The 288,358-nt window shown below is 43.2% G+C and overlaps 3 protein-coding genes across 3 annotated transcripts; 2 read left to right on the top strand and 1 right to left on the bottom strand.

The window, feature by feature from the left end:
* The first annotated feature begins 5,691 nt into the window (after positions 1-5,691).
* Positions 5,692-68,810, top strand: camk2a (calcium/calmodulin-dependent protein kinase II alpha). Its single transcript, XM_079566343.1, has 17 exons — positions 5,692-5,917; positions 23,515-23,609; positions 27,888-27,947; positions 37,548-37,602; positions 43,589-43,654; positions 43,738-43,810; positions 45,042-45,144; positions 47,923-48,006; positions 48,880-48,974; positions 56,987-57,109; positions 57,602-57,685; positions 57,806-57,848; positions 60,254-60,291; positions 65,227-65,275; positions 66,395-66,470; positions 68,268-68,362; positions 68,575-68,810. Exons 1-17 carry the CDS (start codon positions 5,856-5,858, stop codon positions 68,805-68,807), a joined length of 1,434 nt encoding a protein of 477 aa, XP_079422469.1. The 5' UTR covers positions 5,692-5,855; the 3' UTR covers positions 68,808-68,810.
* Positions 68,811-142,997: 74,187 nt separating this feature from the next.
* On the top strand, positions 142,998-187,370 carry LOC306970362 (platelet-derived growth factor receptor beta-like). Its single transcript, XM_079566318.1, has 26 exons — positions 142,998-143,040; positions 148,048-148,105; positions 148,192-148,289; positions 148,858-149,050; positions 149,570-149,836; positions 151,412-151,557; positions 151,629-151,710; positions 156,990-157,064; positions 157,496-157,724; positions 159,048-159,163; positions 162,461-162,572; positions 162,838-162,925; positions 163,018-163,126; positions 163,201-163,295; positions 164,038-164,170; positions 164,311-164,415; positions 166,658-166,759; positions 166,825-166,927; positions 175,807-175,925; positions 177,595-177,698; positions 180,769-180,891; positions 181,191-181,302; positions 183,745-183,841; positions 184,484-184,589; positions 186,515-186,720; positions 187,210-187,370. The coding sequence occupies exons 2-26, from the start codon at positions 148,051-148,053 to the stop codon at positions 187,268-187,270; spliced, it is 3,036 nt and encodes a 1,011-aa protein (XP_079422444.1). The 5' UTR covers positions 142,998-143,040; positions 148,048-148,050; the 3' UTR covers positions 187,271-187,370.
* Positions 187,371-190,559: 3,189 nt separating this feature from the next.
* On the bottom strand, positions 190,560-250,951 carry LOC306970363 (macrophage colony-stimulating factor 1 receptor 2-like). Its single transcript, XM_079566319.1, has 22 exons — positions 250,739-250,951; positions 239,273-239,551; positions 238,399-238,686; positions 236,787-236,923; positions 233,059-233,221; positions 232,667-232,913; positions 228,061-228,176; positions 226,042-226,150; positions 225,788-225,981; positions 225,268-225,365; positions 224,186-224,312; positions 220,625-220,729; positions 220,014-220,124; positions 219,050-219,170; positions 218,630-218,721; positions 218,292-218,383; positions 215,086-215,208; positions 212,037-212,148; positions 211,466-211,565; positions 192,042-192,168; positions 191,918-191,969; positions 190,560-191,026 (listed from the first exon to the last, which is right to left on the bottom strand). The coding sequence occupies exons 1-22, from the start codon at positions 250,794-250,796 to the stop codon at positions 190,971-190,973; spliced, it is 2,907 nt and encodes a 968-aa protein (XP_079422445.1). The 5' UTR covers positions 250,797-250,951; the 3' UTR covers positions 190,560-190,970.
* Between the last annotated feature and the right edge of the window lie 37,407 nt (positions 250,952-288,358).

Below are 288,358 nucleotides of genomic sequence, written 5' to 3'. Positions count from 1 at the left end.
CCCCCACGCTGATGGCAACACCCCCCATGCTGATGGCGACACCCCCCACGCTGATGGCAACACCCCCCATGCTGATGGCAACACCCCCCACGCTGGTGGGACTATGTCTCCGAGCTGGCCTGGTGTCGCCTCGGGTTCCCCCCAGAACAGCTGGAGGAGGTGTGTGTGGATCGGGAAGTTTGGGCGTCTCTACTGAGACTGCTGCCCCGGCCCCGGATAAAGAGGAAGAAAATGGATGGATGGATAAATTTATTTGAATTTAAAATATAGTTTGCAGTAAGTTAAAGAAACAAGTTCCATTCATTAACGTCCAGCAGAACCAGTTCACATTCTTTGTTGAAGATACACTGGTCATTAGTTCATGTGGTTTTAACCCAAATGTCCAAATGATTTTACAACCAGTTTACTACCAGTCCTTTACACGAGTCACGACCCCGACATGAAGTGTGACCCACAGTCACAGACAGAACCACAGGAGGAAGGATCAGGTGGAATGAAACAGAACAAGAAGACCAGCAGCCTGGAGGTTACAATAATGTGTAAGTATTGTATATTATAGCAGTTTACAGGGACAGTGTACATACCGGGTGGGTGTGGTCACAACAGCCCCATGAAGCCATCCAGACACCCCGTAACACGAGGGCTACAGCCACACCAACTCACACAGCCGAGACGCTGCAAACAACGCTAGTGTTAGCACATTCATGCTACACTACCAAGCTCTCACAGCCATGCTGGTCGACGTCACGGAGGGGAGAGGTCAGGTGGGACGAACGAGGGGCAATGTTTCCCTATTAATGCCCCACAAGACGACCACGCAGCGTTCACACTCAGCATTTATAATGGAGGCGTGTTCCAATGGTTGGGCGACAGTGTGCGCCTGTGGGAGCAGGGTTTCTCTCACTTGTATTTTCATCGTTGGCTACAACAGCTGATGCATCCAGGCCTCTAACGCTGTTTTATATAATGACCCATCTGTTACAGTGCGAGGGAAGCAATACGATCAACTGTTATTATTTATTTCAAACATTACCACAGCCCCCGGACGTGACGACATCACTCCTATTGAGCCTACCAACAGTGTGGCCGTAGGGAAAGCTGCAGCACGTTGTCCTCACTGGTCTTTAAATGATGTACATGCGCTGGTATAGTCCATTTAAGAACGTGGAGGTGTGTGTCATCTGTGGTGATGTTTTTGCTTGATGTGTGATGGATGCAAAGACATTCATTCTCCTGTCTTAAGCACGGGCATGGGCATTGATCTGAAAGTGAAATGTTGTGAAATGTTTGACCTGATATAAGTCGATACAGACATTACAGCAACAGGCCAGTCTCTCTGGCTGTTTCTGTCTCGACCACTTCAAACAGAATCCACATCATCACAGCAGCTCCACTCCTCTGTATGGCTCAATCACCTGCCTCAGGAGCATATCATCTCCCACAATGCACTGCAATCAAACCTACAAAACAAAACGAAACGAAAACATGCGCGAGAAACAACCAAGTGTGCACCATTCCCATGCAAATCACAAGTGTTCATTTTCATCATGTTTTAATGAATATTCATTTTCATCAAAGGACAAAGACTGAAGATTAATAAGTCAAATAATAATGTTCTAAAGTTGATTCAAACTTTAACATTTACTTTTCATTTAGTCCTTTTTTGTCGACACAAACATCTGGGAATTTAAGTCATAGGTTTAGTCTCATTAACTACCTCTAATTTACTATTAGACTAATTTTACTAAAATTATTACTAATTAAATATTTTAATCCACGAAAGTAACACTGCTAAACAATCACACCACCTAAAACTATTCAACCACATTGAACCATCAGCGCAGCTCATCACAGAGCAATAAGAAATGTGATGTGACCAATCAGAGGTCCAAACATCAGACTTTAAATCCACACATGTCCATATCAATACAACCAATAATATGAGAGTTTGCGTTCGATATGCAGATATACAAAGAAGCACATGAATAGGCATAGACCACTACAAGACAGGCTCTGGACAATTTACATTTAACTGTTCATGTCTTGTCACAGGGAGCAAGGCACAGATAAAACAGAAAATAAGGGACAGAATTATGGATGAAAAAAAATGAGGGTGAGACAAGTGTTAATGGATGATTGGGGGGTTTCATCTCCCACGATTGCAGCTTTCCCTGCTCCGACCCGACAGCCCCAATACACACTAATGGATTCACAATCAGAAGCTAACTGTGGGCTAGCGCCACTTGAACAGTATTTACAGCCAAGTCTGAGTGAATAAGATATATCTCCATTGTGTTATGTGCAATATCCCTCTGTCCCTTTGTCTTTTCTGTCAGTGTAGTATTTACTCTCACAGACAATGAAAGAGTAAAAAAAAAAACATGTTACGACACCTCTAGGGCATGAGTTACTTAGTTCTGCTTTAAAGTGATAGTCCAGTTTGCAAAGAGACTGAAGTGTGTGAGGGTTAGGAGTGTTGAAATATGGATTGGGACAGTTCACACTTCTTGCAGCCCCTTTATGAACGTGATAAGGATAAGGTCAAATTGAAATAATAAAAATAAGTATTGTATTTAACAAAACAAAAGAATCCTGTAGAACATGAACACAAGTGTCTCCAGAGTGGGGCCCCATCTATGTCGCCTGTCTGACCCCAGGGCATGGAGGAGCCTTGGATGGCCTCTCTGGACAGCTGAAGGTCTGGTTTGGCACGGTTTGATTGAGTCGGCAGTAGGACTGAGTCACCTTCAGCTGTCATACTTACATATGATTGTAACTAACAGTTATCTTTAATGAGCAGGTGCTAAATTGTTTGAACATGTATGAAAAAGTTTGACCTGTTCCTGAGAATGTGCTGGTTCTGAGTGGGCAGTGTAACAGTACCTGTGCACTGTGGTTCTGGAGGGCGTATTATAGGCTAATTGGAGCGTGTAGCATAGCGTGATGTAGCCTATTGTATTGGTGTAGGCTAAACAGTTCTTCCGTAGCCACTCCCGTCTTCAGGGCAGTAGGGTGGGCACCCACCGCTGCTCTCTGTGGCGCCCACTACAGCCTGGTGATACTCTTCTCCCTTTTGTTAATGAGGAGCACCATCATGTGATGTCATAGTAAGCAGCTTTTGCACACGTAGCCAGAACATGTGGCGCGGGGCTCCCAGGACACTTTACTCTGCTTCAGAGGAACCCATTCCCAAGGAAGGCAACCATTGGAGTTTGGAGGAAGGATCCTGGCAACAGAGAAGCAGCCTCTCTTTCTCTTCTGGGGATTCCCCTTTTACAAAACCGAATCTAACCTAATCAACAAAGATGCATGCAGGCCTCGTTTTATGAATAAATAGATAAACATTTGCGCCTAAACCACCTTAAAGGAATAGGCCACCGTTTTTATATACTAAGACATGTTCTTACCTAGCCTTAGACGTGTTAATATATCCCCGTCTGGTCTTTGTCCGTGCGCTCTGTCACGCAAACGGAGCACATACGCAGCCTCTCCCACATGTCACATAGCTCCAAAAAAGCTCACGATAGAAGCTACCAAGCTCTTCCACGTGTTTCCTATTTAAATAAAGTTACGTGAAGTGTTTTCATGCAAAGTGTTTTTACACAGAAATGTAACATGTCGATTTTATAAGCAAATAAAAAGGGGAACTATATTGTGAGGCGTAATGATACGAGGAGCAAAACGTCCGCGCAGTAACTCCTAAAGACTTCCCCCGCTCACTTCCGTCAATAACCTTTAGGAGTTACTGCGCGGACGTTTTACTCTTCGTATCATTACGCCTCACAATATAGTGCCCCCTTTTATTTGCTTATAAAATCGACATGTTACATTTCTGTGTAAATATACTTCGCATGAAAACACTTCACGTAACTTTATTTAAATAGGGAACACGTGGAAGAGCTTGGTAGCTTCTATCGTGAGCTTTTTTGGAGCTATATGACATGTGGGAGAGGCTGCGTATGTGCTCCGTTTGCGTGACAGAGCGCACAGACAAAGACCAGACGGGGATATATTAACTCGACTAAAGTGAGGTAAAAACATATCTTAGTATATAAAAACGGTGGCCTATTCCTTTAAGCACCCAAAAAATGGTGGTCTTGAATGGAACAGGCGGCTCTAAACCCATGGTCAGGCCTTCTGTCAACATGACCGGCCCCTGAGCTGTGCCGGGGCTGTATGTTGGGTCGGTCAAGTTTATAATAATAATAATAATAATAATAATAATAATAATGCATCAGTTCTACACAGTGCTTTTGTGGACTCTCGAAGACTCTTTATACATTGCATTATTCATTCACTGCACTCTCAGTCACCGCGGTTACATGGATGAAGGGAAAGTCCAATCTCTAGTCTGACTACACCTCGATTGGTAAACCTGGCAGATTCGATCCGGCTTTCCCCTGAGCCGCTCGCCGACCGGCCTGGGCTGATTGAAGTCAGATTGGAGCAGCACACAGTTGAATCAAAGCGAATGGGAGTTGTGGGTTGATTTGAGCATACTGTATAGTTCAGGATCTGTTGGAAATCGCAGCCATCCCCAGAACAGCGGTTCGGTCTGAAAGCACCTTGGGCTAAATGGGGCTAACTGTTTGCACATAGCCATCAACCCCTGCCCCCTGCTGGCCGGGAGTGCTGGGAAAACAAATCTTTAGCTTAGTTGGCTTAGATTAACATAGCCGACTAGTACTTATTTAGTCCTGGTTTAGTCCTTATTTAGTCCTGACTTAGTCCTGGTTTAGTACTTATTTAGTCCTTATTTAGTCCTGGCTTAGTCCTGGTTTAGTACTTATTTAGTCCTTATTTAGTCCTGACTTAGTCCTGGTTTAGTACTTATTTAGTTCTTATTTAGTCCTGGTTTAGTTCTTATTTAGTCCTGACTTAGTCCTGGTTTAGTCCTGGTTTATTTCTTATTTAGTCCTGGTTTAGTACTTATTTAGTCCTTATTTAGTCCTGGTTTATTCCTTATTTAGTCCTGGTTTAGTTCTTAATTAGTCCTTATTTAGTACTGGTTTATTCCTTATTTAGTCCTGGTTTAGTTCTTATTTAGTCCTGGTTTAGTTCTTATTTAGTCCTTATTTAGTACTGGTTTATTCCTTATTTAGTCCTGGTTTATTCCTTATTTAGTCCTGGTTTAGTACTTATTTAGTCCTGGTTTAGTACTTATTTAGTCCTTATTTAGTACTGGTTTATTCCTTATTTACTCCTGGTTTAGTTCTTATTTAGTCCTGGTTTAGTTCTTATTTAGTCCTGGTTTATTCCTTATTTAGTCCTGGTTTAGTTCTTATTTAGTCCTGGTTTAGTTCTTATTTAGTCCTGGTTTAGTTCTTATTTAGTCCTGGTTTATTCCTTATTTAGTCCTGGTTTAGTACTTATTTAGTCCTTATTTAGTACTGGTTTATTCCTTATTTAGTCCTGGTTTAGTTCTTATTTAGTCCTGGTTTAGTCCTTATTTAGTCCTGGTTTAGCTCTTATTTAGTCCTGGTTTAGCACTTATTCTAGTCCTTGTGTGCTGGTATTTGCCGAGTTCTTGGCCCGCTCTGTTCTGAGCAGCAGTTGCCATGACAACGCTGCCTTCTGTCATCCTCTGCACTCTGATTGGCCTTCCCTCCAGTCCATCTGTCACGTCTGCTCCGTGATTGGCTGAGCAGGGGCGGAGTGGGCGGGATGTGCAGTTCATATCTGCCACAGTTTGTTCCTCTTCGCCTCATTCAGTTCAGAGACATTGGCAGCATCTTCTTCCTCCAAAACCCCCAAACCAACAACAAGATCCAAGACCAGCATCCAACCAGCACCGGACCAGGACCGAGCCGAGACCCCGACCGGACCCCCAGCCCCTGACCCCAGCAGCCGGCGCCATGGCAACGGTCATCTGCACACGCTTTACCGAAGAGTACCAGCTTTATGAGGAGCTCGGCAAGTGAGTGTCCCACAGCCCTGACAGAAACGCCTACACCTACACTGGAGAAGAGAGGGAGGAGAGGGGGAGAGAGGGGGAGAAAGAGGAGAGAGGGGGAGAGAAGAGGAGAAAGAGGAGAGAGGGGGAGAGAAGAGGAGAGGGGGGAGAAAGAGGAGAGAGGGGGAGAGAAGAGGAGAAAGAGGAGAGAGGGGGAGAGAAGAGGAGAAAGAGGAGAGAGGGGGAGAGAAGAGGAGAAAGAGGAGAGGGGAGAGAAGAGGAGAAAGAGGAGAGAGGGGAGAGAAGAGGAGAAAGAGGAGAGAGGGGAGAGAAGAGGAGAAAGAGGAGAGGGGGAGAGAGGGGGAGAAAGAGGAGAGAGGGGGAGAGAAGAGGAGAAAGAGGAAAAAAGGGGAGAGAAGAGGAGAAAGAGGAGAGAAGGGAGAGAAGAGGAGAAAGAGGAGAGAGGGGAGAGAAGAGGAGAGGGGGGAGAGAAGAGAAGAAGCGGGAGTGAGAGGAGAGAGCCAGAGGAGGAGAAGGGGGAAAGAGGAGAGACGAGGAGAAGGGGGAGAAGAGAAGGGGTAAAGAGAACATGAGAGAGGGGGAGAGAAGAGGAGGGGAGAGGAGAAGCCGGAGTGAGAGGAGAGAGCCAGAGAGGAGGACAGAGGGGGAATCAGGTAGGAGGAGTAGGAGGAATGAGATGATGCTAACTGAACTGTGGAGGCGGATGGAGTAATTGTGAATCCCATCAGAAAGAGATTCCTCGGTGTAGGAGAGAGAGAAAGAAAGAGAGAGAGAGTGCAATCAAGAGAGAGAGGGAGGGAGAGAGAGAGGGAGGGAGAGAGAGAGGGAGGGAGAGAGAGAGGGAGGGGGCATTTAAGGACAGAGAAGACACTGGACCTGCACAAGACAGAAAAAGTCACACATTTAAAATCCAAAGATTGAAGAGGGCTCTGTGTTTTAAAGGATGATTTCTCAGTTTGTTTCTGATCATGAATGTGCTGATGCTCTGTGTTGACCTGTTTAGCTCTATTTAGTCTTTGTTTAGTCCCGGTTAAGTCCCGTTTAGTCTTGTTTAATCCCTGTTTAGTCCTTGTTTAGTCCTGTTTAGTCCTGTTTGTCCCTGTTTGGTCTTGTTTGATCATTGTTTACACCTGGTTTAGTCCTGTTTGTCCCTGTTGGTCTTGTTTGATCATTGTTTACACCTGGTTTAGTCCTGTTTGGCCCTGTTTAGTCTTGTCTGGTCCTTATGTGGTCTTGTATAGGTCAAGGCCCACTGACTTTGTGCCCTCAGGCAAGACACGTGAGCTTCCCGTCTGGGCTGTGGGCTGTTACAGGTTTCTGTTTGTCTCCCATAGAATCACATCTGAGGTTGTGACATCACAAGCTCAATACCAAACCGAGGTCACTCCAGGTCAAGTTTGGAATGGTCTCTTTCAATCAGAATATGTTTTATTCCTTTTGTAAAATTTTGAAAGACGTGGACACGTAGAGCGGAGTTTTTCAAGTAATCACCTGTACTGGGTTCTGTAGCGTCTAGATGTTTGGTCTACATGATGAGCCAATAGTCTTGTGGATAAGGCTGCGGACACGTGCACTGAACTCTGTTTTGTTCTGATCCTATGTTGAATGTCTCTCCTCGCTCTCCACCCCCTGTCCTACCTAATGAAATCTACGAGCCAGCCTTCCACTTATGATTTCAGAGCGTGGCAAAAACAGCACAGATGACGACTTGCTAAACCTGTCATGAACTGATTTGACAAACCTGAGGAAAAAAGATCTCATTGCAAAAAATTAGACTAAATAAAAATTCTATTGAATTCTAGATCACTTTTTGCAGTGTAAACAGATTGAAATCACATCCAGTCATGAGCTTTGGGCCGTTTTCCTGGTTTTGGCTGGTCTTGGAGACACAGAGTTAATATTTGACCCAATCAACTGCTGACCGACTTTACCATTTGCTAATTGCAATTTTGACTCGATTGCGGCCCTCACAGATGACGTGGAGACTTTTCAAATAAAACGCGAGGAAGTAGCTGAGTGTAGGAGGGATGGAAGGCTGTGGTGTGGAGAAAGTGCCTTATGTAAAACAGAGAAAGCACAAGTGGGTGGGAGGAAGTAACGAAGGACACACGACTGTGTGCTTCAACTGGACGCCCATCGGGTGAGCTTTAGAGTGATACTGTAACACGTATGTGACACATCCTACACATGTCAGGAGCCGTGGAGCAGACCTGAACAACCTGAGGGACAAACCTATGTTTTAGTCTGAGGGAAACCAGGATCTTCTTCATGTGCAGCAGGAATTATGGCTGACAAAGACTCGTTTAGAAGTTGAAACTTGTTAATGGTAACGCATTAGCTGTAGCTGGTTAGTTGTAACTTCTTAAATGTAACTCGTCAGTGGTAACTCGTCAGTGGTAATTTGTTAATGGTAACGCATTAGCTGTAACTGGTTAGTTGTAACTTCTTGAATGTAACTCGTCAGTGGTAACATGTTAGTGGTAACGCATTAGCTGTAACTGGTTAGTTGTAACTTCTTGAATGTAACTCGTTAGTGGTAACGCATTAGCTGTAACTGGTTAGTTGTAACTTCTTGAATGTAACTCGTCAGTGGTAACTTGTTAGTGGTAACGCATTAGCTGTAGCTGGTTAGTTGTAACTTCTTAAATGTAACTCGTCAGTGGTAATTTGTTAGTGGTAACGCATTAGCTGTAGCTGGTTAGTTGTTACTTCTTAAATGTAACTCGTCAGTGGTAACTTGTTAGTGGTAACGCATTAGCTGTAGCAGGTTAGTTGTAACTTCTTGAATGTAACTCGTTAGTGGTAACTTGTTAATGGTAACGCATTAGCTGTAACTGGCTAGTTGTAACTTCTTAAATGTAACTCGTCAGTGGTAATTTGTTAGTGGTAACGCATTAGCTGTAGCTGGTTAGTTGTAACTTCTTGAATGTAACTCGTTAGTGGTAACTTGTTAGTGGTAACGCATTAGCTGTATCTGGTTAGTTGTAACTTCTTAAATGTAACTCGTCAGTGGTAATTTGTTAGTGGTAACGCATTAGCTGTAGCTGGTTAGTTGTAACTTCTTGAATGTAACTCGTTAGTGGTAACTTGTTAGTGGTAACGCATTAGCTGTAGCTGGTTAGTTGTAACTTCTTGAATGTAACTCGTTAGTGGTAACTTGTTAATGGTAACGCATTAGCTGTAGCTGGTTAGTTGTAACTTCTTGAATGTAACTCGTTAGTGGTAGCTCGTTAGTGGTAACGCATTAGCTGTAACTGGTTAGTTGTAACTTCTTGAATGTAACTCGTTAGTGGTAACTCGTTAGTGGTAACGCATTAGCTGTAACTGGTTAGTTGTAGCTTCTTAAATGTAACTCGTCAGTGGTAACTCGTCAGTGGTAACTTGTTAGTGGTAACGCATTAGCTGTAACTGGTTAGTTGTAACTTCTTAAATGTAACTCGTCAGTGGTAACTTGTTAGTGGTAACGCATTAGCTGTAACTGGTTAGTTGTAACTTCTTAAATGTAACTCGTCAGTGGTAACTTGTTAGTGGTAACGCATTAGCTGTAGCTGGTTAGTTGTAACTTCTTGAATGTAACTCGTCAGTGGTAACTTGTTAGTGGTAACGCATTAGCTGTAGCTGGTTAGTTGTAACTTCTTGAATGTAACTCGTTAGTGGTAACTTGTTAGTGGTAACGCATTAGCTGTAGCTGGTTAGTTGTAACTTCTTAAATGTAACTCGTCAGTGGTAACTTCTTAAATGTAACTCGTCAGTGGTAACTTGTTAGTGGTAACGCATTAGCTGTAGCTGGTTAGTTGTAACTTCTTGAATGTAACTCGTTAGTGGTAACTTGTTAGTGGTAACGCATTAGCTGTAGCTGGTTAGTTGTAACTTGTTGAATGTAACTCGTCAGTGGTAACTTGTTAGTGGTAACGCATTAGCTGTAGCTGGTTAGTTGTAACTTGTTGAATGTAACTCGTCAGTGGTAACTTGTTAATGGTAATGCATTAGCTGTAGCTGGTTAGTTGTAACTTCTTAAATGTAACTCGTCAGTGGTAACTTGTTAATGGTAATGCATTAGCTGTAGCTGGTTAGTTGTAACTTCTTAAATGTAACTCGTCAGTGGTAACTTGTTAGTGGTAAAAAGACATGAGGTTACTCAGACATGAGGAAGGGCGTAAGCCCGAAACGTTACATGTGGTGTAAGTAATAAATATTTTCCTGGGAGCTACTTAGTTGTGCGGACTTTTTTCTTCCTTATTATCTTCATAGACTACTTTGGTCCTGCACACTATTTAGATTGGATGTGCGTGTTTTTTTCCTTTTTAACGCAACTTGTTAGTGTAACCATTATGGAGGACCGTGGCTGCCAAAACTATAAATATATACATAAATAAATAAATAAATAAATAAATTTTAAAAAGATAAAATTTGCAAAGAAATGCGTGCAATTATAAGAATAAGTGCATTTATTTCTGTATTTATTTATTTATATATTTATTTATTTCTGTATTTATTTATTTATTTACATATTTATTTATTTTTGTATTTATTTATACATTTATTTCTCTATTTCTGTATTTATTTTTGTATTTATTTATTTATTTATATATTTATTTATTTCTCTATTTATTTATTTCTCTATTTATTTTTTTATTTATGCATTTATTTATTTATTTCTGTATTTATTTATTTATTTCTGTATTTATTTATTTATTTCTGTATTTATTTATTTATTTCTGTATTTATTTCTGTATTTATTTCTGTATTTCTCTTAATGAGATGCAAATCATGGGGTGGGTCGGGATGCCTCTGCTGTAAGCTCATTGGTCAATCTTTTTCCTTGCTCCAGAGCTTGTCCAGCATAGACGGCCATGTTGAGATCACTGTGTTCTCGCTATAGCCATGTCAGAACGAAAAAAAAAAAAAAGCATTCTTCCATATGCAGCAATTGCATTGTGTGTGTGTTTTTTAAACAAATAAGTAAATTATCCTTTGCTCTGTGTCGCTGAACAGCCTCCATTTTGGAGTGGTGAACGGTTGCATGTTGGACCTCAAGCATATCTAGTTGGGGACTGCTGTGCTATGTTCTAATGAGCTGAGAAGACTGGCGGACAGGAGAATCTGTAGTGTTGACTATATTATTTTCCGTTTGGATCAGTTACGTAAAGTCCCGTCGCCAGACGTCAGTCTTAAGGCGGCATTAGTATTACTATAAAGAACATATTTTTCGGTATACGCGTAGCCCTGGCGCACACTGATCATTACATTAAACATAATCAACAGCAAATATGACCACACCAACTACAGCTGTAACATCAGTCCTCGTGGCGGAAACGTCAGTAGGCCTACATGCGTTTCTCCGAGCTGAGCCTCCTCATCAACACATCCTTCTACTCAGACTTGAACTTATGAGTGAGGCGGACTTCAGCGCTTTGTAGTAAAATACACAGGAGCACCTGTCACTGCCTTTGCCAAAAGTCTCTCACGAGCATCGTGGACTCTCAGGGCGGAGGATGATCGTTGATACCCCTCTATCATATCACCTATATTTTATTTTGTGCCCAGACAACACGGGAGCCGTGCGCAATTGGAGAGAACCGTGCCAGAGAAAGAGAGAGAGGGATTAAATGCCGCCGGTCCTCTCTCTCCGTGAGGAGGAAATAGTTAGGTTACTTGTTGTGGAGTTTGGGCTGGTCTAATCGGGCAGAAAGCGCGAAAGTAACACTGTGCAAATGAGTGATCTTTGCCCAATTTGTAGTGGTTATACAGCAGTTCTGCAGGCCTTCTCGTGGTTATACGGCGTATGTCTGCGTATCACGTAGTCTACTACACCACATCTGTGTCAGGGGGGGCGGGCATGGCCCCGTATGGCCAGCCCATAGCGACGGGTATAACCGCTAGAAAACATGCAGGATGGCCGGATAACCACGACAAACCGGGCCAAGATACGTATCACTCATGTGCGAAGTGTTACTTTGCGCTTTCAATCGGTTTAATACACCGCACGCGACGAGCTCTCGCGCAAAGTGCGTACATGTACATTACAGGCGTGCGCTGAGAAGCGCCATGCTGTCAAGATGCGTGTGCCCACTACAAACCACTACAAATTGGGCAAAGATCACTCATTTGCACAGTGTTACTTTCGCGCTTTCTGCCCGATTAGAGACCAGCCCAAACTCCACAACAAGTAGCCTAACTATTTCCTCCTCTAGCACGGAGGCGGCATTTCATCCCCCTCTCTCTTTCTCTGGCACGGTTCCTTCCAAGCTGCGCTCGTGCGCAATTGCGCACGGCTCCCGTGTTGTCTGGGCACAAAATAAAATATAGGTGATATGATAGAGGGGCATCAACGATCATCCTCCGCCCTGAGAGTCCACGATGCTCGTGAGAGGCAAAGGCAGTGACAGGTGCTCGTGTGTGTTTTACTACAAAGCGCTGAAGTCCGCCGAAAAGAGCCTGCGTTCCAAGTGTGCGTTTTACACTCAGACGCTGGAGCTTTAGTGAAGGCTGAGAGAGACTGAAATGTGGACGCGGCCACAGCACTGACCGAGCCAGATTCATGGTACAAACGGTGGCGCGAGTGTGGGGGTGTGTGTGGGGGGAGTGTGGGGGTGTGTGTGGGGGGAGTGTGGGGGGGAGTGTGGGGGGAGTGTGGGGGTGTGTGTGGGGGGAGTGTGGGGGGGAGTGTGGGGGTGCAGGCGCTCGTTCTACAGCCCCAGAGTCCGGTCGTTTTCCACGCTCAGAAACGTGTTTTCGTTGCATCGGCGCAGTATTCTGCACAGACGCAAGGCCCAGCTCATTCATCTGCTTTTGAAAAGGACCTCACTCATAAGTTCAAGTCTGAGTAGAAGGATGTGTTGATGAGGAGTCTCAGCTCGGAGAAACGCATGTAGGCCTACTGACGTTTCCGCCACGAGGACTGATGTTACAGCTGTAGTTGGTCTGGTCATATTTGCTGTTGATTATGTTTAATGTAATGATCAGTGTGCGCCAGGGCTACGCGAATACCGAAAAATATGTGCTTTATAGTAATACTAAATGTGCCCCTGCGTGGATTTCATATGCCCCCCTGAAGACTGACGTCTGGCGACGGGACTTTACGTAACTGATCCAAACGGAAAATAATATAGTCAACGCTACAGTTTCTCGTATGCCTGTCCGCCAGTCTTCTCAGCTCATTAGAAATTTTACTCCAAAGCGAATCCATTTCTATCTCGAGTCTCCGACTTGTTTGGCAAGCTACTAGTTGTTGTAAGGGGTAGTAACATAGCACAGCAGTCCCCAACTAGATATGCTTGAGGTCCAACATGCAACCGTTCACCACTCCAAAATGGAGGCTGTTCAGCGACCCAGAGCAAAGGATAATTTACTTATTTGTTTAAAAAACACACACACAATGCAATTGCTGCATATGGAAGAATGCTTTTTTTTTTTTTTCGTTCTGACATGGCTATAGCGAGAACACAGTGATCTCAACATGGCCGTCTATGCTGGACAAGCTCTGGAGCAAGGAAAAAGATTGACCAATGAGCTTACAGCAGAGGCATCCCGACCCACCCCATGATTTGCATCTCATTAAGAGAAATACAGAAATAAATACAGAAATAAATACAGAAATAAATAAATAAATACAGAAATAAATAAATAAATACAGAAATAAATAAATAAATGCATAAATAAAAAAATAAATACAGAAATAAATAAATAAATAGAGAAATAAATAAATATATAAATAAATAAATAAATACAAAAATAAATACAGAAATAGAGAAATAAATAGAGAAATACAGAAATAAATGTATAAATAAATACATAAATAAATAAATATGTAAATAAATAAATAAATACAGAAATAAATAAATATATAAATACAGAAATACAGAAATAAATGCACTTATTCTCATAATTGCACGCATTTCTTTGCAAATTTTATCTTTTTTAAATTTATTTATTTATTTATTTATTTATGTATATATTTATAGTTTTGGCAGCCACAGTCCTCCATATAACCATAGACTGTAAAAAATAATGGACGTCTTGTGCTCACTCCTCCCCGTTTACCTTGACTACGGTCGTGGGGGAATTCATGGTGGATTTACAGACTCCTCCTCCCCAGCTCTGACGAAGTATGTTCCTAAAAAGGGCATAAGGGCGGGATCTTCACTGTAGACTCCGCCCTTGCGTGACGTGTAGCTCGCGTTGCTCCAATGCTAACAGTCCGACCCTCATTAAGTACGAGATTTCTACAATTCTTCTTACGAAATCCAGCCTGGTTTCATATATTGTGATTAACCCAGCGTTATCTCAGGAGGAAGATCGAGCCTAGTCTAGTTTTGAAAACATTGAAACCAGGCGTTAAAGTTGTTTTTAAGGTGTCTAAACTCCAATGCTTTTCAATGGGAGCCTAGTGTCGATATAGAGGTACTACAGCAATGGCGGAGCAATGGCGGCCCCCAGTGTCGTGGTCATAAAGCAGAGCAGCCAGCGCCCTTTGGTGGTAACGCATTAGCTATAGCTGGTTAGTTGCAACTTCTTAAATGTAACTTGTTAGTGTTAACTTGCTAGTGGTAGCGCGTTAGCTGTAGCTGGTTAACTGTAGCTGGTTAACTGTAGCTGGTTAACTGTAGCTGGTTAACTGTAGCTTCTTATTTGTAACTCGTCAGTGGTAACTTGTTAGTGGTAACGCATTAGCTGTAGCTTGTTAGTGGTAACTTGTTTCTGGTGATGTGTTAGCTGTAGCTGGTTAGGTGTAACTGGTTAGTTGTAACTTCTTAATTGTAAATGGTAAGTGGTACCATGCTAGCTGTAGCTTGTTAGTGTCAACTTCAAAATAGTAATTTGTTAGTGGTAACTCATCAGTGGTAACACGTTAGCTGAAGCTGGTTAGCTGTACCTGGTTAACTGTACCTTTTTTTGGTAACCCGTCAGTGGTAACTTGTTAGTGGTAAAGCATTAGCTGTAGCTGGTTAGTGGTAACATGTTAGTAGTAACACGTTTGCTGTAGCTGGTAAGCTGCAACTTCTTATTTGTAACTTGCTAGTGGTTACTCGTTAGTGTAACACATTTGCTGTAGCTGGTGGTAGCTGGTTAGTTGTAACTTCAAAATGGTAATTTGTTAGTGATACCACGTTAGTTAGTTGTAAATGATTAGTGGCAGGGCCGTCAACAAACTTGTTGGAGCCCAGAGAAAGGGGGGTTCAGATGGGCCCCCTTCTGTCCTGGGGTCTGAGGTAATTGACCTGGTTATCCTTGTACTAAGCAGAGGTATCCCCCAGGGATGCGTCCTGAGTCCTGTGCTGTACACCCTTTTCAGGCAGCACGATGGCACAGTGGTTAGCATCCGTGCTTCACTGCTAGAAGGTCCCAGGTTCAGTCTCCGGCTGGGGGGCCTTTCTGTGTGGCGTTCACATGTTCTCTGCATAGGTTTCCTCCGAGTACTCCGCTTTCCCCTACCACTAAAAACATGTACAACAGGCCGGAATGAATGTTGTGCGTGAGTGTGGTGATCAGAGGGGCTGGTAGCCTCACTTCCGTCAGTCTACCCCAGGGCAGCTATGGCTACAACAGTAGCTTACCACCACCAAGTATGGAATGAATAATAATAACGACGCTTTGAGAAACTTGGTAATACAGGCTTGTAAAGCACAATACGATTATAAGCCATTATCATTATTATTATTTTCATGCATGACGCCCCTACGTACATGTCTAACTCGATAATAAAATTTGCATATGACACCACTCTGATTGGCCTGATCTCAAGCATGAATCATCATCATGGAGCATCTCACTCAGTGGTGTAGGGACCATGACCTAGGGTCTCATTTAACAAAAAAAAACTGTGCATGATACTCTGCCTGTAAGAGTAAGAGTAGAGTAAGAGTAAGAGTACGAGCAAAACTTCACGAACGGAGGAAATAAAGGGATTTATAAAACCCTCCATATGAGCAGCACCACGTAATCCCCCCTTCACTGACTCCAACTGGAGCAGACATGTGCACACATGACCCCTCCTCACGTCACGCCCTCTGCACGCCTCCATTACACCATATAAGGACATGCAAAGTCACTTATGAATGAGATTTACCTTAACCTGAGGCAATAATGAGAGGGTTTTACCGAAACACTGGGAGCAGAGAGGGAGGGGCCTCAGCAGTGACAGCAGAGGCCGGGTGGATCGTTACTGACATGTTAGAGTTCAGCGTCTCAGACGTACGTACGTACTAATGGAAATCACTTTGGTTAATCGTTGTAAAGCTATACAATAAAGTTTGATTGATTGATTGTTGATAAGATAGTTGTACCTTGTTATTTGTGAGTTGCTAGTTATTGCTCTAGCTTGTTAGTTTTATATCATTAGTAATAGATGGTTAGTTGTAACTGGTTAGCTATGACTCATTAGTTAAGCCGTGGTAGTTGTAGGACAGTTATAGCTTGTTAGTTGGAGCTGATTACTGGTCCCTGGCTTGTATAAGTTAGTTGTTGGTCATTAGTTGTCCCCGGTTACATGAGGCTCATTAGTTGTACTCAGTGATAAAGTGGACTTTGGGAGGTGGTGGAACTCTAATCTAGAAGACTTAGAATGGTCCATATATGAAAGGTTGTGTATAGATTGCATGTAACACAAGGGGCCAGATCTTGTGGTTGATAGCGCAGGCTGTAGAGCAGACGACTGCGCAGACGGTGGCGCTCCTTGCAATCTTCAGTGTCATACCTGGCGCAAAAAGTGGGCAGGACAGGAGGGGGGACAGACTCGCATTGCGATGTTGTGGTGCCGCCCCCTCCCCATGCTTTCCCCAGACCTGCGGAAGGCGGTGGGTTACGAGGGGGGGTTCTCTTGTACACGCGTTAAAATACGTGATGCAGCGCAATGTTTAATAAAGATGAAAGAAATAAAAGTGTCCCTCCGCTGCTGCAGATCCAAGACGAGCGGGCGGGACAGGGAGGCAGCAGCCTCGCGTTAGACACCGTTCAAATGCGCAAAGTTACGAAATGTACAGGATTTAATTGATCAGAAACTGTCATATCGGCTGTGCAGGAGTTGCAGAGTTATGCAGTAGTTGCAAGAAAACTGTAGCGTATTGGAACATTTGCGCTACAGCTGCAGGATTCTTGGAGCGGCTGAATTGGAAAAAAAGTTGCTGCTATGTCCGAGACAATGTTTAGTTCTGCATGAGCCATTGCTTGTATTTGTTGTCCCCAAAGGGAAATGCGTCCTTTCCGTTTAACCCTGTATTAGAGGGGTGGCCAACCTATTTTATCCAGTGAGCTGCTTTTACTGAACAAAACCATCAGAGCTATTCACCTTATTCCGCCCCGCCCACTGTTGCCACTGTGTGTGTTGTCTCGGCACTTCCGTTGTACAGACACTTCCGGTTGAGCGCGAAGCCCATTCATTTAAACGGAGAACGAGGGAAAATATTCTCCGCTCAAATCTGATGTTTAGTCGATTGATTTGTGTAAAATGTCCAATGTTTATTTGCACCGACATGTCAACACTGCAGCGTTTCTCTGCGCGGCCGAAAAACAGCCTTGTTTTCGTGTAGTGACTGATTTTATCTGGACTTCTCCAGTCCCATGTTAACAGATAGGAGAAAAGGGGCGGGCACTATTCATGGCGACGCCCACGGGAACGTCCGGAATAAGGTGAATATGCTTCAAAGACACAGGGGAAATGTAAACGCTACACAGAAAGGCTCTCATTGTGCATTTGTTCTGCATTAGTTCCCGTTTAGACCTTGTTTAGAGTAGGGTTTTTAGACAATTACTGTATGATACTGTATGTTTCTAATTGATATTACAAGTATTGTGTAATATAATCATTTGTCTTTTCCTCCGTGGCTGCATGCTTGTCCCCCCCCAAAATACGAAGTGAATGTTAATGTTAATTGAACTAACACGATAGTGATGCAGCGAGTGACGTAACCTGGTCATTTCTCTGTGATGGTCGTGATTGGTTCGGCCTTAGCCGCCAATCAGCAACTTGTTGACCGTGTATGGCCACACCCACCTTCTTTCTAGGCTAGCACAACACCAATAACTCCGTGTCCAAACCACAGACTGTGTTTTAACATGAGGCAGTATCACGAAACATGGATGGCTATGTCAGACTGCCTTTAGACCTGTCTTCCCTCATCCCAGTCTCTGCTTCACTCCTGGTTTAGTATTCCTTTAATTCTCCTTTAGTCCTGGTTTAGTCTTCATATAGCTCTCCTTTAGTGTTCCTATAGTTCCCCTTTAGTCCTGGTTTAGTCTTCATATAGCTCTCCTTTAGTGTTCCTATAGTTCTCCTTTAGTCCTGGTTTAGCCTTCATATAGTTCTCCTTTAGTCCCGGTTTAGTCTTCCTATAGTTAGTCTTGGTTTAGTCTTCCTATAGCTCTCCTTTAGTGTTCCTATAGCTCTCCTTTAGTCTCGGTTTAGCCTTCCTATAGTTAGTCTTGGTTTAGTCTTCCTATAGCTCTCCTTTAGTCTTCCTATAGCTCTCCTTTAGTCTTCCTATAGCTCTCCTTTGGGCAGCACAGTGGTTCGCGCTCATGCTTCACAGCTAGAAGGTCCTGGGTTCGATTCCCACCTGGACGGGGCCTTTCTGTGTTGGGTTTGCATGTCCTCCCCGTGTCTGCGTAGGTTTCCTCCGGGTACTCCGGTTTCCCCTACCACTAAAAACATGTACAATAGGCCAGGATGAATGATGAGTGAATGTATGGTGATCAGAGAATGTACAATTGTCTCATGTAAAGCGCTTTGTGACTGTCTGTGAAAGGCAAAGATCTTCTTCTTTAGTCCTGGTTTAATCCTGGTTTAGTCTTCCTTTAGGCCTGGTTTAGTCTTCCTTTAGTTCTCCTTTAGGCCTGGTTTAGTCTTCCTTTAGTTCTCCTTTAGTCCTGGTTTAGTCTTCTTTTAGTTCTCCTTTAGTCCCGGTTTAGTCTTCCTATAGCTCTCCTTTAGTCCTGGTTTAGTCTTCCTATAGTTCCCCTTTAGTCCTGGTTTAATCTTCTTTTAGTCCCGGTTTAGTCTTCCTATAGTTCTCCTTTAGTCCTGGTTTAGTCTTCCTATAGTTCTCCTTTAGTCCTGGTTTAGTCCTGGTTTAGTCTTCCTTTAGCCCTCCTTTAGTCCTGGTTTAGTCTTCCTTTAGCCCTCCTTTAGTCCTGGTTTAGTCCTGGTTTAGTCTTCCTTTAGCCCTCCTTTAGTCCTGGTTTAGTTTTCCTTTAGTCCTGGTTTAGTCTTCCTTTAGCCCTCCTTTAGTCCTGGTTTAGTCTTCCTTTACCCTCCTTTAGTCCTGGTTTAGTCTTCCTTTACCCTCCTTTAGTCCTGGTTTAGTCTTCCTTTAGCCCTCCTTTAGTCCTGGTTTAGCCCTACTTTAGCCCTCCTTTAGTCCTGGTTTAGTCTTCCTTTAGCCCTCCTTTAGTCCTGGTTTAGTCTTCCTTTAGCCCTCCTTTAGTCCTGGTTTAGCCCTACTTTAGCCCTCCTTTAGCTCTGGTTTAGTCTTCCTTTAGCCCTCCTTTAGTCCCGGTTTAGTCCTGGTTTAGTCTTCCTTTAGTTCTCCTTTAGTCCTGGTTTAGTCTTCCTTTAGCCCTCCTTTAGTCCCGGTTTAGTCTTCCTTTAGCTCTGGTTTAGTCCTGGTTTAGTCTTCCTTTAGCCCTCCTTTAGTCCTGGTTTAGTCTTCCTTTAGCCCTCCTTTAGTCCTGGTTTAGTCTTCCTTTAGCCCTCCTTTAGCTCTGGTTTAGTCTTCCTTTAGCCCTCCTTTAGCTCTGGTTTAGTCTTCCTTTAGCCCTCCTTTAGTCCTGGTTTAGTCTTCCTTTAGCCCTCCTTTAGTCCTGGTTTAGTCTTCCTTTAGCCCTCCTTTAGCTCTGGTTTAGTCTTCCTTTAGCCCTCCTTTAGCTCTGGTTTAGTCTTCCTTTAGCCCTCCTTTAGTCCTGGTTTAGTCTTCCTTTAGTCCCGGTTTAGTCTTCCTTCAGCCCTCCTTTAGTCCTGGTTTAGTCTTCCTTTAGCCCTCCTTTAGTCCTGGTTTAGTCTTCCTTTAGCCCTTCTTTAGTCCTGGTTTAGTCTTCCTTTAGCCCTTCTTTAGTCCTGGTTTAGTCTTCCTTTAGCCCTCCTTTAGTCCTGGTTTAGTCTTCCTTTAGCCCTTCTTTAGTCCTGGTTTAGTCTTCCTTTAGCCCTCCTTTAGTCCCGGTTTAGTCCTGGTTTAGTCTTCCTTTAGTCCTGGTTTAGTCTTCCTTTAGCCCTCCTTTAGCTCTGGTTTAGTCTTCCTTTAGCCCTCCTTTAGTCCTGGTTCAGCCCTCCTTTAGTCCTGGTTTAGTCTTCCTTTAGCCCTCCTTTAGTCCTGGTTTAGTCTTCCTTTAGTCCTGGTTTAGTCTTCCTTTAGTCCTGGTTTAGTCTTCCCCTCCTTTAGTCCTGGTTTAGTCTTCCTTTAGTCCTGGTTTAGTCTTCCTTTAGTCCTGGTTTAGTCTTCCTTTAGCCCTCCTTTAGTCCTGGTTTAGTCTTCCTTTAGCCCTCCTATAGTCCTGGTTTAGTCTTCCTTTAGTCCTGGTTTAGTCTTCCTTTAGCCCTCCTTTAGTCCTGGTTTAGTCTTCCTTTAGCCCTCCTTTAGTCCTGGTTTAGTCTTCCTTTAGTCTTCCTTTAGTCCTGGTTTAGTCTTCCTTTAGCCCTCCTTTAGTCCTGGTTTAGTCTTCCTTTAGCCCTCCTTTAGTCCTGGTTTAGTCTTCCTTTAGCCCTCCTTTAGTCCTGGTTTAGTCTTCCTTTAGCCCTCCTTTAGTCCTGGTTTAGTCTTCCTTTAGTCCTGGTTTAGCCCTCCTTTAGTCCTGGTTTAGTCTTCCTTTAGCCCTCCTTTAGTCCTGGTTTAGCCCTCCTTTAGCCCTCCTTTAGTCCTGGTTTAGTCTTCCTTTAGCCCTCCTTTAGTCCTGGTTTAGTCTTCCTTTAGCCCTCCTTTAGTCCTGGTTTAGTCTTCCTTTAGCCCTCCTTTAGTCCTGTATTTGCCGCTGATAAAAGCGTTGGAGGTAGACCTCTGCCCTCAGCCCACTCTCTGCCCACTCAGCTCCAGGGCATTACATAACTCTGTGGGTGGCAGCCAATCACAGTGTCGCGCAGAGGGATAGGGCCAGTCAGCACACAGCTCTGAGGCAGACAGCCAATGACAGAGCAGCCCGAGACTGGACTAGTGGGCGTCAGGAGGAAAATACACCAATCAAAATGTGGCGCAGAAGTCGTCGATGTGAGAGAATCAGACACTCTCTCTGAGTCTACTCGGTTTTATGATGCTATATCTACTGGAGAAGTCCTATTCACTACATCAGGAGCCATATTCACTACAGCAGGAGCCATATTCACTACATCAGGAGCCATATTCACTACAGCAGGAGCCATATTCACTACAGCCGGAGCCATATTCACTACATAAGGAGCCATATTCACTACAGCAGGAGCCATATTCACTACATAAGGAGCCATATTCACTACAGCAGGAGCCATATTCACTACATAAGGAGCCATATTCACTACATAAGGAGCCATATTCACTACAGCAGGAGCCATATTCACTACAGCAGGAGCCATATTCACTACAGCAGGAGCCATATTCACTATAGCAGGAGCCATATTCACTACAGCAGGAGCCATATTCACTACAGCAGGAGCCATATTCACTACAGCAGGAGCCATATTCACTACATCAGGAGCCATATTCACTACAGCAGGAGCCATATTCACTACAGCAGGAGCCATATTCACTACATCAGGAGCCATATTCACCAGTGTAGGAGCCATATTCACTACAGCTGGAGCCATGTTCACTACAGCAGGAGCCATATTCACCAGTGTAGGAGCCATATTCACTACAGCAGGAGCCATATTCACTACATCAGGAGCCATATTCACTACAGCTGGAGCCATGTTCACTACAGCAGGAGCCATATTCACCAGTGTAGGAGCCATATTCACTACAGCAGGAGCCATATTCACTACATCAGGAGCCATGTTCACTACAGCAGGAGCCATATTTACTACATCAGGAGCCATATTCACTACATCAGGAGCCATATTCACTACATCAGGAGCCATGTTCACTACATCAGGAGCCATATTTACTACATCAGGAGCCATATTCACTACATCAGGAGCCATATTCACTACATCAGGAGCCATATTCACCAGTGTAGGAGCCATATTCACTACAGCAGGAGCCATATTCACCAGTGTAGGAGCCATATTCACTACAGCAGGAGCCATATTCACTACATCAGGAGCCATATTCACCAGTGTAGGAGCCATATTCACTACAGCAGGAGCCATATTCACCAGTGTAGGAGCCATATTCACTACAGCTGGAGCCATGTTCACTACAGCTGGAGCCATGTTCACTACAGCAGGAGCCATATTCACCAGTGTAGGAGCCATATTCACTACAGCAGGAGCCATATTCACTACATCAGGAGCCATATTCACTACAGCTGGAGCCATGTTCACTACAGCAGGAGCCATATTCACCAGTGTAGGACCCATATTCACTACATCAGGAGCCATATTCACTACAGCAGGAGCCATATTCACTACAGCTGGAGCCATGTTCACTACAGCAGGAGCCATATTCACCAGTGTAGGAGCCATATTCACTACAGCAGGAGCCATATTCACTACATCAGGAGCCATGTTCACTACAGCAGGAGCCATATTCACTACATCAGGAGCCATATTCACTACATCAGGAGTGATTATGGCTCTCCTTTAGTCCTTGCTTAGTCTTCCTTTAGTTCTGTATTTTGCCGCTGTTGCTTGTTGATGGTTCTGAGAGGCCTTTGAGGATCCAGATGTTGCTTGTTGATGGTTCTGAGAGGCCTTTGAGGATCCAGATGTTGCTTGTTGATGGTTCTGAGAGGCCTTTGAGGATCCAGATGTTGCTTGTTGATGGTTCTGAGAGGCCTTTGAGGATCCAGATGTTGCTTGTTGATGGTTCTGAGAGGCCTTTGAGGATCCAGATGTTGCTTGTTGATGGTTCTGAGAGGCCTTTGAGGATCCAGATGTTGCTTGTTGATGGTTCTGAGAGGCCTTTGAGGAGCCAGATGTTGCTTGTTGATGGTTCTGAGAGGCCTTTGAGGATCCAGATGTTGCTTGTTGATGGTTCTGAGAGGCCTTTGAGGAGCACATTAGGGGGGGTTCAGAACTGAATGTGGCTTGATTTAAACGTCTGCCCAAAGTGGGGCGAGTTCTGCAAACTTGGACCATCAGTGGGTTTGGGCAGCCAGGGGTTTATGAAATGTTTTACAAGCCAGTCATGTTTTCAAAACGCTACTTTAGTAACTTTCGTAATAACATACAAATGATAATAAGTTCTATGATATACTGCACAATGCCTAAATGCATTTGGACACAGTGTGTCTCATGGAGTTATCTTTACTGACCTGCAGCTGACGGAGTTGTTCTATAGTTGTTTATATCTAAGATAGTGTAGTGTGTAGTGATGTTGTGAAGAATCTGTTTTAACAATCAGATTATTCTGATTGTTAAAACCAGAAGAAACCCACTGAGACACAGGGAGAACTTCCAAACACCACACACACTGTCCAGCTAACCACTCTGCCACTGTTAACCCTTCAGTCCTCAGTTTCTAACATGACTGTCTTTTCAGAGGAGCATTCTCCATCGTGCGGCGCTGTGTCAAAGTCCACACGGGACAGGAGTACGCTGCCAAGATCATCAACACTAAGAAACTGTCTGCACGCGGTAAGGACTGATACAAGGCTCATTTATGCCCCATTTGGTACGTAAACAGATCCCAGTGTAGTTACCGTCTAGGCATGATGTTTCCACACGTGTCTCATGACCAGCCTGTGTTAGTAACACTGTCCCACATTAAATGACATCAAATGACTAAACAATGTTCAATGATGAACAAATAAATAAATAAATACATTACGCTGGTATAATTTAAACTGAAAAAAGTCTTGATTAACTTAACCTTTTTTAAAACCGAAGGTTAACCTTCTTTTTTCTGTTAAACAATGTTGTTTAAACATTTTAAACATGTATCCAATGTATCCAGGAAACGTTTCCTTCCTCTCCATCTCTAGCAAAGTGTCCCTTCATTGTAGAGCAAAAACTTTCCCCATAGTTTCACAACAGCAACATGGGAGAAAGAATAAGGCCCTTTCCAAAACCACTTCCTCCTTTCTCTTCCTATGCAGTTACAATCAAAATGTTCCCGTGAAGGAAAGGTCTGTGCCTTTATAGGTTGGGGTAAAGCACGTTTCTCCACGTAGTGCACTTCAACTGTTTGGCCGCTATACGCAACACATCATGGTTTTTCATGTTTAGCATTTCCATTGCAAATGGACAGCAGTTGTTGTGGGCAGGATACACACACTAGAATACACATTACTGAAGGAACAACAGAACGGCGATGTGGACAAATGCTGCCTTTCGGGTTATGAGATTATTTAAAGGTGCCAAGGTAAATACTAGAGGAAGGAAGCAGCTAAAACACAACTACCAAGATAAGCTGTATGCAGATGTTGTGCCAACAGCGGCTAAATGCTACCATTGGCAAAATCACCTTTGTGTGATGTTGTGAAACATGAAATCTCGTATGTCCTGCCTGTTTAGTGAGGGCGTCCTCTCTCCTTTGGCCAATCAGAGGCCAGCAGTCTGTTCACGACACTTTAGTAACTGTCCAGTGCATTTTGGCTCTGGCCTGAGCCTGGTCCCAAAACTTGTACCTGGCTAACCTTGTTTGACCCAGCTTCATGGGTAGACCTGACCCAAGAACATGACAGGTATTAGTAACATTTTAATGAAGGTTTCTGCACTTTCCAAATAACAAATAATCTGGTGTATTTGCAGAGAATATATTCTGTGAATTTAAGGATTTGTCATTTATGCCATATCATTAACTGCACGGTAGTACAGGTCTAAACCAGGTCTAAACCAAATCTAAACCAGGACTAAACCAGGTCTAAACCAGGTCTAAACCAGGTCTAAACCAAATCTGAACAAAATCTAAACCAGATCTAAACCAGGTCTAAACCAGGTCTAAACCAGGTCTAAACCAGGTCTAAACCAGGTCTAAACCAGGTCTAAACCAGTTCTAAACCAGGTCTAAACCAAATCTGAACAAAATCTAAACCAGATCTAAACCAGGTCTAAACCAGGTCTAAACCAGGTCTAAACCAGGTCTAAACCAGGTCTGAACCAAATCTAAACCAGGTCTAAACCAGTTCTAAACCAGGACTAAACCAAATCTAAACCAGGACTAAACCAAATCTAAACCAGGACTAAACCAAATCTAAACCAGGACTAAACCAGGTGTAAACCAGGTCTAAACCAGATCTAAACCAGTTCTAAACCAGGACTAAACCAGGACTAAACCAGGTCTAAACCAGTTCTAAACCAGGTCTAAACCAGTTCTAAACCAGGTCTAAACCAGATCTAAACCAGGTCTAAACCAGGTCTAAACCAGGTCTAAACCAGGTCTAAACCAGTTCTAAACCAGGTCTAAACCAGTTCTAAACCAGGTCTAAACCAAATCTAAACCAGGTCTAAACCAAATCTAAACCAGGTCTAAACCAGTTCTAAACCAGGTCTAAACCAGGTCTAAACCAAATATAAACCAGGTCTAAACCAGTTCTAAACCAGGTCTAAACCATGTCTAAACCAGGTCTAAACCAGTTCTAAACCAGGTCTAAACCAGTTCTAAACCAGGTCTAAACCAAATCTAAACCAGGTCTAAACCAAATCTAAACCAGGTCTAAACCAAATCTAATCCAGGACTAAACCAGATCTAAACCAGGTCTAAACCATGTCTAAACCAGGTCTAAACCAGATCTAAACCAGGTCTAAACCAAATCTAAACCAGGTCTAAACCATGTCTAAACCAGGTCTAAACCAGATCTAAACCAGGTCTAAACCAAATCTAATCCAGGACTAAACCAGGTCTGAACCAGGACTAAACCAGGACTAAACCAGATCTGATCCAGGACTAAACCAGGTCTAAACCAGGTCTAAACCAAATCTAAACCAGGTCTAAACCAAATCTAAACCAGGTCTAAACCAAATCTAATCCAGGACTAAACCAGGTCTGAACCAGGACTAAACCAGGACTAAACCAGATCTGATCCAGGACTAAACCAGGTCTAATCCGTGACTAAACCAAATCTAAACCAGGTCTAAACCAAATCTAAACCAGGACTAAACCAGGTCTAAACCAGGACTAAACCAGGACTAAACCAGATCTAAACCAGGTCTAAACCAGGTCTAAACCAGGTCTAAACCAGGTCTAAACCAGGTCTAAACCAGGACTAAACCAGGACTAAACCAGATCTAATCCAGGACTAAACCAGGTCTAAACCAGGACTAAACCAGATCTAATCCAGGACTAAACCAGGTCTAAACCAGGACTAAACCAGGTCTAAACCAGGTCTAAACCAGGTCTAAACCAGGTCTAAACCAGGACTAAACCAGGTCTAAACCAGGACTAAACCAGGTCTAAACCAGGACTAAACCAGATCTAATCCAGGACTAAACCAGGTCTAATCCAGGACTAAACCAGGTCTAATCCAGGACTAAACCAGATCTAATCCAGGACTAAACCAGGTCTAAACCAGGACTAAACCAAATCTAATCCAGGACTAAACTAAATCTAATCCAGGACTAAACCAGGACTAAACCAGGTCTAATCCAGGACTAAACCAAGTCTAATCCAGGACTAAACCAAGTCTAATCCAGGACTAAACCAAGTCTAATCCAGGACTAAACCAAGTCTAATCCAGGACTAAACCAAGTCTAATCCAGGACTAAACCAAGTCTAATCCAGGACTAAACCAAATCTAATCCAGGACTAAACCAAGTCTAATCCAGGACTAAACCAAGTCTAATCCAGGACTAAACCAAGTCTAATCCAGGACTAAACCAAGTCTAATCCAGGACTACACCAAGTCTAATCCAGAAGTATTTGCATGATTATTATCAGCATTCACATGGTCTATAATCTGTTTTATGATTATGCTTTTGTGTGTAAATGTGGCGGTGCATTTGGCTCATATTTCTCCCACTGTTACATAACTGAGCAGCTGCAGGACTCAACTTTACTGTTACCAGGCAACAAGAAGCTAGCCAATCAGAGCGAGGCATTCAGAGAGAAAGGGACGGATGCCCTCCCATCCTCCTGTAAAGTCGGGTGGGGCAGGTCAGATTGTGTGGTCAGATAAATACAGCAGATAATGGGCTTTGTCTCTGGTATCAATGATCCGGGATTTTCCATTTGGAGATAAAAATACCACAGAATGTTCCAGAACACTGGCTCCACTCCGACACCAACACAGCCGTCTGCAGAATCCAAACCAGCGTAAAGAGTGGTGCTCCTCTGTGCTTCCACTGATCCAATATTCTGGACATATGGCTGTATTATACTATGCTAACAGCTAATGTTTGACCTCCAGTCCATTCCGCCTCATTTATATAGAACATTATATGTCAAGGCTGCATATCCACAAGCATTTGTTCTGTATAACTATGATATATCTCTAAATTACTTGTGAAGGTCAATGCAAAATACTCACAAAAACAACTAAGACAAGCCACAATTTGAAACTGACAGCATGCTAACAAATTGATGGTGCTGTGATAAGCTCAGTTTGAGTAAATGACTCAAACCTGTGTGAAACATTACTGCTTGTCAGTTTAATGTGATCTGTCCATAAGAGATATCTTGGCCTGATTGAGCAGTCTTTAAAGGGACTATACGGAGTTTAAAAATGTTAAAATTACCCTACATGTTTCAACAATGTCCTAATGTGTAGAATGAGCTCAGACCTGTTCACCACAACTGCCTCTAAAATCCTGCACTGTCACTCAAAAAGGTGTCACTTCGGGTCCGAATTTCTGTCATGCATGTGCTTAATATAGAAGGTGCAGTTACATGTATGACCTGAGGTGGCAGTGGTGAGTAGAAAATGGTGAACTTGCATCTAGCCCCTTTAACACATTGTTGTGTTGCGTTGGTTTCAGATCATCAGAAACTGGACCGAGAGGCTCGGATCTGTCGACTGCTCAAACACCCAAACATCGGTGAGTCTAAATAGATTCAACATTTTAGACAGTTTTACTAAAGGTCCTTCTTTTTCCTGACACAGCACACAAACACTGCACACTCCCTTCTTTACAAGGATTTAAAGCACCGCACTCACACGGTAAAAAGTGCGCTTTCAGAGTGTGAACTTTGCACTCACTGAGCAGCAGAAATGCAGATCACAGCAAAACACCAACCACAGTCTCATCAAAGTGTCAGTTTGTTCAAATGAGCTAAACATGTGGGGAGTTTAGGGAAGTGTGGAGTCACAACAGGAGTTGTCTCAGGGCTGCAAACATGCAACAAACATTAAAACAATGAACAAAACAAACAATGCAATGTTCAAGCAAAAGCAAAATCATGAGTTTCTCTCCTTTTCTGCCCATAGCAGCCAGTGATGAGAGGTGTTCCTTACAGCAGGACAGGGTGCGTTGTCATGATGAAGATGACTTTGTTCGGGAAAGGCTCTTTTCGTAGCATAGAAGACAGTGGTCAGTCAGAAACACCACATTCAATGGACAGTTTAGGGGAGGCTAGATAGACAGTTTATGCACAACTGCAGCCTCTGGAGGGTCCGACACTTTGATGTTCGGGAGACCCCAGTCACCAGCAGCTTCAAATACATGTCTGCTGCTTTGTACAAATTTAACAGATAAAGTTGATTATATTCCAGTATATTAAAAACACAATATCACTTGTTCAGCTCTGTTGGCGTCTGACATTGAGCACACACCTGAAGCACATGGCTACTTAATATGCGTAAACATCATTATTTCACAGCTGGTGGACTCATTGAGTTCATTGAGTTGTAGCCGCTGTAGCATTAGTGGGTGTGTCGCGATGAGCCTAATACTCTATAATTTACTTGTAGGGAAATGGCCAGTGGGTCAGACAAGACTGTTTACTGGGCTGTATCTTGGCCCGGGTCACCAGTGGTACAGGCCTGGTACAGCGTCTCACTGATATGGTCACAACATGGACCATTTTACAGTCACTCCACTCCACATACGGCGGTGGAAAGCTGCCTATGTAGCCATCACTGCCCAAACAGACTCACCGACCACCATTCATTCATGCACACAGGCATCAGTCATCCTAGCCTATTGTACATGTTTTTAGCGCTCGGGGGGACCTTTTTGCTGTGACCGCTGTGCAGTCATGCCACTCTTGAACTTCTTTGTCTCCAGATGCCCTTCCACACACCCCGGTTACCCCCTGGGCTGTAGTAATAGTAATGGTAGTAATAGGGTTTGAGTTGTCATTATCTGAACAGGTTTGAACTAGTCCGAAGTCTGTTTCTCTGAGTTTTCCAAGTTTCTTCGCAGCCTCAGGGCTGAGCAGGCCTGACTTTATCATTGTTAGGGATTATGAGTTAGTTTTGAGGAGCGAGGAGCTTCAACGCCTGAGATCAGACTGAAATATGAACTTCTGAACTCATTTCAGAACATGTTTCAAACCCTGCTGTTTCGTGGTCCTTGTATTTCGTGGTTGTGAGCAGTGACCGAGTTTGTGCAGATGAATTATAAATCTGATTTGAGGCCATGCTGCAGGCTCTACATCAATGATTCATAAATGACACGGATCCTGGCACAGCAGATCCTGGGTCAGTGCATCAGAGCAGGACACAACATGGTGTAGTCATCTCTGTGTGGACTTCTTCAGACATTTATGCAGTTAGTCAAGGCACACATGCAGCAACCCCGGCCCGAGTGCCTCACTGGCGGAGAGCCCGGGGTCGATTCATGGTCCGTGTGCCGTAGTTTGGTCCAAACCCCCCGATGCTCCTGTGTGTCCGAGGTCCTCCCGAGGTGCAACGGGGGTTAGTGATTTTACAAACATCGTTTCCATTACTCCTCTTTCAAACTATCTTTTCTCTCTAGCTTGACTTTGGACAACTCTGTCATCAAAAAGTCTGGTTAGTGGCTTTAAAGGCTCTAAAGAAGCGCTCTTCATCTGGGAGGTTTTACAAACATGCGCTGAGACGTTTAACAGCTAGCTTCTCTGTGTGTTCCCCTGAGGCTTTAGTCCAGTTCTGCGGATGAGTTTTTATTAAAGACTGAAGAAGATTTGTGTCTTTGTTCTAATAGACGGTACAGACGGATCAGAAACGTGTGAAGATCTGCTCTGATCACAGTCTGCAGTCAGTGTAACAAATACAAACCTCTGCTGTAGGAGACACTGCAGGTGAGAGGGAAAAAGAGATTACACTTTGATATGTTTGCTGAGGTTCCTGACCTAAATACAAGGGAAATGTAGTGCAGGTCGTTAAAGTGTAGTGAGTTAACCTGTAGCCCATTCATTTTTAATTTTAGAGCTTTATTTTTTGACATAATCAAAATGAAGAGGGGATTTTGATTTCAATAAACTAGTTTTAAATTAACAAATAAAATCTTGTTTTGTCTGACATCAATAAATCGGGTAAGCCTTCTGTAAAAACTCTTCCAAATATTGCAAAGTTGCAGACTCGACTGTAAGAAAAGGTCTTCTAGAGGAAAATCTATGTCAGAGCATGATTTAAAAAGCTTCTGTTGAAGATTACTTCTATGTTATATGTTTTATTTTGTTTCCTGGTGTTTAAGCGTAAAAAGCAAACCGGCCCAAACCTGAGACGTATTTCTTTATTTAATATACAGTACTGGTCAAAAGTCTGCAAAAGTACTTTTTATTTATCGCCTTTTCTTTATTTTCAAGACTGTTTCAACACTTTACATTGTGTGATTCTCATTGAAGACATTAAACTATGAATGAACAAATGTGATGATGTAGGAAACAAAAAAGGGTGAAATACAAAATATGTTTCATATTTTACATTCTTCTAACCACCCTTAATTCTTGGCTTTGTCTCAATGAGCTTCATAAGTCTGTCTTTGAAATGGTTTAATAGTCTGAAGTCCAAACATGACATTGTGAAACTGAGAAAATGTCAAAGGTGCAAAAGGCGGCTATTTCAACTCATTTTGTTTCAAACATAATTCCATATGAGTTCATTCATAAATGCATGCCTTCAGTGAGAATCTACACACAATATTTAAACACACAAGACAAGTAACTGTCCATACCACGAACAGACACATACATCATTAAGCTTAACGTAAGCATTTAAAATGTATCAAATGGTCTATTTCAGGAACACATCACAGCCTAAAATGTTAAAATAGTAAAAGATTGTGAGAGAAATTATTCAGATCTAACGTTTCCATTGTTTAATGGTTTTAAATGAAAACCATTGTTGTTAGTGATCAGCGACACTCTCAACAACAATCCAAAAACACTTCAGCAGGAGGTGAATGATCTATAACCCTGTTCCAATATTACCACGAACCGTTAAAACAACACCCCTGCTTCTCACTGACTGCAGAGTCTCAGGCTTTAGTGGAGGGTCAGTCTGAGGCTCTGGTGGAGGGTCAGTCTGAGGCTCTGGTGGAGGGTCAGTCTCAGGCTTTAGTGGAGGGTCAGTCTGAGGCTTTAGTGGAGGGTCAGTCTGAGGCTCTGGTGGAGGGTCAGTCTCAGGCTCTGGTGGAGGGTCAGTCTGAGGCTCTGGTGGAGGGTCAGTCTGAGGCTCTGGTGGAGGGTCAGTCTGAGGCTCTGGTGGAGGGTCAGTCTGAGGCTCTGGTGGAGGGTCAGTCTGAGGCTTTAGTGGAGGGTCAGTCTGAGGCTCTGGTGGAGGGTCAGTCTCAGGCTCTGGTGGAGGGTCAGTCTGAGGCTCTGGTGGAGGGTCAGTCTGAGGCTCTGGTGGAGGGTCAGTCTGAGGCTCTGGTGGAGGGTCCGAGAGAGGCCTGATGGTTCACTGTGAGACCGATGTGTGTGCATATATAAGCATGTGATAAGCTACAATATTTTAGCTGACTTTAAACCTGAAACTACACCTAAATATTTGGTTTCATTCATGGTGTAAATGGTGTTGATAGAAAACACGTTAAACAAAGTGAATTGGGAGAGTTGAAGCCACCTCTGTGATGTAGAGCCTGTGTTTGTTAAAAATGTAAAAGTGCAGTTTTAAAGGCTCACACAGGGCAGCTGCCTCGGCGTATCTTTGTCATTATCACGTCTCTGTTCGCTCTGATCAGCTGAGAGAGTGCAGTGTGTGGGCAGGTGGAGGTGAGTCTTATGTAACTGCTGCATCACTTTAGGTAAAATAATGTCCTCTGCAGAGAACTCAATGTCCCCATAGTGTATTTGTTAGTGTGTCTAAAAGTTGCAAACCCTGTAGCTCTACAAACACGTGAAATGCATGGGATTCTTGTATTAGCTCAGCGGCTCATATTTCAGTGTCTGCTCAAATATCGCCCCTGGAACTGTTTCAAATGTGACTCAAACATATCACAATAGTGAGAATTTATTTTCCCAAAGCCCGTTCAGCCTTTTTATGTGTGTGTGTTGCCCTGGAGATGGCGTGTGTGTCTGTTGCTAGGTAACACACCTGATCGCTGTGTGGGCTGGACATCCCATAATAACCCTCCTCTGCACAGGAATCTGCAGCACAGACTGTAATGTTCACACTCAGACTGCATAATGTCAGATAAACACTGGATCACAGCTTTTACCTGCAGTAATGATGAGTGTACACTGAATCACAGAGTCCAATATCGCCTCACACGGTTTGTTCACACGCATTTCCTTATCAGCGAGCACACAACTTGAAATGCATTGGTAAATACTCTTTATTTTTACATCGATAAACATCTAATCAGACACAGCAGTAAGAGTGCCCTGTGTCTGGCTAAGGTTAGGCACAGGTCAGGAATGGTGAAGGTCAAGAAAAGGATTTGGGCATGTGGTCTTAAAGCGAATTAGTGCTGACATGACTCTGGGTTTGCTCCAGTTTAGCGGGAGAAGACGCACTTTTGGCACTGGATTTGCTGTGCACCTTGTTTTAGCCAACCACAACTTAAAGTCTCAAAACAACAAACTCAATTCGCTTTTCTACCCCTACCCCCTAGCCCTCTGTTGCAGGTGGTGTAGTCAGTGGAAGTGCTCGGGCTGAAAAGACCTCCCTAAGAAATGGGACTGCTCTTGATTTGTCTGCATTTACAGCACAGATATGGAGGGGATGATCTAGTTTTTGTAATTTTGAATGAAATAAAAGCTTATTTGGTATGGAATGGAAGCTTATTTGTATATTTTGATAAATTATAACACATTTAAATTAAATGTAAAAGCATGCCTTTACTTGTCTCTATAGTATGACATGCTACTGAACTGTCTCTACGGACAGGGATTTCCTCACGCAAATCAAATATAGGCAACTTTGCAGCACTTTTAATTACAATTTCACAAACACTGTTAGTTATTGCATCCACAGACATATTGTGAATATTATACCGCGATTCCAACTATAGTTGCCTTCCCTATCATATCACTGTCGTATCTCCCATTTAGCCCCTACTACCGCTGTCCTTACTAGAGCTCCAGGACAGCCCTTACTACCTCTGTCCTTACTAGAGCTCCATGACAGCCCTTACTACCTCTGTCCTTACTAGAGCTTCAGGACAGCCCTTACTAGAGCTTCAGGACAGCCCTTACTACCTCTGTCCTTACTAGAGCTTCAGGACAGCCCTTACTACCTCTGTCCTTACTAGAGCTTCAGGACAGCCCTTACTACCTCTGTCCTTATGAGAGCTTCAGGACAGCCCTTACTACCTCTGTCCTTACTAGAGCTTCAGGACAGCCCTTACTACCTCTGTCCTTACGAGAGCTTCAGGACAGCCCTTACTACCTCTGTCCTTACTAGAGCTTCAGGACAGCCCTTACAACCTCTGTCCTTACGAGAGCTTCAGGACAGCCCTTACAACCTCTGTCCTTACGAGAGCTCCAGGACAGCCCTTACAACCTCTGTCCTTACTAGAGCTCCAGGACAGCCCTTACAACCTCTGTCCTTACTAGAGCTCCAGGACAGCCCTTACTACCTCTGTCCTTACGAGAGCTTCAGGACAGGCCTTACTACCTCTGTCCTTACTAGAGCTTCAGGACAGCCCTTACTACCTCTGTCCTTACGAGAGCTTCAGGACAGCCCTTACTACCTCTGTCCTTACTAGAGCTTCAGGACAGCCCTTACAACCTCTGTCCTTACGAGAGCTTCAGGACAGCCCTTACAACCTCTGTCCTTACGAGAGCTCCAGGACAGCCCTTACAACCTCTGTCCTTACTAGAGCTCCAGGACAGCCCTTACAACCTCTGTCCTTACTAGAGCTCCAGGACAGCCCTTACTACCTCTGTCCTTACGAGAGCTTCAGGACAGCCCTTACAACCTCTGTCCTTACGAGAGCTTCAGGACAGCCCTTACTACCTCTGTCCTTACGAGAGCTTCAGGACAGCCCGTACTACCTCTGTCCTTACGAGAGCTCCAGGACAGCCCTTACAACCTCTGTCCTTACTAGAGCTTCAGGACAGCCCTTACAACCTCTGTCCTTACGAGAGCTCCAGGACAGCCCTTACAACCTCTGTCCTTACGAGAGCTTCAGGACAGCCCTTACAACCTCTGTCCTTACGAGAGCTCCAGGACAGCCCTTACAACCTCTGTCCTTACTAGAGCTCCAGGACAGCCCTTACAACCTCTGTCCTTACTAGAGCTCCAGGACAGCCCTTACTACCTCTGTCCTTACGAGAGCTTCAGGACAGCCCTTACAACCTCTGTCCTTACGAGAGCTTCAGGACAGCCCTTACTACCTCTGTCCTTACGAGAGCTTCAGGACAGCCCGTACTACCTCTGTCCTTACGAGAGCTCCAGGACAGCCCTTACTACCTCTGTCCTTACTAGAGCTTCAGGACAGCCCTTACAACCTCTGTCCTTACGAGAGCTTCAGGACAGCCCTTACAACCTCTGTCCTTACGAGAGCTTCAGGACAGCCCTTACTACCTCTGTCCTTACGAGAGCTTCAGGACAGCCCTTACAACCTCTGTCCTTACTAGAGCTTCAGGACAGCCCTTACTACCTCTGTCCTTACGAGAGCTTCAGGACAGCCCGTACTACCTCTGTCCTTACGAGAGCTCCAGGACAGCCCTTACTACCTCTGTCCTTAGTAGAGCTTCAGGACAGCCCTTACAACCTCTGTCCTTACGAGAGCTTCAGGACAGCCCTTACAACCTCTGTCCTTACGAGAGCTTCAGGACAGCCCTTACAACCTCTGTCCTTACTAGAGCTCCAGGACAGCCCTTACTACCTCTGTCCTTACTAGAGCTCCAGGACAGCCCTTACAACCTCTGTCCTTACTAGAGCTCCAGGACAGCCCTTACAACCTCGGTCATTACTACAGCAACAGGTTAGCTTAACATAACCATTTTTTTATTTTTTATTTTTTATTTATGCACCAGGTAAATACTGTAAATACTATAAATGTATTTACAGTGAGTACATACATTTATAATAATGAAAATAATAATAATAATAATTACAATAATAGTAGTATTAGTGGAGATTACAGTGATAAAATAGTTATGAAACGAACAGAGAGACAGAAGAAACACACAACAAAAAACAAAACAAAACAAAACAAAAAAAAGGGGGAAGACAGAGAAAAGGAAAAAAAATAATAATAATAAATAATAATAAATATAATATATATGTATATATACATACACACATACATATACATATATACATACATACATATACAAAATAATGTGTGTGTGTGTGTGTGTGTGCGTGTGCGTGCGTGTATAGATGAGAGAGTGATTGAGTGGTTAAGTGATGGACATGTTTACAGTTTAGGTTTGAGGGTTTGAATATGTTGTATAGAGTGGTGAGTGTGGGCGGGCCATGGCAATAACATGGCCTTAACATAACCATTTAAAATGTATCAGATGGTTTATTTCAGGAACAAATCACAGCCTAAAATGTTAAAATAGTAAAAGATTGTGAGAGAAATTATTCAGATCTACAGACAACACACATTTATCAGCATAAATGTAGCAAAGTAAACATGGTGAGACTTATTATACTTACTTACTTACTTATGCTAAACTGCAGCTTTCATGAAAGTATCCTTTTTGTGGCATTAAGAACATAATACTTCCATTTAGAACTAAGTTTACAGTGCAACCCTTGAATGCCTCAGCCTCTCCCCCGGTGCTGCTTTGCTTTGTGATCATAAGAAGTAAAAAGACCTGACTGCTCCTGTAGATGTTGGATTATTAAACAAACAGACATTTCATGAGGATTTCAGCTGAAATGTGTGTCAGATGTTTGTCAGTTCACCATCTTTTTGTAAACTTCTGTCATAATGCTAAACTCTTAGCCGCTAACTGTTGCTGCGTCTTCTGCTTCAAACAATTGCGATCAATTGTTCACGTGTTTGTGTTTACATGGTGCGGGGGGAATGCAGGGGTGAGGGGTGTGTTGGGGTGGGGGTGAGCTGCGAGTTGAGGGAGGTGCGGTGCCGGCCTCCTTCTGCGGTACAAAGTCCACTGCTGTTTGCGTGTATGCGCATTTAGCAACGCAATATGGGAATGCAACGATGCTGGACCGGCAAAACAGGGTCGCTTAGAGTTGCTTTAATGGGGTTGGTCAGTCATCACTGGGGCAGAAAATAGCCCTACTCTGGTAATCATTGACAAGGCGATGGCACTGTCAGAAAAGAAAAGCCTTGGGTCTCAACAATATGAATACAAATATTTAGTATGATCCAGGTGGGCAATTCGTTTTTTTATTGAACTGTGTTAAAAACAAGAAATAAAAGGCCTTTATAATTTTATCATGTATCATGTTAAACCCTTGGCCTTCGATATATTGAGATTTCTTCTGTACAAATTCTGATGTTCTCCTGTAGAGTCTAAACTCCTGCACCAAACTAGTTCTGATTCTGTCCGTTTGGGACTTTCGCTTTGCTGATCAGTGTTGCACAAAAGGTCCTCCTGCGCTCTCTGCTGGCCTAAAGTATAATTGCGCTGTGTCCTTCCAAGTATACTTAGATACACAAGTTATTGACTTTTATTCATACCACAAAATATATCAAGGCTAATGGGTATAAAGTAGTTATGAAAGTGGGATTATAGGACCTCTAAGAAACACTCAGGTCTTGTGACTATGTCTGTGAAAGGCGCTGTATAAATAAAGATCTTCTTCTTCTTCTATATAAATAAAGATCTTCTTCAATCAAAACCAAAAGCTAAAATGATAAAAAAAAAAAATGAATCATGAAATTTTCCTTTTGCCGGATTTTAATTTAATGTGTTTTTGGTTTAGACTGTGTTAACAACTGTGTCAATTTCAGCCAGATGGAAGCCCTCAGTGACACAGCAGCTTACAAGGCAACATAAAATGATGTTTTATGATCCAAAAATCAACTTTGCAGCTTATGTAAACAGTGTCTCCATGAGGGAGGGAGACTGTGGGTCTGTGCTGTGGGTTCACCTCCTTTACGCCTCCTTTCTGTCTGGCACTCACTCACTGCCAACATTAACACGGCTTATACAGGTCATATTTAACACTTTTGAGCCAAAACTTGCAGTCAATTGTGTTTTGGACCATAACATTTACCTATAAAGCAAAAATAGTTTGCTTTATGTATATAGATTTCTTTCCAGTTAGGATTTTTTTTTGCTTTTGTTGCTTGTGGACCACTGCCATGTTGAAACATCCTGTTGATGTGTTTGTGTTTCAGTGCGTCTTCACGACAGCATCTCAGAGGAGAACCACCACTACCTCATCTTCGACCTGTGAGTGACCCAAACATGATTGACCCAGGGTTTATGTAACATGCACCTGTCAGGGGCGAGTGCCAGAGCGGATGCTTCTTGTTATTTAAATGGATGTTTGTGTCCCAGTTGTCCAAGAGTTTCTATCGTACTGAAGCTTTTCAAACAAAAGATGTTTCACAGTTTGACAATCTCTGACAATCAATCTGGTTTGAAACTCTCCTCCAGAGGGGAGGAGTTTCTGTTTACATTAAAGCCCCTCATACACTGTGCAATGTTTTACATCTCGTAACATCTCACAACATCACACTAGAAGGACTGGGGAATGAAAAATCATAAGCACGTCAAGTCTATCGTATGTAGTCAATCAAAAATTGTGTTACTCTGAAATCTTTAGTGATTACTGTAATTAGCACTGCATGCAGAGCAGCGTACCACGGCCTCTACAGACTGGCCTGTCTCAGATGCTTCCTCTGTTTACTCTCCTCCGTTTTCTGTCAGTGCTTGTAGTTATTGAGATCTGGAGCAAATGACATCCCCTTTTTATTAGGCACTTTTCTTTACGTTCAATATGTAGCAAAAAGGTGTGCAGCGGCAGTTTCTGGGGCCACATTCAGGGTCAACAAGTCACATATGAGACCTTTTACTAACTTTTAAAAAAGAGCTGACAGTTTCGCTGCCCATCCAGACCGCATCCTCAGAGCTGTTGTCTTTGGTAACCACACTCACCAGATATGGACACGGGGGGTGGGGGGGATGGTGAATACCCAGTGACAGCAGATGACATCACTGGCGGGGGCCCCAGACATGGCTTGGGTCCAGGCCGTGTCTGAGGCATCCTCCGGATGGCTCTTTCCCAGGTGTTGGACAGCTGGAACCTGAGTCCCCCTCGTCTGTTGATGGCCGGGCGCACGGATCTCTCATATATGGTCTCCTTGAACCACCGTTGCTCATTGTCAGGCGTGTGTCTCTGTCCTCATAAGAGTGGCCCGTCTCCTCCATGTGTAGGAACACAGCAGATGATGGGCCCGACGATGTTTTCCTCCGGTGCTGAAAGAGGCGCTTCTCCAAGGGCTGAGCTGTTTCCCCGATGTACATCTGGCTACACCCCTCTGTGCCGCACTTGATGGCATAAACCACCCCTGCTTTCTACCCTTGGGGATCTTATCCTTGGGGTGTACCAGCCGGGAGCGTAAGGTGTTGAAGGGTTTCAGTGATGTACGAACACCGTACTTCTGACAAGTTAGCCACATACGGGAGTATGTGGCTAACTTGTAATCTGAGCCTTGTGTTTATTCAGTGTTCTACTTTTGGGTTTCTTGCCTTCTGTTAGACACACGAGTGAAGGTCCAATCTGCATACCCACACGTCTGCAACGCCTCACGCACATGATGGTATTCAGCCACCCGCCTGTGTTGAAAGACGGTTGTCATTCATGCCCTCCTGAGTAAACTTGATAAAGGGGTCCACTGAATTGATAAGATGAAAAAATTCCAGCACCAGATCCTTCTGCAGAGTCGTCCATATGCAGTATATGTACCAATGTGAATGGGGGGTTCTCTGGAAGGAGCTGAGGGCCTGCTGTTCAAACATCTCCATATAAAGATCAACTACTACAGGGGAGACAGGGGAACCCATCACGCAACCATGTTTTTGCCTGTAATATTTGCTTTTATAGACATAATAGGTGGTTCTAAGACAAAGACTCAACAATTTACAGATCTGATGAATGGTGAGCCTAGTCTGTTCTTGTAGGTTGGGCTCCTTCTCTAAGCTCCTCCTAACAGCTGTTACAGAGCCATTAGGTGGAATGGAAGTAAATAATGACGTGACAGCATTAGATGTAATGGTTTCTCCTTTATCAAGTTTAATGTCAGGGGCAACAATAGGAGGACAAGATATTCAGCAATGTTATATGTGACAGACCCAATTCTGCAAATGATAGGACGGAGGGGGCTGTACTCCTTCTGGATCTTGGGGAGACCACAGTAAACAGATTAACTAACCCACCAGTTTCACTGCCCTTAGAGCTAATCTCTACATCTAATCTATTTTTTTATGACAAAGTCCAAAGCATTAAACATGCCATAATTTCCACAACACAAATGGAAACTCTGCCACCAGATAAACACCTTGAGCTGACACATTTCACACCTGTTACTGACAAAACAAATAAAGAGTGAGCTGAACAATGTGCGTGCGTCTTGACTGGTGAGTTACAGCTTGATATCCCTAGCCTCGGTCAGAAGGTAAGGTGACTCGAAATGACGAGGATGGATCCACAGCTTTGTATTTCCCAAACTTTATTCCAGGGTCAACAGTCATTGATGGTTATAATCAGAGGATGTGTGTAGATGTGGTTTCTATAAAAAAGAGAAAAAGGAAAATAATTACAATCAATGTAATAATAATCAAGGTTAAAGTGTTATGCAATATGTCAATAATAGTCCTTAACAGGATAAACATCTTGAACAGGATATACAGGTGAAAATAGTATGTCTAAATAATGACATAAAACAAACGAGACTTGGGCAGCTCAAAAGTGCCCAAATGCCGCCCTCTTATGGACAGAAAAAGGTACTGCAAGGGCAGGGCCACATTTAGCTGTGGGCAAGTCTGCAAATGGCGACTCCATCTTGGATAACTAATGCCGTGCCTTTAGGGTGCCTCGTGGCCGCACAAACTACGAAACAGCATGCAAACTTTACTGTGTGCATAAACAAACGTATTACTCGTAATGTGTAATGACAATAAGGTTAACAACACTTAGGTTCATATTTACGCACACGCACGGCAAATTCTCAGAACAAAGACTGAAGTAACCGCCCCACACATGCTACTGCGCAGAACTAGCTCGAACAAGCCCAGGCAAAGTGGGATGTACCATTATAGCGGCAACTTGCGGGGGACTTGGAACAGCCCAACTACTATAATCACAGGGGGTTTTACACAAAGAGGTTATCTCCGGTCTGAGTTCATGTACATGCTGCCTTGATGAATTACCCACTAGATTTCTGAAGTCTGTGCTGACCAGCTTGTTACCACAACTTGCTCAGTTAGTTAACATCTCACTCCAGACTGGAGCATTTCCAAAGGCCTTGAAAACAGCAGTCATTAAGCCTCTTCTAAAGAAGAGCAGCCTTGATGCCAAGGTAATGAACAACTACCGGCCCATATCAAACCTGCCATTCTTAGGAAAAGTCCTAGAGAAAGTAGTATATCAGCAGCTCACTTACTTTCTCCTGTCTAACAATGTGTTTGATACTTTCCAGTCAGGCTTTAGGCCCCACCACAGCACTGAGACAGCTCTGATCAAGGTGACAAATGATATCCGCATGAACACCAACGCAGGTAAGGTCTCAGTTTTAGTTCTGCTGGACCTGAGCGCTGCCTTTGACACAGTGGACCACGGGACCACAGTGGACCACAGTGGACCACAGTGGACCACAGTGGATCACAGTGGATCACAGTGGATCACAGTGGTCCACGGGATCTTACTTCACAGGTTAGAAAACTGGGTGAGAATCTCAGGACAGGATGTACTTTGTCCAAATTGGCAACTGTGTCTCAGACAAAATTGCCATGACCTGTGGAGTCCCCCAGGGGTCAATCTTGGGACCCCTCTTATTCAACTTGTACATGCTTCCATTGGGTCAGCTAATAAACAGCAACAATGTGTCGTACCACAACTATGCAGATGACACTCAAATCTACGTGTCACTGACGGCTGGTGAACATGGGCCTGTAGATGATAGGCATGTTGCTATGGCGCCGACCCCAACTGGCAGCAAGTTACGTCGGCTCTGTTACCTCTTTGTAAAGTAACATGTGCAATAATCTCTGTATCAGCTGCACTTTATTAACTCTTCTTCTTGAACGCCGACTGTAACAAGTGAATTTCTCCTTTGTGAGATCAATAAAGGTTTATCTTATCTTAGATACTCTCTGTCACTGATACAGGTGAACATGGGTCTGTAGATACTCTCTGTCACTGATACAGGTGAGTCTGTAGATACTCTCTGTCACTGATACAGGTGCACATGGGCCTGTAGATACTCTCTGTCACTGATACAGGTGCACATGGGCCTGTAGATACTCTCTGTCACTGATACAGGTGAACATGGGCCTGTAGATGCTCTCTGTCACTGATACAGGTGAACATGGGTCTGTAGATACTCTCTGTCACTGATACAGGAGAACATGGGCCTGTAGATACTCTCTGTCACTGATACAGGAGAACATGGGCCTGTAGATACTCTCTGTCACTGATACAGGTGAACATGGGCCTGTAGATACTCTCTGTCACTGATACAGGTGAACATGGGTCTGTAGATACTCTCTGTCACTGATACAGGTGAACATGGACCTAACCAAAAAATCAGGTTCGACATCTAGGAGTAATCATGGACTCAGACCTGAACTTAAACATCAAAGCAATAACATCAGCAGCTTTTTACCATCTGAAAAACATTGCTAAGATCAGAGGAATAGTGTCAAAACCAGACTTAGAGAGACTTATCCATGCATTTGTCTCCAGCAGGTCAGACTACTGTAACGGCCTCACTATCAGAGCTGCAGAACATCCAGAACGCTGCTGCTCGAGTCCTGACAAGAACCAGGAAATACGACCATATTAGTCCAGTGCTCCGGTCTCTGCACTGGCTTCCTGTCACTCAGAGAATAGACTTTAAAACAGCTCTGCTTGTTACAAGTCTTTTCATGGTTTAGCTCCAAAGTACATCTCTGACATGTTACAGCCGTATGAACCATCTCAGGTCCTGAGAACTTCAGGGAGGGGCCTCCTGGTGGTTCCCAGTCAGGACTAAACACGCTGAGACTAAAGCTAAAATCTGGAACCGTCTTCATGAGGATGTGAGACAGGCCTCAACTCTGACAATGTTCAAATCCAGGCTGAAAACAGTTCTTTTTACTTACGTGCATATGACTGAACGTATTTTATCTGCACTCTTGCCTTTTACTGTGATTGATTCATTTTTATGTTGATATTTTTATTGATTTTATCTGTTTTCTTGTAATTTTATTGTGCTCTACAAATAAACTTGCCTTGCCTTGCCATAGGTGGGTGGTGTTGAAGATGTAGGGTACAACCATAAATAGAGCTGTCTCTCAATAGCGACTGATGTTTCTAGAGGTTTTAAGAGCGCCACCGCTTCCGTTCTGTACTTAGATGTAGGATTGTGTTTAAGCAGTTCATATGTTTCTTTATCACTTAATTTTAGCGTCGTTGTCCAAAGTGACCACAAGAACAGTACACTGACCTTTATCACCCACCGCGTCTATGGTGGGTGTGGTCACCATGGACAACAGCTCAGAGGATGCTGTCTAGATGGGCAGCGGAACTGTCAGCTCTTTTTTAAAAGTAAGTCCAGTTGTTCTGATTTACCTTTTTTTTGGTCTTAATCAACTACCTGGATGACTGAGAAACTACAAAACTACACTACCCTAACCCTCTTTTAGTAAGGCAGAGGGTCTGTGTCATGCTTTACTAGTTTCGATCACTTCCTATGATCTTCATGATGTGGTTTACAATGATCGGATCATTGTAAGAGGGAATTGTGACAACGCCAGGGTCATCCGTGCCAAAAGTAACAAGTACCACCACTGGATTAGAGAAGCCATAGAGATCCGCAAACGTGCACCAACATCTATGAACCGGGACAAGGGAGTGTACACCTTATCCCACACCTGGGATGCTGTCGTGGAGAAGGCGCCAGTCTGAAAGGTGCGAAAGTGCTCCCTGCTGATAAATTCATGTGAGCAGCCTCAACACGACACCTCCACCACCTGTGGAAGATCACAGGAAGTGATCGAAATTAGTAAAGCAGGTAAACAAACCTTCTGTCTTACTAAAACAACTATCAGTAATAGTTTCATTTAAGAAGTATGAACCTTTTACAAAATTGTATGAGACCTTTTGGTTTCTGCAATGTTCGGCTGTGGAGAATATTGTGAAGGTGGACAATAACATTTCTATTTGCCTTCCCAGCGTGACGGGAGGAGAGCTGTTCGAGGACATCGTGGCACGGGAGTACTACAGTGAAGCGGATGCTAGGTCTGTTATACATGCTAATATTCAAACCCTTCTGACTCCTTCCTGACCTCTCTATGACCCCTCTGTGACTTCTGACCCTGCAGCCACTGTATCCAGCAGATCTTGGAGGCGGTGCTGCACTGTCATCAGATGGGCGTGGTCCACCGTGATCTCAAGGTGAGACTGCTCCTGCCTCACAGACACTGACCACAATGTCATATAGCAACTGGTCAAGCCCAAAGGGTGCGTTCAGTTGAGTCAAAGCTGGCAGGGGTTGCAATGTGGAAGAGGTCAGATATGTGCGGAGGGGCCAGGTTATGAAGTGCTTTGAATGTGATGAGGAGTAATGTTATGTTCATACTTACAGTTTATACACAAAACATGTGGGAAAAGTACAATTTAGACATTTAGTCCTATATGTTTATTGAGATGTTTAAAGGATAAATGAGACATTTAAGTCCTTCTATAATTAGGAAAATAGTTAAAAAATAGGTCATTTCAACGTAGAATCAGTAACCAAATCAGATCAATCAAATATCTACAAAACAGTACCAGTAACAATAACACCTTTAATCAATCCGGAGCCTCTCCAGATTGATTAAAGGTGTCAATGTTACTAGCAGGTTATAGTTTAGAGGAAAAGGTTAGAGCAGGGGTGCTAGGGGCCTGATCCGGCCCCTGACCTGTAGAGCATAAATTCTAAAAAAAAGTCTCTTGCCCAGAGAGTTATGTGCAGAGTTATGTGCAGAGTTATGATTTTTTTTTAAAGGATTACCAGAAAGCTCATTCCAGCCACTGGGGGACAGTTTAATTTAAAAAAAGAAGATTTTCACATGTGTCCAGCAGGGGGCACTGATATAATAAGAGATCAGGATATGAACAACACATTATAGCCATGTGGTAAATGAACAGTCTGACCCAGGGTGGCTGTGGCCTCAATAACAGCTTACCACCACCACCACCACCGAGTGTGGAGTCAGTGAATAATTATTACTATTATGTAGAACTTTGAGAAACTTGTGACACAAGCTTGTAAAGTGCAATAAAGTGCAATACAAGGGTTTTGATCAAGTCACAGCTCATTATATTATCCATTTATTGGAAAAATGTTCCCTATAGTATTTTCCTACAAGTGTATTTTCCTACTTGCAGCCCTATGAGGCAACTTCTGTTGTGATATTGGGCTATACAAAACCATTAAACTTAAACTTAAACTTCCTGTTTACATTATATGTGGCCCGCGACCTGCTGTGGGTGCTAAATTTCAGCCCCTGGTTTAGAGCATTGTCATAGTGATTATATTTTCTGTCTCTATGAGCTTAATGCCTCTGTACCTTGTCCCTTAAAAAAGGCTTTGAGTAAAGTTTTTCTCTGTATTTCATCACTCTGACTCGAGTCTCTGTTTCAGCCGGAGAACCTGCTGCTGGCCTCCAAGTCCAAAGGTGCCGCTGTGAAACTGGCCGACTTCGGTTTGGCCATAGAGGTGGAGGGAGACCAGCAGGCGTGGTTTGGTAAGCATGGCATTGTGGGAGGTGGAGTTTATACACTTAAGCCATATGCTGCTAGGCTGAGCAGCTAAAGCTCCGAAGTCCGATGTTTGGGACGTCTCAGGATGTGACCTGTACTGTATGCTCTGGACTCAACTTTTAAATCAAAACTCAATGAAAATGGAGAAGAACTAGAAACCAAAGGAATATTTCAGGATTTTTGACATAGGGACTCATTTCCTAGTTATCCAGAGTGTTGCTGATTTCTGGAGATATTTTTTTTTGTAATTCATGCAGTTCTTGTATTTGAAGAGTTTCGTGGCGCTAGGCTAGTGCAAGGCTAGCACATTTCTATGGTGTCAGCTAGCCTGCATAAAAAACAGTCTTACGCAGTCCACAGTGCATCTGAGGCAAATTACTTATAACACCAGACTAACCATATAAATGTCTGTGTAGATAGAATCATTTTTGGAATATAACTGACCTTGCATAACATGAATGATCGCATTTTGAGGGACTATTTTCTAGCAGATCACTCCGCCGCCACGTAGCTTATACAAATATGAAGCAGATGGTGCCCAAATATAAGTTATTTTAAAAGCAAAATGGTTAAAATTATTCTATTGACACAGACATTTATATGGTTAGTCTGGTGTCTTGCCTCAGGTGCATTGTGGAGTGCGTAAGACTGTTTTTAATGCAGGCTAGCTGATATCTTAGAAATGCGCTAGCCTTGCACTAGCCTAGCGCCACGTAACTCTTCAAACATAAGAACTTACATGAATAACCAAAAAACAATATCTCCAGAAATCAGCAACACTCTGGATAACTAGGAAATGAGGCCCTATGTCAAAAATCCTGAAATATCCCTTTCACTTTTAATAAAACAATATTTTTTGCACGCATTACACACTGACAATACACAGTAATACCCTGGACCTACCATGGGATCAGTGTTAGGTATGTATGCACCTTTAGCATGTGAATAAAGAAGCACACTTTGCTTCTCATTTTCTGGTGATTTAGTGATTCAATGATTGTGACCAACTTTTCTCCCTGAGTAAGATCCATGACATTGACGGAGAGCTGCATGATGCATTTAAGTTCTTGTAACTGGCTCCACCACTCTCACGGCCTACATCTGCTTTTCACAAGCAAGGACTACTTTCAGAATGAGTAGGGATTCCGGGACACTGGGATTCCATGTTGTCTGAACTGGTGGAGGCCTTTGAAAGATTGGCACTTCCTATTTTTGTATATTTCAAGCTCTATGAACTTCAAAACATTGCTCTTCTAGAGATAGATAATTCCAGATGTCACTGTTAACCAGCCCATCCTCGTATTTGGTCCATGAAAGCAGACGGTGAGGCTCTCTTCATGATGGTTGCATAGTATCACCAACCAGAGGAGACGGGTCCTTCAAAGCCGTTGCGCCCCGTCTCTGGAATGAACTTCCTCTGTCATTGCGTTCCCTCGATTCTGTGGAGACGTTTAAAAAGCAACTTAAGACTCATCTGTTTAAAAAGGCTTTCGAGAGCAAATAGAGCTGCCTCTTTGAATACATATTTTTAACTGTCTTTTACTGTTTGTTTTAGTTGTGTTCACTGTAAAGCACTTTGTGACCTCTGTCTGTGAAAAGCGCTATATAAATAAAGACTACTTACTTACTTACTTACTTAAATGTGCAAATCTTCTTGATGTGATACTCATCCCAGATTTGAACCTTTCACACATGTTTCCAGCAGTATGTGGTCCTTTGGACCGGTCACAGACTCATGTTCAGTATTGAGCCAGTTTGGGATGGCTTTTTTGCTAAAGATGACCACTGCTTTAGAGTGGAACCATGTGCCGGTCAATGAACTGCAAGAGTCCAGCTCTGCTCTGGCCTTGATGTAGAGCACCTTTCAGTTCATGTAGTAGACACATTTCAAAAAGTTAGTTGACTGAACCAGGGAAACAATTACTAAGCAAGGAATAGGCTGCACTAACTACTACATGAGAATGACCGTCTACCACTCCCTCGGTAAATTTGGGTCACAGATTAATCTATGTTAGAGCAGTTCGAGCTACACCTCAACCTCATGGGTCAACTGAGTCAAACGTTTCCGTGAGCTCAGTGACTCAACCTCAATTACTTCTCTTTGCAAGACTTGACCAATGAGATTCCGCGGCATGCTAACAAATCAACAATACCAGGATACAAGCATGTTTAATGAATGGGTTGAAAGATGGTTTATGGACCATATCTGAGTGGTTAGCTCTGTTGCCTCACAGCAAGAAGGTCCCAGGTATAATTCCTGGCCTGGGCATGCCGTTCTGTGATCAGTTATCAAGTTTCTCTCAGTTTCCCTCCCTGACCCCTCTTACGGGTTACACCAGCGTCATCGAAGGATGGGTCAAATACAGAGGACACATTTTGTTGTACAGTTGTTGTATAATGTCAAAGAAAGCCCCTATACCTTCATCTTTAAGGTGCCATGCCAAGAGTCCGACGTCTCATTAGTCCGAAAAATTACCATTGAGCTGAGGTGCCATTGGTCTAAAATCTCTCTAACCCAGTTGTGATGTGGACTAGAGCCATATTAAACCACTGGCCCTAACCTTAAGGTCAATGGACTCTTGTCTGAACCTAATTTTATTTTTCCACCCCTACTCAATGGGACATTTTCAGACTAATGAGACGTCGGACTAATGGGCCAACCCCCATCTTTAAAAGGAGAAAAAGTTTTCATAGTGTGTGATTTGTGGTTCATTTAAACAGGTTTTTGTGCACTGGTTGATTTCAATATGTTTCATGCACAGGTTTTGCAGGAACCCCTGGATACCTGTCTCCTGAGGTGCTGAGGAAAGACCCGTACGGCAAAGCGGTCGACCTCTGGGCATGTGGTACGTCACATTTGATCGTCACAGTGGTTTTTAAACTTTGAACACCCAATGTGCTACCAGCATGAGTTGCTTACATACAAAGCTTTCCTTGTACCTCAACTGGTCATCCTCGGCGAGCTGAAAGAACCACACTCAGTGGGCGGCTACTGCGGCAGTTGTACTGGCAGTCATGCATCCCTTCCTTGTTTAATGTTCACATGAAAGGCTTCCTGCAGCTTGTCATGCGTCATATCAGGAGTTTCTCTAATTGGTTGATGCTGTCTGTCAATTACGCCCACTGAGAAATCGCTGAATTCATTCTTGCTCCCAGACTACATATCTTTGAAAAGGTATTTTGGAAAAATTTAGTCTAGCTGACCAGGCAACAAGCTTAGTAAAAGCAGGAGTCTCCCCAGTAGCCATGCAGGACTCCTGTAGTCCAAGTCATGGCTCCTGAACAAGTACATTTTGATTCAGGTCAAAGAGGAGGGGTCTTTATGCTCTATATTCAAAATGCATACAGAGACGTGTGAAAGCATACATGCAATGACAGTAACTATGCTTGGAACGCAGATATCTGCAAGATTACAGCATAAATCACACGACAAAACACTAAATGCAATATAATGTCCAAACAAATGTCCAATGTCAGCCGCAGATGCCCCGGCTGTCCCCTCCTCTGAAGGCAGCAGAGGGTAACACTTTTATCTCTTAGCACCAAAGCGTCTCAGAATGACAGTTGTGCAGCAGTTTGACCAAGGAGAGATGGGTTTGGTGTCATTACCGGATGTCAACGTCACCTCTTGGCTTTAATCAAATCCTTGGAAGAGCCATGTTTGACCCAGGGAGGGCCGCTTTTGGGCACCTCTAGGTTAATGCTTATGTCTGTTCTAGGTGTGATCCTCTACATTCTGTTGGTGGGCTACCCTCCGTTTTGGGATGAAGACCAGCACAGACTGTACCAGCAGATCAAGGCTGGAGCTTATGACGTGAGTCTGATTTAATAAAGCATCTATGAAAAGCCATGTAGACCCATCCGAACAGAAGCCTCTCCTCGTGTCCAAACAGATACACTGTAACAGGAGCACTGCACAGGCTGTTACTGAGAGCACTGTTTGGGGGCCATTATGGCACTGCGGTTAGCACTCTCACCTAATAGCCAGAAGGTCTCTGGTTTGATCCAGGTGGGGCTTCCTCTGAATCCCCCAGTTTCCCTACCACTTTAAACATATCTCAGATTTTCCTTGTAAAAAGAAACAAATAGCCTTAATAAGGTAGAGTTTTAACTAGGCCAAGTACAGGCCTAGGTGTTCCCTTTGTGCCTGGGTCTCTCGGTCACAGTTCTCTCAGGACAAACTCCATAAGAACCTAGACCCATTTTCTTTAAGGGAAAATTATCCAGCATCATTTTAGATTATACATGTTATCTGATAATCAATCCACTTGACAGTTTCTTCTTCAGAAATACAAAGTTGCTGTTTTATCTGCATTTTCACAATATAAATCAAAATTACTTTTTAATAAGATGAAGAAACAAAAACATCCAGGCGTTCAAATCACTTCATCTGCTTTTGACACGTATTTGACGTTGCACAGCTTCCGTAAGGCCTGGAGATATCAGGTTAGCTTGCAATGAGTAGATTCACAATAAGTTGCTCATGGGTTTTGTTCGTATCACATGTGCTACACTAGCCTGGCTAACGCCAGGCTATTAGTCTGGGGACACCAATTCATTTTCTCGTAGAGGTGTGGTTTACGCTCGTTCATAGCCGTTTATTGGGCACTACGAATGTCTATCATGCGTCTGCACGTAGCACAGCCAATCGTATCATTGGATCCGATGACGTATGACGTACCCGCTGTAAACTTTCGAGCTAAACTATTTAGAACACAGCCTAAAGCTTGATCGAAAAATAGTGTCGCCTCTGCTTCTGTCGTGTTTGATCCGTAAATATATATATATATTTTTTCATCCTAAATAAACTACAAGCTTCCGTATATCGAATAGCGCGTCATCATCTTGCCGTCCCTCCTCGTTCTGTGATTGGTTCCCAAATCCATGCGAAAATTTCGGCCATGGTCCCCAGTAGAGTGCGGATCGGGAAGATTTTTTCTGTCCGAGCCCGGCCCTCGTCCGACAGAGCAGTGATCAAATCCGAACCGAGCCCGACAGGCATTAAGATATTTGTGTCCGAGTCAGACCGAGCCCGACACATTTAAAATCACAATATTTCCATAAACCTTTTTCTTCGGTTGTGTCTCTTTAGTTGTCACTTTTGGCTAGCCTTTTGTTGTGACTTTTGTTAGTTTTTCGTTGAGACACTCGTTCTGTTATATTATTAGTTCCTTTTCTGGTAAGATTTTCGTTGTCTTAAAGGAGCTTTGATTATTTGTGTTGTGTTTAGTTGGAGTTAGTTGTTTTGTGTTATTTCAGTGGTTAATATTAGTTTAACTTATGTTTTATTTATTTTTCGTTAGTTAGAAATATGTTTCCCCATTTTTGTTCAAGGTATCGACTTTTTGTTAAATTAAATTCCTCAATTTTATTCACACCTTCACATCTGTGTTACGTTCTTTTCCTTAAACACTAGTTTACTGAAAGAGGTCGTAACAATAATAAAACAGGAAAAAAATCCAAAACATTCAGACAAAAGGTCTGGTTGATGTAATAAGCCCAGGTCTTTTAATGAAATTCAACAAATCAACGCAATGAATTAAAAGTTAATGCAACACAAAAGCAGCTTATTGATCGCCACACACGCCTCAAAAATGTCCCAAGATAGCATAGCCTAACAAAATACAAATATACACATAAATGACAAGAGCTTATATGGTCCTCCTAGGTCTCTAAATTAAATTATAACACTTATGAATTGCTTATCCACCAGCCCAAAAGATCTCTATCGCCCTGCATTGCATGGTTTCCAGTTGAGTACATCTCGACTTCGTCCGTGCCCTCTGCCAAAGGTACATTTTCCCACTCCTCAAAGTCAACTACAGCTTGCTTGGGCGCTGGTCCTTCTTCAGAGGCAGCCTCCTCAGTGTGGAGCTCATGCAGCTCACAGAGCTGTCTCCGAACCTCCAGGCGAAGGTCGTCTCTTTCTGAGGCGGAGAACATTCGGAGCTGGCTATATTTAGGCCAAAGGAAAGTTGCGATTTTGTGGAGCACTTTGATCTCAACTTTACGCATAATCCAAGTGAGATGTCGCGTGCGGATGGTTGCTTGATAGGGGCTGTCAGTCGTTTTTATGTTGCAGTGACGTTTCAGTCGCTCGAACCACAAAAACACCAGGTTTACTGTTGGGTACAGGTCTCCTTCCAGTTCGCGCTGGGCATCATAGAATGGCTGAAGGAACTCGATAAGAAAGTCAAGCACATCTGGAGATATGTCATCGAGCCGACAGCCCTCTCCACGGGCATTCAGTTTCTCACGTAGTTCTTGATAAACCGAGCGGACCGAGTTTAAAGTCAGATAAACTGTGCTAATCTTGTGTCTGCCATTTGCATGACTGTTTTAGACAGCAAAGCTGCGATGCCCGACTTTTTCACATATTTTACCAGTGCCTTGGTAGCATGCATGGTCTCTGAAACAGTAGGAGCATCTTGGGCCAGTTGTGTGGGGTCCAGTGCGTGGCGCATCACTGTGTTGTATAGGTGGTCTTGGCAATCAAGTCTCCGATATGGTCTGAGGGCACTAATGATGTTTGACCCTTGGTCGGTCACCCAGACCACTTTATTCAGCAGACTCATATCCAGGCCATAGTCCGTTAGAAGTCTGATGATTTCTCTCCTAATATTGTCCCCTGTCTTAACCTCTTCCAGTGGGAATTGGGCTGTGGTCAATACGGTGCTTATCAATTAAAATGTTTTTGTTACATAATGGCAAGTGATGGTCATGTAGCTTAATTTGTGGTAGTCTTCTGTCCACATATCCGTTGTCATTCCGATCGAATTCCCCTCAGCCAGAATGCCATTTAACTGCTCAACCAGATGTGTGCGCTTCTCTGTTGCTAGCGCATGGCACCGTCTTGCCACAGTGGTGGGGTCAGGCAATACGTGCTGCGCTTCCATTGAACCATATGTAGCACCGACATTAATAAGCTGCTGTGCTAACTCAACGAAACCTGTTCCTTCAATTGCACGAAATGGCCTTTGTCTTTACAGCAGAACTCAACGCATTTTTTAGTCTGTTTTTCTTTAGCCTGCATAGGGATTTTTCTTGGTGTAGCAAAAGCAGTGATGCTCGACTGTAATGGCCCAGGTGACTTACATGTTCTGTCCACGTGGCGCTGCAAATGGGACTTCCCGGTTACCTTGCTGTCATATTTAATGACAATTCCGCAACTCCCACATTGAACATATCCAACAGCTTCCTCACTCTCGGCCTTTACAACTATATTGAACGTTTTCCACACAGTAGACTTTCCTCTCTCATTTTTGGTGGTTTTAAATTCTCCAGAAGCTAACTTCTTTTGGATATCTTCCATCTTAGCGCATTAACACAACTGCAGTGACTGCACTGACAACACGTGTTTCGTTGTCACAGCAGTTCACAACTTCTTAAAAGCATTACTGCGTGCGCACTGCGCAGTGCGTAAGCGGGTTTAAATGCCGCATCTTCTATTTATTTATTTAGTTTTAGGACAAATGAACGCTTGCAATGCATGAAATGAAACAGACCCATTTTATTTTAATTTTTAATTATCATGCTGACGTGTCCGAGGCCGACCCGAGCCCGAAAATAAGTTCTAAATATTTGTCCGAGTCCGACCGAGCCCGTCAGGTTCCACGGGTCCCGTCGGACGTCGGACGGGTTGCAGCACTCTAGTCCCCAGGCGTTAGCCAGGTTAGTGCTACACTGGGTTTTTGAGGGAAAAACTATACATGCGGGGACCCACAAAGGTGTGATCGCCCCCTGGAGGCCTATGTAGATTAGTATTGTTTGTTAGGCAAAAATGAGTAGATTTCAAAACAAAATACAGTAAGTCTCTATCATGTTCTATTCCGGAGTAATGGGCAAAAGAAAAAAATATAAAATATGTACAACGGGTGGTGTACGAACTCATGACCAAATTTCAACTCAATGTTACTCTGCCCCCAATGAGGCCTAGGAACTTTGTAGAGGGCTCATTTTAAAGGTCTGATTGAGCTCTTTCCATTGCAAGGTTGGCCCCCCAAAAGTCAAAATGTTGTTATCGGGCCCCCGGAGGCCGAGCTAGTTTATTTGATGAAAAGAGAAAAATCTGTAGATTCCGGAACTGAAAAGGTAAAGTCTCTATCTCTTACAGTTCTGAATTAGCAAGCTATTGTCTGCAGTGGCTGAAATGACACCCGATGTTGCTCCGCCCCCTGAAGTCTACACAGTTGGGAGAACTCTCAGGTTACAGCAAAAACACAAGTCTCTGTCACTTTGGGTTTTGATCTTATACCGTGACGTTGTCACGACCACTGGCCCACAAAAGTTAACGTGACATTGTTTTGTGCTTTCAAATGAACCACAGTAGAAAACATTTATAAAAAAATAACTAAATCAGCTTGATTATTTGATCAAGTCAATGTCATTTTCTTACTGTGTCATAGATGCCACATGGCATTTTCTGTAACGGGCCCAATGTGAAACATATGTCACAGCAATTTTTTGTTTTGTTTTACATGTTTTATTTCAATTTGTGCTGTTGAATGTGCTCAGAACAGTTGAAAGTGATCTTTGACATGTTATTTAATGATCACCATTGTTATATAGGTTGAACATACCGTCTATAAAAAGGCCTTTGTAAAATTAGCTAGTTTGCTAACAAGGCCTCATTGGACACATCACCATTTTGCAAGTGATGTTTTGGGGACATTAATTCATGTGGATTATATTGTAGCTGTGTCACTCTTTTAGCAGCTAATGAATCCAAAACACCTGCAATGGGTCCCTGAGGCTTTAAATGGTCCCAGTCTCGTTCAGTAGAATTCACCATCATGGGGAGATTGCTGACCTGACAGTTGTGCAGAAAACCATCATTGACATCCTCCATAAAGAGGGAGAGCCTCAAAGGCAAACGCAGAAGAAGTTGGATGTTCTCAAAGTGCTGGATCAAAGAACATTAATGTAAAGTTAAGTGGAAGGTAAACGTGTGGAAGAAAAAGCTGCACAAGCCGCAGGGATGAGCACAGTCTGGAGAGGACTGTCAGGAAAAGGCCATTCAAAAGTGTGGGGGACCTTCACAAGGAGTGACTGAGGCTGGAGTCAGAGCATCAGGAGCCTCCACACACAGACGGATCCTGGACATGGACTTCAAATGTCAGATTCCTCTTGTTAAGCCTGAACTACAAACAACATCAGAAGCGTCTTACGTGGGCTAAAGAACCAAAGACCACGTCTGTTGCTCAGGGGTCCAATCCAAGATGCTTGAAGTCCAGTGTGAAGTTTCCACAGTCTGTGATGATTTGAGGAGCCATGTGTTGGTCCACTCTGCTTTATTAAGTCCAGAGTCAGGGTAACCATCTACAGGAGATTTTAGAGCACTTCATGCTTCCTTCAGCAGACAAGCTTTATGGAGATGCTGACTTCATTTTCCTGCAGCACTTGGCACCTGCCCACACTGCCTAAAGTGAATCTATGGGGCATTGCCAAAAGACATGAGACGGAACAATGCAGAAGAGCTGAAGGAGCTACTGAAGCATCCTGGTCTTCCATAACACCTTCCACAACACCTCAGAAGTGCCACAGGCTGAGAGCATCCAGGCCACGCAACCGCATTATGGCAGTCATTTAAGTAAAGGGGTCTAATGTTACGTGTGTGTGTGTGTGTGTGTGTGTGTGTGTGTGTGTGTGTGTGTGCGTGTGCATGTGCGTGTGTGCGGTTTGTGGATGAAAAGAAGAAAAAAAACAAAAAACAATAAAAATAACATTAACAATCTATAATAGAAAACGCTATCTCAATGGCCGCCGCCTGGGCGCCGCCATGTTTATTTCCCATACCGACTTTGAAGCTAAGCAGGGACGGGCCTGGTTAGGACTGGGATGGGAGACCGTTTGGGAACACCAGGAAGCCTGGCGACAGTACTGAGTGTGTGCGTGGTTGGTGCTGGGGGCTGATCCGCCGTAACAACGCGAGTGCACGCGATCTGACTGCCGTGCGTGTGCGCGCATCCAAACAGGGCGATGTGTGTGTGTGTGTGTGTGTGTGTGTGTGTGCGCGCGCGTTTGGGTGTGCGTGTGTGCGTCCGTGCGTGCATGTGTGCGCGCGTGCATCCTAACAGGGCGGTGTGTGCGCGTGCGTGCGTGTGCGCGTGTGTATGTGTGCGCGCGCGCATCCAAACAGGGCGATGTGTGCCATCGTCACTCACCCTACCCTGCAGCTGCAGACGCTCCGCACAGGTACAGTTACCTCCTCCAAAACACATCTGCGTGTCTTTGTTTAAGTCTCTCCTGCAGTGACCGAGGCTGTGGTTCATTATAGATCCAGTGCTGCGTCATGTCAGAGGCGCAGACAAATGCGTAAGATCCAATCCTGGCCGTATTCCGTCTCCAAAGCTTTGTCTCCGAAAAAAAGGACACGCAAAACATTGCCCAAAACACGAGCCTCTAATCAAACGCGCTGCTCCGACTGACTTATCCTCCGTGTGAGTAAAAGCGAAAATGAAACTACCACTTAACGAGCGCATGGCCTGCACTGCGTAGTTTTTTTCTTTTTTTTTACTTTGCTGCTGCACCATTTGTTTTCTATTTTGCTTTCACGTATTGTGAGCCCAGAGGTACATTTTATTCTAAAGCAGCTTGGAAAGCATTGCCAATTTTATTGTAAGGTTATAAATACTGTCAAACAACGATCATTAGGCTATTTCATTTCAAAACCTACTTATTATTTTTTTGATTGTACACTACCGTGATGCACCAAACCACGGGTCCTGCACCGTGAACTAAACCGTTAGAGCTGAACCCCTAATATTTATCCATAATTATTCCACTGTCTCTTGAATTCTATTCCCTGAGTTTAGTGAACATATTGTCGTTGTAGTTTATAAGACAGGAGTACGGGTGCATCAAACACTCCAACTGCAGTTTGTTTGAAATTATTTTTAGCATTCATTATTTTACACATTTAGTGGCCATAGTTTTTGGAATGGGTTGGGAACCACTGGTCTACAGCTGATCTGTGTGACGGGTTGGACATTTCTTTGTAATTACTCATAATCTCAGAATATCAAATGTGGAGACTAGCGAGGCCCGGCCGAAGGCCGGGTCTCAGCTAGTAATATAATAATAACAATGATAGTAATACCAAATCAGATAAATATATTAATTAATTATTATAATAACAACTATAACAATGATTATTATTATTATAACTATCACTACCGCACAAAAAAGGAAATGATAATAATAACAATAATAGCAACAGCAGATGAATAAATGAATAAATGACATGTTCAGTTGATTATGGCGTTGGCAGTCTAGTGTCGATGCCGATACCGGCCGATAACAGATTGTTTAGTTGTATGTTTGTATATGAATATTAGTGTCCTAATTAGTGCATTAAAATCAACAAGGTCAGGCGGGGCTAGTGTCACAGGGACTGCCCCTCTAACAGCCAGCCCGACCTTTGCTGACCCTAGTCTGGTTGTGCATCGGAATATTAGTGTCTTAATCAGTGCATTACAATCAGCAGAATCAGGCAGGACTAGTGTCAAAGACAGTGAACTATTCTAATTTTCACACTTTCACCAGTATTTATTGGTCATACTGGTTACTGAAAATGCCATTACAGATATAATATATTTACAAGTTGTCCTGTAGCCTATAGAGTGGGGACGTCCAGTTATCTTTACTGAACATTCTGCCCTTTCTTCAAAACTCTTTCCTGACAAGGACAGCACTGCTCGTATTTACTGGTACCTCTCTAGTTTTTGATATTCCACTGTAGTTGTTCCCCTTGAGTGGTTTACAGTGACTTTACTGCTAAATGCTGTTGTTTCCGGTAGTTTTATGCATTAAACTCTTGTTTTGTAGTTCCCGTCTCCGGAGTGGGACACGGTGACTCCAGAAGCTAAAGATCTGATCAATAAGATGCTGACCATAAATCCTTCCAAACGTATTACAGCAGCCGAGGCTCTGAAGCATCCCTGGATCTCTGTGAGTCACCCTTCTAACCTTTGACCCCTTACCTCTGACTCCTTTGACACACGCTCATCTGGTCCTCAGGACTGTTGTAAATTTGGAATTGTTGTTGCAGAAAGGTTTGTGCACGTGTAAGTGTATTGAAATGAATAATAAGCATTTTAATACACGTACCCAGGCACGTGCACGTGTCCGTACCCAGGCACGTGCACGTGTCCGTACCCAGGCACGTGCACGTGTCCGTACCCAGGCACGTGCACGTGTCCGTACCCAGGCACGTGCACGTGTCCGTACCCACTGAAGTACTGAAGTTAAAGCTCATTACAAAGGACTAAAAGAGTTGATATAAATGACAGCTGAGCAAGAACATCCAACACTCCGTTTGAAATTGAAGATTTATCCAAAACTTTGTAAATCAAACAGTTATTTAAACACTTTGACACATTTTCAAAGTGATTTCTTTCTGGATGTTTGAAATGTTTGAACTGTGTTTGTGTGTGGTTCCAGCACCGGTCGACGGTCGCGTCCTGCATGCACCGGCAGGAGACTGTGGAGTGTTTGAAGAAGTTCAATGCTCGAAGGAAACTCAAGGTTTGTTCTGGGTCTTTCTTTCTGGTCAAACATTTTGATTGTTAAATGTATCTATCGTTGTTGCTCCGGGCTGTCATTTTCTCAGTAATAACACCCCCATTATGGTTTTCTTCTCCTCAGGGAGCCATCCTGACCACCATGTTAGCCACAAGGAACTTCTCCGGTGAGTGGGTTGAATGTCTCATTCTACCACTTTGTGCTTTTGTTTCATTGATTCATGTGTTGATGTTCTTGGATCATCAGCAGAGTGGTGCCTGGTCCAGGCAGAGGCTCTAAATCATGTTATTGTTGTAAAATCATGAAGTAAGGACTACAGGTGCATTAAACACACTCTCACTTTATTTGAATGAAAGAAAGTAGATAAAAAACACTTATGAGCCATTATTTTGATGTTTTGATACATTTGTGGGGGCCACAGTTTTGGACTGGGGGGGGGCACGGCCCAACTACAGCACGCTCAGTGGGGCTTCAAGGAAAAAAAGGTTGGGAACCACTGCTCTTGAGCTGTAAGCTCCAGTCAAGAACGTTTTTAGATTTGGGTAAAGCCGAACTGGAGAAAATGTGCTCAGTTATGGCGGGGTTTAAGAGGTTAACACCATATTATGTAACAAGCACCCCTTAATAACAATATTATAATATATTATAAAGTGTGACCAAAACCTGGGTGTAGGTTCATCCAGGAACTGCAGACATTCTGATTGGTCCATTGTAGTTATACAGCGTTCTGATTGGTCCATTGTAGTTAAAGAGGGGGTATTCTGCTTTTGTCAGTCCCATAGCACCAGTCTATATCTCACTACAATGATGACAAACCTTCTGTTGGTCTGTAAATGCAGTAAATTAGAATAACTGCCTTGTATAAAATGTCTCTCTCAAAATGGCTGTAGTGAATGTCTTGAAATAGGCCTCTGTCTCTTTAAGAACCTCTGAGCCTTTAGACACGCCCCCTCCACACGCTGTCTGTGGCATCAGTGGGGAGGGGGTTCTGCTGAGGAGCAGTGGTTGGTTACTCGGCTGGTGACCAAAGCTCAGAGGCGTCTCCAGGAGGTGGGGGCGTTCCTAGGAGGACTCAGGCAAACCTATCAGAGTTTTTACAGATGACTCAAAAATACGTGAATGTGCCAAAGCAACACTTCAGGCATGTTTTTAATGAGGGAATTACATAATAACATGATGTAAAGCTTGAAAAAGTCGATTTTGCATAATACCCCCCCTTTAAGACACATTCTGATTGGTACATTGTAGTTACGCTGCGTTCTGATTGGTCCATTGTACTTATACAGCGTTCTGATTGGTCCATTGTACTTATACAGCGTTCTGATTGGTCCATTGTACTTATACAGTGTTCTGATTGGTCCATTGCAGATTCCCTGGCACTGTGTTGATGTCACGTGTATAAATAGTCGCACCACAGGGACAGGTTTCACTGGAACATTTAACGGACTGATGTTTTTTTGGGATTAGACTTCCAGAAAATATGATAAAAACGTGCCAACAAGTTGCCATCGGTTTTGTAGGCCTTAGCTTTCAAATGAGGCATTAAACTGTTGCTCTCCAGTCGAGAAGCTTTTAGATTTGGGTAAAGCCAAAGGGGAGAAAATACAGTTGGTTTGCGGCTCAGTCCAATGGTTGGAGCTGTTTGAACCCAGTGCCGTCACGTGTGGAGATAGAAAATGACTGAAGCTGCTGTCGGTTTATCTTTAGGTCTGACAGACAAATGTGAGGCCTGAGAGTCTCAAGTGGAGCCTGATTTAGACCACACTGATTCACAGAACCAGACTTGGACTAAACGTGGACGACCGGATTAGAGGGGGCTGATTATAGAAGGGCTAAAGAAGGTCTAGAGAGAGACTTTGGGGCCAGGATCCAAACTTAGACCGGCCCAGGGACCGATTTGCACTGAGGTTTAGGTCCGGACTCTGGTCAGCGCTGATCTACAAAGACACTTGATCTGCTGCTGTTGTCACTATGCGCTCCGGGAAGGGCAAAGACTGGGGTTAAACCAGGACTCACTAAAGCCAGACTATAAGTGGTCCTGCCCTGGACTAAACCAGCTCTCCCCGTGTTTGTTCTTCTGTGGGTCACGCTGCTGGAGTGGATTACACTTTTTTTTTTACCATTTTGAACGCTGAGTAACTCATGTAACCTGAGACTGAGACGAAACGACTCCACCAACAAACTTCACACGGTTATTTTTGCTTTTGGGCGTCGGACGTCGCAGTCATCAGACGTTTGAGGAACGAGTGCGTTTGATCCATTGTGGAACCAAATGTCCGTTTTTTGTGCATTTCATAACGTCTGTGGGACGCTGTCTAACTGATGTCATGAGGGTCCTGTTTTAGTTCAGTTTTTGTCCATCAGTTTTCCATATTGTGTCCCTATTTTATGCATATTTTTGCCCATATTTTGTCCATTTTATTTCATATTTTGGGCCTATTTTTCACATTTTGGCCTGCATTAACCCCATATTTTGCTCATACTCTGTGATGATGGCCTGGCTCCTGTTTTCGGCCTTCTTCCCCTTCTTCCTGACCCTGGTGTTTCTTGCTCTGCTCGTGCTGCGTTCAGGAGGAAAGAGTGGAGGAAAGAAAAACGACGGCGTCAAGGTAAACTGCCTGTGATAAAGTTTCTTATTTAATGTGATTTACATTTGGCTCACGGGGGATTTCTTTTTTATAAATCACTGTTTAATTCTCGGGTTGGTTGGTTTTCTCTTTGCTCTTTGGATCCATTGGAAGACTTTATCTATAAGGCGCCATATTTGTGCACTTAAGAAATCGTACCACCTGTGTTTAAAGTCTAAGAGCCTAAAGTCCTCTCTGAGCTGCATGGAATCTGCTTCAGGATGAACTGCAGCTCAAAGAACTGGTGTCTTGTGCTCGATTTAAATGTATGTTAAAGAACATTGCTAAACCAAAATCATTCTGTCAGTGTTTTAATACTGACGATGCTACAGTGCCTCTCGTAAGTATTTATACACCTTGAACTTTTGCAGACAAGATTTTATTTTGATTTTTTTTACTGAACGTTCACACACAAGTAACAGGCAACTGTTAAGTGAAAGCAAAATGATACATGATTCTGTTATTTTTCCAAAAATAGAAAAGTGAAAAGTGGGGCTTGCATAAGTATTCATACAGCATTTTCTGAGTGCATTAAATTGCCTTTAAAACATTCCTAATGACTCCAGAATGTTCACACCTTGGCCTAACGGTTAAATAGAGGCCACCTGTGTGTAATCTACTCTCAGCATAATTTCAGCTGTTCTTTTAGGCCCTCAGAGCTGTGGTCGGAGTGTATTGGTCACTAAACAACATCATGAAGGCCAAGGAGCACCAGAGAGGTCAGGGATAAAGCTGTGGAGAAGTTTAAAGCAGCGTTAAGTTATACAAAGATTTCCCAAGATTTAAACATCTCCCGGAGCAACTGTTCAATCCATCATTCAGAAATGGAAAGAGTAAAGCACCACTGCCAACTTACCAAGACACGGCTGTTCACGTAAACTGACAAACTGAACAAGGAGACACTGGTAAGAAATACAACCAAGTGCCCCAAGATAACTCTGGAGGAGCTGTGAAGTCCTGCCGCTGAGCTGGGGGAATCTGTACATGGGACAACTATAAGTCGTATCTACACAAATCTGGCCTTCATGGACGAGTGGAAGAAGAAAGCCATTATTGAAAGGAGGCCATAAGAAATCCCGTTTGAAGTTTGCTAGAAGTCATATGGAGGACACAGCTCCATGTGGAAGAAGGAGCTTTGGTCAGATGAGACAAAAATTGAACTTTTTGGCCCAAATGCAAAACATTATGTATGGAGCAAACCTAACACTGCTCATCGTCCTGAGTGCACCATCCCCAGTGTCAAATATGGGGGGGGGGAGCATCATGATGTGGGGCTGCTTTTCCTCAGCGGGGACTGGGGAGACTGTAAGAATAGTTGTGAAGATGGATGGAGCCAAATACAGAGACAGTTTGGAGGAAAACCTGCTGGAGTCACAAGAGAACTGAGGCTGGGGCGGAGATTCACCTTCAGCAGGACAATGACCCGAAACACAAAGATAAATCTACAATGGAATGGTTCAATAAAAACATATTAATGTGTTAGAATGGCCCAGTCAAAGTCCTGACCTAAATCCTATTGAAAAATCTGTGGAATAATCTGAAAACTGCTGTTCACAAACGCTCTCCTTCTAATGTGACCGAGCTTGAGTTGTTTTGTAAAGAGGAATGGGCTAAAATGTCAGTCTCTACATGTGCAAATCTTGTAGAGTCAGATCCCAAAAGACTTGCTGCTGTTATTGCAGTAAAAGGGGGTTCCACAAAGTATTCATGCATGCTGTATGAATACTTATGCAAGCCCCACTTTTCACTTTAATAAAATAACAGAATCATGTATAATTTTGCTTTCACTTCACAGTTGTCTGTTACTTGTGTGTGAATGTTCAGTAAAAAAAATCAAAATAAAATCTTTGTGTTTAGGGTTGTAAACATGACAAAATGTGCAAAGGTTCAAGGTGTATGAATACTTTCGAGAGGCACTGTATAATGTGTGTTGATATGAATATGTAATTGTATATTTCTGTGTTGCTGCCTTTGGCTTAGAGCATTATTGTAAAAAAACATCTTTGACCTCAATTAGATTTTTTCAATGAATTAAAAAATATCGTCATCAATAAAAAAAATGATTGAAAATACTTTAAACAATACTAAAAATATGATTAATTTGACATTTGCTAAATAACTCACGAAAAAAAAAAACTTAACTCAAAGCTCTGCTCCCTTGTCCCGGTCTCTGTCCCGGTCTCTGTCCCGGCTTCTGTTCCGACGCTTTTGGAAAAAGAGACGATCATTATTTATCCCAATTTCCAATACTTGTCCAAATTAATGATTAACATGACAAAACCATCATGTTGAGAAATGACTCAAATGTGAGTATAAGCATTTGCAAAGTAAAAGGGCTGCCAAAAACAACACTACTTACTTACTATTACTTAGGGATGTCACAATTACCCATTTTTCAAGATTATTGTGAGAGAAAGTTTATCAACCTAATGACAGGAAGCAACTGTTAGTTTTACTTTTTGTATTTTAAACACTTTGTAAATACATGAAATTAAAAAAAGCCTTAGACTTTTTTGCATTTATATTTTCCCCTTTTCTATATCAGAGTCATTTATTTGTAGTATCATCCATTGCTTTGACATGTATTATCATGTTACATTTACTTTGGTCTATCTAGTTTCCTTTATTGCACCCCCCTCCCTTCACCCAGTGGTACGGCCCGCATAGCTGTTCCTGTCTGTCAATCAGAGCACACGCTGTTCTCCGCAATAACACGGACTGAACACGTGTGGGTTAAGTGTGTTCACAGAGAGCACATGTGGACAGTCGTTTGTTTAGTCAGTGTGTGAGAGGAGCTACAGTTCTGTGAATGTGCAGGGTCTGAAGAGGATCACATTCAGACTCAATAGAAAAAGCTTTGATAACAGTGGCGGCTGGTGATGTGAAAACCAGGGGGGGCTGGTGCATCTACCTACCTTCAATTATATTTTAGAAGATACTTATAAACATTGTTTTTAACTTTAAAAAGAAAGTTGTCTTTGGGGAATTTAATATTATTATTTTATGTAGAATATATTCAAAACTTATTGTTTAGTTTTATTCAACTAAAGCATTTATGCTTTTGGAAAATCAAAGTGTAAAGATCGTCACTGTACATATTTGTGTTTTGTACCAACAGAACCAGAACAAAGGCAGGAGGTGTTTCCTTTGATTTCATGTACAGTTTTAGTCCCAGACCTGCTGTGGTTTCATTATGAGCCTCAGAGCCACAGGTTTAAACCCGTATAAACCGTCAGACAAATGATCCGCTCAGAAAAAATGTGCATCTTAGGTTTAGACAAGAGTCCTCCTCCTGTAGCACCCGGAGCTCCTCCTTTAGCACCCGGAGCTCCTCCTGTAGCACCCGGGGCTCCTCCTGTAGCACCCGGAGCTCCTCCTGTTGCACCCGGAGCTCCTCCTGTAGCACCTGGAGCTCCTCCTGTAGCACCTGGAGCTCCTCCTGTAGCACCCGGGGCTCCTCCTGTAGCACCCGGAGCTCCTCCTGTAGCACCCGGAGCTCCTCCTGTTGCACCCGGAGCTCCTCCTGTAGCACCCGGAGCTCCTCCTGTAGCACCTGGAGCTCCTCCTCCTATAGCACCTGGAGCTCCTCCTGTAGCACCCGGAGCTCCTCCTGTAGCACCTGGAGCTCCACCTCTGTTTCCCTCATCTTCTGTCTACGGTTTTCCCAAAGTGTGAGATAAATAAGCAGTAGCTAAAGCAGACGAGCTAGTTAGCATCGTCATGCTACCTCCAGCACAGTCCGTTTAGACGTGACTTCTGACTGAGGAAAGTCTGAAGTCCATTAGTCCGAGAGCTCAGAGCTGCTCCTCGCGTTTGTTTACAGGAGACGCTTCCTCGTCTTTCACCTGTTAAAGGGGGGGTATTATGCAAAATCGACTTTTTCAAGCTTTCCATCATGTTATTCTGTCACTCCCTCATTAAAAACATGGCTGAAGTGTTGCCTTGGCACATTCACGTATTTCTGAGTCATCTGTAAAAACTCTGATGGCGGCCATTTTAGGGATAGGTTTGCCTGAGTCCTCCTAGGAACGCCCCCACCTCCTGGAGACGCCTCCGAGCTTTGGTCACCAGCCGAGTAACCAACCACTGCTCCTCAGCAGAACCCCCTCCCCACTGATGCCACAGACAGCGTGTGGAGGGGGCGTGTCTAAAGGCTCAGAGGTTCTTAAAGAGACAGAGGCCTATTTCAAGACATTCACTACAGCCATTTTGAGAGAGACATTTTATACAAGGCAGTTATTCTAATTTACTGCATTTACAGACCAACAGAAGGTTTGTCATCATTGTAGTGTGATATAGACTGGTGCTATGGGACTGAAAAAAGGATAATACCCCCTCTTTAAATCTCCGATGGCGCTGAGGCCACGCGCCCATCGGAGATTTATTATTGATTTATCATTAATTCAACCCTGATTGGTTGAATTAATGATACGCAGTGATGTTTTTATACCATAGTAGAGCGTCATTGGTTAGATCGCGTGGGCGCTGTTCCTCCCACCCAAAGCACAAAACTACACATTTATGATGCTGTTACAGCACAAGATGACCCAGACAAAATGACACGCCCCACCGCCCATAATGGACCAGCCGCCACTGTTTGTTCAGTTTATTTTAGATCTTGTCCCGGGCCCCACCAAGTCTGTCAACTGCCCTGATTATTATTGTCTTATTTTTAAAAAAAGTCGGAACATGTACAAAACTGTGCACAGACAATTCTAGAATGGGATCCTCCTTCTGTGAACTGACAAATTCTAAGCGTGATATTGCACATCTCCCTGGAGGTGTGTGAGGACCAGGGAGGGCTCGTTTGAAAGCTTGAAATCGCTTGTTCCCGGCACTAAAGACTGCAGTGCTCCCACTTTTGAAAGATGTGTCAGTTTTATATCATTCATAATGATCCTGAATGTGTTATTGCAGGAGTCGTCTGAGAGCACCAACACCACCATTGAGGACGAGGACACGAGAGGTACTGCACTCTCCGCTCAAACAGCCCTCTGTGATTAAAAACAACTCACAAGCCCCGCCTCCTGCTGCAAAATCACACCACAGGGTTTCAGACCACATTACTTCATTCAGTACAAGGGAAAATTCTTTTGCAAATATCTGTGTGAGAAAGTCAGTTGTTAAGGTCAGTGTGGTCTCCCTGTCCCTCAGAGGCTGAAGCTCGATGGGATTTTCCATCGATGCTTATTAGAAATCCAGTAGTGATGTAACATTCACTAACCAATGGAGTCTCTTCACTGTGAACGATGGGTGCCAAGTCCCTGTAGAAAGCTGTTCACTTTTTTGTATTCCTCTTCGGGGGAGGCGTCACTTTAACTGTGAATGCTTATTTTGTGAAACCAAAGTCACTGGTGGAGTGGCGGAGAGAGGAGTGTAGGATTGTAGGCCTGTTCGCTCGGCTCTGGGCCGCCTCCGAACGGCAGCGACATCACCGCCCACTGCCTCCTCCTCAGTCCGCCCCCATCATCTCCGCCGCTGCTGCCATAAGTCCCATCAGTATAACACAGCCTCTGATTGGCCGACTCTGAATTGTTCGGAGGCTCGGCATCAAAGCAAAGGACGTGTTGTAACGCCCACCAGCTGAATGCTGATTGGCTGCGTCCGCAAAAAGGTTGTTGACACAACAGCTCAGAGTTAGCCCTAATGTGGGCCTTTGTTTAGTGCTAGTTAACTCTAAATATTAGGCCTAATTCAATTGTTGAATTTTAACATTTTCATTTAAACCAGTCAATAGTCTATATTAAACCATTATGCACAAAAGGCTGTGTGTAAAAATGTAGTGTTCAATGTTAGTGCAGGTTTATTAACTTACCCTGTTTGCAAGACCACCATCCTATCGGCCTTTATTGTTATATAACTGTGATTTTGAGGTGTGAAAAATGATTTTGTTGATGTGATGTGATACAGTGAGATTTCACCAATAATTGATTAATTTTTTCGTAATTTCTCTGAATTATTTATTTCTTACAACTGGCCCCTGCCCCATCATAACCACCAATGTGCTTTTTATCTGCAGCTGTAAACAGAGCATCAGACTGTGATGTGTCATTCATGAATACTGTTTTTTAAATTCATTTTCTAGCTCGTAAACAGGACATCATCCGAGTCACGGAGCAGCTCATTGAGGCCATCAGCAACGGAGACTTCGAAAGCTACACGTCAGTTCAATTTCAAACTGTTCTGAAATCATATTATGTATGATGGTACATTCAGACCAAACGTGCCTGAAGTGTTTAGTATGTAAAGTCTATGGTGGACTTTTGCATTCCACTGTACTCATTCTTGTGATTTTATTATAGAGCAGACCACATTTTATGACCAATTTAGGCAGAAATATACTCCAAGAAATTCCAAAGGGTTCACATACTTTTTCCTCCCACTGGAGTTTCTGAAAAAAGAATGAGTATTGTGTCATATTGTCAATACCAATGTAGCCTACTATAGGTATAGATATTAAAGCACTCATATAGCGCTCTAATATGAGCGAGTGGATCTAAAAACACTCGCCTCTTTCTAATGAAAGAAGTCCAACGTGAGAAAGACACAAACACAGCTCCAAATCCAGACATAAAGTTGTGTGGAGGTCACGATGGCAGGGGTCATACGGACGGAACCCACTCATCTGAACAATAACTCAGACGGAAAGTAAACCTTATTGTGTTAGGATGCCCTTTCAGCACTTTAATGCGGCTTCAGGAGTAAAATAAGAGAATTATTCACTCACTGCTGAAACAGGGCCAGAACGTGGCTTAAATCCTTCAAAAGACAGCGTAGGCCAATTCACTACTGACCCATAATGCCTCACTCTGAGAGACCTTTTCCACCAGAGCTTTTTCAGAGCTGGTGCTGGGTGGGTTCCATACTGACTTCTTTGGTACTGAGTTTTCCACCAAAATGAGAGCTGGCCTATTGCCCTAGCTACGCTTTGGGAAGTCAACTGTGAATAGTAACAACCTATTATAGCCACTTCTGGTTATAAAATATACAAAAAAGGTTTATGCTCCTGTCACAGCAGCCGTTAACGTTTCGGTTTCTTCTTTCTAACTGCTCCTTCTTGTTTTAGCTGTAGCTAAAGAGCATAAAGCTAAACAAGTTAGTTTCCTCCACAAATAATGTTTTAAACGAACTAATTAATGTGTGCTGGTTTGCTGGAAAAGAAAGCCACGCCCCCAGCCGCTGACATCACTGGTGCTCGTTTCTTGGTCCAGCGGTTTCTTGGTTCCCAACCGGCACCAGTTTTTGGAATCAAGAGCCAGCATTTTTTCAGTGGAAAACGAAAGAACCAGTTCTGAAGCTGGAACCGGCCTGGAACAAGCACCCGCTCGGTAGAAAAGCTCTATGTTCTCTCCGAGAACAGCGCCTCTTAACCCAGCCACTCTCCCAGGGACTCTTCCCTTGCGAGTCAATCTGGCGCGCACGTTTAAAGTACGATTTAAGCTAATTTATTAGCTCTTGAGTTTGTAACACCCAGTTATAAAAGTACATTGACCCGTAGGCCACCGCTCTCTTGGAAAATGTGACGAAGCACAAAGTATCTAGTAACTATACAGTGCTATGATGACACTTCGACAATGCAAAGCCAGAAAAGATCAAAGCTTTTTCTAGATAGAAATATGAAATTGTTTTTTTAATATTTAGGCCTGTCTCAAAAACACTGTTATGCCAGTCACTTACTTTGGAGAAAACGTAGGAAAATGGGCTAAATGCCTTTTTGGCCGATGTACTTTATATTAACCGTACATTTAATTTTTTTAATAAATTTGCAAATCTTTTTTCATGTTGTTATTATGGGGTATTGTGTGTAGATTGATGAGACATAACATAATGTGGTAAAAGTGTAGGGGTGTCAATACTTACCAGATGCACTGTACCAGAAGTTGTATGTGTGAAAGATAGAGTCATAGATGTTGTATCTATAATGTGTAATACTAATCCACTGTATTCTTCTGTTTCAGTAAAATGTGTGACCCTGCGGTAACTGCCTTTGAACCCGAAGCTCTGGGGAATCTGGTCGAAGGACTCGACTTCCACCGATTTTACTTTGAAAACTGTGAGTCTGACTCCTGAATCCTGGTCCAGTCCTGGTTTAGTCCTGGTTTAATACTGGTCCAGTAGTGGTTCAGTCCTGGTTCAGTCCTGGTCCAGTCCTGGTTCAGTCCTGGTCCAGTCCTGGTCCAGTCCTGGTTCAGTCCTGGTCCAGTCCTGGTCCAGTCCTGGTTCAGTCCTGGTTCAGTCCTGGTTCAGTACTCTTTCTGTTCTCAGTGTGGTCCAAAAACTCAAAGCCGGTTCACACGACGATCCTGAACCCTCACATCCATCTTGTTGGGGATGAGGCAGCGTGCATCGCTTACATCAGAGTCACACAGTTCATCGACGCCAATGGCTCGCCACGAACCGTCCAATCAGAGGAGAGTAGGGTGTGGCACCGTCGTGATGGCAAATGGCAGATCGTTCATTTCCACCGGTCTGGGTCTGCCAGCACACTCTGCAAGTGAGCACCTAACACACTCTGCAAGTGAGCACCTAACACACTCTGCAAGTGAGTTCCTAACACACTCTGCAAGTGAGCACCTAACACACTCTGCAAGTGAGCACCTAACACACTCTGCAAGTGAGTTCCTAACACACTCTGCAAGTGAGCACCTAACACACTCTGCAAGTGAGCACCTAACACACTCTGCAAGTGAGCACCCAACACACTCTGCAAGTGAGCACCTAACACACTCTGCAAGTGAGTTCCTAACCAAGTGAGAAACCAACACACTCTGCAAGTGAGCACCCAACACACTCTGCAATTGAGCACCTAACACACTCTGCAATTGAGCACCTAACACACTCTGCAATTAAGCACTCAACACACTCTGCAATTGAGCACCCAACACACTCTGCAATTAAGCACTCAACACACTCTGCAATTGAGCACCCAACACACTCTGCAATTGAGCACCCAACACACTCTGCAATTGAGCACCTAACACACTCTGCAAGTGAGCACCCAACACACTCTGCAATTGAGCGCCCAACACACTCTGCAATTGAGCACCCAACACACTCTGCAATTGAGCACCCAACACACTCTGCAATTGAGCACCCAACACACTCTGCAATTGAGCACCTAACACACTCTGCAAGTGAGCACCTAACACACTCTGCAAGTGAGCACCCAACACACTCTGCAATTGAGCACCTAACACACTCTGCAATTGAGCACCCAACACACTCTGCAATTGAGCACCCAACACACTCTGCAATTGAGCACCCAACACACTCTGCAATTGAGCACCCAACACACTCTGCAAGTGAGCACCCAACACACTCTGCAAGTGAGCACCCAACACACTCTGCAAGTGAGCACCCAACACACTCTGCAATTAAGCACTCAACACACTCTGCAAGTGAGCACCCAACACACTCTGCAATTAAGCACCTAACACACTCTGCAAGTGAGCACCCAACACACTCTGCAATTGAGCACCCAACACACTCTGCAATTAAGCACCTAACACACTCTGCAAGTGAGCACCCAACACACTCTGCAATTGAGCACCCAACACACTCTGCAATTAAGCACCCAACACACTCTGCAAGTGAGCACCTAACACACTCTGCAATTAAGCACCTAACACACTCTGCAAGTGAGCACCCAACACACTCTGCAAGTGAGCACCTAACACACTCTGCAATTAAGCACCTAACACACTCTGCAAGTGAGCACCCAACACACTCTGCAATTGAGCACCCAACACACTCTGCAAGTGAGCACCCAACACACTCTGCAATTAAGCACCTAACACACTCTGCAAGTGAGCACCCAACACACTCTGCAATTGAGCACCCAACACACTCTGCAATTAAGCACTCAACACACTCTGCAATTGAGCACCCAACACACTCTGCAATTAAGCACTCAACACACTCTGCAATTGAGCACCCAACACACTCTGCAATTGAGCACCCAACACACTCTGCAATTGAGCACCTAACACACTCTGCAAGTGAGCACCCAACACACTCTGCAAGTGAGCACCCAACACACTCTGCAATTAAGCACTCAACACACTCTGCAAGTGAGCACCCAACACACTCTGCAATTAAGCACCTAACACACTCTGCAAGTGAGCACCCAACACACTCTGCAATTGAGCACCCAACACACTCTGCAATTAAGCACCTAACACACTCTGCAAGTGAGCACCCAACACACTCTGCAATTGAGCACCCAACACACTCTGCAATTAAGCACCCAACACACTCTGCAAGTGAGCACCTAACACACTCTGCAATTAAGCACCTAACACACTCTGCAAGTGAGCACCCAACACACTCTGCAAGTGAGCACCTAACACACTCTGCAATTAAGCACCTAACACACTCTGCAAGTGAGCACCCAACACACTCTGCAATTGAGCACCCAACACACTCTGCAAGTGAGCACCCAACACACTCTGCAATTAAGCACCTAACACACTCTGCAAGTGAGCACCCAACACACTCTGCAATTGAGCACCCAACACACTCTGCAATTAAGCACTCAACACACTCTGCAATTGAGCACCCAACACACTCTGCAATTAAGCACTCAACACACTCTGCAATTGAGCACCCAACACACTCTGCAATTGAGCACCCAACACACTCTGCAATTGAGCACCTAACACACTCTGCAAGTGAGCACCTAACACACTCTGCAAGTGAGCACCCAACACACTCTGCAATTGAGCACCCAACACACTCTGCAATTGAGCACCCAACACACTCTGCAATTGAGCACCCAACACACTCTGCAATTGAGCACCCAACACACTCTGCAATTGAGCACCTAACACACTCTGCAAGTGAGCACCTAACACACTCTGCAAGTGAGCACCCAACACACTCTGCAATTGAGCACCTAACACACTCTGCAATTGAGCACCCAACACACTCTGCAATTGAGCACCCAACACACTCTGCAATTGAGCACCCAACACACTCTGCAATTGAGCACCCAACACACTCTGCAAGTGAGCACCCAACACACTCTGCAAGTGAGCACCCAACACACTCTGCAAGTGAGCACCCAACACACTCTGCAATTAAGCACTCAACACACTCTGCAATTGAGCACCCAACACACTCTGCAATTAAGCACCTAACACACTCTGCAAGTGAGCACCCAACACACTCTGCAATTAAGCACTCAACACACTCTGCAAGTGAGCACCCAACACACTCTGCAATTAAGCACCTAACACACTCTGCAAGTGAGCACCCAACACACTCTGCAATTGAGCACCCAACACACTCTGCAATTAAGCACCTAACACACTCTGCAAGTGAGCACCCAACACACTCTGCAATTGAGCACCCAACACACTCTGCAATTAAGCACCCAACACACTCTGCAAGTGAGCACCTAACACACTCTGCAATTAAGCACCTAACACACTCTGCAAGTGAGCACCCAACACACTCTGCAATTGAGCACCCAACACACTCTGCAAGTGAGCACCCAACACACTCTGCAATTAAGCACCTAATACACTCTGCAAGTGAGCACCCAACACACTCTGCAATTGAGCACCCAACACACTCTGCAATTAAGCACTCAACACACTCTGCAATTAAGCACCCAACACACTCTGCAATTGAGCACCTAACACACTCTGCAAGTGAGCACCCAACACACTCTGCAAGTGAGCACCCAACACACTCTGCAATTAAGCACCCAACACACTCTGCAATTGAGCACCCAACACACTCTGCAATTGAGCACCCAACACACTCTGCAAGTGAGCACCCAACACACTCTGCAATTAAGCACCTAACACACTCTGCAAGTGAGCACCCAACACACTCTGCAATTGAGCACCCAACACACTCTGCAATTAAGCACCCAACACACTCTGCAATTGAGCACTCAACACACTCTGCAATTAAGCACCTAACACACTCTGCAAGTGAGCACCCAACACACTCTGCAATTAAGCACCCAACACACTCTGCAAGTGAGCACCTAACACACTCTGCAATTGAGCACCTAACACACTCTGCAATTAAGCACTCAACACACTCTGCAATTGAGCACCCAACACACTCTGCAATTGAGCACCCAACACACTCTGCAAGTGAGCACCTAACACACTCTGCCATTAAGCACTCAACACACTCTGCAAGTGAGCACCTAACACACTCTGCCATTAAGCACTCAACACACTCTGCAAGTGAGCACCTAACACACTCTGCCATTAAGCACTCAACACACTCTGCAAGTGAGCACCTAACACACTCTGCAATTGAGCACCCAACACACTCTGCAAGTGAGCACCTAACACACTCTGCAATTGAGCACCCAACACACTCTGCAAGTGAGCACCTAACACACTCTGCAATTAAGCACCTAACACACTCTGCAAGTGAGCACCTAACACACTCTGCAATTGAGCACCCAACACACTCTGCAATTGAGCACCCAACACACTCTGCAAGTGAGCACCCAACACACTCTGCAATTGAGCACCCAACACACTCTGCAATTGAGCACCCAACACACTCTGCAAGTGAGCGCCTAACACACTCTGCAAGTGAGCACCCAACACACTCTGCAAGTGAGCACTCAACACACTCTGCAAGTGAGCACCTAACACACTCTGCAATTGAGCACCTAACACACTCTGCAAGTGAGCACCCAACACACTCTGCAATTGAGCACCCAACACACTCTGCAATTGAGCACCCAACACACTCTGCAAGTGAGCACCCAACACACTCTGCAAGTGAGCACCTAACACACTGCAATTTTTTTGCATATCTAACCAACAAAATACTAATCCAGAGCCAGTCTTGTTGACACGTCTCATATAATTCTTGGTCATTTGGAAGCTAACTTCCAAAGCTAACAGTTTCTGAGCCAAACTTCCACCTGAGTTTGTTTTCAGGCCGTTTTTTTGGCCGGCATTAATGTTGTTCCTCTGTTTGTTGTGTTCACAGTTAACTTCCGAAAAAAGGGCACGCTGCTGTAACATCAGCTTTGATTGACAACAGGCTCTGCGTCTGACATCATCGTTGAATAGGAGGGACCAGTCTCTTCCACCAATCAGCTTCCTCCTGCTTCAGCCCCTTAGTTTTATTTGAGAAAGTGGGTTTTGGACTGGCCATGGCTCGCTCTGGGACAAACTCATCAAAGGCATTATATCTAATATAAATATATAGAAAATTATGAAAACGTTTAATACAAAGTACTTTAACAAAAGCTCAGTCTGCCCCAGATCCAGCCGTGAGTCAGTCTTTAGTTTCTTACAATTCAGAAATATTGACTGAATGTTTACAATGGCTGAGAGGAAACGCAGAAATCAACCACTTTTTAGACATTTTCTATACACATATTTACTGTTACAGCACATATTTATATATATATAGATAGATAGACATAATAGACATAATTATGACATAGGAAGAAAGTTTACATAATGTTTACTGTCAGTCAATAAAAATCACCGCTGTCTTCTTTTGCCGAGCAGAAAAGTCTTCTTGACGTTGTTCGTAATTGTACGCAGTCCACTGGACTTGGACTGGTCATGGTGGGCATAGGTGGGTCTTGGTTGCGAGCTCGTTTACTCCTGGTTGTGACCTGGTTTAGACCTCACAGTAGTCTAGTCCTAGTTTAGTCCTGTTATAGTCCTGGCTTTGTGAAGGTTGAACCACTGCCTAAAGCTTGTACACCTGCCTTTAAATGCATGTATTTTCGTATTGGGTCCATATTGACTTTGTACAGTGAGCTAGTTTAGACCGTAGATGTTTTAATGTCTTCTGCGTGTCCTCTCAGCCACGTTTGTACATCCTTTTGGAAGGTTTTTGTGTGAGACAAGAGTGTTTCACCTTTTTTGCTTCTTCCGCGGAGTCTCTCCAGCGCTCTTCTGAAAACAAACTGTGATCTTCCAAAAACGCCACACCTCTCCAACTTAAGCTGACATCAACAACGGAGACAAACATCGCAAGAAGACACTGTCGACCGATACCAACACTGAAGAGACGCTAGTGACAAACAACAACACTGAAGAAAAGCTAATGACAAACATCGCCAATGAAGAAGTGAGTAACTAGGAGCTAATCACAAGATGAGCCGAACAGGGTTAAGGGAACAGCCAGGACAAAGCGCTTTTACGTAACTTTTGGGAATTCAAGAATTTTTCAAGGTTCAAATGCCCGTTAAATCTTGAACAATTTGCAAAAAGTCTGCTCATGATCTTCCCTATTGCATTTTGCCTTGTGCTGTCACACTCACAGGGACAGAGCCCTGGGTGTTACCAAAGTTTTTTCATAGGTTGTTTTCACGTTCTAGAATGTGATGTCATAATGTCAGGTGGAGAGCAGGTTGCAATACAACTATATAGGACAAAGACAGTTCTTGAAAGCAATCTCCAAACGGAAAATTTGGAAGTGACTGGATTTACAAACTGACATATTATTTTCATGGCTTAAAGTTTTCTACTGGCTAACATCAAGCTCACGTTTTTCAATATTGTCACCACTTTCGGACACCTTTCAAAGAAAATAATTGGCGATTGTTTTTTGTTTCATGCAGATTGTCATGACCGTTACCATGGTGTCCACATTAGATTTCTCAGCTGCCCTCCACCTCAGTTTTATATCATAGGCTCTTTAGAATGTTGTGATGTCACGTGAACGCAACCTATTGGACTGCATCCAATATTAGTATTAGCCCCAGTGTTTATGTATTACAGGGATGGTTTCAGTAAATTTACAGAATATTTGAGTTAAGCTTTTGGAACATGCAAAACAAACAGGAATACCAAAGCTGCTACATGAATGTAAAATGACTCAGGGCAACAGTTAAGTTTAATTCCCAAAAGTTAAGTTCATTATGGTTCAGAACTGGTTTAGACCTTGTTCTATGACATATTCATTAAGACTAACTTTTGTGTAGAAGTTAGTATATAAATGTTGACCTTACCCTTGGAGATCTCTGACTGTCAAAATTAGGACTGTCACCATATTAGACAATGTTCTGAAAATGTTGGCGCTAAAAAAAAGGTTTAGGCTATATCTGATCCAGGCGTGTAGCCAGACTTTGAACGCGTTTTACCTGAAGAACATGGCAATCCCTGAAGAGCTGGTGTGAAACCTTAATATTCTGTCTGGATGTTTAAAATCATAAAGAGCCTAATTCTCCCCTGGGAACTTTTTCCTGTGTGGCATTTTCACTTTGTGTTTACTGCCTGTTCCTCAAAGACAATCAATGCAGAGACATTCATTTTGTTTATGAAATTTGTATTATTATTATTATTTTATCATTAAATTACAATCATAAAACAACTTCTGGCTAAAACACACATAGTACCATATATTCCCGGACCATAAGTCGCTCCGGAGTATAAGACGCACCAGCCAAAAAATGCCTAATGAAGAACAAAACAACATGCTGAATAGGCGTACAGTATGCTAACGTAAAACATTGATGGTTAGCTATGTGAAGCATAAACAACGAACTCAGCGCGGAGGCATAACTGCACCGTTGACAAACCTCTTCCAACACCATGTTTTTCAGGCTCTTATTTGCAGACTCGTTCCTCTAGCTGTGGCCATTGAGCTTTTAGCCCGTGATTAGCTTTCTTTTGTTTACTTCATTGTGGGTAAGAGTAATCTCTGCTTTCTCGCTCACTCCAAACTTTCCTTTTGCTGGTCGATTAGTGAAATGATATATTTGAATAAAAACATAACATATTAATCGCACAGGAATATAAGACGCACCCCCTGCCAAACTATGAAAAAAATGCGACTTATAGTCTGGAAAATACGGTAAATGTAATCTTTATTACAAATAACAATCTCATAACTGGTGTTTGTCCATGCATTGTTGACACATATTTTCAGATTGTTAATGACAACATCGTTAGCCTCTCAGTCGTTCATGTGATTTGACACTCAGATTGCAGCATGGTTAACCTTTTGGATGTTAGCAAGGTTAGCCCCCCAGTTGTTAGCATGGTGGCCTCTCGGATGTTAGTGTGCGTAACCTCTTGGGTGTTAGCTAGGTTGGCCTCTCGGGTGTAGGTGGTGGTTTCTTGGGTGTTTGCAAAGTTAGCCTGTCAGGTTTTAGCGTGGTTTTCCTCCCGAATGTTAGTGTACTTAACCTCTTCGGTGTTAGCATGGTGACCTCTCGAGTGTTAGCAGGGTTAGCCTGTTGGATAATAGTGTGCTTATGCTGCCTTCATGTGCTCTGGTAAAGATGATCCTTTCCAGTTGTGAAGTGGAAATTACAAGTGCATTGTGTTCAAGTGCTTTTGTTGAAACATAAAAAAATACACACACACACCGATGTATTATAAACAAATAAATTCACGTGAGAAAGTTGTCTATAAACCGCTGATGACTGTGTTGTATCTGCGTTGCTTGAAAAAACATATAAAGTTTGACTTTTTTTTTTAACGAGACAATAAGTGTGTAAAAAAAGATATTAAAATTGAGTAGCTAAATAGTGAAATGCATAGTAACAATCAGTTATTAGACCTACAAACGTATCATTGCGGCTCTCTGGTGTGTTGAAAGGTCAAAGGTTATCTCATCTCGGGAATTCGGGCATCATAAAATCTTCCCAATTTCCCAGTGGAAAATATGAGATGAGGTGCCCTTCATGTGCAATTTCCCACTTGGCAATGGTATTTACCATAATTACGATGCCACATGAAGGCAGCATTAACCTCTTGGGTATTAGCATAGTGGCCCCTCGGATGTTAGCACGGTTAGCCTCTTGAGTGTTTGCGTGGTTTGACTCTTGGGTGTTTGCGTAATTAGCTTTTCGGGTGTTAGCTTGGTTAACTGGTGTGGCACCCCCCATAGTAATAATGACATCAGCTCCTCTGGCTCGCCCCCTCCACCCCCCCCCCCCCCCCACCATGCTTGAACTTCCTGGAGCCCTCTCTTTGTTTCTTCTTCGTGGGTGGATATTTTTGTACAGATTATGCATGACTTGTGATTGGTGTTCGCTCGGGGGCGGCTGTGAGGCGGGCTAACCACTTTGCCAATGCGAATGGTTCGTATAAATACAATGCTACAGTCAAACAGCTCTATAATGGAGCGGCAAATGAAATGCTTTATATTTGAACACATAAATATCATTGTCTTCAAAGCATGTGTATGTATGACTTCATTATAATCTTTCAAATAAAGCCGGTAATGATCTCTTTTTTCCCAAGGGGCTGCATAAATAATCCGAAGCTAACAGATCAAGAACTGTCAGCAGAACTAATGGTGCGTTCCACTTGATCTCGGAAGTCGGAATTTTCAAGCTCCGACTTGGACATTTCCACTGGAAGGCACAACAACTCCATAATTCTGACTTGGAAACTGGGTACAGAATCAGCTAACCCGAGAATGAGCAAATACGCCGGACGTGACATGTAGCGCATTTAAAGCTTAAATAAATCGTGTCACTGTATTTACAACGGCTTTAATACTTATGTTATACTATTGTATAATATATCACAATTAAGTTTCTCTGTAAACTGATTATGGTGCCTGAACATGAGCAACAAATGAGCAACTTTTACGGACGTGTCTACCTTCGATATTTCCGACCTGGACAACTGGAACGCTACAACTCGGAGAAAACGTTTTATCCTGGTCAGATTTTCCGACTTTTGACATAAGTGGAATGCACCATAATATACCTATGTATATGTATGTGCAAAAAACACTCCAAATTCAGATGAATTGTTGAAATAAATGCTAATCATTTTGACTTGCTTTGTGGTTTTGGACTGGAGTGTCCTGGCCTGTCTCTAGCACAAGCAGGTCTTGGGAAAAACTACTGAGTTTTTTTTCATCTACGTTTTCACCCACGCGGCCGCTCCTCCATTGTGTGGAAAGTTGAGCCTCTACATTGTCCTCAACCAGCAGAAGCGTAGTATAAATGGATGTACGCCGCCAAATGTTCTCTCCCTATTGCAGACGCAGTGAAAGAGAACAATAGATATATTTGGCCGTTTAAAAGCACATTCTACCAGAAGATCCTGACCCGCTCCAACTCAGTGTTAAACTATTGAGTCTTAGTTTTGATGTCACATCAGCCCTACCGTGTACAGAAACAATGACGCCGCAGTGTTGTGTGTGGGCAGTTGGTTTGTGTTCACAGCCGCCTCTGTGCGATGGTATCTTTACATTTGTATCAACTGAATGTACTTTTTAAACGCTGAACAGTGATTTGTATCTGAGCTTTTGTCGTGGCTCACTCGCCTTATCTTTATTATCTTTATTATTGTTATTATTATTACAATATATTTACAAGTGTAATTTCCTGGATATGAGCTGCTCTCTGTGTGTTACCCTCTGGTTTTCACGCTGTGTCACATCTCCACCTCAGAGGATCCTTTTCACTTTTGTTTCTGTGACCTATTCATGGGTTTCAGTCAGGGACTTTTTCCTGTTATGGATGCCATTTTGAGGATAGATTTTTTTTTCAGTGGAAGGGGTCGCATAATGGTTTGTTTTGATCACCTTTCCACGGCATGGAATTTGCCACGCGCTCTTTACTAGCGCTAGACATGGACAGTGTTTAACTCACAGTGGGAGAAATGGTTTGTAGTTCTTCAAAAGCTTAATAACATATGCATGGCTGTGCACGGTGGTGATGTTGAGGAGATTGAGTGAAGGGAATACTTAAGCGCTCATTGAGGTCAGCCCTGCTTGTAGCACACGCCTCAGCAACGCCCTAATGGTGCCTACACAGACGCTCGTATGTGTTCACTTCAGGCGGAGCTACTGCTGCGCAATTCAGAGTATAAGGACAGTAGTTTGGCGATTAGACAAGAGTAAAGCCGTTGTCTGGTCTATTTGTCTCAAAGAGCCCGAACTGAGGTCATTATGTTCCTCTTCTGCCCTGCACTACTGCACAGTGGAACTGTTTTTGACTGTAAATGGGTTTGCTTTTCGTTGAATAGCCATGGGAATACAATCCACTCAGGGCCCCTGAGCACTGGCTCTGACTGTGCTCGTCTGACCATGAGGAACTGTCTTTCCTTCTCAAACAGAAAAAGCAGCTCAGATCACTTTAGGGCTGATGATGAACCAGTCCACTTCTGAATGGACTTTTAACAGCCACCTTTCTGGGCCCCTCTTTATCTTGAGGTGAGCAGTAATTCCTAAAAACAGCTCCTCAGTCACACAGTGGTCGGCAGCAGTCATCTTTTCTACTGTGAGCCTTATCCTGTGCCTCTGGTGTGTAGGACCCTGACTAGAGGCCCCAGTCCCGTTATATCTTCCCCCATCACCAGTGATCCAAATATCGCCACCAGTCTCCCACCGGATGTGGAGAGTTTTGAGTCGCATAGGTCGGAGGCGGTCACTGGATCACACCTCTGTTCAGGCTTCAATATTGTGCAGTCCTGCACATAGTTTTTCTGTTGGGGTTGGCTTAGCATTAGCCTCAAAAGGGTGTCCCACCTGGCTGTAGTAACTCACAGCTGGGGCAGTGGTTCATGTCCACTCAGTGATGGGCCTACACACCGCGTCTCTGGGGTCCACTGCTGCTCTGAGATCCCATTGTGAAGTGGAAGTTAGAGTTGAGAGTAGCATACAGAAAAGCTTAATGCGCAAAACATGCACCATCTACCACGGACCCAGCCGGTGCTGACAGGTCTTTTATAAGTAAGTATAAATGTAGTGCTCTATTATTTTAACATTTCATGGATTCCTGGCACATTTAATAAATGTAAAAAAGTGGAATTAAGGCCCCCCAAAAAACAACAAACACTACAGCTTAGTCCGATAAGTATTCGACTGCGTGTAGTGGTTCTAGAACTCTTCGCTTCTGTGCCTTTTTTTCATAAATAATACAATTTTGGAAGTAAACGGTAAGTTTGAATCTAGAACATTCCATCCAAGCTTTATTTATAGTCTTTAAAAAGCAACGTATTGAGCAAAGAAAGAATCCCAAACATCTTGATGATGTTCTTGTGTCTTCACGTGACACAGCTGGAGTAAATGAAAACACGTATGATTTTGAAAGTCCTCTGATTGGTGGAGATGTGTCCTGAGCGCAGGGTGAAAGTGCGTTTGTCTTGTTTCTCGTGGATGGTTTGTTTTTGTATGTTTTTTTACTAGACTATCTGAACTTTTACGAGACTTGAACGTTTTCTGGGGCATATGTTTGGTGTTTTTATTCAAACTTTGATTATTTCGGTCCGAAACAGAGCCTTCGCTCCTCTTTAGTGTGCACGTGTGAACGATAGGAAAAGATAACCTTAAAACTGATGAGAATCTCAAATCTCTAATGACTATAGTAGTGTTGTTGGTTTGAGTAATTATTGGTGTTGGTGTGTTTGACATACTCCATATTAGGAGAGGACAGAACACACTGAGTGTAAATGTGCACCATTTAGCCATGAGCGACTTCTCATTCGGCGTCAGACATTTAAAACAATAAAATATACAAAAATGGACACAGAACAACTAATGCGACTTCTGATCAATATAAAACCTCCCCAGTCAATAGCAGTTACCAGGCCTCACTAATATGCAATCTGATCCTTTTGCCATGGAGCGAAGGCACTGTTTACAGCAGACAACAGGAAACAGAGACGTCCAGTATTTCACTTTCAAAGCAGCAGATTTTACGGGTGGAAAACATTTTAGAAAGAACTGATGGCAATAAAAAAAAGTCAATAATTATTTTTGGATCAAATGGTAAACAGAATCTCAGTTCTCATGATTTCTGTTTGTTTTGTACAGCCCACTGTCACACTCACACAGTGCGGTGAAGAAAGAGAAGAACAGACAGAAGAACAGACATCCCTTTGTGGAGCTACAGTGAACACAGTCTGTCAGTCACTGGAGCCGTTTCAAATCTAACGAGCCCATATTCATTACGCTCCAGTCCAATCAACATTTGACAAAATGGTAAAACCTTTTTTGTTGAATATTGACTATTGGGATTGACCATACACATCAGCAAATCATAATACTTTTGAACTTTTCAAATTAATTTTATGGGGCAAAAAGAAAAGAAAAGGAAGTCAAATATAGGATGAACAAAAGGTAAAGAGCGGATCAGAGATATCCGGAGGTAGGAACCATGAACCAGTCGACTAGCGACAAATTAGAGGTGCAACGAATTGCAACGTTGAGGCCTGGTCATACCGGCCCTACACTGCAGAGCCGTATTACAGGGTTAGGGAGGTCAGTGTGGGACACCCTGACTGAACAGCACTAAAGCAGGTTAAGGACACGTCGTATACTAAGATGACTCTTTGACTAATCAGCTCTCAGCGCTGTTTCATCCTTTAGAGCCCTGGTTTAGTCCAAGCTAGATCTAATAGAGTCCTGGTTAAGACCAAGTTTAGCCCAGATTTTGTCCCGGTTCAATCCCTTTCCTGTGAATGTGAGTGCTGACGTGACATTGAGGATGGGTCCAATGCAGAGAACATATTTCTCTACAGAGATGGATAAAGTATAACTTAACTTCATGAAACAAGGCCTATATGAGGCAAGACATTTTGGGACTGGTGTGACTGCCTGGACCAGGCCCTTCCTCACCATTATACACATCAGCTCCAGTCTTTACTCCCTGCCATTGGGACCTGCTCCTCCTCAGTGGGACCAGCTCCTCCTCAGTGGGACCAGCTCCTCCTCAGTGGGACCTGCTCCTCCTCAGTGGGACCAGCTCCTCCTCAGTGGGACCTGCTCCTCCTCAGTGGGACCTGCTCCTCCTCAGTGGGACCAGCTCCTCCTCAGTGGGACCAGCTCCTCCTCAGTGGGACCAGCTCCTCCTCAGTGGGACCTGCTCCTCCTCAGTGGGACCAGCTCCTCCTCAGTGGGACCAGCTCCTCCTCAGTGGGACCTGCTCCTCCTCAGTGGGACCAGCTCCTCCTCAGTGGGACCTGCTCCTCCTCAGTGGGACCTGCTCCTCCTCAGTGGGACCTGCTCCTCCTCAGTGGGACCTGGGTCTCTGCGGTTCCTCGCGTCTCTGTTTCCTGGCTCTGCTGAAGCTGAGATGATTGTACAAAGCTGTAACTGCCGCTGTTGTGCACGTGCTGCATGAGAACCGTGTGGAGTGGACTTTTGTAGTTTTTGGGTCAGTTTCTCGTTGCATCCTGTCAATCTGTAAATAAACTGCTGTGGAACAAAGAATGTCTTCAGACTGGTTCTTCCTCATCTGCCTGCTCTTCCTCACCTCCCCCACTCCTCTTCATCACCTCCGTCACACCTCTTCTCACCTCCCTCCATCTCTCCTCTTTGTCACCTCCCCACTCCCCACTCCTCTTCCTCACCTCCCTTCCTCTCTCCTCTTCCTCACCTCCCACCATCTCTTCCTCACCTCCCCGTCCCGTCATCCTTGTCACCTCCCCCTCTCCTCTTCCTCCTTGGCTCTCCTTTTCCTCTCCTCTTCCTCCTCGGCTCTCCTTTTCCTCTCCTCTTCCTCCTCGGCTCTCCTTTCCTCCTCTCCTCTTCCTCCTCGGCTCTCCTTTTCCTCTTCTCTTCCTCCTCGGCTCTCCTTTCCTCCTCTCCTCTTCCTCCTCGGCTCTCCTTTCCTCCTCTCCTCTTCCTCCTCGGCTCTCCTTTTCCTCTCCTCTTCCTCCTCGGCTCTCCTTTCCTCTTCTCCTCTTCCTCCTCGGCTCTCCTTTTCCTCTCCTCTTCCTCCTCGGCTCTCCTTTTCCTCTCCTCTTCCTCCTTGGCTCTCCTTTCCTCTCCTCTTCCTCCTCGGCTCTCCTTTTCCTCTCCTCTTCCTCCTTTCCTCTTCCTCTTCGGCTCTCCTTTTCCTCTTCTCTTCCTCCTCGGCTCTCCTTTTCCTCTCCTCTTCTTCCTCGGCTCTCCTTTTCCTCTCCTCTTCCTCCTCGGCTCTCCTTTCCTCTCCTCTTCCTCCTCGGCTCTCCTTTTCCTCTCCTCTTCCTCCTCGGCTCTCCTTTCCTCTCCTCTTCCTCCTTGGCTCTCCTTTCCTCCTCTCCTCTTCCTCCTCGGCTCTCCTTTCCTCTCCTCTTCCTCCTCGGCTCTCCTTTTCCTCTCCTCTTCCTCCTCGGCTCTCCTTTCCTCTGGTCTTTGAGCAGCCTTGGCGTGATGTGCTGTCGGACATTGCTCCCTGGCTCGTCTCTGAGTCTCCTAAAGTGTGTGGGGATGATTTTTATTCCAGTCCAGGCCCAGATTTTGCTCGAGTCTATTTTTGTATTTTTCCGGAGGGATTTCCTGCAGCTGTCACTCACTTTCTGCCCTGCTTCCTCCTTCCTTCCTTGCTTGATTCTTCGTTTTCTTCATGCAGATGTTACTGTGTTCATCTCCCAGGAGGAAACATTAGGGTTACAGCACAATCAGCCAATCACCTGACTTTTGGACACAGTCACGATACAAATCAACACAATAACAGAATAATGCACAAAAGGTTTCAATCAGGAATTAACACTGCTCCATAAATACAGCAGGTCACGCTCACAGTTACATTACAAACCAATTTCATTTAATATGTTTTAAATATGACTCATTTGGCTGGCAAAGACCTATAGCGCCTCCCAGAGGGCATGTGTGTCAACGTTTCAAAAGTGAAAAATTGTACGTCCCCTTGTATGATGCGATGCCGACTGTATCTATAACTGGAAGTTCTGTTATTTTACTGGTTTGTTTTTGTGTTTTTATTGTTCTTTGTATCGCAGCAAACTGGCGTTAAATGCTTACTTTGTTAGTAATTGTAATGATGGGCATACTATTGAGTAACCACAAGGTGGCAGTATAGCCAGTATATTACATGAAATCACACAAAAAAACTAATTTAAACAGAGAAAACTAGGTAACACTTTTACGGGCCGGTAAGTCCATGGTACTTACAGTGGTAAGTACTAGTTACAGTGGTACTTCTAGGTACTTATTGTGGCACATTGAGTTGCCTTGTGTAGCCTGCTTCTTTGGTATTTACTTTGGTACTTCAAGTGATAGTTTCTAGAAGTTACAGTACTGGACTCCAAAGTACGACTCAAACCTCTTCATCAAGTTTGCAGACGACACAACAGTGGTGGGCTTCATCAGCAACAGAGACGAGTCAAACTACAGGAGTGAGTAACCGAGTGCCTGACCATGTTATTATTATTATTATTTTTTATTTGTCCTTTATTTATCCAGGATAAAACTCATTGAGATTAAAAATCTCTTTTTCAAGAGTGTCCTGGCCAAGATGCAGGGGAACAGGTTTACATACAAGTTACAATTTTACACACATAATCACAAATAAACATTGCATAATTTAAAGTTTAAATCAAGATAATACACTCAGATAAAACAGCTACATGTAAAAGACTTTGTTTCTAGATTTTTCAATAGTGATTTAAAAGTATGAAGTGATACAAGTTCTTTTAACTGAAACTCCTTCTGTAGCTCATTCCAAGAATGCGGAGCAGCAAATCTAAAGGCCTTTCTACCCAGTTCTGTTTGCACCCTGGGCACAGAGAGCAGGAGAAGGTCCTGAGAGCAGGAGGAGGTCCTGAGAGCAGGAGGAGGTCCTGAGAGCAGGAGGAGGTCCTGAGAGCAGGAGAAGGTCCTGAGAGCAGGAGGAGGTCCTGAGAGCAGGAGAAGGTCCTGAGAGCAGCAGGAGGTCCTGAGAGCAGCAGGAGGTCCTGAGAGCAGGAGGAGGTCCTGAGAGCAGGAGAAGGTCCTGAGAGCAGCAGGAGGTCCTGAGAGCAGGAGGAGGTCCTGAGAGCAGGAGAAGGTCCTGAGAGCAGCAGGAGGTCCTGAGAGCAGCAGGAGGTCCTGAGAGCAGGAGAAGGTCCTGAGAGCAGCAGGAGGTCCTGAGAGCAGCAGGAGGTCCTGAGAGCAGCAGGAGGTCCTGAGAGCAGGAGGAGGTCCTGAGAGCAGGAGGAGGTCCTGAGAGCGCAGGCTGGAGCTGCTGTTGCTCCTCAGCTCAGTGAGCTGCTGCAGATACGGAGGGACAAGTCCAGCAATACATTTATAAATCAAAAGATACCAATGTTTCAATCTACGAAATGACAAAGATGACCAGCCCACCCAGGGTGTACAGGATGCAGTGATGAGTCAATGTCCTCATGTTTGTAATAAAGCGCAAAGCTCCATGATACACAGTGTCAAAGCATGCAAAGAATCAGTGGAGACATTCATAAATATAACGTCACAATCGTCCAAAACAGGCATAAAAGGAGCATCACAAGTTTCTTTCAGGCTTCAAATGATAAGCAAGACTTACTACGAAAGTAGAACCCGAGTTTTAATTTTAATCGGTGTATCAGTTTTTTAATATGGGGCTTAAAAGATAAACAATCATCAATCAAAATTCCAAGATATTTATATTCAGTTAGTTGGATTTGATGCCCCTCATTTGAAATGATGGGAGGCACGCTCTGATAAGATGATTTTCTGTGTGAGAACACCAAGTATTTTGTCTTATCTGCATTTAAAACTAATTTGAAATGTTAAAAAGCATCCTGTAATTGATTAAAACCAATTAGCAGTTGTGTTATTGCAAGATCAGCTGAAGGTGCTGATGTTTATAAAACTGTATCATCTGCGTAGAAGTGCAAATTTGCATTTTTGACAGCATCGTCTAAATCATTTATATAAATAATAAAAAGAAGTGGCCCAAGGATCGAGCCCTGGGGTACACCGGAAGATACTGTTAAAGGACCTGATTTTCTATTTTGGACCTTTACACATTGTGCCCTGTTTGTCAGATAATTTTCAAACCATCCAACAGTGTGGCTTGACAATCCAATTTTCTTTAATTTTTTGCTTAGTACCAAATGATTCACTGTGTCGAAAGCTTTCGAGAGGTCAACAAAGAGGGCGGCACAATGTTACTTTTTATCTATAGATTCCATTATGTCATTCAAGACTTTCATGGCTGCTGTTGTAGTGCTATGCTGCTTTCCAAATCCTGATTGCAAAGGACTTAATACATCAGATGCAGTAAGGAACTCTTTAAGTCGGGCACTGACTAAAGATTCTAAAACTTTGGCCAGGACAGAGAGCTTCGAGATAGGACGATAGTTATTTCGATTAGAGGGATCACCTCCCTTCAACAATGGTACAACGTAAGCCCATTTCCAAATTTGCGGAATATTGTATGTGGACAAGGACAAATTAAACAGATTTGCTGGTGGTGGAGCAATGATATCTGCTGCAAGTTTCAAAAAGTAAGGTTCAAGATCATCAGGACCAGCCGATTTAGTTGAATCTAGAAGCTTAAGGGCTTTTGATACTTCCGAACTTGTGAAAGGACAAAGAGAAAAACTGTGAGATGAGGTTTTGTCACTCACAGATGAGGAGTGAGAATCTAGTGGGACCTTTGTGGGATCAAACAATGACCCAGAAGCAACAAAATGATCATTAAAACACGAAAGCATCTCATCTGCATCAGTGATATTACAGGAGTTTTTCACTATAGTGGGTGGTAGCTCAACACCTGACTTACTCTCAGATAAAGATTTGATTGTTTTCCAGAATTTTGCAGGGTTGTTTAGGTTTTCTGTAGTCTGTTTAATAAAATGATCAGATTTAGCATTCCTTATAGCAACTGTACACGAGTTTCGCAGTTTCCTGAAAGAAAGCCAATCGGTAGCATTATTTGATTTTCTGGCTTTTGAACATGCTAAATTTCGTTCACGTAACAGTCCATTTAAATCAGAACTGAACCATCCATTATTACGACCTTTCACTTTATAGTGTCGAATCCACGATGGAAGAAGCTCCAGGCAGTTTCAACATCATTCATTCGGTTCATTTGATGTCAATCAAATTCAGATAGATCATGACAAAAAGCTTGTTCAGAAAAATGTTTTCTATTTCGCTTTATAATGATTTGTGCCTTGGTTTTTGGTATTTTTGCATTTCTTGAAGTAGCAATGACACAATTGTCACTAATATCATTTGCAAAAACAGCAGCCGAGGAGTATTTGGATGGTACATTTGTTAAAATCACGTCTATCAATGTTGATTTTTCTGGGTCTTTAAGAGTTGGTGTTGCAGGAGCACTTACCAATTGAAAAAGATTTGAAGATTCACAATAGGACTTGAATTCATCAGAAATGGGTTTCAGCCTATTCAAATTTAATTCCCAATTACTACAACTTCTTTGTAATTTAAGGAAGCCACAAGCTGAATCAAGGCGGGAAGAGCACAATTATCAGCAGAAGGTGCCCTATAGCAACCAACCACAGTGATATGTAGGGAGTCCGAGATCCCCAAATCCAAAGCTAAAAATCAAAATTCTTGGTCATTGACTGAGATACAAGAACTCTTGCAGTAAACTTAGTTTCTACATATATGGCTACGCCACCGCCCCTTTTTGGCTGGTCGGTCCTGAAGACATTATAACCATGTATGCGAATATCAGAATCTGTCACTGACTTTTTTAGCCAAGTCTCTGACAGGACTATCACATCGGCTTCAGTTGGCACAGATACGAATCATGTCCATTTTAGGCAACATGCTCCGCACATTTAGATGAAGAAAACCTAGACCCGTTCGAGATTTAAAGTCATCAGGAGTACTGAAGCTTGTGCCATCAGGCCCAGGATTGGGAGGGACATTCCCAGAAATTAATAACAATAGAAAGATACAAGATGAGATTTCTTATGAAAAGCATTAAGACCCAAAGATGGAAATATTTTTTTTTAAATAATAGGGCTCATAGTGAAATTATCCTGAAGAGCTTTTACACAGCTAAGGTAAAGCAAATCCTTTACATTTTCCAAAAGACACTCAGGCAGGTACAACTGCTTAGATTCATACAATTTTGTACCACCCCAAAAAAGGGAAGTAAACGGATTCAATGGACGGGAGTCATCCATTTCCTGAGTACTACACCCAAGTCACCTACATAAAATAGTGACAGGGCAAGAAATGGAGTCAATATTTATTGACTAGGTTCGGGAGCAGGACTACGCCTCAACCTATCACACTTTGCACACCAACCACTCTTGCTTTCACCTCACCACGCCTCTAATTACTCACGAGCCATTATATGCCAAGCAAAGCCTCGTCATCTCAGTTTGTTTGAAACTGTCGACCCCACCCTCCCTCCCTTCATGTCTGATCCATTTCAGCAATGATTCTCCTGCTTAGAAGGGGGGGTCCCGAATAGCTGGGTTCATCCGAGACGGAGCCCCCACCCACAGTCTCGCCCAGTTTCACTCTACACTATAACCTTGTGAATAAAATCTTAATTGCACTTTGTTGTGGCGTGGTCCTTGCTGGTGAAAGAGCTAAAAAGAAAACTTAGAAAAATGTAACATTGTCACAAATTAGGAGATGTACAACTATTTTCGTTAGCGTTAGGAGGGACAGTCCAATAATCCCTTTGAGTCCAGTTCATAGCACACCGCAGACGCGCCCAGGTATCGACCCTCCGGCGTGTGTCCGTGACGTCACGAATAAACAGGAAGACTCGCCGTATTAGCAACCTGCGAGCAAAGAATGTGTGTATTAAAGCCTGAATCACTTCAATAATATACGGTAACGATGCAAGTCGCTCCGCGAATGTCTCACTTTCCTTTACGCAGTGATAGCGCGCTCATCAGATAATCAAAAGGCCATTTTTCTGCCTCGGAGCGGAGCTGGGCATCTCAGGAAGCTAGCGAAGGTAGGCCACGCTGTGAAAGTGCAAAGGCAAATTACCATCTATCCGACCCCTTGGAGACGTACACATTTGCAAGAGCAACAAGAGAAATACAGAATGGAGACTTCCCTTAGTTGATGTGAGATCAAGCCAATCAAGCAGTCTTGCCGAGCCAGGAATCCAGCGATGGTCTCTCCCGTGACAACCTCTTTGTCAAGAGGAGCCAGGACCACGAGTAATCATCACAAAGTAAGCTCTTCAAAGTTTAAAAGTCCATGTGTAAGCAATGTCGATATCCTTAAAAGTTATCTGAGCAGATCCCCTGGTAGAAGTACTACTGTAGATCCATGGCCGTTGTCGTGTTACAACTTGAACATTGCTACAAAGATGCACAATTTATTTTAAAATTGTTAAAAAATGTACTCCCACGCCTGTCCTTTCCTAGTCAACTTCCGTAGTGGTTCTGATAAATTTGCATAATTTGGTATAAATTTCATCAAAAACCCACAAGTGCCTAGGAATGAACGGAGTAGCTGAACATTCTCAGGTCTGGGCGCTTTGCAGATGGCCTCAACCTTTCTCGGGTCTGGTTTGATTCCTTCGGCGGTGATCACGTGTCCAAGTATCTCAATCTGTTGTAGTCCAAAGATGCACTTGCTTCTGTTGAGAGTTAAACCTCTGTTTTCGAATCGCTGAAAGACTTTTCTCAGTCTCTGTTCAAGTTGCTCATCATTCTCTCCAAAGACCACTACATCATCCATGTAGCAGACTGTACCAGGCATTCCACATAACATAGAGTCCATTGCCTTCTCATAAGCTTCTGGTGCACTTGATAATCCCAAAGGGACTTTCTTGAAGCGGTAGCACCCTCTGTGTGTGATGAATGTCGTCAGGGGTCGGGATTCTGGGGCTAAATCACACTGCCAAAACCCCTTCCCGTCCTGCTTGGCAAACACTTTTGCCCCCTGCACTGCCTGTAAGATGCTGTCTACTGTTGGCACTGGGTGTCTTTCCCTGATCACTGCTTTGTTCACTTCTCTGAGGTCTTCACATAGCCTCACTTCTGGTGTGTCTTTCTTGGGTATTATCAGAATATCAGAAACCCATTCTGATCCTTCATTCACTTCTTCTATTATGTCTTGTTCAAGCATCTTGTCTAGCTCCTGGTTCACAGCTTCTATCATAGGATAAGGGAGTCTCCTTAAACCCTGTGCTACAGGCGGGACTTTTTCATCGACTGTAACCTTGTGGCTGTAACCTTTAATCTGACCAAGTCCTTTGAAAACTAGTGGGAACTTTTTGACAAGATTTTCCAAATCTCTCTTTCTGAGATACACTGTTCACTGTTTCTCCTGTATTAATGATCTTTAATTCAAAGCTTGTTTTTCTGCCTAGTATTTCCTTCTATCACATAAATGTTATCTTTGACTTCGTTGTGTTTCCATCTCATTGCAGCTTCAAAATAACCTACACATTTAAGTGGAGTAGTTCGAGCATAAGCGTAAAATCTCTTCTTAGTTGGTTTCAGTTTTGTTCTTGCGGACAATGTTCTTTTATACAGGTTTTCTCCTATAAAGTTTCTTCCACTTCCTGTATCTATGACCATTTTCAGCCATTGTCCATTTACCTTGACTGTCTCAGTACCTTCAGGATCTACAGCATGGACAAACTCATCTGAATCTGAATCAGACGTTTCCTGTATACTGCTCTCACAGGTTTACCTGACTTTGTTTTGTCTTTTTCCTTCTATCTTTACCTTTGTCACTGTTCTTTTCAGCTTGTCCTTTCTTTTTCTTCTTGAAACACATGCGAGCCTAATGTCCTGTTTTCTGACAGAAAAGACACGTTGCTGTCTTGGCTCCACAGTCTTCTTGCCTGGCTCTGCCATACTCTTCCCTGTCCATTCCATGCAGGGAGTTAGTCTGGTCACGGAACGGGCGGGCCTAACGCGCACAGATTGTCAGTGAAATAAACCAATCGGCGATTAGCGGACGTGACGACAGCTGTGTCCAATTAAACAAATATGAAGTGAATATAAACTCACGCGGAGAACGCGAGGCAAAATCCTTGACTACTTCATCCAATGATTAGTTTTGGCTGATGTTAACGTTAATTGAACTAAAAACATAGAGGTGCAGCGAGTGACGTAACCTTCTCATTTCTCTGTGACGGTCGTGATTGGTTCGGCTCGGCATTAGCCGCCAATCAACAACGTGTCTACCGTGCGTGGCCAGACCCACCTTCTTTCGTGCAGAAAGAAGGTGGGTGTGGTTTATCAGGCTAACAGTCTTCAGCTGTGTGAGAGTCCATTCCACATCTGTAACACTAGGTAGTGCTGTTGCCTTGCTCTTGGTTTCCTCTACCTCCTCGCGATGCATTCCGTCTGCGATCCACACGTGCACCCCTCCCAGTGAAGCGAACACGGTCGTCTCCAGCTTTGTTATAAGGGCTCTCCGTGAAAAGTTTAGATTCTGCTAGTGCTGCTTCAAAAGCTCTTGCTGTTGATAGCGTTCTGTCCAAACTAAGTCCATCTTCCTGCAACAATTTGTCACGCAGCTTTTTCATAGCACATTTTTCCACTATCTGATCTCTTATCATATCATTCTCCAATGTGTCACATGACTTCGCTAGTTCTCTCAATACGTTTACAAAAGCATCGACTGACTCATCTGGGCACTGAGCTCTCTGCCTAAACTTGTGTCTCTCGAGCACTACATTTCTTCGTGGGGTGAAATATGCGTCGAGAGCGGCCACAGTCTGTGCATGCGTACCCTTGTTTCCCGGTAGATTAGCAAAAATCCTCTGCGTAGGTGCTCCAATGCAATGTAGCAATGTAGCTCTCCTTACCAAATCTTGTGCATTAATAGTTCCACTGGCAACTTCGAAAAAACTGTAAGAGTCCTTCCACAGGTGATACTCTGTGAATAAATCCGATGCAGCGAGGTTCAGCGGTACAGGCGGGTTCACCTGGGCGTATCTGGGTGCAGGTGCTGCAGCTAGCGCTGGCGCGGCTCCGGGTTCCTCATCATCCGACACGACTGCCACGAGAAAGTTTTCGTCTTCTTTCTCAGCATGGACGTAAAATCCTAGTCGTCCTTTCTTGCTTCTGGGTTCTTAGGAACTGTCTCCTCGTCGCCAAAATGTTGTGTTGTTCCAATAATCAGTCATTAAGTTCAACTTTTAAACTTTAACTTTAATTTTTTTTTAACACATCGAATGTTCCTTTCTGGTCTCTCATTCTGTCCTCTCTTCTTGTTCTCGCGATAGCTTAGTAACATCAGCTATACTACACCCCCATTTTGTAAATTGCTTCTACGGTGTTATTTTGTTGCATTATAGTTCATACGCTTTTACTTTGAAGGAGCTTAGATAAGGCTCAGTGTGGCGGATGTAACTATGGTAACGCAGAAAGAAGTGCTGCTAACGTTATAGGCAGAGAAAGGTGCGCGTCCTGTAAAAAGATGGACAAAATATTTATTTAAGATTTATTGGTTTATTGCTTACAATAAACCCTAGCACCCGGTTGATGAGGGAACAAGGTTGGTAGTAGTGTTTTGTTATGACATTTTTTAATTTAATCGTTTTTGCAGAGTTTATAATTAATTTTTTTATAATTAATTTTTTAATTTTATTTATTTAACTGTTTTGTAACGGTAACTTTTACCCACTAGAGGGTGCCAACGCTCTTCGGTTAAAGCCATGATTAACGCACTGTAATTTCAAAGACTCGAAGTAATGCAATGTATCGTAAAAAGGCAATTAATTCAAACTAATAAATACGGTTAAAAGGTTTAAGGTAAATTACATGCTGTATGAGTTACTGATTGTATTGTTTTTCTGTTTGCATTGTAGCTCTTACGGTGTGTTCACATGCAAGGCAAGGCTAAATAAAAAACAATGTGAACCATCAGTTTGAGAGACCATCTTTTCGACCACGGCAGCTACACTGACCGCAATGATTGTAAAGAGCCTGCCTGATGTATTTAAACCATTCTCTGTTCACTTTGCGCAGAGTGACGCGACTTCAAAACTAAACGGAGGAGCTATGAAAGCACGGAGAAGTTTGTTGCTTCTAGCTCAGGAGAAGACAGTGTGATGAAGGTGAAAGGAAGAGACAATTGAACAGTGGAGTGTGCATCGGCTGGGGAGCGCCGGGAGCCGAGGCAGTGGTGCAGCTTCTGTAAAAGCGCAACGCACAAGGACGCAAACTGTCGGCGGAAGAGGCGGGACTAGTAGAAGCAAGCGGTGGATGAGGAGAACCACACGTTCGCATTCAAGGTGCAGTTGGATTCCGCCGCGGGTTCGGTCAGCGCGGTGAAGGTGAAGGGCCTCATGGTCGACTCGGGAGCGACGAAGCACATCATCACGGACATCGGGAGATTCGAGGAGTTTGACCCAAGCTTTAAGCCTCAGAGCCATGTTCTGGAGTTGGCTGATGGTGAGCGGGCCAACGGGATTGCGCTGAAGAAAGGCACCGCCAAAGTGCGCATAATGGACCGTAAAGGCCGCGATGTCGAAATGATGCTGAAGGAGGCGCTCTATGTCCCATTATTTTCCCAGGACATCTTTTAGGTCAAAGTGACGACGGCGCAAGGTGCTATAGTCATCTTTAAGGAAGGACAAAATCGTCTCATCCACAAAAATGGAACCGCTTTTGATATCAACACACAAGACAGATTATCTAAGTACTCTGTGGAACGAGGCTGATAAATGTAATGTGTGTTATGATGTCCAGACATGGAATGAAATGTTGGGTCACTGTCATTATGATGACGTGTTACAGCTAGAAAGTGTCACAGAAGGCATGAAAATGAAAAGGGACAAGGCAAATCTGAAATGTGAAGTGTGCATTAAAGGCAAATTCGTGCAGGGCAGAAATACAGATCCAGATGAAAAAGCTAAAGATGTCCTGGAGCTGGTTCATACAGACCTGGCTGGACCTATAGAGCCAGCAAGTAAAGATGGTTTCAGATATGCTCTTGCATTTACAGATGACTATTCAGGAGCTATGTTCACTTATTTTCTGAAAGCTAAGAGTGATGCAGTTAAAGCTACAGAGAGATTCATTGCTGATGTTGCCCTTTATGGAAAGATCTATTGCATAAGGTCAGACAATGGAACAGAGTTTACAGCTTCTGTATTTTAGTCACTGCTAACTCAAAATGCTATCAGACATGAAACCTCAGCTCCTTACTCGCTCCATCAGAATGGGACCGCAGAAAGAGCAAGGAGAACCTTGCTTGAAATGACAAGATGTATGTTGATTGAGAGAAAACTACCAAAAGCTTTGTGGACATATGCAGTACAAACTGCTGCAATAATCAGAAATAGATGCTAATAGATGCCTTTGTAGCCGAATTGGTCTTGGAGTGCCTCTCCGCGTGCATTCGCAAGGCTCGCTTCAGTTGGCTCCCTGTTTATCAGATGAGCACACTCTCATGCGTGTACACTACAGCCGAGGCGGCGTGGCTGAGCGCCTCAGCCCGAAGCCGCCTCCGCTCATAAAGTCAAAAATGCACTTGGAGCACATTTTTCACGTCTGGGGCTCAAGGTGCGAAGCCAATTTCTGGCCAAAAATGTACAAAACACATTATTACTAAATAAATAAAAGATTGTCCTGCATTGTATGATTATTTACAAGATTTTTAAAACATTATTATTATTAATATAATAATAACAATTATCATTATTACTACTACTAGTATTGTGTTCTTATTTTATAAATATAGAGGAATATCACCTAGCTATATATTTCAAACACTACCTTGTAATTTACACATCGATGCTCCCTCAAGTCATGTGACTCTGCTGCTCTTTAGCGGGCCTCGTCACTTTTCCCAAAAGGAAAGAGAATATGGATGACATCAAGTTGATCGTGGCCGTAGAGCAAAAACCAGAGTGGTACACAAAACAACATCCTCATTACAAAGACCCTCGAAGAGCAGAACGAGCCGTCACATGCGGGTCTACTTGGATGTGACGGTATGTACTTAGTCAACAATAACACTCTGCAATAACTGTAAAAAACTAACAGGTGGATCTCGCTTATAAGCCTTGATGGGCTCTATAATAAAACATCTTACCCATGGCTATACATTCATAAGTAGCCAACCTTAGTGTATGTGTCTGTGTGCTGGAACTTGCAGGGTTTTGTCCTCTACAACCTCGGTCCAGCACTCCCCAACCTCGGTCCAGCACTCCACAACCTCAGTCCAGCACTCCACAACCTCGGTCCAGCACTCCACAACCTCAGTCCAGCACTCCACAACCTCGGTCCAGCACTCCACAACCTCGGTCCAGCACTCCACAACCTCAGTCCAGCACTCCACAACCTCGGTCCAGCACTCTACAACCTCGATCCAGCACTCCACAACCTCCGTCCAGCACTCTACAACCTCGATCCAGCACTCCACAACCTCAGTCCAGCACTCCACAACCTCAGTCCAGCACTCCATAACCTCAGTCCAGTAGTCCCTTACCTCGGTCCAGTACTCCCCAACCTCGGTCCAGCACTCCCCAACCTCGGTCCAGCACTCCACAACCTCAGTCCAGCACTCCCCAACCTCGGTCCAGCACTCCATAACCTCAGTCCAGTAGTCCCTTACCTCGGTCCAGTACTCCCCAACCTCGGTCCAGCACTCCCCAACCTCGGTCCAGCACTCCCCAACCTCGGTCCAGCACTCCACAACCTCGGTCCAGCACTCCCCAACCTCGGTCCAGCACTCCACAACCTCAGTCCAGCACTCCCCAACCTCGGTCCAGCACTCCACAACCTCAGTCCAGTAGTCCCTTACCTCGGTCCAGTACTCCCCAACCTCGGTCCAGCACTCCACAACCTCGGTCCAGCACTCCACAACCTCGGTCCAGCACTCCACAACCTCGGTCCAGCACTCCACAACCTCAGTCCAGCACTCCCCAACCTCGGTCCAGCACTCCATAACCTCAGTCCAGTAGTCCCTTACCTCGGTCCAGTACTCCCCAACCTCGGTCCAGCACTCCCCAACCTCGGTCCAGCACTCCCCAACCTCGGTCCAGCACTCCACAACCTCGGTCCAGCACTCCACAACCTCGGTCCAGCACTCCACAACCTCAGTCCAGCACTCCACAACCTCAGTCCAGCACTCCCCAACCTCGGTCCAGCACTCCACAACCTCAGTCCAGCACTCCACAACCTCAGTCCAGCACTCCATAACCTCAGTCCAGTAGTTCCTTACCTCGGTCCAGTACTCCCCAACCTCGGTCCAGCACTCCCCAACCTCGGTCCAGCACTCCACAACCTCGGTCCAGCACTCCCCAACCTCGGTCCAGCACTCCCCAACCTCGGTCCAGCACTCCCCAACCTCGGTCCAGCACTCCCCAACCTCGGTCCAGCACTCCACAACCTCAGTCCAGCACTCCCCAACCTCGGTCCAGCACTCCCCAACCTCGGTCCAGCACTCCCCAACCTCGGTCCAGCACTCCACAACCTCAGTCCAGCACTCCACAACCTCGGTCCAGCACTCCACAACCTCGGTCCAGTACTCCCTTACCTCGGTCCAGCACTACCTCACCTCGGTCAAGCACTCCAACAAAAAGGCAGAACACTCCCCCCACAGCAGTGTTGTTTTTGGCAGCCCTTTTAGTTTTAGTCTTAGTCTTTTTGAAGAAAATGCTTTTAGGTTTAGTCACATTTTAGTCATTTCAAAATGTGATAGTTTTAGTCACATTTTAGTAAGACGAAAATTAAAAAGGTTTCCGTCAAGTTTTCGCCTGTTTCATTATAAGAAGTTATAATTAATTTCAATAAGTCTTGGAAATTGGGAAAAATAATAGCTATCTATTGGCTTTCTTTAGCTTCTGACAAACAGATTACACCACGATAGGCACTGGCAGAAGTGGTAGGCCTACTGTAAACAGTACTTTTTTTTTTACCAACAGCGCTGTCTGCACATACGTAGCCTACATCAACGTGCTTTCTGCATTCATATGCCACGGTATTGAAAACTGTCCTGAGAAAAAATAAAGTCCCTGTGACCTGGATGTCAGATGCTCCGAGGAGGATGTACGCGAGCAGTGACCACACGCCACGGGGAGAGAGAGAGAGAAAGAGGCGTCGCTGCCCGGTTACACCGGCCGCATCATGAGCAGCACGGCGCCGCTCCGGGTCACGTTTACCGTGTGTTCTCTCACTCCGCGCACAAACTCTGTTTGTGAACGATCTGACGAAAAACAACACTGCCCCACACACCCCAGAGTACAAGCACAGTCAACAAAGCTGACCTAGCCAACTGAAAGCGACCAGACAGAGCCAACTAAACAGACAAAGACGAATAATTGAACAACAACAAAGGACGTACACACCAGCTGAACTGCAGTTCCAGTTTGCCCTCAGTGCAGTACCCGTCTTGAATGCCCTTTCCCCATCCTCGAGGCTTACAGCACAGGGCCGAATACTGCAGGTGCTTTCAGAGATCCAGGACAGGCCTACAAGACAAACATCGCAACGTCCACCACACAGATAAGCTGGATTTCAACCATAGAGCCGACCTCAAGACCCACACTTCAAACCTCTCCATTCTACACCCGGTACCTCCTCCCACTCAGATCCACAAAGGCGCTACATGGAGGAATGACCCCAACATACCTGACTAGAACATTTAAAAACACGTGTGGTCATTCGTTAATGTTACATTAAAAATGTTCATGTTAATTGTGTAGTGTATAATTGTATATTGAAAGTTAGATATATTAAGTTTTTCTTTGTTCCTTGCCTTGCCTTGGCATTGTTGAATTGTTGTTTCTATTATTTACTAAATTTTCATTTATTCAGAAAGACTTTTTTTTTTTTTTTTACATTTTCTTTTTGTAAGGCTTACCTTTAGACTGGCCTGTACTGTAACGACTCTAGGAAATGTGTGTACGTTTATGTAATTCTAAGTTCAATAAAAGTATTTTTGCTCACACTCACCTGACAGTTACTGTAAGCCTCTGTCTTGGGCTGACGCTTTCTCTGTAGTTAGTGTCCGTGCGGCGGATTGTTGGCCCTAGTATGGACAGTGGGTCCTCCATTTGGTGTGCAGACATTCTGAAATACTGAAAATGTCTTTCTGGGCTCAGGCGAAGTTCAGCTACGAGGTGATAATATGCTCCAAACTGTCTTCTTCGTAAATTCAGAGGGTGAATCCACATTCGCCTGTTTCTGTTTCTTCTTCTGTGGTTTATAGATCAAAACAACAGAAAACGTGCCAGGGCCTTTCTTTGGTCTACTGCAACATCTACAAGAAAAATAATAGAATCAGACATTCCTATATTATTATTGCCTGGCTCTGCCATACTTTTCCCAGTCTACACAGGGAAGTTAGTCTGGTAACGCAGATATTGGAGCAGTTTCAAGGGGCGGGCCTAACGCACACAGATGGTCAGTGAAATAAACCTATCAGCAACGACAGCTGTGCGTCCAGAAGAGGGCTGTAGTCCAATTCAGAAAATATGGCGGCATGTGCGAGGTTGAGCCAGGTGAACGACTTTTGTCGATTGTGTGAGAAAAAAATGAGAATTAAAGGCGTAATCACAAGTTCGGTTGCTATTTTTGAACAATGCAAACAAGAAAGAGCTGGACTTGGGACTGCTTTTGAGACGGTGCGAGACGAAGTCTATACGAGTATGTAGACCCTGTGCAACTGTGTTAACTCGCCTTGAGCACAATCTGCCAATATTTAACAAATGGCAACAAGAGGAATGTTGTATTGACACCCAGAACCAGCAAACGTCAACATCGTCAGAGTCAGCAGCTAGCAGTGATCAAAGGGAGCGCACCATCAAAAACACCAAGGACCGTGAACACACTCCGTAGTCCTCCAACACAAACCACAACAAGACGAAGCTTAACTCGGGTAAGCTGAACAGTTAGTGAAAATTAGTTTTGCTGAGCTTTGGGATATGCAAGGCATATATTTATTAACATCAAAAGTACAACAGGTGCACACTGGTAAATATTAACATTTTTACCTTTTCTGAGCAAGACAGCCATGAATGTCTGCCTTTTCCCACTATATAAACAGCGTCTTGTTACATGGTGGGGCGAAGAAGGCAGCATTCAGTACACTATCCAAAATGTGCATTACCACTGCACATACAAATGCTGTTGGGAAGCAAAAGGAGATTGCAAATACGTGTGGAGAGATATTGCAGCTCCTTAAAGTAAGCAATGAGCTCTTCTTATGTGCTGAGGCTGAGAGGCACTTGGATGGCTTTGCTGCTCTACATGGGAGTAAGGAGGACCTCACATTATCAGGTAAGATGTGTAATGTAGCCTTTTTAATTATAACTATTAATATGTGAAATGTTTGTATAGTTATTCAAAAGACATCAGCACAGCACACACAGCATTAAAGAAACATTAATAGCTAACTTTTTTCCCCCCTCAGAAAACAATACTGACAGCAGCCATGATGACAACTCTGCATCACTACCTTTCAGCCAAGAGATGGGTCTTGACACTGAGATGGCTACTCCAATGACATTATCATGCACAAAACAAAGCCCACCACCGTCCTTCTCCATCATCTTTGATAACCTGGACTTTTACATGAAGGTCCACCATCAGTCCACGCTGCACACCAATAAATCCATACACTGGATCAAGCACACGGCTGTTGAGGATAGGATACAAATCAACCATCTCTCAGACATTCGTCCATTCATAGACATCATCGAATATGATCTGGGACGCTCTATATAAATAAAGATCTTCTTCTTCTTCTTCTTCTCTCTCCCTGGACCTGACACCCAAAACCACATTTGGAGAGAATTTACTGTTTTGGGAGCGACAATTCTAACTCAGCATCTAGAGGCATTTCAATCTTTCACCAGAGTAGTTGTGGGTCATTTCCCACATCAGTATTCTACAGAGATGTCAGAGCAGTCCATTGATGTAAGCATAAAATCCAAAACGTTAAAAGGTACATTGGTCTCAAAGATGTGAAAGGTAAAGTATTGTTTGTATATTTTTCTGTCTGTTTTCAAACATTGACCCTTATTGACAATGACTTCTAAAAAAATATAGATTATATAACAAACTGCTTTCTATTTTACAGACACTCCAATTGACTTTGTTCCTGAAGAAATCCAGACAGGCACACCAGAACAGAGAAGGGATTGGTTATACCAGAAAACCTCTGAAGTTGTAGACACGTTTGTCACGCTGAGTGATCTGAAGGACACAAGTGGAAAAATCGAAACAGGTGATGCAGTACAAACATGCAGGTTTCCCTGTGACCAGGAAGGATGTGGTAGAGGGTTCATACATGAAGAGACAAGTGACAATCATGAGCGAAAAAAGCATAATCTCCAGTCACCTACGGTACCCTGCCCAGTCGCAGACCATTTGGTAGACCAGGATTACATAAAGAATCACTGTGAAGCTAGACTTGGAATGGGTTTCTTCCAGTGGCGGCTGGTGATGTGAAAACTAGGGGGGGCTGTTGCCTCTAACTACCTATTATTTATTTTTTTAGAAGATACTTATAATAAACATTGATTTTAACTTAAAAAAGAAAGTTATCTTTGGGGCATTTAATATTATTATTTTATGTAGAATATATTCAAAACTTATTGTTTAGTTTTATTCAACTATCAACCATCAGAACCAGAACAAAGGCAGGAGGTGTTTCCTCTTTGATTTCATGGACAGTTTTAGTCCCAGACCTGCTGTAATTTCATTATGAGACTCAGAGCCACAGGTTTAAACCCGTATAAACCGTCAGACAAATGATCCGCTCAGAAATAATGTGCAGCTCACGTATAGACGAGAGTCCTCCTCCTCCTCCTCCTCCTCCTGTAGCGCCTGGAGCTCCTCCTCTGTTTCCCTCTGTGAATGAATGACGTTCTCTCCTCCTGTTGTAGCTCCTCCTCACGGTCCTGAATCTTCTCTCCATCAAATGTCCACGTCCTGGGACAGAACTGTCCAAGTCAGCGAGTGTTGTCCCAAAGTGTGAGATAAACAAGCAGCAGCTAAAGCAGACGAGCTAGTTAGCATCGCCATGCTACCTCCAGGAAAGTCTGTTTAGACGTGACTTCTGACTGAAGAAAGTTGTCCCAACTAAGTCCATTAGTTTGACTAAATCCGTTCACCTCCTCTCAGGAAACAACACGAAGCTTTTCTGTCAAATGAGAAGTTTTTCCTCCGATCGTCCGTGAGCTCAGAGCTGCTCCAACAACGAGCTGCTCGTGTTTGTTTACAGGAGACGCTTCCTCGTCTTTCACCTGTTAAATCCCCGATGGGCGCTTGGCCTCAGCGCCCATCGGGGATTTATTATTGCGCGTCTCTGATTGGTTGAATTAATGATATACAGTGACGTTTTTATACCATATCAGAGGCCATTGGTTAGATGCACAAAACTACACATTTATGATGCTGTTACAGCGGTTACAGCACACGATGAACCAGGCAGACAAAATAAACCGCTCCTTCACCTCCACTCCCCCTCCCTCCAGTGTATAAAATACCTGTAGCCTACATAAGAAAGTTATGATTTTGCTAAACTTAAAACTTTGTTTTTTATTTTCAAAATTGATAGCCCATAATGGACCAGCCGCCACTGGTTTCTTCATCCTCAAAATGTTGGATGCTGTAAAAGAAGGCGATGGGGAGCGTCTCCTGCGATGTTACAAAGTGGCGCTTCTGTTTTATGAAGCCTATGGACACAGCCAATATGCGCACAGCACCTTCCTGCTGACAGTGCAGGTTAACGCCACCTTGTCTCCCAAGATGGTTCATAGTGTGACATGGAACCGCTTCTGGAAAAGTAGAGGGGGAAGAGGAAACAACATTCCACTCGATCTGCATCTAGAGCACTTAAATAACTACCTCAAGTCCTTTCTTAAAGGCCTGGGCCCGAACCTTCATGAAGACTCAGCCAACAGAATAAGCAAATCGATCGGAGAGCTCAAAGAAATGATGGACTGCACAGACAAGGAGCTTGCAGTGAAAAACCAAGTGGCCGACACCATTCCCCTGCAGATCTCACTGATGTGACGTCTCTCGTTTCAGTTTGTAAGGACAAAGAACTCTTTAAACATTACCCACACACACAGTTCAAAACGTTCCCCGCCTTCAGCAAAAACATGCTGGCCAAGTTAAAATACAGAGACTTGTGCCAATGGATGAGGGGAAAATTATGGGATTGGAGAAAAGTCCCCATCTAAAGGAGAATGAAAGGTACTACAGTGAATAATACAAGACTGTATTCATTTATATTTGACATAGAAGATATTGTTATACCTCTAAAATGTTGCACTATAACACAGTGAATTGAAAATTTACATTTGTCTAAGCACTTTTGAATTTAACTTGACATATTTATTTAGTTCCACTGTTTTTACTCTTCACTTTTCATTGTCATGTTATGCAAGCATTGGTGTTCCTAATAAATAAGCAAGAGTAACAAAGTGCACAGAACTGTTATTGTATCCATAATTATTAAAATAAAGCTAACTTTGTATGTTTCTAAGTTGTAACACACAAGGAAAAACAGGAGAAAACCGATTAATCTCAAATATTTTAATGCTTCAGCAACAGCAGTACAAAGAGAACGCCCACCCAGACAGTTGGATCATAAATATGATGTAAATGTGTAATCTTTGGAGATGTCAGCTGCGTAACATGCAGAAGAGTCAGCATGGCGCTTCACGGTGCTCGTCTGCAGCGTACACGTACAAGCTCGGCCGCTCGACTCTGAAAGGCGCATGCGGTGTATCACTGGGGTTAGCGAGTAGACGAGCCTACAGTCAGCCGGTGGATGGGGGCGGCTGTTGCGCTGCCCAGGTGAAGTGAGCGAGCGAGTGCGGGGCAGCGGCTCACTCAGCCTGGAGCTGGAGGCTCCTACGGCTGATCCACAGGGAAATGGCATATTTGGCGTAACAGCACCAGTGAACATTTTACAAGCCTCAACCAGTGCATAGTTTATTTACACGCTACACGCCTTTTTATTGCAGATCTACACCATTCACATGTATGGCATTTTCCGAGGTCAAAACGGCGATTTTATGTGTCTGAGAGAAACTCAATGAGTTGCTATGAATGTTGCTATGATTGTGTTCCATCATTTTGTACGTTTTTCCATTTGAAATGAAGCCTAGGCGTTAATTCGACCTGGGAGACGATTTTCAGCATCACATACCTCCAGCCAATGATCGCTTCCGAGAGGGCCACACCTCCACCTCAGCCATCAGCGTAAGAGCCTCCATAGCAGACAATCATCGCCCTCGGTCCCGCTTTTAAGCCCCAGCAATCATAGTTCGTTCGCTTCCCAGCTGTGCTGCGACTTCTACTGTGTCCCCGCGTGTTACCTGGGAATTTTGTCGTGTCTGGCTTTTGCCTGCTCGTCTCCGCAGCGGGGATTGTCCGGGCGCTGCCGTCCTCGGCCCGGGCCGCTCGGCTCTTCCTCCGTTGTTCGCTCTGGTACGTCCTGTGCTACTGTGGTTGCGGGCATTCCTCATCGTCCTCTTCCTCGATGGCGTGTCCCCCAATGCTTGCTCCTCTGGATTGACGCACGCTGCCCACGACGCGTCCGGCGCTCGTGTGGTTCCCTCGTCATCTGGCTTCTCTCGGACCTGTCTCTTCCTCGATGGCGTGTTCCCCAACGCTCGCTCTTCTGGATCGACGCACGCTGTCCGGTTCTCGCGTGGTTCCCTCATCTGGCTTCTCTTGGACCTGTTCTCTTCCTCGACGCTCGTTCCTCTGCATCGACGCACGCTGCTGCTGACTCTGTCCGGTTCTTGTATGGTTCCCTCATCTGGCGATTCTCGGACCTGTGTTCTTCCGATGCTCGCTCCTCTGGACCGCCGCGCCGGCCCCTGATGCAGTCGGGGCGGGCTCCCTAGGTGAGCACCCACGCTCGCACGCACGCTCATTCCTCTTGGCCCAGTAATGATACGCCGTTGACTGGTCGGCCCATTTCTGCTTGTTTTTTCATTTAGATTAGTGGTTTTGACTTTTGTTCACGTACTTTCTGAGTTGCTCATTCACGCTGCTGTCACCCCTTGCCTCGAGCATCCTGGCTGTGTTTTCTCATATTGAGCAATGAACTCAGGATTAATCGGTTGGTTCAGCGTCGCGCTAAAATGGGCGCTGGGTGCTATTATGCTGCCTACACACCTAATCGCGGACCGCGCTGTTCTTATTTGGACACTTGTAATCAGATGACCGAGCTATTGCTGCACGATTCTGTGGAAGGGAAGCTCTATGCTAAGATGTGATGACACAGTATCTGATTATTTGCTCGTGCTTTGGTTACAGTGGAATAGTTTTGACTGGCTTACATTTCTGACATTTGAGGCATCTCACCTCTTTTTCCCCCTCTCGGATATTATGTCGACACGTATGGGTTCGAGTGCGTAGTAGCCTACCTGTCTGTCCAGCGATCATGTCACAATAAAGTCCCCTTTTAAACATATTTGTAATTTGGCGCCTTGTTTAATGTGCCCACGTATTGTTTCACAAGTTATTCAAAGTTTTGATTCCTTTGATCCGAATGCCTGGACTCGCTGCTTTGACACTGCTCATCACCCCCATGTGTGCGTGCACCTGCATTACTATCAATTGCCCCATGCCTTGTGAACTGAGTTCGGTGTGCACACACCTTTATTCTACAGTGTTTTGCAATCGTTGTTTTTCGTTACGTTACTGTGCGTCGGTCGCCGTGCTCTCTCGTGTCTCTAATGTTGCTTAGTCATGGCCACTCTTATTCAATCCTGGTTGCTCTCGCATTGCCTCGCCGCCTGCTGTCCCACGCCCTGGCGGCCACTGCATCCCTGCTGTGTGTCTCTGCCGGACGCTGTGTCCCCGCTCATTGGCCGGCCGCTTGTCTTGGGCCGCCATGTTCCCACCGTGTCTCGGCCTTGCAGGCCGCCGTGTTCCTACCGCGTCTCGGCCACTTTGTTTGCTGCATCTCACCCTTGTCAGACGCTGTGTTCCTGCCTCATGTTAAGGCTCGTACTGCTGCGTGTCCATCCTCATTGATGGCCGTGTCCTGGCCTCGTCGGCCAATGTGTCTCGGTCTCGTCGGCCGCCATGTTCCTAACATCTCTCTGCCTTGCTGGCTGCGGTGTCCCAGCCTCGTGTCTCTTCCGTGTCCTGGCCTTGTCAGCCAATGTGTCTCGGTCTCATCGGCTGCTATGTTCCGGCCATCTCTCTGCCTTGCTGGCTGCTGTGTCCCGGCCTCGTGTTTCTTCCGTGTTCTGGCCTCGTCGGCAACGGTGTCTCTGTGTCACTGCCTGCCATGTTCATGCCAGTCTCTCTGCCTTGCTGGCTGCTGTGTCCCGGCCTCGTGTCTCTGTGTGTCCTGGCCTTGAAGGCATCCCTAACTACAAGCTGTTCATCCATACTGACTTTCATACATTGATGTTACCGCTGGGGTCTGATCGCCAAAACTAATATACATGTCAATAAATCTTCCTAATCACTGCTTTTGTCTGTTTGAGTCTATCCAGGTTGAAATGCTTTTTGTTGTTATTGTTCAACAATTATCCTTGGAAAGAGCACAATAGCTGGTTAATGTGGTTTAATATTTTCATATTAAACTTTCTTCTTTTAAAACAATGATAAGAACACAGATTCCCTTTAGAAAATATAAAATCAATATTAAATCTTGGAAAGAAATTACACTTGTAACAATGGCACAATGTGACAAACTAAATTAAAGTGCAACCAAATGTATCAAATAAATTGAAAATAAAACTCAAAGGTACTTAACAAAAACATAACCAATGGCAAGGATTGTGTCTCAAATTGTTTAAGGCAACATACGGAATATCAAAATACTTCAGTGGGGAAAGCTATGTAACTCTCATTGAACATGAGGATTTGTGAGCACTTTATAAGCTTCTCGAACTTTTCAAATCAAGTACCTGATAAATTATCAACCTTTCAAGTACTGCGTGAATATTTCTCGTGTGGGCTTGGTGAGGTTGTCAGCTAGGAAGATAAATTAAAGGCAGTGGACTCTTGAAACATCCTTGATTGAATTAACCCAGTCCTGTAGACGACGTGAGCAACACTGTGTAAAATAGAACCACCTCATTTTAACAGTAAAAACTAATCAAGTCTAAAATTGCAGATGAAAGAGTGTAGCCTCCCAGTTTACAAACTACTGCACTAAATGTGACAGGGTGGAAGTTTTAGATAGTGGAGGTTTTCCAAATGGAAGGAATGTAGGCTGACCTGTAGGAGTCCAGGAAGATAGAGTGAAGGAGGGGGGACAGCTCCATGGCACAGGCTCTCAGCATTCTGGAGGGGATGCCGTCTGGACCTGCCGCTTTGCCCGCCTTGCATCTGCCCAGTTGTTGTCGTACTTCCTCCACTGTAAACGTGAGTAGTGTTGAAAATTCTGAGGGAAGGAGCAGCTCTTCACATAGTGTGGAATGGTCCCGAGTGTCAAACCGTGTATAGAAGGAGTTCAGAGTGTTGGCAAAGTAGTAGGGTCAGCTGTCATAGTGTGCCCTTTGCTGGGTGTCTTGTGTTCATACGTCTGAACTCCTGCTCCAGTTGAGTTTGGCTTTGGTAATGTCACTTTTTATTTGTTTATTTAGTGTGTGTATAGTGTCCAAATGTTTTTTTCTGAAATGCTACGTATTTTTTGCTCAGACTGTTTTTAATGTCAGAAGTGATCCAGGGTTTAGAGTTAGGATACCTCTTGAAAGTCCATGTGGGAATTGTAGATGAGATACAGAACTTTATGTAATCCGTTATTACTGAAACCCTGTGCTCCAGGTCGGCCTGAATAATGTCCCAGACTGTGCATGCGAGAGAGCCCTGCAGCTGTGCAATGGCATCCTCTGACCAGATGGTGGCGAGGTGGATGCTCGGTTTGGTGCGTTTCATTTCCCGTTTGTAGAGCGGAAGTAAAACTACAACATTATGGTCGGAGAAGCCGAGCGGTGGGTGCGCCTGAGCAACAAACGCATCAGAAATATTCCAGTAACATAAGTCCAGGATCATATGCTTCCTCATAGGAATATCCACATACTGGTAGTGATGGCATAACACAGTCCAGTTTACAGTTATTAAAATCACCCACAATGAACACAGAGGCATCGGGATATTTATCCATCATGGAGCTAGTGTCCTTGGCTACTAGCTCCGCTGCCTTCCTTGTGTTAGCACTTGGGGGAACATAACAACAGCTGATGACCACGCATGGGAATTCTTTCGGGAGATGATATGGTCGTAGGGAGAGGGTCAGCATCTCAACATCAGGTGTACAGATGGTACGGTGGATTTTGATGTAAGTAAGTAATCTTTATTTATACACTGCGTTCCAAATTATTATGCAAATTGGATTTTTGTGTCAAAAAGGTAAAAAAAAAAACAATAATAATGAAACTCATGGATGGTATTGTGTCTTGGGGCTCTATGAATCACTGACATTAATCTCAGAGACCTGGGATGATTAGTTTTCAGGTTAAGCCCAGTTAAGGGAAAAACTACTGAAAAGGGTGTTCCACTTTATTATGCAGATCATCATTTTCAAGCAATATTCATTTCATTTCATTTATTAATTTATTTGAATGGGACAGTGCATATTAATGAACAGACAACTAGTGCTGTAAATATGCCGGATTTAGCTCAAGGCTAATTTCCATCCGCAGTCCCATAAAAAACAAGACAAGAACATACACAATATAAAACATATGAGCCACAACACACAGCACACAGCAGTACATTACAGACAAAACAGGCAAGGACAACAACTACACAATACATAAAGTGCATCACTTTCATACGACACTCCCCTCGTCCCTCCCACTCACACATCTGTACCTGCAAGTATTTAAAAATATGTTCCTGTCTAATGCCTTTTAATGGTTACACCTTTGTTGGCAGAAAAGCCGTTCTTTCAGTTGTCTCTTAAATGAGACGAAGGTGCTGCTTTCTCTAACTGTCATAGGTAGAGTGTTCCAACTAGAACAAGCCTTAATGGAAAGCACGTTTTGAGAAAACGTGTGCCTCCGGAACTGTACCTCACAGTCCCCCCTGACTGTTGATCGAGTGCTGGTCTCACAATTTCTTTTTTTTATAAATTCCCTAAGAGGAGGCGGGGCCTGGTCATGTAGCACTCTATAAACAAGGCAATTCATTTTAAAACATTTTAGATTTTCAAAATTTAAAAATGTATATTTGTTAATTAGAGCACATATGTGAAAAGACTGGGATTTTTGATCAAGTACCTTAATAGCTGCTTTGTACAACTGCTGAATGGGTTTAAGCGCAGTGGCACCAGCAAAGGACCAGGCCGTGAAACAATATTCAATATGGGAGAATATCATACAGTGGAGGTATGACTTTGCTGCCTCTGTTGTAATAAAGGGTCGAATTTGTTTATAGTTTTTTAAACTGAATTTGATGGTGTTTGTCACCTTTTTAATGTGCTTTTTGAAAGTGAGGTTGGGATCCAAAATTACTCCAAGATATTTAAAGTGGGTCACTAACTCCAGCTCCTCTCCATTCAGAAACACAGACGATCTCTCTTGTTTCAAGGTTTTTTTGCTAAACATCATGCAGACTGTCTTTTTTGAGTTGAGCTTGAGACAACTTTGTTTGAGCCAGTCATGTGGCAAAGAAAAAGGGTCTGTCTGCTGATGAAAAGCGTGAAATAGTTGAATGCCTTGGTCTAGGAATGAAAACCTTCGATATTTCATGAAAGATTAAGTGTAATCATCGTACTGATAAGAGATTTGTGGATGATTCAGAGCACTCGCGTTTTGTGCCGATAAAGGCACAATATGGACGGTTTCTGCCAGACAAACACATCAGATTAAGAGAACAGATGCCACAAAGCAGCAGACAGGTATTTGAAGCTGCTGGTGCCTCTGGAGTCTCCCGAACATCAAGGTGTAGGACCCTCCAGAGGCTGCAGTTGTGCAAAAACCTTCTATCCGGGCCTCCCCTAAACGGTTAATTGAAGCTGATGAACAGAAACGGCTGCAGTGGCTCAGAAATACATGAGGAATAATTTTCAAACAGTCTTGTTCACTGATGAGGCCGTGTAACCTTGGATGGTCAAATCAATGGAGTAGTGGATGTTTGGTGAATGGCCACTGTTGCGGCGATCTGCCCTCCCCGTTTGGTTGCCGCCCTCCTCGTCTGAGGCCAGGTGGGACCAATTTGCAATCAGGTGCACACACCTGGACTGTTCAAAATGACTCACTCACTCCACTGTCATGCACCGGAGCAGCCCAACACCACGGCAGGAGCACAGGAAAACTCCTAAAAAACTCAACAAAAGACTCAACAAAAGACTCTAAACCAACGACTCTAAACCAACACAAAACGCTGAGCGGGAACGGACTGACTTTTAAAAACCTGAAGAGACAGCGCGTGCTTCTGTTGTTAATCCTGTGTTCAGTGCTATTTTGTAAATATTGATTTTTATGCGGTTTACCTGGGTTTAATGTAGAGTTTAGAAATTCATCACTGCATTTAATTAACTGTGGTAAACTTGTTAAAAGCATAAATAATGCAGTGTTTAAAATGTACTGTGTAAAAAGTTTAAGTCATAGTTTAAAATAGTGTAAAAGTTAAAATCCTTAAAGGCTTAAAACATTTATAAAAGTGAAGGGTAAAATGCTAAAATCATAAATATTTATCCGTATCTACATATAAAACGCTGTGAACTCCATAATTTAAAATGCATGTTAAAAATGTTAGATTTTGTACTGAAAACTTGTGTTTGGTTTTTTACTTATTGGGAATTTCTTTTGTTTCCACTAAGGTTTTTTACTAAACAAACCAACGAATGAAGTAAATAAAAGGAGAAAGACAACTTCCTGGCCTAAAGTAAATTCCTGTACATAACTTCAGTAGTGAGCCCATCTCACGTCAGGTGTGGGAACCCGCCCGTTAAAAAACTAGTAAAAGGCTAGAAAACCTGACAGCCACAATGTCTCAACAAGGCTGTGACGTCAGTAAGGAGGTGGCGGAGTCATGTTTTGGGCCAGAATCATGGGGAGAGAGCTGGTCGGCCCTTTTAGGCTCCCTGAAGGTGTGAAAATGACATCTGAAAAATATGTGGAGTTTTTGACTGACCACTGTCTTCTATGCTACAAAAAGAAGAGCCCTGCTTTCCCGAACAAAATCCTCTTCATGCATGACAACGCACCATGTCCTGCTGTAAAGAAAACCTCTGCATCACTGGCTGCTATGGGCATAAAAGGAGAGAAACTCATGATGTGGACCCCCTCCTCCCCTGATCTCAACTCTATTGAGAACCTTTGGAGCCTCAACAAAAAACACTTCTATGAGGGTGGGAGGCAGTTTTCATCCAAACAGCAGCTCTGGGAGGCTATTCTGACATCCTGCAAAGAAATCCAAGCAGAAACTGTCCAAAAACTCACAATTTTAATGGCTTTAAGAATTTTGAAGCTGCTATCACACAAGGGCTCCTATGTTAAACTATAACTTGACCTGTTAATATTTTTTTGATTGAAATAGCTTCTGATTTCAGTAAATATGACCTCCTAATGCTACAAATACAACAAATGACCATTTTCATTTAATTACAAGCTTTAAAATGTATTGAAACGATGAGTTGCATAATAATTTGGAACAGTGGATTTTGAGGTTTTTACTATATTTATTTTTGAAAAAAATACTGTTATCACTAGGAAATTTTTTCCACCACATTTAAATGATCCTCTACCAGGTAAAGACTTGAAAATTATGCTGACTCTCATTTGAGTTGACAATTTAGAAAATCAGAGAAAAATGTCATTTGCATAATAATTTGGAACGCAGTGTATAGCACCTTTCACAGGCAAAGGCCACAAAGTGCTTCACAACACAGTTAAAAACAGAAGTTACATACAATATAAAAAGGGGTCAAAACAACACAGAAATCACAGCAGCCCAAAAGTAGATAATTAAAAGCTTGAACAAATAAATGTGTCTTAAGTTCGCATTTGAAAGAAACAACAGAGTCAATATGTCCAAAAGCCACAAGATTATAAATGCGGCCCAAATAATTTTGCACAGGTCCAGCATATTGATGCGTAGTGAGCGAAAGGAACATACAAAAACATGACAACACACAATGTGACAGGCTGTGTCGTCGCAGCAGAGCATGCGCCGGAAAGACTGTGCAGCCAAGGCAGTTCAAGCATCGCTCCACAGGTGTGACATACAGGCCTGTTCGTTTATTAAATGACACTATAATTTACTATAAAAACAGCCATCACTGAAGATCCTGTGCAGAAGCGTAGTAGTTCTCTGTCTTAGCTTGGTTAGTATTTTTTGCTCATTCACCGTATTCCGCCCCACCCACTTTGACACTTTTTGCGTTGACTCTGCACTTCTGTTGTACAGACACTTCCGGTCGAGCGCGAAGCCTATTCATTTAACCCCCTGATGAAGCTAAGTCCCGCCGGCGGGACGTGCACCATTAAATGCATTCCTATACGCACCAGTCACATTGCCCCACATGGTACTAGTCAAAATGATAGATTTGGGTAAGACAAAGGTCCTATAAAACGCATTGGACATATCCATTTAAAAATGGATGTACAATGTTAATTTTTACAGATATTGCTGACCTGTTTGAAATATATGTTCAAAAGGTAGTATTTTTATAGGCTCAGAGTGTGTTTTGGTTCCACCTATCTATTGCAGGGTTAAATGTATCTTTGAGCTGTACTGTGGACCTTTATTTTCATCAAAAAAATGTAATAAAGACAATTATTCTTTTATTCATTGACAATAGTGGATCTGATAGTCATACTGATTGTTGTGGCTACAACTAGAGACTCCCATGCAAGAGTATTATGTAAATTCCATAAGGGACATAAACAGCAATGATTTTTTATTTATTTATTTTTGACAGGCGAGTGAATCAAAATGACCTGCTTCACGGAGAACGAGGGAAAATATTTTCCGCTCAAATCTGTTTAGTCGATTGATTTGTGTAAAATGGCCAATGTTCATTTGCACCAACATGTCAACACTGCAGCGTTTCTTTGCACGGCCGAAAAACGGCTTTGTTTTCATGTAGTGACTGATTTTATCGGGACTTCTCCAGTCCCAAGTTAACAGATAGGAGAAAAGGGGCGGGCACAATTCATGGCGGCGCCCACGGGAACGTCCGAAATAAAGTGAATACGTTACGTGTCCGTTAAGTAAGGGATAAAGTATAAAACCTTCAGTACCTTCAGTACTTATTTTCCCGATAATGACCAGCATTCAATACATTATCCCGCTTATTATACGGCCATTTGCCAACTGAACACACAACATAAACTTTGTACACTTTTATGAAGGCCAAAAGGTTTATTTAATGACTTCCGCTGCAAATAGTTCCCAAAAGTTTGTGCGTTGCTTGGCAACGTTTGGCTAGGTTAGTAGCAGCAAGGCTAGTAGCTATTCCCCCAACTTCTCTCGCAGTGACGGGACAGAGATAGTGTCGCTACTACGTACGCGTGGAGTGATATGAAAGACCTGTATTACAAGCACAAATTCCGTTGCCATTGGCAGCGGTCATTATTTTTCTCAGAGGTCCTCTATCAAAAAATAATGACCGGTAGAACGTTGGAAAATCCCATTCAAATCAATGGAGCGTTCTACTTACGTTGTGAAGAGACCCGTATAATAAAAGCGGGATAATGTATAGAACGCTGGCAACAGTTAAATAATAGTTAAGTCACGTTCTATATCACTCCACTGCAGTTGTTTCCATAGTAACGAGTTTCAGGTAAAACCGATTAAAAGGGAAATAAACAGGCCCAAATGAACTCTTTTTTGTTAGCGGGACCATGGTATAAGCGGGAATATGCATTATGCCTTACATATCGCTGTAGATGAGTAAATGTAACCTGCTCCATCTGAGAGAGCACCGCCTTTGAACACTTTGTTTATCAGGCAACACTACTTTAACATGAGGTGGGTCCGGACTGCCCTGCAGGGCTCTCTCAATAACAGAGGAAGTTGAGAAATGATGTAATGAGGTTATCATCCTCAACCGAGTCAAGACCATGAATACAGGCCAATATAAAGGACTGTGCCAGCATCACTGGGACAATGGTATGATCCATTAATCCTTTCACCCAAATTCGGCCTACTTCTTTCCATTCCTCCTCGCCAAAAGCAGGGGTCAATCTAGGCACTTGCACACTTTCTTCAAAAAATTGCTCTCAGTGTAAACACTCCTGCATCATCAACTACCTTTTATTAATTCATCTTAACTTTAAAATGCAGTATGTTGTCGTCTTTAAACTCTTCTTTAAACTCTTAGAACAAATACATTTACTTTCATTTCTTTATCTCCTGAATCTAATGGGAACAGTTGGGATATTGAATTTTCAGGCAAAGCATCTTCATGTGAGACACTGAGCACACTGTCCTGAAGAATCTATAAAACAAGAAATATACAAAATTAATAACATTAACACCATCAAACATGGTTTAATCCTCATTCTGTTGCCAAGATTAATGATTACCTGAATACTTTGCAAGTCCTCTGCAGATATCTGGGGCGCATGTAATGGGGTCCTCAGTTGCCGAGTCATGCCTAACAGCCACCTGAAATACAAAATCATATTTTTTTCTATTAGTATGACACTGACACTTGAGTAACTCATTTCAAGAACACTGTCCCTGGAATAAGTAAAAAAATAAAATAAAAAAAGATCAAAATTAGATTTAAAAAATCTATATCTAATTTAGTTGTACATGTTTGTTTTTTTCAGTGAAAACTTACCCCATGGATAAATTTCTTTAAAGCAGTACTAAGTAACTCTTCCCTCTAGAGGCCATTAGTGCAACTGCAGGTGTAGTAGCAAGTTACGATTTTTTAACTTATTAATTGTCTTGGAGAGTAAATCCTACGCCGACAGGAAAGGCGAAGTGAGAGAGGGTTACTGTGCACCCAATTGTACAATGGAAATATTTTTTTTCACTCAAACTTTGCTGTAAATACTGTTTAAAGTGACGTTAGCCCGCAGTTAGCTTTGCTCGTTAGCATGTTAGCTTCTTCTTCGTGATTTCATTAGTGTGTATTGCTTTCTCCGGACCGGTGGCAGTCAAGTTGCAAACATGGTTTTCTGGCCAGTGACACCAGGGGGAGATGAAAGACCCTCCAAACATCCCATAAACACTTGTATTACCCCCACAGGGACTACGAAAAGGATTTATTAAGGTAAACACGTTACTTAGTACTGCTTTAAATTAGTCATCAAGGACATGTTTACTAATTTCAATTCAAGCGATTTCTATATTTCTCTTACAGTTATAGGCAGTATTTTAGCTAGTATTCTAAAATGTATTTCTTTTGGTGTGAGCATGGTCCGTGTCCTGGCCATTTGAGCCGTGCTTGCGAGTGGCTCGTGATGGGGAGTCAGGGCGGTAAATTGAAGCAGGTAACACGCGCCAGGTAGACACAAGGGCATGCGACGCATTCCTCAAAATAGAACACACATGTGCCGGCACCTCAAACAAAACCCTCCACAGTCCCACAGCTTTCTTCAGTCCCACCGGGTTCTTCAGGTCCTGCTTTGAGCGGCGTGCCCCGGTGCTCAGGGGAGTCGAAGCACGCAGGATTTCTCTGGTCCGGACGGGTTTGTTGGGCTCTGCGCGCACCTGTTCCCTCCTGGAGGAAAGCTCTGCTCAGGATTAATGCCACTTTTCACTGGTTCAGATCTTGGTCCAGACTCTGGTCTGACTGCAGTGTTGTATCAACACTTTTTCCCCACACGACCACGACCGCAGGAGGAAGAAGAGCCGGAGGAACAAATACAGTGCCTGAGGAGCGGAAGCGGCAGGTGCTGCCCCTGGCCGAGTTTGTGTGACTTTTCTTTGGCATGGCTACTGCAGGTATAAACATTGTACTGGTCTCACAGAACCTTTCTGCTATCCAGCAAGATGAACACCTCCACACAAAAAGTCACAGACGCCAGGATGGGTTTAGACCTTGGTATTTCTATGGCAGATGTGAAACTGTAACAACAACAGAATAATACACTGTGTTCCAAATTATTATGCAAATGACATTTTTCTCTGATTTTCTAAATTGTCAACTCAAATGAGAGTCAGCATAATTTTCAAGTCTTTAACTGGTAGAGGATGTAAAAATGAATGTAGTAAAAACCTCAAAATCTACGGTTCCAAATTATTATGCAACTCATTGTTTCAATACATTTTAGAGCTTGTAATTAACTGAAAAGGATTCAATGATTTTGGCCCAAAACATGACTCCGCCCCCTCCTTACTGACGTCAGAGCCTTGTTGGGACATTGTGGTCATTCACCAAACATCCACTACTCCATCCATCTGACCATCCAGGGCTACACGGCCTCATCAGTGAACAAGACTGTTTGAAAATGAGTCTCATGTATTTCTGAGCCACTGCAGTCGTTTCTGTTCATGAGCTTCAATGAACAGTTTAGGGGAGGCCGGATAGAAGGTTTATGCACAACTGCAGCCTCTGGAGGGTCCTACATCTTGATGTTCGGGAGACTCCAGAGGCACCAGCAGCTTCAAATACCTGTCTGCTGCTTTGTTGCATCTGTTCTCTTAATCTGATGTGTTTGTCTGGCAGAAACCGTCCATATTGTGCCTTTATCTGCACAAACCCGAGTGTGCTCTGAATCATCCACAAATCTCCTATCAGTACGATGATCACGCTTAATCTTTCATGAAATATCGAAGGTTTTCATACCTAGACCAAGGCATTCAACTATTTAACGCTTTTCATCAGCAGAGAGATCCTTTTTCTTTCCCATATTGCTTGAAAATGATGATCTGCTTAATAAAGTGGAACACCCTTTTTCAGTAGTTTTTCCCTTAACTGGGCATAACCTGAAAACTAATCATCCCAGGTCTCTGAGATTAATGTCAGTGATTCATGGAGCCCCGAGACACGATACCATCCATGAGTTTCATTATTAATATTATTATTTTTACCTTTTTGACACAAAAATACAATTTGCATAATAATTTGGAACGCAGTGTACATCTGTTGTATTACAAAAGCGAACATGCTTTTTGACCCTAATGGCTTACCGTAGTCCTAGCGGGAGTGGGAGAAACATTACACATCAGTAATAATCCCAGAGGTAACATGCAAGAAAAACGTTTTAAGCTAATCATAGCAGTGTAAATAGTTTGTATTAGCATCTTGTAAATAGTTTGTTTTTTGTGAACAAAGTAAACTTCAAATATAGACCATATTGGCAACTAAAAATCAACTACTAAGCAGCGATCTTTTGTCTTTCTACTGTTAGCTGCACTGAGAACTCACAACATTAATCTCCTCGCGCTCTTAAAAGGGCAGCACACACAACACTAAGAACGTTCCTTGCGCTCTTAAAGGGGCAGCGCCAAAAATATTGAACAGTCAACATAAACTGGGCAAAACAAACATTTTAGGCGTAGAGAGTGTTTCTATCAGTTTTGAGCGTGAAAACAGGGATTCTGCCCTACGAATGCTGTACGAATGCTCTCACGCTGAATCACGTATCTCCACTACTCATCACGAAAGGACACACTCATTGCGAACTCCACAAAAGAGTGGGGACATTCATGGAAGATTTTTTTGACAGACAAAAACTTTCTCCACGAATATCACGAGATGTTAAGTCATGTTACGAATGTTACGAATGACAGGAAAATGGCATTCGTAATACCAGTGTCCCTCAGTCCAGCCTCCTCGGTCCAGTTACTCACCAGTGTCCCTCAGTCCAGCCTCCTCGGCCCAGTTACTCACCAGTGTCCCTCAGTCCAGCCTCCTCGGTCCAGTTACTCACCAGTGTCCCTCAGTCCAGCCTCCTCGGTCCAGTTACTCACCAGTGCCCCTCAGTCCAGCCTCCTCGGTCCAGTTGCTCACCAGTGCCCCTCAGTCCAGCCTCCTCGGTCCAGTTTCTCACCAGTGCCCCTGAGTCCAGCCTCCTCGGTCCAGTTACTCACCAGTGCCCCTGAGTCCAGCCTCCTCGGTCCAGTTGCTCACCAGTGCCCCTCAGTCCAGCCTCCTCGGTCCAGTTACTCACCAGTGCCCCTCAGTCCAGCCTCCTCGGTCCAGTTACTCACGAGTGCCCCTGAGTCCAGCCTCCTCGGTCCAGTTGCTCACCAGTGCCCCTGAGTCCAGCCTCCTCGGTCCAGTTACTCACCAGTGCCCCTGAGTCCAGCCTCCTCGGTCCAGTTGCTCACCAGTGCCCCTGAGTCCAGCCTCCTCGGTCCAGTTTCTCACCAGTGCCCCTGAGTCCAGCCTCCTCGGTCCAGTTACTCACCAGTGCCCCTGAGTCCAGCCTCCTCGGTCCAGTTACTCACCAGTGCCCCTGAGTCCAGCCTCCTCGGTCCAGTTACTCACCAGTGCCCCTGAGTCCAGCCTCCTCGGTCCAGTTACTCACCAGTGTCCCTCAGTCCAGCCTCCTCGGTCCAGTTACTCACCAGTCCCCTCAACTCCATTTTGTTTCATTACCAAAAATGAGAAATGTTTTGTTTTGGTTCACTTGTTTTGGATTTTAATTTGAAAATCGATAAAAGGAAATATAGTTTCATTCTGAAACGTGGAAACGAAAAATGAATTATACGTGGTACACGGAACTACATGGACCTACACAGACCGATGGTGATGACCTGGATTTAAGATCCATCATCCATCCTCATTAGTGTTAATGCTTTGGAGCCAAAATCATCTATTTTGTCCTTCTTACAATAAGGAATCATTTATGCTGCAAAGGCTGCAGCATAAAGTATTCATATAGAAAGTGAAATGGCTAACATGACTGTGGTTTCCTGGTGACGTCACATTTTCCAGCCCCACACTGCCCCCCTCTGTTCAAACCCATGTGCTGTAAAAACATCCATGGGGATTTTCCACCCGATATTTTCATCTGGAAAAGTCTGAAAATAAACCCTTCCCTTCAGCCCCAGAGATCAGCCGTGACTGAGAGGACGGCCTCGAGGCGCTGCCCTCTCGGTGTTGTGAAAGTCCAAGCTGATTCATCTCTCCATCTCATTTCAGCACACAAATTGTGTCTGCTTCTCTGCTACATATTATTTTTTCTGTGACTCCTCTTTGCTTTCCATGGGTTGTGCTTACTTTTGTTTTCCCACATGGTTTTACAATGTCCAAAATGTTAATATGCGTTTTTTTTATCCTGAATGCAGCAGAATACTAAAGCGTACATGCTTTAATCTAACTCACTAACAGGTTTTCTTCATTTTAACCTCATCACAAAGCTGACTTTGCAGGAATCAGAATAGATTTATTGACATTGTCACAGGCTCACAGACTAGGCAATTTCTTTGGAAATGAAACATAAAATTTGGTTGATACAAAGTAAATTATAAACACTTAGACTATATAAGGGCATGCATAAACATAGATTAAGATCAAATATGATGAAATAACAATTTGACACAGAATAACAGTTTGACTTACAGATGTACAGGTGCATTATGTGTGCAGCAGATGACCTTAGACTGTTCCTCCTCACTCCTCCCGTTTGCCACAATGACCTCGCTCGAGGGGAACATCATGGCAGGTTTACAGACTCCCCCTCCCCAGCTCTGACGAAGCATGCTCCTAAAAAGGACATAAGGGCGGGATCTTCACTGTAGACTCGGCCCTTGCGTGACATGTAGTTTACGCAGCTCCAATGCTAACAGTCCGACCCTTATTAGTACGAGATTTTTTTTTTTACGAAATACAGCCCGGTTTCTTTTATTGTAACTAACCCAGCACACAGGAGGGATATCGAGCTCAAGAAAGTTTAAGAAAATTAGAAACCAGGCTTTAAAGTTGTTTTTAACTTGTCTAAATCGAAATGCATTCCAACAGGGGACTAGCGACTATATGGAGGTACTACAGCAATGGCGGCCCCGAGTGTCATCGTTGCAAAGCAGACCAGCCAGCGGCCATTGGTGTAGACATACCACATAGTAACGGCGACTGTAACAAGTGAATTTCTCTTTTGTGAGATCAATAAAGGTTTATCTTCTCTTCTCTTAGTGGAACAGGTTATTACGTTCATGAGTGTGATACAGGTTTAGGTTATTAGGTGCTTTTTTAGTGTTCATGAGTCTGATGGTGGAGGGCGGAGGTGTACAGGTCCTCGAAAGATGGGAGCCTTCTAGGGCTAGGTTAAATTAATCGATTTTTCTTTGAAAAGCTTGATGTCAATTCAAAGACCCTTAAAGAGACTATACAGAGTTTAAACATGTTAAAACTAAGTATGTTCCTCCCCCTACATGTTCCAGCCATGTCCTAATGTGTAGAATGAGCTCAGAGGTGTTCACCACAACTGCCTCTAAAATCCTGCACTGTCACTCAAAAAGTTGTTACTTTCGGCCCGAAAGGTGCAGTTACACGTATGACCTGAGGTGGCAGTTGTGAGTATAAAATGGCCAACTTGCATCTAGTCCCTTTAAATCGATTCTAAGGTCGTGTTTGAATGCATGAATTATGTTTATTTCAATCAACAATAACTTCGGATTCTTCCGCATTCTGCTCTTCACTTGCTATCTCATCCCTCTAACCCTCCGGGGAGCAAAGCTATAACGAGGCAAATAACTAGGAAAAAATAGCTCCCCCGAATATAAATAAAGATTATTTCCAAAAATCTTGTCTTGGACAGCTTCACTCTGACTGTAGGGGGCAGCCATGTTGTTTAATGTCAAAGGCCAGCCTGATTGGCTGTGCGTTATTATGCACTTCACATTCTTACTGTGAGTATTATTATTTTTTTTTAAAGTTAGTTTACACTATTTGCAGCATTAGTTCGGAGAATGTCTTCCAAATCCAAGTAAAATTGGTACCGCGTGATATCCTGAACTGAATCAAAAATCATTTATATTGAATTGTGAATCAACCCAGGCCCTTGTAAAGAGAATCAAATCGAATTTGGGAAATCCTAATCGATAACCAGCCCTACCTTTTCAGCAGCACGCACGATGCGCTGCAGTCAATGCTTGTCCTGGTCTGTAGTGCCGGGATACCACACGGTGATGGAGGAGCTGAGGATAGACCACACGGTGATGGAGGAGGTGAGGATAGACCACACGGTGATGGAGGAGGTGAGGATAGACCACACGGTGATGGAGGAGGTGAGGATAGACCACACGGTGATGGAGGAGCTGAGGATAAACCACACGGTGATGGAGGAGGTGAGGATAAACCACACGGTGATGGAGGAGGTGAGGATAGACCACACGGTGATGGAGGAGCTGAGGATAGACCACACGGTGATGGAGGAGGTGAGGATAGACCACACGGGGATGGAGGAGATGAGAATAGACCACACGGTGATGGAGGAGGTGAGGATAGACCACACGGTGATGGAGGAGGTGAGGATAAACCACACGGTGATGGAGGAGGTGAGGATAGACCACACGGTCATGGAGGAGCTGAGGATAGACCACACGGTGATGGAGGAGGAGAGGATAGACCACACGGTCATGGAGGAGCTGAGGATAGACCACACGGTGATGGAGGAGGTGAGGATAGACCACACGGTGATGGAGGAGGTGAGGATAGACCACACGGGGATGGAGGAGATGAGGATAGACCACACGGTGATGGAGGAGGTGAGGATAGACCACACGGTGATGGAGGAGGTGAGGATGGACCACACGGTGATGGAGGAGCTGAGGATAGACCACACGGTGATGGAGGAGCTGAGGATAGACCACACGGTGATGGAGGAGGTGAGGATAGACCACACGGTGATGGAGGAGGTGAGGATGAACTTGATGATGGCCGTGTAGAACTGCACCAGCATCTTGGTCGGCAGCTTAAGTTTCCTCAGCTGCCGCAGGAAGAACATCCTCTGCTGGGCCTTCTTGATGAGGGAGCTGATGGTTGGCTCCCATTTGAGGTCCTGGGTGATGGTGAAGGAGTCCACAATGGAGATGGTGGTAGAAGAGACTGTCAGGGCGAGGGGGGATGGTGGGGCTGTGTCTTTCCTGAAGTCCACGATCATCTCCACTGTCTTCCAGATTGTTGTGGCTGCACCAGGACGCCAGCAGGTCTACCTCTCTCCTGTAGGCAGACTCATCACTATTCGAGATGAGCCCGATGAGGGTGGCGTCGTCCGCAAACATGATCAGTTTAACGGACTGGTGACTGGAGGTGCAGCAGTTTACAGTGCCTCTCGAAAGTATTCATACACCTTGAACCTTTGCACATTTTGTCATGTTTACAAGCCTAAACATAAAGATTTTATTTAGATTTTTTTTACTGAACGTTCACACACAAGTAACAGACAACTGTGAAGTGAAAGCAAAATGATACATGATTCCGTTATTTTTCAAAAAATAGAAAAGTGAAAAGTGGGGCGTGCATAAGTATTCATACAGCATTTTCTGAGTGCATTAAATTGCCTTTATAACATTCCTCATGACTCCAGAATGTTCACACCTTGGCCTAACCATTAAATAGAGGCCACCTGTGTGTAATCTACTCTCAGTTTAATTTCAGCTATTCTTTTAGGCCCTCAGAGCTGTGGTCGGAGTGTATTGGTCACTAAACAACATCATGAAGGCCAAGGAGCACCAGAGAGGTCAGGGATAAAGCTGTGGAGAAGTTTAAAGGAGCGTTAAGTTACACAAAGATTTCCCAAGATCTAAACATCTCCCGGAGCAACTGCTCAATCCATCATTCGGAAATGGAAAGAGTATAGCACCACTGCCAACTTACCAAAACACGGTCGCCCATCTAAAATATTAGATTAAACAAGCGGCCGAAATGAGTTTCCTTCGCAGGGTGGCTGGGCGCACCCTTCGAGATCGGGTGACGAGCTCAGTTACCCGGGAGGAGCTCGGAGTAGAGTCGCTGCTCCTTCATGTCGAAAGGAGCCAGCTGAGGTGGCTCGGGCATCTGTTCCGGATGCCTCCTGGTCGCCTCCCGCGGGAGGTGTTCCAGGCATGTCTTAGTGGGACAAGGCCTCGTGGAAGACCCAGGACACGGTGGTGGGACTATGTCTCCGAGCTGGCCTGGTGTCGCCTCGGGGTCAGAACAGCTGGAGGAGGTGTGTGTGGACCGGGAAGTTTGGGCATCTCTGCTGAGACTGCTGCCCCCGCGACCCGGCCCCGGATAAAGCGGAAGAAAATGGATGGATGGATGGAGATCAAACAAGGAGAGCACTGGTAAGATATACAACCAAGAGTCCCAAGATAACTCTGGAGGAGCTGTGAAGTCCTGCCGCTGAGCTGGGGGAATCTGTACATGGGACAACTATAAGTCGTATCTACACAAATCTGGCCTTCATGAACAAGTGGAAGAAGAAAGTGTAACCCAGGTGATAAAACCTGTGCCCAGCCTGTTCCTACCGTTCCCATTCACTATTTTTTTCCCCATGCCGGTAACCAATCATTGCGCTCGCTTTCGGTGACGTCATCGAGTCACATGGGTCGGGGCGGCGTAGCGTGAGTTCTAATATGACGCTGCGCATTCAGTGTGCAGAGGCAGTGGGGAAAGCAAGATCAGAGTCGTGCTACAGGTCGGTTTGAGCTTATTTTTGTTGTTCTAACACTGTTCTAACACGTTTTTACTTATCATTTAACTGGTTTATATCTCAACTCACAGGAGTCTCCTACCGTGACCCAAACCGCGAGGAAAAGCGCTTGTGGGTAGAGATAGATCGCTAAACCGGTGAGTGTTTGTTTGTCGTCATGCTGCGTTAGCATTGGCGTTAGCCTCCGCCGTTTTGTGTATGGGCGCCGGTTAGCATGGGGTTTCACAAAGTTTATGCCCTGTTTCTGAATTATGTCAACTCCGGATTGAATGTGAATTTAATTATGATTCATCTGTGATAAACTTGTGTGATGTGATTAACTGTTAACTGACTGCTGGTTAGTATTTGTAAAGATTAATTGCTAATACTAGTGTTATGAAACCGATATTTGAATACTGAATCTTTAAATGTAAATGTACATGTATAGTGCAGCTAGTGCTATTAATGTGACATTTATTATTGATTAATTTTAATTATGTGCACATGTGAATAGAATAGTTAGCAACTGGCTGGTGATTCATTAGAGCTTTTGGTCCTGTTCTCCAGGCCAGGTTCTAATCCCGATGGCGAGCTGATGGAGCAGGCCTAGAGCCTACAGTTGGCAATTGCTGAAGAATCGAATCGCACTCTCCTGCTGGGCTGGTAGGGGGCTCCTTGTAGTCCACGAACTCTTCCCACTCAACTCACTTGCCACACACACTATTCCCCAAACCCCCTCAGACATTTCCCCCTGGACAATTGCACTCAACCCAGACGTGGGTTTATCCGGGACTTGTGGAGGGGTTGGGAAGTGGGGTGGTTTACCTGAGGTTGGGGTTTCCCAACGCTGGGTTTGCGGACTCTTGATTGTGATCAATGTACACTCAAAAAAATGATTCATTGGACTAACTCAATTTAATTGTGGGCAGAAGTTCCATCCAAAAAATATATTTAAACTTAACTCAAACCAAGTTTTTCTGTATATGTTAATATTGTTTAGTTTGACCAGAACTATATTTCTTCATTTGGCTGACTAAAAGGAAAGGCTTTCAAGTAAATAAAATGAAATGGGTTTGGGCAATCAATTTTTAACAATTAATAGCTCAACTAAAAGGTTTTTATGTAAATAATTATAAATGAGTTTGGTCAAGCCATTTTTAATAATTATATCTAAAGCTATTTTATATTCTAAATGTATTATTATAATTTGTCGTTGTTCAACTCAAAAGTTTTCATTCTAAATAAAACATACAAATTTGATTCAGACAACCATATTTGTTCTAAAAGATTTATTTCTTTTAACAAGTTAAAACTTTACTCTGAACAGTTTGTAAAAGTTGTTTTTCTTCCAGAAAGTCAATTTTACACTTAGACATTAGAAATATGAGTTTCTAATCTAATAAAACTGTATTCTGAAAAAAATGAATTCTTAACAGTCAGCGTTAAATGGAGCGAGAATCCCCACGAGGACGGCATTTTTATCAGAACTAGTATGAATGCCAAAGTCACACTCTCAACCTTGGAGTTGTTGTATATTTGACTGATAATTAACGTTGCTCATGTCCAAACCCTATTAACAATTTGGCTTGTTGCACAATGTGGCTACGCTAGTTCCTCTGAGCTGAAGTTGTAGGCGCTAGTACGACCCGTTCGAATCATCCTATTTCCTACAGGTTCTGTGGTGGACAGTGAGTTCCTGGTAGATGATCACTTCCTGCAGGTGAACGACTTGCTGTACAGTGTAAATGTTTCCGTAGAGGAGAGGTCTATGTTCATAAGGATTAGCAAGTTTGTCTTGAAGCTTAAGGCTAGCATTAATTTCATGCATTATACAATTTGAAATAGTATATAGCATGCTAGCCTATAGCTTCAAGACAAACCATCAATCCTTCATGATCACAGGCGTCTCCTCTGAACTCTTTACATCAAGATTTGAACACGCAGTAAATGATCATCTACTGGGAACTCACTGCCCACAACATAATCTTAAGAAAATATGATTATTATTCCAGGAAAAGAATACAGACAGGAAGTACTGGCGCTCAAAGGAACTAGCATAGCCATACCGTGCAACAAGCCTGCAGACTTCTAGTCACATGTTGGGATCCAGAATAAAAAGTCCCATTCTTTTTTTTTTTTTGTTCTTCCAAAAATACTAGCACAGAGCAGATTAGCCGGCGCGGTGCTTTTAGACTCAAACATTAGAATTTTCGAAACATTAATGCAAATCAAAGAATCAGATGTTTTCTTTCCGGATCCCAACATGTGACCACAAGTGGCTGGGAATGTTGAGCTCTATAATCACTGTAAAATCCATTATTAACAGGTGACGTTTTGAATGGTTACAAATGAATCACAATATCTTTTCAAACAATATATGTCGCCATCAACATGGGATCTTGTGTATAAAATCTCACTAGCTTATGTTCAAAATTTACACAAATTGTAAACTCTCCCTTAAATTTTCACTGCTCTTGAACAAGTATAAAATTAGCACAATTAACAAAATATTTTAAAACAAATCATCTTAACAGATCAGTATTTCCTGTATTTTCCAGTTGTTGCGAACTCTGAATTTTTTTGCCGCAGTTCAAGTTCCACCTCATACGGAAATTTTGGGATGACGAACACTCGAGGCCAGGTCATTCTCAATTCTGGTGATGAATGGGGAGTTTGTAAAATGATTGTGTCATTGCTGCAGGATGAAACAAGGGAGGAAACTGTTTCAGGTCTTGAAGTGCTGGGCGTTGATGTCAATACTAGATCTGGTGCGGTTGTCATTTCCACAGGGTATAGCGTGATTAAGGTATCCTCGGAAGGTAAATAGGCACTAAGTCTGTGTCCATATACTGGATTCTAAAAGGTCTGTGCACTTGAAAGTCTTTAATAACTTCGTAAAGCTCTTCGGTTGTCCCAGGAATTCCTGACAGTAGAGTCATTTTTCTGGAGTCTGACTCATCTCCAAATAGGACCCTCAGAACGGCCGGAGACGCCATCATACCCCTTTAATCTAGAAAATAAACAATTGACAAAAAACAAAATGAAATTCTTTCATTATTAAAGAACTGCAACAGTCAACATACAATGTTTGGCAAGTATATACCCTAAAAAGAAATACAAAACTAAAGGCCCATATCAAGACCTGGAGACTGATCTGCTCAAGGAGATGTTCCAGAGACCAGGTAATCTCGGGTGAAAATGAACATCAACTTTCGATTTCAGCGGAGACCACATAGAGACTTGAAAAAGTCTCTGCATGACCTTGAAGAGGTCGACACGGTCTCAAGCAGTTGTGACAATGTTGTGAATACTATTTGTTATCATAAACCTGTGAGACCTCTCTGTGATGTCCCCCCAAATGTCCCCCAGACCCTTCGGATATCAAGGAGATCTCAAACAGACCACACGACTCTTTGATATCTCCTTTGTAGCCGACATGTCTAGGAGACATTGCGGGGACGCCACAGCTAACATTGAACTGGTTGATTTTCACAGAGGTTACCTGGAGACTCGCCTTATCTCCAGGGGAAGTCTCAGAGACATCTCCGTGACCAGCAGCAACTCTAGTCTCTAAGTAGTGTTAAGGCCGGTAACATAGGCCCTTTGAATGCGCGCAATCCAAGTTTCAGAGACGTTGCAAGTACAACATCACGAAATCCTGGATAGACTGACTCTGTAATGCAAGTTTTTTTTTTAGAAGATAATAGAACCCAATGAAATGTAATTGCTAGATATTTATTATTTGTATCCCAATTTTTATTTTAATGACTGAACTTTGTAAATGTATTTGATTAAATCCAGAATTAAACAAAGTATTTTCTTTATTTAGAATTTTAGAGAACGTTTACATTCTCAAAACAGGAAGAACATGTTTAAGGTAGACCACATTTCATACCCCACTGAGAAAATTGTAATGTTTCCTAAGCCACCACGCCCATTTTAAAAAACATACCAACCTTCAACAATGACGAATCTTTTCAACATCAACATGCGCATGCTCCCAACCAAAAATAGCTTGGTAACTTGGTGCGGCAAGCGGGGACAGCCTAAAAAAAGAAGACAGACATTAAGTACAGATAATAATAATATCACGTTTGTCAAATCAAACACAAAATCCGCTTGGAAACAGCATTACAGTTTTTGTAAGGCCATAGTCTAATAATTTGACATGCATGCTTTCAATTTAATGTGTAAGTAGTAGTTGTTATGCTGGTAACATTGTAACAAAGTATGTCATTTAATGCATTGTAGACCATAATTTTATAATTTGTTTATTTAAACATTCCTTTAAAAAAGAGACTATACGGAGTTTAACAATGTTAAAATTATGCATTTTCCTCCCCCTACATGTTCCAACAATGTCATAGTGTGTAGAATGAGCTCAGACCTGTTCACCACAACTGCCTCTAAAATCCTGCACTGTCACTTAAAAAGGTGTTACTTCGGGTCAAATATCCGTCATGCACAAGCTTAAAGAGGGGGTATTATGCTTTTTTCAGCCACATAGCACCAGTCTATAGGACACTACAATGATGACGAAACCTTCTGTTGGTCTGTCAATGCAGTAAATTAGAATAACTGCCTTGTATAAAATTGCTCTTTCAAAATGGCGTTAGCAAATGACTTGAAATAGGCCCCTGTCTCTTTAAGAACCTCTGACCCTTTCCGACACGCCCCCTCCACACGCTGTCTGTGGCATCACAACAACACTCCGCTCGTTGTCTCAAGTATTGAAACTACGATCGGTGCATTTTAATTTTTATTGTTGGAAAGGACCTACTGTTTATCACTTTGTGAACAATGGCCACACAGGATATTATTTGGAAACAAACCTTCCACACCGGACGCTTGGAAGGGGCTCTTGCCTGAAAAATAACTGCTGTTTGGAGGCTATCTCTTTGCATCTGCCATGCCCTATGGATCTCTAACTATACCCCCATGGACGACACCAGGATCTGCAGGAGCCCATACCATTCAAAGACGGACATTATCTGTGCAAGTGGACAATGGTTTTTCGAGGTTACCCGTTAGCTTGTTATAATCGACTACAGCTCATTGTTGATGAAAAGTCTGTAATAAACCACAAATGTGTAAAGCCAGGCTCATTGTGTGATCATCGTAAAGGCTGCTTCGAGTAGTTGCCTGCTTTATTGACGTTATTTGTGCATAATATGCTGCCTGTTTTCAATGAATGTTGTGAAGGTGAAGGTTGTTAGCTTGTCGCGGCTAATAGTGCCTTAGCTCCGAGAGAAACCACTCGGCTACGACTCACTGTAGATGAAATGTGAGCAATAAACTACACAATCAACAAGCCAGGCTCCGTGTGTGATCATCATAAAGGCTGCTTCAAGCAGTTGCCTGTTTTAGTGACGTTTTCAATGCATAATATGCTTGTATTCAGTGAATTTTCCCGTTAGCTTGTCGCGGCTAGCTTGTTAGCTCCGGGAGAAAACCACTCGGCTATGACCCATTGTAGATGAAATGTGAGCAATAAACTTCCAAATCAACAAGCCTGGCTCCGTGTGTGATCATTGTTAAACGGTTCTTTATGTGTGTGGTGGTTTTATTGACTTTATTTGTGCATATTTCTCGTTTTCACGTGATGACTCGAGGTTTAGCTTAGCATTAGCTTTCTCCGGAGGCTCTGTGCATCATCAAGGCCCAGCGCAGAACCAGACACTGAAATAAGTGTTCTTGTCACCGGTTTTAATCCTGGGTGTTTCGGTAACAGAAACACTGATGTGTGTCTTTGTAAAAGTCTGCTGTGGCTCCGGTTCACAACACATGAAGCTAATCATCCATGATGACTCTGTTTACATCTTAGGGCTAGACACTGCGGGGAGGGGGTTCTGCTGAGGAGCAGTGGTTGGTTACTCGGCTGGTGACGAAAGGTCGGAGGCGTATCCTGGAGGTCGAGGGCGTTTCCTGAAGGAATCAGGCGTTTTATCCCTAAAATGGCTGCCATCAGAGTTTCTACAGATTACTCGAAAATACGTGAATGTGCCAAGGCAACACTTCAGGCATGGTTTTAATGAGGGAATGACTTAATAACATGATGTAAAGCTTGAAAAAGTCGGTTTTGCATAATAGGCCCCCTTTAAAGGAATAGGCCACAGTTTTTTCCACACTGAGATATGTTCTTACCTGAGCTGTGACGAGTTCTTTAGGACCTGTCTGATCTTCAGTCACGTAAACACAGCGCAGACGGCGTTAGCATTTAGCCTCTCCCTCTCTCCTCTATAGCTCCAAAACAGGTCAAGATAGAAGCTACCAAGCTCTTCCACGTTTTCCCTAATTAAATATGGTTACGTGAAGTGTTCCACTACAAAGTATAATTACACACAATTAAACAATGTGGATTTTCTAAGCGGATAAAAGGGGGACTATATTGTGAGGCGTAATAATACCAGGAGTAGTTCGAAATCCGCGCAGTGATCTTCACTTTACTGTGCGGATGCCAAATTACTCCTAGTATTACTACGCCTTACAATATAGTCCCCCTTTTATCCGCTTAGAAAATCCACATTGTTTAATTGTGTGTAATTATACTTTGTAGTGGAACACTTCACGTAACCATATTTAAATAGGGAAAACGTGGAAGAGCTTGGTAGCTTCTATCTTGACCTGTTTTGGAGCTATAGAGGAGAGAGGGAGAGGCTAAATGCTAACGCCGTCTGCTTTAGGACCAGGCAGGTCCTAAAGAACTAATCTCAGTATGTAAAAACGGTGGCCTATTCCTTTAATATACAAGGTGCAGTTACACGTATGACCTGAGGTGGCAGTAGTGAGTATAAAATGGCTAACTTGCATCTAGCCCCTTTAAATGGCATTTGTGGCCTTAATTTTTGGCCCAATTGGTCCAGGAATAATTTCAATTTGTGATTGAACTGAAATTAACATTGTTCAAACGTCAATGTAGATCAAGGTGTGATGCATCTCCCAAACACAAATCATGACTTGCCTTTACAGAGCTTTTACTGGGATGAGCTTTGTACTTGTACACGGCAGGAGAGATCTGCAAAACAAAAACCCTCTTTTAGCTCATGCAGCTCATACAGAAAAAAAGAAAAGTAAAATGAAATGTAGTTAACAGACATGCAAACACATACATAGTAAAAAAGGTGACACTTCACGGTCCGTGGCGGAAAGCGCGGTTCGTGGGAATTTTTTAACAGAACATGTAGATTCTACATTAATTAGCTCAACAATCCACTTTATGTAGTGCATATGATGGACAACTATATTAATTGAACACTGAAGTTCCACTAAAGTTTTTATTTAGAACTGTAGTTCTACTTATGGCTTCAGTTTAATCACAGAGTGAATAGAGTAAAGGATTTGTAAATAATGTGGGATTCCAAAAAGGTTATATATATATATATATATATATATATATACAAAAATTACATTTTCAATTTTTAAATCTGGATTTTAAACTTGTATTGATTATTTATAGGAATATAGATACACTTCAGAATAAAATGGTATCAGTTTGTTTTTATGGCTACAGTGGCTACTAAAAGTTTACAAATGGTTTGGCATATAGTTGCAAGTATTTTTAGACACGTTCAGTTTTAGTAAACTTGCCAACGTTAACATCTCTGATCAGCAGAATCATATCTGTGAGCACCCAATGACCACACCGTCCACCTGGAGAGGTCAGCCCTCTCCTCGCTGACCACACGGTCCACGCGCATCAAACCACGACGTGCTGCCTGCAGACCTCCACTGCACTCAAACGAGCGCAGAACCACGGGCACTTGCCCTGTCAATTTAGCCTCACAGTAAATGTAGCTGTTAGCTTTGCAGGTTTTAGCTTGTAGATCCTCTAATGTTTCACGCGGGTATTGTCAAATATGAAAACTACAGTCATCACAAAACTTGGATTAGTTTTATGCATAGTTGCGCATTGTATAGTTGCGCTTTAGCCGCTACCACTATAGCTACGAAGTGAAAAGCAGTAAAAGTGCCCATACAGCGGTATAACTTTCACCTCAGCGTCAGCGCGATGTCTCGTGCGGTTAATCGCCCTCAGTGGTGCGTCTTTTGGACCGGGGTTAGCGAGTAGACGAGCTACAGTCAGCCGGCGGATGCGGGCGGCTGTTGCGCTGCCCAGGTGAAGTGAGCGAGCGCGCGCGGGGCTCACGCAGCCCGGAGCTGGAGCCTCCTCCGGCTGCAGCCACGGGGAAATGGCATATTTGGCACAACAGCACCAGTGAACATTTAACAAGCCTCAGCCAGTGCATAGCTTTACACGCCATAAACCCCCTCTCCCCTTATTTTTTTTTTTTCTGATGACAGATCTTTACGATTCACGCGAACGGCGAATATCTTTGACTGACTCACTTTACTGCGCGAGCTGCAGGCGAGAAACTTGAGTTTGAGCAAAGGCTGGCTAATGATTTTAGCTGAACACTAAAACAATGAGCAGCTAAAGCGTCTGTCCAAACGTGTGGCCTGCCCTGATATACATCTTCAAGACGGACCTCGTCTTGCTTACATCCAAAGTCTGGAATGATTAGCTTGACTTGCTTGTTTGAAAAGTTTAGTTTGTATCATGCAGCCTGAGCTAAATTATCAACAGAAAGCGTCTTACCACGACCGAGACAATTACTCTTGTACAACGACCTATATGAGTTTTCATAATGCTAAAGACATTTGCATATTCGTTCATTTAAAAAAAAAGAAAACTTACCATTTGGACATCTGGCCTTGCCTGCCAACCGAGTCCAACGACGCACATGGTCAAAATGGCCGGTGATCTCCTAGAAGTGGAAATTCAAATCCCACCCTCCTCGCCCAATCTCTTTTAAATGTGTTGGGGCATGTCCAAAGACTCACATATGAACGTATTTTAGGTTAGAATTATTTAAACTATTTAGGTTTTAATGAAAAGTGTTTTATGTTTGTTAGGCAAACTATGTGTGAATGTGTTTAGCCTGATTGATAATGAAAAACGTTTTGGTTACACGGATTAACACTATTTGGTTATTAACAAAATCATATGTTTTCTTTAAGCAAATGAATGATTAATGTGTTTGCATCTAAGAGGGGCTCATTTAATGAAAATATTTTAGGTTACATTGAATACACTTTTTCGGATGCTGCCAAAATAAATGTATATGCTTCAGGCAAATAAAATATAAATGTGTCACCTCAAAGATCGGCTGAACAAACAAAAATAATTTACTTTACAGTGAATAGTTCGTTTTAGGTTTGGGTTATACTTAATATAGTATTATCCAGATAATTAATGTTTAATGTGTTCATTTTAAGAGTGGCCTGAGTCCGTTTTTTGAGTGTACGGTTGTACTGTGCAATTTTCTTTTGGTCGCATTTGATTTGAATTGTATTCACTAACTGGATATTGATTGAAGTGCTTGTACGTTGAATGGCCATTCACAGAATCTATACTATTGGTTACTGTTTATATTTTTCACTTTGGTTTATAATTACTACTTTTCTTTAAATACATGGTACCTCTTAACCGTACTCTTGCCTCCTGTCCACTCCCTCCTAGAGCCGAATTAGATCTTCTGGTCACTAGCCTATGTTGACATTCATTTTTGTATTCCTGGGTTCTGTAGTAACATAGCTTATCCGCAGGTACTAGGTACGTACTCCATAGAATCTATAACATTGTTATTACACAGGTGCTACAAAAGCCATTATTGAAAGGAGGCCATAAGAAATCCTGTTGAAGTTTGCTGGAAGTCATGTGGAGGACACAGCTCCATGTGGAAGAAGGGGCTTTGGTCAGATGAGACAAAAATTGAACTTTTTGGCCCAAATGCAAAACGTTATGTATGGAGCAAACCTAACACTGCTCATCGTCCTGAGTGCACCATCCCCAGTGTCAAATATACGGGGGGGAGCATCATGCTGTGGGGCTGCTTTTCCTCAGCGGGGACTGGGGAGATTGTAAGAATAGTTGGGAAGACGGATGGAGCCAAATACAGGGACATTTTGGAGGAAAACCTGCTGGAGTCAGAAAGAGAACTGAGGCTGGGGCAGAGATTCACCTTCCAGCAGGACAATGACCCGAAGCACAAAGATAAATCTTCAATGGAATGGTTCAATAAAAACATATTAATGTGTTAGAATGGCCCAGTCAAAGTCCTGACCTAAATCCTATTGAAAATCTGTCGAATAATCTCAAAACTGCTGTTCACAAACGCTCTCCTTCTTATTTGACAGAGCTTGGGTTGTTTTGTAAAGAGGAATGGGCTAAAATGTCAGTCTCTACATGTGCAAATCAGACCCCAAGACTTGCTGCTGTTATTGAAGCAAAAGGGGGTCCCAGAAAGCATTCATTCATGCTGTATGAATACTTATGCACGCCCCTCTTTTCGGTTTTCTATTTTTTGAAAAATAACAGAATCATGTATCATTTTGCTTTCACTTCACAGTTGTCTGTTACTTGTGTGTGAACGTTCAGTAAAACAATCAAAATAAAATCTTGATGTTTAGGGTTGTAAACATGACAAAATGTGCAAAAGTTCAAGGTGTATGAATACTTTCGAGAGGCACTGTATGTACAGGGAGAAGAGCCTGGGGGAAAGTACACAGCCCTGAGGAATTCCAGTGTTTGTCTGATCCACCTGCAGAGGGAGTCGGGCACGCTGAGCTGGTAGAGCTTGTCTCGTAGCAGTCCAGGGAGGGTGTTCCTGAGGAGTCCAGGTGCAACAGGATGAAGTGGAGGGCCAGGTTGACTGTGTTGTCCACAGACCTGTTGGCTCTGTAGGCGGACTGCAGCGGTGTCCAGGAGGAGAGCGAGGATGTCCTTGAGGTGAGGCTGCCGCTGGACCAAGTGCTCAAAAGACTTCATGACCACAGACTTCAGCGCCACTGGCCTGTAGTCATTAAGTCCTGTGATGGTTTCTTGGGGAACAGTGCTGTCCACATAAAACCCTATGACTATGTTCAGACTGATGCTGAACATAGCTCTACTTTACTCCAGTCTGAATGACACATTTCCGATGTTTGAAATGTGACCCAGATCACTTGGATATGCCCTAAATCTGATACGTACTGTATCTGATCTGGTCGTATTCATCCAACCTTCACCTTATGAATGAAGTTAGAGAAGCCGCTCTGCACTGTCCACTGCTGGACCCCGGTGGCACTAAACTCTAACATTGTGTGTGACGTATTCATGACGTATCCCGTTCAGAGGAGATCACATACACATAGACATCACATACTCATTGGTAATATGAATGACCTTGCAAAAAATAATGAGTTAATGATTAATGACAGACATCACTGTATGGCACATATAAAAAACAGTACACCTGGGACACACACAGTGCACAATATTCTCATTTTCGGGGTCTACCTGTTTATTGTTTCATGTAAATCAGGCCAAACACTGAGAACAAATTCTTATTTACGATGTTGACCAGGAAGCACTGGAAAGTACTTCAACATGTACAATATAATAAGGGGTTACACAGCTTTTGTTAAAGTCCATTTTGTCGGACCGCCATGGTTGCATTCCCACATTGCATCGCTAGATGCGCCGCCTTCGCAAATAGTGAGCTAACTTTGTACCGCAGAAAAATCAAGCGCCGCACCTCCCCCGCCTCACGGGAAAAGTCAAACACACATAGCTGAGGGCAGCTTGAACAAGTTCCTCAAAGCGCCACACTGTAGTTATTATTCATTCAGGTCTTACTCTGTGGTGGTAAATATTACTGTAGCACCATCGGCCCCTGGATGAAACCTACGTCGACACAGGGACACATGCAAAGTCCGCCCAGGAATCGAACCTGGGTCCGTCTCACTGTGATGAACGAGCCCTAACCGCTGTGCCACCGTCCCGCCGACTGCTGGGCTCATGTTAGTTTGTGAAGAATGTGAGTCCAGCCTCGGAGTTGGTCTGAGTCTGTTTTTACAGTGCACTTCCTGTCTCGAGGACCTGATGGAAAACACATGTGGCTCTGTCTCAGACCGAGCTCCAGATCCGGACCGAGGCCTGATCCACACTCACTCCTACTTAGTCCTGTTTAGCCCTGGTCTAAAACAGGTTTAGTCCTGGTTTAGTCCCGGTTTAGTCCTGGTTTAGACCCGGTTTAGTCCCGGTTTAGACCTGGTTTAGACCTGGTTTAGTCCCGGTTTAGTCCTGGTTTAGACCTGGTTTAGTCCCGGTTTAGTCCTGGTTTAGTCCCGGTTTAGTCCCGGTTTAGACCTGGTTTAGTACTGGTTTAATCCCGGTTTAGTCCCTGTTTAGACCTGGTTTAGACCAGTTTTAGTCCTGGTTTAGACCTGGTTTAGACCTGGTTTAGTCCTGGCTTAGACCTGGTTTAGTCCTGGCTTAGACCTGGTTTAGACCCGGTTTAGTCCTGGTTTAGACCTGGTTTAGTCCCGGTTTAGACCTGGTTTAGTCCTGGTTTAGACCCGGTTTAGTCCCGGTTTAGTCCTGGTTTAGACCCGGTTTAGTCCCGGTTTAGTCCCGGTTTAGTCCTGGTTTAGACCCGGTTTAGTCCCGGTTTAGACCTGGTTTAGACCTGGTTTAGTCCCGGTTTAGTCCTGGTTTAGACCTGGTTTAGTCCCGGTTTAGTCCTGGTTTAGTCCCGGTTTAGTCCCGGTTTAGACCTGGTTTAGTACTGGTTTAATCCCGGTTTAGTCCCTGTTTAGACCTGGTTTAGACCTGTTTTAGTCCTGGTTTAGACCTGGTTTAGACCTGGTTTAGTCCTGGCTTAGACCTGGTTTAGTCCTGGCTTAGACCTGGTTTAGACCCGGTTTAGTCCTGGTTTAGACCTGGTTTAGTCCCGGTTTAGACCTGGTTTAGTCCCGGTTTAATCCTGGTTTAGACCTGGTTTAGTCCCGGTTTAATCCTGGTTTAGACCTGGTTTAGTCCCGGTTTAGTCCTTGTTTAGACCCGGTTTAGTCCTTGTTTAGACCCGGTTTAGTCCTTGTTTAGACCCGGTTTAGTCCTTGTTTAGACCCGGTTTAGTCCTTGTTTAGACCTGGTTTAGTCCTTGTTTAGACCCGGTTTAGTCCTGGTTTAGACCTGGTTTAGTCCTTGTTTAGACCTGGTTTAGTCCTGGTTTAGTCCCGGTTTAGTCCTTGTTTAGACCTGGTTTAGTCCTTGTTTAGACCCGGTTTAGTCCTGGTTTAGACCTGGTTTAGTCCTTGTTTAGACCTGGTTTAGTCCTGGTTTAGACCTGGTTTAGACCTGGTTTAGTCCTTGTTTAGACCCGGTTTAGTCCTGGTTTAGACCTGGTTTAGTCCTGGCTTAGACCTGGTTTAGACCCGGTTTAGACATGGTTTAGACCTGGTTTAGACCTGGTTTAGACCTGGTTTAGACCTGGTTTAGTCCTGGTTTAGACCTGGTTTAGTCCCGGTTTTGTCCTGGTTTAGACCCGGTTTAATCCTGGTTTAGACCTGGTTTAGACCCGGTTTAGTCCCGGTTTAATCCTGGTTTAGACCTGGTTTAGACCCGGTTTGGTCCCGGTTTAATCCTGGTTTAGTCCTTGTTTAGACCCGGTTTAGTCCTTGTTTAGACCCGGTTTAGTCCTTGTTTAGTCCCGGTTTAGTCCTTTTATTAGACCCGGTTTAGTCCTGGTTTAGACCTGGTTTAGTCCTTGTTTAGACCTGGTTTAGTCCTGGCTTAGACCTGGTTTAGACCTTGTTTAGACCTGGTTTAGTCCTGGTTTAGACCTGGTTTAGACCTGGTTTAGTCCTTGTTTAGACCCGGTTTAGTCCTGGTTTAGACCTGGTTTAATCCTGGCTTAGACCTGGTTTAGACCTTGTTTAGACCTGGTTTAGTCCTGGTTTAGACCTGGTTTAGACCTGGTTTAGTCCTGGTTTAGACCCGGTTTAGTCACGGTTTAGTCCTGGTTTAGACCTGGTTTAGTCCTGGTTTAGACCCGGTTTAGTCCTGGTTTAGACCCGGTTTAGTCACGGTTTAGTCCTGGTTTAGACCTGGTTTAGTCCTGGTTTAGACCCGGTTTAGTCCTGGTTTAGACCTGGTTTAGTCCCGGTTTAGTCCCGGTTTAGTCCGGGTTGAATGCCAGTAGCTGCAGTGGGAGGAGGGAGGTCCTGGGGGAGGGTCTCTTAGTCTGAGCTCAGTCCATCACAGAGAGACCAGAGACAGGCTGGGACCAGGATTGGACCAGGACCGAACCAGGACTATATCGGGTCTAAACCAGGACTAAACCAGGACTTAACCAGGTCTAAACCCAGACTTCATCAGGATTAAACCCGGTCTATCGGAGAATGATGAGGAGGTTGGTGTGTTTTGTATTTACTTAATGGAAACAAAGGTCACATGACAAACGTGTCCAATCAGAGAGCTGCGGTCTGCTGTCAGGAATGTGATTTGTGCTTGTGCCGCCGCAGACCGGAGCTGAGCCATCATTACTTCACCTTTTTGCGTCGGTTCCAAACTGCATTCCTTATTCCTTTTGAACATTAGATATACTTTCTTTGGGACTATAATCATCTTTCCAAAGGGGATGACCTCTACTGGACCTTAAAATGTCCAGTCGTGCTGCAAACTTGCCCTTTCTATCCAGGTGGAAAAAAGACCCTCATTCTACATCAGAGTCCTGTACGTGTTGTGGCAAAACCTCCTTACTGGCTCTGCTGGATCACCCCGTGGTTTTAAGAAAGGAAATGTTAATATCTGTTTTGTTATTAGAGACACTATTAAAATCTGGAAACACGTTTAAGCGCCGTGGCTTTCTCAGTGTGAAGTGAAAAGAGTCGTCCGATTATAAGATGTATGTGGTGTTCAAGGGAACTTCATAAGGAACATGACCTCAGCATGGAAATATCGGATGATGACTGGTTAGAGAAAACTTGATGTAACAAGGAAGGGACAAAGGAGAAGGTATCCGGGCAAGACTCACAGCTAAGCCACACATGCCTTCTATCTCTGCTAGTGTTCTGGCTAATGGACGTTCACTGGAGAATAAAACAGATTAACTGCTAAGCTCTTCCCAGAGGATAGTGAAAGACCTTTGTGGAGTGGAGGGAGCTGCACAGGGGGAAGAGGAAGGAGGAGGAGCTGACCAGTGCAGGACACCATGCTCTGAAGCAGGGACAGTGAGCCAGGTTTCCTCCGGGTGCTAAAGTTTACCCGACCTCCAAAAACAACCTGGTCAGGTTGGCCCACAGGCTCAGGACTAACACCTGAACACAATGTTTTTGTTAAAGAACTTATTTACTTACTGAATGTTTAGTAAATACCTGACATCATTATATTTAGTTTGAAATGTTCAAATAGACTACTCTCAAAAGTACTAATACTAGTACTACTCTCAAAAGTACTAACACACCCAGAGCCTTTGCACATTTTGTCATGTTTAGGCAAGGCAAGGCAAGTTTATTTGTAGAGCACAATTCATACACAAGGCAATTCAAAGTGCTTCACAGTTGCATGAATACAAGAAAACAAATAGAGTCAATAAAAACATCAACATAAAATTAATCAATTACAGTAAAAGGGGAGAGTGCAGATAAAATACTTTCAGTCATATGCATCGGTAAAAAGAACTGTTTTCAGCCTGGATTTGAACATTGTCAGAGTTGAGGCCTGTCTCACATCCTCATGAAGACTGTTCCAGATTTTAGCTGCATGAAACTGAAATGCAGCCTCACCGTGTTTATTATTGACTCTGGGAACCACCAGGAGGCCCCTCCCTGAAGTTCTCAGGGCCCGAGATGGTTCATACGGCTGTAACATGTCAGAGATGTACTTTGGAGCTAATCCATGAAAAGACTTGTAACAAGCAGAGCTGTTTTAAAGTCTATTCTCTGAGTGACAGGAAGCCAGTGCAGAGACCGGAGCACTGGACTAATATGGTCGTATTTCAGCGTTCTGGATGTACTGCAGCTCTGATAGCTCGTTTAGAGAGGCCAGTGAGCAGCCGTTACAGTATCTAACCTGCTGGAGACAAATGCATGGATAAGTCTCTCTAAGTCTGGTTTTGACACTATTCCTCTGATCTTAGACATGTTTTTCAGATGGTAAAAAGCTGCTGATGTTATTGCTTTGATGTGGCTGTTTAAGTTCAGGTCTGAGTCCATGATTACTCCTAGATTTCTAACCTGATTTTTTGGTTTTAAAGAGAGAGACTCAAGGTGACTGATAACACTTTGTCTTTGTGCCTGTGGGCCAAAAACAATGTTTTGTCTGCATTTAGCTGGAGAAAGTTGTTTTGCATCCACAAACTGATCTGTTGGATGCAGTGACAGAGTGTATCTACAGGCCCATGTTCACCAGCCGTCAGTGACACGTAGATTTGAGTGTCATCTGCATAGTTGTAGTACGACACATTGTTGCTGTTTATTAGCTGACCCAATGGAAGCATGTACAAGTTGAATAAGAGGGGTCCCAAGATTGACCCCTGGGGGACTCCACAGGTCATGGCAATTTTGTCTGAGACACAGTTGCCAATTTCAACAAAGTACATCCTGTCCTCGAGATAGGACTTAAACCAGTTTAGAGCAGTACCAGAGATTCCCAGCCAGTTTTCTAATCTGTGAAGTAAGATCCCGTGGTCCACTGTGTCAAAGGCAGCGCTCAGGTCCAGCAGAACTAAAACTGAGACCTTACCTGCGTTGGTGTTCATACGGATATCATTTGTCACCTTGATCAGAGCTGTCTTAGTGCTGTGGTGGGGCCTAAAGCCTGACTGGAAAGTATCAAACACATTGTTAGACAGGAGAAAGTAAGTGAGCTGCTGATATACTACTTTCTCTAGGACTTTTCCAAAGAATGGCAGGTTTGATATGGGCCGGTAGTTGTTCATTACCTTGGCATCAAGGCTGCTCTTCTTCAGAAGAGGCTTAATGACGGCTGTTTTCAAGGCCTTTGGAAATGCTCCAGTCTGGAGTGAGATGTTAACTAACTGAGCAAGTTGTGGTAACAAGCTGGTCAGCACAGACTTCAGAAATCTAGTGGGTAATTCATCAAGGCAGCATGTACATGAACTCAGAACTCAGACCGGAGATAACCTCTTCCATTGATTTGTCAGTAACAGGTGTGAAATGTGTCAGCTCAAGGTGTTTATCTGGTGGCAGAGTTTCTATTTGTGTTGTGGAAATTATGGCATTTTTATGTGTAAGAGTCCAACAGATTATAAACATTAGAACATGGGACATTTTTAAATCTGATAATTTCCATCAGTTTCATTTGTATCATTTATGTGTCTTCTTTGAATAACTCCAGGCCCAACCACTGGTTTAGGTGTAACACACAGGTCAAAGAAGACACAAAAATGATCAGATAAAGCAACATCAACAACATTCACATTTGATATATTAACATCTTTTGTAATGACTAGATCTAGAGTGTGGCCTTTGTTGTGAGTCGCCTCACTCACCTGCTGAGTTAACCCAAACATTTCAAGGACAGCACTGAGTTCTTTTGCATGCCTGTCGTTGGTCACATCCACATGCACATTAAAATCACCTGAGATTACTAAACAATCGAAATCAATGCATATAAATGACAGTAATTGAGTAAAATCTTCAATAAAACAGTTCTGTGGTGGTTTGTAAATAGTCATATAAAGTATGGAAGATTGTTTTATCTCCATTTTGAATGACACTCAAACGATGGAAAAACCCCAAATGACAATTTTTGTAAGAGTAAATTGTCCCTGAATATGGCACAAACACCCCCACCCCTCTGGTTTTGACGTGTTTCAGACACAAAATTGAAGTGAGATGGACTACACTCAATCAAAACTGCATTACCAGTGTTTTTGTCTAGCCATGTTTCAGTTAAAAACATACAATCTAGATTATAAGAGGAAATAAAACTATGTATTAAAAAGGACTTGTTTTTTAGCAATCTGACATTGAGTACAGCATGTTTGAGATTTATCTATGTTTGAGTGGATGGAATCTTTTTGCGGGGGATATGGATTAGATTTCTTTGATTGGACGGTCTGACTGTCCTTCTCTTATCTAATCTATGTTGTTTGACAGTACTAATTGTCTTATAAGAACACACGCCCTCTATGGACCACTGGTTGGTTTTGAGTTTGCTATGTATGGTAGCAACGCAGAGGCCCCTAATGTCCTAGACAGCAGCAGTGAAGCTGTTGGAGATAACAGCTGTGGGCGCCGGTGGTGGGGGCCGAGCTGGGGAGACCTTGGTTTGTGAAAAAGGCGGAGGTGGGAGAGGGGCATGATGCTTCTTTGGGGATGAAAGCCTTGGTCTTGACGCAATTGGAGTGAGGGGAGTCATTTTAATCCCATGTTTGATAAAGTTTTCAAGATGGTTGGGAAATCCCATAGGTGACTCTGGGGATGGGAACGATTCAGAAAAGTCTCTGGAGGGTGTAGATGTAGTAGTCGGGCTTACAACCATAAACATAAAGATGTTATTTTGATTGTTTTACTGAACGTTCACACACAAGAAACAGACAACTGAGAAGTGAAAGAAAAATGATACATGATTCTGTTATTAAAAAAAAAAATAGAAAAGTGAAAAGTGGGGCGTGCATAAGTATTCATACAGCATTTTCTGAGTGCATTAAATTGCCTTTATAACATTCCTATTGACGGCAGAATGTTCACACCTTGTCCTAACCATTAAATAAAGGCCACCTGTGTGTGATCTACTCTCAGTATAATTACAGCTCTTCTGTGAGGGCCTCAGAGCTGTGGTCACTAAACAACATCATGAAGGCCAAGCAGCACCAGAGAGGTCAGGGATAAAGTTGTGGAGAAATTTAAAGCAGTGTTAAATTATACAAATATTTTCCAAGATTTGAACATCTCACGGAGCACTGTTCAATTCATCATTCGGAAATGGAAAGAGTATAGCACCACTGCCAACTTACCAAGACACGGCTGTCCACCTAAAATATGTGGACGAACAAGGAGAGCACTGGTCAGAAATACAACCAAGTGCCCAAGATAACTAACTATGAAGTCCTGCTGCTGAGCTGGGGGAATCTGTACATGGGACAACTATAAGTCATACTCTGCACAAATCTGGCCTTATTATTGAAAGGAGGCCATAAGAAATCCCGTTTGAAGTTTGCTAGAAGTCATATGGAGGACACAGCTCCATGTGGAAGAAGCAGCTTTGGTCAGATGAAACAAAAAATTTACTTTTTGCTCACTTTCCAAATGCAAAACATTATGTATGGAGCAAAACTAACACTGCTCATCGTCCTGAGTGCACCATCCCCAGTGTCAAATATGGGGGGGGGGGACATCATGCTATGGGGCTGCTTTTCCTCAGCTCACAAGAGAACTGAGGCTGGGGCGGAGATTCACCTTCCAGAACACCTCAGGCATTAGAGCATGTGGCAGCGCACTGGAGAGGGGCTTTTTATGGCAGCTCAAAATAAAAGCAAACCTATCTTATAACAGATAGAGATTTAGATTGTACATCCTGTATATGTTGCTTTAAAATCAGCAAATTTAAATGAATTTCATTTTGCTACAGTGGAGTAATGATTTACACCGGGGTATTTCAAAAAAGTTCAATCAATATATATTTGTAGATTGCTTTTCACACTCATAGTCAGTCTCAAAATTGCAATTACTAACCAAGAACCCTTTGATGCACTCAAATGACGTAAATGACATTCTTCTTCCACTTCTTAAACCAGATGAATAATAGACGAAGAAACGAGAAGACCAGGCAGTAGGAACCCTGAAGCCTGTGGACGGAGACGGGTTTCGTTGGCTACAGAGCTTATTATCAGGGTGGCATAGTGCTTAGTGATCACAGCGAGATGGTCCTGGGTTCAATCCCCAGATGGGGTCTTTCTGTGGAGTTTGCATGTTCTCCCTGTGTCTGTGTAGATTTCCTCCGGGTACTTTGGTTTCCCCTACCACTAAAAACATGTACAATAGGTCAGGCTGAATGCGAGTGTGAGAGTGGAACAACGGATGGAAATTGTATGCATGTATGTATGTATGCATTAACATGCACTGTCCCGACTGAATGAATAAAATAATAAAACAGTCTGGTTTCCTCCTCTCGGACAATCGGGTCAGTGTCTTGTGTAGCATGAGTTCACGACAGCCTACACGTGTGTGTCCCGAGGAGGCGTGTGAAGCACTGCACGCCTGCTCCGAATGCATGTTTATAGGGCAGAGTGCATGATGATGTGGAGGACACTTCTCATATAGCGTGAAAGTTTATGGTATTATTAAACTGTAGTTAATCAAAGAAGTTAAAGCTGCAATTAACAAGAAAAATATGCATTTTTACTGGTGATGAAGAACAGATTAAGCGTGCTAAAAAGGAGCTGAACATTGTGCTCAGAAATGGTAAAAGGAGGTATACGGACAAACTTGAGAACACCTTTGACAATTGTAATACTAAATGTCAATGGGCCAGTTTGAAACTATCACAGGACATAGACTCAATAAGTCCAGATGGATGTGAATGAAATACTGAATGAATACTTCACTTGATTTGATGAATTTGTCTCTGCACATGGACACCAAACATTGTTTTCAATTCCTTCTTCCAATGGACTCGGTCGCCCTGGACTCAGGGGACGTTACTGTGGACAAATGATGAGGATGTTTTTTCCCTGAAGGACCATCCTCTACAGTCTTTTGACTAAACTGAAAGGCTCCTCAAGGCACATTGAGTTGCCTTGTGTAAGGAATGCGCAGTATAAATAATGTTGCCTTGCCTTGCCTCATTATGTGTGAAGTTACGAGGATGGTAAAATAATATTAAATCTTCTTCCTCTCCAGTGATGGCCTGATGACCACGGACCCTTGGTGACATCACACAGGTGAGTTCAGACTCAGCTCAGGCCTCAGGAATAAAGCAGGACTAAAGCAGGACTAAAGCCAGGACTAAAGCCAGCTGAGGTGGCTCGGGCATCTGTTTCGGATGCCTCCAGGTCGCCTCCCGTGGGAGGTGTTCCAGGCATGTCCTGTTGGGAGGAGGCCTTGTGGAAGGCCCAGGATACGCTGGTGGGACTCTGTCTCCAAGCTGGCCTGGTGTCGCCTCGGGGTAACCCTGGAATAGTCTGGGCATCTCTGCTGAGACTGCTGCCCCCGCGACCCGGCCCCGGATAAAACGAAAGAAAATGGATGGATGGATAAAGCAGGACAAGCCAGGGTAAAGATATATTTGTTGAAACTGCAAATAACAGTCCTGTTTAGTCCTGTTTTAGTCCTGTTTAGCCCTGCTTTAGTCCTGCTTTGGCCCAGTTTAGTCCAGGTTTAGTCCTATTTAGTCCTTTTTATTCCTGCTTTAGTCCTGCTTTGGCCCAGTTTAGCCCTGTTTAGTCCTGTTTTAGCCCTGTTTAGTCCTGTTTTAGCCCTGTTTAGCCCTGCTTTGGACCAGTTTAGCCCTGTTTAGACCTGCTTTAGCCCTGTTTTAGCCCTGTTTAGCCCTGCTTGGCCCAGTTTAGCCCTGTTTAGCCCTGCTTTAGCCCTGTTTTAGCCCTGTTTAGCCCTGCTTGGCCCAGTTTAGCCCTGTTTAGTCCTGCTTGGCCCAGTTTAGACCTGTTTAGCCCTGTTTTAGTCCTGTTTTAGCCCCGTTTAGCCCTGCTTTGGCCCAGTTTAGCCCAGTTTAGTCCTGCTTTGGCCCAGTTTAGTCCTGCTTTGGCCCTGTTTAGCCCTGCTTGGGCCCAGTTTAGCCCTGTTTAGACCTGCTTTAGCCCTGTTTTAGCCCTGTTTAGCCCTGCTTGGCCCAGTTTAGCCCTGTTTAGCCCTGTTTTAGTCCTGTTTTAGCCCTGTTTAGCCCTGCTTTGGCCCAGTTTAGCCCTGTTTAGACCTGCTTTAGCCCTGTTTTAGCCCTGTTTAGCCCTGTTTAGCCCTGTTTTAGTCCTGTTTTAGCCCTGTTTAGCCCTGTTTAGCCCTGTTTAGCCCTGTTTTAGCCCTGTTTTAGCCCTGTTTAGCCCTGTTTAGCCCTGTTTTAGTCCTGTTTTAGCCCTGTTTAGCCCTGCTTTGGCCCAGTTTAGCCCTGTTTAGTCCTGCTTTGGCCCAGTTTAGCCCAGTTTAGCCCTGCTTGGGTCCTGTTTAGTCCTGCTTTAGTCCTGCTTTGGCCCAGTTTAGCCCAGTTTAGCCCTGCTTTACTCCTGCTTTGGCCCAGTTTAGCCCAGTTTAGCCCTGGTTAGTCCTGTTTGTCCGTGGCCTTAGTATAAGTGTGAGTGAAGCTGTTGGTCTGATCCAGGGGAGTGAGATGTTTTTGTGGTTCTCACATTCCACTCACGCTGAACCAGCTCGGCTCTGATTGGCTCTTTCTCTCAGAGTAGGGCTGTGATTGGGGCATTTGAACAGGCGCTGCGCTCTGATTGGCTGAGACTGAGGAATGCAGAGGCTTCTGTTTAAGTCATCAGTTTTACAGAAGACGCAGGACTCACTAGGCGTTTTCTACTACAAACACTTGTACTGCTACTGCTGGGCGGGGGGCAGGCCATTCACCCCCACCCACACATCTGCATCATTCAATCTGTTCCACTGTCACATAAAAATCATCCACCTTCCCTTTTAATTAATTTTTTTCTTCCAATTGCACGCGCTTCATAACATCATATAACAAATTATTATATGTTATTATACTGTATATATTCCAGTGTAGTAAAAATCCGTCCTCTGGATAGCACTGAAATACATTTTTACTTAGTGCTAACATTGGCCATCACTGGGGGTGCTGAAAAGAGTGCAAGCACAGGGACAGGGTGTAACTATTCCACAAATATGAGATATAATTCAAACATTTCAGTCCAATAAGCCGTTAGTGTGAGCTCGTGAGGCCTGTTCCTTTAGAGAGGCCTGTGCAGGACTTTGAGCTGTCCATGACGAGCACAGACTGAAGATGAGGGAGCGTCGTCTTGAACCCATTGAGATGCAGTGATGTTTATTCCAGTGTCCTGTTGCCAAGCTTCCTTTAGGTGCTCAAGTCAAGGCTTGTAATTCCATGTCTGACAGTTCATTAAACTGAAATGGGCCCTTTTTTCAACGGATCTTTAAAAAAGTATAGAGGTCTGAGCTGGGAGGCTGACAAGGAGAAGATGGGAACATTGATTCAACCAAACTACGGATTTGTAAATATTGAAAAAAAAAATCTGCATTGGCAATTTGATATTTCTGACGCAATTGATCAAAAGACGCAAACACATTTTCAATAAACAAATCCTGTATCGGATGTATTCCTTTGACTCTCCAGCAATTTGTATTTCAGTGCTATCGAGAGGACTGATTTTTACTACAATGGAATATATACAGTATAATAACATATAATAATTTGTTATATGATGTTATGAAGCGCGCAAATTGGAAGAAAAAAAAATAATTAAAAGGGAAGGTGGATGATTTTTATGTGACAGTGGAAAAGATTGAATGATGCAGATGTGTGGGTGGGGGTGAATGGCCTGCCCCCCGCCCAGCAGTAGCAGTACAAGTGTTTGTAGTAGAAAACGCCTAGTGAGTTCTGCGTCTTCTGTAAAACTGATGACTTAAACAGAAGCCTCTGAATAAATCCTTTCCGTAGTCCCTCTGGGGGTAATACAAGTGTTAATGGTTGATTGGGGGGTCTTTCATCTCCCGCTGGTCTCTGGACAGAAAACCACAATTACAACTTTCCTGCCACCGGACCAGAGCAACCATCCATCCATTTTCTTCCGCTTTATCCGGGGCCGGGTCGCGGGGGCAGCAGTCTCAGCAGAGACGCCCAAACTTCCCGATCCACACACACCTCCTCCAGCTGTTCTGGGGGGACCCCGAGGCCACACCAGGCCAGCTCGGAGACATAGTCCCACCAGCTTGCCCTGGGTCTTCCACGAGGCCTTGTCCCACTTGGACATGCCTGGAACACCTCCCGCGGGAGGCGACCAGAAGGCATCCAGAACAGATGCCCGAGCCACCTCAGCTGCTCCTTTCGACGTGAAGAAGCAGCGACTCTACTCCGAGCTCCTCCCGGGTAACTGAGCTCCTCACCCGATCTCGAAGGGTGCGCCCAGCCACCCTGCGAAGGAAACTCATTTCGGCCGCTTGTATTCGCGATCTTGTCCTTTCGGTCATTACCCAAATCTCATAGGTGAGGGTGGGAACGTAGATCGATCGGTAAATCGAGAGCTTTGCCCCGACTCAGCTCCCTCTTCACCACGACCAGAGCAACCAATACACACTAATAGAATTGCGAAGAAGCTAACAGGCTAACGGGCAAAGCTAACACGGGGTTGCACCACATAAACAGTATATACAGCCAAGTTTGAGTGGAAACATTAGATATCTTGCCATTTAAAATGTTTTCTATGTTGATGCCAAATTGTTACAGTATGAGAGACTACACAACGTTTGACTTTGGGAGTACGAGTCCTTCAAGAAGAATAAATCAATGCTTGTAACGAGGGAGAAGGACAACTCTGATTCTCCATCTCAACCCAGTCAGCTCCCTTTGCATTACACCAGAAAGACAAAGATCAGATATTACACCACCAGAAACAGAATCTGAAGCGAGGCAATCCCACTCCACCAAGTTCTCACCAAGGTCTTTGTAAGAACGCTTTCTTTTTGCTCCAAATGAACTGGGAAATGATATAAATGATAGAATATTATTTCTTACTATGGTCATTCTTCCCACCAGAGAAACTGGGAGATTACCCCATTAGTCCAAATTCTGTTTGGTTTGTTCCTGCATTGTTGTGAAATTATGTTTAAAAAGATAAATGGATAAGAGCTAAATATGGTATTAGATTGCTGGGCTGAACGAGGTCCTGACTTGTGTATGAGTGAGATTATAGAAGGTGCAGTTACATGTATGACCTGAGGTGGCAGTAGTGAGTATAAAATGGCTAACTTGCATCTAGCCCCTTTAAACAGGCATACTTTTCACTTCCTTTTACAAATCTGCAAAATTAAAAAAAAATGTTAAGAAGAGTGAAACACACAAAGCTGTAGTTGAATGTACTGCAGTGTCAATACCTTCCTCTGAATAAAACACTCGTGAGGAGAGTACTGAAAGTAGTGTCTAGAAACCCAATCCTTCTGAGGACCCTTTGTAGTCCTGAAAACATAGATACATATGGATACAGAATATAAGCAGAGAGTGAACGCAGCACAGGGTACAACGTCCCAACACACAGCCATGTTATAGCGCACTATCTGAAGACATCACCACTGATGGCCCCGAGGCGTATACCACTGATTACTACCACAACATTCCTGCAGCATTCTTCTCAAAGGTTCAACATTTCCGCGTGTAAAAGAGTATGATGTAGTCCTTATCAGGAGAATCATGAATCGCTCCAACACAAACCATAGCTGCAGTGCTTTGTTGTCACCATCATTCTGTGGTTTTGGTGCGGCTATTCAACTGTAATTGACACAGAAATACTTCCTGATTACAGCGAGCACAGTGGAAATCAATGGAGTCGGACAGATTTAGTCCGAATATAATGAGATATTCACGCATGCGTAGCCAGTCGAGATCTTTTTGACACAATCGGGAAACCACCACAGCCCTGCTGTGTGTGAACTGATGGGGGCTTTAGGGAGTCCGCTTTTTGCAGAGGTTGGTGATTTGTAATAGCTGAAAGGTGTGAAGAAATACTCCAAGCCTTTTATCCCAAACTGCACATTCGAGGCGAGGAGCTCAAGGAACGATGGACATTCAAATATGTTTTCTGGCCCATGAGTTAATAGTTACAGAGACATAAAGAGAATCCCAGGACTGACGCGGGCAGCAGCAGTCTGAGACGCAATCAAATCAAATCCCACCACACGAGACCCACTTTTGTGTAGCAGAGCCACAGTGCTAATCTACACCACAATTCTTTTCTCACCAGGTGATGGTTTCCATGGAGACCGTGTGGACAGGAAGTCTGCTGCTGCACTTCCTGTGGAGTGAGTTCTAATCCGTTTCTCCCTTTTGTCTGAGGGGTCTCTCTCTGTTCTGATTGGTCCATCACTCTTTTCTCTCTGTGTCTCAGGTCTGTTCCTGCTCTCTCCGGAAGGGGGCGTCCTCTCCCTGGAGCTTCTGCCATCCATGCCCAGGGTGGTCCTCGAACGCAACACGAGCTACAGTGTGGTCAGTGAACGCACCGCACACACAGCGTTGCACTGTTCATTTGGACCTTTTTGTTTATCAAGACCCACTTCCTCTCAAACATTCTCACTGCTACATTTAAAGTTCATCGTCAGAATCGTCATTTCTGTCCAACCTGCCTCTGCCTGCAACAGTCCACATTTCAGATACCGTCTAACACGGCTCTGTGAGAGGCTTTAACACAAACAGAGGAGCGTTTGAGGGTAATTCCACTGATCACCAAATCAGATAAGTCAGTCACAACCACAGTGAGAAAAAGAGTCTGTTTTTACTGGAAGAGAAGGAAGCAAGAGGCTGGTGATGGTCTGAGGGCGGGTGGCGCAGATTTGCAGCCTCGATTCTGTTCCTATGCAACTTGTGCGTCCATAGTGAGCAGCACCGCTGAGTATGGAGGCCTTGGTTTAGCCACTGTTGCTGTTTTTGTCTGATGATGTTTGTCATCAGTGAGCAGCTTCTCAGTCTATGGCCCTTGATGAAAATAAAAACAACGCAGCTCTAGACCTTCCAGAAACCTACTTATCTTAAAATCTCTCTGACCCCGCCCCCTCAGGTGTGCTCGGGCTGGAGTCATGTCACCTGGGCGTTGCCTGGCGACGAAGCGGTGGATGTGTCCGTGGAGGACCTAGGCTCCTCCTCCATACTGCGCCTCTCTAATGCCACCTGGAGGCAGTCAGGCAGATACACCTGTTCAGAGCTGGACTCGGACCAGACCAAGACCCTGGACCTGTTTGTACCCGGTACAGGTGAGGGTTCACAAGTCCTGCATTACTACACACATTGTTTCCTGTGTCATTTCTCATCATGGTGTCTGCACCTGTGCAAAAATGTGGATTCAATGTCATTTTCTGTCAGGTATTCACACTGTCATGACATCCTGATGGCAAAGGCAGAAAACGTTTTCGTTTTGAACGTGATCATGTTGTTAAGCAGGGCCTCTCGCTGCTGAGGTGGGACGCAGTAAGACAGTCATTTAGAACTTCTACAAAGATCCTGAAGGTTATGGAACAAAAAAGTCAAGTCAACTGTCACCAGCACAGATTGACTGTCCGTCAAGAAACTGGATGGTCCCCAAATGAACGGCGTTACTGGAGCCGACTGCAGCCACAGTTTTGCGCAGATTTGGCGTTTTAAAGACATGTGGTCCAAAACTGACCTGGGGTTAAAACAATGTAGTTTCTGGACGTAAATTGTCTTGTTTGAGATGATGCTCACAAAACAGTTCTACACTCTGTGGTTCTCCTTTCTTATTGGCTGTTTAACAGATCCCTCACAGTGGTTTGTGCCCGCTCCGGTTGCCGTGGTGATACGCAGGACTCGGAGTGCTGTGGTCCCCTGTGTGGTCTCAGATCCAGAACTCAGGGTGGAGCTGTGGGAACGTTCCGGATCCCTCAGGGTGGCAGTCAGTCCGGTCCAGTTCGAACCAGCCCTAGGTTTCACTGCAGAACTCAACGACTCGTCATACATCTGCAGCGCCCAGCACGGCCAACAGGAGGCACTGTCACAGGTCTACTACGTCTACAGCACTGTTGGTACGGCAGGTTTCACACCAGGTTTAGTGCACTTTCAGTCTTAGTAAAGTCTCCAAACCATAGTGCAGGTGTCCTTTCTGTGTGGAGTTTAAATGTTCTTCTCGAGGCTGTGAAGGAATCTGCTGAGCGCTTCGTTATCCCCTTCCTTTAAAAGGTGCATTATGGAACGTGACATATGCCGAAAAAACTACATATTGTTCCATAAAGCACCTTTAAGGCGACGGAAGTAAGATGTGATTTTTCATGCAGTGGTCCATTTTGAGATGAAGTAAAGAATAGATAAGTGTCCTTTGTGCATCGTGCAGACTCTGTTCTAAGAAGGCGCAGCAGCAAATCCACCTCCTCAGAAAGTGGAGATCTTTAAATATTAACATAAGACAATATAATATAAGACATTTTATCTTTGGGGGACACTTCGCTCATTGAATCCATCCTCACATACAGTATCTCTTCCTGGTTCAACTTTCTCACCGTCAAACACAAAACAAAACTCAATAGTAAACCAGGCCAGTAAGATCCCCCAAACCCCTCAGACCCCGCTCTGCGAACTGTACAGGCAACAGTGTGGAGGAAAGTCACCGTCATCACACCCTTTGTATCAGTCCTTCTCTGCTGCATTAGGCACAAGATACAGAACCCCACTGACCCTCTCGCTCTCTGGAGCGTGTTTGACAAAGCAGAGCGGCTTCCCATGGAAAGATCAAAACAGCTGAGATTTTAACGTTTCTCTGAGTTTTTAAATGGCTACAATCGATCCAAGGACGGCTGAGAAACATCCTGTTAAAGTCTTCAATCTGAGAACCAGGCTGTTTAAATGCACATGCCATAAAAGTGATTGATAACACGCGTGTTTCAAAACGTCTTGTCCTTGAAAATTGACTTGAGATATTTAGGCATTTGCCTCTTCACATAACGTTAGTGCCGGAGGAGAGAGGAGTTAATCAGAAAGGAGAGTGTTTCATAAAAGACGTGATATCTCCGTTTCTCAGAAAAAAAATCAGTGATTTTAATCAAAAGTAGCCTCTGTTTAGCTTAGATTTCTCATGAACCGAGGCACGTAGAATTAAACTGTTTTCACCAACGGAGAGTCTCACTTTTCAAACGAGCCATAGCATGTGTCCATAGCTATAACATAGATTACGCTATGGCGCTACAAATATCATGAACAGTGGTCTGGATTGTTGGCACTCAATCTGTTCATTGAAAAATCTCTGCTCGTTTGAACTGACAGCAAAGTTATATTCTTCTATTCTAGATCAAAATCACCACTTACCGTACTAGACTGTAATCCAATATGGTCACTTCATTTGGAAAAGTTGCCAAGTCTCCACTTTAGTAGCTCCTACAGACAAAAAGATCATCATCATTTCAAACACGTTGATCAGTAAATACCTGTAAATGGCATAAACTTAAATAATAGTAACAGTAGCTAACCACCACCAAGTACAAAGTGAATGAATAATGTAAAGCACTACATAAAACCAATGCATTATTATTATTATTAAACATGTACTGTCACCAACAAAGCAAAAAAGAAATAAAGTATATCACCTGTACTCTCTCCTGGTCTGGCAGATCCTGACCAGTTGCAGGTGGAGCTCTGGTCTTCAGCTCTGGTCCTGATGGAGGGAGATCCTCTGATGGTGAACTGCACTGTGTCCGAGTCCGAGTCTGTGTTCTTCTCCTGGGACTATCCTCGAAAACTTGGCTCTGATACTCCGGTCAGTACATGCACACACACAATCAACAAGTCTAAGAGGATGGTATTGAATATGTCACTTTTATGTTTCAGGAGATTGAACCTCTGACGGAGTTTTTGACCAATCAAATTCGCTCCTTCATTAACATCTCAGACACCACTCTCCAGGACTCAGGTAGGCTACAATTATTATTTGTTTTCTTTTGTTTGACTTCAGCAGGATGTTGTTTGCTAAGGCCTGTTCATATCGAGGGCTGTCACAATAACTACGATATCGACTTATTGTCCAAAAAATAACAGATATTTATCGTCTGTACATTTATTAGCATTTCTCCCCTATGTTTCTTCGTAAAACTTTGATTTTTAACTGAAGCAAATTGAGTTACGTTATATTTCATGTTTATTTCAGCTGGTGTGGTATTTTAGGATGTGATGATGCACTTTTAGACCAAAAGTTTACAGTCATTTTGATCCCTCAGAGTTGGCAGTATACAGGTGCTCGTCATATAATTAGAATACACATTTACTACTGTTATTCAACTTAAACTGTGAAACTAATATATGATAGACTCATTACATGCAACGTGAGATATGTAGCCTTTAATTGTTGTTGTCATTTTGCTTGTTATGGCTCAGCTTGTAAAAAACCCAAATTAAAAATCTCAGAAAATTTGAATATTTTGAGAAAGCCATAATCATCACAATTATAACAAAGGCTTGATATTTGTGTGTCATGAGTCTTCATCATATATTAATTTCACATTTTAAGTTGAATAACAGAAGTAAATGTACTTTTTCATGATATTCTAATTATATGACGAGCTCCTGTTGTAGACTTAGAGTCAATAATATCGTTCATCGCGATACTTTCCTGCCTCAATATATCGAGCCTCATATTTGAGGCGTATCAGGCGTGAGCTTCATTCCAGGCATGTCGCCTGGAATGAGGGGAGTGACCCAGTCAAGGTGCATTTATCGGGTCATGCATGGACTTGGCCAAAAAGTATCAGTGTGACCTTGCTAAAATAAAAATAAAAAAAAAGAGTAAATGGGGCTCTTTGTAGTGGGCCTGCAGTGCTTCAAGAAACGAGATCCAATCGTCCTTTGTCGTTTTCTTCGTCTTCGTTTTTCTTCTTCCAACGCTCCCAGCCATCTGAAAACCTGCTGAATCCTTAATCCTCCATCTGATCAATATAAACCAAATCAGCATTGTCAGTACGCATGTGTGGTAATGTTCCGGTCAAAGTTCACAACTCCCCACGGTGTCAACAAAGCCCATTAAAACCAGACTATCACAGAACAACCGGCCATTTAGTGACTATTGTGTCGCTTAAAGTGGTTTTACGGCGATATGCAGGTTCACATTCATCCTCCACTGCAGTGTGACTGTCCACGCGGGCTTTGTCAGTCTATGAAGAGTTTTGCTCTGTTCACAAGTGCAATAAAGGAACCTCACAGTGTTGTATATGGAGCCAGCATACGCACTCATCACATTTCCCACTGAAAGAAAAGATCCAGAACGTCGTGTCGAATGGATTAAAGTAGTAAGTTTGACATATAGCAAACTAGTAATGCTATTTGTAACCAATACGTCTATCTACTTAATACAACAACCGTTTTTTATTTATTTATTGGTTTAGTGATAAGGGCCACGAGTTCTTTGTCCCCGTTCTTACGGGGATACTGAAGGATTTGTATTATGCTATTTTAGCCATCCCAAAGTGAAGTATAGGCATGTATATGATACATTGTACCTCTACCACTATGGAGTACTATTTTTTGTGAGAATTATAAGTATTTTCTGGGGGTATTTTGCAAACCCGGAAGACAAGACGCTTCGATTTAGTTAACTCCGCCCCCTCTCTCCGAGCGATCTGCCCATGCATTATTAGCAGTAAAATAAATATAAATAAACAGCAATAAGTGAAGTTACTTCACGAGTTAAAAGGAGTTGACATCTGCAACACAGCTTCATAAATGGCTAACACACAAGCTAACGCACACGCTAACACACACGCTAACACACACGCTAACACACACGCTAACACACAAGCCAACAGATGCGCTAACACACATGCTAGCACACAAGCCAACAGACGCGCTAACACACTCGCTAGCACACAAGCTAACACACACACTAACACACGCTAACACACAAGCTAACACACACGCTAACACACAAGCTAACAGACACACTATAACACACACGCTAGCACACAAGCCAACACACACACTCACACACAAGCTAACACACAAGCTAACAGACACGCTAACACACACGCTAGCACACAAGCCAACACACACACTAACACACAAGCTAACACACAAGCTAACAGACACGCTAACACACACGCTAGCACACAAGCTAACACACACACTAACACACAAGCTAACACACAAGCTAACAGACACGCTAACACACACGCTAGCACACAAGCCAACACACACACTCACACACAAGCTAACACACAAGCCAACACACACACTAACACACAAGCTAACACACAAGCTAACAAAAACGCTAACACACACGCTAGCACACAAGCCAACACACACACTAACACACAAGCTAACACACAAGCTAACAAAAACGCTAACACACACGCTAGCACACAAGCCAACACACACACTAACACACAAGCTAACACACACGCTAGCACACAAGCCAACACAGACACTAACACACACACTAACACACACGCTAACACACAAGCTAACACACAAGCTAACAGACACGCTAGCACACACGCTAGCACACAAGCCAACACACACACTAACACACACGCTAACCAACAAGCTAACGGACACACTATAACACACACGCTAGCACACAAGCCAACACACACACTAACACACAAGCCAACACGTGTTTTGACTCAGCACCGCTCTGTCCTGGCCTCTCCATCACATTGGGGACTCGCTTTGATTATAAAAGTTAATCCACTTTGAGAAGATTCACCAAACAGAGACAGTCACAGAAAAACACTACTTTGGTGATAGTCGCCGAATCCCGGAAAGAAATTCCAACTTCTGGTGAGTGGCCTCTTCTTTAGAAGGTTGAAAAAAGTCCTGCACCTCTCGCAGCCAAACTCACTTTTCTCCGCGACATTATTGTTATGTAAGAATAAAGAACAGACGTGTCCAGAGTAGTTTAGAAAGAGCTCCATCTTCACATCCTTCAGTGCAAACATGACATCTGTTCAGATGCTGAGGGGTGCGTTTGTTTTCAGCCCTGACCTGGAAGCGCTTGCTTTTTTTTTTTTTTTTTTTTTTTAAGCTGTTTTATAACTTAAAATCAGGCCTAAGGCATTACATTACAGAAGTTGTGCTCTTCCTGTTTGACACTATGACGTGAAAAACTTCAGAGTGTCACAACTCAGTCGTTCACCAGCAGAGGGCAGAGCAGCTGCTCAGAGAGCAGGATTCAGGAGGATTGCTGAGAACTGCGTGAATGAAGCCAAAAAACACTAACAACATGGCTAAAAGCTCCAAAAAGTCGATTTTGCATGATGACCTTTAAAACATCGATTTTCAACGCTCAAAATATTCAATATCTGTGTCACACTCGGTCATGTTAACAGTTTGTGACACGACCTGGGTAGTCCTGACCTTTAACCTGGACCAGCATGCATTGCGTTCGGTAAAGTGCTGCTTCTCTTCGTGATGACACTGGCTGTTTCTCAATTGCGAGGATCCATCCTCCGTTCGGCCACTTCGTTGACGTCCTCGGTGGCGGCTCCTCCAAAACGGAGCGGAGTGTCCTCTCTCCGCCGCCTTTGAGCTCAAATGGAACGACCTCCGGAGCGGCTGCGTCAGGTCACGTGTCAATCTATGCTCATTAAAACAACTGTTTTATAAACAACAGAGGCCAGGAAACTGTTTATGTGGAACACAACTTTTTTTTAAAGTGAGTTCAAACTAATAAAGTTTTGCGAGAAAAGAAAAAAGAAACTATGCTGCAGTGCATCATGGGTAATTTCAGCTCTCCGAGGCAGCGGAGGATCCACTGCTGTATCCTTCGTAAATGAGCCAAACGGAGGAGTCGAGCTGCGAGGGGGCGAGTGGTCCAGGAGAAATGGAACCACTTGGCGGCGCTGTGATGACGCGAATGACGTCCGAAGTGGTCGAGACGCCGAGGATCCTGGCAATTGGGAAACAGCCACTGATTTTGGGGAACTTTCTGCCATGGTTCTTCAGTCACATGATCTTTTATTGGGACAGCATTCGTCATTCCACGAGAACTGTGCAAATTGAGCCTCATCAGTTTCAAATTGAAATCTTACATCACAGTATTAGCTACATATTAAACTATCAGGAAATCATATTGTCCCATCTTATGTATTAAATATGAATTATTATTGATTATTTTCTTGTGATGTTTTTTCCTCAACCCTGTAATGAACAACAGTAAATCTCTCCTAATATTTTTGTCTACAAAACAAGATTTTTAAGCTCACCTGATTTTTTAGTTCAAATGAGCTTTACCAACTTAAAACCAAAATGTGTCATATAATGATACAACACATTTTAGACTGTTGTCAACCAATACACATTTTGTAGCCCCTAAAATAATAAAATATAACATTGTATTAAAGAAATAAATAAACTGAGAGCGCGTCTTTGGATCTTACATTTATTATATATAATAAATATATAATAAATGTTTATTATACTTTTTTTTTTTTTTTTTACATTTATTGTGTATTATAAATGTAAGAAAAATCTTTTATAATAAAAGATTTTTATTTAAGTCAGAGTGCCTCGGATCACATTCTTCTCAATGTTTGGTGTAACGGTGTTGAGGCTAGAATAACGGGGTTGACGACGCACAATAAAATCTGCATAATAATAAAATGTGTAATGGAGTTGAGAGTTTTGTGGAAAATGGTTGCTGTAGCACATACTGAGTGTCACAAAGAGACCACATGGCATGCATGAGCTGAGCTATAGGTTTTTAGCTTTTTTTTACGTAATATCATCAAAATGAACACAGAAGAAGAAAGTCATGTGTCTCTTTCTGCTTCTCTGCCGTTCAAAAGACTTTAGTGATGTCACTTCCTGGTGTTTGAGCTCAAAATGGATCACACACACGAGAACCTTTTGTGTGACGGGTTGAGGGCTGACCCGGAGACACAACTAAACGATGTTATTTTAATATTTGATTGAAAAAAGCATAAATAGATCGTCATAATGATATCAAAATATATTCATTTTATATAGCTTTAATTGTTATAATCCAAGTTAATTTGGACTAAATGCCTCTGGGAACATGAGAAAATCTAGGCATGTACTAAAATGTACTGAAATATTTTAAAATATGAAATGTTTAAATTTGTAGTTTATACTGTATTTAAGGAGACATAGCAATCTACAATTTAAACTATTGAGTGGGCCTCCAAATCAGCAAAACTAGGAGAAGATGAACCTACTTGGTGTAACTCTGTGTTTCCTTAGGAGTTTACGTGTGCTCCGTGGAAGAGTCGCTGCAGAAGCAGACGGTGCAGAAGAGCCTCAACATCTCTGTCCTCTGTGAGTCTGATCATGAGTCCTCTCAGTAATATGAGACTACATGTATGTCAGTGCCCTGTCCAAGGAGCAGGGGTAGCTCACTAGGGCTCTCACATTGATCAATTTCGATCCTTGACTCCACTCCATTATATCACAATGAAGACAAAATACAGTACATGTAGCTGATCCAGACACTCCTTTCATACACACCTCATCTTAAACTAAAGTAAATGTCCTACTTCAGCATCACTTAAACTTCAAAACTGGGTGCTGTTTCACAGACATAGCTGTACAGCTGCTGATTACAAAGTCCCATGACAACCATTGAGACCAACTATATCTGTTAATATTCATTTATCTCTGTGATATGAGGCACAAGGCCACACAATAGGATACAATCCACATAAACAAATCACTAATCCTGGTCCTTCTGGTCTGGTCCCTTGACTCAGCGCGGGGGTTTGTGGACCTGAGTCCCTCAGAGTCCACACTGGTCCTGACTCTGCTCCACCACACGGTGTCACTGTCGCTGCACATCCGAGCGTACCCGCCCCCCAACATCACCTGGACCTTCACCACGGCATCCGGCTCCAGCAACATCTCCATGGCAACCACAGATCCCAACATCATCACAGGAACCACCTCATTGTCAGCATCGACCACAAAGCTCTCACACACCAGGTTTGTGTCCCCACGGTCCTCAGGCTTTTTTCTCTGGGGGCCACATTATTGTTCCTGACTGTGATGGGGGGCCGGACCGGGTTGACTAATATAATTTTATGACCCAGACCAAAATGCCTCATTGTGAAGTAGAATTTGACTCGCCTGCACAGTCGTCCCCACGACTATATCCACAAGATCAACACTTGATTCAGGCACATATTTGTTTCACTGTAGTGGTTTGCAAAAATAGTAATCAAGGCTTCACACTTTGTTTTAATTTCCATTTATTTTTATTTTCAAATAAAACATCATTATGTAATGTGACCAAAGTAATAACTTCTTACACTTGTATTGTGCTTTACAAGCCTGTTCACAAGTTTCTCAAAGTACTGTAGTCATTATTCATTCTCTCCACACTCTGTGGTGGTAAGCTTCATTTACCACGGGCTATAATGTGTTTATATTCTGATCTCTTATGTAAGTGCCCTCTGCTGGACACCTGTGGAATTATTTTTTATTTATTCAAATTGCCCCCTAGTGGCTGGAATGAGTAAACTGGTTATTTAGTTAAAATATCCTAACTCCGCACAGGAATGGGCTAGAAACTTACTTTTTTTTTTACGGGATTTGTGCTCTACAAGTCAGGGGCCGGATTAAATCATCCTGCGGGCCTGTATTGGCCCGCGGGCCGTAAGGGTGTAACAATGAGTTCTGTGACCGATTTCAAACATATCAACATAAGGCCAAACGATTCGATGCTGCCCAATTTTGCCACATATCAGCACTTTCCATACAATACAGTAGATTTTGATACAATATTGCGACACTTAAACTTTATGCTGGTATCATTTATGTACACTGGTGTACATTTTCATACTGCTGTAGACGATATCATTTTGAACAGCTGATTTTGATTGTATATAAGTCGTATATTGAGTATGTAACACAGCACTACCATTTTACTACCGTCTTCCAACCATTAAAATCCATCAAGCAGCCCTAACATATTGGGGTGGTAAAAAAAAAACAGGGCACAAATCCCCCGACTTCAGAGAAAAATGATCACAAGCCCTGTTCGAAAATCAAAGGCACTGGGATGAGTGGAAGTCCCGGTTTGACTAGCAGATACAAGAGTTTAAAAATGTTGCTAGAGTCATAGAAGAGGGAGAAGCTTCTCTTAAAGCTGTTAAAAGTATTGTATTGTAACAACTCTAGTGCCACTGCCATAACTCAGGTGACATGCACTAGTTTAACAGCCATCACTTCATGGACTTAATCAGGACTAAACAAGGACTAAACCAGGGCCAAACAAAAACTGAACCAGGACTGAACTCTGTGCAGGTTTCTCAGTGTGCTGAAGATGGAAGAAGTGCAGATGAACTTAACGGGAAGTTACGTCGCCACCGTTTCCAACGTCTATGATATCAAAGAGGTGGAGTTCAAGCTGGAGGTCAGAGGTCAGTTTCTCACTCGCCTCCACGTTTTATTAAATTGAAATGATGTTTCATTATCAATATTACATGTCATTTTTTGAATAGAGCTCAACAGTCCCGTCCACTTCCGGTCCTTCGCCGGGGTCTTAATTCGAATATTAAGAGTTTAAAAGGGGGTCAGCCCTATGTTCCCCGGTACCTATGTAGCCCCACTTCTAAAAATGTTACAATTATGTATTTTCTCCCCCCCTATTCGCTCCAACAATGACCTATGGTGTTGTGCCGTCCTTCATGAGCTTAGTATAATATAGAGGCTGCAGTTATGCACAAGACCCGAGGTGGCAGTAGTGAGTATATAAATGCCCAACTTGCATCTAGCCCCTTTAAGGTTAGTGGCTAGGGCAGGGTCAGGGTTAAGCTGATTGATATGTATGACGTTTCACTCTCATGACTTGTGATTGGTTGATGTACCAACTCACGTACAAAAAATAAAATCACACCCGGGGAACATATGACCCAGGGAACATAGGTATGCACCTGTTTAAAAGTGTAATTGGAGAAAACAACCAATAAGGAAGATCAAACAGTTTGTCTTTGGTGATTTATTTTGAGCAGAAGAAAAAGATCCATCCATCCATTTTCTTCCGCTTTATCTGGGGCCGGGTCCCGGGGCCAGCAGTCCCAGACTTCCCGATCCACACACACCTCCTCCAGCTGTTCTGGGGGGACCCCGACGCGACACCAGGCCAGCTCGGAGACATAGTCCCACCAGCGTGTCCTGGGTCTTCCATGAGGCCTTGTCCCAATAGGACCTGCCTGGAACACCTCCTAGCCACCCCAGCTGCTCCTTTCGACGTGAAGGAGCAGCGACTCTACTCCGAGCTCCTCCTCCTCACCCGATCTCGAAGGGTGCGCCCAGCCACCCTGCGAAGGAAACTCATTTCGGCCGCTTGTATTCGCATTCTTGTCCTTTCGGTCATTACCCAAATCTCATGACCATAGGTGAGGGTGGGAACGTAGATCGATCGGTAAATCGAGAGCTTTGCCCCGACTCAGCTCCCTCTTCACCACGACAGACCGATACAGCGACCGCATCACTGCTGACGCCGCACCGATACGTCTGTCCCTCACTCGTGAACAAGACCCCGAGATACTTGAACTCCTCCACTTGAGGTAAGGACTCCCCACCGACCTGTAGAGGGGAAACCACCTTTTTCCGGTGGAGAACCATGGCCTCAGATTTGGAGGTGCTGATCCTCATCCCGGCCGCTACACACTCGGCTGCAAACCACCCCAGAGCAGCTGAAGGTCCAGGTTCGTTGGAGCCAACAGAGCAACATTGTCTGCAAACAGCAGAGATGAGACTCTGAGGCTCCCAAACCGGACACCCTCCGGCCCCCGGCTGCGCCTAGAAATTCTGTCCATAAAAGTAATGAACAGAACCGGTGACAAAGGGCAGCCCTGGCGGAGACCAACACGCACCGGGAACAGGTCTGACTTACTGCCGGCAATGCGAACCAAGCTCCTGCTGCGGTCATACAGGTAACGGACAGCCCTTAGCAAAGGGCTCCGGACCCCATACTCCCGGAGCACCCCCCACAGGGCACCAGGAGGGACGCGGTCGAACGCTTTCTCCAGATCCACAAAACACATGTGGACTGGTTGGGCGAACTCCCACGAACCCTCAAGCACTCGATGAAGGATATAGAGCTGGTCCAGTGTGCCACGACCAGGACGAAAACCACATTGTTCCTCCTGGATCCGAGGTTCGACTATCGGCCGGATCCTCCTCTCCAGCACCCCGGAGTAGACCTTACCGGGGAGGCTGAGGAGTGTGATCCCTCTGTAATTGGAACACACCCTCCGATCCTCCTTTTTAAAGAGGGGGACCACCACCCCAGTCTGCCAATCCAGGGGCACTGTCCCTGACCACCACGCGATGTTGTATCCAGCCCCTAGAAAAAAGATCATTTGTGAAAAACAAATGACTAAATGATAAAACATATGTAAACATATGTGTGAGACTGACAGAGAAGTCTGAGAAGTCAAGTCAAGTCTAAAGTTTCTAACCTTTTCACTTCCCCCGCTACCGTCCTCCCAGAACAACAAGGTGGGGGAGAAGACAACGAGTCCAGCCTGATAAGAAACACATTGCATGTGACAACAGTACATGTATGAAAAAGGGCCATTTCGGTAAACATTCACCAATTAAATTTCCTGTAATTTATTTATGCATTAACTGATGAACATGAAATGTTGCATACTGCATGAGGTAGATATAGTCTATATACAGTGTAAATTATTTAAAAAAATCTGCTATAATTTTGAAGATACAAGAGTTGAACTGAGTATCAGCCAGTTCAGTTACAGCGGTCGTCTTGTTTCCACTATGAAAAAACAGACATTTTTCCCCACAAAGTTCTTGGTAGTCATTGTATATAAGATACCACTATTTACTATTTACTATTTTTTTTCTTCCTGCCTACACTCAGTGTTTCTAAGAGCTGAATGTAACAAGTAAATTTCTCCATTGTGAGATCAATAAAGGCTTATCTTATCTTTCTTTGCAAAACTTTCAGTGCAAAACATGACATCTGTTCGGACGCTCAGTGGTGTGGTGTCAGGTGTGTTTGTTTTCTCTGCAGGGGCAGACTTGTTGGGCACTTCTTTTTTTTCTTTTTTTCTTTCAGAAATAATGAAAAGACTGTTTTATAAATTAAAATCAGACCGTAAGGTATTACATTACAGAGGTCTGGCACTTCCTGTAAAATACGTTAGAGCGTCACAAATCAGTCGTTCAACAGGAGAGGGCGCAGCAGCTGCTCAGAGAGCAGGATTCAGGAGGATTGCTTAGAACTGTGTGAATGAAGCCAAAAACCACTCTGGGGGTGTTTTTGTAAAAAAAAGAATAGCATTATATCATGGCTAAAAGCCCCCAAAAGTCGATATTGCATGATATAGGACCTTTAACATAAAATGATGGTTGCCAACCCCTAACATTAGACTATACAGACTCAATAAGCAAGCCAAACATTTCAAATTTCTCAAATCCCTCCATGCCCCACCAATCACCAATCGACTAAACACATTCGACTTCTGCTCTTTGAAGTGGCCTCTGTCACTTGAATTATTCATAATAATGTTAAGACAGTGTCTGTCAAAGTTATGCTTCCACTCTAAAGACTAAGTGAAAGCATCAAAAAAGACAAGTATCCCTTTAGTCCATATAGTCGGGGAGAGTTGAGAGTGAGATGAACTTCATCTTAAAATCCAAAGCCTGTTTTTGACACAGTTGTGAATCCATATGTCCTGTCTCTGCAGCAACCCCCAAGATTCGCTCGCTGTCAGAGGTGGGCGTGGCCTCTGTGATGTGTGTGTCTGAAGGAGCTCCGTCCCCAAAGCTCAAGTGGTTCACCTGCCCTCCAGACCTCAGGTCAGCAGCATCACCCACACATGGGAGGAGTCTGCAGAGCCCATGGGCCAGGTCCAGCTGACTGAAGGGCAGCTCTATCCACCAAACAGTCTGAAAGCTAAACTCCTTCCCAGCCCCGAAGAGGAGGGACTGCTTCACCTGTACTTACAAACTGTAGAATGATTGTTATCTTTTCATTTTAACACTTTGGAAAATATTAAATGTTAACATGCACAAAACTAAAGATTAGATTTACATCTAGTTGTAATATGTGTGCTGTGTTCAGGTGCACTGACAGCGGTTGGAGAAATGTTTCTGAAACGGATGGAGCCTCAGTCAAAGAGAACTTCACTGAGATGCAAGGACTCACTCTGGTATAAGCCGACAAAATCCCCTCCAGATTCTCTTGTAACCCCCAAAACCTGTTCAGACCCACAAATCTGGTTCTCATGTCGATTTCTGTCAGGTCCACAGTGTGGTGACTCTGAAGTCTTTGGAGTCGGTCTCTTCAGTTCGATGTGAATCTAGAAACTCAGTTGGACGTCGTGCCTGGGACCTTAGACTGGTGCCTTCCTGTGAGTCCTGGTTCAGTCCTGTTTCAGTCCTGGTTTAGTCCTGCTTCATACTGATATTGTTTGTGTCTATGTAGCTCTTCTGTCTCAGGTTAAGGTTCTGGTTGCAGTCCTGGTTTTGGTGGTCCTAGCTGTGATTTTCCTCATCCTTCTCATCGTCGTCTGGAGAAAGGTACACCCTTGTCCCGACTGTAACTCCTCAGTTACTATATAGGGCCGCTCTATATACATACATATATAGTGGGGGTCAAGTTGATAGGAAGTTCAGCTTCCTGATGGCCCTGTGTACTAAACTGTTCCTCAGTCGACTGGAACTGACCCGTAGATTCCGCAGTCTCCTCCCTGAAGGCATAACCTTGAGACTGTGTGATGGGTGCGATTTTGATGGCTTTGTGAGACGGGTGGAGTACATCTCCTTAATAGAGGGGAGAGGGGCTCCACAGATCTTCTCCGCTGCTCTCACATGGAGGCTCCTTCGGCAGGAGGCAGCGCTGGCACCGTGCCACACAGTGATGGAGCTGGTCAGGATTCTCCCAATCGTCCCTCTGTAGAAGAACCACACAGTGATGGAGCTGGTCAGGATGCTCTCTATAGTCCCTCTGTAGAAGTTGCACATAACGGAGGCTGGGACTCTGGCTCTCAACTTGCGGAGAAAGTAGAGACGCTGTCTCATGCTGCCTCATCCTGTCTCATGCTGCCTCATCCTGCCTCATCCTGCCTCATCCTGCCTCATCATGCCTCATCATGCCTCATCCTGCCTCATCCTGCCTCATCCTGCCTCATCCTGCCTCATCCTGCCTCATGCTGCCTCATGCTTCGTGAATGTTGTTAACCTGTTCACTAGCAATGACAATCAAACCTATTCTGATTCTGATTCTGACGATGTTGATATATACTATTTCCTTCTGTCTCAGAAGCCTCGGTTGGGCCTCGGCTGGCGTCTCCTGGACTCGGTCAGCCCGGACGGTCTTCAGGTCTCCTATTGTGACCCTACTGAGCTGCCGTATGGAGCAGAGTGGGAAGTGCCTCGAGAGAATGTCAAACTGGGTAAAACAAATTTGTTAAAAGACAATTGTATGTGTTCAGGGACACTTTTTTAGAACATTTGAATATCACTCACTTTTATGTTTGGTCCCATGGTGAGTTCTTTGACTATCTGATATGTACATATTTGTTTTTTTGCATAGGTTCCATTGTAAGTTCAGGGACCTTTGGGCGGATTGTCGAGGCCTCAGTCCTGGATTTGACTGGTCCAAACTCTTCTACTAAAGCCACAGTGACGACAGTCAAAGGTACTAAGTGCTGGGCTCACCGCTGCCATATGTATGTTCATACAGAACATACTGTCGCTGTGGATAAGCACTTCAGCCTCATGACCCACTTACATGACGTCAGGGTTAAGGTAGACCTCCCTGTCAGTGTGTCTGACATTTGCCCTTCAGTCTTTCAATGGCTACACTTACAGAATAGATATCTGATCACAATCTGATTTCTGTGGTGCTCAGATTATTGACATAGCCTGCAAACAACGTCATCTGATCTTTCACACGGGCAAAAACTAACCCAGAAAATACAGCAAAGAGGCCAAACTAATGTCACAAAGACAAAGATTTAAAGATATTATGAAAAGACTGAAGGTATTTTTGATTTAAAAAGAGATTTAAAAAACACAAACGTGATCCATGAAATAAATAAAAAATAAGAAAGTACAATGTGTTTCCAGTGGTTAAGGTGTTGCACAAATGCTGAATATCCGAGCTGGGACTCAAACTCAGCTCATTGTGAATTATTGAGTTATAATTTAAATCTCGTCAAAGTGAAATTAATTTATATAATTATATAATTAATAATTAAATTTATTTGTTGCTGTTTAAATTAGAGCTCCCTTCTCTTCACCCATTATTTTTTAATTCAAGTTAAAGCACAGTTTGTCCTGTTTGTATTTATATTTTACTTTATGAAGAAAATAAGACAGAGCTGACTAAGTTTGAACCCTAGACCTTATGCTGAGTTCACGCCAAACACAGCCAACGCCTCCACATTGAAGATACATGTTGGACGTGCCTCGGGGAGGGTCAAGAGATCCTGCAGCGCGTCCCGTGCCTCATGTGCCTCTTGTGCCTCTTGTGCCTTTTGTGCCTTTTGTGCCTCATGTGCCTCTTGTGCCTCTTGTGCCTCATGTGCCTCATGAGCCTCTTGTGCCTCTTGTGCCTCTTGTGCCTCATGTGCCTCTTGTGCCTCATGTGCCTCATGTGCCTCTTGTGCCTCTTGTGCCTCATGTGCCTCTTGTGCCTCATGTGCCTCATGTGCCTCTTGTGCCTCATGTGCCTCTTGTGCCTCTTGTGCCTCATGTGCCTCATGAGCCTCTTGTGCCTCTTGTGCCTCTTGTGCCTCATGTGCCTCTTGTGCCTCATGTGCCTCATGTGCCTCTTGTGCCTCTTGTGCCTCATGTGCCTCTTGTGCCTCATGTGCCTCATGTGCCTCTTGTGCCTCATGTGCCTCTTGTGCCTCTTGTGCCTCATGTGCCTCATGAGCCTCTTGTGCCTCTTGTGCCTCTTGTGCCTCATGTGCCTCTTGTGCCTCATGTGCCTCATGTGCCTCTTGTGCCTCTTGTGCCTCATGTGCCTCTTGTGCCTCATGTGCCTCATGTGCCTCTTGTGCCTCATGTGCCTCTTGTGCCTCATGTGCCTCATGTGCCTCATGTGCCTCTTGTGCCTCATGTGCCTCATGTGCCTCATGTGCCTCATGTGCCTCATGTGCCTCTTGTGCCTCTTGTGCCTCATGTGCCTCATGTGCCTCTTGTGCCTCATGTGCCTCATGTGCCTCTTGTGCCTCATGTGCCTCATGTGCCTCATGTGCCTCTTGTGCCTCATGTGCCTCTTGTGCCTCATGTGCCTCTTGTGCCTCTTGTGCCTCTTGTGCCTCATGTGCCTCATGTGCCTCATGTGCCTCTTGTGCCTCTTGTGCCTCATGTGCCTCATGTGCCTCTTGTGCCTCTTGTGCCTCTTGTGCCTCATGTGCCTCTTGTGCCTCTTGTGCCTCATGTGCCTCATGTGCCTCATGTGCCTCATGTGCCTCATGTGCCTCATGTGCCTCATGTGCCTCCTGTGCCTCCTGTGCCTCATGTGCCTCCTGTGCCTCTTGTGCCTCCGTGCCTCTAGAGCCTCTTGTTCAAAAACAAGATAAAACACATCAAAACACTCTCAAAGGAGACTTTCTTTTTTTTCAAATTGACTTATACTTACTTACTTATACTTATGTCATATACGACCACCAGCAATGATGAATAATATGAAATAATTCTATTTCTTTTTTTTCCATTATCAGTGTGACCAGCCAGTCCGTGTGGATAGTCAGCGGGGAGATTAACTTTGGTGTTTTTTTGTTTTTGTGTAAAGTCAGTTTGTTTAGTTGTGCAGTGCAGTGGCCCCGGGGGGATTCCTTGTGTGTCACATGACACGAGCAGCATAGAATCCATAATGTCCCATGAAAACAATCAACTGATCAACTGTAACGTGTTGTTGTCTCCTGTAGCGGGTGCAGCTCTCCAGTCGCTCCTGGCAGACCTAAAAATCCTGCTCCATGTGGGCACCCACATGAACCTCCTCAACCCCCTGGGAGCCTGCACCAAAGATGGTATGTCAGATGCCCTCCCGTCCTCTACTCCTGTGATGCCATTTTATCCACACACTTTTGTGCAGGTGGCTTGATGGTGATCTCAGAGTGGTGTTGTCACGGAGACCTCAGCTCATACCTGAGGAAACACAAGCACACCTTAACCACAGGCTCCACCTACTTTCGAAGGTAAGCGCAAGCGTTTTTATGGGATAGATAGATTTGTTTTAGAACTGTAGTTCGACTAATGGTAGTTTCATCACAGAGTGGACAAGAGAGAGTAAAGGTTTGTACAAAATGTGGAATTCCAAAGCAGGTTCTGTACATCAGAAGATACTGTCTTCTATTTGAATTATATTCAAAAAGGACAAAACATTGTTACATTTTCAATTTTTCAGTATAGATTTTAAACTTTTATTGACTATTTATAGAAATATAGCACACACTGCAAAATATGCTACCCTATACCATACAAAATAAAATGGTATCAGTTTTTTTCTGGCTACAGTGGGCTACTAAAAACTTACAAATGGTTTGGCATTATTGAATAGTTGCAAGTCTCTTTGGACAAGTTCTATTTTAGTAAACGTGGCATAACGTCTCTGATCAGCAGAAACCACGTCAGAAGCACTCATATCTGTGAGCACCCAATGACCACACGGCCACACAGCCCTCTCCTCGCTGACCACTTGTCGTAGTATAAAGCGGTATAACTTTCACCTCAGCGTCAGTGCATGTATATATATGTATATATATATATATATATATATATATATATATATATATATATATATATATATATTAGGGGTGTAACTATACGTTTTTTAAGCGATACGATATGTATCGATTTGAGGCCAAACAATTCGATATAAAACGATGTATCATTTTTTTTGGACCGATACGATTTGAGCGATACAGTGGATTTTCGATACGATATTCGATACTTTGAACATTGGATTTTCAGCAAATTAAGCAATAATTATTACAAGTAACTGATCATAAATACAACACAAGGCATTTGCACCGGATTTTATTTAAAAATTCACTTCAGATTTGCTGATTGTTGAATCAAACAACAGTGGACAAAATACACTCACAAAAGTGCAATAAACAGCTAAGATAAAGAGCTGTATATATATTTTAGTTACAGTATAATCTTCAGTTTATTTTCAGTTTAAGACCTCTCTTCTTTTGGCTTTACATCTTCTTGAGTGAAGCCCCCAAATACAGCTTATACAGCCTTTCAGTGAGTGGGACAGGAAAAATGAAGGGCCGCTGTCACATGACAAGTTACCTAACAAAGTTACCTGGGTGTCACTGCATGATTTTGACCGTCACGTCTCACACACAGACACTGTAGTGTATATGTTTTGGACTCACAGAGCGCCTCATCCTCTCGCTACAACCTCTGTTAACAACAATGCCAACAAAATACAACACTAGCAGCGCATCGCCAGAGCCAAAAGCAACAACACCAGCTATTACCAGACTGCATTTGACTTTCCACCAGTTTCTCTCATTAACCTAGTTATCAAGCGCCTCCAGTTCATCCATAGCCTGAAATGCTACGACAGACTTCAAACTTTGAACCACACGGCCCAGGCCCGTGCAGGCTCGTTCACTTTACAATCACCACGTCTTACAATGTAACATCTAAAAATCATATAAGACAAAAGGATATCTTGCTGTGTTTACTCGGCTTTAGCCCCGAAACAGAACTTTTTCTCTCACCTGGCTGCCTGCTGTGAGTAGCTTTTCGATGCGGCCCATGTGGAGGCTCTTGCATGATTGTCAGGCTGCCGTTAGATTTCCCTTGGCATTTATACTATAGCGTCCAGTGGAATGAACCAGGCGCTAGTGTTTAACAAACACCCGCCATGACAGATTTAAACATTTCCGGTTACAAGAAAGGGAAATGACGCAATCAATTTGGCCGGAATTTCCAAAATAAAACATAAAGTCCCAACATATACAGTCTACCACCAGCGACCCGTTGTCTGATGATTATCATCTTTCTTACAAAAATAAACTCTTCCTCGATGAACGCGCACAACGTGCTTCTGTTATTGTTGCTCCTGACGTAACTCCCCTGCGGCCACAGGCGCTCCATGATGACGCAACGTCACCAAAAACGGGTTAAAAGTTGAATAAAGTAACATTTAGCCCAATATTTGAAGCAAAAATAATGTAATTGTATTTTGATTTAATGTTTCTTTTCAATATATCGATACAAATCTATCATTATTAATTAAAAGCGATGTACATCGATGTGTGGCCAGAATCGATGCTAGCTAGCCGAGCGCCGATCGATATATCAGATCAAAGACATAACATATCGATACATCGATTAAATAGATGAATCGTTATATATATATATACACACTGCTCACAAAAACTTAGGGCACACTCAAAAAACACAATGCAACTGGACGTCGGGCCCTCATACCCCCCTCATGGAGTCGGTTCTGACCGTTTGAGGACCAACACGCACATTTGTGGCCCTCTGGAGGTCATTTTGTAGGGCTCGGGCAGTGCTTCTCCTGTGTCTCCGTGCACAAATGAGCAGATAGCGGTCCTGCTGCTGGGTTGTTGACCTCGGTCGGCCCCCCCCAGGTCTCCTGGTGTACTGGCCTGTCTCCTGGTATCTCCTCCATGCTCTGGACACTGCGCTGGGAGACAAAGTAAACCTTCTTGCCACAGCACGAATGGACGTGCCATTTTGGATGAGCATCACTCCCTGAGCAGCTTCTGTGGGTTGTAGATGCTCCTCATGATGCCTCTAGTGGTGAGAACACTGGACAAATGCAAAAGTGTTCCAAAAATACAGTACAAAGGATGAAGACAGGGAAATGGTCTGTGGTCACCACCTGCAAAACCATTCCTCTTTTGGAGTGATCTTGTATATATATATATATATATATATATATATATATATATATATATATATATATATATATATATATATATGTTAGGGTGCATCAAACGCCCCAATGTCAACCAATTATCATGTCCCCAGTATTAAAACATTCCTTTGGTCAAAAAAAGAATTTCTACAATTTTTTGTTTAATTCCAACATTGTTTAGGGCGTCCACGTCAATAAGCAAGATTTGCATTATGAAGCATATGCAAAATTCATTTATCTGAATGTTATGTGCTGTTGATCTCTTTACTTATTTAATATTTTACAATGGTATTGAATTTGATTAAATAACTATTCTTTGCTTGTTTATTCAAGTTGTTTGTGAAGTCTGCGATCTTTGAAAGTGAGTTTTTACTAAATATTTTGTTTTAAACCTTCACAAACTGTTATTACAGGGCTGTTAGATTTAGCACATTTTGACTGTTAACACATTGAGTGCCGCGCTGTTTTTGGGATTTAGCTGTTGAGTGCCAACAATCCAGACCATTTTTTGATCTTGGAGGCTAAGCAGGGTCAGGCCTGGTTAGTGCTTGGATTGGAGACCGCCTGAGAATACCAGGTGCTATAAGCTTTTACCTCCTGTCCAGGCCAGGGCTAAGACCTCCAGTCCAAACAGCTCCAAGCTGGGTCTGATACCTCGGGCCCGGTCCTAACAGCCTCAGGAAGGGTCTGAGACCTCCAACCCGCTCCCGACAGCTCCAGGCTGGGGCAGAGACCTCCAGCCTGCTCCTGACAGCTCCAGGCCAGGTCAGATGCCTTGGGCCTGGTCCTAACCGCTTCAGGAGGGTTCTGAGACCTCCATCCCACTCCCGACAGCTCCAGGCTGGGGCAAAGACCTCCAGCCTGCTCCTGACAGCTCCAGGCTGGGGCAGAGACCACGGGCCCGCTCATGACAGCTCCGGGCCGGGTCTAAGACCTCCAGCCCAGCCCTAGCTGCCTCAAGACTGGGGTTAAGGCCTTCAGCCTGACAATAACAGCCTCAGGGTGGGGCTAAGACCTCCAGTCTGCTCCTGACAGCTCCTGGCCGGGTCCGATGCCTTGGGCCTGGTACTAACAGCCTCAGGAGGGGTCTGAGACCTCCATCCCGCTCCTGGCAGCTCCGGGCCGGGTCTATGACCTCCAGCCCGGCCCTAACAGCCTCAAGACTGGGGTTAAGGCCTTCAGCCTGACAATAACAGCCTCAGGGTGGGGCTAAGACCTCCAGTCTTTTCCCGACAGCTCCAGGCTGGGTCTAAGACCTCCAACACTCCCATCAGTTCCGGGCCGGGTCTGAGACCTCCAGCCCAGACCTAGCAGCCTCAGGACGGGGCTGAGACGTCCACCCCTGTCCCAAGACCTCCAGCCAGGCCCCAACACCCACCACAACCATCCCCCCTCTCATCCACTAACCCTACCCCGGTCAGGGCACCCCCAAACCCGCCTACCTGCACACACTCAGCCCCCTGGCTCCTCCGCACCTCCAGGGACACCCTGCACACCCCTCGGACACGGTGACCCACTCTTAAGCACCTTTCCTCAGACCAGACCCTAACTGGAAAAACTGGAAATATGCGCTAAATGGCAAATTGGCTAAATGGCAGTAGCGTGAAGGGTCTTGCCTTCATATATATATATATATATACATATATATATATATATATATATATATATATATATATATATATATATACTAGCCTCGCTAGTCTCCACATTTGATATTCTGAGATTATGAGTGATTACAAAGAAATGTCCAACCCGTCACACAGTTCAGCTGTAGACCAGTGGTTCCCAACCCATTTAAAAAAGTATGGCCACTACAAATGTGTAAAATAAAGAATGCAAAAAATAATTTCAAACCAACTGCAATTGGAGTGTTTGATGCACCCGTACTCCTCTCTTATAAACTACAACGACAATATGTTCGCTAAACTCAGGTAATAGATTTCAAGAGACAGTGGAATAATTATGGATAAATATTAGGGGTTCAGCTCTAACGGTTTGGTTCACGGTGCAGGACCCGTGGTTTGGTGCATCACGGTAGTGTACAATCAAAAAAATAATAAGTAGGTTTTGAACTGAAATAGCCTAATGATCGTTGTTAGACAGTATTTATAACCTTACAATAAAATTGGCAATGCTTTCCAAGCTGCTTTAGAATAAAATGTACCTCTGGGCTCACAATACGTGAAAGCAGAATCGAAAACAAATGGTACAGCAGCAAAGTTAAAAAAAAAGAAAGAAAAAAACTACGCAGTGCAGGCCATGCACTCGTTAAGTGGTAGTTTCATTTTCGCTTTTACTCACACGGAGGATAAATCAGTCGGAGCAGCGCGTTTGATTAGGGGCTCGTGTTTGAGCAGGTTTTGGGCAATGTTTTGCGTGTACTTAAACAAAGACACGCAGATGTCTTTTGGAGGATGTAACTGTACCTGTGCGGAGCGTCTGCAGGTTAGCGGTGAGTGACGATGACACACATCGCCCTGTTTGGATGCGCGCACACATACACGCGCGCGCCCTGTTTGGATGCGCGCACACGCACCGCCCTGTTTGGATGCGCGCACACGCACGGCAGCACCAACCACGCACACACTCAGTACTGTCGCCAGGCTTCCTGGTGTTCCCAAACTGTCTCCCATCCCAGTCCTAACCAGGCCCGTCCCTGCTTAGCTTCAAAGTCGGTATGGGAAATAAACATGGCGGCGCCCAGGCAGCGGCCATTGAGATTGCGGTTTCTATTATAGATATATGAAAGGAAAGACCCTTCACGCTACTGCCTACCTCATACAATGATGAGAGACAATGAAATGAATGACATGCCAGCTCAGACGTTGCCCGGCCAAACAAGGTCTGCGTCAGGTGCTGGGGAACCAGAGCACCTTGATGTAAAATGGGCTACTGGAACAAGGCGGAAATGGGCGAGATGCGAGAACAGGGCTCTGATGGAGCTACTACTCCAGTAACCCGAGCCAGAGGGGCTACATGCAGAGGATGTGGGAGAAATGGTTACTTCGAAACCCACAGTCCAAACTCAAGGCAAAACAACTAGTAGCTCAGTGTTCCAACATCCACAAACGGCAACTGCTATCACAACTTGAGATTGACGAGGTACAACACCAATGCTCCGGCAACAGGGAGCCAGGACACCAGGTCAGAGGGGAGTTAACACCAGCCCCCCCAATGGAGATTGGGTACGAAGCCCCAATAAGCGCAATCACGCTGAACAAGGCAGCGACTGGCCTGAAAAATAAGATCATGGCAAAAATGTCCAGCAGGCAACCCCAAAGCCAATTACAGAGGCTAAGAGAAGTACTGTCAGAAAGTCTCCTAGAAGATGTGAATGCAGCTCTGAGAGCAAATCCTAAATCAACCATCACTGAAACCAATGAGCTGATATACTCCACAGCAGCAGTGATCCTAGAGACGCTTGGCTATCGTAAGAGCAACCATGAGATGAAATACCCACCATGGAAAAGAAGGCTGGAGGAAAACATCAAGGCAGCACGGAGGGAAGTGAGTCAATTGACAGAGGCCTTGAAAGGTGCAATGAAAAAGCAAGTGCCCAAAAGGTACAGCCAGATGCCCATACCTGGCAGTTTCCAAGCCTTGGCCAGCCCCCTAAAGAGATACACGAGAGACAACGAAGCCAGACGAGTAAATCGTCTGTTCGCAACTCAACCAGCGAAAGTGTACGCTCAGTGGCAGGGTAACAATAACAGAGCAGACCCACCAAGGCTGGAAACTGAACAGTACTGGAAATGCATATGGGAGAAGGAGGCAGCACACAACAGTGATGCACAGTGGCTGGTGGCTCTGAGAGAGGACCACAGCAACCTCCCTGAACAGAATCCAGTTACCATCACAGTGGCAGACGTCCAAGAAAGAGCCTCAGGTATGAAAAACTGGACAGCACCAGGCCCTGACATGATACACGCCTACTGGCTTAAGAAACTCACGGCACTCCATGAGCGCTTGGCAGCACAAATGAACCAGCTGCTGAGGGATGGGAATCACCCTGAATGGTTAACCGAAGGGCGCACAATCCTGATCCTGAAGGATCCCTCAAAGGGTACAGTCCCATCCAACTATCGGCCAATAACCTGCCTCTCCACAACATGGAAGCTCATGTCCGGCACCATAGCGGCTAAGATAAGCGGGCACATGGATCAATACATGAGCACAGCTCAGAAGGGAATCGGTAAAGATACCAGAGGGGCCAAACACCAGCTCCTGGTAGACAGAACAGTCGCTCGAGACTGCAGAACCCGACACACTAACCTGAGCACTGCCTGGATTGATTACAAGAAAGCCTACGACTCAATGCCACATACTTGGATCATTGAATGCCTGGAGCTCTACAACATCAAGAGGACTCTAAGAGCCTTCATTGCAAACTCGATGAGGTTGTGGATAACCACCCTTGAAGCCAATGGCAAGCCACTTGCACAAGTCTCCATCAAATGTGGCATATTACAAGGAGACGCCCTGTCCCCACTGCTGTTCTGCATAGGTCTGAACCCCCCTCAGCCAAATCAACAAGACTGGCTATGGATACCGACTCAGGAACGGGGCCACCATCAGTCACCTCCTCTACATGGATGACATCAAGCTGTACGCTAAGAATGAGCGAGACATCGACTCACTGATCCATACCACCCGGATATACAGTGCAGACATTGGGATGTCATTCGGACTAAAGAAGTGTGGCCGGATGGTGACTCAGAGAGGGAAGGTAGTCCACACAGAAGGTCTCACTCCCAGAAGGAACAATAGCAGACATTGAGGACAGTTCCAAGCAAATGGCAACCTCGAAGAGGTGACAAGGAAAGCGGCTACGGCCAAATACCTCCAACGAGTAAGGCAGGTCCTAAGCAGCAGCTCAATGGCAAGAACAAGTCCTGGGCAATAAATAGCTACGCCCTGCCAGTAATCAGATACCCTGCAGGAATAATAAGCTGGCCAAAGGATGAGATACAGACCACAGATGTTAAGACGCAAAAGCTCCTAACCATGCACGGAGGGTTCCACCCCAAATCCAGCACTCTGAGACTGTACGCTAGCCGTAAGGAAGGAGGCCGAGGACTAGTGACCGTGAGAGCCACTATCCAGGATGAAACATCCAAGATCCATAAGTACATCAAGGACAAGGCTCCAACAGATGACGTGCTCAGTGAATGTCTCAGACAATGGGGAACAGAAGATGAGGTGCTGGAGGTCCCGTCATGGGAGGACAAGCCCCTACACGGCATGTACCACCCAAACATAACTGAAGTGGCGGATATACAGAAATCCTACCAATGGCTAGACAGAGCCGGACTAAAGGACAGCACAGAGGCCCATCATGGCTGCACAGGAGCAGGCCTTGAGCACCAGAGCAATAGAGGCCCAGATCTACCACACCAGACAAGACCCCAGGTGTAGACTGTGCAAAGAGGCCAATGAGACAATCCAGCACATAACTGCAGGGTGTAAGATGCTGCAGGGAAAGCTTACATGGAACGCCATAACCAATTGGCTGGTATAGTGTACAGGAACATCTGTGCAGAGTATGGGCTGGAAACCCCAAGGTCAAAGTGGGAAACACCTCCAAAGGTGGTCGAGAATGACCGAGCCAAGATCCTGTGGGACTTCCAGATACAGACGGACAGAATGGTAATGGCAAACCAACCGGACATTGTGGTGGTGACAAAGAGCAGAGGAAAGCCATTGTGGTCGACATAGCAATAACAAACGACTTCAACATCAGGAAAAAGGAACATGAGAAACTAGAGAAATACCAGGGGCTCAGAGAAGAGCTGGAGAAAACCTGGAGGGTGAAGGCATCAGTGGTGCCCGTGGTCGTGGGGGCACTCGGGGCAGTGACCCCCAAACTGGAGGAGTGGCTCCAGCAGATCCCAGGAAATACATCAGACATCTCGGTCCAGAAAAGTGCAGTCCTAGGAACTGCAAAGATACTGCGCAGAACCCTCAAGCTCCCAGGCCTCTGGTAGAGGACCCGAGCTTGGAGGAAAAAGAGACCGCCCGCGGAGGGTGAGGAAGAGAACTAAAAGCTAACGGGGAAAGAGGAAAATAACTGTATTTGGGTCCATCTTGAGCCCAAAATATATTGTCTTTCATTTACTGAACATGTTCAGCTATTTTAAAAATGTGTTTCTTGTTTTGTCCCGTCAGTGAGAGCGATGGCTACATGGACATGGACTCCGGGGGTTCTCAGTACGTCGCCATGAAACAACTGTGTGTTCCCCAACAACCAGAGTATGAGCTCCTGCACAATACCCCCAATACATCAGGTACTACCTACACAAAAATTAGCACAATAGCTAAATTCATGTGGTATAATTTACTGTCCCTTAATGGGGGAATTGATCTTGGGCACATGGTGCTGATTCAGCTACATCCAAACAGGACATCATCAAAATAGACATGATAATAAAGTAAGAAGATCCTTATTTCCTGTTTTTTCCAAATTAATTCTGCTGTAGCATACCACACTCTCTAAAATGGCCTGATAGAATACAGGCATGTTTTTTTAAAGCAGAACCCCCAAACAGGCACAAGGCACTGCTTTAGAAGCATCACACATGGGTCTCATGTAAATACAGTGGATTGTAGCCTAATTTCCATCCGTTTTACCCCTTCACACTCGGAGGAAACCTATGCACACACAGGGATAACATGCAAACTAAACACAGAAAGGCCCTGTCCCGCCGGGGATTGAACCCAGGAGCTTCTAGCTTAAGAACAAGCACTAACCTCAAAGATGTTGTTTCATATTCAGTGGTGACTTTTGCTACAACTTTCCAACGAGAGGCTTTGCATGTATACTGCCCATTAGCGCCATGATATCTCAATCATATTTTAGATTCCCAGAGTGGTCTTCACTCGTTTCTGCGTTAAAACAACTATTTCAACTATTAACACTACTAATTAGTACCTTGAATCAGTGTTTGCTTTGTTCTGTTTGTGAATAAAATACTACCTGTGCCTCCTTCTGACTTTCATTTGGTTTGGGCCATGTTGAAGGACGCTGACCCCTGTCTGTGGGCAACAAATGTTGCAGTCCATTTTTCTGTGTTAAAAATATTTAAATTATGTATTTTCAGCCCCCTGCACTGTCACTCAAAAAGTTGTTACTTCGGGTCCGAAGTGCCGTCATGCACAAGTTTAATATAGAAGGTGCTGTTACATGTATGACCTGAGGTGGCAGCAGTGAGTATAAAATGACCGACTTGCATCTAGCCCCTTTAAACTATCATTTTACCACAACTCATCATAATCTATTTTTATGCATGCTCTTATATTTTTATAGTTTATTATTTATTTCTCCAGAGTTTTATTTTAAATTTTTCATGTTGCACGTTTGCACCAAAGAAAATTCCTACTTTCTGAAGCTGTTCACTAACACTGGCAATAAAACCTATTCTGATTCTGATTCCTTTGGGAGGTTAGCCGTGTCTCACTGAAATAAATATACAGTATAACTATTGTAAACAGTATGTAGCAGAACACAATTAGATGGTGGATAATCCTTTCAGGATGTTGAAAACGTCCGTACAATGTAAATACAGAGGAAACTTCTGTGTTTATGAAGGTGTAGTGTTGAAGCTAAAGGCTAACGTTAAAATTAACACTAACATTTAGTAAAACAGGTCCACAAACTGAGCAAAATTTCTTCAAAAGCACTCAGCTTGATGTTCAGTAAAATCTTATTTTATTTTTTAATTTACTGACAGGAAATAGTCATTACCCTACAGTGGCCTACAGGAGGTTAGCAATAGCAGTCCTTGCACTGGGCCTCCAGCCACAGTAAATGGACCTGACCACGTCCATGGACACAGCAGGACTGACTGGAAGTTGTTAGAGACGCAGTTTTAAATCACGGTTATTCATTGTGAATGATTATGTGAAGGATTAGTCATGTTTTCCTCAGATACTACTGTGATTCTGTGTGTATTCCAGAGCAGCAGGGGGCGCTGTTGGGCTCAGAGGACCTATCTCTGTCAGATCTGGTTGGATTCTGTTTCCAAACAGCGAGCGCTATGGCCTTCCTGTCGCAGAGAAAGGTATGACTTACACAATTCTCATCCTGCAAACTACAAGTCAACATTCTCATTCTCTGTTAACCCAATCCTGGTCAGCACATTGTGATTCATGAAATGGTCACTCATTATGATCAACTTAGTGCTCACTCAGATCTCAAATAGATTTTATAATCATATATCTATGCCAGTAATCAGATACCCTGCAGGAATAATAACCTGGCCAAAGGATGAGATACAGACTAGGGTTGGGCGATGTTACCTTAATTGGCCGTTGCTGATGTTTACAGTGAAACATCGTGATGGACGATGGACGATATCGTCCATTTCTCATTATAAGCATTTTTTTAAAGAAATGTAAATCAGAGCTTATTATTTGCATTTGCTCAATTTTAACGTAATGTTTAAGAAACAGTGGGTGAACGGGACAATATTTAGAAGTTTGCGTCGCAGCTACATTTTTGAAGCCGCTCCACGCGCCGCCCGGTCCGTGAGCTCGTAACCTCGTAACTCCTGCACCGCCTCTTTCCCTCCTCTCTCTCCTCTCTCGGTCCTTCGTGAGAATAATCTAAACCCATGCACGCTCAGCTAGCTCCGATGTGAGAGCCACCTCGTCATTTTAAAACGGTTTAAGTTTCCGTACGTAGCAAAGCAAAGCAAAACCACGCGGTGTCAAACGCTGAGCTGCAGAGAGAAAGAGAGAGAGAGCACCGCACGTCAGAACTAGAGCAGCGCTGCATCTTTACTTTAATAATTACGGCTAACACATCATGGCTTCTGGCAGGAGGGGGCGTGGCATCCCGATGGTGGCTCTCCATCGTGATGTTGCTCATCCATCACTCATCGTCCATCGGCACAACCCTAATACTGATGTTAAGATACAAAAGCTCCTAACCATGCACAGAGGGTTCCACCCCAAATCCAGCACTCTGAGACTGTACACTAGGACGTGGCCGAGGACAAGCGCATGAGAGCCAGTTCACTGCGTTCCAAATTATTATGCAAATGACATTTTAATCTGATTTTCAAGTCTGTAACTGGTCGAGGATCATTTAAATGTGGTTGAAAAAACCTCCCAGTGATAACTTTTTTTTCAAAAATTAATGTAGTAAAAACCTCAAAATCTACTGTTCCAAATTATTCTGCAACTCATCGTTTCAATACATTTTAAAGCTTGTAATTAACTGAAAATGGTCATTTGTTGTATTTGTAGCATTAGGAGGTCATATTCACTGAAATCAAAAGCTATTTCAATCAAAAAAATATTAACATTCAAGTTATATTTTACCATAGGAACCCTTGTGTGAAGCAGCTTCAAAATTCTTAAATCCATTAAACTTGTGAGTTTTTGGAGAGTTTCTGCTTGGATTTCTTTGCAGGATGTCAGAATAACCTCCCAGAGCTGCTGTTTGGATGAAAACTGCCTCCCACCCTCATAGAAGTTTTTTTTGTTGAGGCTCCAAAGGTTCTCAACAGGGTTGAGGTCAGGGGAGGAGGGGGTCCACATCATGAGTTTCTCTCCTTTTTTGCCCTTAGCAGCCAGTGATGCAGAGGTATTCTTTACAGCAGGACATGGTGCGTTGTCATGATGAAGATGATTTTGTTAGGGAAAGCACGGCTCTTCTTTTTGTAGCATAGAAAACAGTGGTCAGTCAGAAACTGATAACTGGGATCCTAAAAGATCCTAAAAGGGCCTAAAGGGGCCGACCAGCTCTCTCACCATGATTCTGGCCCAAAATACAGTATAACTCCGCTATCTTTTTACTGACGTCACAGCCTTGTTGGGACATTGTGGCCATTCACCAACCATCCACTACTCCATCCATCTGACCATCCAGGGTCACACGGCCTCATCAGTGAACAAGACTGTTTGAAAATGAGTCTTCATGTATTTCTGAGCAACTACAGCCGTTTCTGTTCATGAGCTTCAATTATCAGTTTAGGGGGGGTTGATGTTCGGGAGACTCCAGAGGCACCAGCAGCTTCAAAAACCTGTATGCTGCTTTGTAGCATCTGTTCTCTTAATCTGATGTGTTTGTCTGGCAGAAACCGTCCATATTGTGCCTTTATCTGCACAAACCCGTGTGCTCTGAATCAGTCTCTTATCAGTATTATGATTACGCTTAATCTTTCATGAAATATCAAAGGTTTTCATACCTAGACCAAGGCATTCAACTATTTCAAACTTTTCAGCAGCAGAGAGATCTTTTTCTTTACCATATTGCTTGAAAATGATGATCTGCATAATAAAGTGGAACATCCTTTTTCAGTAGTTTTTCCCTTAACTGGGCTTAACCTGAAAACTAATCATCACAGGCGTCTGAGATTAATGTCTTAATTAATTATTAGATTAATTAATTCATAGAGCCCCAAGACATGATACCATCCATGAGTTTCAATATTATTATTATTATTTTTTACCTTTTTGACACAAAAATACAATTTGCATAAAAAATTGGAACGCAGTGTATACAGAATGAAACTACCAAGATCCATAAGTACATCAAGGACAAGACTCCGACTGATGACGTGCTCAGTGAACGTCTCAGACAATGGGGAACAGAAGATGAGGTGCTGGAGGTCCCGTCATGGGAGGACAAGCCCCTACACGGCATGTACCACCAAACCATAACTGAAGAGATCCTACCTATGGCTAGATAGAGCTGGACTGAAGCACAGCACAGAGGCTCATCATGGCTGCACAGGAGCAGGCTTTGAGCACCAGAGCAATAGAGGCCCAGATCTATCACACCAGACAAGACCCCAGGTGTAGACTGTGCAAAGAGGCCAATGAGACAATCCAGCTTTACATAACTGCAGGCTGTAAGATGCTGCAGCGAAAGCTTACATGTAGCGCCATAACCTGGAGAAGACCTGGGGAGTGAAAGCATCAGTGGAGCTGCTCGGAGGAGTAACATGAAAACTGGAGTGTCTACAGTAGATTTCTTTTGGGCGCAGATGCATGCAGCCTTGCTTCTAGTCTGCCCCAGGGGAAACTGTGGCTACCAACAGCTTATCAGCTATTATCCGGCTATGTGTGACTTGTGTCATGTTAAAATCACTGTACAAATAAGATTTATTTCCATTTTGTCAGGTCATCCACAGAGACCTTGGTGCCCGGAACGTCCTGGTGTCTGACGGCAAACTGCTGAAAATCTGTGACTTGGGTTTGGGACGAGACCTGAACAAGAGGCCAGAGTATGAACGCAGAGGAAACGTATGTGTTTTTATTCATTTTCACTGTCGTTTATCAACTGGTGTCATAAAATAAGCCTTTATTGGTCTCACAGGGGATAAATTGAGATTGATGCATGGGGCATGTTAATCTCAATGTTAATACTCATGTAAAAAAATAAATAATGTGACTAAAAACTGAGGCCAGAACAAGAGACTGGAGTATGAAGACCAGAATATGTGTATATGTTTGTTATATGTTGCAAATATTTAAATTTTCCCAAACACTAGAATTCACAGCTCATGTAATACTGTAATATTTATGCAGTATTTGTACTCCAGGCCCGTTTGCCAGTGAAGTGGATGTCTCCTGAGAGTATCTTCCTCTGTGTGTACACCGTTCAGAGCGACGTTTGGTCCTACGGAGTCCTGCTATGGGAGATCTTTTCTCTGGGTCAGTACTTTTACTGCTACTACATTATTACACTGCTACTACTGCTGCTAATGCTACTACAAATGTTTGTTGGGCTTGACACATGGGACACAATAAATAGCGACACACATCACTCTGTTCCAGCATGGATCACATTGTTCAAGCTTTTTGTCCATTTTAAAAACTGTCTAAACACATTTAGTTGTTGAAATATATTTGACAGAACAGAGAGAAGTTACTTTTCAAATCATTTTTCTGCTTGTCCTGTGTTTTTGACAGGCTCAGGTTTTTCAAAATCAAATCTTGTACACGACAATATCTAATAATAAGCCACACAGTGGTTTCTGTAATACCTCTTACAACATAAATTGTTAAATGATGTTGTATGTGTGTAATAGTTGATCACAACTGATTTATTCATGCATATTTTTCTTTGGAATGTCTTACATTAATATGAATGTAACATGGGTGTAAGGAGCATGATGAAGACATTGAGTACATGCAATAATTACAAGAAAGGAGAAATTCGATAAAAGAGACGGTGATCCATTCAACAATTTGAAACACACGTACATTTTTCCGAAATTAATAACAATTCTTAAAAACATTATTCCTATATATACAATTTATATATATATATATATATAAAAAAACGCCGAGGTCTCTTTTTCCTCCAACCTCTGATCCTCTACCAGAGGCCTGGGAGCTTGAGGGTTCTGCGCAGTATCTTTGCTGTTCCTAGAACTGCACTTTTCTGGACCGAGATGTCTGATGTATTTCCTGGGAACTGCTGGAGCCACTCCTCCAGTTTGGGGGTCACTGCCCCGAGTGCCCCAACGACCACGGGCACCACTGATGCCTTCACCCTCCAGGTTTTCTCCAGCTCTTCTCTGAGCCCCTGGTATTTCTCTAGTTTCTCATGTTCCTTTTTCCTGATGTTGAAGTCTTGGTATTGCTATGTTGACCACAATGGCTTTCCTCTGCTCTTTGTCCACCACCACAATGTCCGGTTGGTTCGCCATTACCATTCTGTCCATCTGTATCTGGAAGTCCCACAGGATCTTGGCTCGGTCATTCTCGACCACCTTTGGAGGTGTTTCCCACTTTGACCTTGGGGTTTCCAGCCCATACTCTGCACAGATGTTCCTGTACACTATACCAGCCACTTGGTTATGGCGCTCCATGTAAGCTTTCCCTGCAGCATCTTACACCCTGCAGTTATGTGCTGGATTGTCTCATTGGCCTCTTTGCACAGTCTACACCTGGGGTCTTGTCTGGTGTGGTAGATCTGGGCCTCTATTGCTCTGGTGCTCAAGGCCTGCTCCTGTGCAGCCATGATGAGCCTCTGTGCTGTCCTTTAGTCCGGCTCTGTCTTGACATTGGTAGGATTTCTTGATATCCGCCAGTTATGTTTGGGTGGTACATGCCGTGTAGGGGCTTGTCCTCCCATGACGGGACCTCCAGCACCTCATCTTCTGTTCCCCATTGAGACATTCACTGAGCACGTCATCTGTTGGAGCCTTGTCCTTGATGTACTTATGGATCTTGGATGTTTCATCCTGGATAGTGGCTCTCACGCTCACTAGTTCTCGGCCTCCTTCCTTACGGCGAGCGTACAGCATAAACTTGTGGATGGGTGAGTGGTTCCTTGATGTAAAGTGCCTAAAGCAGGTAGAAAGGTGAGATATAAATGTGATCTTTTTTTTAATTATTATTATTTATTTTTTACCATATTTCAAATATTTGTATTTTATTTTTGGAAAATAATTTAATTTGTGGGCAAACCATTCCTCAAGAATTTTGGAAAACTTCGAGAGTACTGATCATAGGTCTGTAATGATGAAACATGTTCTTGTCAGGTTTGTTTATGAGCTTTGCTTTAGCGAGGACATCCTTCCTGTTTTAATCTGTTCGTTCTGATGCTCCTCCTCCATCTGAACTTTGCACCAAACACATCCAAACTTGACCTCAGACCCTCCACGATGGTCAGTCTAGTGTTGCCACATCAATGCGGGCGTGCTTTCGTTTCACATCTGTGTAATGTCCTGTTTTTTCTCTTTCATACGTTTTAAATGGACGAACAGCATATGTGTGGGCGTAAAGCTTTGAGGGTTTATATTATACTATAGCTTCAATTGATATACAATAAACTGGTAAAAAAGTTGTTGCCCTTAATTAGAATCACAGGATTCGAATCACCTGAGGACCTCGGGCTTTGCACAATTACCCTAAAGGTAGAAATAAGGGGAATATTAACTTCCAAATTACTGATATGGCAGATTCGCACGGGCGTCAGTAATTGTCACCTGAGGTGCCTGTAGGTCTGTCTAATCCTGTGCGAATAGGGCTTAACTGGAGGAGGACAAGTCATTTCCCAAGTGTCGAGCCCATTACTACAACGACCTCTCTCTGTAACTCACTGTTTAAAGATAGGTTGATCTAATGTGTTGTATTTTGTCCCAGGGGAGCTTCCATACTCACAGGTTCCAGTTAGCCAGTTTTGCTCGGATCTGAAAAAGGGGCGGCGGCTCGACAAACCAGACCTTGCTCCCGATGAAATGTATGATCTTTTCTTCTTTTTCTTAATAGACATATTATTTATCATTATTTATTTATGTTTAAACTTTCCCTCACCCTTACATTGATTTTATGGATGCAATTATTTCAATATCTCTTATATGATGTATTCAACAAATGAGAACAAATGCTCTGTTGATTGATTGATTGATTGATTGATTGATTGATTGATTGATTGATTGATTGATTGATTGATTGATTGATTGATTGATTGTCAAAATTCTAATTGACCTAAAAAAGTAAAACTTTATTCTGGTTTCATGTCAGACAGTGAGAAAAAAAAAGGAAATGTGTGTTTATGAAGCATGTGTAAACATCTGGTTCATCTGGTTATTATTTTAAAGTCCCTTTATTCTTGGCATTTTCACAGTGGGCTTCATAAGATCGTCCCTGAAATGGTTCAACAGTCTGTGAAGTCCACAGATAGGTTTTGATATAATGATGAGCTGTCACCATTATTCATTTAAACAAAAAATATGGACCTCTGAGCAAATCTGTTTTCAGACAATTTGAGTTTTCTTGCTTTTGAACAACTTTTTATGTGAACAAATCCCAAACATTTAGCTCCTATATAAGAACCACAAATGCCATTACTGGATGACTGAAAGTTACAAACGTTTTCCAGATTTTCTCTGATGCACCAGTGTTGGCAGAAAAGTGCGGACTGCAGACCCTCGTTCTCATCTTTGCTGGACTCTTTGGGAAAAGTACTGCCTCCGACGTTTCATCAGGTCAGAACCAACACACAAATACAAGCAACACACACAGCGGTGAGAGAGCAGTATGACAGACTAAATGACTGTTATAGCTAGAAACTGGTGATTTTGAATGGAATACCTTCGTAGGTCGCAGAGGCCATCACTCCAGTAGTGTCTACAGTGTGTTAGCTAATCGTGTTAAAGGCCGAGAGGAGGCTGGGCCAATCACAGAGGAGGTCCTGATCAGCTGGGCCAATCACAGAGGAGGCCCTCATCAGCAGTCCTATCACAGAGCAGGCTATGATCAGCTGGTCCAATCACAGAGGAGGCCCTGATCAGCTAGTCCAATCACAGAGGAGGCCCTCATCAGCAGTCCAATCACAGAGGAGGTCCTGATCAGCTTGTCCAATCACAGAGGAGGCCCTGATCAGCTTGTCCAATCACAGAGGAGGCCCTCATCAGCAGTCCAATCACAGAGGAGGTCCTGATCAGCTGGTCCAATCACAGAGGAGGTCCTGATCAGCTAGTCCAATCACAGAGCAGGCTATGATCAGCTGGTCCAATCACAGAGGAGGTCCTGATCAGCTAGTCCAATCACAGAGCAGGCTATGATCAGCTGGTCCAATCACAGAGGAGGTCCTGATCAGCTAGACCAATCACAGAGCAGGCTATGATCAGCTGGTACAATCACAGAGGAGGCCCTGATCAGCTAGTCCAATCACAGAGGAGGTCATGATCAGCTAGTCCAATCACAGAGGAGGTCCTGATCAGCTGGTACAATCACAGAGCAGGCTATGATCAGCTAGTCCAATCACTGAGGAGGCCCTGATCAGCTAGTCCAATCACAGAGCAGGCTATGATCAGCTGGTACAATCACAGAGGAGGCCCTGGTCAGCTTGTCCAATCACAGAGGAGGTCTTTTCTGTTGCTGGGTGCGTTGTGCATTTGTGTGCACTTTAAAGAGCTCTGGAACAATGGAAACATGTGTAGGGCCATGTCACACATGTGCTAGATTGTAAACCTTTGGATTTATAGGCTGCTAAAAAAGCCAATGTTTGACCCCCAACATGTCAGGGGCTCTACAAAAGAAGTGTATTGAGTGATCATCTTCATATTCTAGATTTGAGTTTATTAGGATATAACCTTGCTGCAGTAGAAGCAGGATGTGGATCTGATAAAGGGTCTTTGAGTTTTAGCTTCACAAATATGGGTCCTACTGGCAGCTGTAAAATGTAGCTCCAATCCAAATGAAGAGGCTTTCTGTTAGATATTGTCCTTGGTGAGATAGAAGAAATGCACTCCTTTGATATTTGCACTTGTCCATTTGTACATGTCCTCTGCAGTGAGAATCTGATTCTCAATATTTGCCTGCAGACTTGCTCTGGCTACAAGACGTTTGACAGTTCCACCAATCCATTCCCATCACAGGGATCTTACCATGGCTAGTGGCAAAGAAGTGCCATTCTGAGGCGAGTCCATGGTTCTGCTGATGGATGCACAAATTGGCAAATTTCAAATTGTAGCCCTATACATGTTTCCATTGCTGAGTTAGACCTCTTTAAAAGTGCACACAAAGTTGGTTACTCCCTGTTTTGTAAATTGCTTTTACAAAATAAACGAGAGAGCAAATCACTTTGCACTTTGCATTATTATGTGGAGGGAAAAAAATGTCATCGACATCTGACAGGGTCACATGAAACCACACGGAATGACCCTGATCTTAAAAGAAGTAGAGCCTGCTCTGTGTTTTCTCTAGAGCTGATCCGAGTTCAGAGACCACCTGCAGTCCAAGGTCAATGTCCAGTCAGCAATTCAAGCATTCCTGGACGAATGAGAGCTTTCAAAAAACATATTCATTTCCCTAAATCTTATATATGCATGATTAACAGCCCCTAATATTCACATCCTTCCTCTCACGTATAGCTGGATGTTGTTAACACGTGTGGTCTCACTCTCAGAAATACGCTGCTCTGACCGAACAGTTCCACTCAGACTCTGCCGTCGGCATCAGAGCCCGCCCCCAGGACCCCCCGGTGACCGTGCACCTGTCAGAGGAGGAGCCACAGAGCCCAGGACCCGCCCCCTCCGATAACATAGCTGATTCCTGTCAGGTCACCGTGGAAACGAGAGGAGACACTGCGCTGGACGCAGAGGACAAGGACAAGTGAGACATCCTCTTCCTCCTCTGACCCTCTCCTCTTCCTCCTCTGACCCTCTTCCTCCTCTGACCCTCTCCTCTTCCTCCTCTGACCCTCTCCACTTCCTCCTCTGACCCTCTTCTCTTCCTCCTCTGACCCTCTCTAATTCATCCTCTGCTCCATCTGACCCTCTCCTCTTCATCTTCTGACCCAATCCTCTTCCTCCTCTGCTCCCTCTGACCCTCTCCTCTTCTGCTCCCTCTGACCCTCTCCTCTTCTGCTCCCTCTGACCCTCACCTCCTCTGCTCCCTCTGACCCTCTCCTCCTCTGCTCCCTCTGACCCTCTCCTCTTCTGCTCCCTCTGACCCTCTCCTCTTCTGCTCCCTCTGACCCTCTCCTCTTCTGCTCCCTCTGACCCTCTCCTCTTCTGCTCCCTCTGACCCTCTCTTTTCTTCCTGTCCTCCCTCTGACCCTCACGTCTTCCTCCACTGACCCTCTCCTCTGCCTCCTCTCAGGTCGGAGCTGTCTGAGAGACAGGAAGTGACATCACCGGCGCAGGAGGAGAGCTCTATGTGATTGGTCCGATAGAATAGTCAGCTCATTATGGTGTATTAGACTAAAGCTGCTCTTCTGTATCAAACGCTTTTGTATTGAATAAACTTTGCTTCAGATGTTCCTCTACGTGTTGTTCATTGTCAGTCATGCCCTTGCATGGTTAGCACTCTCTTTTTTTGGTAGTATTGTTAAAAATATGACCATTGCTTCGGTTCACTAAAGTTAGCTAACACATGTAGCATTTATATTTAGCAATAGGACCAATGGCCGCTGGCTGCTCTGCTTTATGCCCATGACAATGGGGGCCGCCATTGCTGTAGTACCTCCATATCGCCGCTAGTGCCCCATTGAAAAGCACTTAAAAGTACTTAATGAGGGTCGGACTGTTAGCATTGGAGCAGCGCGAGCTACACGTCACGCAAGGGCCGAGTCTAGAGTCAAGATCCCGCCCTTATGTCCTTTTTAGGAACATGCTTCGTCAGAGCTGCGGAGGGGGAGTCTGTAAATCTGGCATGACTTCCCCCACGACCATAGTCATTATGGTAAATGGGGAGGAGTGAGGAGAAGCTGTCCATTTATATATACAGTCTATGAATAGGACCTGCCTCAGCTTAACCTTCAGAAGAATGTTCCCCCTACATCACTGAACGAGCCACTACGTCTATCGAGACAAAAGGACCTCTGCAATTTACCTTTTGTTTATACAGTCAGTGCCCCTACCCCACACTTCCACTCTTATTAAAGGCTGAAACCATGCTAATCTGACTGTTTCAGATCAGCCAGCCTCCTCACTGAAAACCCCTGCCGAGCCAAGAGGCAGGACATTTTATTCAAGGAAATTACAGAATGATGTTTGTGTGTCTACTACAATGTCCATCCAAACACATGACACAGTATTTTGCCGACCATTCACCAAAACATCCGGCCAAAATTGCGGAAGTATAAACAATAACAACGATCGCTCGTATTCAGAGCCGGTTCACTCATTGGCTATTCACAGAAGACCTTCAACCAATCAGCTTCAACCCCCAGCTCATAAGGACCACCCAGTCAGGTCTTAACCTGCATATTAGGTTACTTCGGTCACAACCCCGGTCAGTCTGGACATTCTCTGCAGTCTCTGACGGAGACGGGGCGATGACGGGGCGCTGACGGGGCAATGACGGAGCGCTGACGGGGCAATGACGGAGCGCTGATGGGGCTGATCCAGCCCCTGATCGAGGCAACCATAGGTTACCTGTACTTTTATATCCAAATTGTTAATCAAAGATATTAATTAAATGAAGCAATATTCCCTTTTCTATAGACAACAAATGGTGATAAACCTTGTGAATCAACTGAAAACACTTTTACAACAAATACATATTTTACATGAATGGAATAGTGTCTGATCCTTTTGCAGTAGAAACAAACCTGTGTCTAAACTTAGTAGTAGGTGGCGTTGTCGGTACATCATTCCTCCATTCTACAAACCTGCCATAGCGAAACCTTTACATTTACTAATTTACTCACCTTCACTCGGTTACACCTGTAAAAACAAAGATTTTATTTTTTGCCCAGCCCTATGTAAGGTATGTGTGTTCATTAATTGTAACATCCAACCCTTTGAACTTGTTAGAATTAGATGAGGAACCCTCTGGAGCCAAGTTTGTGGATATGATTCCAATAAGTTGACACACAAATGATGGATCCGAGTGCTACTGGCCCTCTGGATTAAATATAAATGTTACCCGGCCTGTAGCAAATAACTTTCTTCCTGATGCTTCACAGTCCAAGTACAGTTATAAATTCAGCATTTTTTCTTTATAACAGCCTCAGGTATTGTACAGTGACAATGATACAGACATTGAAGATAAATTGCCGCCTTCTCCTACTGAGCTTGCCTTTAATAAACAAGGTTGGAGGCCAACTCTCAAGGCAAGTTACAACTCTGGTACCACTGTAACTGTAATTATTACAATTTTATATATATATATATATATATATATATATATATATATATATATATATATATATATATATATATATATCCTTGTGTTCAATATCCATTTGCTAAAAACTGAAAATAACACAATCAGTGTAAAATAATACCTAACAACTGTTTATTTACAAACCCTTTGGAATTTCTCACATTTCTGCACAAATTGGTCATAAAATGTGGTCTGATCTTTATTTATAGGACAAGAATTAGTAAACAGTGTCTGCTTAAACTAATACCACCCAGACATTTACATGTTATCATATTTCTATTGACCAAAACATGTAAACATTCACAGGACAGGGTGGCATAAGTAAGTACACCTCCTGGCTAAGGATACTCTAAAAGCTAACTAGACAAATTCATGCAAACATTTAGACCAGTTGTGAGGTGTGGCTTAACACGAGTTAAGAATTGTCTCTCTTTAAGAAGCATTGTCTGATGTGCACCATGCCTCGCTTAAAAAAGCGTTTGTGAAGACCTCTGTATGATCAAGAATTGTTGATTTGAATAAAAGTGTAAAAGGTTACAGAACCATCTGTAAAAGTCTGGATGTTCATAAATCCACCGTTAGAAAATAGTCTATATATGGAGACAGTTTGGCTTCACTGTTGCTTCACTTCCAAGGAGTGGCTGTCCTGTAAAGATGACTCCGAGAGCTCAGCGCAGAATACTGAGGAATATAACGAGGAAGGAAAGAACCCTAGAGTGTCACATAAAGACTTACAGAAACCACTGGCACAGGCCAACATCTCTGTTGATACGTCTACAAAACACAGCACTACTGGAACCCAAAGCTGAATTGTTTGGGCGGAACATACAACGTCATGTGTAGAGGAAAAACGGAACAGCACACAGCCTTATCCCCACTGTGAAGTATAGTTCAGGAGCATCATGGTGTGGGGGTGCTTGGCTGCCTCAGGGCCTGGACAATATCTGCTAAGTACATTACAACAATACATTTAATTTCTATTTTTAGTTGAATTTTGATTGTGTTTTTCTACAGTATGTTAATCTATCATGTTAACATGAGTTCTTCATCAAGTGAAGATGCAATAGGCTAACAGACATTTTAGTTTTGACCGGTGAAATCAGTTGGTGGCTAGTGGAGGTGTAAAACTGCCAGCAGTGGTTGGTGACCAAAAAGGTTAATGCCAAGCCCTGTGTACCACGTATGCTGATCATGAGTAGTAGATTGTCTAATGAGTTGAGTCATCTGTTCTAAAAAGAGACAGAATAAAAGGGGGGGATAAACGTCATCCTTGGCAAGAAGATATAGTCACAAGAAAGTTTGAACAAACACTGCCCATTCAATGCTTTATCAATGTTTCTTATATAGTTCCTGAAACACATGTATACATTACTGTATTAGTCTGTCAATTCAAGTGCAGTCGATAAATATGATTATCATTATTAATAAAAATCAATTGTTGCTGTTGTCATCTTTGCTGTTACTACTATCATCGATGTCATGATTGCTGACGTCGCTATGTTTTTGTTATATTATTAGTAGTATAGTTTTGTTTTCAATATCAGCAATTTGGTCTACACTAACCCTTTTCTTTTCTTCGGTTTCTTCTTTCCTCTACCTTGCTTTCATCCCTCTCCTGCTTTTTCCCCCTTTCTTCAGTCCACTAGGCAAGGCTTTGGGAAAACATTATACAATAGTGAATAAAACGGACCATAATTATACTAATCACAAATAATGAGGGATTGATCGTAAAAAAAAGTCCAGGTCGAGACTCAAGGGAGCTGGTAGATGTTCTTCGGTGGTTCCTCGTCCACTTCACAACCTCCCTCTGTAAAAAACAACAAAACAAAAACAATAAAAACAGCATACATGTCTTGCCCAAGCACACAACAGTCTGCATCAGTGGGAACTACATTAGGGCTACTATAGTATCAGACCCATTTATTCTGTTTGGCCGGGTCACCCATTCCTTTTTAAATAAAAAACCTTTATGAGCACAGCAGTTTTTGTATGTGTACATACTATTTACAGTTTTTAACAGGGTTACTAACCCCAGGCTCACACTGAATCCTGAATGGTTGCAGTGCATCTTCTGCAAGGAATCCAACGTCTTTTCAACGTGTTGCAGTCATTTGAAAAAAATAAGTTTCTGTTTTCACAATAATAGTTTCTGTTTTAACGAGAAAAGTTCTGTTTTTATCTGCAAAATAAATCCTGTTTCTATGACAAAAGGTCTGTTTTTATGAGTAAAATAATATAAATCCTGCACCCACCGGTGAATTTCCAAATAAAGTCACAAACTAATGTATGCTAACTTGACTAATGTAAACAATATGGAAAAACAGACATATGAGGCCATGGAGGCAGAGTCCGAGGATCGTGGAGGAGATCTGTGCAAACAGACAATAACCCTGGAAGAGGAAAACAATCACTTCCATTTCTGTCATCAAGATTTCTGAGTAGATTTCGAGAAAGGAGCAGCATGGAGTAGATTAGCCGCACTTCTGGCAGTGAATTGTAAGTTTGAGTCCCACATAAAAGTGTTTACTTTTATGTACACAGTTGTTATCGCATGAACCCTTGGGGAGTCGTGTCCAGTGAGGGCTCAGCACCATGCACAAGCCGTACAAGAATCTGAACTCAATGTGCGTCGCAGTGTTCGAGAATACCGTACGCATTACGTGCAGACGCCGTTCAGGAGTCATTGTCAGTCACTCACCAGTGTGGTTGTGCTTTTCTTCTCTGCTCTGTGGTAAGTTTCCGTACACTGCCTGTGGACACAAAACATGTGAATTTGATTAGTGTTGCCGACTTAAATGGATTGCACTGATTGGCTAAGGTACCTGCTGATTCTGAGGTGGCGGCGTGTGATTTGTCGGGGATAGGAGCCTGGCGATTATCTGACCAATGGCACTAAAGGTTGGTCTGCGAGTGGGTTCGAGGTCCCAGCAGCATGTCATCAGTTCATACCTGAAATATTATACAATAATAATGTTTTTGCTTCCATTTTTCATGGGGTGAACTCAAAGACAAACAGTTTTCTATATACTCCAACAAAGATTGACCACAATCCTCCAGGTACATACAGCACAGAAGGCTCAACGTCAACTGGACATTTCGAGAATCATCCAGTTCTCTTCAAGGACCAGCGCATCAGGTGTTGTAGATTACACAGTCAAAACTTCCCAAACTCTAATTATAGCTTTTTCTATATACACAATATACACTAGCTGTAATCTGGCCTATGGCCCGGCCTCCGCTAGTCTCTGCCTTTGATGTTCTGAGATTATGAGTTATTACAAAAAAATGCCCACCCTAGTCCCTAACCTGTCATTCACTATTAGGGGTGTGTGTAGGTTTGCCTAGTCTCAGGCGATACGATATGTATCCCGATACATAGGTCCCGATACGATACATCCCGATTCAAAAGATGACAATACAGTGGCATGCATAAGTATCGGTCCCCCTTCAACTTTTCAACATTTTATGTGAAAGACACACACTATCGTGAAATGAAATGAAATTTACGCATGATTTTTTATCCATCCATCCATTTTCTTCCGCTTTATCCGGGGCCGGGTCGCGGGGGCAGCAGTCTCAGCAGAGATGCCCAAACTTCCCGATCCACACACACCTCCTCCAGCTGTTCTGGGGGGACCCTGAGGCGACATCAGGCCAGCTCGGAGACATAGTCCCACCACCGTGTCCTGGGTCTTCCACGAGGCCTTGTCCCACTAGGACATGCCTGGAACACCTCCCGAGGGAGGCGACCAGGAGGCATCCGGAACAGATGCCCGAGCCACCTCAGCTGCTCCTTTCGACGTGAAGGAGCAGCGACTCTACTCCGAGCTCCTCCCGGGTAACTGAGCTCCTCACCCGATCTCGAAGGGTGCGCCCAGCCACCCTGCGAAGGAAACTCATTTCGGCCGCTTGTATTCGCGATCTTGTCCTTTCGGTCATTACCCAAATCTCATGACCATAGGTGAGGGTGGGAACGCAGATCGATCGGTAAATTGAGAGCTTTGCCCCGACTCAGCTCCCTCTTCACCACGACAGACCGATACAGCGACCGCATCACTGCTGACGCCGCACCGATCCGTCTATCGATCTCACGCTCCATCCGTCCCTCACTGAGAACAAGACCCCGAGATACTTGAACTCCTCCACTTGAGGCAAGGACTCCCCACCGACCTGTAGAGGGGAAACCACCTTTTTCCGGTGGAGAACCATGGCCTCATATTTGGAGGTGCTGATCCTCATCCCGGCCTCCACACACTCGGCTGCAAACCGCCGCAGAGCAGCTGAAGGTCCTGGTTCGTTGAAGCCATCAGAACAACATCATCCGCAAACAGCAGAGATGAGATCCTGAGGCTCCCAAACCGGACACCCTCCGGCCCCTGGCTGCGCATAGAAATTCTGTCCATAAAGGTAATGAACAGAACCGGTGACAAAGGGCAGCCCTGGCGGAGACCAACACACAAATAAAAAACTGAAAAGTGGGATGTGCATAATTACCGGCCCCCTTTCCTTTTAGAGCAACCAATTGCCTTCAGAAGTTTACTGCTGATTTCTGAATGATCACTGTTAGAGGATAACATTAAATCACCATTTTTTTAAAACACATATAAACCAGGCTTGTAAAATAGCGTTCTTTCACCTGCGCAACATTACTAAAATACGAAATATCCTAACTAAGAGCGATGCAGAAAAACTTATTCACGCATTTGTCTCTTCAAGGCTGGATTACTGCAACAGCCTGCTGGCAGCGTGCCCTAAAAGCTCCCTGAAAAGTCTTCAATTAGTTCAAAACGCAGCTGCTAGATTGTTAACCCGGACAAAGAGAAGAGAACACATTACACCTGTGCTAAAGTCTCTCCATTGGCTTCCTGTTGAGTTTAGAATAAAATTTAAAATCCTGCTCCTCACATTTAAATCCATAAAGGGTTTAGCTCCGCTTTATCTCCAAGACGCTGTCATTCCATATCAGCCAACCAGAGCTCTCCGCTCTCAAAACTCAGGGCAACTAGTGATTCCTCGAGTCTCCAAAATTACTGTAGGAGGCAGAGCCTTTAGCTACCAAGCTCCGGTTTTGTGGAATAAACTCCCAGCCCACGTTAAAGAAGCAGACACAGTCCCTATATTTAAGACTAGGCTCAAAACGTACCTCTTCGAATTAGCTTATAATCAGGTCAGTTAGGTAAAGCTCTGACCCTCAGCCTGAAGTAAAGCTGCCTCAGGAGAAACACTGCTGTGGGAAGTACGGTCCACTGAGCGCTATCCTCTTCTTCTTACTGCAGACTTTGTTTTATCATGATACAATACTTAATTTATCTGTAGTCTGTTCATCACTATTCACATGGTGTCTCCTGTCCCACTCCCCCTCGGGAGTGCCTGTCTAGATCGAATGGAGGAACCTGGGTGAACGGAGGAACTGGCATTCGGGAATCTGAGGACTGGACAGTCTGTGATCTTGGCCCGTCTGCTGAGGGATCCTTCGGCCCTGGGTCTCTATAGCCTGTCCGTCCATGGGAGTGGATCTCTCCTTCTGTGGTTCTCCCCAAGGTTTCTCTTTTCTCCTGCCGGGTTTTTGAGTTTTTCCTTGCCGTACTGGAGAGTCTAAGGACGGGGGACGCCCACGCCGCTCATCGCTACCTTTGGACATTATATTTGCCTGGATTCACCTGAACTTTTAATTGTCATATTTATTGCTGTGTTTTATTGCCTTGATGTTTGTTGCAGCCCTTTGAGGCGACTTCTGTTGTGATATTGGGCTATACAAAACCATTAACTTGAAACTTGAAACTTATCATACTGGGTCAGGCTGTACAGTCGTACTATCTCTGTCATGGCCTTGACTGTGGTGCTCAGACTCTTGCGTATCAGTATGACGCTCTGAGAGGGGATTTGTCCCTTTTCTGTGGAAGCAAAGACAGACTTGAATGGTAGGACTCAGTTAGAGACTATTGTGGAGCAGAAGCATCATGAAGTCCAAGAACAAACCAGACAGGTCCAGGATCAAGTTATTGAGAAGTATAAAGCTAACCCAGCTTTATACTTTAGAAAAAGTATAAAGCTGTTAGAAAAAGATTTCCAAAGCTTTGAACATCTCTCAAAGTACAAGTCCTGTTTCCACGTTCGAATACGCTCGTCTCCACTGTCTCCATGTGTCGTGTGTTTCCAGTTGTAGTTTGGGAAGAAGGCACCACTGCTCTGGTTTGCATTGTTGACATATCCTTTAGCGAACAAATGCGACATGCGCCTATTGTCGATTAGTTTATATGCATTTGAGTGAGTGAACTCAAGGCCTTGACTTTTGATCCCTTAGATAGTCTTTCGGTCCCTCAAATAGTCTTTGGGCTGGATTAATGGTCCCTAGTGGAATGTTGAGTGGTCCCTATCAACATTTTTCATTCATGTTGAGGAAAACTGACGATTTGCTTGGGGAGATTTTTTTTCTTTTCAAAATCATATTATTATTCCGGATGATTTACAACATTCTGTCTGTTTTATAGATTGCTCTATATTCATTCCAACCAACTGAAATAAGCTAAATAGCGAAATTGCGATGTTTTCTTTTGTTGTACTCATTGGGACTAGACAATTTATAAGATAAGATAAACTTTATTGTCCGACAAGTGGGAAATTTGTCATGGGCTATTCACCCATGCTGCAGCCAAAAATCAATACAAATAGACATAAATATAACATAAACATACAACCGGCCTGCCCCATTCTATAGATAGATAGATAAATTGAGATACACGTTATTACAGACTCATTTACACCGATAAAAAACAGACAATAAAAACCTCTAAACTTTCAATGTTTCCACAGCTGTGAGGTGTAACATACAGCACTGCACACAACATTGGACAACAAAACACAACATTCTTGGAATCATTCAGGCGACATATAAACTCAAACATCAGGTTTCTCAAAACAGCTTGCGAAGTCTTTACTTTATTTTACTTTATTTCACACAAAGAGGTCACTGGCACTTGTCCATGGGGGCTTTTTTCATAAAATTCTCAATGCATCATTGTATGCAACCGTACGTTTCTGGAAACCGGACTTTTAATAATTGACCCACAGATGTGCAGTGTACAGAGGTGAGCAGTCGGCTCCAAACAGATTTTCATTTTCACCTGTACAGAGCAGGAAGAGAATTTCCGAGACAGAATGTTTGCTTGTGCGTACAACATCCAGCACTGACGGTACATGTCCTCGTCATCTGTTACAGTTAACGGTTACAATTGACTTTTAAAATGACACAGTAATTCTTTCAGTGAAAAAATACACATGTCAGTTCCATGATTAGCTTTAAAGTCAAATTGATTGTCTGTAGCAGCGATAAATGTAACAAGTCTGTTCAAAAAAATATATTCCACAACTTTAGACAAGATATTGGCAAGTGCAATGGGTCTATAGTTATCTGAGCTGCCCACTTTTCAGCTTTGTCCTTTATCACAGGCACTAGAAGCACAGTCATCATGGGGTCAGGAATGAACCCCTGCACAACAAAGGCATTAAAACATATGGCCTGAAGAGGAGCCAGCCTCACACTGGTGGATTTAAGATGTTCAGTTGAAATCTGGTCTGCTCCAGTAGATTTATTATCAGACAGGTTATTAATTGCTTGATAAACCTCTTGGGTGTTGATAGTTTCAACAAAATCAACATTATCAATATATAATCAACACTATATATTTCACTAGGAACACAATTGAAAAGATTATTATAGTGGTGTCGTCAAAGATCAACTATCATATTTACCCCGGTTACTCCATCTACTGTGTGTGGTAAAGGGGGTTTACAGTTGTTAACAAATTTAACCTCTTTCCAAAAAGGGTCACTACCTAAAAGTCTTTTAGCTATGAACTCAGCTTTTACAGATGAATCTTATTGCATATTTATAATTTGCATTCAAAATCCTTTTAAGCCCAAGAGTAAGTAGCATCACAGGCTTCAGTCTGAAAATGAGCCGTAAGTGCTCCAACCTTTTCTTTTTAAATTTGCAAAATGGCTTGCTTGGTTTCATCAACATACTATATAATGTCAGAATACATGTCAGAATACATGGATGAGATCTCAGTCATATGTTTAGAGTTTGTGCAATAATCTACACTGAACCGCCTCTTTGGCAATGTAATATTGCCCAAAAGTCAGGTCTTCAGTTGAGAGAGAATTCCAATCAAGAAATTAATTTCTTACAGTATTGACTGGCTGCAGTGTGGCAGGTATATGGTTGAATTTGATAGACATGGATATAGGGATGTGATCTGAAGTGGACATTTCATATAGGATGTCCCTATGCTAAAGTGCTTATGATAGTTAGCATTGAGGCTCCTTTTCCTACTTGACAGACCAATTCGGAAGCTTCTTATCATGGCGGATTCTGACGCACATCCGGTTTGGCGTAAGACCTCTTACCAAACTGCTCGTTTCGGAAGGGGCCCAAGCTTTCTTTCTCCTGCTCGATTAGCCTGCAGTGCCCTCTAGCGGCATGTGAAATTATATATTTGAATTTTCTTTTTTTTTTTAAATCACGTTAGTCGCTCCGGAGTGTAAAATGTGCGACTTATAGTCCGGAAAATACAATACTACTACTAATAATAATGCATTGGTTCTATATAGCGCTTTTCTGAACAAAAAAACCCCACTAAAAATCCAATGTAAAGCATTATTCATTTACTCCATACTTGGTGGTGGTAAGCTATTATTGTAGCCACAGCTGCCCTGGGGTAGACTGACGGAAGCGAGGCTGCCAGTCTGTGCCATCGGCCCCTCCGACCACCACCACTCACTCACTCACTACATTCACCAGGCTTCCTGTTGTTTCCTAAACGGTCTCCCATCCAAGTACCGACCAGGCCCTTACCTGCTTAGCTTCCAAGGTCTGACGGGATCGGGCAGAGCAAAGGCGGACCAAACATGTCTGTATTTTCCTCAAATCTTATGTGTGAAATGTAAAGTACTTATTGTTTCATGCCAGGCCACCAAAATTGCTGTCAGAGGTATTGAGATGAGTAATGAGCCTTGAAATAGGATTCAAATTGGTCACCTGACGCTGTACCATGCATCATGCTTGGCTGAAGATGCTATACATCAGGTATTGGAATTGAATACATTGACAATATACTTGCCTGGTGGGACCAGAAGGATTCCCCTCTATATTTTTTTTATAGAGCGGTGAGTCTGGTTCCCAGGCTACTTTGTAACTACATACAGTATCTTGCTCTATGTCAAGTTGTTATTTGAGAGTTCTATATTTGTAACTTGTTTGGACTGTATGTATAGGTGTTAGCTCAAGTACTGTATCCGCCTCGGAGTGTTGGTCAGAACACAAACTAGGATGCAGGTACTATTTAGATGAATGAAGCTCTGGCAACATCCAGTGGCAGGTATTACCATTGTCATGTGACTCTGTATGTGGTTTACAAAGAAAGATAAAAAAAAAACATAATTACAACAATTGCCATTTAACACAAATATTATAATTACTTTGGTTTAATAAACATGTAAGCTTAGTAGGATAAACATATGCATAATTAGGATCTAAAACATTACAGGAAAAAACTAGCATTAGCATTACAGGAAAAACTAGCTAACGCTCTACTTAGGTCCACCATTAAGAGGATATTGCACTTAAGACTATAAAATATACATCTATACATTACTAATGCATGGCAAAACATATATGAAATGTCCTTAGAGCTATGGCTCGTTTTGACTTACGTCTGGTCAACAACGCAGACGACTTCCGCTACCGATGTTACAGCTCATGTTGAACTAAACTAAATAAGGCTGAGGCTGCGGCGTGGCCTTCCTGGAAGGTTTACCGCTAGTTGCCACAAGGGGGCATCACAAACCCTCTGTCTTTCCAACAGTTATAATATCATTTTTAAGGGGAAGAAACTCTGTGACCCGTGCATCGCAGAAGCAATCCATGTTTGCATTTTCACAAATGTCACAGGACATACCGTTTTTCAGAAAAGTTGTCCCTTGCCATGAAGTATGAATGAAAAGAATCCCCTATATGAAAAGTTTCAAAACGTAGAATAACACTACTAAACAAATGTACTGTTATAGCTACACTTTATTATGTATATAACATTCTTTTACATGGGATCCTAAATAATGGCAAATGTAACAACTCAGAGTTGCTATGGTGTCCAAAAAAAATCATCAATCATCATCAATGATTGGCTCCTAGGATGTCAATCAAATTTCTTTCGTACGTGCCTCCGCAGTCTGTGTTTCTACGTTGCCTGTGAGTTTAGTAAAACATGTAAAGTTGTGTGGTGACATTAAAGGAATAGGCCACCGTTTCTACATACTGAGATATGTTCTTACCTTAGCTTTGACGAGTTCTTTAGGACCTGTCTGATCTTCCTCCGTGCCTTCAGTCACGTAAACACAGCGCAGACGGCGTTAGCATTTAGCCTCTCCCTCTCTAACCATATTTAAATAGGGAAAACGTGGAAGAGCTTGGTAGCTTCTATCTTGACATGTTTTGGAGCTATAGAGGAGAGAGGGAGAGGCTAAATGCTAACGCCGTCTGTGCTGTGTTTACGTGACTGAAGGCACGGGGGAAGATCAGACAGGTCCTAAAGAACTCGTCAAAGCTCAGGTAAGAACATATCTCAGTATGTAAAAACGGTGGCCTATTCCTTTAACATAAATGCAACAGTAAACCAACAGTGTGTTTGTAATGCTACATTTATGTAGCCTGCTTTGGTGCACTATGTACATTTTCCAATGACAGCAGCTTGTAAAAGCATTATTAGAGTAAATCAGTATAATCCTGAATGCCTCTGCACATATCTTCAGCTCTAAAGCTGACCCTAAGCTCATATTCTGATATTCTGATATATATATTTTTTCTAATTATTATTTTTTCTATTATTTTGTGTTGGCTGAAGTTTAAAAAGAGAGAAAACTAGAAATATGCCCGCAAACAATTAGCGATTACTGCAAATGTACCACTGTTCACTGCTAGTTTTCTGAGCAGGACTGAACCTGAACTAAGCCAAGGCTGTGTGTGTGGTAGTCAGCAAAGCATGATCCTACAAAGACAAGATCAATAACACCCAACCTTCTAGCTTTCCCACATTGCCTGATTTGATACTTATTTTTGTAACTAAGGCTAATGTTGACGGCCTGGACGTGGACTCCAGAGAAGAAAACTCTGGAAATGTGGATGACTTCAGAAGAAGCTATGACAAAGAACATTGGCTCACTCTGTTCGTAACAATATTATTTCCCACACTGATGGTTTGGAGAGCCTTTTCACACTTCCAGTTAGTTTTCTGATCAATAGCAAATGTCGTAAACCTCAAGAGGAAATTCACACAATTTAGAATTGGTCACACAATTTATTTTCCATGAACTGCCAATTAGGGTGGGTCCAATGAGCAACATGATGCCACGCCCCCTGCTGTCTGAAACACGCACTGGTCTTCTGTAAGCCTTGTAAACCTACAAACTTTGCAGGGATTGCACTGTAAATTAAATCACGGATATAACTAATATGCACGCTAGTTTTAGTAGCCTGCCAGAAGCCATGATGTGTTAGCCGTAATTATTAATGTAAAGACACAGCGCTGCTCTATTTCTGACGTGCTCAGAGTTTGACCCCGCGTGGTCTTGCTTTGCTTTGCTTCGTACCGAAACTAAACGCGATGAACCTCACATTGGAGCTAGCTGAGCGGGCATGGGTTTGGATTATTCTCATGAAGGCCCGAGAGAGAGGAGAGAGAAGAGAGAAAGAGGCGGTGCAGGAGGTACGAGGTTACGAGCTCACGGACAGGGCAGCGCGTGGAGAGGCTTAAAAAATGTAGGCTACGATCCAAACATGTAAATATTGTCCTGTTCACCCACCGTTTCTTAAACATTACGTTAAAACTGAGCAAATGCAAACAAGCTCCGATTTACATTTGTTTTAGTGTGATTAGTGTGCCACGAGTTTTAACACATTTCTTTTGCAAAATTTGTGTTCCATGACTGTTCAGATCATGTTTATGCAGCCTATATATATGCTATGTAAATGCATTTAAAAATGATATATGATGAGAGATGGACGATATCGTCCATCACGATGGTTCACTGTAAACATCGTTAACGGCTAAATAAGGGGACATCGCCCAACCCTACTGCCAACTAGTCGTTACGTTCCAACTTTGTGCTTCATGTGTAACACATGCAGTAGCCACACATCTTTATCAGTGTCACCTAATGTCAAAGAGAGAAGGCAAAAAATATTTACGATAAGATAATTCTTTATTGATCTCACAATGGAGAAATTCACTTGCTACACTCGGCTCTAAAGATCTCAGAGTGTGCAAAATAGACAGGAAATGTGCAAACAGTTAAATAGTAGAAAAGGAGGTAACAAAAATATTTTAAAGAGGGGGTATTATGCTTTTTTAAGCCACATAGCACCAGTCTATAGCACACTACAATGATGACGAAACCTTCTGTTGGTCTGTAAATGCAGTAAATTAGAATAACTGCCTTGTGTAAAATTGCTCTTTCAAAATGGCGGTAGCAAATGACTTGAAATAGGCCCCTGTCTCTTTAAGAACCTCTGACCCTTTCCGACACGCCCCCTCCACATGCTGTCTGTGGCATCACAACACTCCACTCGTTGTCTCAACAGTATTGAAACTATGATCGGTGCATTTTAATTTTTATTGTTGGAAAGGAGCTACTGTTTATCACTTTGTGAACAATGGCCACACAGGATATTATTGGGAGACGAACCTTCCACACCGGACGCTTGGAAGGGGCTCTTGCCTGAAAAATAACTGCTGTTTGGAGGCTATCTCTTTGCATCTGCCATGCCCTATGGATCTCTAACTATACCCCCATGGACGACACCAGGATCTGCAGGAGCCCATACCATTCAAAGACGGACATTATCTGTGCAGGTGGACAATGGTTTTTCGAGGTTACCCGTTAGCTTGTTATAATCGACTACAGCTCATTGTTGATGAAAAGTCTGCAATAAACCACACATGTGTAAAGCCAGGCTCATTGTGTGATCATCGTAAAGGCTGCTTCGAGTAGTTGCTGCTTTATTGACGTTATTTGTGCATAATATGCTGCCTGTTTTCAATGAATGTTGTGAAGGTGAAGGTTGTTAGCTTGTCGCGGTTAATAGTGCCTTAGCTCCGGGAGAAACCACTCGGCTACGACTCACTGTAGATGAAATGTGAGCAATAAACTTCCAAATCAACAAGCCTGGCTCCGTGTGTGATCATTGTTAAACGGTTCTTTATGTGTGTGGTGGTTTTATTGACTTTATTTGTGCATATTTCTCGTTTTCACGTGATGACTCGAGGTTTAGCTTAGCATTAGCTTTCTCCGGAGGCTCTGTGCATCATCAAGGCCCAGCGCAGAACCAGACACTGGAATAAGTGTTCTTGTCACCGGTTTTAATCCTGGGTGTTTAGGTAACAGAAAGACTGATGTGTGTCTTTGTAAAAGTCTGCTGTGGCTCCGGTTCACAACACATGAAGCTAATCCTCCGTGATGACTCTGTTTCAGTGGTTTTGCTCGGGATAATTTCTCTCCTTCATTTTGAAGGACAGGGTTGAAAACAATCCGTCATGAGCAATTTTTATCCTTCATGAATAATCTCTCATAAGCGTTTTTTTTTTTTAAATAAATGTTTATATATATAGGCTGCATGTTATTTATGTTAGTAAAAATGTGAGATTGCAGGATAAATGGAGCTAAACTAAACCTGATCTGAACAGTCACGGTACATTTTGCAGCAGAAATGTGTATAAACTCGTGCGTAAAAGTCGACTTTCAGAGCATAAGAAACGGTGGGTGAACGGGACAATGTTTACCAGTTCCATCACTGCACTACGGGCCGCCCGCTACGCACACAGGGAGGGAAAGAGAGAGAAGGGGGGGACATAGATGAGCTCGTTCTGAGACTTACGTGAGAAGAGCGCTCCATATTATTAGTCTTAAACCGCGTTTGCATCGTGGTTTTCTTCCCCGTGTTGTTGTTAGCGCCCGGGTCAGGAAAGTTAGCTAGCGAGGCAGTGATACAACTTGTAAGAGCTCATCCAAGATAAGACGCGGTGTGAAACTTTAGAGAGAGAGAGAGGGAGAGCCCCGCGCGCTCTGAAAAACAGCAGACCTGCGTCTTTATTTTTGTTACGGCTTGATTTTCAATCCTTCAAAATGACGGACGGCCTTTGAAATTTTCCGTCGAAGTAAAAAATATTCCGTAAATGACGGAGAATTTTCGGTTGATGTAACCTCTGCTCTGTTTACATCTTAGGGCTAGACACTGCGGGGAGGGGGTTTTGCTGAGGAGCAGTGGTTGGTTACTCGGCTGGTGACGAAAGGTCGGAGGCGTATCCTGGAGGTCGAGGCGTTCCCTGAAGGAATCAGGCGTTTTATCCCTAAAATGGCCGCCATCAGAGTTTTTACAGATTACTCGAAAATACGTGAATGTGCCAAGGCAACACTTAAGGCATGGTTTTAATGAGGGAATGACTTAATAACATGATGTAAAGCTTCAAAAAGTCGATTTTGCATAATACCCCCCCTTTAAGGGGCAGGAATATAAACAATACGAAAAAAAAAAAAAAAAAAGAAATACAATAAGATTAGAATAGACAATAAAAAGTAGATATCAAGGTCAGCATTGGCAGCGCAAAGTTACAGTAATAATCAATAAGTGCGTCACTAATCAATACGTGACGCTAATACAGAGAATAAAATGGCATTACAGTCTTGTTGTACAGTCTGACAGCAGTGGTCATGAAGGCCTTGCAGTAGCCCTTCTTGCACTGACGGTGTCTCAGTCTGCCACTGAAAGAGCTGCTCAGCTCCTCTACAGTCCCGTGCAGTGGGTGGGAGGTGTTGTCCATGATGGAGGTGAGCTTGGCTAACACCCTCCTGTCCCTCACCTCCTTCACAGAGTCCAGGGGGCAGCCCGGGGCCCAGCACACGGTAGCGCAGTGGAGTGCAGAGGCGACCACAGAGTCACAAAAAGTCCTGAGAAGAAGCCTACTCACTCTGAAGGACCTCAGTCTCCTCAGAAGGTGGTGGCGACTATGGCCCTTCTTGTACAGGGTTGGTCCAGTTTATTGTTGAGGTGAACACCCAGGTACTTGAAACTGTCCACCTCCTCAGTGTCCTCCCCCTGGATCTTCAGCGGTGTATGTGGTAGTGTCTTCCTTCTGAAGTCGATCACCATCTTCTTCGTCTTACAGGTGTTCATGCACAGGTGGTTGCGCTCACACCAGTCCACAAAGTCCATGAAAAACCGACTTGTGCTCCTGGTCGTTCCTCTCAGACACACAGTCCACAATGGCGCAGTCGTCGGAGAACTCCTGCAGATGACAGCTGTCCGTGTTGTATGTGAAGTCTGATGTGTAGATGGTGAAGAGAAACGGTGAGAGGCCGGTGCACTGAGGTGCTGCAGACGACCACCTCAGACTCACAGTTGCGCACAGCACGTACTGTGGTGGGTCAGTGAGGTAGTCGATGGTCCATGCAGTAAGATGTTCATCCAGTCCTGTGTTCTGCAGCTTCCCCCGCAGCAGCACCGGTCTGATAGTGTTGAAAGTGCTGGAGAAGTCAAAGAACACGACTCTCACAGAGCTCCCGCCAGGCTCTAGTCCAGGCTGGAGTTCACCACAGAACGGAGGTGGGTGAGGATGAGCCGCTCCATGGTCTTCATCAGGTAGGAGGTCAAGGCGACAGGTCTGTAGTGGGCTGGCTCCCTGGTGTGCACTGTTTTAGGAACCGGGATCACACAGGAGGTCTTCCACAGGACGGGGACCTTCTCCAGGCTGAGGCTCAGGTTATAGATGTGGCTGAGGAAGTGAGGGGGAAGTGAGGGGGACTGGGGTGGACTGCCGGGGGTGGGGCAGGTGCTGGAGGGAGTCCGTATGGTGGGGGCTGGAGATGTGGGTGCAGGGGGGCTGGAGGCAGGTGAAGGTAGTCGGGGGAGGGGGGCAGTGTCCACTGGGCTGGAGACGTGTGAGGAGGAGCAGGGAAGGTGGGCAGAGTGAAACTGGTTGAAATGTTCATTGAATTCATCCGCCCCGCACTGGTCTCCATCAGCTGTCCCTCTGGCACTCTGTCCATGTCAGGACATGTTGACCCCTCCACACGTCACATGCATTGCCCTGCGCCAGCTTCTGCTCAAGCTTTTTCTCATAGTCCTTCTTGGCTTTCCTGATCCTCCATTGGAGCTCGTGCTGGACTCTTCTCTGCTCCTCTCTGTCCCCTGATTTGAAAGCCCTTTTCTTCTGGTTCAGGAGGGCTTTAAGCTCATGGGTCCTTCCGGGTTGGTACAGTGTTTTCCACACAGAAGTTTAAGGGCATCGATGTCCTCTACATGAGAGCTGCAGATCACGTTCCACTCTGTGCTTTGGAAACAGTCTCTCTTCTGCCTCTCCACTCCACACTTTCACAGACCTCTTCTGTGCTGGCTCCCTTCGCACCTTGGGTGTGTATTCTGGCCGCAGTAAGACCAGGTTATCGTCTGAGCGTCCGAGTGGGTGGAGGGGGCAGAGGTGTAAGCGCCCAACACGTTAGCATAGAGTAAGACCAGAGTCTTGAAACTCATGCATGGTATTGTGTCTCAGGGCTCTTTGAATCACTGACATCAATCTCAAGACACCTGGGATAATTTGTTTTCAGGTTAAGCCCAGTTAACGGAAACCTACTGAAAAAGAATGTTCCACATCATCAAACAGACCAACAATTGCAAGCAATATGGGAAAGAAAAAGGATCTCTCTGCTGATGAAAAGCATGAAATAGTTGAATGCCTTGGTCTAGGTATGAAAACCTTAAATATTTAATGAAAGATTAAGCGTAGTCATCGTACTGATAAGAGAATTGTGGTTGATTCACCCCTCCTGGAACCGCCACCTTAATGTGGTGGAGGGGTTTGAGCACCCGAATGTTCCAAGGAGCTATGTTGTCGGGGGCTTATGAGAGACCAACAGGCCCGGTTAAAATCGTGAGGCCATCCTTCCGTGGACCCTCCACCTGCAGGAGGAGCCATTAGGGACAGGTGCAATGTGATCTGGGCAGCTCCAACAGCTGCCCCCACAACCCGGCAATGGACAAGTGGAAGAAAATGGATGGATGGATGGATGGATGGATGATTCAGAGCACACACAGGTTTGTGCATATAAAGGCACAATGAGAACAGTTTCTGCCTGACAAATACTTCAGATGAATAGACCAGCTGCAATAAAGCAGCATTCAGGTATTTGAAGCTGCTGGTGCCTCTGGAGTCTCCCGAACATCAAGGTGTAGGACCCTCGGCCTCCCCTAAACTGCTCATTGATCACAAAGCCATTTATCTTTGGATACCTTTGGTCAGATCCCTGACCCCTACCCCTTCACGAGGTTAGGACACATTCAATTGGTGTTGTGTAATTTTTGTAAATATCTTTTCTAACACATTACCAATAACAATGAAGATCTTGCAAGCTGTTTGTATTTGATCACCTCATCTATCCTATAAGTAATTACTACATTTGTTAACATATCATTTTCAATAGGAGTTGAAACATATATTGGACAGCAGGCAATTGAAGTCCCAACAAATGTTTGTCTGGAAACATCCAGGTTAGCACAAAAACCTGAAGACCATTCTTAACAGAAGACTAACCCGCCATAGGTAAGTGCAGCTGTACAGTGTTTTATTCAGATTTAGTTTACTGTAATTGACTTTTTAATACATCAGGAAAGTGTAATATTTTGCTACAAAGCCAAGAAACAGTATGTCCCACACATTATTTTCTTTCTTTTCAATTGAATTACAATTTATTTAGAATAGCTTGAGATTGTGTCATCCAAATAGGTTAAACATCTGGGATTTCTGTCAAATTACAGTATAATAAAAGTAATAGTGATTAGACATAAAAGCATGCCGACACTTCAGTTTGGGCCATGCATCAGTAGGGATCTTGCAGCTAATGGTGTAGTTATAAGGCTCTAGTACGCCCTGACATGGGGGTACTACCCAAGAGATATACACTAAATTATGTGAATAGAGTGTAGGGCTTACATTTTGTATATTTTGCGCATTAAAATGTCAAAGACATACAAAACTGAGCGATACATAGGGATTCAAAAGATGACGATGGGAATTGGTATTGTTGAAGATTCTAACACTGTAAACTGCAAATTTGTTGCTTAGAAATACATCCTCAAAAACTTGCAAAAAGTAATTTGTAAGATATTAATTCTGAGTATTGTAAAATATTTCTTTCTGCAGGTGACTGTCGACAATTTAGTGCATTTTGAAGGGTTCACCAAATGCAACACTTAACTCTTCATGGGAACTATGATTGATGAAAGCCTGGACTAAGTTTAAACTCTTACACTGTCATTGTTGTTATTGTTTTGTTAAGTGTATTAAAGTTTTATAAAGTTTTCTACTTCATGTCATCTGTCTTCTATTATTTACTTAGCAGAATGAGCCCCACTATTACTTTTGCCTGATAGTATGGCAAAGAAGGCTTTAAAATGAAAACGCTGAATTCTAGAGGTTTGGAGCTATCAAATAAGGTATAATTAACACCTTTTTGAGTAAGATTTTAGAGGCAGTTGTGATGAATTGGTCTGGGATAATTCTACACCTTAGGACATTGCTAGAACATGTGGGGTGGGGTTTATGCAATTTTCATCCCAAATGATAGATTAATCAAATGATTATTTTTGATCCATCGATAACCAAAATAGTCGCTACTGTCCATTTCATTTACCTCGTGTGAAATGTCAAAACAAAGGCTGATCCTGTTAAATATTCTCATTTTTCTATATAAAAAAAAAGAAAAACTGACACCAGTCCGAAACCACAGGGACCATTGATTTAGACCAAAGACCATCTCAGGGGTCGGTCCCTGCCTAGTCCGAGTGGATTGGACCAGGCATGGACAGGACCAGTGCACAGCGTCCTTAGGAGGTCACTCCTGTAATGGTCCAGACTGATCCTTTATCAGGAGTCTGGTCTATATAGAGACCAATGGCCCTTGTAGATTCTGTGAGGCAGAAACAAGCCTGAAGTTATATGGACCATTGATTCAGACCCAAGACCACTTCAAGGACCACGGTTTCTGCTGTCACAGACCACTGACGAACCAGTAACATAACACTGAAGAACCAGTTACAGACCACTGACGAACCAGTAACAGACCACTGACAAAGCAGTAACAGACCACTGACGAACCAGAAACAGACCACTGAAGAACCAGTAACAGACCATTGACGAACCAGTAACAGACCACTGAAGAACCAGTAACAGACCACTGACAAACCAGTAACAGACCACTGATGAACCAGAAACAGACCACTGACGAACCAGTAACATACCACTGAAGAACCAGTAACATACCACTGACGAACCAGTAACAGACCACTGATAGACCAGTAACATACCACTGAAGAACCAGTAACAGACCACTGACGAACCAGTAACAGACCACTGACGAACCAGTAACATACCACTGAAGAACCAGTAACAGACCACTGACAAACCAGTAACAGACCACTGACGAACCAGTAACATACCACTGAAGAACCAGTAACAGACCACTGACAAACCAGTAACAGACCACTGACGAACCAGTAACAGACCACTGACGAACCAGTAACAGACCACTGACGAACCAGTAACAGACCACTGACGAACCAGTAACAGACCACTGACGAACCAGTAACAGACCACTGACGAACCAGTAACATACCACTGAAGAACCAGTAACAGACCACTGATGAACCAGTAACAGACCACTGATGAACCAGTAACATACCACTGAAGAACCAGAAACAGACCACTGACGAACCAGTAACATACCACTGAAGAACCAGTAACAGACCACTGACAAACCAGTAACAGACCACTGATGAACCAGAAACAGACCACTGACGAACCAGTAACATACCACTGAAGAACCAGTAACAGACCACTGAAGAACCAGTAACAGACCACTGATAGACCAGTAACAGACCACTGAAGAACCAGTAACAGACCACTGACGAACCAGTAACAGACCACTGACGAACCAGTAACAGACCACTGATAGACCAGTAACAGACCACTGAAGAACCAGTAACAGACCACTGACGAACCAGTAACAGACCACCGACGAACCAGTAACATACCACTGAAGAACCAGTAACATACCACTGAAGAACCAGTAACATACCACTGAAGAACCAGTAACAGACCATTGACGAACCAGTAACAGACCACTGAAGAACCAGTAACAGACCACTGACAAACCAGTAACAGACCACTGATGAACCAGAAACAGACCACTGACGAACCAGTAACATACCACTGAAGAACCAGTAACAGACCACTGATGAACCAGAAACAGACCACTGACGAACCAGTAACATACCACTGACAAACCAGTAACAGACCACTGAAGAACCAGTAACAGACCACTGAAGAACCAGTAACAGACCACTGACGAACCAGTAACAGACCACTGATAGACCAGTAACATACCACTGAAGAACCAGTAACATACCACTGAAGAACCAGTAACAGACCACTGACGAACCAGTAACAGACCACTGATAGACCAGTAACAGACCACTGAAGAACCAGTAACAGACCACTGACGAACCAGTAACAGACCACTGACGAACCAGTAACATACCACTGAAGAACCAGTAACAGACCACTGATGAACCAGTAACAGACCACTGATAGACCAGTAACATACCACTGAAGAACCAGTAACAGACCACTGACGAACCAGTAACAGACCACTGACGAACAGACCACTGACGAACCAGTAACAGACCACTGATAAACCAGTAACATACCACTGAAGAACCAGTAACAGACCACTGACGAACCAGTAACAGACCACTGACGAACCAGTAACAGACCACTGATAGACCAGTAACAGACCACTGAAGAACCAGTAACAGACCACTGACGAACCAGTAACAGACCACCGACGAACCAGTAACATACCACTGAAGAACCAGTAACATACCACTGAAGAACCAGTAACATACCACTGAAGAACCAGTAACAGACCATTGACGAACCAGTAACAGACCACTGAAGAACCAGTAACAGACCACTGACAAACCAGTAACAGACCACTGATGAACCAGAAACAGACCACTGACGAACCAGTAACATACCACTGAAGAACCAGTAACAGACCACTGATGAACCAGAAACAGACCACTGACGAACCAGTAACATACCACTGACAAACCAGTAACAGACCACTGAAGAACCAGTAACAGACCACTGAAGAACCAGTAACAGACCACTGACGAACCAGTAACAGACCACTGATAGACCAGTAACATACCACTGAAGAACCAGTAACATACCACTGAAGAACCAGTAACAGACCACTGACGAACCAGTAACAGACCACTGATAGACCAGTAACAGACCACTGAAGAACCAGTAACAGACCACTGACGAACCAGTAACAGACCACTGACGAACCAGTAACATACCACTGAAGAACCAGTAACAGACCACTGATGAACCAGTAACAGACCACTGATAGACCAGTAACATACCACTGAAGAACCAGTAACAGACCACTGACGAACCAGTAACAGACCACTGACGAAACAGACCACTGACGAACCAGTAACAGACCACTGATAAACCAGTAACATACCACTGAAGAACCAGTAACAGACCACTGATAAACCAGAGGTGACTCCTGTAATTGTCCAAGGTGCAAATGAGCCATGTGGCTTAGGTTCTTGTAAAATGTAAACAATTATTATATAACATCCCAAGGTTCCTCTGATAAAGGAGGTTTTAAAGGAAACATCACAGCTCCTTTCCTCACTACCTCGTAAATGCACTGACACATTTGGATGCACATTGGGGTCAGCAATAAGGAGAAGGAGGTTATTAAGAAGCTTATTTTCACTTTTTGCTTTTTTTTAGATGCATCACCCCAGTCCTGAGTCACCACATGTGTTATGTCATGGTTTATATGTATGAATTCCTGCTAATGCAGAATCTCCATGACTTCCTTTCTTTGCTGTCAGACTGAAGTGTAAAGAACACAAACTCTGAATCCTCAATTTACATTTACACTGAGAAGATTGGACTGATATTCCCACAAAACAGTGTCTAATAAATGCTGGAATATTTACTGTGTAATTATCCAGAGATTTCGAAAACTACCATCTCAAAACTCGCTGCGGTAACAGAAATACCTGAAAGCACGGAATGATGTGAAATACTCCTGAGTGATGAAATGTACTCACATCTCATTGGGGGCGAAGTATGGTCTGTCCATGTGAGCGCCATTTTTGATCATTCTGTAGAAGTTTGAGTCCACAGCCACATTTGGGTATGGACTACGACCTGGAACACACCCACATACAGCAGTGAGGAGCAGACTATGTTATTCAAAAACTATTACACTAACAAACAGAGAAGACTATGTCCTGAACAAAAATAAATATGTATATTTTTTTTTTTTTAAATCTCACTTATCAGAATTTAACGTCACGTTTTTTTTTTACTATTAAACAAACATTTTTTTTACTTTGAGGTGTTGCCTATTCGAATGGTAACTTGGGGCGTTTCAGCAGTAACAATAAAAACACAATTCCAACCTCTTTTGAAAACTAATAATCAATATTTGTTTGTTTTAGCACTGGCAGAGCAATAAAAAATGTTATAACGGAAGTTAAAGAGCATAAAATGTTGCTAACTTAGGGTGATTTTAAAATCTTGTCTTGTCCATGTAAAACAACAACCAATACTGCACAAGAATGGGTGGTATTAACACCACTGAGTAGCAGTAGTAGTATAAGTAGTATTAGTACTGACCCAGAGAAAATATCTCCCATAGCAGGACTCCGTAGGACCAGACGTCACTCTGAATGGTGTACACACAGAGGAAGATACTCTCAGGAGACATCCACTTCACTGGCAAACGGGCCTGGAGTACAAATACTGCATTAATACTACGCAAATCCACTCTAAATATATCTGTATTAGTATGTTTCCTTTAATGCTGCTGCTATTGTTGCTTTATTATTGTTAAACTTGAAAGTAATATGCACAAGTATTTTCATTTTGTAATTTAACAATAATGCTATTCTCTATGAATTCTATTCAACAGTAGGTGTTAGTATTAAACCTGCTCTGCACCTCCATTCCCTCACCTGGCACTCTCACCCACATCCCTCACTCTCCTCCACACGCCGCCCTGATGATGCATTCACAGATATTTATGAGGAGAATAAAAACATTTTTATACCCATGTTTTCTCTAAGAACACTGGAGCGATGGTTGCTAGAAATGCGCCTCTGCACACATGTAGGTATTCCACTGAAATCACCCGTTTTCAGCTAGAAACATGCCAGTGTAGTGTGCATGTTCATGATGGTGACACTGAACTTGTCCATTTCTGCTGTCTCACAGGAGTAAAGTGACCAACTCCACGCTATTGCCCTGTCTTTTGTTTATGGCTTGCCAAAGAGGTCACAGCCGTAACAGAGGCTCTTGGCTCGGTTCCATCTGCTGCTGACACTTTTTTGAACATTAACTCTGTCTGGACAATATGTTTCCCTGGACACTACATGTGCTCGGACATTGCATTGTTTGTTTTTTAATGTTTAGTGTAGTCCTGTGAGGCTACACCAAAGGTTGTTGTGATATTGGGCTACACAGATTAATTGATTGATTGATTGATTGATTGATTGATTTATGCTCACTGTTGCTGCTTCTGCGCCTTCAGGAATGTTCTCAAATGTTCACCTTTTGAAATGCTGATATTTAAACTTTTTTTCTTCACGTTTTCAAACTCCAAACGATGTAATTGAGAGGAAATGTGTCCAAAGCAGGTCCATGCTCTAAAACAGGTGTGCAGATTTATTATACAGCCTCACACAAAATGGGAAGGAAAAAATATCTGACAAACCCACCCATCCTTCCATCCAGTCACCCTGAGTGAGTTGACAGAAAAAAAAAGCAAAGTAATGGTCAAAGTCTGAAGAAAAATCAAGCATGGAGCCACATGGAGGAATGCCATGTCATTTTCAGAAACTGCAACAGAAATGTCCAGAAATACAAGATGTTAAGGGCTCGGGGACATTGACAATATGAAACGTGTACCAACCACTGTTGATCAAGACACAAAGCTATCTAAAGGCAGATCGTTCTTCTTATGGACTGTTGAGATCAGAGTGACTCTGGATGGACTTCTGTATCCACTTGGAGAAGCATTCTTTGAGAACTGGCAGGAGGTTTGGGCGTCGTGTTGTATTTCCACTTTCAACTTGAAATGGTCAAACTAACTCATCCTTACACATTGAGCGCCAAAAACGTAAAGACTTGTTTTTCGCCAAAAATGTAGCGCTATAATTAGTACATGTAATACTCTCGAAACCATCAACAACACCAGTTTGAGTAGGACTATAAATGCTTTCTGAAGATATTCAACATATTAAAAAAATAAAAAATACCGAAAACGTGATCATTTTGGTCATAATAACCTTGAGGTTAAATTTCCAGGCATGACGGCCCTATTCCAGACCCAGTTAAAACATTTTAGCTTATGTGTCTTGATCAATAGTGGTCGGTTTTACACTTTTCTCACATTGCTGTGAGACACTTCTGAGCGGTTACAGCTGCTGAAAATAACAGCACCGGTTGAAAATGGATTCCAGATTGCTTTATGCTTGATTTTTTGCAAGTCTTTGACCATTGCTTTCAATCAATCAAACTTTTTTTATAAAGCGCTTTTCATACAGAAAGGTATCACAAAGTGCTTTACAGATGACAACATTTAAAACAATACGCCTGGCGCAACCTCCCATATATAGATTTTATATATTAGGATTAAATAAATAGATGTCAGTTAAAAGCCAAGCTAAAAAGGTGGGTCTTAAAGACATGAACGTTCTCTGCAGCCTTGAGCTCCTCCGGCAGGTCGTTCCAGTGGCGAGGGCCGTAATATTGGAAAGACGCCTCACCATGAGTCTTTTTGTTGACATCAGGAATAACTAGGAGACCCCTGCCGGAGGAGCGAAGGGGCCGAGAAGGTTCGTAAGGTAAAAGCAGTTCTGAAAGATAAGAAGGACCAAGACCATTAATACATTTAAAAACCATTAATAGAACTTTAAAATCGATCCTGAAACACATGGGGAGCCAATGCAGCAATTTGTAAAAGTTGTAAACCTGAGATCCTCTTTTTGGGAAGACCATAAAGCAGGGCATTACAGTAGTCGATACGACTGGTGATAAAAGCATGCATGAGCGTCTCCATGTTGGCCCGAGAGAGAATGGGGCAGACTCTGGCTATGTTCTTTAGATGGTGAAACCCTATCTTTGTGATATTCTTAATGTGTGGAATAAAAGTCAGCTCAGAGTCAAAGATCACACCCAGGTTCTTCACCTGTGAGGAAGGATTCATAGACAGTGACTGTAGTTTGGGTAGAAGTCTCTCTCTCTGGGCCTTTGCATCATCTTATCTGTTGGCTATTGGAAACAAAACTTTTGATAGTTCTGTGTCCCAATATTTTTGGGGGACATTTCAAGGGGTCTGCATCCCTCTGATCAGCTTTTTAATTTGTGACTGAGTTTTTCCATCCCATTTTGTGTGAGAGAAAATAGCTGCATGATAATTCTGCACACTTGATTCAGAGCGTGGACCTACTTTGGCCACACTTCCTTCTGTTACAAACACCACCATCCCCTGGGGCAATTCAATCAAACTGCCTTTCAGTTTGGAGTTTGAAAAAGTAAAGAAAAAAATACCAATATGGCCTAAAAACTCACTTGCGTAATTATTGAGCACACAGTGGAAATCAAATAATTCATAAAAAAGTCTCCAAATAAGCTTGACACTTCTGATTTAGTGTAATGTCCGTACGTTTCCTTTCACGATGTAGCTGTCGTCGTTGCGAATGTCTCGGGCCAAACCAAAGTCACAGATTTTAGCAATGCAACGTTCACTCAGGAGCACGTTCCTTGCAGCCACGTCTCTGTGGATGCACTGTAAACACATAAACAGATCTGAGCACTGCCGCAACATTCATGGCACACGTCAAAACACATCTAAGGAAGGTTCAGTTTAAAGCATTCTTTATTGAACCCCTGCATTTGAGCCATTCTTCGATGCCGCTGGTGGAACCTGTAAAGAGCGGTGGGCAGCTGGTGGATCAACCTACAGTCCATGCTTTTAGTGGTTGTGGAAACCAGAGCACCCAGAAGAAACCTACGCAGACAGGGAGAACATGCAAACTCCTCAGCCACCATCCATCCCAGGATGGAACCTGGCACTTTCTTAATGTGAGGCATGAATGCTATCCGCTACGCCATCATGACAAAAAGACAGAACAAACACAAATAAATAAAAAAGGAAGAATGGAAGAAAATAACAAAAACAGATAGACTGCTCGAACTGCTGACATCTGATCTGACTGGCACACACAGTGCCTCTCGAAAGTATTACTGTAATACACCTTGAACCTTTGCACATTTTGTCATGTTTATAACCATAAGCATAAAGATTTTATTCAGAATTTTTTACTGAACGTTCACACACAAGTAACAGACAACTGTGAAGTGAAAGCAAAATGATACATGATTCTGTAATTTTTCAAAAAATAGAAAACCAAAAATTGTGGCATGCATACGTATTCATTCATATTAATACTTTGTGGAACCCCCTTTTGCTGCAATAACAGCAGCAAGCAACAACAACTCAAGCTCTGTCACATTAGAAGGAGAGCATTTGTGAACAGCAGTTTTCAGGTCTTTCCACAGATTTTCAATAGGATTTAGGTCAGGACTTTGACTGGGCCATTCAAACACATTAATATGTGTTTTTTTTTTTTTTAAACCATTCCATTGTAGATTTATCTTTGTGCTTCGGGTCATTGTCCTGCTGAAGGTGAATCTCGCCCCAGCCTCAGTTCTCTTGTGACTCCAGCAGGTTTTCCTCCAAAATGTCTCTGTATTTGGCTCCATCCGTCTCCCCAACTATTCTAACAATCTCCCCAGTCCCCGCTGAGGAAAAGCAGCCCCACAGCATTGTTCCCCCCTCCATATTTCACACTGGGCATGGTGCACTCAGGATGATGAGCAGTGTTAGGTTTGCTCCATACATAATGTTTTGCATTTGGAAAGAAATTGTTTGTCTCATCTGACCAAAGCTCCTTCTTCCACATGGAGCTGTGTCCTCCATATGACTTCTAGCAAACTTCAAACAGGATTTCTCATGGCCTCCTTTCAATAATGGCTTTCTTCTTCCACTCGTCCATGAAGGCCAGATTTGTGTAGAGTGCGACTTATAGTTGTCCCATGTACAGATTCACCCAGCTCAGCCGCAGGACTTCACAGCTCCTCCAGAGTTATCTTGGGGCACTTGGTTACATTTCTTACCAGTGCTCTCCTTGTTCGGTCTAAAGGTCAACACACACAACACGACTTTTATGGCCGATTTTGCTCTAATTCTCAGTCGCGCCGAGTCTTCTCGAGTCGTGGGTAGTCGAAGACAGTTGCACGGAGTCAGGTCGCGTAGTGTGGGGGGGTCACGACTGGACTGACGTTTGAATCGTGTAGTGTGGGCAGCAGAACGACGCAACTAGACTCCAATTGTAGGAAATCAAACATGTGGTGACGTGATTTTTAAGCCCGATTTTCTTGGACGCACAGGAAAAATGTGGGTGATTTTTACCGTTTCAAATGTGAACACACAGAAAGCAGCGGCCAATGACAGAGGGAAATAAAGACAGAAAAACACACCTCCCTTCTCATCTCTCTGTCAAAACAGCGGCACAAGCAACACATTTCATGGCCACAGCCCCACACGAAACAACACAACTTTGTCACCAAAAGTTCACGAGAACCTCCATTTCAAGCTACAGAGTTTAGCGGCACTCACTGAGTTTGGAGACGAACTGCTCAGCTTCTCCTAGCTGCTAACGGCTAGCCTTTCTCCGCTCGCCTCTCTCCGCTTTCTCCTCCGTCTCCTTCGTCTCCTCCATCTCCTCCGTCTCCTTTTCTTATTAAATCCGCTAAAATACATCCCACTTATTCGTGTCGCTGACTTTTATCTCCATTTGACAGAACTATAGCCAAGCTGAAGGCGTTATAGTAGCAGTAGCCTAGCACTGCGATGTAGTGACATTGTTGGCACCGTTGACCAATCGGGACACACATGTTTTCCCCGGATTTACGTTTTTGAAGCCGGAGGAGAAGTGAAGCGGTAGAGAGGACAGTGTTATCAGCTGTTTGTCAGAATCGTATAGTGTGTTCGCTCTTATGATACTCGTGTAGTGTGGACCCCCATTCTATATAAAATCGCTTTGACTAGAAAAGTCGTGCAGTGTGTGCTGACCTTAATATTTTAGGTGGACGGCCGTGTCTCGGTAAGTTGGCAGTGGTGCCTAAAATATACTCTTTCCATTTCCGAATGATGGATTGAACAGTTGCTCCGTGAGATGTTCAAATCTTGGTAAATCTTTGTATAACTTAACGCTGCTTTAAATTTCTCCACAGCTTTATCTCTGATCCCTCTGGTGTGCTTCTTGGCCTTCATGATGTTGTTTAGTGACCACAGCTCTGAGGCCCTCACAGATCAGCTGAAATTATACTGAGAGTAGATCACACAAAGGTGGCCTCTATTTAATGGTTAGGCCAAGGTGTGAACATTCTGTCGTCATTAGGAATGTTATAAAGGCAATTTAATGCACTCAGAAAAATGCTGTATGAATACTTATCCACGCCCCACTTTTCACTTTTCTGAAAAATAACAGAATCATATATCATTTTGGTTTCACTTCACAGTTTTCTGTTACTTGTGTGTGAACGTTCAGTCAAAAATTCAAAATAAAATATTGTTTATGTCTATGTTTAGGGTTGTAAACATGACAAAAGTTCAATTACTTTTGAGAGGCACTGTAAGTATGTCCACCCACCAGAAAACTCCCAAGGCTCGAGGTGGCCAGTCCAATCTTCGTGATGAGAATAATGTCACTGAATATTGAATCCATGAGGAGTGAGCAAGAAGGGCCTTGTGATTTTGGTGAGGAAGTTAAGTGTGTCAGTGGGGAGTGATGGAGAAGTTCTTACATTTTTGGAGGAGAGGAAATCCAGCCCCTGAGCCACCTCCAGAGAGAACCTCATCAGGTCCAACACAGACACAGAATCTGCAGTCTCCATGTCTGAGGAATACCAGAGTTGATCCGAGCTATGTTAAAGGGGATGTAGCATGCAACATTGACTTCTGAGACACTCTCATCCTTATCACTATGATACACTTTGTAGGCTAGAAATAGCTACAAGCTGATCTAAAATAAAGAATATACAGTATATATAAATAAAGAAGTGTTGTTCAAGTGTTCCTTTCTTTTTTTCTCACATAGACAAGCTACACTTCTTGCACACAATATTACCTGTCTGAATTTTACCTGAGACTGGGTCCAGACCTGGTCCCACTCTTGGTCCTTGTCTAAGGGTTTTCATCTCATGGTCCTCAGAGCCACAAGAGATCCCACTGTCGCTGTGGAAAAGTGACAACACAAAGTGACACATTTGAAACCTCATAAGGCAGCTCTGGCACTGGCATGGTCAGAGAAATCAGAACTGAAGTAATGAGATAAACCAACAGTCAGATCTGATGCATTTAGATTCTCTTGATAAATGCTGAGCATGCATTTTTTTAAATCAAATGTGCATGCAAGAAAGGGCTTCATTTGCCATTGGTCCCAGGTCACTAGCTAACTCCGTGTGGACATAGTGGCCAATTTTCCTGCACCCCATAAAATACAATAGTCCCACACCTAAGCATTGATTTTTGGTTAAATTGATAAGCCTCAGCTGAGACTCACCTGCGCAGCCGGGTGTTCTTGTACGGCATTTCCTTGTCATACAGGAAGTGATGCACTCTGGTCCGCAGGAAGTTGAGTAGGTCGCCATGTTGACAATACTCAGTAATCATCAACATCGGACCTGGACCAACAAAAGTTAGAATCCAGGACATATCCAGTTCAAACTCACGACTAAACCAGGGCTGCATCCAAAAAGAGGCTCCCCCATGTACATTCACCTTTGAAGGCTATAGTGCGGCTAAACAATGTGAGGAAGAGGAGCTGCAGCTGCTCCATGCAGTAGCCATGCAGTTCATTAAATGGACAGGTGGGGGGAACCCTTGTGGTGTGGAAGCTGGCCTGGGTTTTAGGCCCAACAGTTTTTTGACTGTGCTGTGAAAACTGTGGAACTGTGGAACTGTGGACCTCTGTCTATGTGAACTTGTGGAACTGTGGACTTGAACATATTAAACCCAAACTTCTCTGTTATCCTGTAAGTCTGGACATTCCATTTGTTTTTACTAAAAAGCACACGTCAAGCTGAGGCTACAGCCCAGGCTGCTTAGTATGGCAAATTACCCTCAAAGATTGCCATAACAACATGTGTAAAGCTGCCTGAAGTGATTAATACTTTCATACAATTGGGATAATGCTAATCATTTTTTATGATTAATTCCAAACTTGCAGAGATTGAATTTGGGAACCTTCAGGTGAACAATGCAGTGGCTCTTCACTGCACTGTTTACCTGTGCTACAGCTTGATGATCATGTGTACTTGTATGTTTACCTCATTAAGCCATAGCTCCTCACAGATTGATGAGGAACATTCTGAGGTTCCTATGCTACAGGAGCTAGAGGAAGCGTCACAGCTCCTTAGACACTGGGATGGTCCATTTCATGGCTGATGACTCCCTGGCTTATTGCCTCATTTTGGATGCAACCCAGGTATGAACCAGATCTAAACAAGAATAAAACCAGAAAGAACCTCCAGTGGTGCACGCTCCCAGGAGGTTGACGATATTTTGGTGGAACCCGATGTAACTGAGGATCTTCAGCTCCGACATCAGAGCCTCACGCTCCTCCGAGAGAGCCCGGGCTAAAGAGACACCACAGTCAGTTCTTCCTCCTCTGCTCCATCTGACCCTCTGCTCCTCCTCCTTTACTCCATCTGACCTTCTCCACTTCATCCCCTGCTCCGTCTGACCCTCTCCTCTTCCTCCTCTGCTCCATCTGACCCTCTCCTCTTCCTCCTCTGCTCTCATTGATCTTATCCTCTTCATCTTCTGCTCCCTGACCCTCTCCTCTTCCTTCTCTGCTCCATCTGACCATCTCCTCTTAGTTATCTGCTCCTGGTGACCCTCTGCTCTTCATCCTCTGCTCCATCTGACCCTCTCCTCTTACTCATTTAACCCTCTCCTTGTCCTCTTCTGCTCCATCTTCTACTCCATCTGGCCCATCTGACCCTCTCCTCTTCCTCCTTTGCTCCATCTGACCCTCTCCTCTTCCTCCTCTGCTCTCATTGATCCTCTCCTCTCTAACTCCCTTCCTCCACAGAGGAGAGGGGAGAAGGCCCTTCACAGTGGCTTTCAGACTCACGTTTGAGCATCTTCACAGCCACGGTGGTCTCGTTCTGGTTGGGGTCCAAACCCACAGCCGTCGCAGCTACCACTTTCCCGAAGGCTCCAGACCCGAGGACAGCTCCTTTTCATCATCAGATATGACAAATAATAATCAAAAGATGGATAACAGTATAAAAATAAATAACTGTTAATTGAATGAGTCGTCACCTAGATTTGTATGATCTGGGTTTGCTGTTGGGCATATTGTCCACCACAGAGTCCAGAATTGAGAATCTTTGGGACGTACTTGAAAACGTTTTGGGACTATAGTGATGTGACGTTCATGACCGAGCGGCTCTTTCGACTGTCTCTTTAAGGTGAATGGTTCGAACTGGATCGATCACGTCTTAGATAATGTGAGTAATCTGGATGGAGTTACTGAAATATTATATAAAAATGAGACCGTCTTTTGAGCAGCTCTTTGAAATTAATGGATCCCAAAGACTCGGCTCCCAGTAAAGAGTCATGAATCCCAGCACTACTTTGGACAGTCTCCCTTACAAGAGCTTGATGAAAAATACATTAAATAAATCTTGTTATTGCAGGTACAAAGAGACCAAGCAAGTACAACTCGATGACACGAACTTTGCGTAAATGTTGAAAGCCTTGGACAAGCGACCAAGACAGGGCTGGAGAGATCTCTGTTACAAGCTGTTGGGCTGTTCCCATAGAATTATGAAATTGTGAATATTTGGTTAATGAAATGTGAGCAAACATATTCAATTTGAGTGTTATATGTCGGCCAAGAGTATATACAGTGGGAACCAGATGTTTACATCGAGTACACAGCTTGGGATTTCTTACATTTCTGCCTAAATTGGTCATAAAATGTGGTAGAATCTTTATTAAAGGGGGGGTATTATGCAAAATAGACTTTTTCAAGCTTTACATCATGTTATGATGTCATTCCCTCATTAAAAACATGGCTGAAGTGTTGCCTTGGCACATTCACGTATTTTTGAGTCATCTGTAAAAACTCTGATGGCGGCCATTTTAGGGATAGGTTTGCCTGAGTCCTCCTAGGAACGCCCCCACCTCCTGGAGACGCCTCCGAGCTTTGGTCACCAGCCGAGTAACCAACCACTGCTCCTCAGCAGAACCCCCTCCCCACTGATGCCACAGACAGCGTGTGGAGGGGGCGTGTCTGACAGGGTCAGAGGTTCTTAAAGAGACAGAGGCCTATTTCAAGACATTCGCTACAGCCATTTTGAGAGAGACATTTTATACAAGGCAGTTATTCTAATTTACTGCAGTTACAGAGCAACAGAAGGTTTCGTGATCATTGTAGTGTGATTGAAAAAAGCAGAATACCCCCTCTTTAAGATCACAAGAATGATTAAACAGTGTCTGCTTGAACTAATGCCACCCAAACATTTTCATTTTATCATATTTGCATTGGCCATAACATGTTAACATTCACAAGGCAGGGAGGAATAAGTACACCGCCTGAATCTCACTGAACCTGCACTAACTTTTTCCTCCCACTCTATATAAAAATACTTTTTATTTTTATTTTATCACTGTCTGATATGAAACCAGAATAACCTTTTAGTCAAATGGAACTTTCAAAATTATTTGTATTTGCTAAATGCCAGAAGAATGAGAGATAGCATTTTCTACACAGTTTTATATTACTTTTTACCAAAAGCCAAAAGTTGACATTTATTTCATTAATATTTGGTTGCATTGCCTTTAAACTAGCCGCATTGTAGGCCACCTTGTGCACACGCCTTTTCAGCTGGACTGAGATTAGGACTTTGTGATGACCACTTCAGAATATTGGCTTTGTTATGCTTATAACCAGTTTGGCTGTTTGCTTTGGGTCATTGTCCATCCCACCATCTGTGCCCAAGCTTTAACTTCCAGGTTGATATCCTGAGATGTTGCTCCAACATTTCCACATAGTGTTCTTTCTTCATGATGTCATCTATTTTGTGAAGTCCCTCTCACAGACAGATGGTGTTCAGGCTTTTTCCATTATGGCCAAACGATAAAGTTTATCTCATCAAGACAACATGTTGTGTCTCCAAACATTCAAGTCTTTTTTGTTTTGATGTTTCTTTTGGAGTCAGAGCTTCTTCCTGGCAGAGTTCCCTCTCAGCCCATGTCGGTGCAGGACTTGTTTCACTCTGGATAATGACAAACTCTGACCAGGTTCATCATCTTCACCAGGTCTTTGCTTTTGTTCTTGGGTTGATTTTCACATTTCAGACACAGCACGTTCATCTCTGGGACACAGAACCCGCCTTCTTTCTGATCTGAATGATGATTGGACATTTCCATCATTGTTTGAACCAATGAACCTGAACCTTCAAGTGTCTTGAAATTGTGCCCAAGGATGAACCAGACTTGTGCTTCCAAAGACATGACATCATCATCTGGGCTTTTCCTAATTGTTTAAAGGTATAGTAATCTTAGTGTATGTAAACTTCTGACTTAAAAGTGTAAAAACAAAACAAAAATAAATAAATTTAAAAAAGGAAAAATCTCATTTTCTCATTATTCTGGCATTTAGCAAATTGAAAATTCGAATTGTTTATTCTGGTTTCATGTTAGACACATGTGCATATGTGTCCTTTTATATAGTGTATGTGAACATCTGGTTCCCACTGTAATTATCGGAGAAAAATGAATCGCGATTAATTGTGATTAATCCCATTTCTTTAGTGTGATTAATCCGAATTAACCGATTTACAGTATTAGTGTAAATTAAAGGGACTGGATGCAAGTTGGTCATTTTATACTAACTACTGCCATGATATTACTGCGAAGTACTCCAGGTGTTATTACACCTCACAATATAGTGCCCCTTTTTATCTACTTAGAAAAACGACATGTTTATTTTGTGTAACTAGACTTGGATCGTTTCACGTAACTATATTTAAATAGGGAAAATGTGGAACTGCTTAGTAGCTTCTAACTTCACCCCAGTTTGGAGCTATACTTATGCTGGGAGAGGCTAAATGCTAACAACATTAGCGTGACTGAGCACACGCACAAAGACCGGTACACATCAACTTGTCTAAGCTCAGGTAAGAACATATCTCAGTATGTAAACACAGTGGCCTATTCCTTTAAAGATAGTCTTACAAACCTTATTTTGGAAGCTCAGCTTCGATATTTTATGTTTGATCCTTTGAAAATATGTCTGTAAGAATAGGAAAGAGCTCCCCCTGCTGGCAGCTATAAGAATGATTTCCTTAAAAAATTCTTCCAGGTTTGATACAGCGTGTGAGCAGCTCCAGCAGTGCATGATAAACACACTTCGAGCAGGGAACGGCTCAGAATCGAGCAAATGTTGTGAAATACTACTCCAGGTCTGGGAAGGAACAACGTTAAAACCTCAAGAAAGCCAATTTTACATGATATGTCTACTTTAAAGTGCAACTGTAACGTGGTTCCCCTAAACTTGCTCCAGTCCCTCTTATATGGACCCTGATAACCTTCCAGCTCAGCCTGAAAAACTGTGTTTGTGGACAAGTGAACGAACAAACAATGCCTGTCACAACCAGGTGTGAGCCAGGATCCAGATTCTTACCCAATCTGAGATGGTCTCGGGGAAACTCCCAGTGCTGATCGTACGGGAGTTCAGAAGGGTCAATAAACGTGTAGTTGTTTCCGTCACAGCTCTCGATGATCTTCCAGCGAATCTCGTACCGTGGTGTCTAGACGAGATAAAAACAATGAAGAACTTTAAAACATGTTTCAAGTGTTGGGCTGTTAAAATGATATAATCAAGCTAACATTAGCTTCACAACTCGAACAGTAATTTCTGGAATGGCTCCAGCAGGCACTAGTGATGTGAAGTTCGATTGATTTTACTGACTCGAGTTAATAGAATGTGAAACTGGATAAAGTCATACAGTATTTTATGTAATCCATAATTGGGGGATTAAATGATATTTATCTATTTCCCCCAATACTCTGCCTGAATTGTCCACTCCGCTTTATTTACACGTTAGCGCGAGGCTAGCTTAGCCTTTGACGTGAACCACAGAGTGATTGGTTAGTTCATACTAGTCGGTCACTCACTCACACTGAGCCACATGGGACTTCTGAGTGCATGAACTCTCGTTTTGTACAGAAAAATTCAACCTAATTTACCATCAATAAAGTTCGAGGCGGTTTACGTGTAGAGGGTTAATATTTTTTTGTCAGATGGGGCAGAAGAAACAGAGTTACGAGACGAGTCTGTGTCCTTTCCCTTGCTGACCGTCTTGAAGGGGAGAGGGGAGGGACAGTGATTCGTGAGCGTGAGAGCCACTATCCAGGATGAAACATCCACAATCCATAAGTAAGGGGGGTCCAGCGTTGTGTAGTATTCATCGTGGTAAAGCTTAAATGTTCAACTGGACTGGGACTCACACTCTGACCAGTACTGAGCTAGTATTTCAAAAAGGATTTTTGAATGGGATTGTTACTTCCGGCATCGAACCTCGACTGTTGAGCTTTAACACCTGGTGTTTGGTGAAGAGTAAAAATCAGCGTCAAAACTGGACAGAAATGGACAATGGATCAGTGAGATGTAGTAATAGGGTACAATGGCACACTCATTGAATTGATCTGAGAATGGACTGGAGTGTCTTTCTTCTGAATACAAGGGAAGAAAAGAGGAAGCACCTGTCTCCACTTCCACAACACCAGCACCAACAGCAGCAGAAGGACCACGGCCACACTGCATGAGCCAATCAGGAACGGGCTAAGGGACGGGGGCTCGCCTGGACACAGAGACAGACAACTTCCACTAATATATTATTGTTATAGGGTTTGGGCTACCACACACACCTTTAATAGCTTTGGGTTCACTAATTTCTCTAAAAGAGATTTCCCTAGAGAGATTAATAATACTTTACTTTACTTTACTTTACTTTACTTTACTTTACTTTACTTTACTTTACTTTACTTTACTTTACTTTACTTTACTTTACTTTACTTTACTTTACTTTACTTTACTGTACTGTACTGTACTGTACTGTACTGTACTGTACTGTACTGTACTTTACTTTACTTTACTTTACTTTACTTTACTTTACTTTACTTTACTTTACTTTACTTTACTTTACTTTACTTTACTTTACTTTACTTTACTTTACTTTACTTTACTTTACCCAACCCACTGACAGATTGTAATGACACTCACGGATCTGGAGCAGGTCACGTGACTGGCCCATGTGATTGACCGCTGAGCACATCACTGTGATGTCATCGCCCGGGGATGGCAGCAGGGTCAATGTTCGCTCTACTGACTCGTCTCCCGTGTCTTCAATCAGGTCCTCAGACTCATCCAGGTCCAACAGCGTCTGCTCCCCTTCCCAGTCCAAAGCCTCATCGCACCTGCAACAGACCTGGATTAGTCTTAGTCCTAGATAGACTTGCTTCAGTTCTGGTTCAGACCTGTCTGTGAGTCTGGGGCAGGAGGTCAAGGTGAGGGAGGGCAGAGGAAATCCCGATCCCCGACAGACCAGACCAGAGTCCAGTCTCAGAAGCTCAGCCACAGGAGGATCTGCACAGAACCAAAACAGAGCCACAGTGATGTGAGGTATCGATCCCTGTCGCTCCCGTTCACCCACGTATTGAAAGAGACATACGCTGGATTCAAAATGCTCAAACGCACGTAATCTGATTGGATTTTGGTTATCGGATCCGATCAAATCTTGAAAATGGGTTGTTCAAAAGGGAAAGAAGGATCTGATCTGAAATCTGATCAGATCATGTAATCCTAGTTTTAATCAAAACATTTCAGAAGGATCTGGATAAATTTGATCCAAAAAAAAAAAAAAAAGGATTCTCCTGATCCCAACAATGGGTAGAATTTCAAAATGGATTTCAGGCAGAAAATGTAGGAAAACTTTAAAATCAATTTTGTATCAATTTGTGTATATACTTTTATTTATCTTTTGCACTTGATTGGTTCAACTGTCACAGTGATTAAGTAGATAAAGTAGACATGGGAAGACATGAAAGATTAATTCATAGGCATCTTTATTGGAGTTCTGAAGAGACACTTCGCATGCCTTAAATACTTGTGAGTGGCCCCACAGGGAGCATGGAACATACTATTGTCCCCCTCTGCGATGAGGTTCATGATGTACCTGAGCCTGTTGAAGAAGCAGACCAACCTCTGGTGTTCTGTCAGGACGTGAGACTGACTGGAAGTGAGGTCAGGGATGCTATTGTGAGGTTCATCTCTGATGATTGTTTTGCTGAAATTATATACAGTGATGAATGACAGAATGTTTGTTTTTTCCTTTGTTTGTTTGGTTCAGTTTATTTCAAGATTATTTTATTTTCACTCTACTGTACTGAAAGGGTTAATTAGCCCATGTCTACTTTATCTACTTCATCACTGTAATAGTTGAACAAATCAAGCTCAAGCTCAAAATATAAATAAAAGTATATACACAAATTGATAAAAAAATAAAAAAATAAAAACAAGATTATTCGACCAATTTTAGAGTTTTGCTACATTTTCTTCCTGAAATCCACCTTGACATTCCTCCCCGTTAGGATAATCCTGTTTTTTTGGGGGGGAGGTTTGAGCCACATTAAAACTAGGATTGGATTCCAATCCGATAACCAAAATCCAATGCAACACTATCCAACACTATGTGCCCAAAGAATGAGATCAGCTGACGACCTGGACATCCTGCGCCATACAGCGCTGATTTGAGGGAAGTTGATCGGTACAAATGGGCTGAAAATAGAAATAGTACCAAAACCCAGTATTGGTATTATATCTATTTTCCAACATGTGTTCTACCCAATGGGAGGAACGAGGAACGCGCATCTCTATGGTCCTCGTGGCGTGGAGATGACATTGCTGTAATACCACCTCCTTGTGTCTAGGGGCGGCTCCACAAGACACTTTTGGATTAGCAAGGTCTCAAACAAATAAAGAAATATCTGAAGATAATGCAGCAATGTATTAATTCTTTTTTTTTATCACTCCAATGTTAGTGTTATATAAAATTTATACTAATTAATTACATAAAAATGACAGACAGACGAGTCCTTTTTGTGCAACTCCACAGTTGTCCACAGCTGAGCTGAGGACTGGCATGTCTGTGTTTAAATCAGTGGTTCCCAACCTGGGGGATGGGGCCCCACAGGGCAGGCACCTGGTATTGCCGAGGGCCCAGAGCTTTATCTGGTTAAAGGTTCTGGCTATATAAGACATGGTGCAAAAATCAACAAAGTGACTAAGAAAACATTCCAATTTCAGTTTATTTGTTTCAATAAATGCTATAATTTATATATTTTGGACTGAGGGGGTTCGGCCTGGCTGGAGCTCATCAAGGGCAGGCTTCAAAGATTAGGAACTGCCAGTTAAGATGATACAATTCAAAATTCCTCCTGAAATGCTGGAGGGACTGCCTTTAATGAATGAATAAAACAAGGAGCAGGGGAACCTACAGTGCACTCGGAGGTGGATAGAGATGTTTCCTCTGAAGAAGTTATTGGAGAAAAGCAGTGAGTAGAAGCCGGAGTCATGGTGATGAACACGACCAATCAGCAGCTTCAGCTCCAGCCTGCAACAGTATGAACAAAGAGATCAGGCACAGGGTCTTTCATTACAGATGCTCCTCCTTTGTGTTCAAAAGAAGAACCATCTTGGCATTTCCCTCTTATACATGGTCTGGGTGAATACTGGATTCTGATTGGCTGGTGCATTATTTCGGTATAACCACACACGTAGTCCGGTAGTTAAATCACTGGGATATCGCTCCGCTGTGGTGGGCATCGCCATAGCAACGCATGACACAGCTGAATCAGATAAAGGCGTAATTAGTGACTGACAGGAACGTATGAGATGGATTTTGTGTTATTTTCAACGCTTTTGGCCAAAACGAAACGTTTGCTAAATGTTTGTAGAGGAGAGTGAGCAGCTAGGTTAGCTACTGTTAATAAAATACGAGCTTTCCATTTCTATTGAAAACGGTTAAGGCACTATTCATTATTTTCAGGCGTACATAAAATGATCCTGCATTTAAGCATATTTGTCTGGATTAGTAAAGTCAAACATAAAAGTTTCAGTTGGGGGGGGCCCAGGTGTGAGCGACTCCACCGCAGCTGTTTCCATAAACAGTTGAGCTGGTTGAGCTAGCTAGCTAGCTTCAGGTTAAACAGCGTAAAAGTGAAATAACTGGTGCCCACGAGTGCCGCATATCGGTGTTTACTTCCAGGGAAAAGTGTTTCCGGGTTAGTCCTGTTGTGTTGTGATTCTGTGCTGATGTTGTGTCGTTGAGCCTGACTGAGATCCTCGTAATAGCTGCGGAGAATGACTCGCTCTGAGACCAGCATTCAGTGACCGGCTAATAACCCACACAAAATAGTCCCGTAGTCTGGCATATTTAGTGAGTTTAGTAAATGAAAAAAACATTTATTATAAATGTTATGTTTGTGGGACCCTGGTATAAGCGGATTAAACAACGAGGAGCCGCATTAGACGTTATAATGCACTCCTTACTTATCAATATCGGTCCACTCATGCACCAACAGATGGAAGCCATCACCGCATCCATCCATCCATTTTCTTATCCGGGGCCGGGTCGCGGGGGCAGCAGTCTCAGCAGAGATGCCCAAACTTCCCGATCCACACACACCTCCTCCAGCTGTTCTGGGGGGACCCCGAGGCCACACCAGGCCAGCTCGGAGACATAGTCCCACCAGCGTGTCCTGGGTCTTCCACGAGGCCTTGTCCCACTAGGACATGCCTACTATTTTTTGTCTGTGTCATTTGGAAAATATCAAATCCCTAAAACTGAAGCAAGAAACAGCGTCGGAAGCATTCCTCATGAAACATATTTTTTAGAAAAGGCTTCCTGCCTCTTGCTCCTGTGACATATCCAGCGTTTCTCTATTTGGTTTATCCCGTCTGTCAATCACACCCCCGGGAAATCGCTGAGATCACGCTGGGAGTGACCCAGACTACATATCTCTGAAAAAGCATGTTGTTTGGCTGGCCAGACAAGGTCTTTAAGGGGAGTAGTGGAAACCAGGTCAACTATTTTACATTGACTCCTTTTGGGTTTGTTTGGACTGAATTACTGCATCAGTGTGGTGTGTCCTGGAGGAAAGGTCTGGATAGATCTGAAAAATGGCGGCGTGTGAATCAGCCATGTCAGGTATAATCAGGAGGGAGGGGGAGGAGCTTCATCATTTACTTTTGAAAATTCTGTTCCGGCTCTCCTATATAAGTCCTATTCGCACAGGATTAAAATGACCTGGGGACCTCATGTAAAAAGTAAATATTGCTAAAGTCTTTGGAGTTTCTAGTCCCGTGCGAATCTGCCATGTCAGAGATTTGGAAGGTAAAAAATTCCTCCAATTTTTACCTTGGGTAATCCATTTCCTTGGAAAGTTTTTAACCAGCGTAATGAAGTATAAATAAGGGCAACATCAATTCAAAACATCTTTTTACCAATATATTTATATCCGCATTTAAGCTATAGTGATAATATTATGCATCAAAGCATTAGCCTGACCTAAGTTCTGTTTTTTATATTCTTGAAAAAGTATAAAAGAGGTGAACCGGCAGTACACATTAGACAAACATGGAGACAGGGAAAGTTTGGAAGCGCTTTTGGTGCAAAGAGGAGGCTGTTTCAGAGCGAACGGCTTGAAGGAGATAGGATACTGCTGAGAACAGATGAATCCACTGACCTGACGATGATGTCGTTCGTCTTAATGTGCGCCATGTGGTGAACAATGAATAAACCTGAGAGTTAACGCTCCCATTACGAATGAATTAAAGGCTTGTTGTCATCCTTTAGTGTTGTGAATTACTGCCATTGCATATCCCACGCGAATGCACATAAGAATTACCTCTAATGTCCCGGGGTAATTTCAGTTTTACCAACGTCCCCAGGTAAGTCTAATCCCAACCTATAAGATCAGCAGCTTTTTACCATTTTACCATCTGAAAAACAGGATCAGAGGAATAGTCAAAACCAGACTTAAGCCTTACCAAGGGACCACATGCAATTTGTAATACAGTTTACAGTTAAATGTATTTCTATGTTTTCTATGTTTTTTTATGTTTTCGGATTCTCGTTTCATACTTTTGTTCACAATTAGACATTCACATTCACGGCTTGAGTAACATTTGGCAGCTCACGTTAACTTTCCTGTGTTCAGTTTGTAGACATTCATTTGTCAACATTAGCTTCTTGTTTAAACACAGGAGGTTCACTTTTAGTTTCCACTGTACATCACATTTCAGGTCAGCTTGAATACGATTTCCAATTTTTGTTAAAGGTCTAAATTAAACTTTCATTCTTAATATTGGTCATTGTGATCCACCCACTAGTTAAATAACTAGTTATTTCAAATACCAATCTGTTTACTAATATTATATTAGCATAACAATATTGTGGAATTGTTTCAGTTCCTTATTTGTCTTTCAGTGGAGACCTCCAAGGGTATTACAGAAATATCTCCTGATACCTCACAAGATACCGAAGTGTCCTTCCATCAAACGTCCACAGCAGAAGCATCCTCATTGGCTACGGGTGCTTCCTGTGCATTTCAGCCCCGGTCTAAAGGTGAGCACAGAAAGGAAGTGGAGTACAACCCTTTTATTAGAGTTCTGTCTTCATGTACTCTGTTCAGAGCCGGTGCTGGCCCTTCTGGGGCCCTAAGCAAAAATCCACACGGGGGCCCTACAGTAGCGTCCCATGGCTATTCGACGAAGAGCGAATCCATTTATGGTCAAAACAGTTCCACTGTTCCAGGGCAGAAGCAGAACCATCAGACCTCAATTCAGGCCCTGCCCCCTGTGTGAGGACCACTAACCACTAAACCACTGTGAGACTGGTATTTAGGACGACTACTAGTCTATTTCCCTTTTTAAAATAGTAAATGGCAAATGGTCCCATTCTCTCACCTCTGGTCCCTGACCCACAGATTGGGAACCGCTGATTTAAAACTAACTGAAACCTGCTCCTGACGGTTGTTTCTGTCTTACCGCTGAGAATTAGCCTGTGAGTCGCCCAACCCGTTTTAGACTGTGCACATTCAGAGAACCAGAGTTACTGTAAGTTACTGTGCTCATGAGAACCATGTGGATTCAACTCAACAAAAAGGGCACGGACACGGCTTTTTACTCTCGTCTATTCGTCAAACTACTGTCCTGATGCTCCAGACTCACCAGACACAATAAGAAGAGAGTTTAAATGAGAGTGAGGCCCAGAGTTGCAGCCCAGAGTCCGCACAGAGAAAACATGAGAGCAGCGCTCGGGACACGGGTGACATGATGCAGCCGCGGAGGAGGCGCACATGAGGCGAAGCACCGGGAGACAGACGGCCGAGCGGGACACGAGCGGAGAAGCACTCGCGCTTTGGAAGAGACAGGGGGGAGGCGGTCGGTCTCTCCTGCTCATTCACTTGCAGATGCTCCGTTTTGATGTTATATGTGGCGAAGTAGGCGGAGAGTGAGTGCGCGCTGGAAGAGCCTGTCCCCGTAACAACGCGTTGATTAATCAGTGAAACAACACCGTAGTTTGACTGAGATGCGGGGCCCTTGCGGCTGCGGGGGCCCTACGCACCTTGCGTAGTTTGCGTATAGGAAGAACCGGCTCTGACTATGTTTTACAATTAAAAGGTAAAGTAGGACTTTATAGATGTGTTTATAGATTGTGTTTAAAAGGACGCCGCATGAGGAAAGGAAGAAAGAGCCAGATCGTAGAAGCTCTGGACAATGGTCTCGATCGTAATGCAACATGAGAGAAGATGATGGAACAAAACAGGATTGAGCTGGAAAATAAAAGGCTTGTCTTTGAGATGAGAAGAATGTAGGCTGAGGAGAGAAGGGAAAAGAAAACAGAGATAAGATGTTGCAAGTGCTGCAGTGCCACATGTTTCAGTCCAGTCCTGTCCAGTCCATATTAGTCTAGTCCAGTCCATTCCAGTCCAGCCCAGTCCAGTCTAATGTAGAAATCAGACCATGATGAGATTTTGGGTCTGCATGTCACTTGTCACTGATAAAACTTTTACCATAAAACACTGGACAGCATCAAACCTGTGCTCTTGGGGGCGCTGCTCCTCTGTGCTGACACTGCTGTTGGTCATGTGATGAGGAGTCACCCATCGCAGTGATCTGATTGGAGGATACGCTTCAAAGAGCAGCGTTAAACTCAGGTCCTGGCCCTCTGGCGCCTCCACGTGGCTGACTCCGCTCACAGACACTTGAACGCTTTCTCCAGTGGAGTTGGCGATGAGAGAGGAGACGTTTTGGAGCAAGAGGAAGACTCTGATGAAGGCTCGCTCTATACAAAATAACAAAACCCATTTCAATGGCATACGCTGGACACAGATATTTGAGGAAGATCTGAAGGCTCAGAATGATATAGGGATATTTGAGAGAGTGCTCAAGTCGGTTAGGGGTTTATCAGCTGAGTGTGGCCCTCTGACCTGTGACCTCCAGGTGAGTGGTTGCCGTGGATACTCCCACCTCATTCCAAGCTGTGCAGATAAACAGCCCAGAGTCCAAAGTCCGGACTGAGTCCAGAGTCAGGGTCTTGTTTTTGTAGACCACAGGCTGAGAGTAGGAGTGGCTCATGGACTCCGAGAAAACCTGTCAAAGAGGAGAGGATTTAGTACTCACCTTCACTCAGCTTAACTTTAAAGTGTCACTATGTCCATATAAAGAGCTCAAAGTTGCTATATTTGACGAGGCCTTTTGCAGATGCTGACTCTGTGTAGTCTGTGAGGTTGCTTAATTCTGGTTCTATAAATGTTGTTACAAAATAAAAATAAAGAACACTACTCTGCCCCTCTGAACTGAAGTTTGTCACTAGCCTCTGGAGAACTGTCACCTGCAGAAGCTGAGTGGCTGCTGTCGCGAGGTTGTGTAGTTGTCAAGTCTCCTTTGGCCGGGAAATTTTATCCTGTCTTGGATCAATACCAAAATATAATTTTTTTGGTCCAGCTAGCTCCGATTCAAGTATCAACTATCGGTTAAGTATTGATAATTATATTTTCAAATTATTCTCTCTCTTTCTCTCTTACTATATTTTCAATTTTCAACGCTGGATAGAAACAACTGCATCTTCCACATTGTCATCACCCCCTCCTCCACTGCAGCCACAACATAGCCAAAAAAGGTAGAGATGGGCAAAAAACCCAGAGCTCCGGAGCTTGTATCACTCTTCCTGAAGCAGATAGCTTTGACACACTGCATCAGAGCCTGTTTCGGTAACAGCAGGTCACATGACAAAACTGTCAATTGTCTCGAAAAGTGCCTCAGTCTGTGAGTTGTGTCAAAGCGGGTCATCAGCTCAGAATGTTTTACTGCTGCCTTGAGCGCCGCTAAACCACAGATGTTTTCTGGTCCTTATAGTGATGAATAAATGTGTTCATGGGGTGTGGGACATAATAAAAGCTTTTCCTATTCTTTACAAAGTCTTCTTTACAAAGTCTTCTTTACAAAGTCTTCTTTGCAAAGTCTTCTTTACAAAGCTGACCAGGCAAGGGGATCGTAAGGAGCGCCCTCTACAGCAAACTGTGGCTAAATTTGCTGTGACTGATGGAAATAAAAACATTGTGCATTGATGTCCTGCCTCGGAGCAGCAGAGCCACAGGAGACTGAGTCGGCCGCTCCCACTGGAGCTCTGTGAAGCACAGACCCAGGTTACAAAGAAAATGACTTATTTATCGACCTATGATTGATTTGATCAAACATCAATATCAGGCTGCAAATAATAAAGCCACCAGGCGCCTGTTTGAAACTTCTCTTCCACATGATTGTGTTTGTGCTTCAGTCGTGTTTATGAGAAGTCGCAATAATAAAGTTTGTCCACAAGAGGTCAGTGTTTCATAATAAAACAGCTCTGAGACTTTTTGCAGGAAAGCCTTGGCTTCGCTCGCCCATCACTGTAAAATGTGGAGATATTTGACCCTAATGTTCTGTGCTTAGAAATGTAAGTGTTGAAATGGATTTGTTGATGAATATGAATGAGTAGGAAGTTTTTCATTCCCAGGTAAGTTTGATCAACTGCGTTTGCCGTGGCTGTACATTAGGAGTCATGCAGAACTGATAAGGAGCCCAAATGGATGAACTCCACTGGATCATACACGGCATGTCCTTTGAATGGTAAATGGTAAAGGCAGGCACTGGTGGGTGTACAATCACAATGATGTTTTTTGATAAGCCAGTCTATGGAAGACTGTTTCATGAGTACTTCAGTTAGCTGATGATTTTGGGGTCACTTTGGTGCGTTGTCAGTTTGGGAAACCTGGTTTTCCTCATAGAAATGCTTCATATTTGTTTCAACTTTCAAAGAAAACTTGAATGCAGCATTAATCCTTTTCAGTTGTACTACTAAGGGCAGGGTAGGGCTGCTCAATTATACAAAAAAATATTATTTATCACGATGATTCTAGAAATGCAATATATATTATAATTAGCTTATAAAAACCCAAAATTCAAAATCTCAGATTAGAATATTACACTATATAGATAAAAAAAAGATTTTAAACAGAGAAATGTCGGCCCTCTGAAAACTAGAATCATACATATTCACTTTGTGCCCCTTTTACTGAAATGACTGCCTTAATGCGGTTGCGTGGTCTGGATGCTCTCAGCCTCTGGCTCTGCTGAGGTGTTATGAAGACCAGGATGCTTCAACCAGAGGAATCTGACATTTGAAGTCCATGTCCAGGATCCGTCTGTGTGTGGAGGCTCTTGATGCTCTGACTCCAGCCTCAGTCACTCCTTGTGAAGGTCCTTCACACTTTTGAATGGCCTTTTCCTGACAGTCCTCTTGCACGACGTGTAGTTCGGTCATAGCAGTGCAGCTCCAATGCTAACAGTCCGGCCCTCATTAGTGCGAGATTTCTAAAATGTTTCTGACGAAAACCAGCCTGGCCCCTTTAATTGTAACTAACCCAGGGTCCCCTAGCGTCGTCATCGTGAATCTCTGCTACAAGCGGCCATTGGCTGTGAGCCATAACTATCAAAATTATAACAAATAAAGGCTTGATATATCTTACTTTGCATGATGATTTTGGCTTACAGCTTGTAAAAACCACAAATTCAAAATCTCAGAAAATTTGAATATTGTGAAAAGCGGCTATATTGTAGCTCAAAGTGTCACCCTTTCATCAGCTAATGAATCCAAAACACCTGCAATGGGTCCCTGAGACAGTTGTGCAGAAAACCATCATTGACAAAAGCCTCAAAAGGCAATAGCAAAAGAAGTTGAATGTTGTCAAAGTACTGTATCAAAAGAAAAGTGTGGAAGAAAAGTAGTAGTTCCAGTAAAAGGGGCCCAAACCAAGTACTAAGTGCATAGGCATGATTATAGTTTTCAGAGGGCTGAACATTTCTCTGTTTAAATTTTTTTTTTATTGATTTCATGTAATATTCTAATCTTCTAAGATTTTGAATTTAGGTTTTTTACATAACATTTTAAAGTGAATTACTGAATAAATGGACTTTTTCACAATATTCTAATTTTCACCTGTAGAGGCAAAGGGCAAAGGATATAGAGGCTTCTAAACAGCTGCTCTCCTTTCAGCAAATAGTGAGCACTTATCAGTGGTACTATCTCAAGAGCTCCATATAAAAAGATCTTACATTTTTTTGTGACAAATACAACTGTTCTATACGCTCACACACCCAGACTGCACAGGAGGGACTTTTCTGAGTTTCGAACAGACAAGCGGGAGAGCATTCTTGATGCTATTTTTGTAATCGTTAAGTGTAATGGGCGGCACGGTAGCGCAGCGGTTAGTGCTCTCGCTTCACAGCTAGAAGGTCCGGGTTCGATTCCCACCAGGGGCCTTTCTGTGTGGAGTTTGCATGTTCTCCCCGTGTCTGCGTAGGTTTCCTCCGGGCACTCCGGTTTCCCCTACCACTAAAAACATGTACAATAGGCCAGGATGAATGATGTGTGAGTGAATGTATGGTGGTGGTCAGAGGGTCTGTTGGCGCAGACGTGTGTAGTCGCGAAAGCGCCTCTGACAGTCTCCCCCAGGGGAAACTGAAGCTACAAACGTAGCTTTCCACCACCGAGTATGGAGTGAATGTACAATTGTCTCATGTAAAGCGCTTTGTGACTATATGTCTGTGAAAGGCGCTATATAAATAAAGATCTTCTTCTTCTTCTTCTTCTAATAATCGGATAGGGCCGGGTTACCTGTCCTTGAGGGTGTGTCCAGTTGATGCTGAAGAAGTGGTCCCTGTTGCTGCAGAGACACGTGACCTCAAATATCTCGCCAACCAACCGGACCACTGCATTCTGCGAGACGGACAGAGAAGGTGGGGCCTCCAGCTCTGGACAGCCAATGAGAGATAGTAGAGGTCAGAGATTAAAAGCCCTTTACAAACATGCACGACTTTTGCAGGAAGAGCTGCTTATATGTACAGTCCCACCGGCTTTTCCCCTGGGAGGAGATACCACCCAGGCCTCGGGTGTTGCAGCGTGTATCTCTCTCCTTTGAGGTGAATGCGCTCCTGATAAAACCCTGTGAGCCTCATGAGTTATTTGTGTTTTACTTTCCTCTTTGGGATTACAGTTTGCACACAATGTTTAGTGAAAATATCAGCGTTTATATTGCCTTGACAGTGAAGAACTGGGCTAATTTGACAGCCTTGGCTTACTGCCCAACATGTTCTCACTGAAAGATAGAGAAGCCTTTATTGATCTCACAGTGGAGAAATGTACAATTGCACACCCTTAGAAACACTCAGGGTGTGCAATTGAATATATGTACTTTTACAATTGTGCTGCAATGTAATTAGTTCATCTAAAATGCCGTTGAATAGACACGCTAAATGTGCACTAAAAAGGCGTGTCATATACACCCATTTCAGTGAGACCAGGCTGTACTGCCGCCTGATCCACTTGTATAGCAGCCGTAGACACTCCTTGTATGGAGATCTACAACTGCCACATAAATATTTAAACAAACAAATAAATCTATATTGGCAAATATTTGTTAAAATATCACGGTAAATGCTCAAATAAAAATCTAATATTTTTAAGCAACAGGTTTTTTGGGGGGTTACAGGGGTTAGATGCAAGCTAGCCATTTTATACTCACTACTGCCACCTCAGGTCATACGTGTAACTGCACCTTCTATATTAAGCTTGTGCATGACGGCACTTTGGACCCGCTGTAACAACTTTTTGAGTGACAGTGCAGGATTTTAGAGGCAGTTGTGGTGAATAGATTTGGGCTCATTCTACATAATTTTAACATTTTAAAACACTGTATAGTCCCTTTAACATTGATAAAGTCCTATAATTATTTTTAGTCTGCCTACATGCTGAAATAATAATAATAATAATAATAATAATAATAATAATAATAATAATAATAATAATAATAATAATAATAACAATAATAATAACAATAATAATAATTATTATTATTATTAAATAGATCCCCTTAACGCCGTGTGTCACTAATTTACGACATACCTCTTCCTGCAAGAATTTAGCACCAGCTTGAAAGTAAAAACACATCCAATTTTTGAGTGAGAGGCGGGACATGGCCACACTGCAGACCCTCCAGAATATCCTGAAGGACAGTTCCACTCCTCTGCACACCTTCATAACTCAGACCCTCCATTGGAGACCAGCTCAGGCTCCGAAGATTATGCAGCCAAGAAGAGCCACACAAAAAAAATAAAGATCTTTTATCCCACGAGCTTCAACATTGATTTATAAATCTGTTTTAGAGATAGATGGGTTTTTTTATATGATGGAGTAAAATAAGTTTAATGACAAACAAAGTTACACTCACTGTCTTCCACCCAGAGGTGGACGGGGTCGGATGTCACTTCTTTTCCATCTCTTCGCCCTCTGCAGCGATATGACCCCTGGAATGACCTTTGAACCTTGTGGATCAAAGCGCCCTGTCGGGGGTCAAAGGTGAAGGTCATGCCCTGTGGCAGGCTTCTTCCATCAGCCTCTGACTGAATGGAGAGCTCGGTCAGGGTGGGGTCTGTAGGTAGGCAGCGCAGCAGAAAGTCCCGGCCCACAGCAGTAGAGCGAGAATGAGAACGAGGTACGACAAATGGCTCCAAGGGATCTGCAACAAGAACCAGGAGGAAATCAGGACCAAACCACGGATGGCACCAAGACCCAGGAGGAAATCAGGACTAAACCACGGATGGCACCAAGAACCAGGAGGAAATCAGGACCAAACCACGGATGGCACCAAGAACCAGGACTAAATCAGGACTAAACCACAAATGGCACCAAGGGCTCTGCAACAAGAACTAGGACTAAACCATACATGGCGCAAAAAAAGGAAAAAACATAAAAAGCACACTCAGCTGACCTTTATGAAGTCTGATATGCTCACTGTCTTTTCAGTGTTTATTTCTGAGGTTCAACGTTGTTGTTTTTTACAGTGTACTTGTCATGTTGTTTTTGTGTGCAATTGTGATTGTGTACAAAAAATACATTATTATCCTCTGTGTCCAGGAACACAATTATGACTCGTACACACAAAAATATATGATGTAAATAAATATATAATATAAACATAAAATTATCCATGAATGACTCCCATAGACTAACATTAGCACAACAAAAATGTAAATAGAAAAACAAAGAATGTGCTTAAATATGAGTGTTTTTGGATGATGTTCATGCAGTGGACGGCGTCTTACCTGACACGTAGAGATGCATCGAGGCCGAGGGCAGGGTTGAAGCTGATGCCGCGCTCTGATTGGCCGGGATGGTGCAGGTGTATGTGCCCGTGTGCCGGGGGTTTGCCCGTGGCAGTGTGATGTTTTTGCCGAGGACAGTATGCATCAGTTTAAATGAAGAGCTCTGAAGCAGCAGGCGTTCATCGCCGTGACAACGCACTGACAAGGCGGAGCCAGAGGAAATCATCCTCTCTGACTGGTCAGGGACGATGACATCATTTACGATTATCTGAGGAGCCGCTGTAGAGAAAAGGCACAAAGTATAAAATACTATAACTGCTACTGCTTCCACTATTACTATTACTATTACTATATACCCCAGGATTCTTATCTTAAAGTGGCTGGATAAGTGCTGAGAATGTATCAAAAGATTACCATTTCCATAGCTAGATCCCGAAACAACAAATAAGCACCAATAACGGCCAGCTGGGAGAGACTAGTGTTCTCGGAAACAACATTTGGAGTTGTCTGGTTTGCGTGGTCAATCTATACTTTACATGTAAAGTTTGTACATGACTATAAATGGGGTTCAGCTTCCTTACTCTGCCCCACCCACCTCTGACCCCTGATGTCACATGCCATCAGAGCCGTTGTCATAACAGCCGTTGGCAAAACAGCTGTCCACTCTACTACGATTAGACGCACTGTTACTGTTTGTAAAAGCGTTCAGCTCAGCGATGTCATAGTGTTGTTGGGTGAGTAGGGCTGAAGTTATGTGGAAGTTATGTGCATGCGGGTTATTTGTAGCTCTCTGGTGGCTCAGCGTGAGGAGGTGAGGATTGACCACAGGATGGTGGAGGAGGTGACATTAGAACAATTCAGGCTCATTTTGATACAGTAGGCGTGGACCATCTTAAAATGAGATTGCCAATGGACAAACAGGAATTTGCTTCAACATCCATCTAATTTTTTCCACTTTTCGGTTGTGGGGTTGTGGGGGAAGCCTTCTGAGCTGCCCAAATCACAGAGCACCAGCACCTATGGCTCATCCTGCAGGTGGTGGGTCCACAGAAGGGGACCAGGGGCACGAAGCCCCCAACAACAGAGCTCCAAGGATCAAACCCCCTCCATCACATTAAGCTGGCAGTTCAAGGAGGCCAGAATTTGCTTCACTTTATAAAAATGTAAAATAAGCTAAATAAAAATACTTGAAAAAGTATTATTCTTGGAAACACTTAAGTTTACACTACCATTGATACATTGTACCTAACTAAATTTAGTACACTGTAATGTGCTCTGTAACAATGTGTAATAACATGTACCTATGGGTAAGACACACAATGGAATAATATGTATACCCAGTTTGTAGGTACATAATATAATAAGACATAACTCTAACCTTAAGCCCTCGTGTCCTATTACATTATGTACTTACAAAGTACTCATTCAAGTTATTCCATTGTGTATGTACTACATAGGTACACATTATTACAGATTGTTACAGAGCACATTACATTGTACTAAATTTAGTTTTGTACAATGCATCAAGGTAGTGTAAATTAAAGTGATATCCCACTCTTGTTTCATTGGCAACATGATGGTCCAAATCTACTGATAAGAATAAATGGTAAATGGACTCAACTTACACAGTGCTTTCAAATCAAGCACTTTTGAGTTATTTTCTCAGCTAAGACAGTGTTTTTTCAGAATCACAAAATAAAACCACTACAAACAACTACACAAACTAAAAGAAGAAAAAGTGTGAAAAACAATTATTTATTTATTACAAACAAAGAAATGTTATGTGTAAATTTATTAAAAATGTACACATAACATTTCTTTGTTTGTAATTTTAAAAAAAATGAGTTAATTAGTTAATTAGTTAGTTAGTTGATCCCGGCATATTTTCTTCACGACCCAATTCTCCATATACACAATAGGAATGTTAAATTCTTAAGCATTTTTCTCAACTTTCAGGTAGCACCACTGTTACAGCAATGGAAACAAGCCCTCCAGTTCACCATCGATAACACATTTTTAGAATTTCTTCCACAAATGTCTGCTTAATAATAAAACACATTCGAATCCCCTATCAGAAAAGAAATCAAGCAAGAGAGGAGGGAAACTTGTGTCCATTTCACAGAGAGACATTCACAATAGAAGAAAACCCACAAACATGTTCTTCCAAATCAGCTTTATTTCAAATGTGTCACAGGATTCAAATTCATCGTGTTCACACAATCAAAGACAAAAGGACAAAGTCACATAAAAAACACAGGGAGGAATCATTTAAAAAAAAAATATTCATGTGATAATGTTTCTGGATTTATACAGTTGATTTTATAGACTTGGCTGTGTCCGAATATCTAGTCCCTAACTCCTCATTTCCTTTTTAGTGCCACACTATGTAGCAGACTATTTGGTGTTTTTGACCATCTCATCATTGCAGTTTTCGTTTCAACACACTCATTTAGCCAGGGGCGTGAGTGTTTTATAGGTTGGTTTGGTATATTTACATTGTCGATTCTCACTGAAGGCATTCATTTATGAATGAACATTTGGAATTATGTTTAAAACAAAAACAGTTGAAAAAATTGTTCAAAATAACCATCTCTTACTTTGATTACTGCTTTGCACTTTTCAATCCATCCGTCCGTCCGTCCATCAGTCCATCAGTCCATCCATCAGTCAAAGAAAGCTGTGATTTAAAACACTCATCTCAGTGATGCTACGTTGGTGTGCTGGAAGTTTTGACATTTACTCCATGAGCTTCACAATTAAGAGCACCGATTTTGAAGAATTTTAAAACAAATGTAGTTATTTCACCCTTTTTTGCTTCCTACATAATCCCATGTGTTCATTCATAGTTTGTCTTCAATAACCTCCAAATCTTGGAGGTTATGATTGATTTGACATTTTTCTTTCTTTTCTCTTAAATTTCACAAACAAATCAGGTCTGGTTAAAACAAGCTTATTTCAGCTTCACTTGATTGCTAAAGTTAAACCTTATCTGCCCTCAAACCAGCTGGAAACAATAGTCCACCTGTTCATCGCACACATCTGGACTGTTGTAACTGTTTTTACCACGGCCTTGAAGTTCAGCAGCTAACATTAGCCACCTATCTTTCAAATATTTTATTTTAAAAAGTATGTGTTAAAACAGCTGTATTTACTAATTTGTGTTGTGTTCAGTTCAAAGACCTGTCGCTGTCTGCTCTTCTCCGACCTTTCACAATGCATTGTGGGATATTTTGCAAAAGGATGGGAGGTCATGTGACAACCTTTTGCCTGCTATCCAACACTTAGTTGGTCTGAATATTGCAGAGCAGGGAAAGGCTCTGATTGGCCGCTGATTGAAGATTTTTATTGCATGTTGCGGCTCTTGAGTGACACTTCCTGTGGAGGGGGTGGGGTCTTGCGTGTCACTTCCTGCAGGTTTGTGGCGATGCGTGACGTCTGTAGCAGCAGCGCCTGAAGGTTCTCTAGCAACAGAGAGACCTGAAAAAGAACCAGGGGTCAGTCATTTTACTGGTCATGAATATGATTCAGTTTGAGTAAATTAAGAAATGTCCATCTGTATTGATATAACGGACTGTCTTAGAATTCATGTTTCACAAAAAAACAGGGGAAAAAAGTTGATAATGAGGACAGACAGGTCATTGTATTTCAATTTATTTTTGGATAGTGTAAGATTAAGTTCTTTTCGATCAAGGCTTTACTGACATTTTTAAGCTTTAGGTCTTCAGTTATATCATTTATTGCAATATTTTTACATTTTCAATATTTCAAACTTAAAATTTGGTCTACTATTGTGACAGGCCTTAAAGCTGCCAGTGTGATTGATTATAGGTGAAAAAAAAATATATATATATAAGGGGTGTAACGATTCATCTATTTAATCGATGTATCGATATGTTATGTCTTCGATCCGATACATCGATCGGCGCTTGGCTAGTTTGCATCGATTCTGGCCACACATCGATGTACATCGATTTTAATTAATAATGATCGATTTGTATTGATATATTGGAAATAAACATTAAATCAAAATACAATTACATTATTTTTGCTTCAAATATTGGGCTAAATCTTACTTTATTCAACTTATAACTCGTTTTTGGTGACGTTGCGTCATCATGGAGCGCCTGTGGCCGCAGGGGAGTTACGTCAGGGGCAACAATAACAGAAGCACGTTGTGCGCGTTCATCGAGGAAGAGTTTATTTTTGCAAGAAAGATGATAATCATCTGACAACGGGTCGCTGGTGGTAGACTGTATAAATGCCAAGGGAAATCTAACGGCAGCCTGACTATCACGCGTTTACAAGAGCCTCCACATGGGCCGCATCGAAAAGCTACTCACAGCAGGCAGCCAGGTGAGAGAAAAAGTTCTGTTTCGGGTCTAAAGCTGAGTGAACACAGCAAGATATCCTTTTGTCTTATATGATTTTTAGATGTTACATTGTAAGACGTGGTGATTGTAAAGTGAACGAGCCTGCACGGGCCTGGGCCGTGTGGTTCAAAGTTTGAAGTCTGTCGTAGCATTTCAGGCTATGGATGCACTGGAGGCGCTTGATAACTAGGTTAATGAGAGAAACTGGTGGAAAGTCAAATGCAGTCTGGTAATAGCTGGTGTTGTTGCTTTTGGCTCTGGCGATGCGCTGCGAGTGTTGTATTTTATTGGCATTGTTGTTAACAGAGGTTGTAGCGAGAGGATGAGGCGCTCTGCGAGTCCAAAACATATACACTACAGTGTCTGTGTGTGAGACGTGACGGTCAAAATCCAAAATCATGCAGTGACACCCAGGTAACTTTGTTAGGTAACTTGTCATGTGACAGCGGCCCTTCATTTTTCCTGTCCCACTCACTGAAAGGCTGTATAAACTGTATTTGGGGGCTTCACTTAAGAAGACGTAAAGCCAAAAGAAGAGACTTCTTAAACTGAAAATAAACTGAAGATTATGCTGTAACTAAAATATATATACAGCTCTTTATCTTAGCTGTTTATTGCACTTTTGTGAGTGTAACAACCGCTGTTTGATTCAACAATCAGCAAATCTGAAGTGAATCATTTTTAAATTTATTTTTAAAAGTGCAAATGCCTTCTGTTGTATTTATGTTCAGTTAATTGTAATAATTATTACTTAATTTGCTGAACATACAATGTTAAATCCACTGAAAATCCACTGTATCGCTCAAATCGTATCGGTCCAAAAAAAATAGTCAATCATATTCATAACATTCATAACATTTAACTGAAATCATTATATAACGGCTCATCTTTTTGAAGATTTAATACAACAGGTTACAGTCTATTCTACTTTGAAACATGTGGTGATGTAAATGTGAGCCCTTTTTGCAACTTTCCAAGTGTAAAACGAAATGATAATGTGCTACCTGGTGTCCCAGAATGTCGTGCAGCTTCAAGACCTCCGTTTGCACTTGGACCAGACTTTGGACAGAAGTCAGGACCTCCTTCCTCCACTGGACCTCCGGGTCCGGACCAGGGTTCAGTTCCGAGTCCAGACCTGAACGAGAATCTTCAGTGAACTGGGTTTAAAGGGATGTGAGCTTCAAGTTCATCACCATCCAAATCTCAAAAAGTGAAAAAGACGGATTTCCATCCATTGTCCCACAGTCTCACGCATTCATCCGAGCCTAGTGTACATGTTTTTAGTGGTGGGAGGATGAACATATTGGGTAATGTTTATGGTCTGATTTGAGTGAGGCATGGTGTACATCATATGGTTGCAAAAGGATGATTGTATGATTTAGTTCATGAATGCTGTGCTTGTGTTGTAATGGAAACCCCAGTCTTAGACCAGCAAGGACAAGACGACATCATTGTGCCACCTTTGTTTTCCTGAGAGAAGTCTGTAAAAGCAGCTGAAAACATTGTGACAACAGCATGGTCAGAGTAATATACATTACTCTGTTCCTCAGAGTAATGTATATTAAGCTACACAATGGGCAATGTGAATTAAAGACCTAAGAACGTTACATGTGTAACGCTCATGTGTCATTCCGCGTGGTTTCACCTACAGCCTCCCAGATAGAAGAAAAGTACTCCTACGATGTTTGCACTTGCCCATTTGTGCAATAGCACACTAGTAAATCACATAAAGCAAAGCCTCAGATTAAAAAAAAGGTCTACCTCAGTGATGGCACTGCTAGTCAACATAAAATCTACAAGAACTTTGGCAATTTGTGCATCCATCAGCAGGACCATGGACTCGCCTCAGAATGGCACTGCTAGAATATGAAGATGATCACTCAATACACTTCTTTTAACCTATAGGAGCTACAGCTCTTTATAAGTGCACACAAATGCAACATGCACCCGTGAACAGATAAGGTGGTTAAAAAAATACATATATATATATATATATATATATATATATATATATATATATATATATATATATATATGGGAGTTAGAGCAAATCACAAATATGGGAGTTAGAGCACTTTGCATTTTTTCATTACACATGTGGAGGAACGAAAGAACAAAAGTTTCATCTAAATCTGAGAGGGTCACCTGGAAGGATTCTGTGAATTTGGGTAATTTGGGACAGAATGGGCCTCCTTTTAATTGACTTTCTAGGAGCACCAGCCCGGGCAATGGACCGGGGAACATGTTTTGAAATGCATGGGTTTCTTGTACTTGTTAACAATTCATATGTTAGTCTGAGCACAGGGCTTTATAGATCATCAGGCAAGAGGTTACCGCCCCTTTTTTGGGGATAACAGGAGCTCTCGTACATTGGAATGTATGAGAAAAGATAATCTGAGAACTATTCATTTACATGTGAAAAACTTTTTACTTGTTTTATTTATTTATCGAATGTGAAAAGGAAGCCATGGAAGTGGCCGGTTCCTTCAGATAATTCACAGAGAAGACAGTCAACATGTTTAAAATGCTGATTCTAACGTTAATGTGCATTATTGTTTATTTTTATTTGAGCAGTATACATTCTGCTCAAAAGGAATAGACTGAAGCAATAAGCTTATGAGCACCAACCCCCAAACTTAATGCAATCATAAAAAAAGAAAAAAAAAAAAACATTTCTCCATGGCACAAAAAGAAAAAAAACAAGGAAACAACAGCAAAAACGTGGATTATATGCAGGGCCGCCTTAACCAATGGGCTAGCAGGGGCTGGAGCCCAGGGGCCTACAGTATTCAAGGGCCTATCACGGGGGTCGGCAACCCGCGGCTCCGGAGCCGCATGCGGCTCTTCGGCCTCCTTGTAGTGGCTCTTTTGTCCCACTGGAGCAGCACCGAGTATATCTACAAGGAGAGCCGCTTCTGATGAGTAATCCATCAGAACCGCGCGACTCCTAAATTAACGACGCCTCTTATTGATCCGCTTTGCGCTGCAGCTTCTTTATACGATAAACCCGCAGGCGCAGAGCCGCTGCAGATACAGGCCTGCAGATACACGCACCACTCGCACCATCCCAAACGTCTGCGCTGTTTTAGGATCCGCGCTGCACTTTGTAAAAAGCCCGTCTGAATCTGTCGTCTTTATATGCGCTTATACTGCAGCTGCTGCGTTATTAAGAACCAAAACAAAGCGCACGAGCTGAAACATGTGCTTTTGCGCTCGCTCGTATTATTCAGAAACTACGACGCTGAAGGGCTGAGAATATCCTTCGACACTCGTACATTAAAACAGAGTGTCTGCCACTGAAATAGCTTTAAATCCCGTTATTTTAATAACCATTCTACATTAGCTTTATAAAAATGCTTTGAGGAAGTTTATTTCAAAACAGGTCATTTATTGTCATATTATAGCCTAATTTATAGCCTATTTTTGAATGAATTGATGAGCGAAATGATAAAGAACCGCCCTGGGGCCTATGGGTAGCCTACATTAAGGTGGGCCTGATTATATGCATTCTCTGATAATAGAAGGACAAATTTCAAGATGGCATGTACATTAAGTAAGATTACATGACTAAAACTGATTGTACTGTATTCATTCCCTAAAAAGAGTAATGCTAGTGTGGCATAATCAGTTTTATGCATTTTAATCCAATAAAACTTAATGTATTTTAACATAACTAATGGACAGCAGATGGCGCCAGCGCGCAAAAGGTATAAAAGCCCACCCTGGTTCACACGCACTTCCTCTGTCTTCCTCCGGCCTGGTTGGGCTGGCCCAGAGGTTGTGCGCAATGTTCTACGGGTGCAGGTAGCTATGGTTCGTTCGTCCTTTTCAATATTGGTGTAGCCGCTAACGTAGCTTTAATTTTAGCGTTGCAGGTGGCCGACAGCTTCACGCGCACCACCTCATGGCGTCCACGGCTCTCTCGGTGTGTTTGTTTGGTCCGGGGTCTGCCGGGGCCCTTGCTTAACCGGGAGGCTATCGAAGCACCGCACCGGCCGAGTAGGGCTAGAGATGGGCGTGCGACGGTAAATTGGCTTGCCTCGTCGTTAGCGCTGTTAAGAACTGCTCCGTAGCTAACCTTTTTATTTACGTTTAGGTGGACCCATCTGCTGCTGTCTTGTTTCGTCTTGTTATGTTTTCGTTTTGTGGTACGAACTAAAAAGCTACTGTGAACCAAACGAAAATACTGTGAACCAACAGACTTAAAGTGAACAAACTGTTCAACTGAATGTAACAAATGGTGAAATGTCTAGCGTGAACGAAAAGTATGAAACGAACAGAAAGATAAAAAAAGGTACAACTTGGAAATAAACTAAACTGTTAAAGGAACATGCTGCCTCTGTCCTTATGGGTCGAACCTGTGTGCCTTAAAGCACATTTTTTCCAGTTTTACTGGATGGCGTTGTCTGGCAATTTAATTTAAACATACATCTACCACTCGTAATGTCACACTAGTTACAAAACAACAACGATCAAGCTACAAAATGAAACCGTAATCAGTCACATGCACAATCCTGCAGGATGCACACGTTCACACGACGTACAAGCGCGTGTACCCTTTGGTGAATGAACTTCCTTTTATTGACATTATTAATAAGCAGCATTGTATTGTGATTTGCCTCATTGACAAAACAGAACTTGTTACATTTCAAAGCGGCTTCTCAAACACGGACCGAACTTACAAACCACTGTTTGAACTGTTCATATAATTACAATAACTACAATGATCTTGTTTCATGTAAGATGTCGAGTACAAAGTAAAAGAATTAAACCGTTAATATATTCCTTTCAGATTGTTACCAATGCCAAACTGAGTCACTTTTATGTTACAAAGGCAACAATCAATATACATATTATGCTCCGTGACTTTGTGATGACCCAGTTGTCATGACCATCCATTTTTTTCATTATATATGCATACATTTTAAAACCGAGAATCTGTAATTAAGCCTAACGCTGAGCATGTTTGATAGGCTTTAATATTGTTGTTACAAAGTGCATAATACACAGCCACACTGTGGAGATATTTCCACAGTCATGAGCCCTGACATGGCCTTGACAGATGCTAGCAATCGATAAACTAGCTCATATACGTTTCCACAGACAGTTGACGTGTCCTTAATCAAGAACGGCCATTTTCCTGTGGTTCTGATCACAGGTTTTGAATATTTTATCCCCAGAACGAGAAATAACCCTGTTCCCAAATACACACCAATGTCATTTTTAACTCTTGATTCCCCCAAAAGGAGGCGCTGATCAGCAACAGTTCCCGGATGTTGCTCCCATCTACTGCTTCAGCCAACTCCATTTTGAGCATCCAAAAAGGAAATAAACTAAACTAATTCTCCTGGACCTTATTCTATTCTGGAAGTATATTTTTCCCTCGAGTTTAAAACATCAATCACACATCTTAAACATGTTCTTACTTCATAGATCTACTTTGCAAACATGACACTTGTGAAACATTTGTGAAAGCAGAACAGACCATGTGCCTGTTGTGTGTCAAAATGGAAGTCAAAGGCTAAATTAGCACAGAGTTAGCTTTGGTGATCCAAGTCTCAGCTCACTATGAACTCCAGCTGAGACGAGCTTCTGATCAACTCAAGTGAACCATTGGAGAGGAGAGTCCCTGAGAGCCACACACAAGCTTACGCAACCGCTGAGAAATATGAATAGAAAATAAAATAAATAACAAAATAAACATGCAACCATATGCGTCAGAAGATTAAGAATAAAATGGAACGATTTTTTTTGTCAAAACAAACCCTGCTCAGAGCATCACTTCATTGAACCTGAGTCCGTGCTGACTTGTGCTTTAGCTCATCTCCAAAGAAACCTGAACTAGCACACATACACATGAGTGGATGTGTTTTTATTGATGATGCTCCTGCGCTGTCGGGGCTGTGTCCCACATTGTTATGATTCTCTGTTTACAATTGATGAACAGAGAATTATCAATTGATAAACGGAAATTGTTACTTTTCTTTGCACATTACTGGAAGGAGGCTGGTTCCTGATGGAGTCATTGTGAAATCCACAGGAAACAGATGGAGTGAGTCCGCATCACTTCTTGTTTCACTTCTTCATCTCTGGTTTTACGCAAACCAGTGATTCAGTCCAAAAGCTGATTAACAATTATTATTTTATTATCAAACATACACTCAAATCAAAAATATTTGTAGAATTAAAGGAAACAGTTTAACAGTTGGTGCCTCCTTCCGCAGACCCTGAGTTTCTCTGCTCTGCCCATGCAGCCGCGTCCTCCCTCTCTTCGCCTTCCTTTCTCACTTGCCGCTCCAGAGAACCCTACATGACGTAAACGTGTCATGTACTACATTTGTATGAGCGGGCGTTGTATCATCGGTCGAATGGGCAATTAATAAAACAGCGTGGCAAATGCTGTTCAATGCCATTGGATCACAATGGCCTCAGTGTGGTGCCTCTCGGAGACGTTATGAGCGCAGAGGGTGCAGCAGCACCTCTGCTGCCTTCCTCAGAAGTGTCACAGAACAATATCAGCTCTGGTTAATGCACACTTTAACTATTGCAGGAGTTCACACTCCCCAGGTACAAAAGAGAGCAAGAACACAAAAGCAGGTGATATAGTATGAAACAAACACACTGGTCATCACCATGGCAATCAGAAGACATAACGTCCTTTTTATGGATAGTGAACAGTTTGTTGCTGTGGTTTACATTACTGTGGCAGTATTGCTCCCTGACATTTGAACAAAGGTGCCGATAATCTTGTCCTTGTGAAGAATTGTTATGTTATGAATATGTTACAAAAGTTGGGAATGAGTTTGCATCACAACTAATAATTCAAAATTCACACACACCCTTTCATTGTTTTGAAAGAAAGAAAAGACAATTAGGTTCTGGGTTCATTATGTCTGTCATACCTTTTCCTAAAGACACATACAAAAAAAAACTTCCCAAAAGTCCAGCATTAGTTTCATTTCTTTCCCTTTATAGCCTCAGAAGGTTTTGGTCTGATTCCCTCACACAGGCTGACTATAAACATTGATCACAATGATCCACAGCTCATTTTGAACTTCTGACATCTCTCAGATGTAAATGAATGTGTGGTTCCTACCGGAGTCCTGAGAGAGACCAGATCCAAGGGCCAGACACAAGACCAAGATCTGCAGCATCTTTAAAGTCCGGGTGCAAGTGCGGGCTAGAACGAGCTTTAGTCTGTGTTTAATCCGGGTTCAGACCAGTTTGAGTCTAGGTTCAAACAGAACAGTCCACTGCAGCTCTGATCCAGTCCTCTTTGGTCAAATTATGTTTATTCCGAGACACACGAAACTGCGACTTCCCTAAAAACAGGAGTAGGAGATTGCACAAGAGCCGCATCAGCAACATTCACAGCAAACAATATTTCCCTAAATTTATCAGCAATGGACTGAGTTTTCATTTCATATGTGCACCAATGTTCTTCCTGTAAATGTGACAAAAATTAAAAAAAAGAATGGGATGTTAACCGGGATTCAGGACTGTTTTGTTGATTATTTAGGCCAGGGGTGACAGTAGCTTTTTTTCTTGCCGGTATACATATGTAGCTCTGTATCAAGGCCGTGGGAACCCAGGGTGCTGAGGGTGCTGCAGCACCCCCTGGTGGATAGTTTGGAAACTGCATGCAACATTAATAAATAGGAAATGTGTGCAGAAAAAGCATTTTTGGGGTACATTTTGTCCCAGGGGACAGGGAGGAATAAGCAGATCATTGCAGATCAGACGCTCACAACCATCAGGATGAATCTTGGATCATTCCTCTTTACAAAACTGCTGCAGTTCAGTCAGATTCAGGCGGTGTACTTACTTATTCCTCCCTGCCCTGTGAATGTTAACCAGTGGGGGGTCCGTCCCTTTTCACCCGCTTCCAGTTCGTGCTAGTGGCAGGCCGTGATATTGCAGCCAGCAGCCCAAAAGCCCTTTTCGCCATAGACAATCATGTAAAAGTAGCAGCCTGTAAAATGGTCCACAGGGCATCTGGAGTTTCAGACTAAGGCAAATATATTTCTTTAAAATGACTATTTTTAGGACATATGAAGCCTAGGCGTTAATTCAACCTGGGAGACGATTTTCAGCAACACATACCTCCAGCCAATGATCGCTTCCGAGAGGGCCACACCTTTGCATAAGAGCCGCACCTCCATAGCAGCCAATCATCGCCCTCGGTCCCGCTTTTAAGCCCCAGCAATCATGGTTCGTTTGCTTCCCAGCTGCGCTGCGACCCGCCTCCACCCCATCTCCGCCTCTCCCATCCACGGCTTCTACCTGCTGCGGCTTCACGGGTCTTCCATACCACCACCAGTGTCCAGGCTCCGGGGGAAGGCATCCCTAACTACAAGCTGTTTATCCATACTGACTTTCATACATCGATGTTACCGCCGGGGTCTGATCGCCAAAACTAATATACATGTCAATAAATCTTCCTAATCACTGCTTTCGTCTGTTTGAGTCTATCCAGGTTGAATTACTTTTTTGTCCGTAAAAACATTGTAAAGGATCAAAAATATTTTTTTCAAGTTTCCCAATGATGTGACGTCACCGGTGCTGTGGACGTGCGCGAGCGTGATGACTCATGAACAAGCAGAGTTCTCCCTCGTGTGATTTAGCGAGAAAAACAAATGGACGGACTGGACTAAAAACAAACATCTCAAGTAAGTTTATGTTTCTCTAAGTCTTTAACCCAAAACTAAATACTAAATGTATCATGAATCTAGCATGTGTTTATACAAGTATAACAAATGAAAATGGATGAAAACACTGTAAGCAGCACATTTCTAAAAACATAGCTGAAGTACATTTGAAATAATGGCACTAATACACTGTAGCTTGTGTTATTTGATTTAACAAATAACTGTCAAATGATGTAAATTGCTAGCATAATTTAATGAGCCTGGTAACTTCAGTACTATGTTATTTTAGTAAATAATTGTGCTGTATGTCACTACTAACGTCAAACCCTGTTGACTATTACTTTATTGCACTATGTGGTATCACTTATACCTACTGCTCACACTTAATTCACCTACACATTTATACACTCACACTCTGCTAGTTGCTGTCATCATAGTTTAAATGTAATCTTCTTTATGCATGCCCTTAAAGTCTTATAGTTTTAAGTTAGAGTTTATTATTTATCTAAGTTATGTTTTATGTTTCATGTTGCATGATTGAACCGAAAATAATTCCTAGTTGTGTGGGCCCGTGGCCATTGTGTTTTGTTGCATGTCTGCCGTGGTTTGTTTTGCATGTTTTGTTAAACATTTTTTGTTGTATAAGTTGATTGGCGCGGCCCGCCCACGCCACGCCTCAGACAATTGGCCAGGCGCACCTGCTGACAATCAGCGCATCAGCAGAGAAGAGAAAGTGGGTCAGAGCAGTGCTTTAAGTGGACAAAAAGAAGTGCATGTACTCTATTTTTTGCTAAGACCCCCCCCCCCCCTAAAAAAAGACAAAAATAGGCCTATATATACTATGTTATATTTTCCCTTCTTTTCTTATATATTTTTTTTATTACAGTATAAATAATATTGTAATAATGCTGGACTGTATCATTTATATCATGTATTCACTTAGTCAGATCTGCTCAAATAACTCATGATGACAGCACAATGCTAAGAAAATAAGCTTTGTGAACGTCCATCTGCATAATAAACAACAGTAATGAAAGCCCATCTTACCATTAGAAGACAAACTGTTTTAGCTGAACTCTTACAGGTGGGTGTCTCTGAAGCTCTATTACAGATGTGATTCTTACAGGCTAATGTCTGTGTTTTCCAAAGTGTCAAACACTTCCATGTTCTGTGCTAGGGATGTCCCAATCCGATCACGTGATCGGAAATCGGGCCCAATCACGTGGTTACAGACTCGATCGGAATAGGACAATTGGTGTGTTCAAGATGAGCCAGACGGACGCAGTTTTGACAGCCGACTGCAGACGCACGGTGCCAGTTAGATTTCTGTCCGACTTGCTCCAGACGGGCTCTGATGTCACGGGCACGTGGGGCACGGAAAGATCGTGAGACCCCAACGAGAGCAGCCGACTTGATCAGCCGCTGCATCTCTCCAGAGGAACTGCAGCGGCTCCACGGCCCCGTGCATGACGGGAAAACGCCCACCTGTCCTCACGCTCAGGTGATTGGATTCCAGTCTGCTGTGATCAGAGACGTGCTCCTCGCCCCCTCCTCTCTCCTCAGCAAAACTAAAACTGATAACTATAGTTATGTATCGCCCCTAAAATAGAGCTCATGTCTGATGCTCTTACAGAACAACTCGTGATTTAAAAGGACGTGTTTTATCTCACAAACTTGAACAAACAAACAAATGGGAACGTTTTCTCTGATGAGTCTCTGGAGTAAAGGAAACAGAGCAGGAGGTGAATGACTTTTATTTAGGATAAACTTTAAATGAACGTGATATCTGAACGAGACGTTGCGTGATCTGAGGCCGCTCTCGTGAGTAGGGGATAGCTGCAGACCCGGAGCCGAGACAGAAATACCGTGAAGCGAATCCAACGTGATAGTGCGCCCTCTGCTGGTAAAGACGGATATACGACGGTATTAGGTCTTGGGAAGATTGATTTGATCAACTCAACGAACGTGAGACTTTAACCGAGTTATTTCATTTTTGATTTCTTATGAACCAATTTTGAAATTGTAGATGCTTCTGTTATTTGATAAAGATAACATAACATATTAATTTTCTGCTTAAGATAGCGTTTATGCAGTTGTAAATCAGTGAAAACAATAAATAATCCCAATTACATGATACCCAAAAGATGCAATTGCAGGCTGTAAAGTAAATATATAATTTATTCATAATTATGTATTATAATTTTGATATGTGCTGTAATGTATTGCCACTTTTATTGTGAAGGTTAACATGCGCAGAAACAGCGCCGGATGTTCTTGGTGACTGATGCCTGGCTGAAAGAGCACACACGAGCCTTGTAAAACTTTTATCGGTGTTATGTTCGACATTAAAAGAGACATCGACGATACCGGTGTGATTCCTGACTTTGCATAACACTACATGGTGTCAGAAGACGTCCGAAGATGGCGAAATTCCCACCTCCAGAAGCTTTTGATTTTTCACTGCCGGAGCATTGGCCAGAGTGGCGGCAGCGATTTCAGCGCTACCGCGTAGCCAAAAAGCTCAACCTCGAGGATGGAGAAGTCCAGGTCTGTACACTGCTGTACTCGCTCGGGAAAGAAGCACAACAAGTGTATAAGACATTCGTATTTGAAGAGGGGGAAGAAGATGACGATTACGAGATCGTCTTGGACAAACTGGATAATTATTTTGTCCCAAAAGTGAGCACAATACGAAAGGGCCCGTTTTCATCAGCGCACTCAAAGATCTGGAGAAACCGCAGAGGAATACATCAGAACACTCCACGAGTTGGCAAACACCTGTGACTTTGGCCGTGTTAAAGAAGAAAATATTCGTGACAGGCTAGTCATAGGAATACTAGACAAAGAAATGTCAGAGAAATTGCAAATGATGCCTGACTTAACCCTCAGTAAAGCCGTGGAGCTCGTGAGACAGTCAGAGCAAGTGAAACAGCACGTTAGCGAACAAGGGGCTAGTGCTAGTGCAAACCTAAGTGAAGTGGCTTCTAAACGCCAGCCACAGAGACAAACAGAGATACAGTGAAAGCCATGTGAACAAAGCACATAATGCTGGGGAAAAAGTGAAACATTACCAAAACAAAAGCAATAAATGCACAAGATGTGGTCGTGTACATCCAAAGAATGATAAATGTCGGGCTAGAAATGCCGAGTGCCGTAGGTGTAAGAAGCTGGGCCATTTTGCATTCGTATGTCACTCCCGTGTGGTCAAAGAGGTTATTACACCCAAAAAAGAAAGCAACAGCAATGAGACCTACTTACTGGGAGGAATTACAGACGTGGAAGATTCAACAAAGGCATGGACTGTGAAACTACCAATACAAGGAACACACATCACATTTAAGATTGATTCAGGGGCTGACACAAGTGTTATCCCAGACGAAACATTTGACAAGCTTGCCTTCAAACCAAAGCTGAGAAGACCAGCTAACAAGCTAGACGGCCCAGGAGGTAAACTGAACTGTGTAGGTTATTTTATAGCCACTACGATGAGGAAAGAAAAAAGATTCAGATTGAATGATGATGATTAAAGGCTCACAAAACAGTCACCTCCTGAACCACAATGTTGCAGTCGCCATGGGCCTGATAAAACGAATTGAAGAAATTAAAGCTTCAGAGCAGATCATTGACTCTTGCCCTAATGAAGTAGGGAAGTTGAAAGTCAAGCCCATCAAAATCGCTCTCAAAGAGAATGCAGTTCCCTACAGTGTGACAACTGCAAGGAGGGTGTCAGTGTCCATGTTACCAAAAGTGAAGAAAGAGCTGGCTTGCGACGTTATTCAGCCAATCTCTGAGCCAACGGAGTGGTGTGCTCCGATGGTTCCTGTGCCGAAAAAGAACAAAGAACAACCCAGAATCTGCGTTGATCTAAAAGTGCTTAATAAAGCAGTCAAAAGAGAAAAGTACGTTTTGCCAACTGTAGATGACATTTTGCCCAAACTTGCAGGTGCTAAAGTGTTTTCTCTATTAGATGCAGCAAGTGGTTTCTGGCAAATACCACTTGATCCGGAGAGTGCAAAGGTAACTACTTTTATAACTCCATTTGGCAGGTACTTTTTCAACAGGCTACCATTTGGGATCACCAGCGCCCCAGAAATCTTTCAGCGAGAAATGACAGAGCTTCTGAAAGGACACAAAGGTGTAGCAGTTTACATGGACGATATACTGATATATTCAAACACTCCAGAGGAACATGAGGTGAAACTGCAAAAGACACTGAACACGCTCAAAGAGGCAGGGTAAAAGCTAAACCATGAGAAATGACTCCTGCGTCGGCAACAACTTAACTATCTTGGACATTGCATTGATGAGCATGGCATAAGGCCTGACAAAGCAAAAGTAAAAGCGGTCACAGAACTTGAAGCACCAAAGAATGTTTCAGACCTGAGGCGGATACTAGGGATGATCCACTACTTAGGCAGATACCTACCAAACCTGTCTGAGGTCACTAAACCTCTCAACGACCTACTCAAAAATGATGTGACATGGACTTGGGACACTGCTCAGGAAGTAGCGTTCAGTAAAGTGAAAGAACTTGTCACAAACTCACCTGTACTCCCATTCTACGATGTAACTAAACCAACTATTGTCAGCGCAGATGCGAGTAGTTACGGTTTAGGCGGAGTCCTACTCCAAGAGCACGGTGGACAGTTGAAACCTGTGAGTTTTTGTTCCAGAACACTCACTGAGGCTGAGCAACGATACGCTCAAATAGAGGAGTGTCTCGCAGCAGTATGGGCGTGCGAGAAGTTCAGCAGATACCTCTATGGACTAGACTCCTTCACCTTGCAAAGTGATCTTTGCACTATATATATATATATATATATATATATATATATTATATATATATAAAAAAAAAAAAATCCTATCTAATGTAACCTATGTCTTTAATAAGACTCAAAGAAAGGGTGATGTAATGTAATGCCGGTTTTATTGTGAAGGTTAACATGCGCAGAAACAGCGCCGGATGTTCTTGGTGACTGATGCCTGGCTGCAAGAGCACACACGAGCCTTGTAAAACTTTTATCGGTGTTATGTTCGACATTAAAAGAGACATTGACGATACCGGTGTCGATTCCTGACTTTGCATAACACTACATGTGCTGTGACTGTTGGTGAGCAATGTCCATGAATCTATTGAGGAGCTTTTCATTGTCTTTGAGCTGCGCTACCAGTCTCTGGTTGTGGAGTTTTAGATCTACGATAATTTTGACCGGGTCCTGGTCCTTCTGAGGGCATGACGAGGACAGGGGCAGCTAGCTAGCTGCTGATAAAATCCAATAAAAATGTCACCATAAAATGCTGGGTAAAAACAATAAAATGTGAGTAAAAAATAAATAAATAAGTGAGAGTAAAAGCTCAGCACGAGACAGCTACTGACAAGCGACTTCACCAGCTCGCGCATGCGTACATGACGTCAATGAACCAGCGTGGTAGTAAATACTACGCTGACCAGTATTTACACTGCGTTCCAAATTATTATGCAAATGACATTTTTCTAAGATTTTCTAAATTGTCAACTCAAATGAGAGTCAGCATAATTTTCAAGTCTTTACCTGGTAGAGGATCATTTAAATGTGGTGGAAAAAATCTCCCAGTGATAACAGTATTTTTTTCAAAAATAAATATAGTAAAAACCTCCAAATCCACTGTTTCAAATTATTATGCAACTCATCGTTTCAATACATTTTAAAGCTTGTAATTAACTGAAAATGGTCATTTTTTGAATGTGTAGCATTAGGAGGTCATATTTACTGAAATCAAAAGCTATTTCAATCAAAAAAATATAGGAGCCCTTGTGTGATAGCAGCTTCAAAATTCTTAAATCCATTAAAATTGTGAGTTTTTGGACAGTTTCTGCTTGGATTTGTTTGCAGGATGTTAGAACAGCCTCCCAGAGCTGCTGTTTGGATGAAAACTGCCTCCCACCCTCATAGAAGTTTTTTTTGTTGAGGCTCCAAAGGTTCTCAATAGGGTTGAGGTCAGGAAAGGAGGGGGTCCACATCATGAGTTTCTCTCCTTTTATGTCCATAGCAGCCAGTGATGCAGAGGTATTCTTTGCAGTATGACATGGTGCGTTGTTATGCATGAGGATGATTTTGTTAGGGAAAGCACGGCTCTTCATTTTGTAGCATAGAAGACAGTGGTCAGTCAGAAACTCCACATATTTTTCAAAGGTCATTTTCACACCTTTAGGGATCCTAAAAGGGCCTAATGGGGCCGACCAGCTCTCTCACCATGATTCTGGCCCAAAACATGACTCCGCCCCCTCTTTACCGACGTCACAGCCTTGTTGGGACATTGTGGCCATTTACCAACCATCCACTACTCCATCCATCTGACCATCCAGGGCTACACGGCCTCATCAGTGAACAAGACTGTTTGAAAATGAGTCTTCATGTATTTCTGAGCCACTGCAGCCGTTTCTGTTCATCAGCTTCAATTAACCGTTTAGGGGAGGCCCGGATAGAAGGTTTATGCACAACTGCAGCCTCTGGAGGGACCCAACAATCCAATTTGCATAATAATTTGGAACGCAGTGTACTAGTCAATGGCCTGTTACCACAATAAAAATGTGATTTTGTTCCAAAATATTGTCTCTGTCCCTTTTGAACAAATGAAGGCACTGTCCTACAAAATACAATGAAAGCAGTAAAACATACAGTTTTAATTTAATAAAATAACCCAAATAATAGTACATGTAGCCTAAGTTACATGTCAACACATTCTAAATTACACAAAATAATCCCAACAATACAACTGTAAAACATGAGCTAAATACCGTCGTATATCTGTCTATATCCAGCAGAGGGCGCACTATCACGGTGGATTCGCTTTTCACGGTAGATTTGTCTCGACTCCGGGTCTGCAGCTTTCCATTATTGACTCTCGTTGTTCTCTGCATGTGGAGCGGTCGGATGGGCTTCAGCCTTTTTTCTCGGCCCCCGTTGCGCCGGCTACTCTCACCGATCATCCAGGCATCTCGAACACACCTAATACCTCCCGATCAGGACTCGGATATTTATGCGTGTCCATTCTCGTTACTTTTGATCAGATTTCGAGCTACCGCGAACCACTTTCTGTTCTCTCCCCCTGGCCCAGCGCCTCTGTCACTCACTCCACCTGCTGCGTCAAACCACTCGCACCATCGCTCAGTCTGTGTCCCCCCTTCGTCTGAGAAATCCCCAAATCCACACAAGTGCCAGCGCAGGGGAACAATAACAACATCTCCGATAACCCGTGCAGAATTTACTGTAGGCTAAACAAGGTGAGAGGAGTGAGAACGGACGGGAAGACAGGGCGGGGAGAGAGCAGTAAGAAGTAGCAAACAGCTATTTTTTAACGCTATTACCCCGTTACATGTAAGATGTTTAAAAGTCTGTGTACAGAGACGAGAGCGTGGCCCGCTGCGCTCATACGTGCGCAAAGACGAGGGGAAACTTCGTCTCTATAACCTGATAACCACTGCCTCCTCTCTTCACCACTGCCTCCTCTCTTCGCTTAACCCCGCGCTATGTTCAGGTAACAACCCCCGGGACCGGACCAGAGCGCGGAGCAGGCCCCGGATCCAGGGGCGGACTGGGACTGAAAAACAGCCCTGGACTCTGACCAGCCTCGCCCAAATTAGCGTAATTGTGCACTTCCACAAATACATATTTTAACCTCTTACCACCTGCCTAAACCAAATGCATTCTGGCTGTGTAACACCCCATTTGAAAGCTAAGAATTTTTGTAATTTTTTGTCACATTTTTGTTGAGTTTTGGTTACATTTTTGTTGAGTTTTTGTGACATTTTTGTTACTTTTTGGTTGAGCTTTTTGTCACTTTTTGTTGAATTTTTGTAATTTATTTGTTGAATTTTTGTCACATTTTTGTTGAATTTTTGTCACATTTTGGAATTTTTGTCACATTTTTGTTGAGTTTTTGTTACATTTTTTTTTTTAAATAATTTGTATTTTCTTTTATTGAATTTGTACATGGCACATGAATCACTGCAGTATAATACAAAAAAAAGTGAATAAATAATAATAATAATAATTATAATAAAAATATTGAAAAAATGTAGATGAGAGAAAGATGAAATAAAAAAATAAAATAAAATAAATAAATAAAAGGGTGGTAGGCAGTGGGGCTAATCCAAATACATAGTATTCAGTCAAGGCTTCTCGCTGGACAAGTCACATCACCTGAGAGTATTTGTTAATAATAATAATAACAGTAATATCGTTGTTGATATTATTATTATTATTATTATTATTATTATTATTATTATTATTATTATTATTATTGTAGTTGTTATCATTATTACTTATCTTCGCCCAACTACCCAGGCTCAGTTTTATTATAAACTTTTAGCATTTAGGCCTTGGCTATTTTTACAACTTTTTTACTGGTTTTTAAATACTGTTAATAAATTTACTGAACTTTCGGACCTCTGTGTTGTCTCACTGCTCACCCCTGTGCAAGAACCTGTGGCCTATTGGGTCCTAGTCCCAGAAACTAGGTGGCGTTGTCGGCACCCTAAAAATAATTGAACTTACACCGGCTACAGTTGTGAACCTGTTTGTTAAACATGGCCAAGAAAACAATTCTGATTCTGACTAACACGAAGCTCCTCAATCTATGCAGGTTCAGCCTGAAGCCCAGAGGCTCCTCCTGATGTCCACACTTGTCTGTTGGGGATATTGGTGCTGCTTCCCAGCACCCCAAAGAAAACATTGCATTGAATAAAACAAATATTGCAGAAAAGGTACTCTCAAGTCCTTATTATGACTATCTGAAGCTGATGGTGTTCAGGCATTGTGGTTGTTCTTTTGCTTTTGCAAATAGACGGATAAGATAGATGTAATTTTCCACCACATAGTTAGTGTGACTTTCCATTAGTGGAGATTTGTGACGATTCCAAGCCTCACTGCTGTGATTGGGACAAATGAAATATTTTTAGTATTTGTGTTTTTGTTTTTGTTTTCGAAAAAGAATTAGAACCTTAATTTGTTTGACTTCATGAAACTAGTGTTGCCAAATGAAACTGTTGAAGATGTTTGTATTGAATTGCTTCATAACTACATAAAGGGTTTGTGTTCTTTCAAAACCTTGTTTCATTTTCCGAGGATCATAGGTTATATCATGTTGGAATAGAAGAAAAACGAGGGCACTAAAATAAATAGAAAAGAATATAGTTATTAGAAAGCCTTAGCTAAACATGTGCAATTCAAAATCATTGCACTAATCTTCTAAGGAACAGGGAGCCTAAAACACTAGTCCCAGAGCTGTAGAGTGAGCTGCACAGAGAAGACAGGACAGGTGGAGCAGGTTGCTGGGCTGCTCCTCCTGTGCAGACGCTGGTGGTTGTGGTCAGTCCTCCTGTACAGACACAAAGGACACGTATCCATCAGAAGAATAAAAACAGATCACTCCGTCACAGGTGCCTCAGCCTGTGGTTTTGTTAGTGAATAGTTCTCTGTCATTTTGACAAAAGGGGTTGTAAAAAAATCCACCATGAGCTAATGTTATCCGTCATTAATTCATCTTTATTATTTTCATTTTTTGGTGTTTAATTAGACCTATCATTTGTATTAGGAAATAAATAAATAAATGGTGCTAAACTAAACCTGATCTGATCAGTAAAGAACACAAATTTTGGAAAACAGAAATGTGTTCAAACTCGGGAATAAGTTTCAGAGGAGGACGACTTATTCAGAGCCTCATCTGCTCCTCAATATTACGGCTCAAATTTCATTGGGAATGCAAATTGTAGCTTATTATTTGCATTTCCACAATTTTATTTAATGTTTAAAGGGGGGGTATTATGCAAAATTGACTTTTTCAAGCTTTACATCATGTTATTAAGTCATTCCCTCATTAAAAACATGCCTGAAGTGTTGCCTTAGCACATTCACGTATTTTCGAGTAATCTGTAGAAACTCTGATGGCGGCCATTTTAGGGATAAAACGCCTGATTCCTTCAGGAAACGCCCTCGACCTCCAGGATACGCCTCCGACCTTTCGTCACCAGCCGAGTAACCAACCACTGCCCCTCAGCAGAACCCCCTCCCCGCAGTGTCTAGCCCTAAGATGTAAACAGAGTCATCATGGAGGATTAGCTTCATGTGTTGTGAACCGGAGTTACAGCAGTTCTGAAACTTTTACAAAGACACACATCAGTGTTTCTGTTACCGAAACACCCAGGATTAAAACCGGTGACAAGAACACTTATTTCAGTGTCTGGTTCTGCGCTGGGCCTTGATGATGCACAGAGCCTCCGGAGAAAGCTAATGCTAAGCTAAACCTCGAGTCATCACGTGAAAACGAGAAATATGCACACATAAAGTCAATAAAACCACCACACACATAAAGAACCGTTTAACAATGATCACACACGGAGCCTGGCTTGTTGATTTGGAAGTTTATTGCTCACATTTCATCTACAATGGGTCATAGCCGAGTGGTTTTCTCCCGGAGCTAACAAGCTAGCCGCGACAAGCTAACGGGAAAATTCACTGAATACAAGCAGCATATTATGCATTGAAAACGTCACTAAAACAGGCAACTGCTTGAAGCAGCCTTTATGACGATCACACACGGAGCCTGGCTTGTTGATTTCGTAGTTTATTGCTCACATTTCATCTACAGTGAGTCGTAGCCGAGTGGTTTCTCCCGGAGCTAAGGCACTATTAGCCGCGACAAGCTAACAACCTTCACCTTCACAACATTCATTGAAAACAGGCAGCATATTATGCACAAATAACGTCAATAAAGCAGCAACTACTCGAAGCAGCCTTTACGATGATCACACAATGAGCCTGGCTTTACACATTTGTGGTTTATTGCAGACTTTTCATCAACAATGAGCTGTAGTCGATTATAACAAGCTAACGGGGTAACCTCGAAAAACCATTGTCCACCTGCACAGATAATGTCCGTCTTTTGAATCGTATGGGCTCCTGCAGATCCTGGTGTCGTCCATGGGGGTATAGTTAGAGATCCATAGGGCATGGCAGATGCAAAGAGAAGCCTCCAAACAGCAGTTATTTTTCAGGCAAGAGCCCCTTCCAAGCGTCCGGTGTGGAAGGTTCGTCTCCAAATAATATCCTGTGTGGCCATTGTTCACAAAGTGATAAACAGTAGCTCCTTTCCAACAATAAAAATTAAAATGCACCGATCGTAGTTTCAATACTGTTGAGACAAGCGGAGTGTTGTTGTGATGCCACAGACAGCGTGTGGAGGGGGCGTGTCGGAAAGGGTCAGAGGTTCTTAAAGAGACAGGGGCCTATTTCAAGTCATTTGCTACCGCCATTTTGAAAGAGCAATTTTATACAAGGCAGTTATTCTAATTTACTGCATTTACAGACCAACAGAAGGTTTGGTCATCATTGTAGTGTGATATAGACTGGTGCTATGTGGCTGAAAAAAGCATAATACCCCCTCTTTAAGAAAAAGTGGGTGAACTGTTTGGTGCAAACTGGGCGATATTCTGCGGCACATGTGCGTCTTTTAAGCCTACACTACCTGCACTGTGTTTATGTCTTACATTTGTGGTGCACCATGCCTGTTTCTTTCTCCCCTTTAATGATTTATCAAAGTTAATGTGCTCTCAGGTCTGTTGTGAGCGTGCATATGTGGGAATCGTTTATTCGCAGTGTGAAATGCAAAGTGAAAGCATGTGGTGTTGGTGATGCTTTAAGGACAGCCGGCACAGAGACAGCAGCGCTGCATCTTTATTTGAATTTTTTTGTCAAATTAACAAATGGCCTTCAAAATGTTCAGTCAAGGCTAGTAATATTCCATATTTGTCATCCATAAATGGCCACAAATCAAAGGAGTAAAATTATTGTCTTTATCACCAGCCAAAGTGGACATATTTTACAGTGTGTTACCTTGGACAGTGAAGCACCTGCAGCATCAGATTTGACAGGGAAGGTCCTCAGCAAAAACTGTGAGGAAACGTAATTTCACCCCTGAAGTGGCTGCAAAATGTATTACAACAAACTCCACCAGTGACTTTATCTGCTAACCGATACAGTTGCACCATTCACACTTAAAAAGATGGATCCTAAACCCCTTCCCCCCTGGAAAAACAAGGAGCTAAAGCAACTTAAGAGAAATTGCAGGATGGCCGAGAGGAGATGGAGGAAAGGCAGAATAACGATAAATTGCTCAGCAAAAGACCTACAATACAGCAATAAGAAATGCAAGAAACACATTCTTTTCCACAATAATCACCAATCATAAAAATAATTCTTATTCTCAACAATAGAAAATGTTTTAAACCCTAATTTAAAGAAAACTCCTTTTAACCCCACAGACACTCTCTGTAAGACGGTTCTAAATACATCGGATGGTCTATTTGTTCCAGAGGAAACACTGGACAGTTTTGTCCTGGTTAATGCTGAGATGCTTGATAAAGTTTTCTCCTCAGTGAGGCCCACCACATGTCTTTTAGACCCGGCCCCAACGCCGTTTTTTAAAACATTTTCTGGATCTTTTAAAGACGAGCTTTTAAACATGATGAATTGCTCTCTTCAGACAGGGGTCTTCCCTGCTGCATTCAAAGGGGCGGTGGTGAGGCCCCTGTTGAAGAAGAGCAATTTGGACTGTAGTGATTTTAGCTGATTTCAGACCAGCATCCAACTTACCATTTTTAAGCAAAGTCTTTATCCAACTTAATGATTTTATGACTGCACATAATGTCCTTGAGAAATTCCAATCTGGCTTTAGGGTAAACCACAGCACCGAGATCGCCCTCATAAAGATTTTAAATGACTTTAGATTAAATGATGATTCACAGAAGGTCACAGTGTTGGTTCTCCTGGATCTGAGCGCTGCCTTCGATACAGTTGACCACACTATTCTTTTAACTCGTTTAAAACACATCGGCCTCTCCGGTGCTGAACACAAATGGTTTACTTCTACCTCACAGACAGGACGCTCATGGTGAGTGTGGATACCTGATCCTCCAAGGTCCATGGAATTACATGTGGTGTACCCCAGGGTTCAATTTTAGGCCCAGTGCTTTTTAATCTGTATATGCTCCCTCTTGGTGATGTCATCAGGAGACACGGGATCAATTTTCACAGTTATGCTGATGATACACAGTTATACATCTCCATGTCTCCTGATGACACCAGGCCAATAGATGCACTTTTTAAAGGGGTTTTTGGATTTCTGGATGGCAGAAAACTTTCTCCAGCTTAACCAGGACAAAACGGAAATGTTAATCATCGGTCCTGAGGCCCAGAGAGAGAGACTTTTACCCAAACTACAGTCACTGTCTATTAATCCTTCCTCACGGCGTGATTTTTGACTCTGAGCTGGCGTTTATTCCACACATTAAGAATATCACAAAGATAGGGTTTCACCATCTAAAGAACATAGCCAGAGTTGCCCCATTCTCTCTCGGGCCAACACGGAGACGCTCATGCATGCTTTTATCACCAGTCGCATCAATGCTCTGCTTTATGGTCTTCACAAAAAGAGTATCTCAGGTTTACAACTTTTACAAAATTCAGCAGCTCGTGTCCTGACGAAGACCATCAGGCGGGACCACATTACACCGGTTTTCGAATCGCTGCATTGGCTCCCTGTGTATTTCAGGATCGATTTTAAAGTTCTATTAATGGTTTTTAAATGTCTTAATGGTCTTGGTCCTTCTTATCTTTCAGAACTGCTTTTACCTTATGAACCTTCACGGCCCCTTCGCTTCCTAAAGTCAACAAAACAGACTCACGGTGAGGCGTCTTTCCAATATTACGGCCCTCGACTCTGGAACGACCTGAGGAGCTCAGGGCTGCAGAGAACGTTCATGTTAAGAGCAGGCTCAAGATCCACCTATTTAGCTTAGCTTTTAATTGACTAATCGATTTATTTAATCCTAATATATGAAATATATACACTGCTGCTCACAAAAACTTAGGGAACACTCAAAAAACACATCCTAGATGTCAATCAATTCGATTTTTCGGATGAAAACCTTTATTCATAGAGTAGGGCAATGTGTTGAGGACAAAATAACATAAGAATGATAAATGGAAATAAAATTCTCAGCCCCTGGAGGTCTGGATCCAAAATTATAGTCAAAATCAAAGTGACAAATCAGGTCACTGGTTGATCCAAATTCTGTAGAAATACCTCAAAACGAGTCTGTATCATCCTCAGTCGTGTGTGTGGCCTCCACGTGCCTGAATGCACTCCCTACAACGCCTGGGCATGCTCCTGATGAGACCACGGATGTCCTCCTGAGGGATCTCCTCCCAGACTTGGATTAGAGCATCAGTCAGCTCCTGGACAGTCTGTGGTGCCACGTGGCGTTGATGGATGGACCGAGACATGATGTCCCAGATGTGCTCTATTGGATTTAAGTCTGGGGAACGGGCAGGCCAGTCCAGAACATCAATACCTTCATCATGCAGGACCTGCTGACACACTCTTGCCACATGTGGCCTGGCATTATCAGGCATCAGAAGGAACCCAGGGCCCACAGCACCAGCATATGGTCTTACAATAGGTCTGAGGATCTCATCCCGGTCCCCAATGCCAGTCAGGGAACCTCTGGCTCGCACATGGAGGGCTGTGCGGCCCTCCAATGAAATGCCTCCCCAGACCATCACTGACCCACCACCAAACCGGTCATGCTGGATGATGTTGCAGCAGCAGAACGTTCTCCATGGCGTCTCCAGACTCTGTCACGTCTGTCACATGTGCTCAGGGTGAACCTGCTCTCATCCGTGAAGAGCACAGGGCACCATTGGCCAATCTGCCAATCGCTGTGTTCTCGGGCAAATGCCAATCGGGCTGCACGGTGTTGGGCAGTAAGCACCGGCCCAACTTGTGGACGTCGGGCCCTCATACCCCCCTCATGGAGTCGCTTTCAGACCGTTTGAGGACCAACATGCACATTTGTGGCCCTCTGGAGGTCATTTTGTAGGGCTCGGGCAGTGCTTCTCCTGTTTCTCCATGCACAAATGAGCAGATAGCGGTCCTGCTGCTGGGTTGTTGACCTCGGTCGCCCCCCCCAGGTCTCCTGGTGTACTGGCCTGTCTCCTGGTATCTCCTCCATGCTCTGGACACTGCGCTGGGAGACACAGCAAACCTTCTTGCCACAGCACGAATGGACGTGCCATTTTGGATGAGCATCACTCCCTGAGCAGCTTCTGTGGGTTGTAGATGCTCCTCATGATACCTCTAGTGGTGAGAACACTGGACAAATGCAAAAGTGTTCCAAAAATACGGTACAAAGGATGAAGACAGGGAAATGGTCTGTGGTCACCACCTGCAAAACCATTCCTCTTTTGGAGTGATCTTGCTAATTGCCTCTCATTTCCACCTGTTGTCTGTTTAATTTCCACAACACCAAGTGAAACTGATTCACAATAAGCGTGGCTTCCTAACTGGACAGTCTGATATCCCAGAAATGTGACTGACTTGGAGTTACATTGTGTTTTTTGAGTGTGCCCTAAGTTTTTGTGAGCAGTGTATATGGGAGGTTGTGCCAGGTGTATTGTTTTAAATGTTGTAATCTGTAAAGCACTTTGTGATACCTTTTGGTATGAAAAAAAACAAGGCTACAGTGCCGAGAAAAAGTGAGTACACATTTCTGCTTAAATTGGTCACTAAATGTGGTCTGATCTTCATCAAAATCACAGGAATGATTATACAGTGTCTGCCCCACACCATACTTCAAAATGAGCAAAGGGTATTTCATAAGTAATTAAAAAACAGACACCCCACATTATTTGTTATTATTATACGGCTCTTCACAACGTAAGTAGAACGCTCCGTTGATTTGAATGGGATTTCCCAACGTTCTACCGGTCATTATTTTCTGATAAAGGACCTCTGAGAAAAATAATGACCGCTGCCAATGGCAACGGAGTTCGTGCTTTCATATCACTCCGCGCGTACGTAGTAGCGGACACTATCTCTGTCCCCGTCACTGCGAGAGAAGTTGGGGGAATTGCTCGTGAAGTTAGCGTGAGTCTGACTTTCAACTTACCCAGAGATTCACCACCATTTCTCCACTCCAACTGCGCCTTCAACTAATGGCTCGTTTCCACCAGCCCTACCCTTCTCTACTCTACTTGGTTTGGTCCTACTCTACTTGGCCTGGTTGTGTTTCCACTATTCTGTAGAATCTGATACTGTATCCATGGTTACCAGGGTGTATCCATGGATATGGCTTTGCTTTTGACTGTATCCATTGGAAACAGTACCTGCTTGGCCTGGTTAGTACCAGGGCCAAGCAGGTACTAAAAAAAGTACCAGTTAACTGTAAAGTGGGCTGGTGGAAACATTTCAAATGCAGGCAAAGTAGAGCAGGGTAGAGTAGAGTAGGGTAGGTGGAACCGAGCCATAAGTAGCTACGCTAGCTACTAGCCTTGCTGCTTCTAGCCTAGCAAAACGTTGCCTAGCAACGCGCAAACTTTTGGGAACTATTTGTCGCGGAAGTCATTAAATAAACCTTTCGACCTTCATAAAAGTGTACAAAGTTTATGTTGTGTGTTCAGTTGGAAAATGGCCGTATAATAAGCGGGATAATGTATAGAACGCTGGTCATTATCGGGAAAATAAGCACCTTCAGGGCGAAACAAGACCCCTCCGCTTCGCGTCAGGGTCCGGTTCGCCCTGTCGGTGCTTATTTTCCCGATAATGACCAGCGTTCTATACATTATCCCTTACATAATAGTGTCTAAAGTAAGCTAAGTGCCTTGTAACAGTGAAATGAAAGAGTTGTAAACTTGGAGTGTCACAAGGGGGCACACCGGTAATATGAGTCAGGGCTATTGACGGTATATTTTGAATGGACATCTTGTTAGCCTAGAGTCCATGTAACCATATAGGAAGTGGGCGGCGGCTACTACAGTCTTGTGTCCAATGGACGTTCCATTAAAACTTGTTCGACCCTCTCTGAGTCAATATTGAACAAAGGCTTGTCATTCTCGCCCCACCTGTTTGTTTTAAAATGCGTTACAATGTCATTTTTTTTTTATTTTGCTATCTTTGCACTAAATCAAGATTTTTAACAAAAATGAGTGGCCAATCAGGTGCCTTCTTTAATCGAAGTCGGCCACGGCTAGATTTGAGGACACACGCGTTGCTATAGCGATCCCACCCCTCCCCTCTGTGCTGCTCACTCACACAGTGCTGGGTGCTAATAATAGGACAGGAACCGGACACATAAACATGCACACTAGGGTGCATACATTTTTTTTATTGTTTGAAATTTTGATATGGCTGCGTGCCAAAAGTGTTCCAATGTATGTTTTAACAACACATGCAAAAATATTTTTCCAATACATCAAGGTTTAGGGGTGCCAACTCACATGTGTTTCTGTGGATAAAGGGGCAATGGTGCTAACCGGTCACCATAGAGCTCTGAGGTAATTTATAAGGTATTTATAAGTTTGTGTTGGGTATGTGTACTCTTATTACATATAATGACCATATCTGCAGTTGTTTCTTTGTATATTGAAATTATTTTAGTCAGTTATTTTTGTCATATTTAGAAGTATTTCGTGCTCACTACATCTAAGGTTAGCTTGCTAGTGTAGCGGGGCCAGCCTTTCACTCTGCACGACCACCAGCTAGGAAAACTCTCTGCGTTGTGTCTTGAATCATGGAGCCATACACAGGGGTTTGCTGATGAGGGGGGGGCTTTACTGTGTGAAACACAAAAATCTAGTACAGCCTCTTCATTACTGCGTCTCCCCTCCGTCCTCCTCATAGCAACTCATATAATTACAAATTACAATATACGATATACAATTCTTTACATAGTGATCTTATATTACATATCCATTTTAGTCCATAAATTCCCCATCAAATGACAATTTTCAGATTTCTGATAAAAAATTGATTTGAGAAAAAATAAATAAAGACATTCAAGAAACAAAAAAATAAATAAATAAAATAAAATAAACATTGCCACATACCTGTGTGAAACACAAAACACAAAAATCTAGTACAGCCTCTTCATTACTGCGTCTGTTGAACAGAGAAAACACCGCACGCGCATGAGCAACGGTCGCTTAGTTCAGTTGATACTACTACAACGTTTTTTTCAAGAGCTGTACTAAACATAAAAAAAAACTCTGATTCACACATTAACTGGCAGGAAAACGTGCCAAAATACATTTCCAACAAAGATCTAATCTATTTTTAACATAAATATATTTTTTAGTGATATTTCTTATATTAACTGATTAAGAGAAACTCCGTCGGCTCACCTCCCCTCCGTCCTCCTCATAGCAACTGAGGAGACCAGCGCAAAGGGACCGGAAGTAGCACGCGCTGCCGCTATCAAAATAAAAGTCTAGATTGGAAAACCTATGTACATTTTACAAAATAAAACCACAAGGGAAACAGAAAGGACAGACCAGTTAAGTTCCCTTTATTAATGTCTGTAGAGAAATTTGTTCTCTGCATTTGACCCATCCTCCATTTTTAGTGGTAGGGGAAACCGGAGTACCCGAAGGAAACCTGTGCAAACATGGGAAGAACATGCAACCTCCACACAGTCCCTTGGTGGGAATCGAACCCGGACATAAATATGTTAGCAAAGCTCTCAAGCTTATCAACAACAGTATTTTAGAGGGGAAAATATATTCATATTCATATTCATATTTATTGAGTGTAGCAATGTAGCTGTTCAATTCACATTAATTTATTTGTGAGTCCAGCTAGTTACTCTGACAGTGATGTTATTGTAGGTTCTCATTGTTTTGATGAATTTGACTATGTAGAGCTTAGATTTGAGGCTTATGCATGCATAATACATCATAATTGAGTGATATTAGGTATGCTAAGATGCCCAATCCGATATTGTCCTTGCATCATTTTCATTCTCAGGTACTCTACAACACAACAAACGGGCGGCACGGTAGTACAGCGATTAGCGTTCGTGCTTCACAGCTAGAAGGTCTTGGGTTCGATTCCCACCCGGATGGGGCCTTTCTGTGTGGAGTTTGCATGTTCTCCCTCTCTGTGTCTGCATAGGTTTCCTCCGGTATACCCCGGTTTCCCCTACCACTAAAAACATGTATTGTAGGTGAATCTTTCAGCCAAGTGATTCTGACCATCAGCCTGGCTCCACATGGCGGCACTGCCGTTGCCCACTGCTCCTTATGAGCTGCCCCAAACAAACAAAGCCCCAGGATCCAGCTAAGATGCTGCCCTCACCAAGTGGTCCAAGCCAGACTAGCAGTCACAGCCTGGTCTTTGTTCTGGGCCCTAGCAGCACCAGTAAGGATGGCATCATCACTGGCGTTAAGCTGTCAGATCTTGTGATGCATGCTTGCCAAGCAGAGGATGTCCGTTTTGGGAACCTCAAAATCAGGACCTTCAGCGTGCTCTGGGCAGCTGAGTGTGAAGTGGCCGTGATGAGGATCAGCACCCCCAAATCCGAGGTCATGAAAAAGGTGCTTCAGCAGTGATGCGGTCGCTGTATCGGACTGTTGTGGTGAAGAGGGAGCTGAGCTCTCAATTTACCGATCGATCTAGGTTCCCACCCTCACCTATGGTCATGAGATCAGGGTAATGACCGAAAGGACAAGATCGCGGATGCAGGCAGCCGAATTGAGTTTCGCAGGGTGGGATAGGGTAGGGATAGGGTGGGATAGGGTGGGATAGGGTGGGATAGCTCAGTTACCCGGGAGTCCTATTGGGAGGAGGCCCAGACCCAGGACACGCTCGAGGGACTATGTCTCTGAGCTGGCCTGGTGTCACCTTGGGGTCCCCCAGAACAGCTGGAGAAGGTCTGTGTGGATCGGTGAGCCTGGGCATCTCTTCTCTGTCTTTTGACTCCACGACCCGGCTCCGGATAAAGTGGAAGAAAATGGATGGATGGATTTTCCACTGGGGTTTGTCCTTTTAAGTCTAACAATTCAATGGGCGAGGGAAGCCCTTCTCTATGGTCCTCATGGAGCGGACATTGCTGTAGTACCACCCTCTGGTGACCAGGGGTGGTAAACAGGATTCTGTTTGGGACTTCAGACCTCCCTAGAACAGCTTAAAAGCCTAGCAAATATTTATATTTTTTCGCTGGTTTTTGTACATCAGCACTAAAGGTCCTTTTCAGGACCTTTTTGCTTACCTTCACCTCTCTCCTCTCCCTGTGCTCTCCCTCCGCTCTCTGGGCTTTGTGTATTTTATGCAAAGTCCTTGCGCTCTCAGCTACGACGTTAGCTGCATCATGTTGGCCTTTTAGCTTCAGTAAAAGGCTGTTTTAAAGGCAAAATTAGTTTATGTCACTCCAACTACACATTTACAACCAACTGCGGTTAAACACCTTTTACGGAGAATTGTCCATGGTAAGAGACTGAAGCAGGCTTCACAAATTCATTCAGGTGAAAGTTAATTTTACCAATGAATTCAGAAAGGAGCGCTTTGACGTCATATCCAGCAGATGTCTGTCAATTTCAACCAGAATCTCAGGCCTCGGTTATCCCGTACGAATGCGCCACATAAAAAGCAGACGTCGGAGGGTGTTTTATTATATGGGGTCCCTAGATAATGCTTATCCCGTGCGAATAGGGCTTTAGACAGTAAAATGGCTCTGACTGCAGACATTTGGACTAGTGTTGCTACTGAAGCATACTTACACTGTAAACCCTAACGGCTCAACTTAATCAAAGGAGTTGGTCCTTCATAACCCAAATGTATTAAATGGGTTGATTGAACTATATGCATTTGAACGATTTTCACATTTTAATGAGAAAGTACTTAAACATTTAAGGTTTAATTTGTCATTGTACTCAAACTGGTTGACGTTCAATAGTCTGACGTCATGTGCGTCAAAGCGTGCTTCAGTCTCCAACACGAGGTTGAATCCGCCATCTTGGACACGCTCGCCTCAACTGCAACGCTCAACTGCGAGATCTCCTCAAGGTAATTTTATTTCGAAATTATAATGTTTATATGGTTAGTACTTATTGATATGTGTGTGTAATCTATATCCGAGGACATTTTACATTTTATTAAATTGTGTAGTTTACTTTACTTCTTTTGATAACCCATACTGTTATCGTCTTTAAATTTAGCCACGAACCCCCAGGTCAAGTCTTATTTTCATACCGGCTTACTAAAATCGTGACGCTTTTGTTTAACACCATACTTATAATTTCACCACCATTGGTGAGAGGCAGAGCTGTTACCCCGTGCCATAACCGCTTGTAGGCCTGTGAGCACCGCGGCTCGCGTGGGTGCATGCCCGCATTTGCCGCGCACAGAAGCAGAGCTAGCATCCCGCTCACATGCCCGCTGCAGGCCTGTGGAGTTTGCCCACACCTGTAGCTATCAAACACGGGGGTGTTGTAGCGCCAGTATGTCGCTGTATTTCTGTGACACATATTATATTTTTTGGGTGGTTTGGATAAGGAATACTGTACTGATTACTGATACTGTGCACACATCCATCCACTATGTGGCGCTGTTGCCTAATAGTTACTGCCGGACGTGCTGAATAAACGTTGTACTAGAAATGGCATCCTGAGTACGAGTGCAGTCATTACAAATACGATCGCATTTAAAGTATTTTAAGCATACAAAAACATGCTTTGTATATAAAAACTACATAAATACCCTGGCTCATGCTTTGAGGACATTTGAAATAAATTCTGAATTATTATTATTTTTTTTATCCCCCTTTATATTCTTAAAATTCTTATTAGATAATTTATATGTTCGATCTTGTTTTCCAGGGTGGAATTGAAACAGCTGACTCCTGATTTCCACTTTCCAGTCAAACTTATAGGGGTGCTCTGCTGGGTATGTTTCTTCAAGAATCTTCAGAGCACATCCCTCTTCCCAGTCAGATGGCTTGGACGTGCAAAATTTGTGCTGCAGTCTTTACTGGGTTCACAACAATATAATGGCAAGCAGTTTATTGCAGTGTCTTTACCAAGAATGCATTTGCAGATTTCAGTCAGTTAATGCCTTAAAAATCCACCTCACACGGGTTCATACTGAGGCTGTAGTGAATAATGGAAATCGCATGCAACATGTGTCCTTTCTCTGTCCCATTTGTGGATTTACGCAACTTTTTGATAATAACACACTACTCAGCCATGTGAGAACACATCTTAAATGTAATGAAACAGTGGATTGTCCTTTTAACAACTGCCATTACCGCACACATTCATACACATCTTTTAATACTCACAAAGAAGGAGTCATTCAGGCACTGATGTCACTGATTTTAAGGATACCATCATAGTCAGAGAAGATAATGGTTATCCTATTCCTATTGAACTTGGCTCTGATATAGCTGGTTCTTCTCAGAGCAATGCTGAGTTGGATTCCTCTGATTGTACACATTCTGAGCCTGCGTTTGGCATTGCCGAATGGCAGTTCCAACTTAAAAATAACCTGGCTTCTTTTTCCTTAAAAATGCACAGTATTTTGCATACAGTATTTGCAAGACATTGTTGAAACTATATTTTCACTGTCAAGACCTCTAGTGAGAGACTCGGTTATCACAGTTTTCCAAGAGCACAACCAGTCTATCAGTGAGGACCTCTTAAATCAGTTGGTTGAAGTGATCATGAATAGTAATGTGTTTTTGGCTGCTACGGCAGAAGGTGAAGAATTATCCACAACCCACTTGTGATGTCAGTACAGTATGCATTGGATGATAGTGCATGCACAGCAGTCTATGTTCCAATACTACAGATGCTTCAGGTATTGTTCAAAAATACAGATATTCTTGATAAAATCAGAGAAAACAAATGGTCACAAGGGACGTATGTGTCTCATGAAGATGGAGCATACTTTAAAGAAAACCAGTTATTGTCTGCTGCTGATGAGTTGAAGTTATCACTAATCCTGTATTTAGATGATCTTGAACTTGCAAATCCATTGGGCACATCGAGAAAGATTCATAAACTATGTGCAGTATATTGGTTACTTGGCAATTTACCAAGTCAGTATAGGTCCAGTCTGCATGTGATACAGCTGACCCTGCTATGCAAAGTGAGTGATGTGCGCAGATGTGGTTATGAAATGGTGTTGTCCCCATTGCTGAAAGACCTGCAGATTCTTTTTTTTTGTTAATAAGACTTTATTTGGCTTTTTTTTTTTTTAAATAACAAAACACACACACACATACACAAATAACACTGAGCAGACTATATAAAACAAATTAAACATGAAATAGATAGAAGATGGGCACACCATGAAAAAACAAAACAAAATAAAATGATTCTTCCAACACGGGCAACAACATCAAAGTTAAACACGGTATTATTCATCTAAAATATTAGGCTACTGTAGCTGATCCTTTAATAATAACATCTCTAAGATTTCCTGGTAGGTGATCTATAAGAGGCTGCCAAATATCTAAAAACAAATCATCATTTCCTCTCAATTTAGCACTTATCCTTTCCATTGGCAACACTTTAAAAATCTCACTGTACCACTCTGTGACTGTAGGTGGTTTGTCCATAATCCACTTGTTCAATATACTTTTCCTAGCCAAGGAAAGGAATTTTTTCAATAATTTAGAATTAGAATATGTTGTTTTAGTAGGCAGTCCCAATAAAAACTGACCTGGATCTAAGATAATTTGGCATTTTAAAATCAGCTTCAGTATAAGTAAAACCAATATCTTCTTCCCATTTCTTAATAAGCTTCTCAACACTATCCCCAGTACATTTTTGCAAAACACCATAGCAATGGGAAACAAACCCCTTTGATAATTTAAACGTAGTCATGAATCTCTCAAGGGGATTAAGTAAAGGTCTATCCATATGTAAAGATTTTGCACGAGTATTAATAAAATGGCGAACTTGTAGAAAAGCAAAAAAGGCATTGTTAGGAAGGCCAAAAGCCTCCTTTATCTGCGTGAAGGACATAAGACAACCATCCTCATTGAAAAGGTTCTTTGCAATGCGCACACCTCGTCTATACCAATCATTAAACACAGTGCTACTTATTCCAGGAGGAAACATTTGGTTGTTCAATATAGGGGACAGAAAAGAAAAGCAGCCCCTCCTCCCAACATGGGATGTCATATCCTTCCAGCTTTTAACAGAGTTTAACAACAAGGAGTTGTTGCGCACCTCAGGTGAAATGTTCTTGGATGTAATTTGTCCTATAAGGTTATATGGGGCACATGTCCATGATTCAAGCGGGTTCCCATTTCCATTTAAGTACGTCTGTATCCACTCCCGGATGATACGGCCATGACAGGCCCAGCTATACATCCTAATATTAGGGAAAGCCAGCCCTCCCCTCTCCTTAGGCAGTTGCAATGATCTCATCTTCAACCTAGATTTCTTACCATTCCAAATAAATGCTGAAAAGACTCGTTCAATTTCTGTACCTTTCTTCTTAGACAAATATATAGGCAGCATTTGCAGGGGGTACAACATTCTGGGAAAAACATTCATTTTTAACAAATTAATTCTTCCAAACCAGGATAATGGCAGATCTTTCCACCTTGTAAGGTCATCTTTAACTTTCTTACATACATCCTGAAAGTTAGATTTCAGTGTTGTCTGAATACATGGTGAGACATTAATTCCCAAATAGGTAAATCCCGAGGTAGACCAAGAAAAAGGGAAATCAGTTAGGGATGGTAGGTCCTGACCATAGCCAAGAGGAAGAGCAACTGACTTTTCAAAATTTATTTTATAGCCCGATATGTAAGAAAAAGATTGAATAGTTGTCATCAATTCAGGTACTGACACCTCTGGGTTAGAGATAAACAACAATATGTCGTCTGCATAAAGTGCAATTTTAAAAGTGTGATTATTCATTTCAAATCCAAAAATATTTCTGTGGGATCTAATAGCCTCTGCAAGGGGCTCTACTGCCAGAGCAAAAATTAAGGGGGAAATGGGATCGCCCTGACGAGTTGACCTACCCAGTGAAAACTCCGATGATTTTACTCCATTGACCAATACACTCGCTCTTGGGGAATGGTACAGCAACTTCACAAGCTGTATGAAGCTTGCACCCAGTCCAAACTTGTGCAACACTGTAAACAGATAAGGCCATTCAACCCGATCGAATGCCTTCTCTGCATCAAGAGAAACAATTAGGCCTTTATGATTGTTAAGATTTGAATGCTGGATTAGATTAAGTAATGTTCTCATATTCGTAAATGGTGTTCTATGTTTAATAAAACCCGTCTGGTCCGAATTAATTAATTTCGGGAGGCACACTTCAAGTCTTTTGGCCAAGATTTTTGACAAAATCTTACTATCAACATTAATCAAGCTGATGGGGCGATATGAACTACATTTATCGGCAGGTTTATCCTTTTTTAATATTAATGAGATGTTAGCTGAGTATAGTGACTGAGGAAGGGAGCCTTTTTCCACCGAATGTAAATACATGTTCAAAAGAAGTGGATTTATAGAATCCTGAAGATGTTTATAAAATTCAGTACCATAACCGTCTGGCCCTGGGGCCTTTCCATTAGGTAAGGATTTAATTGCAGCTGTGATTTCCTCAATAGAAATTGGTTTCCCCAAAGAAAGTCTATCTATATCAGAAAGCGTAGGTAGATTAAAATCGCTTAAAAAATCTTGTATTTGCTCTTCCGAAGCATTATTTTCTGAAGTATATAATTTTGAATAAAATAGCCTCATTATTTCACTCAATCTTTGGGACTCATAATGACTTTTACCATTATCATCTTGCAATGACGAAATGGCACTCATATGTTGTCTGCCGGCTGCCAACCGTGCAAGCAGGCGTCCTGGCTTATCACCCATTTCAAATAGTCTATGTTTTGCGTAAAGTATACTTGCTTCTGCCTTTTGGGTTAAGAGTTGATTAAGGGAAGAGCGTATTACTTCCAGCTCTTTTGCAAGTATTGGAGATGGACACATTTTCATCTGATTTTCAAGTACCACAAGCTGTGCTTCAAGTCCTAGTTGCGCTTTCAACGCCTCCCTTTTCCGAGCTGTGCTGTACGAAATAATAACTCCACGTAGGTATGCTTTCAAGGTATCCCAAAGTATAGAAGCGTCAGTTTCATCATTGTCATTATTAGCAAGGAAGTCTCTTATCTGTTCTTTCAAAAAGGTAACAAAGGATGGTTGGTTAAGAAGTGAGGGATTTAAGCGCCAATGTCTTGATGTAAATTGGGGACAAGGGGGAAGGACCAACATAGACACTTCAGCGTGATCCGAGAGTAAGCGTGTACCTATTTTACATTCTTCAGTTCGATCCAGTACTCCTCTTGTGGCAAAAAAATAATCAATCCTAGAGTAACTGTGATGTGGATTAGAAAAAAATGTATAATCTTTTTCAGAAGGATTGACAACTCTCCATACATCGTGTAATTGAAGGTCACGACAGAGCTGATTGGTCGATTGTCTCATTTTAGACTGAGTTGGCTTGGAAGAGGGAAACTGATCTACCTCGGGATTCATAGTGCAATTATAGTCACCACCCAAAATACTGAAGGGTAAAGACATGTTAGTGGCATTACATAACAGATCAGAATAAAATTCTTTTTGGTAAATATTAGGAGCATAAACACACCCTATAAATATATGTTCCCCATACAAATATCCTGTTATCAGAACATAGCGCCCCTGATTGTCTTTTACGCATTTTTCTAAGGTGAACGGAGTATTCTTATTAATTAATATTGCCACTCCCCTTTTGCTTGAAGAATATGAAGAATAATAAACCTGTCCAACCCATTCCCTCCGTAACTTTTCATGCTCCTTATCAATAAGATGCGTTTCCTGCATTAAAACAATATTAGCCTTTTCTTTCTTAAGCCAGGTTAGAAGTTTTTTCCGTTTAACAGCATTATTGATACCCTTAACATTGAAAGATATGTATTTAGTGGCAGACATGAGCTTTAACAAATAAAAAATAAAACATACAGAATAAAGCCAAGTTAGTGGTTCTCATGCCAAGCCCCATACACAGAAATACAACTGTAAAATACAGTAAACGTCTGCTCAGTGTCACAACTAGTAAACACACAGTTTTGAGCGCAAAAAACGTGCACTCATTGACATACAACAAACGTAACACACAAACAAAGGGGGGAAAAACCCTAACAAAAATCAACAAAACTTGGTTCCAGGATACCGAGAGGAAGCAACGCAAATTGTAAGCGCAGATGAAGAACTCCCGGGTATCGATCATAGTCTCCTATGTCTGCACTCACTCACTCCCGACCCAAAAAATATTGTAAGGCAAGCATTATGGTAACTCAAATAAGTACAGTCACTCACAGATGTCCTCCTCGAGCACGTTTACTATGGCCGAAGCCGCTGGCGCACTGTCAAAAGAGTACTCCTTCCTGTTGAACGTAAACTCCAGCGTCGCAGGGAATCTCATCTTGAATCTGATGTTTTTGGCAATGAGCTTTTGGCACACATCATTGAAAGCTCTTCGTTGCTGGGTGACATTTTGGGGGAAATCTTGACGAAAAAAGATAATGTTTCCCTCGAATTCCAACTTACGACCTGCGCTCCTGGCCAGAATCTTCACTTTATCCGCAAAGTAATGAAGCTTCATTATAACCGGCGTGGGAGCGCTTGATTTGAGGCGGCGGCCGAGGCGGTGACATCTATCAAGTGTAATACGGCCATTAGCTGTCTCCAGGTTCAAAAACGTCGGTATCCAGGTTTCGAAGAAGGTTATAGCATTGCGCCCCTCCACGCCTTCTTTCACGTTGAGAATTTTGATGTTGTCCCTCCGGCTCCTTGCTTCTTGCTCGTCCAGTCGGTTAGTAATGCTAGCCAGCTTTTCTTCAGCGCTAGCTATTTTAGCCTCCAACTCCATCACACAGTCCTCTGTGTTAGAGATGTGCTGCTCGGCCTGGTCTAGTCGCTGAGCCTCGCTTTCGATCTTGGCTGTGATTGTATCCAGCTTGTCGGAAATCTGTGACATCCTCTTGTCAATTACTGCTACAATATTATCCGACAGCTTACTTGAAAATGCTAGCAAGTCCCCTTGCGTGCATGGTTTAAGGTCATTAGCGTTAGCCTCAGCAGCGTCGCCATCTTTAGCGTTGAGCTCGTTGTTAGCTTGGCTGCGGGTGAATCGTTGAGACTTCTGTTTATCGGTGCTATCCGATGCCGTATCCTTACCAGACATTGTTGCGACCCCTTAAGCGTCAGCTGTACTTATTTCAACGTGCGTATGTAGCCTTAAAATATAACTTTAGCGGTAGCTTGGTCGGGAGCTATCGAGCCCGCACCTCTCAGCTTGACGTCATCACCGGAACTCCCGACCTGCAGATTCTTGAGCAAGATGGGGTCTTCATTGAAACACTTGGTCAGTGTATCAAAGCTACTGTCTTTTGTGTTGCACCGGATAATTTGGCTGCTCATGGTCTTGCAGGTTTTGTTCAGTCATTCAGAGGACCATATACAGTGGGGAAAAAAAGTATTTGGCTAAAATCCAATAGAATGTCTATGTGAAACTGATACTTTTTTTCCCCACTGTATGTGGTCCTCTGAATGACAGAACAAAACCTGGAAGTCGTTTTTGTTGCGGTGCATCAGATGAGATTCAAACTACAGCGGTTTCCCATGGACAGTTTATTATGAGAACCAAAGACATTCATGATCTTCATGTGCAAAATGTCACTCAAGGAGACAGTGTGTCATACTGTGGTGTGACGGGGGATTGTTGCTTGAGAAAGGCATTACAACACTTCCATTCCATAAATTCTTCACGATCTGTTCGAGGGAGTAGTACCTGTTGAGATTGCTTCGTGCATTCGTCAGATGATTCAAAAGAAGTATTTTACTCTTGACCATTTGAACACAAATATTCGAACATTTCCATATGAACATTATGACCGACTTGACAAACCACAAAAGATTCCCAAAAGCTTTGCAACCAAACTCAGCATTGGTGGAAATGGCCACGAAAATGCGACACTGTTTATTACCCCTTATGATAGGAGACAGAGTCCCTGAAGGAGTTGACACATGGACCATTTTAATGGATCTTAAGGAAATTGTCCAGTTGGTGTTATCTCCGTCTTTTACAGACGCTTCCTTGCACTACATGCAGGCAAAAATCAGTGAGCTGAAAGAATTCCCAGACTTAAGACTTCGACCAAAGCATAATTTTATTGAACACTACCTTGGTCTCATCAGGCGGTTTGGTCCTCTGGTTCATTTGTGGACCATGAGGTTCGAAGGAAAACATAGTTTTTTTTAAAAAGGTCATACATGATACACAGAATTTCAAGAATGTCTTAAAAACGCTTGCCAACAGGCATCAATACATGATGGCTTACTATCTTAATGCGCCTTCATTTTTCAATCCTCACACACGAGCATCTGTTAGTTCTGTTCTAGTATCCTTCTCTGCTTCAAGTGGCGCAAGATTACATTGAAGCCAGGACTGATTGCCAAACCATATTCAGCACCACTAAAGTCTCAATACATGGCACAGACTATGTGAAAGGAATGTTTGTGTCTGCAGGGCAACAAGGTGCACTCAACAATGTTGTCTTTGTTTGCAGAAACTACGAGAGCTGGTACTGTGAACACTTGAGATTGTTTGAGGTGATCTCATTGGACGACCTGTCTGTGATTGACGTGTCTCAGCTTAATGACACAGTGAGTCTTACCGGATACACCATTGGTTGACGTTTGATGTTAACACCAAAGAGATTTATTTTGACCAGAAGAAGATAATTTGTATCACACTATTAACTTTGATTGCTTTACCTACACAGTGCTGTGAAAAGGGTGTTTTCTCCTTAAACTCTTACCCCCCACCTGAACCGAGCACATTTTCTCCAGTTTGGTTTTACCCAGATCTGAAAGCTTATTGAACAAAGTGTCAAAACGGCAACGAAAACGAGATGAAAACGAAGATGCAAATACAACAAAAGAGCGACAAACCGCAACAAAAAAGTGACAAAAACATGATGAAAATGCAAAAAAAAAGTGTCAAAAATGTGATGATCAGTTTTGTAGGTATAGGCATTGAGAAGCTTTTAGATTTGGGTAAAACCAAACCTGAGAAAATGTGCTCAGTTAAAGTGGAGGGTTAGAGGATAAAGGATTATCACATTTGTTGGTTAATGGTTATTTTTTTTTTCAATTTTGAAAATTAACCATGAAAGCAATTGAATATTTGATTTCGTGATGACTCTAGTGGAGAAAAGAGAGAACAAGATTCATGTGAACCTATAACTTCAAATTGGGCTGATGTGAGAATAATTAATGCTTAGAAAATGCAAAATGTTAGTTTCAAAATGTTAACTCTGACTTCATTTAGTAGCTTGCTTCCCATTGTACTCAGGGTATAGGCCCCTAGTTCGCGTTATACCTCTAGTAGCCCTGCCTAACACAAATAAGTGAAGTAAATCAGCACTGTAGAGAAATACTTGTCACAGCATTGTCAGTGTTGCAGATTTTGTTGAAAGCACTTCATAACTAGATTATTTATCTTTAGGTAATGGCTGCAGAAAGCTTCATACTGCACATTCATACCGGGAATGCTGTGAGGAAGATGACACTTCCAGCTCGGGCCACAATCTGTCGAGGAGTTTAAAATTATGATAAAGGACAAATGTAGGCTAGACTTTGACTTTAATATATCATATGAGGATCCAGACTTTAATGGAGCACTGTGTTCACTTGTGGGTATAGAGGAGCTTCCAAAAAAAGCAGTGGTCAAGGTTTTACGTTTTGAAAGTGACGTCAGTTCAGTAGCATCAGATGACACCATAATACTGCCCCGCACCTCGACTCCTGAAAGAACACATGGATGGCCCCGAGAGTTTGTCATTCCCGCATTTTCCTTTGAGGTAGAATTCATTCTTACCAAAGGAAATACTGCATATGAGAACACAGGAAGGCTTTTGGTATTAAGCAAAGGGCAAAAGCATGACATTTTGGAGAATTTGGCCAACAAGATTCAGAGTTTCAAAGCATGCCCTTCTGAAGGTGAACTTGAAGATATGGCTAAGGCACTTGTGACCAAACATCCTTGCTTAAAAGACCCTGGTTCAAATACTGGGTGGGATAGTTGGGTGGGCAGCCTCTCTTATAAGATGGGGAACTTTCGGGATAAATTGAGGCAGGCAGGAGTAAGTGAGGTATTGGTCAACTCGGGAAAGAAGAGCAGAAACAACCTGGACAAGCAACCCCCCCACACAACATCAAGAAACCCAAAAGAGTAGAGGTGAACTTCCTACCAAATTTCCCGCAAGGTGAAGACGCTACTACACTGGAGAAAATAAGGCTTGAGATGGTTAATGAGACAAAGAAGACAGACAAAAATCTTGCCCACATAAACCAGATGATGCAGACCACCTTTGCCTAACGACGAAAAGAGGTGGTTACTGGTGACCTGTCTGTTGCTGAAATCTTGGAGCGATGGCCAGCGCTTAAAATAGAGTCACAGGTAAGATATAATAAATATTTTTTTTTTAGCATGGCTAAGATTATGTATGTCTTCAATGTATTATTTGCGTGCAGATCTATGGAGAGTTTCACAGAATAACGAATGTCAATCTGAGGAACCATTTTTATGGTGCATTTGACCAACATATCCGACGTCTCCTGAACCTTCTGAGACAGAAAGCCGCTCGGTCTGGTAAAGTGTCTGGTGTCCTGACCCAGTTGTTCAACATCTATGACCACCAGGTAAGTTCCTGTTCTATTTCCTTTGGCCTCAACTGCAGGGAGCAGTAGAGGAGAGAAAACGCAGCTGAGAAGAGAAGACATTGGTGAGAGGACGAGAGGAGACGTTGGTGAAAGGAGGAGACACAGTTCACCTGCATCTCTCCTCCTCTCACCTGCGTCTCGTCTCCTCTATTGCTCCCAGCAGTTAAGAGAAGACGCAAGTGAGAGGAGTAGAGAAGATGCAGATGACCTGCGTTTTCTCTCCTCCTCTCATCTGTGTTTTCTCTCCTCTACACCTTCTCTCCTCCTCCCACCTGCTTCTCTTCTCCCCCTCTCATCTGCGCTTTCTCTCCTCTCACCTTTGTCTTTCCTTCTCTCACCTGCATCTTTTTTCCTCCTCTCACCTGTGTCTCTTTCTCATCTGCGCTTTTTCTCTTATGCTCTTGCTGAGAGAAGACGCAGGTCATCTGTGTCTTCTCTCCCTTCATCAGCATCTTTTCCTCCCCTCTGCCTTTCTCTCCTCTGTCTTCTCTCCTGCAACTTTTCTCTGTTGACTTCTTTCTTATACTTTGTTTTAAGTAAATATACCATCTAACATTATTGATGCCATGTAGGAACAAGTTGATGTCCACACTAAACGTGCCCTAGTTCTTCATGCTTTCCCGAGCTACCTGCACGAAGATGACTCTACTTTTTTGAAGACATGGGATGTAAGTGTGCAAAGAACCCTATTTGTATTGCCATCTTTTTTTTTTTTTTTTTTTTCAGTTGAGGCTATAACCATGTTTGTTTTTCACTTTAGACAGCAGTGTCTGATGAATCAGACATTGAAAATTTGTCGGTGGGTCTTCTATTGGTCAATGCCAATGAAGCTGACGTGTCGACCTTGTGTCCAGAAAGAATTGCGGTGGTCATTGAGGGTAACATTGTCATGGATGTATCTTCAGTGGCTGATGGGTATGTCATGCTTTTTGGATTGATGTATACGTTGCATTTAAGTTACCCAAATGCCCTGGCCAACACATTTGACTTCATACAAAAAGTTGTCATGGGTCTTGAACCTGAAAAATTGAGACCAAGAGTGTTGAGTCTTAGAAATGCCCTTTACCTTGAGTAGAGTGAGCAGCACTTGAATACTGGCATGTTTAGAGTAGCTGGCAGTTTTGAGCACTATTATCTAAAAATTGTATTCCTTGATATCACTTTCTGTGTTTCTAGGTTAAAGAAATCAATCAACAATTTTTGTTTTTAGAATCAATAGTTGGCCAATGTTTTTGGTTGGCCTTTCTGTTTTCTTTTCTAATTGTAGAAACTTATCTTCAAAGGATGGAGGCTATTTGTGATGCTCTTCATGTTTGCACTTTTTGGGGGGGGGATTTGTAAAGAATGTGTATTTTATTACACTAAACGCTAAATAAAGAAGCTGTTTAAAATGAATGTGGTTTACTTTTTAATAATATTTTTTAGCTTAGTTTAACTTGAAATATTTGAGTTGTTGATTAGTAAAAACAAGTTAAACTATTAGGGTCAATATGAACAAAAGCATTCTGTTTTTTAATGGTTAAAAGGTTTTATTAAATTTAAAATAATTGTTCTTAGTTTTTTATACCTGAAGGTTTTAGTCAAAATAAATTGAAACTAACTTGTCAGGGTTTACAGTGTAGGAATCACAGGCCACTACATCGGAATTGACTGGCAAATGGAGTCAATTTGCCTCTCTACTAGGCAGTTGGAAGAGAGGCATACAGTGCCTCTCGAAAGTATTCATACACCTTGTTGAGTTTTGCACATTTTGTCATTTATTTTGATTTTTTTACTGAACATTCACACACAAGTAATAGACAACTGTGAAGTGAAAGCAAAATGATACATGATTCCGTTATTTTTCAAAAAATAGAAAAGTGGGGTGTGCATAAGTATTCCTACAGCATTTACTGAGCGCATTAAATTGCCTTCAAAACATTCCTAATGACGCCAGAATGTTCACACCTTGGCCTAACCATTAAATAGAGGCCACCTGTGTGTAATCTACTCTCAGTATAATTTCAGCTGTTCTTTTAGGCCCTCAGAGCTGTGGTCGGAGTGTATTGGTCACTAAACAACATCATGAAGGCCAAGGAGCACCAGAGAGGTCAGGGATAAAGCTGTGGAGAAGTTTAAAGGAGCGTTAAGTTACACAAAGATTTCCCAAGATTTAAACATCTCCCGGAGCAACTGTTCAATCGATCATTCAGAAATGGAAAGACTATAGCACCACTGCGAACTTACCAAGGTGTGGTCGTCCACCTAAACTAACAAACTGAACAAGGAGAACACTGGTAAGAAATGCAACCAAGTGCCCCAAGATAACTCTGGAGGAGCTGTGAAGTCCTGCCGCTGAGCTGGGGGAACATGGGTCAACTATAAGTCGTACTCTACACAAATCTGGCCTTCATGGACGAGTGGAAGAAGAAAGCCATTATTGAAAGGAGGCCATAAGAAATCCCGTTTGAAGTTTGCTAGAAGTCATATGGAGGACACAGCTCCATGTGGAAGAAGGTGCTTTGGTCAGATGAAACAAAAATTGAACTTATTGGCCCAAATGCAAAACATTATGTATGGAGCAAACCTAACACTGCTCATTGTCCTGAGTGCACCATCCCCAGTGTCAAATATACGGGGGGGGGCATCATGCTGTGGGGCTGCTTTTCCTCAGCGGGGACTGGGGAGATTGTAAGAATAGTTGGGAAGATGGATGGAGCCAAATACAGAGACATTTTGGAGGAAAACCTGCTGGAGTCAGCAAGAGAACTGAGGCTGATGCGGAGATTCACCTTCCAGCAGGACAATGACCCGAAACACAAAGCTAAATCTACAATGGAATGGTTCAATAAAAACATATTAATGTGCTAGAATGGCCCAGTCAAAGTCCTGACCTAAATCCTATTGAAAATCTGTGGAATAATTTGAAAACTGCTGTTCACAAACGTTCTCCTTCTAATGTGACAGAGCTTGAGTTGTTTTGTTAAGAGGAATGGGCTAAAATGTCAGTCTCTACATGTGCAAATCTTGTAGAGTCAAACCCCAAAAGACTTTCTGCTGTTATTGTAGCAAAAGGGGGTTCCACAAAGTATTCATGCATGCTGTATGAATACTTATGCACGCCCCTCTTTTCACTTTTCTATTTTTGGAAAAATAACAGAATCATGTATCATTTTGCTTTCACTTCACAGCTGTCTGTTACTTGTGTGTGAACGTTCAGTAAAAAAATAAAATCTTTATGTTTAGGGTTGTAAACATGACAACATGTGCAAGAGTTCAAGGTGTATGAATACTTTCGAGAGGCACTGTACTGCTCAAAATATTACAGGGTGGCTGGAAGAAATATTGGACAAATTTGAAATTGTTCCTGAAAAAATCGGTGCTATTGTGCATGACAATGGCGCTAACATTGTGGCTGCTGCTCGATTACTGAAGGAGAAACACAGATTGGCCTCTCTCAGATGCACAGGTCACACATTGCAGCTTGTTCTCACCTCTGGTCTTAAACACCAGATCATTGCCAAAGCAGTTGGCAAAAACAACAGCAAATGGGCACACCTGAACACAAAATTATCCAAGACGTTATTACTCGATGGAAAAGTACATTTCACATGATCAGTCGCCTGCTTGAGCAACGGTGGCCTGTTACTGCAACGCTGTCAGACCTAAGTGTGACAAAAACAGGCAAGCAATATTTAGACTTAAAACCAGACCAATGCAGCCTAATTGAAGAGCTTTCCACTGCCCTGAAGCCCTTTGACTGTGCCACAGAGTACATGAGTGGTGAAAAATACACTACAATTTCCTCTGTGCCACCATTGATAAAAGGATTGGTCAAGTCAATGTAAGGTATGGATTTTGAAACACCGGGTGCACAAGCAGTCCTTCACACAGCTGTGGAACAGCTAGAACAACGATGGAGGAATGAAACCACTTTCTGTGATACATCACATAACACTGTAATCATTAGTTCTTCCCTGGATCCACGGTTTCGAAAACTCAAGTTTCTTTCTTCTGAGGACAGCTTCAGAGTTCAAGTTAAAGTCCAAATGAAGGCAGTTGAAATGGAGCAGCACCACCTGCTCCTGGAAAAGATTCTGTCTCCTTCATTGATTCTCTTCTGGATTCTGACACCAGCAGTGTCAGGAAGAAGCCAAGGAAGAAGAAGCTGAGGAGCTCACTACAAAAGTCAGGCAGGAGGTCCTCACGTACTTTGGTGAAAAGCCCATTCCCTTAGCCGTATTCCATAATATGATTGACGTAGCCTTGTATAACTCGTTCGTAGTCAATAGAGAACTGAAACCGAGGTGGCTGCCAGAAAGACGCAGCAAGCAACGCGTCTATCAGAGAGACAGAGGTTGACAATGTGTCCAGGCTCACGAAAACACTTGTCATTGTGATTTGGTGGTGACCTTTGCGTGTTGAACGAAGACACGGCAGATTTTGACATTGGCCTGTTATGGAGAGCCATAGAGCTACACGTGG

The sequence above is a fragment of the Gobius niger genome (assembly GCF_951799975.1).
Source record: "Gobius niger genome assembly, chromosome: 11".
Classification (NCBI taxonomy): domain Eukaryota; kingdom Metazoa; phylum Chordata; class Actinopteri; order Gobiiformes; family Gobiidae; genus Gobius; species Gobius niger.
This window is presented reverse-complemented; position numbering and strand designations above follow the sequence as displayed.

What these genes read in the sequence shown, in the direction of transcription:
- camk2a (XM_079566343.1), top strand. Translation starts at nt 5,856, where the DNA reads ATGGCAACGGTCATCTGCACACGCTTTACCGAAGAGTACCAGCTTTAT. An exon ending in TACAGTGAAGCGGATGCTAG is followed by an intron (nt 43,655 to 43,737) that starts GTCTGTTATACA and finishes CTGACCCTGCAG; the next exon opens with CCACTGTATCCAGCAGATCT. An exon ending in GGAGACTTCGAAAGCTACAC is followed by an intron (nt 66,471 to 68,267) that starts GTCAGTTCAATT and finishes CTTCTGTTTCAG; the next exon opens with TAAAATGTGTGACCCTGCGG.
- LOC306970362 (XM_079566318.1), top strand. Translation starts at nt 148,051, where the DNA reads ATGGTTTCCATGGAGACCGTGTGGACAGGAAGTCTGCTGCTGCACTTC. An exon ending in CACAGTGACGACAGTCAAAG is followed by an intron (nt 164,416 to 166,657) that starts GTACTAAGTGCT and finishes TGTCTCCTGTAG; the next exon opens with CGGGTGCAGCTCTCCAGTCG. An exon ending in GACCTTGCTCCCGATGAAAT is followed by an intron (nt 183,842 to 184,483) that starts GTATGATCTTTT and finishes AACGTTTTCCAG; the next exon opens with ATTTTCTCTGATGCACCAGT.
- LOC306970363 (XM_079566319.1), bottom strand. Translation starts at nt 250,796, where the DNA reads ATGCTGCAGATCTTGGTCTTGTGTCTGGCCCTTGGATCTGGTCTCTCT. An exon ending in GCTACATCGTGAAAGGAAAC is followed by an intron (nt 212,149 to 215,085) that starts GTACGGACATTA and finishes TTTGTACTCCAG; the next exon opens with GCCCGTTTGCCAGTGAAGTG. An exon ending in CGCCACCTCAGAATCAGCAG is followed by an intron (nt 191,970 to 192,041) that starts GTACCTTAGCCA and finishes TTGTGTCCACAG; the next exon opens with GCAGTGTACGGAAACTTACC.